The sequence below is a fragment of the Miniopterus natalensis genome, chromosome 7 (assembly GCF_054644295.1).
Source record: "Miniopterus natalensis isolate mMinNat1 chromosome 7, mMinNat1.hap1, whole genome shotgun sequence".
Lineage (NCBI taxonomy): Eukaryota > Metazoa > Chordata > Mammalia > Chiroptera > Miniopteridae > Miniopterus > Miniopterus natalensis.
In genome coordinates, this window is record NC_142087.1 from 9,720,945 (window position 1) to 10,000,000 (window position 279,056).

Consider the following 279,056-nt stretch of genomic DNA (forward strand, 5'->3'; position numbering starts at 1 on the left):
GCCCTGTGAGTGGACAACAGCCATTGTTGGGAAGGGAGTGGACAAATAAAAATTCTCCTATATTGTTGGTAAAAGTGCAAATGACTACAGCATTTAGATGAATGGAACCTGTCAGAATTTATTAAGATTAAAAGTACATTTTCACTCAGCAATCTGACTTTGAGAATCTATTCTACAGAAAAAAAATGTATCAAGATATATGGATATAAGTCATGGACATTTATTGAACATTCTTGTTAATGGCAAAAATAGAAAATTACTTAAAAGTCTATCAACAAGAGACTGGTTGAGTAAATTATGCTACATCCAAATTGAAGAATATTTCACAGTTATGAAAAAATCTATTAGATCTGGAAGCGCTGATCTTGAATGATTTCCTTAATATAGTATAATGTGAAATGTCACGTTATTGAGTGATGATATAATATGATCCCATTTTTAGAAAGAAAAAGAATATAGCCCCAGATTGTGTTTGTGTTTGTGTGTGTGTGTGTGTGTGTGTGTGTGTGTGTGTGTATGAGCTTGGTATGACACATGGAAGAACAAGCATAAGGCTATTAATGTTGATCTCACAGGATGAGATTATAAGGGGGTTGAGAAAACTATAATACTTTATTTACTTCCATAATGTATGGTTTGTTCCAAAAGAATGTATTTATTCATATAAGTGGATAATTGCAAAGTTGACTTTAGACTTAATCAAGGGCCAAAAAGTATTAAGGGCCAGAGTCAAGGGGTCACTTAGATCCCTTACAGCTCTGACCACCTTGGGATACCCATCTCCTTCCTCTGCCCTGCATTAAGATCAATTTATGTCAAGGATTCAGTCACCCAGAACTACACCATGTCCTCATGTGATGTCCAATCTAGTGCGCCCACCTCAGAGCCCATGTGGGAGAGACGCAGGCCATCAATGTCGGACTTCATGATCAGATTGCACCTCTAGGTCCGAGCCCAACCTGGGAACTTACAGGTGAAAAGACAAAGCAATGTCCTATATCTTCTCAGCTTCTTCCAGAGTGTCACCCAGTTCCTTTCAAACCTGTGAAACCTACTCCAAAGCCCACCCGGGATTCTCTGGAGACTGAGCCATGCCATATTCCATGAAAATGATTTAAGGGGACTCCCAAGGACTTCAGGTCCCAGGAAGAGAGTTGTGAGGGCTGTCTATGGGCCACACAGGCACACACAACAAAGCAGGATGCTGGCTCCAGTTCCTGAGAGCCACCTCCAGCCCTCCCCCATCAGCATGCCTGGCTTCCCACGGATGTGACCAGAGTAATGGCCTTTTTTAACAAAAATCACAAAATATACCACACGTCTAGAAAAATTTATGACATAAATGCACACAGTTGTTTAATAACTCTAAAGCAAACACCTGTGTAACTTCAAATTAAGAAATAGAACATTGTCCCAAACTCTCCATGTGATCCTTTGAGTCCTGCCATCACGTTCTCCTTAGAATAAATCATGATTCCAACTACTATGGTCAATCTTTTCCTTGTTTTCTTTTATAGCTTTTCCACCTACCTTTGTATTCATACCTAAACAATGTTTTAGTTTTGCCTGCTTTTAATTTAGTATAAATGGACTCATGTTGTATGTATTATTTGGCGTCAATATTAGAAAGATTTATCCATGTTGCTATGTATAGCTAGAATTAATCCATTTTTCACTGCTGTATAGTATTCTGCTATATGATTACCACCATTAACCCTTCCACAGTTGATGGATATTTGGGTTGTTTCCACTTACTGGCTGTTATAAACCATGCTGGTATGATCACTGTTTGTGTGTCTCCTTATGTTGTGTACAGAGTGTCTCTAGGAAGAAATGGAATTGCTGGGTCACAGGGCTGGCATACCTCCCACTTTGCTTGATAATGCCCAGCTTTTTTCTAAAATGTACCAATTTACACTCCTACTGGCAGTGACTGAGAATTCTTAGTACTCTACCTTCTCGCCAAAATTTTCTGGATACACATTCTCTTCTCAAAGTCTTTGGACATGTTGATTTTTTTTTTTTTTTTTCCTAGTGCATTTCTTTCCCTGTTTTCGTATCATCTTGCTACTAAGTGATCATTAAGGACTCTTTCTCCTGGCAGCCTTCCCTGACTCCTTAAATATGGGTTATGTGGTCCACATACTCTCATAGCCCCCTACATTGTCCCCTTCATAGTATGTATCTCACTGTATTGCAACTTCCTATTGTACATTGCCTGTCTTACACCCCCCCCCCCCCCCACACACAGACATGTTGAGGGATCCCTGAAGGCAGGGGGTTGTATCTTGATTTAATGCAGTGCCTGGCACACAGTAGGTGCTCAATACACGGCTAATAAATAAACAAGCAGAATCCATTTCTCCCCTGAACTCATGGCTGGGGAGCCAAGGTGAGTATGAAGGCCTTTCAGAGAATTGTTGCCAAAACAATAAATAATAACTCTGTGGAAATTAATTGTCAGATCTGGCTCTTTCATTAGTAGCTCATCAAAGGACTGTGAGCTCCCAGGGGGACTCTTAAAAATAAGTAACTGATCAGCACGGAAGGAAGGGCATCCTCTTGCCAGCGCACCCCCACCGCCGAGAGCAACACGCAAACAGGCACACCCCCTGCGAATTGCTGGGCCCGGCCATTTAACACAGTTATTTCCAACTCCCACTTAGTGAATTATGAGCAAGAGCCTCGAGAGAGCTTTCAAAGATCTTCAAATGGATGTTTAAAAGCCTGCAGTTGCTCAGACAGGATCAGCTAATGGCATTTATTACTTGGAGGATAGGGTATTTACATAAAGCTGGGTTTTTATTATAAGGGTCAGATGGTTCATGAGAGGGAAGGTGGAAGGGAGAAGGGAGGGCGAAGATGCAAACATTCGACTTCAATTTTATTTGAACAGATGCTGTCAAATGTAGCACTATTTCATTTAATCCTTGCTATTGTCACCATTTTACATTTGAAGAAATTGAGGCTTACCCAGGGTCACATGGCCAGTAAGTGATGGCGATGTGATTCAGGACCCAGGTCATCTGGCTTTAGAACTGGTTATTTTAGTCACTATATTCCATAGCCCTTCTGGGAGATATCTGAGTTGGGAGTGGGACAGGTAATGAGAAATGAGGCAGGATTACATTTTCATTCAGAAAAAGGGGGGGGCAATATGAAAATACTGGAACCCATTGAATTAAACAAAGCTCTATCTACCCCCAACACCCAGAATGGTGCCAGGCATATAGTAGATGCTCAATAAAGTGTACTCAATTAATTAACTAGTATTGGAAAGCTCTCAGGGCTTCCATATTCCAAAATGATTTAACTATAGAATAGATCTTCACGATGACCCCCCTCCCCTCACTGATCCTTGAGGAACAGTGATGCTCTGTGGAACAGAGTTGAGAAATCTAGCCTAAGAGTCCATGAAAATTAAGTCAGGCCTTCATTGTGTACCCTGTGCTTCAGACTATTCTTCACTCACCCATTTATTCATACCTTCAGGACACATGAACTAAAAGCTTGCGTTTCATGAGGTCCCCTACGAAGTACTAGGAACAAAGGTAAGAAGACATGGCTCAGGCCCTCAGGAGGTGCCCGATCAGAGGGCATTTTCTCATTTGGCACAGGATTTAATTTTATGTAATTCTTAACAGTCTGGTGAGGTTTTCTATCTCATAAGAGAACTAACGCTCAGAGAGGTGAAATGACTTTCCTAATTAGCAGAGCCAGGTGAAAACTGCTGGCCTCCTGCAAGATGGACACCCCTCCCCCTGGTGGAGGCAGGAGAAGCAGCCAGTGGCTTAGAGGATCCTCCCCTGCTCCCCATCTAGACACTAGAATCCTGGACAATCTGGGGCCAGGACTGCACTGTCCCTTCAGGCAGATAAACTGAAGTTGTCACTGTTCCCTCCTGACCGTGCAGGAGAATTCTGAGGCAGAGAAGCAGCTGGCCCCGGGCTGTGACAAGGGCGTCCTGAGCCACTCAGCAGGTGGTCCTCCTACAGAAGGCCAGTCCTCACCAACACACAGTCCTCTTGCTGTCAGAGCAGGCGAGGTGGGGTAGTTTCTCCCATTATCCAAGGGTCCCACTTCCTGTCATCACACAGGCACACACATGCATGACTGGGCACACATATGCAGAGATATGCACAAAACACACACAGAGCCTATACCACCCACGCATACACACGCGCACGTCCAGAACAGGGCACACACATGGGTCTGCACACACAGGCACAGGCCATACCTGGTAGCCATCCCTCACTCTGGGGGACTCTAAGCTTTCCTTAGCATCCAGAATTCTAGAAGTGGGTATGCAGATTGCCACACACACTCCCCGATGAGACTCTTCTAATAGTGTCCTGCGAAACAGTTAAAAGGAAGATCACTGAAATACGTCTTCCTTCATCAGCCTATTCTCCAACAAAACCGACCAGCTCCAGCACACTTAATTCCCATGAAATGCACGTTCTTGGCTCTATGAAAATGACTTTATCACAGTCAAGGATAAAATGATGCAAAGAAATGAATATGTGGGTGATTGAACACAGGATGTCCAATGACAGAGGCTAGAGAATGCGATTGCTATCTTGGTTCAGCGTCGGCTGGGTTTGTGATGCTCCCGGGGGCTGCCCCATCACTGAGCAGAGGCAGGATGGCCACAGAGCAAGTGCTGCCCAGCCACACCTGGCAGCCGTCGCCTGGCACAGAGAAGGGTTGGCTGGGCTCAGCTGCCTCCCGGAGTGGTCAGCGCAAAGGAAGCATAGAATGTGGAACCAGGGGTCGGCCTGCCTGGGTTTGGCCGCCAGCTCTCCTACATAACAGCTGTGTGGCCTTGGATAAGCTGGCTAGCCTCACACTATGCCTTACTTTCTCCTTCTGGAAAATGGGGATAATGCTAGCGATGGGGATTTTACAGTTTGCTGTGAAGATTACATGCACAGGAAGTGGAACAATGGTCCCAGTGGAGGCCGGGGCCAGCCGACTTGGTTGTTGCCAGTGTTTCCTCTCACTAAGGCTTGTGCTGACTTTCTGGGCCTGGCTGGGAGCAACATGGGACCATCCCTCGGGAAGGGATCATGTTAGCTGGAGGAGCCTTGCATGTGGCTGTGAGAATGCCTTTGACCCTTTCCAACAAGCCATAGCATCCACCTGCTGTTCTGTGACTTGGTAAAAGTGTAGCCTCTGCAGCCAACTTCTTGGGTTCAGGGCCTGGCCCTGCCACCTACTAGCTTTGTGAATTTGGGCACATAATTCCACCTCTCTGAGCCCTAGCTTCCTCATCTGTGTAATGGGCCACCAGCAATGCTTACTTCACAGGGCTGATGGGAAGGCTAAAGGAGGTAACTCACTGCAGCAGGCGGCAGACCTGGGGTGAAGGAGGCGCTGTTAACACCAGCTGTTACTCATCTGTTATCCGGATGGTATCTCAGGGCACCACTTCTCACATCTGACCCTAGATTTTATCTGCTGTGTTTTGAAGCGACTACCCATTCATTCTTGCATTCGTAGAAGAAGCTGCCACTGAGTGTTGGCCCAGGATGCCCTGAGACCCTGAGGCCTGCTGAGGACACTGCCTGGCTCATATATTCATTCCACAAATACCAACCAGGGCTGCTCCAAGACCTGGGGTGCAGCAGAGGAGAGAGTGGAGCCTCTGTCCTCTAGGAGCTCACGGTCCAGCCAGGGAGACAGACAAGAAACCGGCCGACAAGTCCAACCACAGCTTCGGTGGCCACTGCTGCGGAGAAACGGCGGGCAGGGGAAGGGCAGGGGACGGGCAGGGGAAGGGCAGGGGACGGGCAGGGGAAGGGCAGGGGACGGGCAGGGGAAGAAGGGCAGGGGAAGGGCAGGGGACGGGCAGGGGAAGGGCAGGGGAAGGGCAGGGGACGGGCAGGGGACGGGCAGGGGAAGAAGGGCAGGGGAAGGGCAGGGGACGGGCAGGGGACGGGCAGGGGAAGGGCAGGGGACGGGCAGGGGACGGGCAGGGGAAGGGCAGGGGACGGGCAGGGGACGAAGGGCAGGGGAAGGGCAGGGGAAGGGCAGGGGACGGGCAGGGGACGGGCAGGGGAAGAAGGGCAGGGGAAGGGCAGGGGACGGGCAGGGGAAGAAGGGCAGGGGAAGAAGGGCAGGGGAAGAAGGGCAGGGCACGGGCAGGGCACGGGCAGGGGAGCAACGGGGGAGGTTCCCGAGCCCAGCAAAGCCCTGTGTCGTCCTTGCTTCTCAGGGGTGGTCACCGGTCGGGATCCTGAGGTGTCCTCAGCTCCTCCCCCTCCCCTGCAGACTTTGCTTCCTGAAGAGCTCTTCAGGCTTCTCCTCTGGGCCCCAGCCACCCCGCAGGTCGCCGCGCCCTCGCCCACGCGCAGTGGCCTCCTCCCGGGCCCCCGGCCGCCAGTCTCGCCTCCCGCCCCTCCGGCCCCCGACCAGAGGCTCCTTCCGGCGCACCGACCTGAGGAAGGCCCCCCACCCCCCCCCACCCCCACCCCCCCCGCCGGGCTGCCCGCGGTTCCCTGCTGCCCTCAGGCGGGCGCAGCCCCCGCGGGAGTTCCAGGCCCCGGGGCTCGGGCGGACCCTCCTCCTTCACGGGCCTTCCGCGGACCCCACAGGCTGAGCCTGGGACCCTGCTCTGGGGCTCCCACAATGCCTGAGGACCGCCTCAATCTTAAGTGTGGGTGTCGCGCTCAGTGAAGGACCCGACGGAGCGGGCGCGCTGGGCGGGGAGTCGGGGGGCCCAGGCCCTCCCCCCGCGGGAAACGGGGGTGGCGCGCGGAGCCCGGGAGCCGCGAGAACCAGGGGCGGGGCCGCCGCAGGTGCGCGCGCAGGGCCGCCCCGCCGGGTCCCCGCCCCCCCGTCCCCTCCCCGGGTCCCCCCGCGGGCCGCGCGCTCTGCGCCTGCGCAGGGGGGCGCTCGCCGCGGGCCCGGGAGCCCCAGGAGCGAGGGTCCGGGGCGGGGTCTCGGGTCCAGGAGGGGTCCAGGGGCCCGGCGTGCGCGCCGTGAGGGGGTGCCGGCCGCCCCCCGGCCCCCGCGGGCGGCTGCGGACGCGGGTGAGGCCCGCACCGGCCCCTCTGCACTGGCCGGCGGCGCGGAGCCGAGCGGGAAATTGCCTGTTGCGGCGAAAATGAGAGCAGGAGACGGAACAATGGCGGGAGGGGCCGGGACGCCGATCGGGGGCCGCCGCGAGCGCCCCCCGGCCCGCGCGAGGACAGCTGGGGAGCGGAGCCACCCGAAGGGCCCAGAAGGCCCCCGGGCGCCTGCGGCCTGGGCCCGACGTGGGCCGTCTCCGCGCCCACAGTGCGCTGCCGGGCACTTGGCTGAGTAAAGCCCGGAGCCCTCACCGCGGCCCGCAGGCGCCCGTGCGGACGCCCGGCCCCGCCTCCGCGCAGCGCGCCCCGCGCGGTGTCCCGGCCCGGCCGCGCGCACGCAGGGCCCGCCTTTCGGGGCCTCGGCGAGCCAGCGGCTCTCCTGTCCCCAGGCCTCTGCACCCGCTGTTCCCTCTGCCTGGAAAGCCGTCGGCCCACGCTTTGCTTGGCGGGCTCCTTCCATCGCCTCTTAACACCTCCTCCGAGAAGCCCTCCCGGACCACCCTACTGGAGGTGGGATTCCCACCCCTACCTGTCAGTCTCTGCGTTACCCCGTCCATCTTCTTTTTCAACTTGTAATTATTCATTTATTTAAAGCTTCATAAGAACAGGGGGCGCCCCTTTCCTGTCCACCACCTTTCTCAATGGCCCAGCTGAGGCCTGGCATGTCTTAGGTTCTCCTCTTTCCCCCCCCTTCCCCCTCCTCCCCCCCCAATCCAGCCTCAGCCTCTGAGCGCCGCCCTGTAGGGCAATGCCAGTGGAAACCAAGGGCAGGAAAGCACTTTGTCCCTGTGATGGTGACAGGCCCAGAGCGCCCCACTGACCGTCGCCGCAGAAGCTCCCTCCTAGGCACCTGCTAGAAGCCACCCGAGCAAGTGCACAAAGATGCCTGATAAGTAATAAGAGCGGAGGCCCCGCGCTGGCCCTGTCTTAGCACCACTCTGGGTGCCGCGTGTCCTGACTGACTCCTACCACACAGCAGCCTTAAGGGAAAGGCATCATCTCCGCTCTCCTTTTGCAGAGAGGGAAACTGAGGCACAGAGAGGTTACGTAACTGGTCCTGGGCCACACTGCAGGGAGCCACAGAACCGGATTTGAACCCAGGCAGCCGGACTTCAGCACCAGGCTCCTTAACCGCTACTCTGCTGTGTCTTCACGTTTATCGTCGACAAAATAGATGAGCCAGTAGTTGCAACACAGCTGGGGTAGGTCCCTCTCTTAAACAAGCCCCGATTGTTCTACAGTAAGAACCGTCTGTGATGAGAAGGCAAGGTCTTGTTTACTGTCCGCGCACACGACTACAAGTCATCTCGTGGTCATCGTCCTTGGCAGAGAAAGGTAAATTTAAGGATTGACCTGGTGGGACAAGAAGAGCCCTGAGCTCGGAGTGGAGAGAACTGAGCGTGGGCGCCGCTCATGCTGTTGATTCCCATATCCTTGCCCTCCCTGAGTCTCCAACACAACAGCAACAACACAACAACAACACAGGGACACAACAGGGCTCACCGTGTGCCAGGAACTGTGTCGGGCATTTCACAGGCATCACAATAGCCTCTGAGGTCTGGATCATCACCCTCACCTAGGCGGTGGGGAAACTGAGGCTCATGCGGGTGAACAGTCTTCATGGGAGGGTGGGCAGGGGCTGTTCCCGGCCTGGGAGGGAGGCTGATGCTGCTGGCAGAGCAGGGAGGGGGAGGGGGAAGCTGGCCGCTAGGTCCCTTCCCAGCTATGAATAGTTAAAAGGCAATTACGATGCTAATTTGCAGCCCTGATGGCTACAGCTGTGAGTGAGGAGGAGCTGAAAGGTACTGTCAGCCAGAGCTGCCAGCCCAGGGCCCTATGGGGACAGTTCCCCTGAGATCCCCGGACCGCATCCCGTCTAGTCAGAGACACACTGCTCCTTGTCCCCAAAACATAGCGCCCCCGCCCCCCGTCCGGGACAAGGCTCAGCTCTGCCAGGTTCTTCCTCAGTGACCCTCTGAGTGGAGGGAGTGCAGCCAGGACTTCAGGCCAGTGGTCAGAGGGCCGTGCGGACTCCAGGGGCAATGAAGATGCTCAGGAAATTTTCTCATTTTTTCCTCCCTCCGCTCCCCTCCCTGGAACAATAACAAAAATACTAACAAGAGGAACAGACACAAAATGTGCTTATCTATTGGAATCAGGCTTCCTGTGGCTCACCAACCCTTTGGCTTTGGAAAATGTATCTTATTTCCTGTGCCTCAGTCTCCCCATCTGTAAAACAGGGATGAAAACTGTAGCGCGCATCTCATAGGTCCATTACCAAGTCAGAATGACACAGTGCCCTCTGGCCCCTTGGCATGATACTGGAATAACCAGCTGCTGGAATGGTGGTGACACTGAGCAGGCTGCTGGGGGACATCCCGCTGAGTAAGGTGCATGAAGTCCCGGCCTTGTGGCAGAGGAAGAAACAGTTACATGCATATCCGGGGTCCCCTCTACTCCAGCCCCGTGAAGCCTGCCTCACTCCACATCCAGGCAGGCCCCGGGGGTTAGTCGCCGAGGCCAGCAGACCGAGTGTGTTCAAGAGGCACGTGTATCACACATGTGCCCAGATCGTCTGCCTCGCCCACCGCAGGAATCACTAATCAAGCACAGCTCTCTTTACCCTGGAGCTCAAACTTAGCCCCAGAATCTTCCCCACTATGGTCCAGGCAGCCATTTCTAAATAACAGTTGGTACCTGAATTCAAACTACCTGACCGGGAACTGAGGTTGCCTTCCCCACCTTTTTTTTGACCCTTTTAGTTGCAAATGTATTGGACTTCATTAGCCCCTCCTGTCTCTGAGCTCTGGTTCCACTGTCCTGCCTCTGTGCTCTCTCCTGTAGCCCCCAGCCCCTCCACGTTTTAGACTAAAGCTCTCTCGAGTGGCACTTTGCTTTGGAGCTTAGCACGGGGCCTCGCATGCATCAGGTACTTAAACCATGTTTGCTAACATCTGAGAGCGTATGAATGAAAAAGGCAGCTCTCCTGGTGTCTTGGTTATTATTGCAAAACAAGTTGTTCCAAAAATTACTGTCTTAAAGCAGATAAGTGTATCTGCTCCTTGTTCCGTGGGCCGAGGATTTGGTCAGGGTTCTGTTTACGTGGCATCATGTGGCTTTCTCACGTGGCTGGCGAATGACACAGACTTCAGGAGGGCCTTTCCACGTGGCTGCTTGGACTCCCTCGCGTCATGGTGGCTGGGTTCCGAGAAGGAGCATTCCAAGTAGCAAAGGCAGAGGGTGCTAATCTCTTAGGACCCAGCCTGAGTTATACAGCGTCACTGTTGTCTCATTCTACTGGTCACACAGGCCAGAGAGTCCACCCTGATTCCAAAGGAAGGGAAATAAACTACACCTCTCTGTGGGGGGAGCAGCAAAGAACTTGCAGCCATCTTTAACCCACCAAGTCTGGGGAGTTTAGGGTTTGGCACCCAGAGAGGGAGAGGGAGGTAAAAACATCAATGATGAGAGAGTCATTGATTAACTGCCTCCTGCACGCCCCCTACTGGGGATCGAGCCCGCAACCTGGGCATGTGCCCTGACTGGGACTCGAACCTCGATTTCCTGGATCCTAGGTTGATGCTCAACCACTGAGCCATGCCTGCTGGGCTCAATAAATACTTCTTAATGAATGACTAAATCAAGTCCATTGCCAGATTGGCTGGGGCTACCCCAGTTCACACCAGCATTCCCTTGTACAAGCCCACACCTAACTGCTGACCCAGGTCCTGCCGCTGGAGGGTGACTGGTGAATTCCCACCCCCAGCCTGACCTGTAGGAGGCAGGAGGGAGTCGCAGGCCTGAAGAGTTAGAGCCCTGCCAAGAGGTATGGGCGGAGGCTCCTGGCAAATGAGCCACACGTGGGGGCAGGGATTCTGGGCGGCCCCCAGCCTATTTCCATCCTACTGATGTGGAGTTGGAGAAAATGCTGATTTTTTTTTTTTTTTTTTTGAGCACTGGAGACAGAGAGCAATCTGGGTTGCTATGCAACCAGTGCCTGTGCCCAGCTGATAACACCAGTGGAATTAACTGTCCTTGTCCTGCTCTGGCTCTGGAGGAGGTGGCTGCTGCTGCTTCTCGGAGCCTGGACCTCAGCCCCCACCAGCTGCATCTCTGGCCCAGTTATGGGTTGGGGAGACTGGAGCCAGGTCCCAGCCCCTCTCAGACTCCACAAAGAGCAACCAAGGGGGAGTCCCTTGCCTCCTATCAAGGGGGGGGCGCCTTGCAGAGAGTGAGGAGGGGGCTGCCTGAGGGTCTGTTGGATCCAGGTCATCTCTATCCTCTTTGATCTGTTAATGAGCTGAGAATTAAAGACAAACCTGAACTCAGAGGGAGGCTTTAAGGGGGAAAGGCCGGTGAGGGGCTGGCCTAGAGTGAGGACAAGATGGGCAGAATGAGGCCAGCTCCTGGGGCAATGGAGAAGCACGCATACAGCCCTGACCAGGGGCCCAGCCCGCACGCCCGTACAGCAGGCCCCCCAAGGCTCAGGGAGAAGCAGGTCAGGGGAGGGAAGACGCCCTGGAGTGCAGGGGCCCACGTGCTGGGGTGGCAGAACCGTGGCATCCTTGGGAGGCCAAGGAGTCTCGTATCCAGAGTCTGAAGAGCTGCATGAAGCCTGTCTGGGGACTCAGAGGATGCTCAGGAGTTGGGGGGAGACCCAGAGAGACACATTTAATGTGTTATCTCCCCCCTAGAGTGACTTTAAGTGCAAGGAACATAAGCACAAAGTCAGACCCAGGTTCAAATCCAGCCATTCATAGCTGTGTGACCTTACGCTGGTCCCTCTACCTTCCTGGACATCAGTCTTCTCAGCCACAGAGAGTAGAACCACAATATCTGCTCTACAGCAGGGTCACAGAGTGAAAGCCATCACACACTAGGCCGAGCCTAATGTTTCTGTGGGTGAAAGCTGGTCGAATATTGGCTTTTTTATTTGGTTCAACCTGAAAGGTCAAGCACTGAGCCGTGTCCCACATATAAGATGCACTCAGCACATGGAAGCAGCTACTGGCGCCTTTTGGTGCACTGGTGGTGGCCCAGGGCCCATGATCAGTGAATGGATGAAGAAAACCAGGACCGGGCTGAGCAGGGACTAAGTTGCAGGTGGCTTGTTCCTGAGCCCAGAGGACACTGACATGTGATGGGCACTCCTCCCTGAGCCAGGACAGAGCCACTGACCCCAGTGTCTGCTTCTCCACTCCCTTCACCGCCCCCACCTGTGCCCTCTGTGTTTATTTCTCTCCCTCGCCCCATTTACTGAGCAAAAGTCTTGTTTTTAGGTTACCATGGTTACCATTTACTTGCATACTTACTCTGTGCCAGGCTCCAATCTGAGCAATTTGCAGGCATTAACTCATTTACTTCTAATAGCAGCTAACTTGAACCTTACTTTTAACCCTTTGAGGTTTGGTAAACCTGCTTTTGCCCCACCTTGTATTTATCTATGGAATGAATGAATGAATGAATGAATGAATGAATGAATGATAGCCATGCTTTTCAAAGAGGTATATGAGTAGCTTGGCAGGGTACCAGAAAAGGCCAGTGGCCATGGATGCCTATTTTGGGGATGTCTGTTTTATTCAGAGTAGGGGGAAACCATGTAACCGTTAACATCTTTTTTTTTTTTTTTTCCTGCTATTTTTAATTGTGGTAAAATGCATAAAACAATATGGTGGCTTCTTTAAAAAAATTAAACAATGGGATAACCATATGATTCAGCAATTCCACTTCTGGGTCTAAAACCAAAAGCCTTGAAAACAGAAACTGGGGCAGACACTTGTACACCAATGCCCACTGCAGAGTCAGTCACAGCAGAATCAGTCACAGCAGCCAAAAGGGGGAGATGACCAGCTGCATATCAGCGAACGACTGGCTAAACAATGCGCTACATCCATACAATGGAATATTAGGCAGCCTTTAAAAGAAAGGGAATTCTATGCATGCTCCAACAGGATAAATCTGGAAGATGTTCTACTTAGTGAAACAAGCCAGTCAAAAAGAGATTCCCTGTGTGATTCTGCTTCTGTGAGGTACCTAGCGTGGTCGAATTCATAGAGACAGAAAACAGCCCGGTGGTTATGGCAGGCGCCGGGGGAGGGGAGGAACGGGGAGCCGCCCAATGAGCAGAGTTTCTATTTGAGAAGATGAAAAAGTTCAGGTGATGGGTGGTGTGATGGGCACACAACGTGAATGTACTTAATGCCATGGAACCGTATGCCTAAATATTGTTAAAATGGTCAATTTTGTGTTCTGTGTGCATTTTTAATTGCGGTAGAGCATGCATAACTCCACAGCATTGAAATCATTCCCATGGGTGATCAGGGTCCCCCCTCTGTCTCACAGTGTGGGCCCGGTGGTCACATTAGGATTCCCTGTGCAGTGAGTCCCATCAGGAGCTCCAGGTGCCAGCGTCCAGGCTGCAGGTTGGATGGAGAAGGCACAGGAGGGGGGCGATGGGGTGATCCAAGGGGACATGTCAGTTAGGTGATTTCGCAGTAACCCACTGAACTCATTTCCTTTACCAAATATCTCTTGAGCGTGCACCAAGCACAGGTTCACCGGGCGGGGATGGGGTGAGGGGAACAGAGGCAAACAGTGCCCAGGGTGTGGCCTCTGGGACACCCAGGCCAAGGGGACAGGCATAACCACATCTGTCAAATGGGACTGAACCTGCTTCACGGGGTTGGAAGGGATGAAGCTTGAAAAGCTCTTTGCACAGCACCTGGCACAAAGCAAGAGGCCAGGAGGTGCCAGCCCTTGTTCTTGGTTTCCTGCCTCTGGACTCTCAGAGGAGGTGAAGAGGGTCCGAGTCAGTCAGCCGTCGGGTTCAGAGTTCTGGGAAAGGAGAGGAGCCAGAGGTTTTTTTCTTTTCAGTGCGTACAAGAGGAAAATCTCATGGAGGGAGCAAAGTGGGGTCTCAGCTAATCATGATTTCTCTGCATTTCCCCACCCCCACCCCAATCAAGAGCCTGGTCTAAGACCAATTGCCACCCCCTCTGTGCTCCCACCCTCATGAGTCACGCTTCTCAGATCCGATTGTTCATGGGCCTCCTCAGTCCAAAGCTCTTGATGGATTTGGTAATTGGCGTAATTACGGTAATTTTACCTTAAAGACAGGCAGCTGCAGATTTCCTTTTGGGGAGGCCCCTCCATGGGCCTCCTGCCAGCCAGTATTCAAGGGACAATGACAAGTGGCTCCCATTCCCCTCCCCCAGAATGCAAAATGGTGAGGTGGGGGTGAGGTTCTCAATAGAAGGCATCTCAGCAGCCCCCACCCTCCCCCATCCCAGGGACAGGGGACAGCAGGGAGGGTTTGCCAGGAAGCATTTTCTCTTCCCTCCACCCGGCCTTGGTTCTAGGGACTTGCAAAGCACAGCAGCGACACTCTCTTGGTCCCTCTCCAGGCCTCAAAACCAAGACCTGGACCTCTAAGTCTGTGGGTGGAGTTCTGTCCAGATCCCTCAACGCCCCAGTTACACCTGTGGTCTCGGGTGTGAGAGACCGGAAGGGAGACTGGACCCTCAGGCTTGGCGGGGGAGTCACCTCTCCACAGCCAAGCACCAGGCAGCACCCTCCCCATCACCCCCAGCCGGGGCCTGGGCCGCCCTGCCCCTCAGGGGAGCCTGTGGAACGTTCTCCATCCCAGCGCCCCTTGGACGTGGGAGGTGGGGCTCGCCTCCGATTTCAAGGTTAGAGGGCTTCTCAGAGGAGGGACTTCAGTGAAGCCTCGAAGGATGCTTGGGGCGCCCCCAGAGGCCTGGGGCGGTGAGTGGCCCGGCCAGAGCCCAGAGCAGTCCAGCCAGGCAGTCTCGTGCAGGGGGATTGGGGGCCCTACTAGATTGCCAAGGGCAAGCCTGGGGCAGTCTCAGAATCCCCGGAGGGATGGTTTGGTCGATTTAAACCCCTCCCGTCTTCCCAAACCTCTTAGGATCCATTTCCAGTCCCTACCCAGTCTGCCCACTGCCCACTTCCCACCAGCCTTTCCGTGCTGGACACAGACTGTTCCTCCTGCCCGAGTCCTGCCACCTCTCACCTGCCCGTGTCCTGCCACCTCTCACCTGCTCCTCAGTCAGGTTCAGCTTACTCACCACCCTCCCTAGGAGCCTCCCGGGGAACTCGACTCCTCCCCTTCCCCTGCCCCCTGCATTGGGGGCTCCTCTCCTTTGCCTCCCTCACAATTGCATTTATCAAGCAATTTGTGAGATGAGTTATTTTAGCATCTTTCTTCCTTCCCGAGACTAAACTCTGAAAGGAAGGTCTGTGGTGACCTGATGCTCAGTCCCAGGGCCTGGCTCTCAACAGAAGTTTTTTTTGATTGCATGTTGAAAACTGTCAGCAGGCAGAGAGCAGGTGAAGGTGAGTTCTCAGAAGAGGAACAGCATAAGCAAAGGCTCTGAGGCCAGAGGGGACAGAATAAGTTCAAGGGGTGCTTGCATCAGGGACCTGGGGGAAGGGTAGAGGGAGCAATGTTCAAAGGGGGGCAGTGGAACCCTAGGTTTGTAGGAATTACTGAGGGCAGGAGCGCTGGTGAACTGGGTCATGAGTAAGTGAGGTAACACTGTGTGCTTTACAAGTTCACTATGCTCCATCAAGTTCCAAGGGCAAGGGGCATCCCCCAGCACACACAGGCGGGAAAGGCGGGGTACTTAACGCTTGCAAAACAGCCCTCAGCCAATACCTGGTGGCAGTGGGCTTTCAGAGGCTCCTTTTCCTCTCCCCTCGGGACAGTGCACCTCTGAGAAGTATTCAGTGCTGTCTCCCTGAGTCCTTGGTGGGCCACCACAGACAGGGCACCCCTCAGACAGGACTCCAGTCAGCCTTACTGGGTCACCTCACTGCCATTTGCCCACCTGATCTGGCCGCTAGGCTAGACTGGGGCTCCCTGAGGTTGCTTGGGGGCAGGCCACCTAGGACCACGAGGAGGCATGACCCACATGGCCTGAGGGCATCACTGAGTGGCCAGGGAGGCTCTTCTCTTTTCCTTTGGCACTGGGGAGGTGAGGGCAGTTGTGGCTGCAGAATTTCAACTTGTCTTGCCTGTCACATCCCTCAAGTGGCAGCATCTCTCCACCCCTCCCACCTCTGTCAGGAGTGGATCAGGCCTTATGACTTCCTTTAACCTTAATTACCTCTTTAAGAGCCACATCTCCAAATACAGTCACCTTGGGAGTTAGGGCTCCAACATGTGAATTTGGAGGGAGGGGGTGCGATTTAGTCCTTAGCAGGGCTTCTTAAAAGAAACATGATCTCAGCCCTAGCTGGCCCCAGACTGCACAAAGCCCAGAGAAGCTGGGCACCCACTGTGAGCTGTGCTAACCCAGCAGCGGGACTGGTGCGGGATCATCAATCACCAAGATGGGACAGGGTGGGAAAAGATGAGCCCTCGGATAGTGCGAAGATGAATGGGGATACTGACATGTGATTAAACTGGGATCCTCCGCTGGTAGTCGAGGACCCACTCTGAGTGCAAAGTTAGCACAGCCAGGCCTGGGCTCCCCGCACCCACCAGGCCCCTGCCCCTCCCCCTGCCAAGGTTAAAGGATTGTCCCTTCAACCCCAGCCCCTGTCACGCCAGCCCTGTAAGTGATGCGGTGCAGCATGCAAGGGGACCAGCACAGGTGCTGGGAACTGTGGGCCCGACCAAATCATCAGTCACCATTCCAGGCTGCTAGCTCTTGTTAATAAATAATAATAATGGTGACGGCCCTGAATGAGCACTCGCTATGGGTACTTCAGGAGCATCTGCTCATTTTCACACTTCAAACCAAGTCAGGTGGTGAGGGCAGCAGTTTCTGGAGGAAACAGATAGAGGGGCAGAGAGGGATTTATTAATCCATTCACTCAGCCAATGTATTTTTATTGAGCACCTACTATGTGCCATCATATCCACAAGGTGAACAAAAACTCACAAGGTTTTTGGGTCTATCTCCTAGTTCGAGAAACAGATGATAAAAATTAAATAAGATGATTTCATTTTTAAATTAATTATAATAAATTAATTAATTAAGGGGGGAGGGAGAGAAAGGAGAATGCAACTTCATATGGAATGGTCAGACAAGGCCTCTCGAAGGGAGGGACATCTGAGCTGAGACCTGGAGTGAAAGGAGCTGGCTGTGGGAGTAGCTGCAGGGAGAGTGTTCTAGGCAGGGAGACCAGCAAGTGCAAAAGCTCAAAAGCTGGAATGAACTTGGTGTGTCTGAGAAATTGAAAGGTTTGTGTGACTGGTCTTCAAAGTGAGGGGTAGTGTGAGTGAAATGGTATCAGAGACATTAAATGGGCCTCACAGGTTAGGGTAAGGAGTTGGGGCACTATTTTAGGTGGTACGGGATCCCTCTGGAAGGTTTTCTGTAGGAGGGCTTTCAGAAGAATTGAATTTTTGTTTTAAAAGGGCCACTGCACAGAGGATGGATAGGAGGACAAGAAGGGAGAGATTGGAGTACAAGGGCATTGAAGACACTGAAGCTCTGCACCATCATCATCACCATCACCAGCACAACCATGATCACTATCACCACTGTCACCGTCATCTCCACCATCAGGACAACCAGCATGTCACCATCATCATCATCACATCATCTCTACCATCAGCACAACCAGCATATCACCATCATCATCATCACCATCATCACCACCATCATCATCAGCGCCATCACCACCATCAGCACAACCAGCATATCACCATCATCACCACCATCATCTCCACCATCAGCACAACCAACATGTCACCATCATCATCACCATCATCCCTACCATCAGCACAACCAGCATGTCACCATCATCATCACCATCAGCACCACCATCATCATCACCAGCACCATCACCACCATCAGCACAACCAGCATGTCACCATCATCATCACCATCAGCACCACCATCATCATCAGCACCATCACCACATCCAGCATGACCCCTACTGCCATCACAAAGGCAACAAGATGACAGTGGCTTGGATTAGGATGGTAGTAGAAGCAAAAAAGAGGGGAGACTGGGATGTGTTTTGGAGGGAGGTCCTCCAGAGCTTGTAGGTGGATTGTAGGGGGTAGGAAGGAACTGGGGAACAAAAGCAGCAACTCTGGCTGAATGCCATGGTATTTCCCCCACTTGAATAACCTACCCACTCTTCCTGCTTCCATCCTTGACTGTCCTTTCTCATGAGCATCTACCAGGTCCTGATCCCACTCCACACTATCCTAGTGTGGCTGAAAGAGCACCGGGTTTGGAATCGGGCATCCAACCTTTCACTCTGTGTGACTTTACACACATGGTTTAACTTCTCTGGACTTCAGTTCCTTCCTACATAAAGTGGTAATGCCTAACTCGTAGGATTGTGGGCTAGTACTGGGCTAAACTAGTGCTTCCTTCAGTCTGGACTCTCTTTGTGCTGCTGGGGAAACTGAGGCCATTCAAGGGCTCTTAATCTGCTATAAGACCCAAATGTCCTGCCAGGCAGTTCCAGGATTAATGCCAATCCCTCCTTACTAGGTTTTCTTGATTAAGGGAAATGCCTTCTTTTTGTTTCTGAGGGTGTTTGCACTGTGGGAGGTGGGGAGAGAGAGGGAAACTGAGGTAGTGATTATCCCAAAATGCTTTTAAATATGGATATTTAAGGCAAAATGGTTTGAGAGCCTGTGTCTTGACACCAGACTAACCTACATGGGAACTGAATCCTGTCAGCAACTAGCCATGTGGACACTATTAACTTTCTGAGCCTCAGTCTTCCTCTCCTGTCTGTGGTAATGATAATGTGTGTCATAAGGCTGTGAAGGTTAAAGGAGTTAATATGTGTAAAGTACCTGGCACAGAGTAAGTGCTTAGTATTAGCTGCCACCATCACATCAGCGCCTGAACTAAGACACTGGGTTATGGTGAGGATCAAATTTATAAAGCTCTTGGCATCATCGCCATCATCAGCACCACCACTGTCACCATCATCACCATCATCAGCATCACCATTGTCACCATCATCACCATCATCATCACCGTTGTCACATCATCACCATTGTCACCATCACCATCACCACCATCACCACCACCACCATCACCATTGTCACCATCATCAGCAGCATCACCATCATCACCATCATCGCTTTACATGCCATCATCACCATTGCTATCACTATCATGGGCACCACCACCACCATCATCACCTGACAGGGTCAAGCAGGTTCTAACAATGCACCACCAATACCTCTTCAGCACCTTCCATTTCAGTGTGCAGTGGCCAACTTCTAAGTGCCAGCATCTGTGTCTCTTTACCTGAGGGCTTTCTCTAGCTCCTGGAGCCCAGTACGCCTGTGCCCATGAAGGCTGGCAGTACCAGAGAACAAACTCCCACCCTCCTCAGGAGGAACCCTAGATCAATGACTCACAGGAATCGATGAATAAATGCCCCAGCTCCCTTGCTTCTTGGGTGGGAATAACTCTGATGAATATCTTCTACATTGTTTCTCAGAGATCTCCAGCAAAATTAAGCTCTGGTTGCCCACAGTGCTAACTTCCCTGATGATGCATGTTTTTCTGGGCCGACCCCCCTTCCCTGTCTCATCCCCCCATTCCCTTGTGTTTCCTGGGAATCACTATTTGCACCTGAATCATTGCCCAGGGTCTGCTTCTGGCGGAACACTAACAGAGACACTGGATTATTGTGAAAATTAAGCTTGTGAAGTTCTTGGCATATATTAAGGGCTTAATAAATCCACTGTTGAATAACTGAATGAACGATGCTTCACCTGCCCTCAGGAGACAGGCCCCAGGATAGGGGAAAGGAGGAAGGGAGAGACCTGGGACTGCAGGAGATGACAGGAGCGGGGACAGGATCTCAGAGAAACTATCCCTGCAGTGCCCCACCCGCCAACAATTGTCGTCATTACTCCATCCCTCCTCCTGAGTTCTATTCCCAGCCCCTCCAGGTGGCTGCAGGTTCAAGGTGTGGGCAGCCCAGCAGAGCAGCACAGGGAGGTGCTCTCACCCTCAAGCTCCCAAGTTAACTCACTGAAGAACAACGCCCCCTGAGAGCTGGGCTGGGGACAGAAAGCTTGAACAAAGTAAAAGTAACACTTAACTTGTGCCTTTAATGTTCAAACAGAATTTAAATATATTACAAAATGACAGTTGTACAAAGCAACATTGAACACAGGAAGGGAGGATTTTCCTCTTTCCAGTTCTTGGGGGATTGTTAGCGCCCCCCTCCTGTGGCCCCTTCAGCTTTCAAGGGGGCTCAGAGAGGGCAAGGGGCTGGCCCAAGGCCCCCGAGCTCTCCTGGCTGGTCTCCAAAGCTGTCCCACTATTCACTGCAGGGCTACTTGAAATAAAATATTTCCTGGAAAAAAATAACTGCCTCTGGACAGAGGTGCTGCTTATTTTATTTTCTTCCGGGCTGGAAAGCATGGCCAAAAATTCATCCCCCGAGTGGTGTGGTTATCCATTGGCCAGGAGGGCACAGGGTGAGGGTTCTGCCTCTGCCCGAGGAGCCCGCCCAGCCAGAGTCCCCCCGGGACCTGAGGGGCGATGCCGAGAAGACGCGCTGGAGGAAGAGCTAACCCCCCAGGCAGCCGCGCTCCCGGCTAGTACACCGTGCAGGGGGGAGAGGGGGGAAGGGGGTGGCATCCCGGCTGCCGCCTACAGTCCAGGGCTTAGGCGGGGCTCTGTTTAACGACCCACTCGCCGCAGGGGTTGGCGCGGTACAGATCTAAGAGGTAGGCATCTGGGTCCAGGCGATGCTCACCTGTCGGAAGCCGGGGACAGGGAGGGTGAGGGTGCTGTCTGTGGGAGGTGCTGCTGCCCACCCGAAGCCCCTCGCCGGGCCAGAGCAGCACCCCCTCCCGCTCTGCGAACCTCCGCGCGGCTCACAGCCGCCCCTCGCTCGGGAGAATCGACCCCGGCGAGGTCAGGTCCCCCGCGGGGAGTTACGGCCCCGCCCTCGGGCAGCCACAGCCAATGGCCGACTGAGACAGCGGGAAGACCAGCCTCCCTGCCCCCAGGGAGCCGCGCCGCTGCAGTTGGCCCCCCAGGGCCCCCTGGTGGCCGAGGCTAGACCTCACCGCTTCTCCTTCCCCCTCCCAAGGCTCTTCCTAAAGAGCGCCCCCTCGAGGCATCATTGCTCGGCCAGCGGCTCTCAAAGGGTGGTCCCTGCACCAGCAGCATCAGCAGCTCCCGGCAACTTGTTAGAAATTCGGATTCTCAGGGCCCAGCCTCCTGTGTCTTAACAGCGCTGCAGGTGATCGCTACTCTAGAGAATGCAGCTGAGGACAGCTGCTCATCCTCGGTTCCCACAAAGCCAGGGGCCTCTCAGTGCTGGACATGTTTGCAGAATTCCTTAATGAATCCATGGCCATGGGCCTGGAGCAGGTCCACTTCGGGTAGGGTGGCCCAGAGGCCTCACTTTCACTGGTGGTACTGACAGCACCACACTAAGCAAGAATTCTGCCCTCTCCACACCTGAGGCCACTCCAGGCCATACTCCAAACTCCAAGATGGAATCCTAAGGCATGGCCACAAGCTGACCCTTAACCTCACGGCAGGGTTCCACCTGGTTTCATGGGAGATAGAGGCCAGAGGGGAAGGCTCAACCCGAGGTGGACTCTGCCCCCCTCAGAGGGGCCCAGCAAGCCCTCAAGATCAGAGAGCTCCTGGGACCTGGGCTCAGATCCACTCCCCACAGGGAACTTACTGATGTTCCCTCCAACTTCGTAGAAGACGATGTCGGCTGACTTCCTCAACCTGCTGTGGCAAACAGAGAGGAGAGAATCACCCACCTCTTCTGCTCAAGGCTGCAAGACCAGCAACTGCTTACAGACCCAGGCCTGGAAGGGGCAGTCCTCACTAATTTTTGATCCCAGCTGGGAGATGAGGCATAAGGCCCTCCGGAGAAAGCCGGAGTCAGAAAGGAGCCCGGCGCCCGGAGACATGGAAGAGGCGGGTGGTCAGCACTCAGGGAAGGCCAGTCATGGGTCCCCCACTACAAGGCCCCCTACCTGCTGGGCATCAGAATGAAAGTTATGAGAGTGGCGGGATGAGGGTGGCATATGGGGACAGGAGCCTGTTGTGAGGGGCAAATTCTGAGTCAAAATGAATTGTGGAGATTATATGATTATGTATAATTATAGTTATCATAAGTATCACATAATTACCACATGAATTCAATTCCACAATCTGTTCCCAATTTGCCCTGTGGCTCTGGGCAAGCCCCTTCCCCTCTCTGGGCCTTAGTTTTCCCATCTGTACAGGAGGAACTGGACTAGACACTTGCTAATGACTGACAGCCCAAGAGTCTTTCTTGGCAACTCCATCAAGGAAGTGCCTGAGAGCTCAAGCCGTTCCTTGCATCCTGGAATGAGAGTTGCCTATCAGCCCCTCTGATCCTCTTTCAGCTCTTTAGCCATGCTGCCTCGGGACCTTTGCACATACAGTTTTCTGTGCTTGGAAATCTTACCTCATTCCCCAGGCTATACCAGGTGCCTTGTCTTACATTTACATTGTTCCCTGCATTTCTTATAAAACCAAATACAGTTTGTAACTGTATTGACTTTGTGGCTATTTGACACACATCTGTCTCTTTCACAGGGCTGTGAGCTTGTAAGTCCAGCACCCCTGTCTGTTCTTTTCATTGTGATTCTAGCATTCCACATGGTACCTGGTCTATAGCAGGCATTCATTAAATACCTATTAAATTGAATAAGTGAATGCTATTTTCACTATTATTTGAAGCCAAGGCTCTCTAAGAAGGTTGGAGAACCCAGTTCTGGCCATCCCAGAAATGGAAAGGCCAACAGCCCATACAACTCCCCTTGATGGCCTTTAGTTCTGACGTACTGACCCTTCCTTGGACCTGCTCCCTGCAGGGGAGAGGCTCCTGTCTTGGGGAAGTGCCCCTTACCGTGGGAGGAGGCTGTCCTTGTCCTTATTGCCCTCTTGACTCTGTAAGCCAGGACTGAGGCACCCTGTGAACTGCCTGAGGACATGAGCCACTTTGGTGCTGGAGGTCAGAGGCACCTCCAGGGTATCTTTGATAGGCCAGGCTGCCTGGATCTTTGCCACTTGGGGAGCCTGCGGAGAGAGAAAGCTCCATATGCATGGGCACATACATGCATCGCTGGAATTCAGATGTGTGCACATAAATATGAGTACACTTGCACTTACACAAATACCCAAGCGAAAAAGAAAAGATTCACACATACACAGGCACACTGGCTGCTTGTGCACAGATCAATGAGGCCCCTCAGTGTGCCACACAAACACAGGCATACAAACAGGGGAGCACACGCATTCATACTGGTACACACAACAGGAGTGTATGAAATGCACCTATAAGCACATGTGCACAGGTTCATGTAAACACCCATCAGCCACGCATGTCATGCACAACGCGACCCTGGGCCACTTCTTCGTTTGGGGCTCTAATAAGGAGCCCTGTTCAGGACTCCCACCAGGGACACTCAGTATTCTTGTAAAGCCCTTCCCTTCCATGCCCCTTCCTGGGCCCAATCACCCCACACCCCACAAGACGACTCCGTTTCCCAACCCTCGGTCAGGCACACCAGGGGCTGCCTGAGGACGGGGCGAGGAAGACAGCTTCTAGAGGGCCCTGCGCCACCCGGTTTCCTCCGCGCAGCCACCTCCCGGGTTTCCGACACCGGCTCCTCCGTCTCCGCGGCGGGGCCGGCGCGCCGCCTGGTGGCTGCAATCGGCAGCGCAGCTCCTGACGGCGGAGAGTCCCTGGAGGACGCGGTGTGGGGCGAGGGGGTGCCTTCTGGCCGCCGCCTTCTCCAGGCGTCTGGGGGTGGGGGTGGCACTCACCGCCTCGGGGCCATCCCCCGCCTCGTCGCTGTCCGTGTGTGTCCTTCGCAACCAGGTTTTGAGGCCCCCGTCGCAGAGCTGGGGGCGCCGGCCGCTGCTGTCGTTCAGTTTTCGCAGCTGGGCGACCAGGAAAGAGGAGACCTGGCCAGAAGGATTCAGGCTCAGCAGGAGCCCGGGGCTGCCGCGGGACGCAGAGCCCCTGGGGCCCCTGCGGCACCCTCCTTGTCCCGCCTCCCCGCGCGGGACTTGCCAATACGTGGTGCTGAGCGCGGGGCTGAGGCGCTAGTTTGGAGGGAAGGGCGGGCCGCGGGGCGCGGGGCCGGGACTCGGCGGGGCTGCAGGGCCTGCCCTGCCTGGGCGGCTGCTCCGGGCACACCGGGCAGGGATGCCCGGGCGCACCTGGGGCGGGCTGGGCGGAGAACCCCGGCCAGCCCTGCACCGGCGGGGCCGCAGAGAGCCCCGATGGAGCCTCCCCTCCTCGCCAGGCAGCAGCCAGCGAGGGGGTCAGGAGAGTCCGGGCTCCGTTGACCCTAATAAGGGGCATGTGCTCTGGGGTCTGACAGAGCTGGTTCCATTTTGGGCCCCTCGGCTTCCTGGCTGCGACACCCAAACAAGAAGACACACACGCGGAGGAACGCGGGGAACCCTTCCATTGCGTGTATCTACAGCTACGTTGCCTGAAACTTTCACAACAATAAGGCATGTAGGCATTTCTTGAATTTTTAAAACTCCCTTCATTAAAAAGTATTATAATCAAACGTGTTTTAGTAGCCACAGGACGTCAGAGAGCTGACAGGGCACAGAGAAGGCGGAACTATGGGGGTGCGGGTGCAGAGCTGTATGGGGGAGGCAGGGGCGCCCCACACAGGAGCTGGCTCTTGAACCAGGTCTTGAGGAACCAGCAGAGGGCCAACGCCGGAAAAACAAGCAGCCCACCTAAAAAATGATGAACACTCCTCCAAAGGACATGCGGATGGCCAATGGGCATACGAAAAGACGGTCAGCATCACCAGTCATCAGAGAGATGCAAACTAAAACCACAATGACATCACCTCACACCTGTCAGAATGGCTGTCACCATTCAACAAATCAACAAACAGCAAGTGCTGGGAGGGTGTGGAGAAAGGGAGCCCTCCTGCACTGCTGGTGGGGACGCACACTGGGGCAGTCAGTAGGGAAGCGGTAGGGAGGTTGGATGGATGCATGCATGGGAGGATGGGTGGGTGGGTGGATTGGTTGGTGGGTGAATGAGTGGGTGGCTGGCTGGCTGGATTGGTGGGTGAGTGAGCGGGTGGATGGCTGGGTGGGCGACTAAATGGAAGGGTGAATGGAGAGATGGAAGAAAGAGGCCACACATTCCTAAGTGAAGCGGCCTGAGCAGCAGTGCTGGGCAGTGCTAACTTGTATACATGAGCCTCAAGTGCTGGAGGCGACTTAGTGCTTCTGCTCTACCTTCAGCTGTCAGCAGGTCTCGCATGCCCACACCACACAGGCCTCTTTCCCTACTCCTGCTCCTCGCCCTTGCTTTGGATTGATCCTCAGGGCAAGGATCATGGTGACAGGGGGTGTCTTGGTTTTCTGGCTCAGGCCTCTGTCTTAGGCAGGCCCTGTGTCCCTGAGCCTATGGTGGATGGCAGGGGGGTAAGGGCAGCCTTTTCAACATCATTAAAGCTTTGAGGTAAAGGAATTATTTGTGGGAGCTCAGGGAACACCCTTAACCTGGGTAGACCAGATGGCAGTAGATTGGCTGAGAGGTATGGGAGTGTGGACATCTTTTGGGCACTAAGGCAGGGGAAAAAGAAGACACTGGTCATACATAGGAGCCAACAAAGACCCCAGAAGAGACAAAGCTAGGGATCTGAAAGGACAGTACCCACAATCATGGATGGCAGGGGCAACAGGGCAGCTCTACCCAGAGCAGTAAAAGGGCCTGTGCCTGCTACCCAGACAGACAGCCTGTACCCTCCACGCCTGGTTGTCCCACGGCACTCACCGTCCAGAGCAGGTCCTGGTAGTGCACCATCATCTGCACCACCTCGGCTGCCCCCTCTGCCAGCTGCTTCTCCCTGCCCTTGAGGAGCTTGGGGGGCTGCCCTCGGTGCAGGAAGAGATTAGGGGCCATTACTGTGGAAACATTCCACAGCGTCATCTTGTTGCTCTGCTCCCGGGCCACCACCTTCCTGAGGAATTCCAGGAGTGCCTGGGGAAGGGCACAGGACTTTCCTCAAATCTCAGCATGCCCAGGTGTCCCCTTCTTTCCCCAGAACGTCCTGCTGTGCTACTTGGTGGGGGGAGGGGCTTGGAAGGAGCCAGGGGCTGGAGTAGGGGTTTCAGTTCCAGCTCTGCCATCAGCCCACCCCGTGACCTCTTTGTTTCCTGCTCTGCAAAACATGTCTAAAACCTTTCCCCTTCCTGCTTCCCTGGAGGTTAATGAGACAACTGGGTCAGACTTCACCTTCCAGGCAGCAAAGAGCCACAGCTCAGGGAAGCAGGGCTTCTCCTGGTGAGCCCAAGACAGCTCCCTTTTCTGGCTCTGGGAAGTCTGAATCTGCCCAAAATGCAAGGGAAAGAATAGGAAGCAGCGGCAAAGGGAAGGAAGGGGGGCAGCTGCCATTTAAGTACTTTTTGTGTTCCTGGCCCCTTAGCGCCTTACATGCATTTATCATCACGTTTAATTTTCACAACTCTATAAAGTAGGTCCTACCATTTGTACCCATTATACAGAGAAGGAAGCTGTGGCTTGGAGAATGTGCCCAAGGCCACATAGCCAGTAAGGATGAACAGAAGGAGGGAGGGGAAGAAGGATGGGAAGGTGGAAAGATGGATGGATGGGTGGGTGGGTGGCAGATGAGGGAGGAAGGATGGGAGTAAGGAAGGGGGGAGAGATGGGGGGAGGAAGGGAGGAAAGGAAGGAGGGGGAGGGAGGAAGAAAGGAAGGGAAGGAGGGGGAGGGAGGGAGGAGGAAGAGAGGAAGGAAGGGAGGGAGGAAGGGGATGAGAGAGGGGGAGGGAGGAAGGGGAAGAGGGGGGAGGAAGAGCATATATTGAACACTTGCCAAGCACCACATCTTCTGCCCTGTGATTCCTTATGTATTAGCTCTTGTATTCTCCAAACAATCACACAGATGCTATTATTGTCCTCAGTTTACTGGAAAGGAAACAAATTCAAGGAGGCTGTCTCTTCAACAAAGCTGAGGCACAAGGAGTGAAGGTCACCTGAACCCAGCTCTATCTGGTTATAAACACTCCCTCAGGGCCTCCTGTGTCCACATCAGACAAGGATTCCAGGAGACCTGGGGCCTCCTCACAGCCTACCCAAGCTGTACATCTTGGATTTGAACCAATGACAGCCAGGAGGGTGCTGGGAGCTAAGCCAGGGCTGCACCCCAGCACCTGCTCCCAGTCCTGAGCACCCACTCCCATAATACACAGTGGGAGTTCCCCAAGAGAGTATTTCCCAAATGGGTGCCCTACAGAACACATGCAGTGCAACACTTTCCATAACAAAACAGGTCCCTAGACAACTGACTCAGGAAACTGCTACACACTCTAGTACCACCTGGAGATTCACGAAGCCTCAGCATATTAAGGCTTTGAGAAGTCTTGTAGGAAGGGATGATCCTAACCTTATGGCACTAACTCAGTGTCCATCCATCTTGTCTGGACACAGAGCCTCCTCCCTGATAGAACTGACAGTGACATAGGGCAGTGCACACTCTAGTGAGCACCGTGTCCTTTCAGGGCTCATCTGCTTTCTTTAGGGAAAAGTCTCAGGAAAGACTTGGCCATCACTGCACTCCAGCCCCTGGCAGAGTTGTTGAATGGGCACATTTGGAGCCATTACTGTGGCTAGGGGCTGAGATGACAGTGGAGGCAACTGGAGGTAACTTTCACCTTTAGGGCGTTCCTGTTGGGTTCCGGGAGGATCAGGATGAGCAGGTGGAGGGCCTGCAGGCGCTGCCTCAGGTCGGGGATGTCTGAGGGAAGAGGGCAGGCTCGGTCTCAGGTATCCCAGGGAGGCTCAGAGATTCCCCCTCCCTCAGTCTGGAGGCCCCTTCTTGGGGAGGGGAGATTCCAAGAAACCCATCTTTTTAAAAAATATGTTTTTTAAATTGATTTGAGAGAGAGGACAGGAGATGGAGAAAGAGAGAAACATCAATGAGAAAGAAACATTGATCGGCTGCTTCTCACACCCCCCCTGCTGGGGATAGAGCCCAAAACCCAGGCATGTGCCCTGGCTGGGAATTGAACCAGTGACCTCTTGGGGCACGGGTCAATACTCAACCACTGGGCCACACCAGCCACGGCAGGGAAACCCTTCTTTATAAGGCCTGGAACTGTTCCCTGGGCTAGTTTTAGCTCAGATAGAGCCCCAACCAGTGCTGGTCATGAGGCTCACTCTCTACCATGTGAGTAAAAAGTAACACACATATGCACATACACATGCCCAGACATGCAGCCTGAGAGGTACGTCCCAGGGTCAGAAATGCAACGGGCTGGCAATTACCCTCGGGAGGGGAGATGGATAGCTCAACTAGGTTTGAAGGTTGCAAAGGAAAAGCTGTCCCACAGCTGGGGTCAGGATCTCCAGGGAGGAGAGGAGGTGGTAGGTACAGAATTCAGAGACCGGGCCCGTCAACTGAGAGCTAGCTGGAGCCTGGAGGACACAGCGTAGGGGGACACAGAGGCTGAGCATCCAGGCTCGTCCCTCAGATCCTGTGTGGCACTCATTCATCACTCATTCACTCATTCATTCACTCACTCAACAAAGACCATCAAGGTACCTATTAGGTACAAGCTCCAATCCAGGGACTTGGGACACAGCAGTGAAAGAAACAAACAGGTCGCAGATTCGTGGAGCTCATGTTTCAGGGCAGAAGACAGACAATAAACGAGCAAAGAAATAACTAAGTATCTTCAGACCCTGCTTCACACCAAGGAGAAAATAACAAGAGTATTGTGATAAGCGGTGCCTGGTGGGCAGGCGTGTCAGGTCGGGTCAGGGAGGGCCTCTGTGGGGTGCTGACATCAGGTGATGTCTGAAAGGCAAAGAGCAGCAGCCAAGTGATGGGAGGGGCAGGTTTCCAGAGAGAGGGAGCAGTAAGCAAGGAGGCCCTGAAGAAGGAAGAGAAATGGGCACATCGAAGCCAGATTGTGGGGCTGCAGGGGGACCAGGAGGAGGTGGGTCAGAGCAGGGCCTGAGGAGGAGGAGGCCCCGTGGCGTTTGTTACAAGTGGGCTGTACGGGGTGTGAGGCGTGGAGGGACCTGGTCTGATCTGATCTATGTGAGATGCAAAGGCAGGAGAGGATTTCTTAGCACCCCCTTCCCTGCATGGGGGTGGAAATCAGACTGCCTGAGCCCTGAAGCTTTTTGGAGAATCAGAGAGAGAGAGAGAGAGAGAGAGGGAGAGAGAGAGAGACAGAGGGAGAGACAGAGAGAGAGGGAGAAGGAGAGAGAGAGGGAGAGAGGGAGGGAGAGGGAACACCTGACTTCCCTCCAGGTTGCAGGGGGACAGATCTCAGGTGGGTGGCTTTCTTCTTTTGAGAAAAACAGAAGGGACTGTTTTATGCTCTATGGATTGTGGAGCGGTCCACGCAGGGACATAAACATGCAGAGTATAGAGCGGGATCTGTGCAGTACATGCCAATCTGCGTGTGCCCACAGAGGCACTTAGCCCACAGCCTGGCCCCGTGGGCATTCTAAGGAGAAGAAAGCTGGTCCGTGTGAGGACTAATAGGGACCATGGTGTGCAGAACCTGATCTCCTCTCCTCCTCTTCACACTACTCATGCACACACTCATGCACACACACATACAGCACACACGTACATGCACACGCTACCCCCCACACACACACACGTGCGCTTCCTCCCCATCAGCTTGACCTCACAGGGAACAGGTAGCCCCACCTTCCCACTACCTCCCCTCTCCCACCCAGGCCATCAAACGCTCTTCTCCCAAATGCAAAGGGCTGGGGACACTCACTGGGCACCACGGCGAAGGCCGGGAGGTACTCAGCAGTGAGCAGAGGCGCTGGCAGCTCCCGGATGAACCTTTTGAGCAAATCGGATGCATCGTTGTGGTGAACCTCGTCCCAGCTAAACAGGCCCGTGTAGAAATCTCTCTCCAGCTTTTGTTCCAGCCCCTGAAGGAAGGGCACAAATGAGAAGCTGGCTCAGGGCTCCAGGAAAAGTTGCTCCCCCACTTCTCTGGGCCTCAGTTTCCTCATCTGCAAAGTGGGGACAACAGCACTCACCCCGTAGGGGTTTTATGAGGATTAAATGGCCTAATGTGTGCAAGTCACGCAACAAATGTCACCAGCCTGACTCCTGTGTTACATTGTGCCACCTCTACCCTTTCGAACCCTCCTGGGCTCCATGACCCAAACAGAAACCAGGGACGGAACGCTGAGGCCGTGAGCTGGATTCTCTCCTGGGTTAAGGTGCACGCAAGGCTGCTGGGAGATGCAACCTCAGTGAGGGGGGAAGCCAGCCATTACCTTGACCCTGGCCTGGGATCCAGGCACCCTGAGAATGCCTTCCGTGTCCAGCCCTCTCTTTTCCAAACAGGATAGCAGCTGCGAGAAAAAGAACCCGCTGTTTGAACCAGCAACCACTGAAAAGTGGGATTCAAACTGGTGTGTTTGTCCCCCAGGGAAACGAGGCAGAGGAGACAGCCAGCAGGGCTATAGCCTCTTGGCCACTTCCAGGAGCCAGGCATTGTTCTGAAAGCTTTTTTCTTAAATATGTATTTTTCTCACTCAGTCTTTAATAAGAGCATACTGCTACTCTAATCCCACTTCACAAATACTGAATGGCAGGCTCACAGAGCTTCCAAAACTCACCCAAGTCTCCCAGCCAGCAAGTGTCAGAGCCAGAAATGGAACCCAGTGTCCTGGTCCTGAAGTCCACACCCTCATCCCCCAGGCCAGCCAACGGTGGTGCCCAGAGCCAGCCTCTCACTGGCTAAATGAGCCCAATCCTGGGACAACTTACAGCTTGAAGCAGAAGTGGCACCTGGGTGCAGGGGAGGGCTCTGCGGTCGGCCTCCAGCAGGGCTTCAAGGGGCACGCCGAAGAGACGCGTTTCTGCGGGAAGGCCAAAGGGCAGAGGGGCAGTTCACTTCCTGGAATGACAAGTGGGCTCCAGCCTGCAAGGTGTCTGGGCCACTAGAGTCAGACTCCTGTCCCCGTGTGAGGACTGAGCTCTCTGGAGAGTGGCTGAACTCAAACTGCTCTCAAGCAGAACATGTGGCCTCAGCAACAATGAAAACATGAGATATGTCACAGAGCAGAGTCTCAGCTGGATAAGGTGGTATTGAAAAGAAATGTGCTGCTGCCCTGGGGGTACTGGGCACAGACGTAACAATGGTCTGGGGTAGAGCGTTCTGCTCTGCAGGGATGCACCAAATTCCAAAGAATGTACTTCCTAGGTCTTCTCAACCATCCTGCCTGGCAGTCTTCTCAGGTACACTCCTCTTCCCAAATCTACTCTGCAGTGTCCTTCCTTCTTCGTTGACCTGCCTCCCCTTTATCTATAAAACCCCCACTCCTGGTCTATCTCATCTACCATCCTCTTGTCTTTAAAGAAACAAACAAACAAAAAATTGCAATGCGTAATGTAGACAACGATGCAATGAGATGAACGGTCTCACACTACTGAAGAGTAATATATACCAAGAACTTCATCAGTATATTCAAAACAATCTAAGATGCACTCAAAGTTGCATGTGCAGCCATAGTTATTGTGTTTTATAATAGGAAAATGTGGAAATGATAAATGTCCACCAATAGGGAAATGGTTAAATAAATCAGGATATCTCCATGAGCAGGAAAATACTGACCTGATTAAAAACCATGTTTTCAAAGATTGCTTGAGAGTTGTAGTAAATGATAATATTGTTCCAAGCTCATTACCCCTCCGTTAATCCACACTGTTTGCCATGTGGATTTGCATAGTGGAGAAAATGCCTCCCCACCCCTTGCCGCCAGCCAGGTGATGCCTTTGGTCAGTAGAGCAGTAGCCCCCATGATGTGAGCAGAGGCTCAAATGCATCGTGTGGCAGGTTTGCCATCTCGTGCTTCTGCCACTGTCATGAGAACACGCTCCAGATGGCCTGTTGGTCCCAGGAGGATGAGAGACATGCGACACAGCCCCAGCTCCAGTCCCCAGCTTGGAGCCAAGCCCAGCCTAGATCGGCCAAGAATCCCCAGCTCACCACAAACATGTGAGCGAGAGTAAACAATTTAAGTCATGAGTTTGGGGGTTGGTGGTTAAGTAGCATTATTGTAGCAGTGGCTGAATAAGATGGTAACTTGGAAATGTCCATAATTCTATAATATTAAGTGAAAAAAAGGGCATGTACAGGTGGGGTGGGGGAGGAAGATGATACTCTAAAAGTTAATAGTGCTTACATCTGAATTGTATTTTTCCTTTTTGGATTATACTCTATTTCCCACAATAAGCAGGGATTGTTTTCATATAACAGGGGGAACTATAGCAGCGAAGCTTGTTGGGTGGAAGACTCCCACGCAACTCCCTTGACGAGAAAGCCAGGACTTTAGCCACAGGGTTTTGAGGAGCCAGCGGCTGACCTGTTGCCTTCTGCTTCCCCGCCTTGCTCCTCTTCAGGTCCAAGCCGAGGACGTCGCAGAGGGCAGTCAGCTCGATGAGGGCCAAAGCAGGGATCTTGTTCATGTCCTGAGAGGACAGGTCTCCCACCCTCGTCAGGCCAAGTCTGCCTTTGGGGATCCTAAATGTCTAGGGAGGGAAGCAGAGACAGTCAAGCCAGGAGCTGAGGCTCCACCCCGCCCCACTCCCCCACCCATGCCACCCCCAGGCCTTAGGAGGAAGCCCTGCAGAGGCGATGAGAGCAGGGGCTCAGGATCCCACCCCAGGTTCAAGTCCAAGCTCCACCTCTGACTGACTGGGTCACATTCTGAGCCTCTGATTCCCCATCTGAAATCAGAAGAGTGCTTACCTCATAGTTTTTGTGAGGGTAAAACGGACTAAGGGGTATCGAGGGTGCCAAGCACACAGCAGTAAAGCGAAGCTGTTTTACTGCCTGGAGGAAGGGCCATCTGATGGGCCTCTTATTACTGCTTCTATTCTGATCCTTTCTTGATCTCCCTCACCGCACCTGTCCCTGTCCTGCCTCTGTCATCACCCCCCTCTCCTGTCCCCATGCTCCTTTCTCACTCTGAATAATGACAGAATATTAATTGAAAAATACATGATGATCGACCTCGCCATCTAGAGGCAAGAGCGGGGATGTTCAGGCAGCCCCAGGCATTCCTGTTGCCTGCAGGGCGGGGGGGATGGGGGGGGGGGGGACACGACACGACAGGACACACAGCAGGAGGGGCGGATGTGTTCAGTATTTGCCAGGAGGACTGCAGCAGATTATGCCCCAATGCCCCTCCCTGTGCTCTAAGAAGGGAAAGGGACGAGCTGAGGTTGTAGGTCAAAACGTTATGGTTATCACGCAGCCTAGTGTTTGCTGTATGGGCCATGGAGTCAAACTTTCTGGGTTCAAATCCTGACTTTACCTGTGAGTTTGGGTAACAATTTTACCTTTCTGTGTGTCAGCTTTCTTCCCTGTAAAATGGGGCTAATAACAGTGTCCACAGGGTTTTGAGGAGAGATTAAAGTGATAAAACACAGTGCCTGACACACAGTGAGTCCTCAGTGATTATAACTATTACTATTTTTAAGTATTTACACAATTACCGCTAAGGTAACAGGATGAAATTATATCATGCCCGTACAGTACCTGGTATAATGCCTGGTCTATGGTATCAGCATTTTGGTGATCACTCATAGTTTAATGGGGAAATCAAATCAGAGGGTAGAAGATAATGTTGAACATTAACGGCCTCTGATGCTTCAGGAAGGGAAAGTCGTTCTTTAAACTCTGGCGCACTATGGTTCCGTGAGGAATCATCACCCGGAGAAGCCAGGCGAGCAGCACACGGGACTCTACTATTTCTGCAACTTCTTGTGACTCTAAAATTATTTCATAACAAGTAGAAAGATTGTATTTAGGTGAACGAGAGCACTGTCCCACTGGAACAGAGGTTGCTGTTACTGCGAACTTCCTAAGGAGCGGAGAGTAATGCCGGCGGCCGGCCAGCCCTCCGGGCGGTGCTCACCGGCAGGGAGCCCTGGCTCCGGGCGCAGGCGCCTCCCGCGGGCTGCGGGCCCCTCTGCAGGAGCAGAGCGGCCTGTTCCGAGTAGGCAGAGTCGGTGCGGAAGGCTTCCTCCATCGCAGCCCGTGCCTGCGGCCCCTCGGGCTCGGCGGCTGCGGGGAAACAGGACGGAGAGGCAGTCAGGGCCCGCGGCGTCCCCCCCCCCCCCCACCGCTCCGGCCCACAGCCCCAGGGCGCAGTTTCTCAGGCTCGGGCCCTCCCTCAGGACAAGTAAACTCAGTGGCAGGTGCCTAAGACTAGGGGGCTGAGATCATGACCCCAGGAAGCAAGTTCTTGGGCTGAGGACTCGGGCCCTTTGCCTCAAGAAGTGATTTCCCAGGCTCAAAACCCCACGATGAAATCAATACCAGTAGGGATCAGATCCATTGCCCCAGGAAGTAGTTTCCTAGCTAAGGCCCACTGCCCCAGGAAGTGATTTCCTAGCTAAGCCCCACTGCTCCGGGAAGTAGTTTCCTGGCTAAGGCCCACTGCCCCAGGAAGTGATTTCCTGGCTAAGGCCTACTGCCCCAGGAAGTAGTTTCCTAGCTAAGGTCCACTGCCCCAGGAAGTAGTTTCCTAGCTAAGGCCCACTGCCCCAGGAAGTGATTTCCTGGCTAAGGCCCACTGCCCCAGGAAGTAGTTTCCTAGTTAAGGTCCACTGCTCCAGGAAGTAGTTTCCTGGCTAAGGCCCACTGCCCCAGGAAGTAGTTTCCTAGTTAAGGTCCACTGCTCCAGGAAGTAGTTTCCTGGCTAAGGCCCACTGCCCCAGGAAGTAGTTTCCTGGCTAAGGCCCACTGCCCCAGGAAGTGACCTTCCAGGCTGAGTTCCATGTGTCTGATGGGAAAGGCCCGCGCAAGGGCCCGCCTTGCCCCTCGAGGTTCCTTCCTACTCCCGGGAGCGGGGAAGGCAGGGACCCAGCCCGGAGAGGAAAGTGCTCAGGGCGTGCACCTGCTCTTACTTCACAGAGCAGCCCCTTGGTGCAGTAAGGGCCCCGGGCATGAAGGCCGCTTACCTGGAGGAGGCTTAGGAGTCCGGGAACCGAGCTGCGCCCATCTCAGACCTGAACCCCCGTTCTCTGGAGAGATCTCCTAAGCAAATTAGACACTTCCATTCAGTTCATCCGTCCATGACCCCGTCCTCACAGACGGAGCCGCTGAAGCTCGGAGATCTCGCCCAAGACCCCACAGCCGCCCCGCGGGCGCCCTGGGCCCGCCCGGCCGCCCTCGGAGCCTGTCGCACGCAGCACGTGTCACGCCGCTTCCGCACAGCCCAAGGGTCGAGTGCCCATAGCCTGTCGGGTTACAGGTGTCGGCAGGATGCACAAATGATAAGAAATAGTGCAACTGTACTGGTAAGAGTTATAGGGAAGCTAAGCTTTCGGGCCGCCCAAGGCCACAGCGGCAACAGGCAGGCGCGCGGCGGCGCACAGCAGGCGGCCCTCGGGAGCGCGGGTCGGCGGCAGCGGCCTGCGGCGGCGTAACCATGGCCCCGGCAGGCCGGCCCGCGGTCCCCTTGCCGCGCACTCACCCCTGCACTGAGGCCCCCAAAGACGTCCCTGACGTCCCTGACGGGTGCCTTGCGGCGTCTTCGGGCCGAGCGGGTGTAGATGTGCAGCCGGCGGCGCACGGCGGCCGCCTGGGTCTGCGTGAGGGTGGACAGGAGCCCGCGCGGATGGCTGCCCGCGCCCCGGCCGCCGAGGAGCTCCCACAGGCCCGTGTCCCGCAGCCACTGGGCTTCCGTTTCGCCTTCTGCCAACAGAGGGAGACCACCCGGCCCTGTGACCAACACACCCAGCTGCACGCGCGGCCGCAGCGCCACCCGCAGCCACCTGCGGAAACGCACATTCGCGTGGGCGCAAGAAACAGCCACACCTCTGATCGTAAGGCCCACGAACGCCAACCACACTCCTCAATGGGGAGACGATTTCACGAAATATCTGAGACTCTGGGGGCCGTGAACGGCATTAACCAGTATCGGGCTTTACACCTGTAAAATCGTATCCTCTTGGAAAAAGCAGGCTGAGGAAGGGCGCCTGCGTGTCCGACTCTGGAACGCAGCAGTGCACGCGCCGCCCCTCCCGAGTGCGACAGGGACCGCCACAGGTGACCCGCGCCCAGCCTGGAGACCCCTTGGAAAGCCTCCCTCTATTCCAGACCTTGTCTGCGTCGGAATCATCCCCTCAACTGTGCTTTGTAAGAAACTGTCACAGTCCTGCAGCAAACCCGTTCATCCAAATGTCCTGAGCGCACCTCTGCATCAGGGGGTTTGCATTCCCCACTGGAGAGGCTGTGGCAGACCGTCAGGCCCGCGCGACCGCACGTGGCCGCCGTGGGCTGGCGCAGCTGACTTACGCGCCAAACCAGGGTTTCTGTGTCAGCGCCGCTTTATTCCCTCGTTCCCTGAACAAGACGGGGGGCGCCTCCCTTGTGCCCAGCAGCCCCGCCGGGCGCCTCACCCTCTAGTGGCCGGCCTTCGCCCACGCCGTCCTCTTCTCTCGGCTCGTCCCTCTGCTGGATCCTCTCCACCTCCATCCAGAAGCCGTCCATGGACAAGCTCTCCTCCGAGGACAGCCAGGTGGGGGAGCCCCGGGCAGGGCGTGCCCGCGGGGGGTCCTGAGGGGGCTCCGGGCCTGAGGAGGGGCCAGAGCTGCAGCAAGCGGGAGGGGGGAGAAGTCAGGCAGAGCTCTGCTCCGGGCGGGCTTTGTCCTGAGGCTGTGTGGTTCTCCAGAAACCTGCCTGGGGCTTCTGGGAGCTGGGCGAGCTCCCTGAGCACACTTCTCAGGGGTGACAGACACGTGGCCAGTCTCAGCAGATTGACCAGTTTATCCATCGCCCCCAGGATCACGTGGAAACAAACGATGCCCAGAGGATGGAGACAGGGACGGGCAGCTCTGCTCTGTTCCTCCTTCTTGGGCAAGAACAGTCTTGGACCCACATATGGTAGCATAAGCACTGATAGGAGGGAATTACAGGGCAGCTACTGGTTCATCTCACTGAATTTTTACCTGAAATGCCAGTTATCTCCTCCCCTCCTGCACCCCCTTATTTGTGAATCTGACTTCCACAGCCCTGGTTTCCCTATTTATAACATGTGACCGACTCGTCCCCTGCTCTCCTCCAGCCAGATCTGAACAGACCAAAGCGCCTGATCACAGAAGTACTGTCTATCACATGAGCCCATCAGGCCCTCTCAAGGTGTCAAGATTGAGGGGGTCGGTGTCAGGTACGTGACCTGGGAAACCATGTGGAAATGGGGTGAGAGCAGCTGTCTCCTGAGAGAAGCAGAGAGGGGAACCTATGCAGCCATGGAGGCACAGGGGAGGGGCCGTCTCAGCTGGGTTGTCCAGGTCCCAGTCCCAGCCTCCCCTTGTCCGCTGTGTGGTTTACCCTTAGAGCCCCAAATGCCTGCATCTCCCCTCTGCACAAACTTCTGCACAAATGATTTGATTCCACTTTGTGCAGATAATCCGGGAACAGGCAGTGCTGGTCTCTTGTTGGCCCAGATAAATGCTTTTCTGGGTCTTCAGCTGAGATTGGGGATCCAATTTCTATGTTGCTGCCCAGAATCCTTGAGAAATGGGGGGTTGGGAGCTGGAATCTGCATAGACCCTGAGCCTTATCAGCAAAACAGATCATAAGCCACCCTGTCATCAGAGAGAGGAAATATATGCCCAGTTTCCTGAAATGGGGAAAAAATACGTCCTGCAAATTCTGCAGATATTTGAGTTCAGTAATGATCCCAGGTAAGATTATAGAACAAATTCTGTATTCCATCTGGAAACAGACAAAAGGGCAAAGAAAACAATGAACATAGATGGTCAGAACTGCTGCTCCATTAAAAAGACTCAATTTGGCTTTTTAAAAAATCATTCATAGGAGACTTGACTTGATGTGGTGAACACACAATGCAATATATAGATGACATATTATAGAATTGTATGCTTGAAACCTATATAATTTTGTTAACCAATATCACCACAATAAATTCTAAAAAATAGAACATAAAAAAAGAAAGGGAAAAAGGCATTCATTGCTGCTTTAGAAAAAGCACACATACCCTGGTCATTAGGAAGATGCAAATTAAAACCACAGTGAGATACCACCTCACACCTGTCAGAATGGCTGCCATCTATAAATCAACAAGTGTCGGTGAGGACCTGGAGAAAAGGGAGCCCTCCTGCACTGTTGGTGGGAGTGTAAATAGGTATAGCTACTGTGGAAAACAGTATGGAGGGTTCTCACGAAATGAAAAAGGGATCTGCCATATGACCGAGCAATTCCACTTCTGGGAATATAATCCCAGAAGGAATTAAAATCACTATTTTGAAGACATAGCTACACCCTGTGCTCATTGCAGCATTATTCAAATTGTCCAAGACACAGAAACAACCTAAATGCCCATCGTGGATGAAAGGATAAAGAAGATGTGGTATGTAGATGAACACCAATGTTTTTCAGCCATAAAAAGGAGGAAATTCTGCTGTTTGTGACAATATGGATGGACTTTGAGGGCATTATGCTAAGTGAAATATGTCAGACAGAGAAAGACAAGTACTCACTTATATGTGGAATACAATCTCACTTATATGTGGAATCTAAAAAAGCCAAAATCATAGAAACAGAGTAGAATAGTGGTTGCCAGGGTCTGGAGGGTAGAGGAAATGAGGAGATGTTGGCCAAAGAATACAAATTTCCATTTACACAGTGAATAATTTCTGGGGATCTAATGTACAGCATGGTAACTATAGTTAAAATATTGTATTTTTACTTGAAAGTTGCTAAGAGAGTAGGTCTTAAATGTTCTCACTATGGATGCGTTAACTGACTTTTTGTGGTGATCATCTCACAGTATATAAGTGTATCAGATCATTACACTTTACACCTTGAAATTACACAATGTTACATGTCAATTATATCTCAATAAAGCTGGAAAACACACATAATGTGAGCAAAAACTGAAAGTAAAAAAAAGATGGACCAAGTGGTGGGTAAGTGCTAACAGGAAGGACAAACATATCAATATCACTTCCAAATCAGAAGCATTCTAAGCAGAGGAGGGAGAGTAAGTCCATGGAGAACCTGTGACAGGAACCTGTAATCACTTAAAAGTATAGCAAAAAATGTAAGCATGAGCCTGGCCTGTGGATGACATACCACCAGGCCAGATGGCCGGGGCAGCTCTTACAGCTGCTCCGAGCCTCCCAGAATGCAAAGCCTTTCTCTACATACACACGCACACACATATGCACACACGCACACGCATGCACGAGCTCATTCTCCCCCCAGGTGACCTGTAGGAAGAAGCAGTGCCCTAAATGGCCCTGGTTCCTGTTAAGCCTCCTAGTCACTCTGTGACTGCGGACCTGTCCCTTTCTTTCTCTGGGCCTCAGTTTCCATAACTGTAAAATGAAAAAACGGGTAGGGACGGAAGCTTTAGAAGGTCATCTTGACCCTTGCCCATGGGGTCACAGCAGACCCCAGGCATCAGAGGATCGTGGGGCCAAGGAAACCCATGCCAGGCTGAGAGTCTGCTCAGAGAGCCCAAACCAGAGTGACCGAGGGCCCAAGAACGCGGGGCATTGGGACCAGCCAGGGGCGGTGTGGCTGGGCCTCCTCTCCAGCTAGGCCTGGCCAAGGCTCCCCTTCCCCCCAAGCAGCAACCGGGCTCCCAGGGCAGCCCCTGAATCCTCTCAGAGTGCCTGCCCTTGCTGTCGCCTCCTGACTCTGATGACATACTGGCAGGTCACAGAAAAGGGCAGTGGCTGTGGGCGAGGCTTTCCTGAGTTAAGCCGAGGTGAGTTCCACGCGGGCCTCAGCTGCTCGAGTGAGACGCTCCTCTCTCCCAGCCTCCGTTTCCTCTGCAGAGTGGGGGCCAATCAGAGCTGCTCTCACTGTGTGGATCATAAATGTAAAAAAGATGCAAAGCATCCAGCCTGTACTTGGTGCACGAGGAATAGAACTGCTGTGATGATGATCGCCACTCTCTTCATCGCCAATGTTAGAGGCTTCATGCGTCACGGAGAAGGCTCTAGTCACAGGCACAGGCCATGTGGCCATGGTGACAGAATGACCCAACACAGGCCCTGGGTTTGCTGGCCCTGAGCGTGATCATCAGCGCACCTGAACACTGGCCCCCTGCAGGGTGCGCTCTGAACAGGGCCCCAGGGGCTTCAGCCTGGGCAGGAGCAGCATTTCAGGTCGGGTCATTCTTTGTCTTGGGGGCCTGTCCTGAGCACTGTAGGATGTTTAGCAGCATCGCTGAGTGCCAAAAGCATCCCTCCTAGTTGTGACAACTCAAAATGTCTCCAGACATGACCAAATGTCCCCTGGCAGGTGGGTAGAACTGCCCTGGTTGAGAACACTGCTTGACATGATTAACGCAAGCAATCCACACAAGTTCCTGTTGTCATCACTTCATCTGCAGATGGGAGGGCAGAGGCACACAAACTGAGCAACTTGTTGGAGGTTGCCTGGCAAGTAAATGGCGGGACTGAGCTTTGAACCCAGGACCTCTGGCTCCACAGCCCATGTTCTCACCCACCATGCCGTAAGCATCTCGTGCAACTTCTTTTCCTTAATTGGGACTTTTCCCCTCACTGGTCAGATGCAGCATGTGGTTGAGGAGGGACTGCCACCAGCCTGTACTTGGCCCCAGCTCTGTCTCTCATCAGCTGAGCTCCCTCTCCCTGTCCCATGTGCCACAGGCTGCACCTCCATCACCATGGGAAAAGTCATCCCTGGATGGCTGCAGCCTGGGTTCCAGAAGGAACACTGCAATACAGACCAGAGCCCAACAAGCAGACAGCAAGTTCAACCAGACCCACAGCTTGAAATGGAGCCACCCAACAGAGCCTAGGCCAGATCAGCTAATCCCCAGCTGACCATCAGATACAGGGCAAGAATAATGAGCATTGCTTTGATAAATGATTGCTGTTGAGCTTGGGACCATTTGTTACACAGCAGTAACTGACAGAGACAGTGTATTATTGAACAACCCAAACAGTTCAGCCAGAGGAACAGTGGGCTCACTCTCTCCCACTCACACACATTCCCAGGAGCTGGGTGCACACTCCATGTCCCACCCTATCCCCAACCCCCAGGTGCAATGACTACAATGTGAATGGTGCCCCTTTTGATGTAACAGCCTTATGCAGTGCACAACCTGAGCATCAGTGCACAGCAACCCTGCCACCTATGAAGAAATCCCTATGGGGATGGGGCAGAGGATGGGCAGTAATGAGATAAAGGCAAATTCTGTGTTTACATTTTTCAGTATCATCTTAATTGAGTTCCTAAGATCCCTGGAAAGCAGGAGACAGGACTGGCTCACGTGGATCATGTGCCCACTCCTTGAATTGCTTGATGACACTCAATGCATTTCTTCCACATGGTTGCACTAGAGCTGGTCTCTGGATCACAGAATTTTCAAGCATGACTACTTTGTGTTATAGACAACAAGAATAAAAACATTTGAAGTATAATCTATGTAATTTAGCTTCCTGAATCAGCTCTAAGCCTGAGCCAGGAGACAGAGAAAGGCACGGGTATGGATGTTCCCTGCAGCTGGTCCAGGTGGGTGAGAGCCAGAGATGGATGAGACCTGCTGAGCTGAGAAGCTGCATTCTAGGTGTGGAGACCAGGCCCATAGGCCTGTTCTCACCCCTGACTGTGCATTTGAATCACCCAGCTGCTTTTCAAACCACAGTGCCCAGCAATACCCCAGACCAATTGCAGTAAACCACTGGGAATGGGATCTGGGCATCGGCATTGCTCGAAGCTGCCAGCTGATTGCATTGCGCAGCCAGGGTTGGGAAGCACTGTTTGGAGCATCATATGTGGTTGGGCTCAGAGGATTGCACAGGAGTTTTCAAGAGTGGGGTGGGGAAGGATGGACTGCATTGAAATTCTCACATGTCACTTCTGGGAGGGGCAGCCTGCATTTCTGAGATGACTGAAGGAGATTAAGGTACTGCCCCTGAGCTCTGAGATGATGCATGTTCCCAACCATGCATGTTCCCAACCGGAAGATCAGGATCCTCCAATCTCCATCTGAAGTAGCAGAGTGGCCACCCCACTGAATTTTAACACATTTCAAATAGTTCACCATCATTTGAACTTGAGCAAGTCTCACATTTTAAAATCCTCTAGTTCCAATGTTCTAAAACAAATCAAAAGAGATGATAATCCTGGGGCCTATTCCTAAGAGACAATTGGCTGAAGCTGAGTTGTGGCAGCCCCTTCAAATGGGCTTCTAGCTGAGTCACTTAACCAGATTATTTTACATGCTGGCATCGGATAGAACTGTGTTCACCAATATGGTTGCCACTAGTCACGTGTGGATACTGAGCACTTGAAATGTGGTTAGTATGACTGAGGAACTGAATCTTTTATTTTTTCATTTCAACTAATTTAAACTAAAAAACTGGATGCTTGATTCAGTTTCTAGAAAACTTGGATATGTGAATCTGCTCTGCAAATTCTCAGTCCTTGCCTGAGAACCACTGAATGAGAAAGATCTGGGAGTGGGTGAAGCAACCTGGGTTTAAACAAGCTTTCCAGGTGATTCTGATGCACCCATTTAATCCACAGCTTCTGACGGGGGGAGGCAGGGTGAACCCTGGGAGTAGAGGCAGGTGACTAAGGTTTGGAGAAGCAGTGTGGAAGAGTGGCTGTGGCAGGCAGACTACCTCCCCCCCCCCCCAAAAAAAAAGGTGCTCAGGCCCTAATCCCTGGAATCTGTGAATATGTTGTTACATTGGGTGGGGGTGGGGATGGATTAAGGTTGCAGATAGAATTATGGTTGCTGATCAACTGACCTTGAGATGGGAAGGTCATCCTGGACTATCTGGGGGGGCCCAGGATAGTCACAAGGGTCCTTACATGGGGGAGAGGAAGGCAGAAGAGTGAAAACCAGAGAGAAGGTAGCAGGAGGACTCAACCGGCCACTGCTGGCTTTGAAGATGGAAGCAGACCACAATCTAAGGATGCAGGCCGCCTGCAGAGGCTGGAGAGTGGGCTCTCCCCTAGGTCCTCCAGAAAGGACCACAGCCCTCCAGCACTTTGATTTTAGCCCAGGGAGACTCATTTTGGACTTCTGGCCTGGAGAACTCTAAGATAATACATCTGTGTTGTTTAAGACACTGAATCTGTGGCAATTTGTTAGGGTAGCAATATGAGACATTTAACACAGTGGCCAAGGGCCCAGGCCCTGAGTCAGATTGGCTGGGTCTCCGTCTGTCCTCCTGATGTGTGGCCATGGGAAAGTGTCTTAGTTTCCCTCCCCCACCCTATAAAATGGGAGTGATGCCGATGATAATAGTATATACAAGGCTGTGAACATGCAATACATGCAAAACATTTGGCCCATAGTAAGTGCCCTAGCAAATACTTAAAAGCAATACTGTGTTCCAGCCAATGAGCAGCCTACCAAGCACCTAAGATGGGGCAAACAGCTCAAGGGACAGAGCAGGGACCAGAGTAGGGTGGGGTTGAGCAGAGAAGGCTTCCTGGAGGAGGCAATGGTGGAACTCAGTTTTGAAGGAACATCAGGGAGGGAGGGAGGCAAATCTCACAGGAAGGGGAGCAGGTTATTACGGTGGTAAGTACAAAGGAATTTACCCAGGTTGATAGGAGCCTGCACTAGGGTTTGATGAGAATGAAGCACAGGAGAAATAAGGAGTGGAGGGGAGCATCTGCCCAAGCAAAATAAAATCCAGAAGCTATAACAGAAAACACCTGTTTGATTACATCAAAATTTAAAATTTCTGCCGGGCCAGTGTGACTCAGTAGTTGAGATTGACCCAGGAACAGAGAGGTCACCGGTTCAATTCCTGGTCAGGGCACATGCCTGGGTTGCGGGTCTGATCCCTGGTAGGGGGCGTGCAGGAGGCAGCCAATCAGTGTTGATGTTTCTCATCGATGTTTCTATCTCTCCCTCTTCCTTCCTTTCTCTCTCTAAAATCAATAAAAACATATATTTTTTTAAAAATTAAACTTCTGTATAACAAAAACACCGTAGACAAATTAATAAGACCAGTGATCGGCTGAGAGAAAATATTTGCAACAAATGATAGTGTTACTATCTGGTCTATATAAAGAATTCCTAGAAATCAATAAGGAAAAAAATACTCTCCAAAAAATCCAATAGAAAAGTAAACAGCAGATATGAGTCAGCAGTCACTGAAGATAAAACAGAAAAATGCTCAATATGGTGGTGGTTGCCAGAAGGAAGGGGGTGGGGGGTGGGGGTGAAGGGGTCCTAATATATGGTGAGGGAAGACGATTTGACTTTGGGTGGTGGGCCCAGTGCAATATACAGATCTAGTAACATAGAAATCCACACCTGAAACCTATATGTTCATATTAACCAATGTCATCCCAATAAACTTAATTTTTAAAAAGTAAAACACAAAAATGCTCAATATGAAAAGACGTTCAGCCTCACAAGTCATTAGGGAAACGCAAATTAAAACAATGAAATATTTCCACCTGTCAGATTGGCAAACACCAGATTGCAAACACCAGATGATTGCTAACATCAGATTGCTAACACCAGATTGCTAACATTGTCAAGGAAATAAAATTCTCACATTCTCTGGGCACCTGCTGGCCAACCTGGGTGGAGTCAGCAATACCTGGGGAGATGCGGGGGGCGGGGAGTTGCCGGGCGGAGAATCCCAGAGCTGCCAGGGAGCAGCCTACCCCGGGTAATGCGTCTTCTCCCTCTGCTCCATAGCGAGGCGAGAGAGGAAATAGGAAGCCCTGGCAGAAGGGACCTGCCCTTTCGGGTGTGCGGGCAGGAATCAGGCCCCTCCTGCGGTGAGAGAATTGTCTGAAGGGCTTTTTGGGGAAAGCTGCAGCCAGTCCCAAGGACTGTAGCACGGAGGGGGCAGCCCCATGGCGGGGGTTCCAGAAGACTTGACTGTGACTACGGTTAGAACGACTGGCTTGTACACCTGAAGCTAATGTAATATTGTATGTCAACTGTAATTGAAAAATAAAAAATAATTTAAAGTAAAAAAAAAGAATGACACTTACTTTGCAAATAAAGGAATAGACTCAGAGGGGTGAAGTAAGTGGAAAATTTGGGGCTCAAATGCAGGTCTTTCAGCCACTCCGAAGCACCAGGAGGCCTGAATTCACTTAATCGCATGAAAACAAACCTGTGCTGCTGGAGTCAGCTCCCAACTCTTTCCCTTGGACTGTAATTTCTGGCACGGATTGTACACTCCCTGTTACTTGCGCTGTGCCAAGGTCTTCCCATGTATTCATTTCATTTACCCTCTACGAGGTAAGGACTGTCATTTGCAGCCATCTTGCAGAAAAGTAAACTGAGGCTCATTAGGTAACCTCCCCAGAGTCCCACATCTGCTAAGCGGTGAAGCTGGGCTTTGAGAAGCAGCCTGTCCTCTACCGATATATTTAAACTGTGTGCGGGTGATCCATTCTGGGCTTGAGGTCACACTCGGGGGGCGGTGTCTGGGGGTTTAGAGGTACATGGTATCTGCAGAGATAGGTTGACATTAACGGTGATGGCAGAGACCTCATGGCTACACATGAGTAAAATATGTAAAATTTGTAAGTGACTTATTTCAAACTACCTGTGTGCAATAGGCCAGGTCGCTTAACCTATTATTAAGGGAATGTGGCTGTTGCATTAGACTCCCAGTGGGTCTTCCTGCCTCTCGGGCCTCTCAGACACTCGGCGTTCGAGCACACCGATAGTGAAAGAAAGGTGGGTTAGAACAACGTGCCATTAGCAAAGTCTAACGAGAGCCAAAATGTCCTGTCAAGAATGTCAGGAATATAAATAAACAGCCCTGGCTGGTTTGGCTCAGTGGTTAGAGCATCGGCCCACGGACCGAAGGATCATGGGTTCGATTCTGGCCAAGGGCACGTACCTCAGTTGCACGCTCGACCCCTGGCCCTGGTCAGGGTGCTTGTGGAAGGCAACCAACCGATGTCTCTCTCTCTCTCTCCCCCCCTCCCACTGTCTCTGAACAGCAATGGAAAAAATATCCTCAGTGAGGATTTAAAAAAAATAAAATAAAAAGGAATATAAATAAACAAAAGCTGGCACCTACCAAGTGAGTCTGTGATTAGATACAAGCTTCCTGGGAAACCACTTGGTGATATGTTTCCAAGCTTTGAAAGTACAGACCTGTGGGCTCGACGATTCCTACTCCGGGAATTTACCAGAAGGGTAAGAGCCCAGAGGCATGTGTCCCAGGCAATGCAGTGTAGTTTATACAGACAGCAGCCCGCACCCCAAAAAAGGGAACAGCCCACCAGAGCACAGCTCAGCCACGCAATACCGCGGCCTCCGGAGAGCCGTGCAGATCCCTGGCAGAGCCGTGGCCAAGGTCCAACACAGAATGCTACAGGCACATGAGTGTTATTCACATGCATTAGATCATATATGTTTTGCACATACATATATGTAAATATATACTTATGAAGCATAAGCTCTTACAGAATTGACACTGAACTGTTCACAGTTACTCTTCTTTTGGGCTGGAGGCGGCAGGGGGAAGTGGGTTCCACCTGCTATGTTTTGCATTTTTGTAGCAACCATGAATTAACAGGAAATATATTTTTATTTAGGAGCAAGTTGGAGGGAATCCCTACAGAGTCATTACGACTCCTCCCAAGGGCAACGTTGCTTGATTTTAAGATTCAGTCCACATAGAGAGCCAGCTCTGGGTCCTGCTCACTGTGGGAAGTTCTGCTTGATGACAGCACCGACTCTAGTCACCCCTGCTCAGACCTTTCTCATCAGCATTTAGCGTGAGTCCTAGGCCTTCCTCCTGGACCAGCCTGTGGACATCCCAAGGGCTGGACGCATCTTACTCACCCGCCTGTCCCCATGCCCATCACGGGACCTCACGTAGAGGCAGTGACATTTTCCTCATTGAACAAGTGTCTCGTGAGCACCTACAATGCACTGGATGCTGGAGATACACAAGTGAGCAAAACACATACGGTCTGATGTCCGGGAGCTTATGGTGCTGAGTAAATAAGTGACTCACAAGTGAGTGACCAGTGCTGTGAAGGAACTCAGAGGGCAGGAAGAACTGACCTAGCGACTTGGAGGACTGGCCTGGAGCAGACGAACCAGCCCTGTCTGTCTCAGGGAAGTAGTTTTCTTTTCTCTTTTTTGGCAGTGGAATCTCTTTTCAATAAACAAAGTAGAGAACAATGACACAATTATAAACTCATTTATGAGTTCAGTCGAAAGCATTTATGGATCATGCGATCTGTATAATTCTCATGGACAGAAAAATAGTTGAGATTTAACACATGACGTATGTGATGCCATTACTAGTTTTTCAAGACTCAAAACCGTAGTAAAGATTGATTTCAAACAAAAGATTTACAGAACTCTGGAGTCTGAAAAATTACTGTTCTGGAAGCGAGAGTGTTATTTTTGCTTGTTTTGTTTTGTTTGAGGTAACAAAGGGAATGCAACGAAACTCATTGTTCATTCATCCGGTAAGTACTGCGCACACTCAGTGAGTCAGGTGCTCTCATAGTGAATTCTGTGATGGCCACTATTAACGGCCTGGGGGATCTCAAGGAACCAAGAAATGAAGGGAGGGTAGGGGGAGGTCAGGGGAACAGCCATGCTAGATAGGCAGGTAGGATGGTGGATGGATGGATGATAGATAGATGATAGATAGATAGATAGATAGATAGATAGATAGATAGATAGATAGATAGATAGATAGATAGATGATAGATAATGATAGATGATAGATAGATAGATAGATAGATAGATAGATAGATAGATAGATAGATAGATGATAGATAGATAGATAGATAGATAGATAGATAGATAGATAGATAGATGATAGATAGATAGAGGCAGACATGTCTTTGGCTTATTAAGATCCATTCTCAATAAAATCACATGTCCTAAGTGACTTTTGCCTAGGATGGGACAGAGCCCCCATGCACAGGAGCTCAGTGAATATGCTGCGTGAATGAACCTGTCCCTCTGGGCTCCCTGCCTCTTCCCTGAGCCCGGGAGCCGTTCTCGCATCAGGGCCCTCTGTGGGCTCAGGTGTTCTAGGGTCAGCATCTCGTGCTCCCCGAATCTACGCTCCACATACAGGCCAGTCAGCCTTCAGGCCCTGAGTGGAAATGAGCGGGGCGGCGGGGGCTTCCCTGCTGTAGGCATCAACATTTCTGGAGGGCAACTGGGCAGGATCTATCAAAATTCTGTTCCTTTTTAACTTGCAATTGCCCTTCTAGGAATGAGTTTTACCCACACAAACCTCCAAAGAAGTTCACTGAAGTAGTGCTCAGAATTGTTAAATATTGGAACCAATCTAAACGTCCATCAGCCACAACTGGTTCAAATGAGCCAAAGGATGTCCATAAAATTGGATTCTGGGAGGCCACTGAAATGAATGAGTTAGGTCCCTATGTTGCTGACATGTAGAGATGGCCATAGCCTTAATTAAGGGATCAAAGGAAGCCTGGAGGCACAGGATAGCATGATCCCGTTTGTGTAAAACTGTGCAAGTATAGGTTTATATACGTCAAAGAATTCTCCCAGGCATGTCTCAAAATTATAACAGTAGTAAGTTCTCAGGCATAGGCATGAATACCTTTGCGCTGTTTGAATTTCTATAATATTCATATTGTAATATGCCATAATCATGCATGGGGAGAAATGAGGTTTTCATTCTGCTCTGGCTGTCAGAGGCACCTGAGCAGAAAGAGTGACACAGTTGCCAGTCCAGGTGATCACACGGCTACACTGATCCAGCCAGGACTTCATAGCTTAAGGTCCTGAATCCCAAGCCCCAAATAACCCCTGGGGTGCCTAAAGCTCTCTGCATCCAAAAGAAGGGGAAACAGCACATATTGAGCATCACTCACATCTCTAAGAACCTGAGAATCAGTGTCCCCTGCAAGAGGCCAGCGGCAGGAGCCCAGGCCAGTGTTGTGTCCCAGGAAGGCTCTGGGTTTGGGGGGTCCCAAGGACCAAGGTTTGACACCTCCCCCCATTTGGGCCATTTACTAGACCTCTCAGAGCTTCTGTTCCTCATCTGTAGGGTGGGAGGGGAATTCTTGCTTCAGAGGGGTGATGTAAGAACTGAGCTGACATACACCTCCGGCACACAGTAGGTCTTCAACTTGGTCCCTTCATTCCTCAGCCTTGGCCCCGAGACACCAGTGGCCCAAACCTCCCCCATCTCCTCCTGTGAACCCTTTACCTGTAGCCCAGGTCAGTCCGGCGCTGGGCACAGCGCCTCGGGCGCCCGGCGATGCGAGCCCGTGGGATCCGGGGGCACGGTGAGGCCAGGGACACGGGGGCCAGCCTCTCCATCTGGGCGGCGGGGAGAAGGGCAGGCTCTGCCATGGGCCGGCACCCTCGCAGCTCACAGGTGAGCCTCCGCACCGCCGCTGCGGGGCTGACTCAGTGCGTGATGCGAGCAGGAAGGCTGCACGCCCAGTTCCCAGACACCCCCTCACCGGGACAGATGTCCAACCTCCTGCCCGGCAGAGCTGGCTCAGCCAGGGCCACCCACAGGCAGGCGCACGCGCACACACACACACACACACACACACACACACACACACACCCCGCCCTGCCCACCTGCCTGCACTGCAAAGGTAAAGTGGCAATGGCACCTTTAGAAAGCAGCCATGGACTATAACGTGCAGTCCATTATTATTACCTGCAGCCGTGCGCCTGTAAGTGAAACTGCTTTGCTTACCTGGCTGCTGGGGGTGCAGAAAAGCACCCCCGGCCCAGGGGCCTTCCCCGGCGTGGCCACGCCCTCTGGGCCTGTGAGCAGGTCTCCCACCTTCCCTGAGCCTTGGTCTCCTCCTCTGTGAAGTGGGGATGAGTGACATTTGCCAGGAAACAGAGAAGCCAGGGTGGGGGAGGAAGGACACTTAGGGAGGAGGAGAGGGAAGTGGCTGGATGTGGGGTCCTGGAGAGCCTCCCTGGGAACTGACTTAGCCTCGGGTGCGAAGGGATAGGGACAGGGAAGGGACATTCCTCCTGACTTCCCTGGCTCGTGCCCTCCTCTCGGGTCTTTTGTGGGCCATGAGTCCCTCCTCGTATTCTCTGGGCAGGAGAGAATGCCAGGACCCCCCCACCGCTGAGCCTTCCTGCCCTCATCGAAGGCTCTGGTGTCAGTGCCCCCCCCCCCCCAGGGAGCATATTTGCCTTCACACTAAGAAGAGCAGCCCAGGGTGCTCCTCAAAGACCGGCCCAAGTCCACGGGTCACTATGGTCTGCTCTGGCCTGGGGGAAGCAAGACATGGAGCCCAATACCTAGAAATCGCCACACTGGAGCCACAGCAGCCAGGAATAGCCATAGGCTTGGCATCAAAAGACGGGATGGAGCCCACAGGCCAAAGGGCCCTCAGGAGCCCCGATTCCCAGGCGGTGTCACTGCTCTCAGGCACGGGCTGGGCTGTGCAGATGACTGGCTGGCCGCTTCTCCGGGGCCTTTTTCTGAGGAGGAGACTGAAACCACACCACCTGGAGGCCAAGGGTCTGGGGGTCCCATTGGTTCAGAGGCCTCCCTCCCAACATGCAAGTTGAAGTAGCAGTAAAAGTGAGTGAAAAAGTAGTTTGGGAGGCGTGAGAAGCTTTATATTTTTTTAATATGTCTTTATTGATTTCAGAGAGAGGAAGGGAGAGGGAGAGAGAGAGAGAAACATCAGTGATGAGAGTCATTGATTGGCTGCCTGTTGCACTCCCCCTACTAGGGTCAAGCCCGCAACCCAGGCATGTGCCCTGACAGGGAATCGAACCTCGATCAGCTGGATCCTAGGTCTATGCTCAACCGCTGAGCCAGGCTAGCCGGGCTGGCATGAGCAGCTTTGTGTGGAAAACATGGTAGGTGCTTAATAAAGGTTAGATGGATGATGGATGGATGATGGATGGATGGATGATAGGTGGCAGAGTGAATGGCTGTGTGCATGAATGTGTGAGCAGGAGTAATTGAGTGAATGAATGAATGAGTCGGTGAACCATTAGGTGAATGGCTGGATAAGTAAATGAATGAATGAATGAATAAATAGATGCTCCAGGGAGTCAATACGTTAGTACCTGAGTAAATGAACTTCTAGTCCCGAATAGAAAACCTAACTTATCACTTCCCTCAGGTATAGGGAACTCGTGGAAAGCAAGCAAGAGGAAGAGAGAGTAGCCTGGCTCTTGCATAAACTGCACTTTCAAGCTTCTTTAAGGAAGCACCTCTTGGCTCCCTGGAGAGCTGTGTGTACTGAGAATGAAGTGAAGTGTGTCCATGCTCAGGGCAACATTCCTCAGCCCGGCGGGCGGGCCCCAGCCCTGGAGTATCGGCCGGGCCGGTTAGGTCACAGTGGAGTGACTCAGACCAGGCGGCCCTGCAGCCTGGCAGCCTGCCTGCACCTAGCCAGGCAGCAGGCGGTCCAGCCCACCCACTCACTATCGTCAGCAGCATTCCATGCCCTCTGACCCAGGAAGCTCCCCAGGGTCATGTGCTATGTGCCAGCATTTCCTCCCTGCCTTTCTGCCCCTCTGAGCAGCTCCCACTCCCCACTACAGCGCTGTCCTAACCTGTGCGATGTAGCAGAGTCGCATAGGCCTGGTCTTCATTCTTCACTCAGCCACTTAGGCTGTGTGACTTCAGGCAAGTGCCTTAACCTCTCTGAGTCCCAGCTTCCTCATCATTTCAATGCAAACCTTGCCTGCCTCCAGGGGTAGTGGTAGGATTCAGTGGGGATAATGCATGCCAAGCACCCAAACTGTGCCCAGCACACAATGTACATCAAGCGTTGTATTTCCAGGTTGCTCAGCTTTTTGCTTTTGGCAACAATTCACGGGGCATTATAAAGCGCCAGCCAGCCAAGCACTGTGCTCAGAGCTGTGCGTGTGTTCCCACATTCAGTCCTCACAAAGAGGGTGTTAGTTGACCTGTGTCCTGCCAGGACTATACATGGAAGCCCTAACCCCCAGGACCTCAGAATATGACATTTGGAATTAGGGTCATAATAGAGGAAATCAAGTTAAAATGCAGTCCTGAAGGTGGGCCCTGATCCAATGATTGGTCCTTATAAAAAAGGGGACCTGGACGCAGATGTACGCAGAGGGAAGACGGTGTGGCACAGGGAGACCTGTGAAGATGGAGCTGCCAGAAGCTGGAGGTCACAAGGAAGGTTCCCTTCCCTCCGGGTTCAGAGGGAGACCAGCCCTCCCTGCACCTTGATGCTGGACTTCTTGCTCTGAGAACTGCAGACACTACATTTCTGCTGTTCTGAGCTGCCCAGCTTGTGGTACTTTGTGTGACAGACACAGAAAATAAATACAGAGGAGATTGGTCCCATTTTGCTGCTGGTGACACTGAGGCTTGAAGGGATGGTGGTGGGAGGGTGAGGGGTTCAAGGCTGGAAAATAAAGGCGGGCCTGAGAGATGTGTCCTGACAAGGACTCCGGAGACCGTCAAATGGACGGTGTCTCTGACAGCCTCAGCAGTGCCTCCACCTCAGCCTGGGACAGTCTTCTCAGATCCCTGAGTTCCTGGGGCCAAGGAGACACATACACTATTGTGAGTTTACTCATGTTTTTTGCAAACATCAACAGCACCACCTTACGCCACATCGTTCCAGTCCAGGAAGAGCCCGGGTATTGTGTGGATCTTGAGAAACTTGTCTCAGTTAAGAGTCAGAAAAATAGGCCATGTCCAGGCTCTGTGACTTGGGGTAAGTTGTTTAACCTCCATGACCCTGAGTTTCTTCATCTGAAAATGTTTCTACGACCCGCCTCTCGAGGTTGTTGTGAACATCAAGAGCACAGGTGAGAAGCTCTCTGTACTGGGAAGCACTCAGTGTGGCTGCTAAAATGGAGAGGAGGGCTCTTGGGGAGCCCCCATCAACTTACCTGCCAGGGGCCCCAAGGAGCTGTCTCCCCTGCCTTCTGCCGGGCGCTCCTAGGAGCGCGACCAGACGTCCTCCTGCAGAGCCCATTCCTCCAGAGCGGCTGGGGCTGCAGGGCGGGTGGTGACTAGCCTGGCTTTTCTAGGTCAGCACAGGGGCTGAACAATGGCCAACAGCCCTCGATGGGGGCAATGGGGGGGTGGGGTGCTGGTTGAGAAAGTGCCAGACAAAGCCTGGGGGAGCTTCAGCCACAGGGGAGGTTTGTTACCAAAAGTGTTCATTCAATGCCAGGAAAGCTTCCAGCAAAACAGCGTTGACAAAGCTAATCAGCCAGAACAAAGCGTGTGTGGAGAAAGGTGTGCGTGCGTGCGCGTGTGTGTGCGTGCGTGTGTGTGTGTGTTAGGGGGTGTACAGTAGGCCAAAGGCTAGGAGAAACAGGCACTTTTCTGTACACTCGGTGCCACCATTTGGCAAGTCTGAAAGACCAGCCAGTAACTCAGGCTCCATTCTCTCTCCTTTGAATGGTTTAAAAGCCTCGTGGTGGCCGGTGGGATGTGCAGGGAGAGAGAAAGAGGGCTGCTGAAACCTGCTGATACCGGAGGGCCTGTCCCCTCTACAGCCCACCAGCCCTGCTGCCTCTGGGTAGCCAGTGGGGTACAAGGACACACTGGGATTTCTTCAAAGTGCCCCCCATGACTCCCCCCAGCACTCCAACCTGGTAAACAACTGGCCCAGTGGGTCAGGGCTGGGCTCTGGAGTCACAGGGCTTAGGCTCTAATCCCAACTCCACCACTGTGATTCAACAAGTTACTTGACTTCTCTGTGCCTCAATTTCCTTATATGTAAAACAGGGATAACCAAAGACCCTGCCTGATAGAATTCTTGTGAGGGTTAAAACAATGTGTGTAAAGTACACGGAAAAGCACCTGGGACACAGTAAGGCTCATCAAACGTGAGGTTTTCTTAAAATAACCAGGCACATAGTAGACACTGTAGGTATTTATAAAGTCAATGTTACTAAAATCAACCTGAAAGAGTTGATTTGAAGGAATGAGTTTGAAATGAGATGACAGGTTCAGAGAAAGGTCCCCCGTCCTTTGAACAGATGGAAAGGAGGGTCAGGGCTCCCACGTGGGGTCTGGATGGCTCAGGTTGGCGCCAGGGCTGAGCCGGGTCCCGCAGCTTGTGGAATGGATGGACTTGGTCAGGCTCAGCATGTTTGTTAGGGGTCTCCTTAGCCCAGGAACCCTCCGTTTTCTTTCATAAGGACCCACATGCTCTGGCCCACCCCTGCCCTAGGACCTCCTCTCAATTCATTTGGCCAACTTCTCCCCATGTGACTGCTTATACCGTCTTCACAGCCGTGGGCTCCTCCCCGGGGGCCTGGGGGGACCTCTGGAGGCTTTGGTGTGTCCATCGGTAGAAGGGACAAGGTGGGTGTCCCAGAAAAGCACCTCAGTTGCCGAATTCCTCTTCCCTCCCCGGCGAGTCTCTCCCACGCACTTCGGCCCTTGCCACCGCCCAGCTGACTCCAGGAAAACCAGGCTGGGAACAAATGGCAGGTGGGGTCTAGGGATGACAACGGAATGAGAGTGAGAGGGACAGATACATGATGGAAGGGGGGGCTCTGTGTAAATGGGTCAGGGTCTCTGAGCAGAGTTTGAATATCTCCTTTTCTTACCCCAGTAACTGCACACAAACCAGGCAGACTTCATAATTTGTGGGGCCCGTTAAAAATGAGTATGGGGGTCCCTTGTTAAAAGTTATTAAAAATTTCAAGACCGCAATGGCCGAGCATTAAGCCAAGCATGGGCTCTTCTGAACATGGGACCCTGTGGGACCACACGAGTCACGCCCCATGAAGCCGGCCCCATACACAGAACTCTGGGGAGAGGGCCCTCAACTGTCAAGGTCGTGACCTGAGAAGGTTAAGAGTCACTGTAACTGAGGGTACACGAGAGTCCATGTTTCTCAGCCCCCCTCCTCCTTCCACTCGGACAGGCGGGGGCTCCAAGTCGTGACCCACAGGGACAGGGTAGGGGGTTAGCAACATGTTTTAGGGGCAGACTTCGCAGTAGGGCAGGCTGTGGTGGCCCTGGGGACAGGGAGAAGTGGGGGTGTGAGAGATGGAGGATGGGGCGGGACTGGATGTGGGGTGGGAGGCAAAGAAAGCCTGAGGCCAATTGTCAGGTATGTGGCTTGCTCAGCTAGACCCATTGAGAGAAGCTGTGTTTTTCTTTGTTGGGTTTGGCAAAGGGAATAAAAAGTATTCCATTCTAGCCATGAAGAGGTGTCAAGCTCAGAAGGAACATTAGAGCGAGATACACACATTTGGGGGTCACTGGCATGGAGATGGCATTTAGCCCCATCGGAACAGACGAGGTCTCCGAGGTGTGCCATGGCTGCTGGGCTCGTCGCTCTGGGCACTCGCTCTCTGCACTGCCCCTCTGCATTCTCATTCGGAAAGTGGAGGTAAGAATAATATCCTGTTTGCAGGCGTCATGAACGAGCTTGTGAAAGGGAAGCGCCCAGCACAGGCCCTGGTATCTATTAAGCACCCAATGAGTATCAGCTGTTGTTGTTATCATCATCATCATCATTATTTCATCCCTTCTACAAACACCTACTGAGTCCCCACTGTGGCAAAGGACAAAGGAAAGCAGAGTAGGGGGGTCACAAAGCTGGGGAGAGACGTCAATAACAATGAAGACAGTCAGGGGGGCCCTGCTGAAAAAGGGCATTTGAGCAAAACCTCAGAGGTGAGGGAGTCCACCAAGTGGATGTCCAGTGGAGAAGGGTTCCAGGCAGAGGGAAAAGCCAGGGCAAAGGCCCTAGGGAGAGGCGGGAGGTGAGGCCAAGAAGTAAAGGATGGGGGGCCTTTGTAAGGAAGTTCTTCACGACAGCAGCGGCTGGGCCCCCACACAGTGAGGCAGGAGGTTCGACGCGGCAGCGATGGCAGGCTCTCCCGTGGTGGAGGGAGTCAGCTCTCCACATGGCAGCCCCTCAAGGCTATGGGCAAGCTCTAAGGCTCCCCTTTCTCCCAGCCCCACCTCCCTAAAAGGGCCGCACCTGGCAGAACAGGCTCACTGGCAGGGCCTCTCCTCCTCTTCGCCATGGAGCGTCCTGTCCCACTCGGCTGGGCCTTTGCTCCACGGCTCCCAGTCAAAGCACAAATCTGTATCATTTTCCTCTGAATCTGTGGAGGTATAAGGCAGACAAGGCCTCTTGGATGGTCACATCCAGTCTCCTGTCCCTGATCCAAGAGGACCCCCCTGCCAGGCCTGGGTGTCCTCGCAGCCTTGTCTGAGGCCAGGGGACCAGCTCTGAGACCTCAGGAAGGCTTCAGGGCCTCGAATGGTGACCAGGGATCAAAAAGGTTGCTCTGTAACTCACAAAGTGGCTGTATCCACCTACTAACAGGGAAGGACCCTAGAGGTGAACAAATGACCTACCTGTATTGGACATGGTCCAGGAGCAGGCACAGAGGAGCCATAAACCCAACCATCCATTTGTCCACCAGACCATTCATTCATTAACAAATATCTGAGTATACATGTACATTGATTTCCACTGCAGCACACTTTTATGGTAAAACATGCACACACAATAAAACACCCCAGAAACCATGCGCGTGCATGTCCATCATGAGGGTTCTGGTTGATTGAAGTGTGGCACAATCACACCTAATGGAGACCTGGCCCATCCATCCAATGGAATGTCGCGAAGCTATTAAAATAACGACATTAGGTCTGTACCTTTCCACTTGCAGGATGTCTGTGATGTGTTACAAGCAAGCTGCAGAGAAATGTATATGGTAGAATCCCTTCTTTTATAGGAAAACAAAGAACACTCCCTCCTCCATTGTTTTTGGAAAACCTACAGGTGTCATTAAATAGGTGCATGAGCTTGCTAACAAGGCTTAGCTTGGGAGGCACGGTGAGAAGGGTGAGGGGGCAGGAGAGGTTATTTTTCTTACTACATATACTCTTACTTCACCAGCTGCAGACAGATGAAGGAGGCTAAATAAGGCCCTTGAACTGCAGACCAAGAGCTGAAGACAGAAAAGACTGAGCCTCAATGTCCTCATCTGTAAAATGGGCATAACAACAGCCTTGTCTATAATGAGGGTTCACTGAAGTAAGACATGTGAAACAGTTGTTCAACAATGTCGGCGGATATCAGTAAAAAATCAGCACAGTGGCTTGAAGTGGCTGTTCTTCACTAGCCATGGCGACTGTTTGCTGAGCACGTGCTATGTGCTACATGTTTTACATGCATTTTCTCACTTAATCCTCTTAACAACGTCCTGAGGCAGTTACCAATGTTCTTCATATTCTACCATGAGGAAGGCTCAGAAAGTTGATGTCTGGTTCACAGCCAGGAAGGGGTCGTGCTGGACTCAGATGCACCTCCCACTCCACAGTCCCGTTCATTCTGTTGGGCGCACCTGTTTGAGGTCAGGGACTTCAAAGGCAGCTTCAAAATTAACAGCTCGCTCCAAGGACCAGCGTGAGGAGTGGTCAGGACCCTCAACAGGCATAGCCTATGGTGCCCAATTCTGTTTCAGCCCTAAATCCATGCCTTTGGAGGTTTCCCCTCTTCTTTCTGCAAATTCCTTTCAAATCGCAAAGGAAATACCCTCTGTAGGGCGTCTTCCCCTTGAAGGGCACGTCTGGCTGTGTCCCCTCTCCCTATATAATGGCAAGGGGTTACTGCTGTCCCCTTGGCCAGCTTCCCGGGACTCACCAGGAAGCTTCCTTCTCTCCGCCCACTTGCTTTCCTCTCCACCTGGGAAACTGCATCCGCCTTGGCCACACTGGCCACGGGGCATGTTGCTCAACCCTCTGCCTCCTGGACCCTGACACTGCCCCGTGGAGCCAGGCCAGGCAGGGGTGGGGAGGGGGAATCAGAGCTACTCTTGTCTGCTTTCCACTGGATTCCAGGCCAAAGTGACTCTACAGCAGAGAGAAAACCACAGGCTAGGGTGTTGCAAGCCCCAGCACTTACCCCCCAACCCCCAAAACCCTGGCAGGCCCAGACACTGGGTCTGGGCCAGTTCCCAGCACAAGGCCAGAACAGACACAATAGTACTGAGAGTTCCAAGAAGACAGGGACTCTGAAGGGGGGCTGCTCACTCACTTTAAGGACGGTTTCTATTCATCGCAAAATTAACAAAAGGGCCCTGGCCGGTGCGGCACCGTGGTTAGAGCATCGGCCTGCACATCAGAGGGTCTTGGGTTCGATTCCTGGTCAAGGAATCAGGTTTGATTCCTGTACTTGGGTTGCAGGTTCGATCCCCAACCCCAGTACAGGAGGCAACCAATCAATGTGTCTCTCACATCAATGTTTCTCTCTCTTTCCCTTCTCTCCCTCTTACCCCCTCCCTCCTTCCCTTCCACTCTTTCTAAGACTCCATGGAAAAAAAATCCTTGGGTGAGGATTAGCCAAAAAATAAAAATAAAAAAATTAACAAAAGGACTTATTTCTTAGTGCCACATGAGACGTCAGTGGGTAAAGAGCCTCTCAGGAGAAAGTGTGATGGGGGTGGAGAGCTTTAGAACAGGGCCTCCAAGGAGAATGAATTGCTGCCGGAGATTAGTGCCTTGACCTCAGGGAATATGTCCCTTCTCTTTCCAGAGAAGTCACCCAAAGCCACTCCTATGCTACCTACCTTGACACCACCGATACCGACTAGATTAATCCTCAGCCTGCAAGCACCTACTATGTGCCATGTATATACACATACTGTGTGCCCTGCCCTTCATGTGCATCTCTCCAAAAGGGCAGAGACCATAATTATCTCCATTTTGTAGATGAGAAAACTGAGGCTCAGGGAGGGCTTGTCCAAAGTCGCACAGCTGGTAGGTGCCAGAGCCAGGATTTGACACCAGGCAATCCACACTCTTAAATACTCCATAGCTGTGTGACCTCAGGCAGGTTGCTTCTCCCCTCCAAGCCTCAGTTTCCTCAGTTGTACAGTAAAGATTATTTTACAGGGTTACTTTGAGAGGTAAATGAAACAATACACATCAAGTATGGAGCATGAGTCCTAGTACACAGTGTTCAAGAAAGCTGTAAAGGGGCAAGGCTGAAATCTGGACCCACGTCCCCTAGACTCCAGAACAGAGGGCTGGTATAGCCACTGCACAGACAAGTGCTCTGACATCCACCAGCCACCCCGATGCCCAAGGTGTGCCCCTCAGGGAGGGCTGTGGTCCACCCTGAGAATGGGGAGACACTTTAAACAAACGCTTTCTAAAAGCTCTCGCCAGGAACTCCCAATAATTACACAATGGCCAGCTCCCTCATTTGAAATCATGGGATAGGTTAGGGGGTGAACTGCTCACCCCATCTCAATGCCATCTGACCAGAGGTGGCAGCACGCTCAGTGCCCTCCCTGCCTGCCCAGTTGGCCAAAGTTCATGGGGCTGAGGAGCAGGAGGTGGGAGGTCAAGCTGTTCCCAGGAAGAGGCCCAGGGAGACAGGACACCTGACGAGCGGAGTGTCATTCCCGCCACATGGCCAAGCTGCATCCCTGCCCACCGGCCCTAGGCTCTCAATGGCCAGCTCCACCCCAGCACGCTGAGCTCAGGGCAGATGTCAGCCTGCTCCAGTGACCCTGAGTCTAGAGAAACCGGGATCCTCCCTGATGTACGGTCTGGACAGAAAAGGGTGAGTGGTCGCTGGCACCCGGTAAATGCCTAAGGCTGACAAGCTATTGTGCAGAGTTTACTGCACAAAAGCACTGAGCTGAGGGGGTAAGGGACTGAAATCCAGCCCAAGCTCTGCTCACTGGCTGCATTCACAGGAAGGGGTGCCTTCTACTAATGCATCTGCCCAGAGGGGCCACCACTTTCCGAGGGTCACTGCTAGCACCAAAGACCTTATGTGCTAGCAGTGGCCCTGAGGGGACACAGACACGCACACATACATATTGCTTCCCAGTCACACTCAGGGATTCACTCTTGGACTCTAATTAAGAAACTCTAAACTGCCGGGTCCATTTCTCTTTCAGGTGATCACTTGTTGGCTCTGAGCCAGCAGTGAAAATGCCCAAAGGAAGTCCCTCTCTCTGCAGTGGTTTCAGGACCCCCAGCCCAGTTCCAGGATCAGGGCCCAGACTGGGCAGCTCACCTTGGCTAAGTAAGAAGCGAAACCAGACGATCAACAAGAATAGCAGCAAGGCCACAGGCAGGCCGAGCGAGACCACCAGGAATGAAAACGTGAGGTCGTTCACCAGCGGCACTAGAGGGTACTTCATGGTGCGTGTGTGGCTAAGCCAGGCCAGCCTGAGTGGGGCTGGCAGGGCTGCCCTGGGGATCTGGTGGGCTGGGCCATGCTCTGCTCTCAAACCAATTGTGACTGAGCTGGTGATGTAACAAGGAAGTCACAGTGTCCTTCAGGCAGAGGGAGAGCTGTTCTGGATGAATGGTCAGGAGCCGGGCAGTGAGAATGAAGCCCAGCTTCCCAGGCACACAGGCCTGGGTTTGAATCCCTGCTAAGTTGCTATTGGGTTCATGTGCTACCTCCCAGATCCCCTCGTGGGTTGGGAATAATTCTTATCGCACCAAGCTGCTGGAAGTTAGAAAAGTAAGTACTGGGTGGGTGTTCATATATTTAAGATCACAGATTCCTCTAGGAGCCAGCCAGGTCCCCGGTCCCAAAATTCCAGCTACGTGTGCCCACATTTACACTTTGTGGGAGTGGTGAGGACAGTGCAAACTGGATGGAGTTCAGTGCCTCTAAAGCAGGCAGCCGTTACAGCTCCAGCCAATAGCTGATGTGTGGGAGATGCAGGTCCAGCACGGCCAGCTCTCCTGACTTCCAGAAGAGCCAAAACATTGGAATTTTTGTGTAAAATTTGCCAATTTAAAAATATTGAATCAAACATCAAAATACTGTTGGCTAAACAAAACAAGTCTGGTGGGCCAGATTGGGTCACTGGGCTGACATTTAAAACTTTCTAACACATAGTAGCCATACGAAAAGGATTATTTAATCTAGAAGCTTTGGCACCTCTCCTTATTAGGGTGTTCAGCGAGGGGCTTCTAAGGCTCTAACCTTGTTCCTTTATCTCCCAAGTGGGCAGAATACTCCCAAATGCCATTCTAATCTCCTCCCACATCACCCCCTCATTCATTCATTCATTCATTCATTCATTCATTCATTCATTCATTCACGAGTAGTTAGTAAACCCCATGTGCCAGGCCCCATAGCAGGAGGCTCTGGACCTCCCAGGGCCCGACAGCCAGAGCTAGAGCCTGGTGTGTGGGAGGTCAACACGAGGAGTGGCTGCTGCGTGTGGAGGGAGGCAGAAGCATGGTATTTGCCGAGACAGTCCTTGGACCACCTGCCTCAGTCACTGCCAGCAGGTGATGGGAGGTGGAGGGTTCTTAAGAAACATGCTGATGTCCATGCTCACCCTGTTCTACTAAGTAAGAACCTCCAGGGGGTGAGGCTCAGTACTTGACACATTAATGGGTAACCAGTCTGATGCAGACTTCGAGAACGAAAAGGATTATTTAATCTAGAAGCTTTCGAGAACATGGTATTTCATGGAGAACAGGTTGGAAAGCTGGGCAGGCCCAGTTCCAGGCTGGGGGAGCAGCTGCAAGAAGTGGGTGGTAGACCTAGAGGGAGACAAGGGGTGAAAGGAACCCCTTCTAGGAAGCCACCAGCCTGGGGAGAAGGGCAAGTGGGGCCAGCCACAATAAAAATGAGGGAGGGGAACCTGGCCAGAGTGGCTCAGTAGGTTGAGCATCATCTTGTGCACCAAAAGGTTGCCAGTTCAACTGGTTCCGTCAGGGCACACACCTGGGTTGTGGCTTTGATTCCCACTCAGGGCATGTACTACCAATTGATGTTTCTCTCTCACATCGCCCTCTCTCTTCCTTCCTCTCTCTAAGTATGTCCTTGGGTGAAAATTAAATAAATAAATAAGAAATAAAAATAAGGCGGGGGGGGGCTGGGGCTTGGAGGGCCAGTGTGTTTCGTGGGAGTCTTAGCCTAGCTGTGGGATGACCAGTCACCGGAAGAGGAAGTCTGGGCAGATGGCATTACAATGTGTGTCCAGGAAGCACAGCCCTGGTTGGGCTATGCCACTCTAGGCCGAGAGTTCAAGACCAGAACTAGGCTAGGTGGTCTGGGTTGGGGATGATTTCTTGGTACTGGGTCCTGAGGGGCCTGGGGCCAGAAAGAGAACAGCACTGGTGGGAAAAGCTTGAACACACATTTTTCTTGTCAGACCCAAAACAGGGTAACTAGGCAGTCAGCCCAGAGAGAAGCTTCCCCGGCCACCAGGGCCTGGGGAGAGGTCCTGTGGTGGGCAGGCAGAGCAGGTGTGGACACAATTGCAGGGAAGGCAGCTCCCTCGAGCAGTTTGGGGGCCACACACTAACTCACATGGGATCAGTGCCAGGCTGGGGGGTGGCTCTCAGCAAAGGCACCCACCCCTATTTCCTCAAGTGGTACAACCACCCACCATGTGCATCTAGGCACTAAAGATGCTAATCTGGCCCCATAGAAGCCTCTTCAGCCAACCCTACTCTTGGGGAGAGTGTGGAGGGGGTGACCTCCTCTGCTTCTCTCCCCTTCTGACTGGTCGGCCTGGCAGAGCTGGGACTCTGAGGGCAGAGCATGGCCAGCATTTCCGTGCCCTCAGGACAGCTGCCCCTGTGAGGTGGCCTCTGCCAGCAGCTTTAATTACACAAGCTCCTTCCAGCACAGAGGCCAAATGCTTTTACCAACCAACTCTGAGTACTTGACGAGACTCCACAAAACCAAGAGAACGTCACGGATCTAAATTATGAAGAGCAGCCAGAGCAGAGCAGAGCCCAGCCTCCTGGAAAGAGTAAATTAGGAACACCCACACAGGAATCAAACCCCCAGCCTGGGATCAGAAGCACACACAACATTAGTAGATAAGAATCTCCTTAAAATTTAATTGACTAAATGTATTACATTCAATATTCCATGGGTTTCTTCTGGACAAAGGATGGGCATAAATACAAACAAGCCTCTGGGCTTCTTCCCTAACCAACGAAGAGAAAACACAGGAGGCGAGGGGACACGGGGATGCCTTCATATTTACATTTCACCTTTACTTTACAGTTCAGTGCCAGAAATATTTACAGAAAATACAATAAGAAAAAGATCATGTCTTGGCAACATACCGAAATTCATACAAATAGTATATGTGATTTCAAGCAAATAATGATACTGCTTATCTTTTAGCCACAAATGCCAAGCCCTTCGGAGGAGAAAGATGTTCTTGGTCACTGCGAGACAAGGACTTGGGAAACTTGGTTTGCTTCATCAAATATTTATTGGGCGCCTACTATATGCAAGGCACTGTGGAATCCCAAATTATACCTTTTCCCTCACTACTAAAAAAAAAAGAAAAGCATTTGAAGAACATGAGTTGATACTCTGAGAAAAACACTATATAGTAAGTACATGGCTTCTTTAGCTACCGAGAACCCACAGTTTGCTTCCACATTGAGCGAGTGGATTACCTCCAATCTCTCCATCTCAGGAAAAGAGGCTGTCATGGAAATCCTCAAACAGACCATCTAATGCAACTTATCATTTCGTGTAAACATATAAATCAATCTTTTTAGGAAGATATAACCTGAATGGGTTTTTAAATGCTGAATGGAGAACTATGCCAGCAGGAGTGTCAAATTACCTCTAAAATACTTTTTACCGTCTACTTTTTACAAACCATGCCTTTGAGCAAGGCTGACTCCCAGTTTGGGAAAGTTCCACCTGCCAGTAGAAATAAATACTCTTGAAGACTCTGCCTCTCTAAGTATCAGTCTGCAGAACCTGACAAAGAGTTCCTCTGTGTATGCAGAAGCAGCCATCTGTGAAGACCTCGCAACATTACTGGCCAAAGATGCAGGTTTTTATGAGTACAGAGGAGAATGGGCTGCCCTGAAGTAGAGGACCTGGAAATGAGGGGCAGTGTGTATGCGTGTACGCATGTGTGTGAGTGTGTGCGTGTCTGTGCGCACTGTCAACCCACTATTCCTTGTCAAATGGCCAATGGGCGGGAGGGGGGGGGGGACTTATGAGGAAGCACTGGACAAAAGGGAGAGTTGGCTGAACAAGGAAAGGGTTAAAAAGGCGGAAGCCCTGTCACTGTCCTCACTGCTCCCATCAAGAAAGGAAGAGGAAAGCCTCCACCCATCAAGTGCAAGCTGGAAGTCTGAGGGACTACCTGCCTCTGTCCCTTGGGTAATACTTTCCTTGTCACTGAATGCCATGCTCATCCACTTCCTGGTGCTCTTATCACATGCAGCAATTAAACTGTGTAAGCCACAGACCCAAGCAGTCCCGGCTTCCCTCCAAAGGTTATAAACACATGCCAGCAAACTTATCAAGTGGACTTCTAAAAATTGTTACTAGGGACTAAATATGCTCCTCTGCCATTATTCTACTCAAAGTGACTTTTAACAAAGGCAGCTGGGTGAACTTCGTGGCCATGAACTGAAACCTGTATGTAATACCAGTGAAAGCTTCAAGGGGTCTTACCACACCTCCTTCTTTAAGTAAATGTTATTTTGAGCAGAAGGAACCAGCACCTGATGAGGTCTGCGTACCTCATAGTGTTGGCACCTTACATACTGGGGCTTCCTGCCTTTGGGGGCTACATAGTCCTAAATCCATCCCTCCTTCCCTGGAAGACCACTAGGTCTTTCAGATCACAAATTCCATTCAACACAGTTGTTATTTATCAAAACCATTCAAATTACAAGGAGTTGCCAGAAATTAAAGGATCAGGAAGCCTACCCTCAACATGCACACCACAGTACATTTTACGGACAGTAAAACTAAGCCAAAGGTAAAAGTTTTATCTGAAAAATCACACTGAGGAAGTACACCTCTATCAGCTATTTTTAACCTCTGGAATGTTATAAGCTGCACATCAATTTTTAGCCGCCTCTGTTCACAACCACTAGAACAAGGGCCCATTTTTCCCTTGAACTGTCAATCTGTAATTTCCATGAAAGTTGTTAAACCTCACCTTGTATCTGCTGAGCTACTAAAACATTTTTAGGGTAGAACTTCCTAAACTTTATAACACATACCCCTCCTCCATGCTACCATATGGAAACATCAATTTATTGCCCAGATTACAAAGAAAATCAATTATTTAATATTATATACCCTGAATGGAAACTGGAGTCATAAAAGGTGGAGGTTACGTTTACCTGAGCTTAAAACAAACATGAAGAAAAAAGTATGGCAAACTCAAAACCAAGAGCCACTATGCCCACATTTCTTGCTCATAGATGACAAAATACATACTTCTGGAACAGAAATATCTGCACAGGGAATTAGATCCTACACACTATCTCCCACCCCCTAATTAAACTACCAAAACATCAAACCAAACAGACCACTGTAGCCCTACCTACAGAATCTACTGACATCAGAGTTCAAGTGTGAAATCACTCCTTATACAACTGTGATCACTCCTCTTTGGACTTTAAATGTTACTTAATTTCTTAACATAAAAAATAATCTTTATAATGAAGAAAGCACACAAGAACAGGAGAAACGAGCAGTGTCTACTCTAGTGCTGTAACAGGAATCCTTGTAACGATGTTCTGAGTCTAGCCACCTCAAAACATTTATCCCTGGCAGAAAAGTAGCAGCGAGGTAACAGAAGTATTTCTAGAACCCGGGCTGGGATTTGTTGTGCCTTCAGCTGGCAAAGTCCAGAAAATATGACAATAGCCACTTTTAACAGCAGCCACCCAAGGAGGTGACCACTAATGTTTGTCAACAGTGATGAAATCCAGTAGCTCTCTGGGAGAGATCTGAATTAGTAGCGCTGAGAGGCTATTTCCTGAACCCCAAATTAGAATCCTTCATAAACTACTGCAGTCTCCTGCTTGGTCCTGAAATAAGAGACAATGGATGAAACCAAATAATTTTCAACCCCTGTTGTGAATTTACATTTCTTACTATTTAACCAAGAAATTACCAAGGAATTACAAATGTTTAACCTGTCGTTAGGTCACCAAGCTAGATAACACTGGAGAGAGTGGAGGCATCTCTGCTGTCTTACAACTTGTAACTCTACACACTCCACCTGTAACCCCATTAAAGGACAGGGCTATGCTTCCATTTTAGATCTGTTCCTGGGCCGCCCAGAAACTGAGGCCTCCAGACAGGTCTGTGCAGTGATGAGAATAACCTTTTGAAATGTGGAGAGAAAATACAAAAGATTTTAATGCCAGACTTCATGTCTGAGCAAAAAACATGTCCTTTCCGTCAGGTGGATAGCTGGATGACAGTTGGATGACAAATGGGCCTACGAGTTAGCAGAAAGTTGAGATTTCTTTCCTTCTCCTCCATGCTATCAACTTGAGTCTTTAAAGGTCCTGAAGATTCTGAGACAGATTTTAATTTTGAACACAACCTCCTAAAAAGTGAGGTATAAAACTATCTTCAACTTCTAATTTGCAAATTTGATACTACCAATGCATGTGTTTAACTGAGATGCATAAAAGCCTTTCTCCTCAAAAGGCTCAGATTTAACTAAAATTGTCACTTTTAAAAGTTTATGGCTAAAATGTATATCATCATTACCAGCAGGAATATGATTGTGTCTGGGAGCCCATTTCACTAGAAAGCTGGAAGTCTTCTATCAAATGGGTTTAAATGGGTTTCTTCTATTCTGGTGATTAAACAGTAGGCTCTTGGGGAGTGATTTGTTTTTATTTTTACAGTGATCACCTATCAAATAGTTTTGCTTTGATGTCATAGCCCCAAACTGGAGTTGAAGAGTCCTAGACAGTTCAAGAGTCTAAGAACTACAGTTCTTGAGTCCAACCTCCTGGAAAAGTGAAGTATAAAACTCTGGCTCCAACTGCTTGTTCCGGTACTTGTTGACAATGTCGGTGATTTTCTGTTTCCGGCGGACATGTGGTGGACTGTAGGAGTCACTCTCCAGCCTCTTTCTTCTACAAATATTAATTACAGTCTGCCTCACCAGAAAACCTTGAAAACAGAGGATTTTAAAACAACGTGAATAACCAGTCAGCTAGGTGAACTCTTAGTACTGAAATGAACTACTCTCTACAAACTCAACTGTATTATCCCATTTGCAAAGCTCTCCCCTTCCTGATAGACAGAGCTCCACGAAGATAAAACTGTCTTCAGAAGAAACATAAAACAACAAGAAAAAACAGAATCAAAATCTGATCTGACAACCCAGTTCCTGCCCTGGGTTACAAACAGCTTCTAATACTGGAAGCTTGTGAATTAAGTTCTACTCATACTTAACAGATTAAGCAAGGTTCAAAACAGAATGAAACACACTTTCTGCTTTGGAACAAGACCACAGCATTTTTATACATGTGGGCCCTATTAATAGCACCATTTCCTTATTTCTACTTCTTTCTGGCTCATAAAAATGTTAATGAAAAAAAGAAATGACAACCCTTCAGCCACATGTGAAGAAGACCTTACCGAGTGCTCGCCTGCTGACAATCATCCCATCCACAAGAGGGATGACCATGTTAAACTTTCCAGTGGCTCCTTGAATTTTTATCCGGAATAATCCAGTGTTTAAAGGGTGAATGAAGATGACGGGAACTTCTTTTTCGAGAGTGGTAGATCTTAAGAAAAGAAAACTCTTTTATCCCGGACAGTCAAGTGTTGAAGTCCCTCATGTATATATAATATAAGACTACCCAGCAGACTTGTTGCTAGGCAGTGTTTGACAAGAGCCAAGGGGTCAGTCTGCTGAGGCCTCTTCCTGGGAGCCCCTGATGAAGCCCCCCACCAACACCTGACCCTAAATACCCATCACTGGGGTCAGACCTTTTAGCTGACAAAAAAGGCATTAAAAAATGTGCTTAGAAAACCATTGGGGACACGGGGTGAAAGAAAAGGCCAGAGAAATCTATTGGGGGAGCTACGAATCTAGCAACCAGCTATGGGCCTTTCATTTAGTTCCTCCTTCTTGCAGGAACAAAGGTGGAGCTGATCCGAGGCAGGAAACTCCACAACAGTCTATGCTGGCATCTCAGAGCAAAAGCTGGACTCACTATGGGAACCCCTGATAAAATTTTTTTCAGGGGTTGGGGGAGGAGGCTGGGAGAGACTCCTCAGCAGAGGTGATAAATGGCGACATCCTGGCAGAGCCAAAGCCACCAAAGCCTCTCTGAACAGGTATCAGGTGCTAAGGTCAGCAACTATAGTTTTGGGAGACTGAGTTACACATCACGTGTCAGGGATATGCCAATGCATCTAGAGGTACCTGTGTGATTGTGATGTTACAAGTCATCAGAGTTGACTTTTTGTTTGTTTTGCAACACAATGAGCTTTCTTACTATAAAGGTAAAGCGATTTTGGCCAAAGCAACAGTGAGTCAACCTTTTAAGACATTAAATAAAAATCAATCCTGTACTAATTGTGGCCTCAAGACAAATTCTAAACTTAATTAAATGCAAACTGCCTAATCATTTTAGAACTTTTGACATAAAAAAATTAAAACAACCAAAAAAAACACCCCAAAAAACAGTATAAGACACTTAAATGTTTTCTTTCAAACTAGTTCTAGAAAAGTCCATCTCATGAAAACTATTCTCATAGCTTCAACAAGTCAGTGTCATGGAGAAAAAATAGAAACAGGACTGTCCTGAATTAAAAGAAACTGAAGGAATTAATACCAAATGCAAAGTCCTGGAGGAGATTCTAGTTTGAACAAACTAGCTATAAAGGATGTTTTAGGGAAAATAGAGAAATGTTAATATAAACTGGTTACTAGATGAAATTAAGAAATTGTTACTAACTTTATTATTATGAAAATGTTACCTTTATCTACTTAAAAAGTGTTCTTAATTTTTAGAGATGCATATTGATGTACTTAGAACATTAAGATATCTCTAAATTGCTTTAAAATACTTTGGCATGAAAAATACAAAGTTTTCTTTTTTGTGGTTTTTTGTTGTTGTTAATCCTCATCAGAGGATGTTTTTGCCATTGACTTTTCAGAGAGAGTGGAAGAGAGGGAGAGAAAAAAAAAATCATCGCTGTGAGAGAGACACATCGAATGGTTGCCTCCTGCAAGCTCCCCAAGCTGGGGCCAGGGATAGAACCTGCAAACCCAGGTACATGCCCCTGACCAGGAATTGAACCCGAGACCCTCTGGTGTACAGGGCAACGCTCCAACCACTGAGGCACATTGGCCAGGGCAAAAAACACAATGTTTTAATAATGACTTGCCCTCTTCTAGAAATTTTAAAATATGATGTGAAATTTACTGACTTCATAATGTAATAATGTTAAGACTAAATTCATGTTACATGCAATACAAACCAGATCACATACACAGAAGGAAATTACTCACTCAAAGTTAAAATATCAAGTTTAGCCTGATATCAAGGGTAGCTCTGTGAGATGTGGGAGATGAGGTTAGCATCTGGATTTAGATTCTCATCTCCTTCGCCTACTGAATATGTGATGATGAGGAATAACTTCTATGAGCCTATTTTATCTCATTTGTAAAGTGAAGATGATAACTGTACCCTTGGAATTAGTTTAAAGTATTTGTCTAAACAGGTAAGCAAAAAGCCTTGACACTATAAAACCTACACAGATACACTGTGACCTTCCTGGGGATAGTATTATTTCCCTTCTCCTTCTGTGCACGGGCAGCTAAAATAGAAATCTTAACAATTTTATAAAGTTTGAAAGCTTTTTCCATTAAATAGCTCATGTGATGAGGATATTTTAACTGCTATCTACTTAGAATGTTTTGACCAATTTAACGCCATTATTTTATCTAATATTGCTACCCTATTATCAGTTTCATGAATACTTAATTGCCTTCACATCTCCATTTGTCTTTTTGCTGCAGATAAATGTAAAACAGCAATTAATTATGCCATTTAAAAATCCTGCTAATTTGATCACATTGTGCATCTATCTACAAACTTCTTTGATTTTTCCCTCCTAATTGTTTGGTTATTATTGCCTTCATCCCTTTTGTTTTATATGTCTTTCTTGATTAAACTGCAATCAACATATTCTAAAAAAAATAGGTTTCTCTATGCATAAAGACATGCTGATAAACTTTAAGCAAACAGAGTGTACCTCAGAGAAGTGCTACTATTTGCAGTAGTTTCCACACCAGTACTGATTTCTGTCATCAGGTCTGAGAGGGGAAAGTTTTCTGGAAGAAAATAACAGCATTATAATTAATATCTCCCTCTTATTTCCCAAACAAATAATAGGAAATCTAATTTCCTAATCTCTATACACAAGCAGGCAACAAATATTTGGATTATGTTCTCCTACAACATATAATCCTAATTATTCCTCACAAATAAAAAAATTCTCAAGACATATTTTTGCTAAGTTCATCTACAGCAGAGAGTTTTTAGAGAACGTGATCTGCAGTCTTTGAGGGCTTGGAAAGGATTTAGAGGGGTTGGAAAACAACTACCACTTTCCCACAAACTCTGAGCCAGATGAGATTCTAAGCTAAAGATGCATTTCTAAAGTTCTTATATTGCTTACATAAAAGTCATGAACTTATCCATAGCAGAATTCCTAAGGACAAATTAATCCTAAAATTGGACAGTAGGGTTCCTGGGAAGAGGGTGAGGAAGTGCTTCCCCCTTCCCCAAGGTCCTAGGGTGGTGAGTAGGACCAACTGGCAACAAATCATCAACTTTCATACAATATCAAGCATAGCTAAAGACTTTATATCCACTAGTCTCATCAAATCTTCATGACTATGAACTAAGTGCCACGAGTGTCTCCATTAACAGATGAATAATCTAAGGCTTAAGGAAATTGAGTGGTGGAGCTGGGATGCAGACCCAGGCCGGCTGAATTCCAGTCCCAGCTCTTGGCCACCAACCACACCCCTGCTGCTGCTTCCTTTAGACATTTAGAAAGTTACTGTCACTCTATTATAATTTTATTTATAGACAAAGTCCTTATAATATAGTACCTATATCATCATAGCGCTCCACCCAGACTACAGAAACTCTTGTCTCAGGTCCGAGGGGAGGAACGGGGCGGCCCTGAGGCAGCTTCTTCATTCTGGAACTGGGACTGAGCTATATGAGGCAGAGAAAAGCAGAAGAGGAGGGGGAAAAAAAAAAAGAACTGGCTTAATAAAACTATAACCATACAGTCATCAAGCTGCCTAGTGACGTAAGTATCAGGTCATGGGAAATCAGTTTTCTTTACCAAGTCTCAACCTAGAACAAGGAAATGAAGGCATAATATCCTCAAAGGAAAAAAAAGGTATATTATGACACAATTAATAAATTACCATTTGTAATTGTCACTACTGAAAATAAAATTTGCAGGCAATGTCTTAATGTGCACATAAAAGGATTGGAATTCACCTCTACAGCCAGAAAGCAGTAAGCTTTCCTCATCACTGATTTGCCTGGAGATCTCATCTCTTGATTGCAAGTTATTCCTAGTTCTCAGACCAACTGCAACTGAGGCCCCCAAAATTCCTTTTTCTTGTCAGCAGAAAGGGAAAAAAATGTTGCTTAGGTCTTCACTATGATGCAGTTTGCGCTGGCTTCCCTGCCCACACAGTCAGCTGTAAGTTCCTTTAAGTGGCTAGCAGGGAGAAAGGCGGGTAGGTACTTGGTGAGACAGGCGACCCGGAGGGACCGCTGGGATGCGCAGGATTTAGCCTGTTTGCTTGGGAACAGAGCCAGTGCCAGGGAGGAAGATGGAGTATCGAGGAATTGGCCCTTGAAACTCCTCCCCTCAAACAGAGCACAAGGGACCAGCTCAGGTGACCCAGGTGGAGGAAGACAAGGTGATGGTGTTGATGGATGGGTCTCTGAAGCTGGTGACTCCAGAGGGGTCCCAGTCAGGGGACTTCGAACTCCAGAGATCCCCATGACTGAAGCTGTGGAAGCTGCGGCTACGGTCGGGGGTGGCTCCAGGCCTTCTGGAAGCAAGGAGCACAGGTGTGGGCTCTCGGCTCTGACCAGCTGCTCCAGGAGCTCAGAGACCCACCCTCGCCTTCAGTCAGCTTGGCTCCCCCAGGCCTGTGGTGTTGGAGACACGCCCAGCAGATGATCCTACTGCTCCCAGTAACGTCTATATCCAGGAATGAGTCCCTGGGGGGGTATTACAAACCACTCCCTGTACCGCCCTTCCCAGCTGACACACAGTAGTGGTCAGGATATGCCCCTTTACCCCAATAAACATGACTTTAGCAATTAAAAAAAACAATTTAAAAAAGGCTAGCAGGACTATGAGGCTCCTGTTTAGCAAATGGCACTCAAAGCCCCATCACTTTCAGGGCATGCATCAGACCTGAGTTTATGCTAAAGCCCTAAACAAAGCTATGTTGAGGGGAAAAGCCCATACTGAAGTTGAATTTTAAAAATAACAATGCTTGCCCTGGCTTAGTTGCTCAGTTGGTTATAGAGTTGTCCCATACAACAAAAGGTTGCGGGTTCAATCCCTAGTCAGGGCACATACAGGACACAACTGATGTTTCTCTCTCACACCAATATTTCTCTCTCTTTCCCCCTCTTCCTCTCTCTAAAAAAAAAAAATTAATAAACATATCCTCAGGTAAGGATAAATAAATAAATAAAATAATTAAAAACAACAATGCTTGTAAACACAAAAATATACATGTCCATGGCAATTCCTCCAAATTCTTTTTTCTATTATGACATTCATAGAAAATGACTGACCAAGAGATTTCCCCCAAACTAGTGACAGACATCCAGCCACACCGAGACACTATTTTCTTAGGATTATGGCTCCTAGTCAGCTTTGAATCTCTGACTTCCTACGTCTGACTTCCAGTCCTAGATTTGAAAGGCTCCTATGAGCAGGTCAGGCCTACCTGGATTATACCCCTTTTGATTAATTCAAAGTAACTTTAATCACATCCACAAAATCCCTTTGCCATAAAATGTAACATAATCACAGCCTGTCTCATCATATTCACAGGTTCCACCCAAATGCAAGGGGATGACATTTTACAAGGGCAAGAATCACTGCAGGTCTGCCTTATAGCGATCTTTTTTCTTATAACCCTGCTAAACTGCTTTTTCTGTATCTATGAGATAGTGATTTTTCTTTTTTCAGTTTGTTACTTATCTGAAAAGTATGTCACAAATAAAAACGATGTGCTTTAAGAGTTGTCATTCTTTGGATTTTAAGGAATAACTATGCTGGCATTCAGAAAATGAATGTAAGAGCAGCCAATTGCTGCTATTAGATCTGGCTAAAATCCTGCATTACCATCCAACACAGACTTGTTCATCCCCCAGCAGTACTCTGTGAAACCTTTTTAAATACAGTGACTTCTGACTTTCAAAATCAGTCTACTACAGAGGGTCTATACAACTTTACTTTTTTTTTGCCTAAATCAATTTTAAGTTGAAAATCTCTCCCATATACTTAAGTTAAAAAATAATTTTCACTGTGGAAGGAACCAAATTAAAATCCTTACAATGGAAGAATGGCTTCAGTCAAGTTTACACTTCTCTTCTCCTTTTTATTATTTGTTTTAAATCAATCTTTATATGCTTATGAACTGATGCTGTACTCTTGCTATCAGTCACTTTCCAGTAAGGCTTAAGAGGTAACATGAGGAGAAAGCACATATAAAGACATAACATCCACTGATACGGTAAGAAAAAAGTATAAAAGCAAAATGCTTTCTTCTAATAGTAGCTGCTGTGTGCCTCCCTCGGTGTATTCATTCATGCACTGGGCTGCTCTCCAAACTGTTATCATTTGTATATAGCCAGACTTGTTTAAGTTGAATGTTACATGATTAAAGATGTAAACTGGAGAGCCACTGCTGCAGCTTTAGTGGATATATCTAGGGCCAAATAAAAACCCAGGCTTGAGAAGGGGAGAAAGCATGGTACAAGAATGGCTAAATCAAGGAAAACAACAAAGGCCATCTTAGAATGAACTATTTTTTGCAAGCTGAAAAAAACAAAACTGTGAGAATTTGCTTTAAAAAATGAAGACGACTGCCCGGCTGGCAGGGCTTAGCAGTTAAGCATCGACCTATGATCCTGGAGACCTAGGTTTGACTCCCAGTAGGGGCACATGCCCGTGTTGCAGGCTCAGTCCCCAGTGGGGAGCGTGCAGGAAGCAGCCAATCAATGACTCTCATCATTGATGTTTCTGTCTCTCTCTCTCCCCCTTCCTCTCTCTGAAATCACTAAAGGCATATTTTTAAAACATTTTTTAAAAAACAGAGACACTAATGAATCAGTACAGCTATAATTACTCTCTGGGTTAAAGGTAAAAGCTTTTCAGGCATGATTCTATAATTACCCCCACTATAACTTTTTGGAGATCTAACAACAAAGTGACTTACCCTCTGTGAGGAATTAAGATTGTCAGTATGGTTAGGGAAGAGCTCGAGTGTCAAGGATGGCTGTTTCAGAATTCCTGGCATCAGATCCATATTTGAATCACTATCCTGGTCTGAGACATTACTTTCCAATGAGTCAGCTATGGAATTAGAGAAAAACAATAGTTATTATAATACCTTCTACTTGTTTGGAGCAAAAGTGTGTAAATTATGCTAATAGCCTAACCTAAGTCACTTAAGCAAAGAATTACTTCTACAGCATAGGTTGGCAAACTTTTTCTGTAAAGAATCAAGTAATAAATATTTTAGGCTTTGCTTGGCTATACAGACCTCTATCGAATATTCTCCTGTGTATTTTAATTACAACCCTTTAAAAATGTAAAAACTGCTCAACTGATAACTGAAGACTTGAAAATATTTGACTTTTCAGATGAAGAATATAATTAAAGCCATCAGTTACTCTCTGAATTATTCTGATTATATAGTCAATCATGTAGCATGGTGCCAAGTAGCACTGGGGCATCCCAAACCTAGAGGACCTAGTCTCTGTGATTAAGAAGTGATCTGGTTGGAAACAAACACAGAGAACTATTTAAAAAACAAAAACAAAGACAACTCTCAAGAAACAGGAGGAGGCTGACTTGGAGCAGGGGCACAGTTGGCACAGGAGATATTTCATGACAGGAGGGGAAGACTCAACTGCGGGAACTACAAGGAGATGGATCTAGCTGTGGGAGAACTGGGTTGGTGCAATCTAGGCCAAAGACACCAGGCAGGGACTCGGCCCAAGAGGACAGGTGGGATCTGGCTTCTGGAAGTAGGTAGTAGATCACACCCTTGACACAAAAGCAAACAGCTGCTAAGATACTGACCTAGACCATGGAAGACCACTACTGCCAGAGACACAACTGGCCCCACAGAAGGAGAGAGGGAGGGGCCTAGAGTGGGAAATCAAGGGTGCAAGTAAAAGGTTAGGAGGCGGCTAAGGAAGGACACAAAGTCATTAGCCTGGAGATGAGACAGTAAAAATATAATGTGTGGCATCCCACCCTACAGATGGCCTCAATAAAGAGGGTAAAGTTTTCCACCTACTGCCTGGTCAGGCACAAAGAAATGGGCTTAATTTGCAAGAAGCAAAGGTTCTAGGAAAAACAAGACTGAGTTCTGACTGGAAAGTAATAATCACTCCTGATCCTTACGAAGAACAGGCTTGATCACCATCTTTTCCAGGCTGCTGAAGTTTCTCCTGCTCGGTGTTAGATCAGCCAGAGACTGTCATAAGAGCCTTCCAATTCTAAGACTCTCTGGGGTTCCATATAAAGGCTCTCACAGGAAATAGGGAGGTAGGTGGGGGCTCACTCATAATTAGTAAAATGAATAAACTCAAAAACAAGGCTTGTTTGTGTTGATTATAATTAAAGGACAAAACAGGTTACTGTGGGTCTCCTTTACTATTTAAAGATTATTATTAGAGGGGCAGTCTGCTTGTCTTTAACTACTTTTCTTAAGAAATTTAAGAAAATTCCTTTACCTTTGCATAATCTAAAAGCTATCATGCCTTAGAAGCAGAATGCCTTAGGTCACTTCAGAATCTCCCCCAATGCAATAATACTGCACAAACCAGTGAATACAAAATAGATCTTAAAACAGTACCACACAAAAAATGATCTTACTTAAGGACTCCACAGGAGAAGGAACCACAAAAGCTATTTCCGTAAGGGCATCAGCATAATACAGCACCTTCTTCTGTCCATTGAAAATACTAGCCCCGACATCTTCAGAGGAAATCACCTCATCTAGGAATGAGAAATACTATGTTACTGGTCCAAAAAGTGGAAAAAGCAAATATCATACTGCTTCATGAAATTTTAGCTAGTTAAGAAAGTGATCATAAATAGAAGAACCAATTAGTGTGTAAGAACCAATTAGAACCAACAAGAACCAATTAGTGTGTAAGAAGAATAAATTATAGATGTTCGTTAAATGTCTTTACATTAACTTTAAACCATAAAATCTTAATTTCATAGTCTCTGAAACTTCCCTAAATCCGACCACTTCTGATTAGCAGGGCCTTAGGTTGACCTGTATGTGACAGATTAAGAAATAGTCTTTTTGGAAGAGGTAATGATCAAAAGAAACAAGACCACCAGAGTCCCTCTGAAGGGAGTTGGGGCAAATGTGTGTGTGTGTACTCTTGCTTTCTAGGCATTTCTGTCCCTGGTTTCTCTCTGCAGCTACTCAGCTCTGCTTCTGTTCCCCCTTCTCCAATGGTCAGTGATACCACAATGTACAGGCAGCCCGGCCGGGCGTGGCTCAGCGGTTGAACATTGACCTGGGATCCAGGCGATCGGGGTTCAATTCCCGGTCAGGGCACATGCCCAGGTCGTGGGCTCGATCAATGACTCTCTCATCATTGATGTTTCTGTCTTTCTCTCTCCCTCTCCTTTCCTCTCTCTGAAATCAATAAAGATATATTTTTAAAAAAATAAAAATAATGTATAGGCAGTTTTAGTAATAGTATCTGCTCTAAACCAGCAAGATTGAATTAACAAAAGTAACATTCCTGAGAATTAGTAAAGTTTTCCCAATTTGCCTGGCCAGGCGTGGCTCAGCAGTTGAGTGTTGACCTAGGATCCAGATCACGGTTCGATTCCCGGTCAGGGCACATGTCCAGGTTGTGGGCTCAATCCCCAATCGGGGGCATGCTGGACGCAGCCGATCAATGACTACTCTCTCATCATTGATGTTTCTATCTATCTATCTCCTTCTCCCTTCCTCTGAAGTCAATATATATTTAAAAATAATAATAAATTAAATAAATATTTTTTTTAAAAAATGAACACAATGTCCTACCAGTAGTAATACATAAAAGACCAACAACCTGACAAAAAGTTGAGAAGATGAAATAAGTAGTTCTCAGGAAAAAAATAAAAACATGCTAAAAGATGCTAAAACTCAATCATAATTAAAAATAGAAAAGTTCTCACCTAACAGAATGAAAGATACCTAATGCTGGTGAGGCTGTGACAAACAGAAAATTTAGACCAGAGGTTAGAAAACTATTTCTGTAAAGGGCCAAAGAGTAATAGCAGGCCATGTGGTCTCTGCCATGACTACTCAAGTCTGCTGTTATATCACAGACGATACATAAACAAGTGTTTAGTAAGTTATTTAAAGTTCCAATAAAACTTTACAAAAACAGACATGGGCTGTAGTTTGCTGACTTCTGGTTTGGACACTGGGAAGGTACTTTTTACCTACTGTAGTAGATGCTATAGATACTGCTCCAATATCCACTCCACCCTCCCTTACTCTGTGGGTAGCAGGTGTGAACTGTGGGTAGGATTGTCTTTTCACACCAGTACTATCTTGTCTATAGCTCTCTATTGGGGTCATTCCATCTCTCCTGCCATAGCAACAGACTGGGGTGGTCCAATCACTGAGTATGAGGATTTGGGAGTAAAGATGGTCCTAAACCCAGCTAATCTCTCCTCTTCAGGCTAGTGTGGTATGTGAATGCAAAGTATGGAACTGCCTTTTTGCACTCTGAGAGAAACCAGCTGGGACAAAGCCAACACTTGGAGACTGAGCTAAAAGAAAATCAAAGAGAAATAGAACAAGAGTGCTGATTGAGTGACAGTAAAAAATGTACAGTAATCTCTGCAGCTTTCAGTTGCATGAGGCAATAGATGACCATTAAAATCTAGGCCAGTGTGGGTCCGGTTTTCTGTTACTTGCAACCATAAGCATCCAATTGATATATTTATCAAACTGAAAAATGTACATATCCTTTATCAGTTCTACTTATGGGAATTTAGTCTATAAGTATACTCAAGCACATACAATATGTGGAAATTAAAATTACAGTATATCCCCAAATAATTTGATTCAAATTTGGTTAAAATCAGAAAAAAATTTCAGGTGCAAGTCACAGTGGTATTTAATGGGAAAACTTGAGAAGGTATAATCATGTTGAAGAAGAATTCTGATAATTCAAAGCATTGGACACAAACATTACCCACTGCAAAGAGATACTAACTTTCCAGTGACTGCAGGAGCCCTCAGAACAAAGAGCATTAGCCAGGTGGGGCAAAGGTCTTAAGTTGAAATTTAAACTTGCTCTAGCACTTGTTATCCTCGTTACAGTTCCTTGGGAGGATTTACAGAGGTGGACCTGAATCTCTCAGAGATAGTCAGCTGTTTACTACAGAGGTTTTTGGGTTATTTCGTGTTTTTTAAAATTTATCTTTATTGTTGAAAGTATTACAGATGTCCCCTTTTCACCCCCTTGAACTGCAAAAGTTTTTATATAATATCCCCAGAATGTAACCTTTAATGATAGCCACAAAGTCTATAAAACATACCTGTTAATAGAAAACTGTAATTATTAGACAAAATACACTTGTTAGAAAACTATAGTTTGCTATAGGTAACCTAAATTTATTATAATACTGTTACAGAAAATGAAATTTGTTTATTCACAATATAAAAAAAGAACTTATGATGTTTGTGATAATTAAGACATAAATTTTATTTTAATTAACTCTATATAACACTTATTTATAATAATTTTCCCCCATATACACAACAAATGTCTGGAAAAATATACAAACTATTATTAAGTGACATCCTGTGAGTACTAGGATTAGGGGAAGGAGACTTTTCCTTTATATACTTCTGTTTGTTCATTTTTAAAACAAGACTACAAACTCATCGTAAAGGTGGGGAGGAATCAAGAGTAACAAAACAAGAAAAAACAAATGACCATTATGAGTTTTACCTGGTTCTGGTCCTTCGCCATCATCGCAACTGTTAATAGACCAACTGGTGGAAACATGCCCAGTCCAACCAGGATGTCTGCCCACATCTACTGACCAGCCAAGGGAGAGCAAAAATTCTAGGAAATGTGGCTGAACATTTCTGGAAGACTCCACATTCTTTAGAATCTGAAATACATACCAATCATCAGCTATAATAAAGGAAGCAAGAGCATAACAAAATAAATCTTCATAAAAATCAGTTAGTTTGAAAGCATTTGACAAATCAAGTCTAAGCTCAGAATAAACTTGGCAATATATTACTATAATTAAAGATGCATGCTTTCAAGTTAGATTTGAGTTCAAATCCTTGCTGGGCCTTGGGCAAATTTCTTAACCTCACTGTTTCAGTTTTTTCCATCTATACTGTGGGAATAATAATGATGATACTGAAGATTAAGTGAGATAAAGCAAGTAAAACCCTTAGCTCCCTCTTCCTTAGCAAAACAATTATTGAACCAGACATGTTTACTAAAAGTAAACAAAAAAACACTATGTCCCTGCCTTCACAGAGCTTACTGGCTGGTTAGTGAGAAACATTACCTATGTATGTGCTTATTTAATTACAAATCTTGACAAATGCTATCAAAATACAAACCTACTAAAAGTTCCATAAAAATCAAGTGTAATAAATGAGCATAAAAACATCCTTCTCTTAGTACAAAGAAGAGCATGCAGTCATTCCAGAAAAAAAATGAAGGACCAGAAGGTTCTCTCCTTCTCTCCTCTTTACTAAGTATCAAATTTAATACCTGAGTTTTTGACTAGTCCCCAAAAGAAAAGCCCCTTATTCTAAAACAGTGGTACTCACAGGACTGAGTTTGCCCTCCAGTGTCTGGAGACATTTTTGTTATCTCAACTGGTGGGGAACTACTGGTATCTAGTGAGTAGAGGCCAAAGACGCTGCTAAATGTACTATTTACAGGGCAGCTTCCTTAACAAAGAATTATCTTGTCCAAAATAGCGATAGTGATGCTGTTGAAAGCTCTCTGCTAAAGGAAGAAAAATGTGACATCCTCTACAAATTAAGTGTGTGTGTGTGTGGGGGGGGAATGGACCAAAATCACCTGGGTAATTTCTTAAACCTAAGATTCTCTTAGCCGACTCCAGACCTCCTACATCAGAATGAGCAGGGGTAGGATCCTGGAATCACTATTTTTAAAAGTTTCCCCCCCAAGAGACTGATGTGGCCAATCCACATATTACTGATGTAGTTCATACAATGTTAATCTTTGTCAAGATCATCAGGAGGCCTGATAAAATCAAAATATGGGATGTTACATCTGTTATTTCTTAACCCACTGGGTATCACTACCAGGCCATCATCTGTCAAACACACCATTTCTTAAACACTTCTCTTTAGAAGTGTACCTATTTAGTTTACCCATATCCCTTCATTTATTCTTATAAGTGCCAGGAAACTGATCTGACAGCCAGTTCCAGTTTTCTTCCAATTAAAATTTGTACTCATAAGTGAAACTTTTAAATAAACAATTTCTGAAACTCTAATCAAGATACAGTAACTGAGTCAAATTCAACTTGAAGGCCACTGGCTGGCAGCCGGAAATTAATCTAAACCTACTTTGTGGCTAGGTCTCAGCCATTATAAAAGAGGCCTCAGATAATCTTCATTGTTTCATAATCACCCTCAGTCCCATGACACCTAAGCAAACTAAATTGGTTTGAGTTAACCTTAAGGGTTTGTGTCTTCTTTTACAAGTAAGAGAAAAATGGCCCTATTATTCTCATACGAACCATGCATTAGACTTCCTTCAAAACAGATCCCCAACCCCTGCAATTAACCCAATTCTACTGAGGTTCTTCCAAGAAACTTGAGTCTATCAGTCTCATCCCTGACTACCACAAGCCTACATTCTCCCAAGAGCCAAGCATGCTGAACCCTCAATGAATTTTGTAAAGACAAAATTCTCTCTTATCTCCAGAGTCTTCACATGTGCTATTACTTTGTTAGTAACAACCTAATTCTACTTTTTATCTATTGTCAATGCATACTTCAAACACCAGGTTAAACGCCTTTTTCTCCAAGGACTGCTTCTTAAAACCAGGTTAGGTTTTCCTGTTTTGATGCCTATAACATGTTCCTATTAGCACACTTTCCTATGATTGTACATTTAATCATCTGTCTTTCCCTCTAATCAGTAGTCAGAAACCTTGTAGAGCTTGTTCCTGCCTATAACCCTGGTACCTAACTGATAAGCAGACACTTAATACTTATAGAATCAACCACATGAAATGAGAAGAACTTTTTCATAAATCAATCTCCTTTTCTAGTAGGTCACCAATAATTTGAAATAGTGCTAACAGTGTAAACATTTTGTGACTTTGGTAAATTTTTTAAGGTGTTCTCAATTTGATTAGCTAATGGTCTTACAATGATTACAGTAAAATTCCAAGATCATATAGTCACAGTGCCCTATGTATTTGCATACTATATTTTACAAATCTTCCTTTGGCCCTTTCCTAGTCACACTTGGTATCTACCTGCCTATTCCATGTTTCCACTATTCATTTCCAACAGATGCTTCAAATCGCCTGCTATCTGCTGTTTTCCACCCTCACCTACCTTACAGTTTTCCTCATCCTTCTAGTCACTTTGTTACGTGTATACAACGGTGTTTTACATAGTCTCCTGTTTTCATCCTCTGTTTCAGGTATTATTTCCCCCCGCACACTATGCATAACTCAACTGACATCATTTGCTTGTGAAATTACCTGGAAGATGAGCTCCTTCAGAGGAAAGACTGTTAATCACGTCTATACCCTGGCATGTTGAGCCACAGGGAAGATGTTCAGTAAATATCTGTTGTGCTGCTTTACTCTTCTTAAGCAACCAGGCCTAGCTTTAGCCCTTTGTGGCTAACCTTCTGTATTTTAGTTTCTTTTGCCTTATGAATCTGAATTCCTTAAGAGGAAGAAAGACATGCTGTATAGCTCCGCTCTAAATCAATCCACTGAGAGTCAAGGCTCATGACTCCAATCATACTTTTCATTAATTCGGTTTCTGAACTGGTTCATAAGTCTTTAAGCATCAAGTATAACTCATCTCCTACTATGGATAAGCACAAGACACATAAAATTTTTTACATTTATAAGGAAAAAAAATACCAAAATTCAGAAATCTTACCTCCTGGTTTGTTTTCTGACCTGATTTCATATAGAAAATAAAAACTGTGTCGAAAGGACGACATGGCAAGAGATCAAGATACCCAATATCATCAAAAAATCCAGGTATTGTGGAGTCAAGTGCAATAAGGTGAGGAGGTAGACGACTATTTGCAGGTTCCTACCACCAAAGGAAGAAAGAAGGAATTATTTCCTCTTTTCACTACTTTAATTATAAAAGCAATATTTGTTCATGGTTCAATAAATATTAATTATAAACTTACAAAGTGGCAGGAATAAGCACAACCATAATCATAAACTAAAGAAACAATTTAACATTCTTGTGTACTTCCTTCCAGTTCCTTTATTTGCCTTTTTTCATTAAAGATAATTGAGATCATACTATGTATTTAATTTTGGATCCTATTTTCTCTATAATATATCACGCTTTCTAGAAAACTTTTTCAATACACTTTTTTCTCATTCATTGCTAGTGGAAATGCAAAATGGTACAGCCACTTTGGAAGACAGTTCAGCAGTTTCTTGCAAAGCTAAAAGTAGTCTTACCATATAACATAATAATTGTGCATCTTGGTACTTATTTATCCAAATGAATTAGAAACTTATGTCTAACAAAAATTTAAACACATATGTTTATAACAGCTTTATTTATAATTGCCAAAACTTAGAAGCAACCAAGATTTCTTTCTGTAAGCAATTTTCAACCAGTGTTGAAAGAATTTTTAAAACACACAATGCCTGACTAGTCAGGGGCACTACCTCGTTTCCCCTAGATTGTGAAATAAAAAAATGACAACAGCCCTAGCTGGTTTGGCTCAGTGGTTAGGGCGTCAGCCCACAGACTAAAGGGTCCCAGGTTCGATTCCAGCCAAGGGCACGTACCTTGGTTGCAGGCTCAATCCCCAGCCCCAGTTGGTGCTCAAGCAGGAGGCGATCAATTGATGTGTCTCTCTCACATCGATGTGTTCCCCCCTCCCCCACCCTTTCACTCTGAAAAGCAACGGAAAAAATATCCTCTGGTTGAGGATTAAAAAAAACACAAAACACTTTTTATGTTCATACTCCCCATGACCACCTCACTTCTACAACATAAAATATTTTCCATCTACATGCTGAAATCCAAAATCAGATACAAAGTTCTCTCTGCTTTCCTAAAAAAGTTAAATGGCCTTTAACCAAGCAGCTGCTAGGGAGTAAGGGCAGGGGACAAGTTGTGCAATAAGCAACTTCTTACTTGACAATGTTCAGTTGTGCTTTCCAAAACAAAGTGGTCTTGGTACAACAAACCCCAAATCCACCACAGGCAAACTATTTCACATTTTGAAACTCTGTTTCCACATCGGTAAAATAGGATAGTGTCACTGCCCTTGTAAAATTGTTTTAAGGACACCAGAATTGAGAATAACGGTAATGTTTACCTTATAGGCTGGCTTACTTTATGCTAAGTACTATGTGAAGCCACCTTAACATGACCACAATGAGATGGATACTTTTGTCACCCCCATTTTGTAGATGAGGAACTAAGACTCAAAAAAGTCAGGCAACTTGCCCAAGATCACATAGCTGGCAAGTAGTACTGTCAAGATATAAACCTAGACAGTCTGATGTTAAAAAATGCACAACATTAAGAAGTGCTTGACTCACAAATACTTGTTCCTTTTTAAAATGTAGCATCTACTGTAGCCCATCCTTTCAGTAATAAACTATACTAGGGCAAGATTTTAAAAATTCTTTTCGTAATTATCTGTCATTTATATGTGTGATATGGACCCTATATTACCCTGGAAAATTCAGAGCTGGGCGTATTACCAAAGCAGTCCCTTCAGACAGAACTCTGAAGGCACTCATGGAACAAACTGTCTTGGACTCATATAGTATATAACACCACAGAATTTCATTTACTTGCATGCAAGGTAAGACTCAACCAGTTTCTTTTTTAAAATTCCTTCTATTTTCATAAAAATGTTTTAGCTATCCTCCGTTAAATGCTAATTTATGTTTACTCGTAAAAGTTTAGGAAAGCCTGGCTGGTGTGGCTCAGTGGTTGAGTGTTGCCCATGCGCCAAGAGGTCTCTAGTTCGATTCCCGGTCGGGGCATATGCCTGGTGGCAGGCTTAATCCCCGGTGGGGGCCAGGCAGAAGGCAGCCTATCAATGTTTCTCTCTCAGTGTTTTTATCTCTCTTTTCCTTTCCTTTCCTCTCTCTCTGAAAATAAAAAAACACACACGTATTTTAAAAATAAAAGTTTAGGAAAATTACCTTCAATGCTTCTAAGGACAAAAATCCAAAGTGTGAAAGGAAAAGGCGAGCTGTTTGGAATTCCTGGGCAGGAGGCGGGGGTTTACAATCTGTAACTGGATCAGGAAAACTTCTCTTCTTCAATTCTTCCTCACTTTGTTGTTCAAGGTGTATTTCATAAGCAATCTGCTGGGCCATGCCATTCCTTAACTTTTCATGTCTCTCTTCTAACTGCAATAAGCCAAATATTTAATCTTTTTGAACTATTATAAAAGAAATAGGATCATTCTTAATTTCAAAATGAAAATAAAGCTACAAGCAACAAAGTAAATTATGATAATTCTCAGGGATAACACTGAGTTGCAATTCAATACAGTGTAAGCAACCAAGCAAACATGTTTCAAGGTTAAAACAAATACAAAGAAACTTCCCTATAGCTTCAAGAATTGCTCCTTCATCTCCACCCTGTAACTGAAACTATTCTGTCTCTGCTTCCCTTCAAAAAAGGGGGCAGAATTGTTGCTCTCATCTCTCTTCCAGACCACTGTCCATCTTCATCTTGCAGTGACCCCCTTGTGTTTTGAAGTCTTTATCCATATGGATTACTTCACTAATTACTCTGAAACTCACCCCTGCATCTCTGCTTCCCTTTCAATCATTCTTGTTTAAAATTCCATCTTCTTTGGTGAGCAATGATCCTTCTAACAACCTGGCTTATAAAGGGTGAAACAAAAGTAGGTTTACAGTTGTTCATATGGAAAATAATAATTGATAAATAATAATACAAGAATAAATGTGTGCCCAGCCGGGCATGGCTCAGTGGTTGAGCATCGACCTAGGATCCAGGCGATCAGGGTTCGACTCCTGGTCAGGGCACATGCCCGGGTTGCGGGCTGCAGCTGATCAATAACTCTCTCATCATTGATGTTTCTATCTCTCTCTCCCTCTCCTTTCCTCTCTCTGAAATCAATAAAGATATATTAAAAAAAAAGAATAAACTGTGTTTCACATACAACTGTAAACCTACTTTTGCTTCACCTTGTATTTCTATAATTTCCTCAGCCCTTGTAACTTTTGGCCATCTATAAGCACACTTTTGTATCTCAGGTGTGCTGTACTTTCAAGAGCTACAATTCTGAAATTCCCTTCTCCAATCATAATCTCCTTCCTGCAGTTCTCACACACCTTCACTTTCCATCAGCCACAATCTATACTTGTCTTACTATATAACCTCCTGAATTACAGAGATCCAAGCCATCTTATGAATCACCTCAAGTAACATTAAAAAAAGGCAGTGTCTTAACCACGGAAGTTGGTTAAGAATGTTTCTAGTCATTCCCTTTACAATAGCTGACAAAAATTTATCTTACTTCTTCAGTGACAATTTCATGCAAATCTGGAATGCTCAGATCTGCTTTCACAAAAGGAATCTTATCCACCTCTTCAGGAAATGGTCGATGTTTCACAGTATATTTAAATCCAACATCATTTTTAGGAACTGGACGAGGTTCAGGCACAAAAAGCTGTTAAAATAAAAAAAATAACATTATGTTTATTACATTTGGTGTCATCTGTAATGACATGTATTTCCCTGGTCTCTTATATGCTACATTTCTCTAGGATTACGTAACACACAGGAACTTAGAAAGAATCTGCAATTACCTTTGGTAAACAGCCTGTGTACCAGTGCACTCTATTATATATTTGTAATTGTTCATCAAATCATTATAGATTTTGTGACTGATAAATGGATTGTGGAGCTCTACTGCCCCACGCCTATATCTCCTATATTCAGTGGAAAGCCAATGGTAAGGCATTTCATTTCAGAACTTAAGGCTAAAACTTTCTTCTTCCCCGAGAGCTCTCAAATTATTCCATAGAATAAAGTACAAGTTTAGGTCCACTGGGCATCTCTAGACAGGGAGCTCAATTAGACTCTTAGTATGGCTTAATTGAAAGTATGGGCACCAATCAAGGTTTTCATGGCTTTAAATCCCTGCTTTTAACATATATAAGCTACGAGACTTCGGTTTTTACACCCAAGAAGGATGTTGTGAGAATTAAACAAAAATGTATATGGCACATATTAAACCATCAACAAATTTCAGTTCCTTTCCTAATCTCCTTCCTTCTCAGTCTTTAATACTTAGTGGCTTACAGCACTACTGACAGAATGTGATCCGCAGGATGCTGCATGTGCTCCTCCCAGAGAGATAAACACATCTCACACAACAGAAAGACATCAAGATGTTAAATGGTTTTAGGCACATAATCTAATTGCTCTTAAATACTGGTGAAATTGTATTAAGTCATGTTTTAAAGAATTTTTAGTAACATAAAAATTTACAATGTGATAAGTGAAAAGAGCAGTATAAAAAGTGACTCAAATTCTATTTAAGTATTATTGTGTATAGAAAGAAAAAAAAGACTGGAAGAAAATCCACTAAAATATTAACAGTGGCTATATACTTCTAAAGAGTGAGGGCACAGGTGACTTAAAATTTCTTCATTATCTGAATTTTCTCTCATGAGCAAATTTTATTCACAAAATTAAAATATTATAAAGAAAATAAACTGTGCTACCCCAAAATAAGATTTCATTCAATTATACAGCATGTTAAGAAAATTAGAGAGCATGTTACCAATTATATAGGAATAAATCATTTGAAACAAGTATTGTTGCCAGAGAGATCAAAGGTCTAGCCAAACTCTTCATATATGGCCTGCACCTGAGTTCTGCTATATTTATTTAACATTGCTCCCCACTCAAAATGGGGCAACTGTTCAGAACAGTTCTTAATCCTAAGTGGGTATCAGAATCACCTGAAAAGCTTTTTGAACATACACCTGCCTTGAGGATGTCTTTAAAGAGTAATTAGTGAATCTAGAATCCTAGGTCCCTAAGATGATTCTGATGTGAAGCCCATGACTGAGACCTTTCGTTGGAACTTTTTAACCTTTAAATCATAGCCCGCACATGTGCGCACACACACATCCACACACTCACTCCCAGTCACTTCCCTATAACTTCTGATGGATACCTTCTGATTGGCTTTTGCTCCTCTGGGTAAAAGGCAAAGCTGTTGTGCCCAAGCAAGTCTTCCAGACATTCCCCGAACCAGCACAGTGACAGAGGGGAAAAAATCATCTAGAATAAAATGGTGTAAAAGTTTTTATTTCAGACAACCATTTAAAATACAACTGTTATCAACTGCAGAGCTTCTAATAAAGCCCTAGCACAGTGCTTCCCAAACTTTCATCCTTTGTGTACCACTTTTGTGGTTTCTACCATATCCATGTAGTCTTATTTTATATGAACCACTTTCTTTTTTTTTTTTTTACTTAAATTTATTTTAAAAGGAAAATGTAAATCTTTTAAAATGAAAAACCATAATTTTGGTGTGCTAATTATGTATTTTTTGACACATTTAAAAATACATAAAATATTTGCCAATAAAACACTAACATTATCTCACATACCTCCAATGGTACATATATACATTTTTGGGAAACACTGTCCTGGTCAATACTCCTTTAACTTCTGATGTTGGGAATGACCGAAGTGCAGGAAGACAGACTGGTTGCTTGCAGTGCTGTTACATTCACCCATGCCTTTGTGTACCACTGTCCACCAAAGGCAGGCACTGTTCCATCTCACCAGAAGTTCAAGAAAAGGTAGGTAAAGAACTCAGGATGGATTTCCTGAGTGACCCAGATCCTTCTTCTTATTTCCTTTCTTAGTCTCCAGTGTGGGAGTCAAGTTGTTCAAAATTCTGTCATTTTCTCTATGAACTATTAAATAAACTATTAAAATGTCCTTATAAATCTGCAAATCCTAATTGTTTTATATTTTTGGTAGACTTCTGATGAAATGTAATTATTTGGAATGAGAGTAGCGGAATCCTAAAAAGTCTGGATAAGGCCAGGAAAGCCAGAGAGGATACTGGGATTTTACAGATTCCTTAGCAGGTTGCTTGGGAGTAGAAGGAATCATAAAAATAGGCACAAAACAGGAAAAAGGGTCAAGCAAGCCCTAGGTCTGGAATAGAGAAGGAAGAAGTACCTGCAGGAAAGACCTGGGACCAGCACTTCTGGAGTTGGGCAATTATTAAAGGCTCCATCTACTGCATACTAAAGTCACTGTATCTTACCACAACAGGATGGAAACCTGTGATGATACTCACTTATCCCTAAACTTCAGGGAAATGTCTCACTTTCATTTTTATGGATTTATGAGATCCTACTTATATATTCTCAATAGAATTTGCATGGGATTCTAAGGCCCTGTTCACCTTTGCAAAGGTAAGAAGGCAAGTCTTTAATTATTGAGAAAACCCTATCTCTGTGGGGGAATAACAAAAAGGGACAGGATGAGGTTCAGAAAATTTGGATTCTAGTCCTAGTCATACTACATACTTCTCAAGTGAACAACTAACATACCCTCTTGGAGCTGTTTCTTCACCAGTAAATGAGGGAATTGTACACTAGGTAATTCCCTGGGTCCCTGTATGCCCACAGATTCTGTAACCTTTACTTTCCTTCACCTTTCCAGCAATAAGAGTCTCTCTGAGAACATGCTTCCTTTATATACTGGCTGATTCCAATTATCAGAAAAAAGTGCATTTTCAGTAGTCTTGGTTACAGTGGTAATCACTGTACTTTGAGATGGTTTATATTTGGGGGAGGAAGAAGAGGAAAACAGTGAATGTTGTGTCAATAGAAATTACTGAAGGGTTTTCAGAAGGGCACTGGCAGGGTCAGATCTGTACCTGAGGATGAATACAATGACAGCAGCAAGAAAAATGGAGATGAGGGTAACAAATTTTAGAACTGGAGAGAATATCAGACCAGGTAGGAAACCACAGCAATAATCTAGGTAAGAAATAATAAGGCCCTGTATTTGAATGTACTGGGAGAGGTACAGAGGAAAGAAAAGAATCACTGGGGAGGTGGAAACTTGGATATTGATTATATAAGGGAAAAACAGGAAAAAACAGGCAAGGCAGAGATGACTCCTCAAATTTCCACCTGTTTGGGTGACACCAGTAACTAAAATAGAACACTGTGGAATGAGGGGCAGGATCCAAAGTTTAAGAAGAAAAGAAGAGTAATAATGATTTTTATACATACTAAACAAAAGAAAATAGCCCACTAAAATAAACATTTTATAAAACTATAGAGCTCTTTTCTGATATTTCAGGTACATATTAAAAGCCTCTAAAAGATTCTATATAATACGTATATTCCATTTTCTGACCTTCTGTTTTTCATTTGCTATTATCCCACAGCTAGACATCTTTTTGACAAATACACAATTACTTAGAATTTGCTGTCTTTCCTTCCCTGAAGGAAACAACTTACTAGTGCTGATGAACATGACGATTTAGCAGTGAAGAAAGCCCAAAGTGCTGAAACTTACTCTGTTCATTTCCAAGAGGCTGCTCCAGCATTGCCAGGACGACACTGTTATCCAAGACAAAGTACCGGAAGCTATGCCTGTTTATGGTTGGCAGCCTGGAGTATTTAATCAAAGTGGTCTCATTCACCAGACTACAAGGAGAGGCAGGACCACTGGGTGAAGGAAATGCACCAAGCAACTGCATAATACTATGGAGAATACAAAAGATAACAGTTAATTCCCAAAGCAAAATCTTAAGTTTACCTCATGTATCAATGTGTCCTTCTACACTTTGATTTGAATTGACTTGGCAATGCTTCCACTTTATAGGTCAGATTTATTCCCTGTGATGGATGTCTTGGTGTGCTGCCCAGATTTCCTCCTCCAAGATGGAAAGATTCATTCCCCCAGATGCAGGGAGACAGTGACCACAGCTTTCAGGTTGAGTCCCTTTCCAAGAGGTGTCCTTGGCCAACAAGAACCACCTCACCTAAGATCACAGCTTCCTCCTGGGACAGTCCACACCCAACAAATGGCTGATGCAGGGGTATAAAGTTCCAGCCCCCTTACCCCAACTTCAGAGAACTCTGAAGGGCCAACTCAGCTCCACATCTCTTTGTTGTGACAGCATCACAGTTTAGTTCTTCCTTCTGCTCAATCTTGCTTCCTTCACTCCCTCACAGGGGTTGATCCTAAGAGCACTTTCCGATAAACTTCTTGCAAGCAAATTTCTCTCTCAGAGTCTGCTACTCAGCAAATCTAATTAACCACACATCCAAATTATGAAGCTCCTAAAGATACATTGAAATTTTGTGTGTGTTCTAGCTTTCAAAATTATGCTAGCTAAAGCATTCTAGACCTAGAAAAGGACAAGCCAAACCCCCTCAATTTTTCAGATGAGGAAACTCAGGCTGAGAAGAGATAAATGATCATTAAGAGAGCAAGGTAGATATTGTCCTCACTTTACAGATAAGGAACTTGATGCACTAATGGTTATACACTGCAAAACTGCTTTAATTATCAAATGAGAATATATAAAAGAACTGATTTGGAAACAAATTCAATTGATCAAGCCTTAATATTTAGAAATGTTTGTATTCATAGAGATTTCTGCATACATTCAACAAATAATAACATATATATCACTAACCATGTGCCAGACGCTGATCTAAGCACTTTATACATATTTTTTTACTTAGTTACCATAGCAACCCCATGAGATAGACACCACTATTATTCCCATTTTATAATGAAGAAACTGAAGCACAGAGAGAAAGTATCTTGTAATGAAAACATAAGACTCTATCTTGTGGTCCTAATATCACCTCTCATGTGCAATTCATTTGGAAAACTATTATTACCCAATCCTACTTTTATCATCTCAATCCTCAGCTTGAGTGGCATCTCCCTTTCTCTTTAATTCTAATGACTGAACCCAAACACCTCTGATAATGAAAGGCAACACTGTTCAATAAGTATTTTCCTTCTATTTTCTCTCCTCTTAAGAGGAGGACTATCTAAGAATTTGAAGGACCAGAAGAATTTCATGATGAATCAAGCCTAAGGATTTGTGAAAAATAGGTTACATACCAGTAATGGGAACATGTGGCTTTGGTTTTCTAAAATGGGGCAAAGATGGCTGTCACAAAGCATATAAACTGTGTGAGTTTGCTGTGTTCCAAGCAAGATTCTAAGACATTATCAAATAGGTTGCTCACCAAGGAACAGGTCACTAAAATCAAATCTCACTGGCCTAACCACATTTTCTGTTCTTGATGATGACTAGACTGGAAATGCAGAGAAATATCTTGACATCAAGACATGCGAGTATGTGACAGTGTATCATGATAAACCTGTAGACAAGATTTTTAAAATCCCTGTGAACCTGAAGGGAAATTTCCTATGATGTACTTTGTGAATCTACCTCCATTCAATATTTTTATCAGTGTCTTTGATTAGGATACACAGGGTAGGCTCATTAAACCTGTAGTTGACCAAAAGTTGAGCTACAGAGTTAATATATCAGAGTAAAAGTTGGGATCCAAAAGGATATTAAAGGACTAAAAAAATAATAACAATAAGGTAAATCTTACACACAAAAATTTCAGGTTTAAATGTAAAGTTCTGTACATTACATCCAAATAACCCCAAACAGATGAAAGGTTAATGTGTGAAAAAAAGACTCAAAGATTTTGCTGAATTAATGCAAATCAATAGGTTATCAAAACTCCAATGCAGTCTCCAAGTACTTTTTTTTTTTTAATCCTCACCTGAGGATATTTTTTCCATTGCTTTTTAGAGACAGAAGGGAGAAGGAGGGAGGGGGAAAGAGAGACGGACAAACAGAGAGACATCGATGTGACAGAGAGACATCGACTGGTTGCCTCCCACACATGCCTCAACTGGGGCCGGGGATCCAGCCTGCAACCGAGGAACGTGCTGTGCCCTTGGCTGGAATCAAACCTGGGACCCTTCAGTCTGCAGCCCAACACTCTAACCACTGAACAAAACTGGGTAGGGCATCCAACTACAGTTTAATTAAAATATAATAAGTTACAGAGTCTAAAGGTTATCAGTCCACACCTAGCATATTATACTCAGTAAATGACCTTTAAGAGGTACAGTCAAACCTACACCATTGCCCGGCCGGGCATGGCTCAGTGGTTGAGCGTCAACCTAGGATCCAGGAGATTGAGGTTCGATTCCCGGTCAGGGCACATGCCTGGGTTGCGGGCTTGATCTTCACTGACTTTCATCATTGGTGTTTCTATCTCTCTCTCTCCCTCTCCTTTCCTTTCTCTGAATCAATAAAGATATATTTAAAAAAAAAATTTTTTAAAAGCAAAAAACCTATGCCATTGAGAGGAGAATGACCAGGATGACAAAGGTACTTGGTTCCCTGTCATATGAAAAATAGCAGAAAGTTCAGGCAGAAATGAATCAGAGAAAGAACATTGTCTTCAGACATCACTACTGTTTGGGAAAAAAGTCTGAATCAGAACCAATGAGTAGGAATTAAAGTGGGAGAGATTTCAGTTCAATGTAAATAAACATTAGGTTCTTAACAATTAAAATGAAATGGGTAACCTTGGGGGTCAGATATCCCAAAATAAGAGGCTAAATAACTTAAGTATGTCTTAAAGCGACTAAAGCAGAGAGGCTGCTGAAATGACTTCCAAGAGTCCTAATTCTGTATTTATATTAGTACACCAATGGGAAAAACCCAACTAGGCAATCTACATTCCATAATTGTCTACTGTGTGCTCGGCACTGCATGGGATGTGAAGAAGCTTGGCCTCTGCCCAGGTTGAGACCACCACTGGCATGTATCAAACATAACCAGGTACGATCGTGACAGTACAGAATTCCATGCTATATGGTAGGGTCAGAATGAATGAGCATACAGGTACAGAAAAGAGTCATCATGCAGAAGCAGAACAACCAAAGAAGGTCCCATGGAGGTAGCTAGATTTTTTTTTAAATCTATCTTTACTGATTTCATAGAGAGGAAAGGAGAGGGATAGAGAGATAGAAACATCAATGATGAGAGAGTCACTGATCGGCTGCCTCCTGCACGTCCCCGACTGGGGATCGAGCCCGCAACCCAGGCACGTGCCCTGACTGGGAATCGAACCCCAACTGCCTGGATCCTGGGTCGATGCTCAACTGCTGAGCCACACCCGGCCAGGTGGTAGATAGATTTTTAATCCTCACCTAAGGATATTTTTTCCATTGCTTTTCAGAGAGAGTGGAAGGGAGAGGAGGGAGAGAGAGAAACATCGATTAGTTACCTCCCACATGTGCCCTGGCCCTGGGGATGGAGCCTACAGCCAAGGTATGTGTCCTTGGCCAGAACTGAACCCGGGACCCTTCAGTCCGCAAGCCGACACTCTAGCCACTGAGTCAAATGAGCTAGGACAGCAGCTAGATTTGATGTGAGCACTGAACAATGAAAGATGAGGCCTAGAGAAGACAGAAGTCCTGAAACCCAGGAGTGGTATATAGACAAGTACGAGTATGCCCAGTTCATGGCCACAAGTGGTTTGCTAGGCCCAACTATGGCAGAATGGACGAGCTGGGAAAGATCAGACAGTTCAGGTGGGGACAGAGTAAGGAGGTCCTTGAAAACCAGACCACACAGTTCACAGAACATGGCAAGATCTATTCAGTTTTCAATAACTCCAGCAGCAGAATAAGAATAGTACCTGAAGATAGTAAGCAGCAATAGAATGCAAGATGAACTGGAAAGGTAAGAGATTGAAAACTGGGATATTAGGCAAGAAGAAGAGTCTCAACTAGGATGCTGTCTGAGGTTAGAGGAGATGGAGGAAACACTTTCAGTCACTGGCTTCATGTAAGAATGACAGATAAGAAAAAAAGCCGAAGTTCTGTGTCTGCATAACTAGAAAACAGCAGTGATATTGATGTAAAGCTGTGATTGTAAAGTAATAGAGGAATTTGGTTTTGGACCTATTTCATGATGAAAGTACTATTCAAGGCACCCTTCAAGATTGGAAACTGGAGATACTGTTGGAAAAGTTGCCAGCAGAGACAAGACAGATGAGCTACCTATAAAACTACGGGCTAGACTGGGGGAAGCATCCCAGGGCTCTCTTCTTTTATAATGCTTTTAAATCTATTTATATTAGTACACCAAGGGGAAAAACTCAACCAGGGAATCTGAACTGTGGTCTTCTCTCCGAACTTTTATTTCTAGTACTCATCACATTTTTCTGATTTTCTAGCTATTAGCCAAATCTCCCCACAGTCACCAAGAGCCATCATTAGCATAGGGAGCAGGACTAAAGTAAAGCCAGCACATTTCTCAAACTACCGAATGACCTAAACCCATGAGAAACAAAATTAAATCCAACTTTATTGTACATATCCCAAATTATCAACAGACCACTGAACTCATAAAAAATTCTGGTAAGAGCTGATTTATGTACAAATCTTCAAGCAGTCTTATCTATCAGTTTACTAAGACCAAGATAAGCCAACCCAGGGTGACTTGATGTTCCTCCTTCCTGCTTTTATATTTTTCTGGGTCTTCATCCACATTTACCCTGTGATAAGCACCATCTTTGCATCTGTATTGGTTCTACCTAATCTTCTCTACTTACCTCTTCCTCACAGTCAATAAATGTGCCTAAACTGCCTTCTTTACCTCCTCCTACTCTCGTCACTTACTGGACAAACACGAACTTTCTCAACTCTTTCTGCTACTTTTTACCAGCCTGTCTCCATTCCTTTACTACCAAAATACTTGAACAAGAACCTTCTATTGCTGGCTTAACCAACCTAGCATCTGGCTTATAGCTCACATTTACTTTCCTCTGAAAGTCAGATCCAATATCATTTTCCCTAGGAATCTTCAATTTCCCCTTATCTACAAGTATTCGTTTCCTCCTTCCAATTCCCCGGCATTTTATTTGTATTTCTTTCTCTTTGAATATTTATTTTCCACCTAATGTTATAGCTACTTGTTTTTATATCTTTTCTTCCCTACTGGACAAGAAGCTCTTTGAAGGTGCTGAGTCTGATTTATCTTTGTGATCCTATTACCAATTCCAAAGAGGGAGTTCTTAAATTTTGGCTGAATGAACGTTTAATATATAATATAAATTGTGTAGCAGAGAATACAGACCACTGAGCTAGAAAGCAAGAGACCTGATAGTGTGACCCAGACATATCCTGTCTCTGGATGCAGCCATCAAGTCAGGAGGTGTAATTAGGTTCTCCAAGATCCTTTCCAACTCTGACATGGCATGACCTGAATTAATGTCTATCAACATAGAAAAACAAGGACCCAAATTCTCAGGCCCAAGTTCCTAGTTTCTTCTCATCCAAAAAACAAGACATTTTCTTTTCCAGTTTATTTCTGTAGAAAAAGTATCCTAAAGGGGTTGCATCACTTAATGCTAGAAAACTGGGGAGGAGACAAAACAAGGATCACAGCTAACCCCAACTAATTTCTAGGCACATTCCCTACGCAGTCACTTCCATACCATGTTAGGGTGGCTTCAGCAGCATCCTTTACCCTCATAGAAGCAGGGTTTGGCTCCTTGTCTCCTTTGTACTTGACCTCTTGCTCACTGCTCTTAGACTTACTTCCTGAAATACCCAGTTCCACAATCTCCAGTACTTCCTTCAGACAGTCCTAGAAGAAAAGCAAATTAGTTTTTGTAACACACTCATAAGAAGATAAGGAAACACATCAAATGTTAATAGTGGTTGTGTTCTGGTGGTGGGGCTCCAGTTTCTTTCTCATTTTCTTTAATAGGTATATATTAATTTCATAATAATATAATAAACTCCCCCCCCAATTTTTCTTTAAAGAAATAAATTTGAGTGTTCAGAGAGTTAGATAATAAGCAATGATAAATTCAATTCAATTTTATTAGTTATAGTTCTTATAAAATTACCATGGACTACAAATCATGAAAACCCAAATGAAAGAGATGTAACAATAACTAAACCTGGGTGATTTAAAACATGTTAGATTATCCAAAGGGAAGTTCATCAATTACTGACAGTTTCAAGTTATTTGGGGTATCAAGTTTTAAGCAATTTGGGGTATCATAACTTTAGAAGCCATATGAAAACAACTAAGATTTAATCAACAGATTTTTAAAACTGTATAAAGCTCTAAATAAACATCCCATAAGCTTGGTATCTCTTCTTCTATTTACACTGTGAATTCACTGTAACTGCCTGCCTCCCCATAAGAAAAGTATTACATGGAATAATGGCAGAAAAAGCAGCCTAGATATCTGAGCCTCCACAAAGGCAGGGAAACTATGCGTGAAATGAAATTTTTATATACAAGCAAACTTTACAGACCAGCCTTGCTCTAGGTTGGCAGCCTGGCTATCAACTGCCCTTCTTGGTTTGGTAATGGGTTACCAAAGTGCCTTCTGGCCATCTCAAAGCTACCATCCTTTCAAAAAAGAACATTCTTGATAGCTCAGATAAATGAGTCTCAAGTCCTCATCTTTCAATAGAACTCTATGGGTTAATTTTCAACCAAATATATGTATGACAGTTTTTGAGTTGTGCCCAACAGGAGAAGTGTTCTACTGAGATATAACAAGTACATTCAGTTTAAAGTATGCAATATAGTACTTAAATTTAGGTATTCTTTTTTAAAAGGCATTTTCCCAACATACATTTTGTTTCTATTTACTGTTTTAAGATCTAGTAAACTAACCTTTTCATCAAGCATATCAGGATGTTCTGTCAGCCAGACACAGAGACACTGAAAAGCTGCCACTATCATGGAGTGCAGATCCCGGGAGTGATGAGGAGCTGGCCGACTACACTGGTACACAATATAGCTGCACACGGAACTGATGGCTCGCTTCCGGTCTCCTGAATCAACCATCACCTTCACCTGAGCATATTCACATGGGGAACGCAGTTAGCCAGCAACCATTATACCAATTTTAAAGCATCTGCACTGAGGACCAGCCTTTCTGAGAATGTGACACACCACAGGAAACTTTGCTTTTAAAACATCATTTATATAGAAAATCAGACTATTTCAGAGGCATTATAATACTCTATATAAAAACAAATGGCATTTTTCAAATCTTAAAATAGTATTTCATTTTAGTGTACTTTTTCATGCCCTAAAACCTAAACTCTTGGGATGCACCTACTCATCATTGCCAGAGATCAAAAGAATAGCTGGCAATGGAACATGTGCACCTTTTCTGAGTCCCCTAACCCGACCTCACAGTGATGCTCTAGAGGCTACAAAGTTCTGTGCAACTGCCCAGAGGTATAATTAACATAAAGTAAACTACATATATTTAAAGTGTACAATTTGATAAATTTTGGCCTAAGTATACACCGTGAAGTATTATGACAATCAAGATAGTGGATATATCCATCACCCCCCAAATCTCATGTAGCTTATAATCATTCCTCTGACTCCTCCTTTCCCCCCTCCCTAGGTTACTGCTGATCTGCTGTCACTATAGGGTAACTTGCATTTTCTAGAGTTTTATATAAATACAATCAAACAATATTGCACACTCTCTTTTTTTGTTGGGTTGGCTTTTTACTCAGCATAATTATTTCGAGATTTATCCACATTTGTGCGTGTATCAAACGTTCATTCCTTTTTATTGCTGAGTAGTATTTCACTGTATGGCTACAACACAATTTACCCAGTCACCTGCTGATTGACAAATGGATTGTTTCCAGGTTCTGGGTTTTACAAATTAAGTTGCTATGAACATTCATATACAAGTCTTTGTATGAATATATGCTCTTTTATCTCCTAGTAGCGGAGTGATTGGGTCATATGATAGACACGTTTAACTTTTTAAGGAATTTCCAAGCTGTTTCCTAAAATGGCTGTCCCTTCAACAGTGTATGGGAGTTCTAGTTCCTTCACATCCTCACCAACATTTGGTAGGGTCAGTCTTATCAATTTTAGCCATCCTAATAGGTATGGAGTGGTAACTCATAGTTGTTTAACTACATTTTCCTAAAATTAGTGATATCGAGCCTCTTTTCATGTGCTTATTTGCCATTTGTATATTTTCTTTGGTAAAGTGTTTGCTCAAATCATTTCCCCATTTTTAATTGGGTTGTCTGTTGTATTAATAAAGGGTTTTGTTGTTATTATTGTTTTATCTCTTTAAAAGATGTTATTAAAGGTATTTACAAAGCAACAGCCAGACTCTCCAGATCCAGCTGCCAAGAAGAACCTGTTATGCAGTGGGGACTGGTTAGAGCATGGCAGGCAGCTCTGGCTTCCTAACCTTATGCCCTGAGATCGAGATAGTGGGTAGTATCTCATCTTTAGGGTCCACAATGTTCATGTGGTTAGACAAGGGCTTCCTAGGGCCAATTTTACCACTTGGGTCCCAGGACAGCATGATCTTTGCTTTGATGCCTAGCACACCCTATCTGAGCAGCACATGGCACACACTGGTATTGATATAGCCAACAGGTTCCCCACTGTAGATCATCAGACCATCCACAAACTTCATGAATCCAGCTCTCTGTCCTTAGATTTTCCCTGACATCATGACCTTATAGCCGTTGGCACCACTCTCCATGATGAACTGCAGCACTCCCCAGCAGGCTCTTCACACAGCAAGCCCTCCTGGGAGTTTGTAATGCAGAGACTATCTGTGCAATGGCACACAGACCTCTTGTGGCCACCTTAACAGCATAAAGCTCCACAACAAAGCCCTCGGGGAGACCAAACTTCTAAACTACATCGGTCAATTCCTAGATCCACTGGTCCTTCTCACCAAGAACTTTCTGCATCTTGGAGGCCAAGGTAATGATTTCTATCCTAGTTGATATAAGTCAGACTTCAACTCCAGAGTAACCATCCTCAGCAAGCCTCTGAGTAAGAACCCATTTAGTTTAGCTCTGAAAATGCCATCAACAACAAACTTCCTCTTTTTGGAAATTTGCACCACCATATTGCTACTGTGCACTACCAAAAGCAAAGGCTGTTACTGAATTTTGAGAGTTCTTTATATAATCTGGATATAAGTCCTTCATTGGGTATATTTTGTAAAGATTTTCTCCCAATCTGTGTCTTATCATCTAACAGTATTTTTTGAAGAACAGCAGATTATAATTTTGGTTAAGTCAAATTTAATAGTTTGTTCTTCTATGGTGCAATACATAAGAAATCTTTGTATAATCCAAATCTTCATATAAACAACAAAGCTTTTCTCCCATTCTAGCCATTTTACAGTTTATGTTTTGGGCTACGGTCCATTTTGAGTTAACTTTTGTACACAGCACAAGGTATGAACCAAAGTTCTTTTTTTTATATATGACTACCTGATTGTTCCAGCTCCAATTGTTGAAAAGACTATCCTTTCTCCTTTGAATGACCACTGCTCCTTTGTCAAAAATCAGATGTTCATGTATAAGTACTTCTATTTCTGGACTCCCTATACTATTCCAGTGATCAATTTGTCCAACCCTAATCCAATACCATACTGTTTTGATTACCGTATGAGCTTTATAGTAAGTCTTAAAATCAGGTAGTGTTGCCCTTTATGATTTGTTAGAGATGTCTGGAATAGCAGTCCACCTAGAGCTAATTATTCCTAACTACTTGAGAGTGTCTGACGTCACAGGAAGCAGTACCCTGCCCTCAAAGACAACGTGGTCCTGCAACTCTCATGAGTGGTTATTTTTACTTTCTGCATCAGTAACTGCTCCTCATCACACTATGGCCATTACACCTATCCCTGATATCTTTGAGGTAAGCTCTAAGTGATGGTAAGAACATCTTAAGTTTTCTAACCCATTTTGTCTCTCAGGATTTAGGTAAGTGACAGCCTCTGCTCACTTGTCCCTACATCTGTAAATGAGGACTTGAATTTTATCATCTCAGACAGTATCACCTTATGTGTGTATATCACCCTTTTGTTCACGAAGTACTTTACATATTTCATTTGATCTTCACACCACCAGGTATTATTATACACAAGATAATCCTGCCCGTTTTACATATAAGAAAATACTTAGATGACAGTGAGGATGTGAAGAAACTGGAACCTCTATACACCACTCGTGGCAATGTAAAATAACTATCAGTATGGGAAACAGTTTGGCAGCTCCTAAAAAGTTAAATATAGAATTATCATATAACCCAGCAATTCAACTACCAGGTATATATCCAACAAAACTGAAAATTGGTATTCAAACAAATGAATGTACACACATGTTCATAGCAGCACTATTCACAATAGCTCAAATGTGCATCAACAAATGAATGAGTAGACAAACTGGTGTATATAAATACAATGGAATATTATTCAACCATAAAGGAAAGGAAATTCTAACAGTCTATAACATAAATGAACCTCAAAAACATGTTAGATAAAAGGGGCCACACACAAAAGATCACATACTGTATAATTTAATTTATATTAAGTGTCCAGAATAGGTAAATCCATAGAAACAGAATGTAGACTGGTGGCTGTCAGGGATTGTGGGAGGGGAGACCAGAAAGCAACTGCTCAATGGGTATGGATTTTCTTTTTGGGGAGATGAAAATGTTTTCGAACTAGATAAGAGGTGGTGCTTACACAACATTAGAAATATACTAACAGCCACTGAATTCTTCACTTTGAAATAGTTAATTTTGTGTTACGTAAATTTCACTGCAATAAAAAAGAAAATACTTAGAGAAGTGCAAATGGCTACCCAGCTCTAAGGTTCCACAAAACTGAATAATAGCTGTAAAAGTAATTTAAAAGTATAGCCAGCCCTAGCTGGTTTGCCTCAGTGGTTAGTGTGTTGGCCTATAGACTGAAGGGTGCTGGGTTTGATTCCAGCCAAGGGCATGTATACCTTGGTTGCAAGGCTCGGTCCCCTGTTGGGGCCATGTGCAGGAGGTAACCAACTGATGTGTCTCTCACATCGATGTTTCTCTCTCTTTCTCTCTCTCTTTTACACTCTCTCTGAAAAGCAACAAAAAAAATATCCTCTAGTGAGGATTAAAAAAAAAAAAAATGTAGCCAATTTTCACATAAGTGGAAGATGGAAGAGTCACAGTCCCAAATGGCATGTTTTAGAATAATTATTCTTCCTTGAGCAAATCTGTATTTGTTTATTAAAACTGGATGATCCTATAATGGCACAAAATGCCATGCTGAAAATTTTAAAATATTATTAAAAAAGTACTAAGTCAAAAAAAGTGAAGTTCATTTTGCAAACTCTCACGTGGGGGCTCACTCTTGCACACTTTATAAACTATGAGTATGAACCAACACTGCAGTACCCACACCAAGGGGTCAGGAAGTACAGAAAAAAGAGCCATGATCCAAGGTTGCTGGGATAAAATTAAAGGACTGTTCTTCTCACCTTTGCCAGGCCAGAGAGGAGCTCTAGAGCTGCCAGTGATATGCTCATGTCTGGTCGCCACTGGGAGTTGAGTCTTTGGGTGACAAGATGAATGCTGCGAATCAGTAGCCCAGCAGCTGAATCTGTATTAAGAGCTAGGATATAACCCCAATGCCACATCCCACAGGGAGGGAAAACAACTAAGCATTAGTAACGAGAAGCACAGCATTCCACCAGGCACAGACCACAGCAGCCACAGTGAGCACAACGGGCACCCACACAGTGCTATGCTCCCCGCCCCACTGGCCTGAGCATCAAGCCTGACTGAACAACAGTGCACAGGGCACACACACTGGACCAGAGCAGCTTCTAGCTCCCAGCTCAGGTACTTTCATACAGACAACCACTGGGATTTAGCAATTTCACTATCATTCTTATAACAATGTAAAATTTAAAATTTCTAAATTAACTCATAGAGAGTTACATTTTCAAAAAACCAATAAAAGGCTATCAATTATTTCCTTGGAATTTTATATGGAGAAAAGAATTCAAATCTCAGAATTTCCTCAGATGCTGGGACTTATCGTAAAGCATCTGTTGAAATTATTTCCAGGGGTTAAACCATAAAAAAGTCACATGCATTGCTTTTTAAACACATTTTAACATTTAACTTTTCAAGATGACTTTAATACTTCTAAAAAAAATTATATAACCAAGTCATTGTGTTTTTATTTGGCCTCCAATTCTATATTTAAAAGTAATGAATACTTAGCTGATAATAAATAAGGACAAATTAAATTTATAAGGGAAGCTTTAGGGACGTTATACCTGTGGATCCTATCAGAAAGAGGGCAGTGACAACAGAAAAAGGAATGGTCATTAAAGAGAGACATTCATGCGACACTAACACAAATCTGGATTTCTTAGTAAAAAATATTTTACGACATTACAAGCAGACCTCACTAACATCAGTTTAAAATGCTGAAACAAACAATAACCACTTCAAACACTTATATTAGAACACATACAATAGTGCAAAAACTTCTTTAGTTTAAAAGTATTTTAGAAAGCATTAAAAATATTCATCTACAGTATACTTAAACCCATGAACATAATGAGTAAGACAACAATTCAAATAACTTCTTTATAAATGCAATATTTAAATATGTTGACTATCCACATAATGACCTTATGTATCTTACATGCTCAAGGATACTTATAATTAAGAAATTAAATTCACATCTAAGGATCTAAATTTCATTCCAATCTAGTTGGATTAATACTCACAGATTCAATACACTATTAGGTGTGTATAAAAACATAAAGGTACCCACAAACTCAGAGAACAATAAAGTAACTGTCCAGAGTAAAGGACATCACTGAATAGGATGCTCGTCTGGCAAATGTTTCCTTACTCTTACTTAAAATTTATGACTGAAAAACCTGACCAGATATATGGTAAGGTACACAGGTTTTAAGCACAAAGACAGAGATTTTCCTCTGGGTTCCCATCTCATGCATTTCCCACCACACTGCGGTAATTTATGTACTGGCTGACTCTGCCATTAGGCTGTGAGGCAGAGCCCACATCCTATTTGAATCTGTGTTACCAGCACTTGGTACAGAGTCCAGAAATATTTCCTGACCATCCATTATAATTGTTTATAAAATCTATAACTACCCAGAATCTAACTACTAAAAGTTAGAGTTAATTTTATAAGATTTTCATTTTCTTAATCTTTTACACTAATAGCCTCTCTATTATACTTAAAAACATTAAAAAATCATGATTAAAATTGTGTTAAAAATGTTTTGTTAATTTATTTTGTATATGTAGGCATAAAAGTTATTCTATAAACTTTGGATTTCAAAAAAACAAACATGGCTTACCATAATCTCTTAGGAGAGCTTGAGCAGGTCTTTCACTATCAGGAGTTGTGGGCTCTGTGCTTCCACCACTTGCTGAACTAATACCACTATTAGTGCGACTATGACTCTTCAGGTTATTTTCTCCACCACCCTAGTAAAAAAAAAAAAAATGAACCAAATATCTGATGAATCAGATGAGTCAAAACAAAACATGTCGACTATATCCATAGTTTACTAGTATAAACAAAGGTCAATCATTAAAAGCTATGCTGATAAAATGAAATGTGCCAACTAAATAGCACAAACTGATACACAAATAAAAAGTGATAAGGGATTAAAACTGCTGTAGTATTTTTGGATAGACACTGTCTACTAAAAGGTTATGAAGGGTCTGATGATTACAGGTGCCCATTCTGGGGTCTTCTTTGCTGCTGTTTACAAAGGGCCAGCCAAGGACCTTTTCCATCTTCACTAGCTAATGACTCCGGGTCCTTAAAGAAATACCCTAGAGCCTCCCAAGCAAAACTTCAAAACAGGAATAGATTCTTAAAAAAACAAAACATGAATAAATGAACAGTAATTCTCAAATGCAGTTATATCACAAAATACAAACAATAAATATACTATGGTTAGTATAAAGATTAACTCCTATATGTAGAGGAGCTAACAAAGGTGTCTGTTAAAGATTTCCCTCATTTTTTCCCCATATAAACACACTTCATTATATCCAGTATCCAGATCAGTTTATTATTATTAGCCACCTACTAGGATGTGAATATAATTTCCTTAATAATAATTTGATCACCCATCCTACATCCATCACTCCCCTGCCTCTACTCCCCTGCCTCTACTCTAGGTATAGGGATCACATACCCTGGAGACAGAAGCAGAGGGCATTGGGAGTCTCTGGGATGCTCTTTTAAGTTAGAAGCATTGGTGCTTTGGGGGACCTTCAAACTTGGATCTAGGGAGCTGTGGAAGAGCTGATGAGATGAAAAAGAGCAAACTAGATGCTTGCTAACAGCCAACACTGTATCTACTAGGGATGGAAGAAATTATGGAGTAGGGGGCTTTTTCTAGATTATTCAAGCTAGTTCACCAGCACAGAAAAAGAAGAGCTTTAAGTAGATGCTGTCCAGGAATAAAGAGTGGGTTTGCTGGAATTTCTCTCATGCAGTATCTCTCAGGAGCCTGATGTATATAGTTTAGCTGATGAGGCACTGAAAAGTAAAAAGCCTCAAAATATCTGGTATTTCAAAATAGAATCCTTTTGCATCAGTAAGTTCAATTTACGAACAAATGCCTTTAAAAATCACAAGGACAGACATTTTAGAATTAAATTTAATCAGGAGTTGATATTCTCTGACTGATTACATGTGGTATATTTCTTACCATCTCCATTTGGCAACCAATGGCTTCTAAAAGTGCTGAATCTTGAACAATATTTAACATTGCCCCTGCAACAGCAAAAAAATGCACTTTATTTAAATACATGATAAGAATACTAAAATGGCTAAAAAAACTCAATTAACAGCAGAGAGATCATTTTAGTGGAGTATTCCTGAAATTTCCATAGAATTACCAATAAATCTGTCAACTGGTCATAAAAGATACTCTTTAAAAGTACCCTAATTCTGATCCACCCCCAAAGTTTTAAAACTGCATTTTTCTAAAATAAATTTGAAGGTCAAACTTTGCTTTATGTAAAAACATGACCATTATCAGATATTTTTTAACTGGTATAAAAGACCAACTGTTAACATATCAATTTCAGGGCTTGCCCATGGCTGCATATGCTGAAGGCAAGCTGCCTTCAAAATATAATGTATTTTTTATCAAGGAACTTAAAGCCCTAGAAAGGCTAGGACAGAAACAAGATGGTGAGCCTAGCACACTGCTTCTCATCCCAGTGGGAGAGTACTCTTGTCCACAAGGGAAAAAGACAGGACAGATACAGCTTTCCCAATATACGGCAAGAGTGGCAATTAATTCTTCCTTGGAATGCTCAAGGGAGCGATTCAGAACAAGGGTAAAGCAAAACTAAATATGCTATCAACCATAGAAATTATCTGATTTCAAGTGATGTTATTTGAATAACTTAAAACACTATAAGTTAGAGGTTCTCTCACACTGAGATTTAACCTCTGTTCCTTCAATTTCTTTACAAAATGAAAAGATTTACCCTTCCCTATTTATTCCATCTTCTCACTGCATAACATACTATCCTTCCTGAGCATGCACTCCAACCACTACTGCCATCACCGATTCTTTAGCCGTCATTTCCTCCCCTGGAATGACATTCTTACCTCATTTCTGCCCATTCAAATTCTGCCCTACAAGATCCAATTTAACGTCTACTTCCCCCTATGAAGTCTTCCTTGCTCTTTTGGTTTCTGCTCTCTCAACACTAGATACTCAACATGACATGCAATCAGTACTGCCTTCTACTGTTACCTAACTACTTTGTGAGGGTATTCCAATCTCTGCAATGAGACTCGCTCAAGGACAAAAGCCACACTACTCACTTCTTTAGTATTATTCTACTCCCCTCAGGAATACCTGAACCTAGGACCATGCCCTTGGCTTTGTTTAGATGAATGCCAGCAAGTACATGAGAGAGAATTGCAGTAATCAAGTTGAGAGTAATGAGGGCTTAAAATATGGCAGTGTCCATAATGATGAGGAGCCATTTGAGAGAGAATCAGTATGATTAGGAGACCAGTAGGAAACAATAAGGAAAAAGGGAGGAAGCACAGCAACATCTACTCCTCATTTCCTCTTGGCAGAGTTCTGACACAGCTTCCAGAATTACACCCGCCTCAAAATATTTTCATATGTAGGCAATGGGCAATAGGAAGAGGCAGAAGTAAGGAGGGAGAAAAGGAAATAGAAGAAAAGGGAGGGAAAGAGAAGAGGGTAGAGAGAGGAAGGGCAAAAGGGAAAGAGAAAAACAAAGAACACAGATAAAACTTACAAGCAAAAATGATCTACCAAGACAACCATAATGCTTTCCTCACCTCAGCTCACTCCTTTACATTTTTTCACATATAAAAGCAAACAAATTCTGCTTCTGATTCAGAATAAGCAGAGCTATATAAGACTTAGCCTCCCATCACTGACCATTGCCTCCTCAGCATGCCTGGGGTAAAAAATGTCTGGCTTTTCACTTACAGAAACAATGTATGAACACAAACCTAATATCATTTGAGTGTTGTTGGGGTCCGTTTCTGTTTGCAAGGCACCTATTAGTATATTCACAAGTCTCAACTTCAGGGACAGAAAAGTTATTGGTTTATCATAAGAAGAGCTGTCATCATTACTAAACTTTCCTTCCAGAACCACCTGTGAAAGAAACAAATAATATTTAACACTGATTGCTGTGGTACACTATGCCCATGTAGGAACTGATACAGTGGACAAAAAGCAGATCGGTCTAACAAGCAAGGCTTTCAATCTTACTAGTATTAGCCACTGTGCTAAATCTGTCACTAACTCGACAACATACTATGTTACCAGATGTCACAGCCTATCACCACTTGAAATGGTAGGTGAGGCATGCTAGCCGACGAAAGAAATTTCCACAACAAATCAACTTTGTTGCTTCACTTGAAATTCTTTTTAAAATGTTTTTTAAAGTTCCTGTTCCATTTTTAAAAGATAATTTGACTTGAATTAGCACACAAAACAGAATATAGAATATAAAAAATTTTAATGAAACATTACCTCAGATTTGACTGTGCCAAAGTGATGAGGGAGGGGCAACAAAGAAAGCAGGATATTAATGGAAGATCTTCTCAATTCTGTTGGATTTACATAGCTTTTGAATTTGGAGAGTTCTCTGCCAAAAAAAATAGCTATTAGTATTTCCTAACTAAAGTATGTTTTTAGCTATTGCCAAATATACATTATGCCACTTTTTCACAATACAAGCACTGGGTTTGTTTTCATAAAGAATGCAGCAACTACTTTCCACTGAGTTTATATTCTGTAGTGTGTATGTATGTCTATGTTAACATGCTGTTATGGAATTAAATTAGAATCTGACTGACTGATTTAAAATGTAAGGCCTCCTCTACAAAATATAGGACCTTTAGGCTGGGGTTGCTCTTACCCCTCCAAATCAGGCCAAAAAAGATTCAACAAGCCCATGAACAAATCAGAACTGAAGGAGCTCTGGGATGAGGTGGGTCTGTATATTCAACACTCATTTAATGTGGTCCAAGTTCCCTTGGGCTATGAAGACAACTGGACAGGATAAACTAGGAAACTAGGGAGAAACCACCAAAACAGACCACGCCAAACCCAACAAATGGTATGCTAATACAGAATGACAACTTACCTGTCAGGCAAAATGGTTTCAAGAGCTGAAATAAAGTAAGGAACCACAACATCAATCCCTTTCAAGTCACAGCAGAACAAAGGAGGGGAGTTTAGAATAACGCTGGCCAAGACAGGATGGCACACATAATCATTTATCTGCAAACCTTGAATTAAAAGCATGTAAAATCTAGGAAAGCAAGAAAAAAATTTTAAACAAACTGCTGGTCAATTGTTTCCATAACTATTAATATTTCCTACATACTCATCTGAAAGTCTATTTCCACTCTTCACTACTTCTAACCTTTAAAAGGTATTACTGAAGTTAGAACAATTCAGAATCAAATACACTAAGAACCAAATTATCTTTCCTAATGAAAAAAATTATGGTATAATTATGCTTATTATACCTTCTTGAAACCTTACAACTCAAATTTATAGATGACTACAAATAAAGCAACCAAAACAAAACAAAGCAAATGGCTGCAGTAATTATCAATAAACTGGAGGAATTACTGTATTGAATTCCATGTCAGTAATATTTTGCAGTACTGTACAAATCCTAAAGGAGGAAAAGTGTTGTCTTTTTCCCTGTGACCCATAATTTTTGGGAAGACAAAGCTAGAAAGAAATCTCATTCAACCCTGCATTCCTCATAATATGAAGATCACTCTGCATAAGACTCCTTACAGGAATATACCTAAAGTATACCTTACATTGAGTATACCTTACTTTTAACCAGCTCCTTAAACTTGCAATAAACTAAGCATTCAATCTTTCATCACTCAAGAGCAATTATACTGGCATAGTCTTCTACTACTATAAGGCCCCTTTTCCTCTCTGCAGAACTCTTCTGAAACAGCTTCCCCATCTCCTGTCATTGCTCAATACATTTTGATCCATCTTTTCTCCCTGGAACTAAACTAAAACCATGTTAGCAAATAACCAAAGGCCTCTCAATTGCTAAAACCAGAAGACATGTCTAAGTCTTAACTTATTCTGCCTTTTTAAAGCACTCAAACCTCTGATTACTCCCTTCCTCTTATTCTTCTGACCTCTGTGGCTATTTCCTTTAACAAATCCTCTTACTCCACCTGTCTCCTAATAATGATGTTCCTCAGACTGCCAACCTCAGTTCTCTTCCACTAGCCTGGTTTTAAACACCACTTAAGCCACTGAATATAATCAAACAAGTCTCTACCTCATACCTCTCATCTCACCTGAACTCCAGATCTATTAGCCAAAAGCATATGGGATACCTGAGTGTAAGACATGTCTATTGATACACTCCAGTACTACCTGTGCGCAGTGTATGGCATAAATATTTGTTGATAAATACCCCAAAGGCACCTTAAGTTCAACAGGTTCAAAACTAAGCTCATCATTGGCCCCTCACAAATTTGCTTTTTTGGTTGGTCATACTACCACCCATCCAGTCTTATGGACCAGGCAGAAAGCCCATGGTCATAGCCTTCTTCCTTATTGCCTTTGATACCATTTGTGGTATCCCCTCACTTTACCTGTGTCTCTCTCCTACCAACTTCCATTACTATGGAATCATTTTAACTTTTGTACATGGCTTTGCTCACTCGAGAAAATAAGCTCCTTAGACGCGGTATTTACAGTTAACATTTATGGACCATATACCGTGTCTAATACTGTATTAAAATTTAATTTAAAAATTAGTGTAGTCCTTCCAAATCGTTCCATAATTAATAAGTCAAATAAAATAGAAATAATAGTTCTAAAATAAAAAGAATCTTAAAGATCTTTATCAAATCTAATTAAAACAAATAAAATAGAAGAATTCAAGCAAAAATTTCAATTACTTACTGACCTTTGCAGGTATTTCAAACCAACATTTACTTATCAGTTCAGCCTACCAAGCCATGCTACAATATAGTTTCACTACCCAAACTATATAAATGGAAAAATAAACAAAAAAAATTCTAAGACCTGGATAAATAAGCTGGCAGAATCTCTTCTCCAGTCTTCTTGCTACAAAAAATCCTACACAGTGTCCCACAAGCCTCAGCTCTTCCTGCTTCATAGTTATCAGGAAATTCACTTGCATCAAACATAGGATTGGAAACCATGGTGTCTGTAGACATTTGTGACCCTTTCCGTCGAAACTCCATGCTAGCTTGTGTTGTAATGGCTGAGGAGAGAAAAGGAGGGTTTTATTATATTTGTCAATATGCAAATAGGCTCATGGGACCCTGGACACAAAGATCAAATGTTGGAGTCATTAAATAGCTACTTGAATAGAATCCAATAATTCTTTCGTTTAGCAACTACGTCTTAATTTTTTTAAGGGCTCTCTGAAATCTTCTTGGAAAATGGGTAACCATTTATAGTGGTATTGTCAGTTTAACAAATTCTACCAGAAGTATTTCCCAACTGAATTTTCGATCAGCAGAGTACATTTGTATATATCTGTAGTCATATACAGATATATAACACAGAATTTGGCTTTTCTATTATTTATTCTGTTTTTAATTTCCCCTGTAGAATGATACTTAAACGTTAAGAAAAATAGCTACTGCAGTTTCCACATTACCCCAGATGAACATCATTACTGAGTGGGCAATCCCATGCCAGTCTGTATACTTTAGGGAGAGGGCAAAGTAAGGATGAGTAATGGGTAGGGAGGAAGAGAAAGCATTCCCACCACCCACCCAACTCCAAAACACACACCAAAGAATCGCCCAACCAAGCAAAATGAGAATGAATTTTAACAACCACAGACAGCAGCTAACTGGAGGTTGATAAATCAGAAAATTGAATTGGTAAGAAAGATTATCATGGTCATTCGTTGTCACTGAAACAGAAGCCCTTCGAAAGTTGCTTTTATTTTTAACAGATTTCACAGTGTATTGAAAACCACTCTGAAATCTTTTATCACTCTACATGAAATGTTTAAATTATTTTGTAATAGATTTAATAGAATGCAGAGTCAAGCATAAATCTTTATGCAACTTCCCATGAGCCATTTTTAGTCCTGAATAAGCTATCCAGCAAGAATACATTTAAAAAACACTACATGCAGAATGCATACAAATCAAACATTAAATCTGTATAAAAATAAGCTTAAAGCTTTAAAAAAAAAAAGCCAAAACACAGTTAGTGCAAAATCCTGGAATTCATGACATGACCAGACTAGTGTACAGAAATAATGGGACTGATTCAGGCAGATTAATTTGCTTTTGCCAACAATCCTCCCCATTCAAAACACAGAAAAAGTATTTTTCTTCTCAAGTGCAAAAACTACAAGAGACAATGACAATCAAATTTTTTAATGGAATTATGAAAAAAATAAAAACATGACTGCAATTAAGGAGAAGCTTCTGGTTCCTACTTACAAGATTTATAAGAAAGAAGAATTTGGATAAAAGATGCTGCAAGATAATAGAAATAAATGGAAACAAATCAAAGGACAGCAGTAATTATAAAATACTTTAAAGATGGTGAAATTTTACAGTAAGTTAAGAAGCTTTTTAGCTTTTTAAAAGTTAGATTAAAAGCTTTATGATACCACAAGCTAGTTCAAAAACATAGGAAATTGTGCATTCAGATCCAAAAATATAATTTTTGTATCATGCAAAAGAAATGAACAAAGAAAATTACACAGCTACAAAAGAATTGAGGTTTTGAACTGCCCATAACGTGCATTAAAAATTTTAGTTCATTAACCCTTCCCAGCTCAATGATACTTTTACAAAGCACAGTGTACGGTCAAGTAAATCTAAAGCTAACCATTTCATAGAGGCAAGCCTTTTAAGTTAGAGGTGAACTGCATGGCAGAATTCCTTGATGACAGCCAGTACTTAGAAAACAGACTAACAGTGTTAGTATTCCCAAACCTCCCACCACCCCCAAGACCTCAAGAATGGCATCCAACAGCACTCTAACCCATTCAATTATCTGGATACCTCCTATCTCCTGGGTAATGGAACAGCCTTTCTCATTTGAAAACAAGGCAGGAAAAAGAAGCTTCTATCTTTTCCCCGCCAAGGAAAATGATAAGAGTTAAAAGTAAGAATTTGTTGCTGACATATGATTTGAATTCTGACTTCTATCTTTTGGCATAAGAGGGTGAGCAAAGCTGTTACAAAATCCCTAGAGAATAGGAAGATCTGTAAGTTCCCTTTAAGCAAGCCCACCAAGGAGACAGAAGGTTGAACCACCCTGGATTCAGGGATTTTAGTGTCAACAACCTGATACCCAAAAGTTACATCTTAAGAATTACATCTCAATAAAAATAAAAATATGACTGACTCGCTCTAGAAAATACAAATTAATAAATATAAACATGATTCAGAAAACTAAAAATATAAAGCACATGAACATAACAAAATATAAGCCAAAAATGGTTTTTACGTTTTCATTTAGTCATCATAAGTAAATTTACTTAATCATAAATAAACACTACTTTCAAACTTGTAAATAAAATATGGAAATGACAGAATATAAAGTGTCTGAATTTGAACAAAATAAACAAAGGAATCCCTAAACTCAACCATGTGATCTCAAATTATATTCCTGAAAATGTCTTTATAGTCAGAACTTTTCTAAACTATGTAAAAGGTCTGTAAGAATAGCCAAAATAATTATATGTGTATAATGCTAACAAACATTGACCTTAGTTCTGAAATGGACATAATAGATAAGAATGCATTTCTAAAAGAAAGCAAGATCCTTGTGGCCATTAAATTTTTATCTTTGGAATTAACATTCTCCCTAGAGATGCATAAACTAATGCAATTAGGCCTCCTTTTACATCGAGCTATTTCTAACCCCAGTAGAAAAGTGCTTTCTTACCAACCAATATACTTATTAATGCATATAGCACAGTGCCTAGCACAGAGTAATTCAGCTCAATAAATGACAGCCATTATTATTATTCAGCTCTATAAGATATGTCATAAATAGTGCTCCCTCAGTACATTCTGCACTACCCTATACTCTCATCCTGCACCCTATGCAATTACTTCCAAATATAATAGTAAGATGACAAAAGTAAATCAGATTTTATTTAGACAGTGTTTCATTTCTATAATAAAATCTAAATAAACATATTAAGATAAAGATATTAATATATTAATATCTAAATAAAGATATCAAGATATTAATTGTCCACCAGTCTTATTTAGTTTCAGAACAAATGATATTTTTAAAAGTGTATCCTTGAAATAAAGTTCTCTACACTAAAACCTGAGAGGTTAGAGTCCTTTGTGAAGCAGAAAATTCCTGATATTTATATGTACTAATAATGAGTGAATGGTTGTCAAACTCTAAGAAAACACTTCTTTCTTGTGAACAAACTTCTGGTAAAAACATCTTTAATTCTTGATATCATATTATTATCCTGGCTGACATGAAGGGAACTTCCAGGTCACCCACTGAAAGGAATTTGATTCAACAATGAAAATGGCTAACGTGAAGTGTGTCTAATAAAAGCAGACAAAAGCCAAACCTCATAAAACAAACATAAAAAGGACAGGTAGCAAACTTCCAAAATTCTGTTACTTCAGCTGGAAGGGGTTAAAAACAAGATACTGCTTCATCAGAGACAGAGAGCTTTTTAAGATACATATTAATCTTGCAGGTAGGAAAGATTAAAAAGAAAAAAAAGAAAGAAAAAATGGTAACATTTCTTGAGCAATATTTACCAGTCATGCTGCTGTCTCTGTTTATCCCATTATGAAGTTTACAGTGAACAAATGCTGCATCAAATAACCATGATCCAAAGAGATTCAAGATGCTGTTAACCTTTGGTCTCCGAGGGGCAGGCAGTGGCCGGGGTTCTGAACTAGTCTGATTTGGACTTGATAGAGGAGAAGTGGAGGATGTCTGGTGCTGAACTTTTGAGGCATGAGCAGTACTAACCTATTAGAAGAACACAAGAATATGTTCACGCTCATGAAAAGTCTAAAAAAACAGGAGGAGTTTTTAAAAAGGATGGCAGATTAAAAAGTCACCATTATACAGCATAATGACAATGAAAACTTACTGTGCTTGTCTTCATGGTGGCCTTGTTCACAGTAACAGCCCGATGCCTTCGGTTATGTGGTGGGGTGGTACTGACAGCAGTGCTTTGAGGCATACTTAATCTATTCACGGGTGTTGGAGGAGCACTGTCTGATCGGGGTCTAGAAATGCCTTTAAGAAAAGACAAATGGAATTATTCTTCATAGTTCAAAATATGTGGTCAGAAAATCTTTCTCAAGCAACACCACTGAATGCTTGGTACAGACTACAGCAGGGACTGCTAGTAGCCTCAGAACATCCGTTCACCCTCTCTTCCTGAGTTATGTAACACAAATTTTAGCTGGACATGGCTATCCAAAATAAACTACTACATTTTCAAGCCTCCCTTACAGTTAGATGTGGCCATGTTCTGACCATAGAAAAGTGGGTAATAATGAGTGGACATTCCAGGGAATCTCCTTAAAAGGACTAATCAAGTGTAGACTCTCCTTCTTTTGTAATTCCTGACGGGATGGTTGGAACTAACTCTTTCAACCATCATGGACCATGAGAGAGTGCACAAAGAATGGAGGGCCACAAGATGCAAGAGCCTTGAATCCCTGACAATGGTGGAACTGCTACAGCAGCCCTGTACTGGCTAGCCCTGGGCTTAAAACATGTGTAAGTAAACTATCTTGTTTCAACCACTGGTATTTTGGGTTGTTATGTAGCAGTCAAACTTAATTTGAACTAATACAGGAGTGGACAAAAGTAGGTTTACAGTTGTGAGTACACAAAACACAGAGTTTATTCTTATATGACTGACAATTAGTTATTGTATTATTTGTATTACAACTGTAAACCTTCTTTTCCCCACCCTGTATATTATGTAATATATTAATGAGTACATATAATAAGTTCTTTAGGAAATGATATATATTAAAATATCATTGCCTTTCAACAGGTAAAAAAAATTCTGAACTTTTCATATGGGAAAACAGTTCAAAACAGTAGTTCACAAAAGGTTTAATCTGCCTCCTAATGATAACGTAAGAATGATACCTAATGCATTTGAATCTCTATTTTCTTGAATTACTAGTGAGAATTACTTTTACGAATCTTTTATTCATATCCTTTGTATATTTATCTGCCAGGTCTGATTCTTTTTCTTTGATTGCTTGGTCTATTTACATAAAGACAACAAAAACCTTCTAGCTATTACATTTGTTGCAAATAATTTTCCTAGTTTGTTATTTGTAATCAAATCTGTTCCTCCTTTGCCTTGGGCTTTTATAATAGTTTCTAAAACTAGACTAGAGTTATCTACATGTAGCTCTTCAAACATCTAGCAACATAGGCAAAATTCACCTAAAAATGCATCCACCAGACAGCTGATTCCACGCATGGCACGAAAAAATATTTGAGGCAGATGTTTAAGGCAGGGATACTGATTCAATTCTTGTGGCATTCCGCTCACATTCAAGAACTGTTCCTGAAATTTGGGAGTAGAGCTTATAATGGCTGGGTTACTCAAATCCACGGGATTACTATCAAAAGAGAGAGAAGAATTAATTACACATTTAAAAGTTTCTTTAGCAATAAACTACATGCAATCTATTTTAAAAATAGGGCTGTTTGTGCCTTTAACTCAGAGAGGAGACTAATCTGTATTCAATAGGCTCCCTAGCCTATTGAACATCAAACATCAGCACTTCTATATAGAAGATCTGCAGTGTGTTTACATGAATTTACTCTGCCTATTCAAATAATGAGAGTCAAAATAAGATTAGAAATTTTTAATTTCTTAAGAGTGCACATGGGTATTTTTCTAACATGTTTGGAATTAAGCAATGGAATAAAAACTGTCAATAAATCAGTAAGAACTCCAAGAAAAAAAATTTTACTTTAATATGAACATATTCAGTTCTTTAAAAACTATTTTAAAATTTGGATTGTTTGTGTTCATGTGTACGTACTAAAGTCATATATTTCAAAACAATATATTTGGGCTTGAATTACATTTTATGTGTAAATAATTTTAAATATTTCAACTAAAAATTATATTTCGATTACCACTCAAAATGGTCTGCTTAGCTACCCATTAAATGGCCTCTCCAACTCAAAAGTGATATTGTTAATAAACCTATAGGCAGGACCTGGAAAGAATTTCCACTAGCTATGAGGCCAAAAGAAATAGGCTAAGAAATACAAATCAGTGGTTTATAGATGCTCTGCCCTTTGAAACCTTCTTTCCCATCCACTCAGACTCTTAATTGCAAGTGGGAACAAGGGAACATATATATGGGCTTCTAATGTTAGTAGATTGTATCCGTAGAACTGGAATTCATCATGTGGGGTAGAGGAGATAAGTCTAGTAGCAGTGTCAGAAAGCTTATACCAGCTTCTCCACATGTAAACCTGAAATTATTTTATTGGTACAGTACAAATATTAGAGAACAGATTTAAAAAAAAATCTGAAATGAGAATGGGTATCAAAGGATATAGATCAGGTCATAAAAACTGCATCCCTACAGCTCCCAATGCCCTGTATATCTGACACATGTAGAGAGCCTGTTAAAAATCCAGATTCGTCCTAGATCTACTAAAACAGAACCTCCACATGGGGCCTGAAGAGCCAGTGACCATGGATAAATATGTCCAAGCACAAGCATTTCAGAAAGTAGTATTCTAATCAAGGGAAACAATTTTTCCCCTGGAAAAAGACAAAGCATTACCATATTAGACAAATGGTGCCTACCTCCCCATCATATTCAGCCCTCCCTAGGAAATTTGCCAATGACCCTGGCAGCCCCTTAACTCTCATGGCCCTGCCTTCCACCCAGCCACAGCTCACTTAACCAACAGGGTAAAACTGTCCAAAAGGTGTCTATCTAGATGTCTGCTGGAGACCTATACCTGATATAGCCTAACTGAAAAAATAATAATTTAATCGAATATATCCCTTTTGAGAATCTGAGCAAAGGAAAAGTCCCAGTGAACAGAAATGGCTAGAACTGGGAAGTCCCACAGTATTTATGCCACCGGGCAGTTATCTCATGGGATTACATGTACCCCAAAGGCAGGAAGAAATAGGGACTCAGGAAGCCTGCGAGAGAAAAAGAACAATGTATATATGCACAAAAGAAGCAAAAAGCCAAGAGAGACAGATGACAGAAGAGCTTGTCCCAAAGCTGCCTTGGTCCATCCCCATCTTGAGTACTGGGCATTCACTGCTTCTTAGAGTCCAATGAGACCTCTCTATCATCAGAAAATAACCCCTCTTTCCCACTTGTATTTACATAAATAAGTTCCTATTCTTTAGATTCGAAAGAATCCTGACTAATAAAATCTTTCACCTGAAGAAGATAAAGCCTGAAAAGGTCAATTAAGAGTGAAAAAATGGGAAAAGATTATCCAAGAAATACCTGTAAAAAAGATTCTAGGACTAAAGTTTTACTGGTGATTTATGTCAAATTCCACACAACAGAGCACAGGAAAAAAACAGGAAGTTTCCTATTCTTTTTTCTTAAAACATACCAAAACATCAATTAGTCCAAAAAAAAACTAGAGACAATTTGGCAAAAAACATTAAAAGATTAGCATTTCATAACCAACTCTAACTTTTCTCTCAAATTAAAGAATGATTCCATATTGAAATAAAGTAATACAAATTAATAAATCACATCAATAGGTAAAAAAGAAAAAACTTTTAATTGCTTAAAATAAATCCCAAAGTATGATTTGAATAAAATTCATTACTACCCCTGAATTTATAAATTTAAAATTAAAAAATTTTAAATTTATAAATAAAATCAGGAACATAAAAAACCAGGAACATAAAAAAGAATAACTATCTAATATCAACAACCCACATCCCACTCAAAATTTCACGTAGTAGAGACATTCCAATGAAAATCAGAACACAGAAAAACTTCCTAATCTTAAAAGAAACACAAAATTATAGAAAAATTGATTTAAAATATAAACTGAAATCACTGAAAGATGAAAAACGCAAATTGGAAGGAAAAAATAGAAAATGGTTAACTAAAAAGGTCATACAGAATAATTTAGAATCACTACTATACAAATAGAAAATGAGGCTAGTCAAACCAGAAAAAGAAGATAGGCAAGGAAAAATGTTTAAGAATCAAGACAGTACACAACAGAACAAAAGTTCCACAGAACACAAAGATGGGGCTAGTAGAAAGGTAGAAAGCGATGAAGCTGAACTGAATAGAATTACTAGAAAGAAAGAAATGGCAGGAAGTAGCAATTTATCCCTCTGTGAAATTTTATAGTATCCCTCAGCAAAATTTTAAACAAGTCTACTAGAGGAGAGGCCCTGAGAGCCATACTGACCAGTCAGTGCCGGTCAGAGAGAGGAGCAAGGTAGTCTCCAGGCCCCACAGAATGTGACAGTCCTGGGAGAGATATCATCCAGGCTGTAGCAACAGGCAAGAGAAGAAAATGCTGCATCTACCACAGGGAACAAGCTCCTAGAGTATAGACCAATCGCAGCTGAGGATAGCCTGGCCCTGCTGGAACAGGGAGAGCAGAAGGCACATGATATAGATGTGTGTGCTGTCCACTTTGGCTCCACCTGACACACTGAAATCCATTAAGAGAGTTATAGCATGGTTCCTGCCCTAAGACACTGGGTAAAAAAAATAACAATACCTTAACATATGTAAAAAGCGAAACCATGTCTGTGCAACACACTCGTTATCCATTTCAGGAGGGATCAGACTGGCATCTTCATCGGGAACTTTAAATGGGGGAAATGAAGGACCATATGTAAAGCGTAGCAATCTAGAAAATAAAAAAATGCACACCGCTAAGTTCATTTCTTAACAGAATGAAAAATACATTCAAGCATTAAAATACAAGAGAAATATCAGAGAAAACAGATGAAACATGTATTACACCTCACTGAAGCAAACAACTAAAAACCCTTGTTTATAAAACAAACTGGAAGCAGGTTTCTAGTTCTATAAAAAAATTTTAAAACATTTATTTGTTTTGCATAAATCATTATTTATAAAATGGTTATTATGTCTTACTTATATTTTGTTATATAATTTATATAACTATAGATTAAATTTGTAACATAAGTAATACAAATTAATTACACATAAATTTTATATTTTATAAGTTTTATAATATATGCTTATAATCATAGTTTTACAATATTTAATATAAATTAAAAATTATATTACTAATTTATAAAATTATAAATTATTTTTAATTTTTATCTATAAATAATTGCAAATGACATAAATAATAAATTAATTATAGTCACATAATGCAATTCTATTTCTATAATTACCTAAGTACTTATATAAGTAATAAATTATTTTAATTATTTTTACAACTTATCTCACTGCAAACTCCATCAACACAACTAAGCCATAATTTATTCATAATAATAACTGCTATATAGCTTTACACAAAGTTTAGAATTCATGGTATACCTTCAAAGTAATTCAACAATTCAATTACTTAATTTAAAACTAATATTCCAAATGTACTAAAAACTGTTCAAAGCCCTTTGACTCAATTATTACACCTCTAGAGATTAGATCGTAATAAAATAACCAGAATACACACATAGGCAACGAAAAAACATTCATATCAACAATATTATTAAAGTAAAACACTGGTAACATAAATATGAAAAGAACAGGGAAATTTTTATGTTTTTAGTACAGTCTATAATGTTAATCCCTACCTTTTTTTTTTTTTAATATGTCTTTATTGATTTCAGGGAGAGGGAGATAAAAATATCAATGATTAGAGAGACAGTGATAGGCTACGCTCACTGCTGGGGATCGAGCCCGCAACCCGGGCAATGTGACCTGACCAGGAATTGAACCATGATCTCCCAGATTATAGGGCAATGCTCAACCACTGAGCAACGCCGGCCAGTCCAGGATATTATTTTTTTTTTTAAGATTTTTAAAATTCATTTTTAGAGAGGGAGGAAGGGGTAGAGAGAAAAAGAAACATCAATCTGCTGCCTCCTGCACAACCCCCAGGTTTATGCCCTGCCAGGTTCAAGCTGGCAACATTTCAGTGCACAGGACAACACCCAGCCAACTGAGCCACATGGGCCATGGCAAACAGGAAAACTATTAAATGAATTCCATTTATATAATGAAAAATTACAAAGCCAATAAAAATATGACCTCAAGATCTAGTTACAAAAAAAAAAAGGCATATGTGACAAAAAACAGACATTAAATGAAAAACAGACACTATAAGAGAATAACCTCAAATTGATATTTATAAAAAGAGAACTAAATGGAAAAAAATACATTTAAATGTTAATGCTGGTTGTCTGTAAGTGATGAATACTTTCCCATACAACTTCCAAATTTTTTATAAGCATGTATTATTTTTACAATCAAGATAAAACTATTACTTAAAAATAGATTTATAATACTGATATTCACAAAGATTATCAGAATCAATAGAATATTTCAAACCTTCATCATTTAGTTTAAGTAATGATAAAGATATAAACATTTTATTCAGAAAAAGACCAGTCTACGTTCTGATACATATTACTACTTACAAATTATTTGTTTCCCTCTCTACCTTCTCCTCCCCCAAACCTGAATCAGACCAAATCTCTAGATCTAACTACCAGTTGACAGGAAATACAGGGGACAAACAAACATGTTAATTAACAGAAGTAGAACATAATCAGAAAAATCCAGAATGTGAAACATTCTATAAGACAAACAACCCGGTTTCTTCAACCCAAAAAACCCCCCCAAAACTGCAAAGAAATAAAAATGAAAACGTTGAAACCTGTAACTTAAATAGGTGTAAGAGCCCGGCCAGTGTGGCCTAGTGGTTAAGCATCAACCTATGATCCAGGAGATCGAGGTTCGATTCCCAGTCAGGGCACATTCCCAGACTGCAGGCTTGATCCCCAGTAGGAGGTGTGCAGAAGGCAGCTGATCAATAACTCTCTCATCATTGATGTTTCTATCTCTCTCTCCCTCTCCCTTCCTCTCTCTGAAATCAATAAAGACATATTTTTAAAAAATTAAAATAAACTAAAAAAAAAAATAGGTGTAAGAAGCATGTCAACTAAATGCAATGTCTAAACCTTGTTTGTTTCCTGATTCAATGGAATAATTATAAAAAAAAGATTTGAGATATTCAGGGACATCTGAACATTGAATAGCTAACTAATATTAAAGAATCGTTAAGATTGTTTAGGTTCACCCAGATGGGCGTGGCTCAGCGGTTGAGCATGGACCTAGGATCCAGGAGACTGGGGTTCGATTCCCAGTCAGGGCACATGCCTGGGTTGTGGGATAGGCAGCCGATCAATGACTCTCTCATCATTGATGTTTCTCTCTCTCTCTCCCCCCCTCCTTTCCTCTCTCTGAAATCAATAAAGGTATGTTAAAAAAAAAAAAAGATTGTTTAGGTTCGATAATGGTATCGTGACCATGTTTAAAAAGAGACTCTTTATCTGTCCTGGCAGATGTGCTCAGAGGTTAGAGCATAGGCCCACGCACCAAAGGGTAAAAGGTTCAATTCCCAGTCAAGAGTACATCCTGGGTTGCAGGTGTGATCTGAGTGCAGGAGGCAACCAATCAGTGTCTCTTGCACACCAATGTTTCTCTCTCTCTCCCCCCCCTCCACTCCTCATCCCTTCTTCCCTTCTACTCTCTTTAAAAATCAATGGAAAAAATATCCTCTGGTGAGGATTAACAACAACAACAAAGAATCCTCATCATTTAGAGTTATACATTAAAACATGTAGGATTGATTAAGGGAACGTAAAGTACAGCACAGGGAATATGGTCAATAATAATAACTATGTATGGTGCCAGGTGGGTATGAGACTTATCACAGTGAATCACTTCATAAGTTACATAAATGTCTAACCACTATACTGTACACCTGAAACTAATATAATATGAAATGTCAATTATAATTGAAAAAAAATGTTAAGTAAAAGAAATTAAAATTCAATAAAAAATATGTAGGGTTGAATGATGACATTATAAATAAATGATAAAAAGTTAAAATCATTATTATAAAAAACTGCCTACTTTGGTTACAAAGTAGCACATTATTGTATAATCCCATTTCTGTAAAATTATTTATAAACATATATGACAGGACTTCTGTTAAATTTAACTTTTTCTTTTATATCTTTCTACGGTCTGTTTGCTTTTTTCAAATAATGATCATGTGGAGGAAACTGAGATCCTATAAATTTATAATAGCTCACATTTTTTAAAATAAAATTATTTCAGAACAAAAAAATGATCATGAATACAGGGTGGGCCAAAAGTAGGTTTATAGTTGTATGTGAAACAGTTTATTCTTGTATTATTATTTATTAATTATCCTATTATTTTTCCATAAGAACAACTGTAAACCTACTTTTGTCCCATCCTGCATTTTAATAATCAGAGTAAGAGTGGGATTTTTGGGGGCAGGGAGATAGGGTGCAGAGTTTGTTTGCTTCTCCAAGACACTTGCTTAATCTGAAAAGTTTTAGACAGATACTAGCCAAACTACTACATTTATTTTTTAAAATTGGCTCCATTCTGTATCTAAAGCACCATAATAATAGACATAAGAAACAGGCTTTTTACAATGTATTCCATGAATCCCAGAAAGACAGAACTAGGCAAGACGGATGAAGGAAGGCAAGTCAATGACAATAACCTACCTTGAAGTGAGTGCACAAATGACCTTGCTCCACTGCTCCACCACTGCCGGGTGGTGCCTCCAGTTAGCCACCATCTCCTTGGCTGTTTTCCAATATGGAGGTGTTGGGAAGCACCGAGTACAAGCTAGTAACCAAACCTCAAAGAGAACTCCAATCAACTTCTCTGCTAGATTTTCAGCAATGCCACCTTACCAACAAAAAAACAACAACATATCTTTGGTATACTTATTTTTAAAGCAGAATCTTCAATTCACTGATTTGGGAGGACTGGTCAAAAAATTAAAATAACTGCAATGTTCGGTTTTGACTTTCAAACCACCATTTAATAATTAGGACAAGAAATGATTCTTAGGAGCTCCTAAGAAGGAAATCATGTATACATCAACCAATAGTCACTTTGAAAGTTTTCAAGTTGCCCTGCTCAGTTCTTATCAAGGATCTTAATCTTCTAACAAGTGGAAAGCAGAGTACAGAGGGGAGAGAGGGAAGGATGAGTACCTATCATGAGTGGCCTCCCAAAATCCTCACATTAACTGTACAGGATAGGTATTTATAACACCTATTACCAATTAACTCAATTTGAAGATGAGAAAACTTAGGTTCAGGAAATTTAAATAACTTGCCCAAATTCACACTGCCAGTAAGTAAAGAAAGCAGGTCTTTCTACTTTCAAACTTAGTTATAAATTGCTTCAGGTGTTTGAAAGCCCCCCTTCCAGGGCCAGGGAGACAAAGAAGGAAGCAAAAGGACTACTGCTGGGCAGGACAAGCCTCAACCATGAAAGCATAGTTGTTCCTCTGCTGAGAGTTCTGGAACTAGGGAAAACAGCAGTGGTCTGTACTCTGCAGAGTTCTAGAAGGCAAACTTGGGACTAGAAGGAAAAGTTATAAAGAGGTGTATTTCAAATGAGCAAAAACATAGTTTCAACAATAACAAGCCTCAGAAGGGGATAAACTGCCTGCCTTGTGTTGCTGAGATCCCAGGCTTGGGGAGTGTGTAGCAGAGAGACAATGAATCAATGACTGGTCAGCTATCGTCAATACCAAACAGGGTATTCCTATTATGGGGTCCCTTTCAACACAAAAATTCCATAAATGCCTTTTAGATATTTTCCTGGACACTGAATCTGTGTGAGAGGACAAGCACACTCACATGTATATTAGGTGAGTAAGTAACAGGGAACATGGATCTAGAATGTCAACTTACAATCTGTACACACTGTGCTATAACATACAAAGCAGGGCTTCTAAGATACAGTCTAAAGTCTCATAAAATTGGAGGCTTTTTAATGGCTAGGTAACAAATAGAATACCATCGTACTTCCAAACAGGACACTTTAAGACTATAGGTTTCATCTGCTGAAGAAAATATCTTCTATAGCTATCAAGTTTTCAAAATCAACTTTGGTAACTACTTTGTAACCAGGTACATTACATATAGGCTCTAATTTAGTTTGTTGTTTCTTATACAGGCTCTATCCTAATATACCAAACAAGCTACTGTTCCTATCATCAAAAATGCATTAATTTTTAAAAATGCATTAACTCATCCTACCTTCACTGAAGGTAAAATAACTTCATATCATGTCTTTGAGGGTTTCCATTCTAAGAATTGTTAATCTTGGTTTGTCAACTATCATGCCAAAATTTAAATCCCCAATGAGTCTACTACCCATTGAATTTACAAGGAAACTATTTGAAGCTCAGAAATAAATTAGGAAAAATAAAATAAACAAACCTTGAACAGTTGGAGGGGCTAGAAGTATGTCATTAATCTGCAGAAGAAACAACAATAAGACTTCCCAGGTTTCTCGGGCCATGATGGATGACTCACGGGCCAGTTTCTGAATGGCTCTCAGGACCTGTAAGCACAGTCGGATCTGACTGGAGCCCTGTTCCTGTCTGAAGAAGACACAGAGATATCACTGACAAGCCTTGAGAAGAGACAGCAACAGCGTAAGGACAGGCAACTTATGGATGCAACAAGCAATGATCCAGTAACAGTCCCTAAGAGCATCAGCAGACGTAAGAACTAGGCACAAACTCTTCAAAGTTACTTCTTCCCTGTCACACAGTTTTGCACTCTGGGATCTCAACTTACACTCCTATGAGAGCTTGAAAGCTTCTGGGGTGAGAAGGGAATACTAGAAATGTAAGTTTCACCTCTAAATTTTCTGTGTACAATACGCTTGGCACATAACAGAAGGTATGCAATAGTTTTCTGCTGAATGAGTGAGTGAATGAATACCCACAACTACTCCTGCTGCACACACTGAAGCAGAAAGGCCTTTGGATTCTTTTTAAAAATTTTTAAATGCACATTCACATGAATTCTGCATGGGATTTCTGTAGTGCTCACAGTCTCTTTGAAGCTAATGTTACTAGCAAAGAGCTTACAGACCCAATGGGATATCATTAACAGGTCCCTAAAACTCATGAGGTATGCAGGCAATTACCTCAGAGATGAGCACCTGCGACTGCTATTCAAATACAAAAAGGCATCTTGCCTAGCTGGTGTTGCTCAGTGGTTGAGCGTCAGCCCATGAACCAAGAGGTCACCGATTCGATTCCCGATCAGGGCACATGCCTGGGTTGTGGGCTCAATCCCCAGTACGAGGAGTGCAGGAGGCAGCTGACTGATGTTTCTCTCTCAATTATGTTGCTCTCTCCCTCTCCCTTCCTCTTTCTGAAATCAATAACATTTAAAAAAAAAAGAATATCATGTTTTTTTAAAGTCCAGTATATTTGAGCAATATATCAAAATCCTAATCCTTTTTTTATTTTTTTTAATTTTATTTTTGTTTAAAATATTACAGATGTCCCTTTTTCTCCCCAATGACCCGTTCCACCCCATCCCATCCCTCTCCCCAACCCCTCTCCCCACCACTGTCCGCGTCCTTGGGTTGTGTATATATGCATATAAATTCTTTAGTTATTCTCTCCCCCTCCACCCACTGGCCCTCCTCCATCCCTCTGACATTCATCAGTCTCATCTATGCTTCCATGTCATTGAATCTATTCTGTTCATCAGTTTATTTTGTTCTTTAGATTCCATGTATAAGCGAGATCATGTGATGTTTGTCTTTCTCTGTCTGGCTTATTTCACTTAGCATAATTTTCTCTAGGTCCATCCATACTGTCCCAAAGGGTACAAAATCCTTCTTTATAGCTGCATAGTATTCCATGGTGTAAATGTCCCACAGCTTTTTTATCCACTCATCTACTGATGGGCACTTGGGCTGTTTCCAGATCTTAGCTATTGTAAACTGTGCTGCTATGAACATCAGGGTACATATATTCTTTCTGATTAATGTTTCAGGATTCTTAGGATACATTCCTAGGAGTGGAATCACTGGGTCAAAAGGCAGCTCCATTTCTAATTTTTTGAGGAACCTCCATACTGTTTTCCATAGTGGTTGCGCCAGTCTGCATTCCCACCAGCAGTGTAGTAGGGTTCTCCTTTCTCCACACCCTTGCCAGCACATGTCATTTATTGATTTGTTGATGGTAGCCATTCTGATAGATGTGAAGTGATACCTCATTGTGGTTTTAATTTGCATCTCTCTAATGATAAGCGACGTTGAGAATTTTCTCATGTGTCTCTTGGCCATCCGTATGTCCTCTTTTGAGAAGTGTCTATTCAAGTCCTTTGCCCATTTCTTAATTGGGTTGTTTGTCTTCCTCTTGCTGAGTAATATGAATTCTTTGTACACTTTGGAAATTAGCCCCTTATCAGATACATCCTTGGCAAATATGTTTCCTAATCCTTTTTAAAAGGTGGTTCACTTTTTTCTCAATTATGAAAAAAACCCTCAAGATAATCTTCTGGCCTACCTACTACAAATTTTCCCATAATAAAGTCAAGTCTGCTTACTTCAATGTCTTCATTCTCTCTTAGGAAAGATTCATTTTAAGATAGACGGCTTAGTTGCTTTTAGCTTAAGTGGAAACAAAAATTATTCCTAAATATGTCTTTCTGAGTGGAAGGGAAAGGGGTCACAGTATTTTAATATACAATAGCTATTAAATTTAGAAGAAAAGCCAATGCCTTTAAAATGGACACACTCTTAAACATTATATAAGCCCACTTCTCCTAACATTCACATTAATATCTCTTTAACTGAACAAGTAATGAAAGTTAACTGTTTAAAGGACTAACAATGAAATGAGCTCCTATAATATAAAACAGTAACATTTATGAATATTTTACTATGATCTTAATAAAAGGTCAGATAGATAAGTATAGCTTACCTTGGTACAAAAAGATTTTGCAGGTGTTTCAGTATACTTTGAACATATAGATTAGGCTCTTTAATAACTGGCAATGGAATAGACTCTTTCGGCAACACTAAAGCCATAATCCAGTCTGTATATACATCAACACAATATTTTACAGTTTCTCCATCCAATGGAAGGGTCAATCCATAGCAAATTACTTCCATGGTCCATTTTACCTAAAGAAAATATACTTACAGAATTATCACACATCCCTCTCTATATCTCAGTAGACTGATTTAAAATGTTAACCTCTTTTACTGCCAAAAAAACCTCTCAATTGACAACATAGTCATCTCAATACATATATCAGATTAATTCTAGAGAATGCACTTTCCATGTATAAGACATACTTAGACATTTCCTAAGCAAAATATTTAAGAAAAAAATAAACTACTTATTTCTAAATATTAAGCCGATATTGGCATTTACCCTTTAGACATTATTATTGTGTGCTCTGTGAAATAAAAAGTAAGTACAAGACGTCTTGATTTTATACAGAGATTGGAAGCAAAGAAATAGGAAATTTTTGATACTTTTCTCCGATTTATTATATAAGGAGAGATGTATCATTTAGGAAATCATGCACACAAATTCAATCACATTCCACTTCCAGATTATGCAACATTAACAACAGGAAGGAAAATGAACTGCACAACTCTTTTTCTTGTGACTATTTTCTCTGCCAAAGAAAATAATATTTAAAATGCAAAGGTAAGGATAAACACAAATGAGAAGGGACTGAAGCTGGGTAAGATTTTAACAAGGCACTTGGCAGCACTAAATGAGTTCCAGCCTCCTGGCCCATAAGAATCACATCCTAGAGGCTGAACGAACTTACCTGAGAGACTGCTGAACCATTGCCTGCAGTCATAAAGAATAAATAAGGTATGATGAGAAAAAGAAAACAGCCCAATATGCAAAAGAATATGAAACTACATTCCAGATACTATAGAATGAAAAGTTTAAGTGAATTCCAGACAAAACTGGGACAAAGTACTAAGCAGATGATCAGTGAGCACATATAAAAGGGAAGCATAATCACTGGGAGCTAGCCTGCTCAAAAAAAACAAGTCATGCCAGATAAGCTTCATTCCTTTATAAACAGGGTTACCATGAAGGCAGTTGACAATTTTATAATCTTGGCAGTTTATGAAGCACTTTCATAAATATCTAACCATCAAAATAATCCTGTGTCAGGGGGCAAATTATCCTCACTTTATAGAGATAAGAAAACTGAAGCTTAGTAAGATTAAGCAATTTGGCCCAAATCACTGGTTTGGAAATGCTAGAGCTAAAATGCTAGAGCTGAAACCTGCTCTTACAACTAGGAATCTGAAGCTGTTCTCACCATGCCATTAACAGCCTTCTCGGACAAAGGGAAATCTAGGCTTTAGCAAGAAATTCAATGAGATGCAGGATGTCCTGTGGACAAGATGTAGACCTATGGACCAGAGGAAGGTAGAATGGTCAGATTTATAACTGGTTGAAACACCAGATGACAGAGTACCACTGGATTAATGTACCAAAATCATTTTGGAAGAAGGTGCCCAATGGTATGCCAAGATTTTTAACTTAGGAAAAAAGAGAAAAACAGTTTATATGCTGACCATAAGTAAATATCACAAAGCTAAAAAGCACAGCTAACTTGTTAAGACAGAAATTTAGGATTCAAAAAGACTTCCAAGGCATAAAACTAATGTTGAACCAAGATAAATACACATATTAAAATTTTTAAGCTCAAAAACTACAAAGGCAAGAGTAAAAATAAAAAAGAAATACAAAAAGGCTAATGGTAGAAAATATATAACAGCGATATAACAATATAATGTAATATAATATATAAAATAGCAATAGCTCTAGCTGGGTGACTCAGTTGGCTGCAGCATTGTCCCATATACCAAAAGGTTGTGGGTTCAATTCCCAGTCAGGGCACATACCTAGGTTACAGGTTCGATCCCTGGTTGGGGCACATATGGGAGGCAAAAGATCTATTTTTCTCTCTTACATTGATCTCTCTCTCTCTCTCTTTCCCCCTTCCTCTCTCTCTAAAATCAATAAACATATCCTTGGGTGAGGATAAGAAAAAGCAATAAATATTAAAGAAGTCAGCGCAGTGAAGGTGTGACAAATGGGAAGGAGACAGGATTTAGCTGCACAAGAGAAAGAATTTTAAAAGAGGTTGCAAGTCCCTAATTATCAAATGAAAGACAAAGGAGAAGATATAGTTTAACTGTATAATTCTAGAGGACCCTAGATACAAGAACTATTCTCTCATATCCTTTTGAGGGTTGGAAAGGAGAATAAACAAGGGCTGCACCACAGCACCTCTATCTACTCATGTGCCATCTCTTCCCAGGACAAGGCAGCAAGGGATTATAAATACACCAAGGGGATAGTGCATCATGACAAGTGCTGGCCCTCAGAGTAAGTCTGTGCTAGGGCACTCTGGAGAGAGGAAAATGCTACTCCCATAGAAATGAAGACCTTCTAAACACATCTCTGAATATAAATCTGAAGATTGAGCCTTGGGTTTCAGAGAAAAGGGCCTGACACTCCAGTCTGTCTTGGGCACATAGCTCAAATGGAGAACTGAGTCTGACTAGCAGGAAGTCTCAGCAGCACAATAATGCAACCTATTTCTTATAACTGCCACAAACCTTGAGCCTCCAACCCACTACCCAAATAAGGTCAAAATAGAGAAGTCACATTGCACTGGGCAGAAATCCATTAAAAATGTTAAAAATAAATTCTTCATTTATAAAGTCGTTTTTATATAGTAGAATGAAATGAAGAAACTTACTTCTTTGTCAGTTTTTAACAAACTCTCACTACCAGCCACTGAAGGAGTAATTAATGCCTGCCCAAGAGGATGGACCACTGCATTTGCCACCTCTCGCCCAACGCTCTCTGGATAGCTGTGCAGAACACTGGTGTGACCCTGATCATTCTGAATCACCAAATGCAGGGACCTCCACTCAGAGTACATCGTGCCGCTAAAGGACTATCCAAATGGCACCTGAAAAGACAAAACAGAATTATGTGTCAAATTATACTGTTGCAAATTAATAAAAAGAAGTACAGATTTACCCTACATGGCAAGATAAAGAAGCTGAAAATATTGCCTCAAGATGACTGAGGATAAAACACATCTAAATGAGTTGATAAATGTCCTAAAATAGCCTCATGGTGAGATCAGGTAGGCAGGCAATCCCTGAGAAGCAGCTAGCTGTCTGAACACCTCCCCAAAGAGCCCTCAGAACAGATAGCCATTGTGCAAGGGGATAAAATGATCAGATTTGGTACACTTATAGCATGAGGGAATCCTCCTCACTCTATGTTCAGGATAGAAAAGGGTAGAAGAAAGGAGTACTTTAAGTAGGAAAGGGAGATAAAGAAAAGAGTTTACTCAAAGACCCAGATTTTTCAGTCAATCATTTCCAGGTACTGATTATATAATGGAAACATATCCCTGCAATTTCCCACCAATGTCCTCAAATCAGACACAATATTCTTTGAGAATATTTCATTCCCTGCAGCAGTGGCACACAAACTTTCAGTAATGGAATACCTAGAAGTCACAGTGGCCTTCAGAAAACATATTAAGAGCTCCCACTTACTGAGCATTTACTACATACTACTCATATAATCATCAGAAACAACTCCATGAATATTAAGTAATATTATCTCTACTTCACAGATGAAAAAATTGAGACATGGAGAGGTTTGCTTCTTACCTGAGGCTTCAGAGCTATAACATGATAAAGCTGGGTTTTGAACCACATCTGCTGGGTTCCAGGGACCATGCTCGTAACCATGGCACGTACTGTCTCTCCCTATCCTATACATTCTCCACGGCATGTACTGCTTCTTCCTTCTCCCTAGGCTATAAATTCTCCATGAAATGATGTTTAAGTCTATCATACAAATGAGAAATTTCAGCCACAGAAAACATATCTGTATAAATGCAATGTAAGTATTACAATAATAAATACCATATATTCAAGAAGAGAATCAAAGATGGTTAGCCCTTCCCAATTCATTTCTGTTAACTTCCACTTTCTACTTGCTCTGAAATGTTTGCCCAGCAAGCAGTGTTTAAACAAAATACATAGGTACACTTAATCTTTAAAAAGTTCTATCCCTTAAGCTAATTCTTCTTCAAACTGGAAGAGACTAGCATTGTTTAATTTTACCTTAGAAAACCTCATTCCAGCTCATCAAGTATCAGTGTTTTTCAAGATATGGTATTTGAGAATCATGGGCCAACAGAATGAAGATCAAACTTCTTAACATAAAAGTCAAAGTCATTTACAAACTGGTCTCAAACTACCTTTCTTTCTTCTTTCCATACATACAGAGGAACCCATCATCTTATCTTCCCTTCCCACAGTTTTATTCAATCTCAGCTTCTTTTGGAATCTAATGGACTCTGGGCTCATTCAGTGACCCTATAAGGTCTAATGTCCTCCTCCTTTGGACTAAGAGGCCCTGAAATGGGAAGGCAGGAGGGATGGGCCAGCACTGAACAAGGTATCTATAAGCTGAAGAAGGATTGATGTGACTTTAAAACTGCCTCAGTTTCCTCAGAATTTAAAAGGAATTCCCCCCAAAATATCGTGGTGCCCCTCCCCACACCTTAAAATAAGCACTCTCAAAAATGGAAGCAGAGCCCTGGCCAGTGTGGCTCAGTTGGTTGAGCGTCGTCCCATGCACCAAGAGGTCGCCTGTTCGATTCCCAGTTAGGGCACTATCCCTAGTGGGAGGGGCCGTGTCGGAGGCAGCCAATGGATGTTTCTCTCTCCTCCCCTTCCTATCTCTCTAAAGATCAATTAAAAAAAATTTTTTTTTATGGAAGGGGAAAAAGGGAAGCTCTGATATGCTAGAGAACCATCCCCCCCCCCCCATCAGATGATACCTTATTCCACACCACACATTTTTTTCCTCACCATTTTAAAAAATTTATACAGACACCCCCCCCACACACACACACACACATAGTATACATACAGTATAAAATATATACTCACACACTATACAGGCAGTTTTTCACCTTTTCATTTTTTGTTTGGCTTCATTCACCCAAATAATTCACTTCCCTGGACAGATAACCTATCTTAATAACCTAACATTTCCTCCTATAATTTGCTCTACCCTAACTTAATCTTACTAAAGTAATTTATATATATGCGTAACTAGGGTTTGCATATTTTTCTATATATTGTTTTTTTCCATTCAACAGTACCTCGTGAATATCCTTTCAATTAATAAGCTTCTTTTTAATGGCTGTGTAACATTCCTGCCATGGACATAAAATAATTTATTTAACCAGTCTTCTAATATGGGTACATTTACTGCATTCCCCCCAACCCCTTTTTTGTCACCAGAAAAATACTGATGCAATAAACATACTTGTTCATATATCTTAAGCAATGGCCTTTTAATTTCTATGGAACAAGTTCCCATGCAGGAAACTGATGGATCAAAGGATACTCGTATTTTTAAAGTAAATATGTGTTATCAGATTGCTTCTCAAAAAAGCTCTAACAACTCCATTTACATTACAAATGGATGGGAGCCCTTTCCTCCTCTCACCACCAACCTCCTACCAGGAATCAGACTGACTGATTTGTCAATTTGATAGGTATGAAGTGAAATTTCATTGTTAGCCAAATATTTACCTTTACTTTACAACTTCTAGTTTTGAGTCTGACTTAGGTGGTTTCTCCCTCCCATCCTCTTTATCAGCATTTTTCAAATTGTGGGTCATGAAATAAATGTAATGGGTAATATTTTAGTTTTTAATTATATGAAACCAGATACATAATAATAGTAAAGGTAAGCAACATTCTGTGAAACTTGCTTCATTTTTTTCTACATATGCACATATTCTGGGTCACAATGTAAAATACACTTACTATATGGGTCAAGGTGTAAAAGTTTGAAAACATAACCTTAAAGTGTATATGTAGTCTACTAGATTTCCTTCTATAAGAGGTGTGGAAAAGGTCCAATTTTATTTTCTTCTAGATAGTTGTGCCAGCATCATCTATTAAAAATAGATCTTTTTCCGGTGAACTGAAATATCAGTTGTCATATTAAATTCTCATTTATATAGCAATCTGTTTATGACTCTGTTCTATTCAACCATTTGACTATTCCTATGCTAATGCCATAATGATTTAAATTCAGTGGCTTCAGAAAAGTTCTTATTATCTATAAAGGAAGACCCCTCCACATTCACTATTATTTTTGAAAATTTTATTGGCTATCCTGAGGCATTTATTCTTCTATATAAAATTTAAGATGGTCTTACCCAATTACAAAAAAACCCCCACAGTTGCTAGAATTCTAATTGAAATTGCTTAGTCTACTTTCCCAGACCCATCTACTACCACTTTCCTCCCCTCCCACCCCCCGACAAGTTATGGCCACAAAGAATTACTGGTGATTCCTCAAACCTAACAAGCTTTTCATACTCAATATTACTACTCCCACTACTCCCACTGAGTGAGCTGCCATTCCCCACTTTGAGCCATCTTATGAAGTACTCATTCTTTAAGGCACAGTTCAAATGTCCTCTCTTTGGTAAAACTTTTCGTGACTCCTCATAGCATCCCCCCCCCCCCAGCTCTGAGTGCCTATAAGAAGCTGTCCACATCAAGCTTCACATTAGCTTATTCATTAGCTGTGTAAAGATGTCTTCACAAGTGTATCAACCTTTTTTGAGTGAAAACCTCATTTCCTGAATCTTCGTGTGGTCTTTGGCACAAAGTGGATACTGAATAAATGTTCCAGAATGTAAAGGTTTATCCCTGGGAAAAAGGAGTATGTTAGGTGTTTCCCTTTATTCCACTGAAGTATGTCCAAAATTCTGCATGCCATAAACAAATATAAATTGAAAAATATGCATTTGCTTTAAGCTATTATAAAAAATTTTTTTAAAGTAGTTGATTTCCAAATATTTAAGGAATATTTAACATCCATTCCAGACAACACATTATTGGAAGAAAAAAATGTTTTAAGGAAAAAGAAGAGACAAGCTAGTTCTCAAACTCCATGTAGAGGCTCTGGTATAAAATGCATATTCCAAGGCCCTTACCCTGGAAACCTCAATTCTATAGATCTGGGCTGGGGCCTGGGAATCTGCCCTTTAAGAAACAGCTATTACCTTTCCCAATTCTGAAGACAGAGTATCATTTTTTTAAAAAAACACTAGGAAGTAACAATCAAAACAAGTTTAGTAGCTTTTAAATTCTTCTTTAAAGTTTCTTAAAGTTTTTAAATGTAAGAAATTTAAATTCTTTAAATACATTAATGTTTAAATGATTAAACATAAGAAAATGAAATAAATGCTTTCAAGAAAATTGTAAAGTAGAAAGGTAGAGTAAGGATACAATTAAAAAGTTGAACTAAAATATTAAAATGTATGAACAGAAAACCTAGATGCTAAATTTTAACAAAATATTCATATAAGACAAAAAATATTAAGACAAAGATGTGCATGGGAATTACAAGCAAATTAAATAAAGCAATGAAGAGAGAATAAACATTGGTAACAAACAAGAAAATCAAAGAAACACAAAGTAAAGCAATTTTGTAGCTATTAAACTAGCAAAACAAGTGATAAAAACTCAACTCTGATTAGGAGTGTAAGGCTAACAAGACCCATTCATTCAACAGCTTAGGCAATCGTTTTCAATAGAAAAAGAACTGCCCCCAGGGGGCATTTTGGGAAACTGTAAGGTCACTTTTGGTTAACACAAATGATTGGGACGTGCTATTGGTGTGTATGGGCAGAGTCAGGAAATCTAGACATCCTGCAATGCAGGAGATAGCCCTGTACAATGAACATTTATTTACACTACATTTCACATGACTTTCAACTGTCTGTCAGAAAATCATTCTGTTCTTATCTAAGCCTAAAATCTAATTCCAGTTTATACACAAAATATTTTGTGTTTTTTTATATCCAGAATTTTCCAGTAATGCAAGTTATCAATCATATAAACTTAAAAGAGACTGAACTTTATTATGTTCAGAGCCTTACCATACCAAGAATTGTTAACCATTTCAGAAAAGTAACATCAACAAAGGCTATGCCGCTTATGGCATTAGAGCTGCTAATACTACACACACTGCTGTCAGGAACACAATAACAAGAACTACATATATACTTATTTAGCCCTTATTTCAAAATGTCAAATATAAAGAAAAAGTGCCATATTATTGTCTTCTCAACTTCTAAGTAGACACAAGCACCTAACTACTTCGTTATGTCCTCTAGTACCTGAGCATTTTTGTTGAATACCAATTTTATCGGAAGGATAGCAATTTTTTTTGTTAAAGATTTTCATTGACTTTTAAAAAAAATTTTCTATGTACTGGTAGGTTATATATTATCTGTTGATTTCAGGACAATAAAGTGGTCATTACTAAACATTAGATCTGAGGTTGACACCCCTCCCCCCATCATCTAGGAACCAAACGTGTAATTGGGTAGGGTGGGCACTGTGGCAAACTAGAGAATATAGCCTCTCTTTAAAAGGCACAGCCACTATTCAGCCCCAGCCAACTATTGCCTTGAAGGAATGTGTTGGCAGATAATCCAACTTTTCAAGAGACACAGAAAACGTGGACATTTCTGTGAAGTCTCTTACTCTTTAAATGTTGGCAAATAATTCAAGTTAAAAAACACACACAATGTGGGCTAAAAAGAACTCGTCTGTAGGTCAATTCATACTTCCGATAAAAAATAAAGGCATATGCTAGTTTCGGTAACTGAATTAGCACAATTCTTGTGGAATACACTATGGATGAACTATTGCTACCCTGGAAGTCACTCCAACCCACCTCTGCTCCAGGGTCTGGGCTTATCACCCAACTAGGGAGAGCCTATAACTTTATTTTTGTTGATGTTCAGGGGGGAAAAAAATAAGGGCAGACTGTAGTGTGACAGATTTGGTAAGTGAAGTTCTCTTAGGCCCACACACAATGTTTTGTCAGTGGCCAGCCTACACTTAAACACACAATTATGAAGTTATTCCATAAATGTCCAAAGCAACAAATCCAGAGATCTCAGAGAACATCATTACTTTCAGGAACCAGAACTGCTGCACAACCTAGGTCATCCTGGGCAAGGATGTTCATATCCACAGCAACTTCTAAGGATAGCACCATGGCAGAAATATGTTGGACCTTGACTTCCCAGTCCACTTGCCATGGGATTTGTACCTCTATCCTGTCAATAAATTGGCACATGTGTAAGGCATCTCAGGCTCATGCCATTTTTCTAACCACTCACCCAAGGATAGCATGAATGTCTTGCCAATACAAAGCAGGAGATATAGTAACATCAGGTGCCTTGACCCAGTAATACCACTTAATTTTTCCATATAAAACAACTCAACAGAAAAATACACAAGACATTCACTGTAGTATTATACATAAGATGATGAAGTTGGTATAACTAACTGTCCATCAAAAATGGAATAACTTCATAATTAGCTCATAAAAACTGTATCTAGCCATTAAACACAGAGATGAGAAGCATGAAAACATGCAAGAGGTCTGGTTAAGAGCCAGGACTCTGGAACTAGCCTTCTTAGATCCAAATCCCAGCTCTCCCACCTGCAAGGTGGGAAACCTTGTAAATGTTATTCTAAGTCTGTGTCTGAGCATCCTCATCTGTAAAATGGGGATAATTGTAGGATAATAGCCTACTTCCATGTTGTTATGGTGATCAGAAAATCAATGTATGTAATGAGATGTTTTAAACATGTCATAGTCTGCAGTAAGCAATCAATAAATGGTAGCTATCACACGAGGGGATAAAACATATAATTAAAACTAGATAAACATATATACATGACTAATGATTAGAAGGATCACAGAGAAATGCAAGTAGTTCTGAGTGGTGGAACTGGTACAATTTGATGTAGTAAGTTTTTATTAATAGATCATCATGTCATAGAATTGAGAAGTACATATCAGCATCCTGACTATACATATGAACACTGGTAAGAACCACGAAGTTGATCTGATAAATAGCTATTATAACCATCTACTATATACAATGCAGTTATTAAGACCAGGAAGGAGGTTAGTAGGACTTGGTTCCTGTTTCAAATGAGTTTATAGTTTAATTAATGAGATAAGACATAAATAATTGTAATATAAGTTAGAAGGTTGAAGTGCTAAATGCCACTTTTTAAAAAATGCTATAGGCAAGATATTGTGGAAATTCAAAGGACAAAAGATTACATTTGACTGACAGGCTGGCTGAGGTGGAAACAAGGTAAGATCAGGGAAGACTATAGCTTAAGAGGCATATGAATTGGCTACTGAAGGAAGATTACAATTTTAACAGAGATAAGAAAATTGAGAGGATAAGAGTGAGAGTAAGAAGAGGCAGGTAGAAGAAAAAAGAAAAACATATAAGAGGAAGGATGCCTGCTTCAAGCAGCAAAAAACAGCACCAGAAACTAAAAACCAGAGTGGCAGAAAAGAAAGCTATATGTAGAAGGTAGATACTAGACTTGTAATTAATTTAGTAAAAACTAGGAGCAGACAATGAAAGTTAAACTTTATCATAGAAATTATACCACAGGAACTGAATTCTTATTAAAGAAATTTGATGGAAGTATCCAAGACAGGCTGAAGGACACAAAGAAAGAAAACTCCAGAGTGACTAATATTCTGAGCAGGGGGAGGGCAGGAAGGATGAAGACAATGATGGAGAGGGTTGGATACTGCAGTGATATGAAAACATAACTGAAGTCAGGTGATTAAGTGGTCTGACTGCTATGTTAAGGATCCTATGAGTCTCCTCCCCAGATAAGGCTGTCAGCTAAACCACCTGAGCTGCTAGCAGAGAAGTCTCTCTACCTTCAATGCTCCAGAATAGGACAGGAGGAATGGGAAGGTGACCGTGTTCCCCTGCAGATCACTTAATTTCCTTCCCAGTTCTACATGCACCCATTTTCTAGGTAATCTCTCTGAAGGGTTCTATTATCAAGTGACTGTGTGCTGGGTAACAGCTTATGGTTTGTAGGTACTGCTGCAGAATAACATAAAGGTTTGGCCTAACTAACAAATTACCAAAATGATCAATACAGTGGTAGACACACTAAGACCACAGCTTGACATTAATTACATCAATTGACTCAACCAATATTTATTACATGCCTTCTATACACCAGGCACAGGGAATGTAACAATGAAGAAATATCATCCCTCTTCCGAAGGAGCTTCAAGTCTAATTACAGAGAACAATTTTTTAAAACTTTTTAAAGTAAATCTAGACATCAACTATTTCATTAAACACTTCTTAAACACCTGCTATATGTCAGGTATTGTCTTAGGATGTAGGTACCATTATGTCCTGTAGATAAAAACAGGACAATAGTACAGTAGTATTCAACATGATAACTGATGTGATAAGGGATGAAGGCAACAACATACAACAGAAAAACTACTAAAGATCTTAATAACAATGTAGCTTTGTATAATTGATCACTTTCAAACAGTTTTCACGTTACTTCATTTTATTCCAATAACAAGCCTAGAAAGTTAAGTAAGACAGATGTCACTGGCTACCAGGTGAGGAAACAAAGTAAGGTTATAACTTGCTCAGGTCACATCAAGTAACAGTAGAGCTTGGACAAGAAATGGCTCGAAGTGCAATGCTCTTTTCTGACTCCATACCTCACCACATGACCCTGGACAAGTCACTTGGTATTTCTTTGTCAGTTTTCTCATCTGTAAAACAGAGAGAATACTGCAGTCCTAGCTAAAGTGACTTGGGAGAAGGAACAAATAAAACAACGTAAGTCACCCTGGACAGTGTGGCTCTGTTGGTGCACCGAAAGGTCACCAGTTGGATTTCTGGTCAGGGCACATACGTGGGTTGTGGGTTCAATCTCCAGTCAGAGTACGTGCAGGAGGGAACTGATCAATGTTTCTCTCTCATGTCAAATTTTTTTCTCTCTCTCTCTCCCTTTCCCTCTTTCTCTAAAATCAATTAAAAAAAAAAACATTTAAAAAAATAAGTCAACATACTTTGAGATATACAAATACAAGGTACATATTATCAGGCATGCCTTGTTACTCTTAGAAATATGGGGTACAGAGTATCAAAATACTGAGTAAATAAACAAACCTTGCTGGATTTTAAGGTACACAAGTACACTCAAGGTCATTCATATAACTTTATGATTAACAAAGGCAAAAGGACCACAGTTCATATTTCCTTTTTTTAATCCTTACCCGAGGATATTTTTTCCATTGCTTTTCAGAAAGGGGAGGGGGGACACCAATGTGAGAGAGATACATTGATTGGTTGCCTCCTGCACACTCCCCGACAGGGCCAGGGATTGAGCCTACAACAGAGGTAGGCCACATGCCCTTGGCCGCAATCGAACTGGGGACCCTTCAGTCCACAGGCCAACACTCTAACCACTGAGCCAAATCGGCTAGGGTCATAGTTGATATTTCTGTTGTAGTCCTATTGACCCTACAAGGCAAGTATCAATCAAGTTTAGCTAAAAAGGAATGTATTTATCTATACACCAGAGTCTAACTATTAGGAATCCTATCAAACATCTGAATTACAAGAAAGAAAGACAGGTTCTGCCTACATTCCTCCCTATTGTGGAAACAGGCAGTTTTTGCTAGTCTATCCAAAAAAAAGTATGAAACTCTGCCTTCCCTTCAACAGCACCACCACAGTTCTCATCTTCTATGCCTCAGACCTGCTGTCCAATACAGTAGCTATATCCACATATAACTACTTAAATTTAAATTAAATTAGAAATTCAGTTCCTTAAATTAGTGACATTCCAAGTTCTCAATAGTCACATGTGGCTAGTGGCTACCATACTGGACAGCGCAAATACAGAAGAATTCCATCACTGTGGAAAGAGCTCACAGATACACTTTTACTTTCATACTATACTTTGACTATAGACTCATTGAGGACAGGGGCTGTGTCTCATTTACCTTGGTATCCCAGTGTATGTAGCAAAATACGCGTGGCATACATCAAGCACTTCTTTACATCTGAGTATCTCAAACACAGCAGACTACTCTGTACATTTCCCCATCCCCAACACACATATAACTAAGACATCCTCTCACATGGCAGGAATGGACTGCAAGGGGACACTGCTGTACCCAGTGGCCTGCTTTCTAGTGCTAGATGTGCTAGATGCCAACCACTTAAGTCTTGGGCAAGTTACCTACTTTCTTCACCTATAAAAACTTAGAATTAAACTCCATGTACCTTAATTCTATAACTTTAATCATCTTACACTAAAGGAAATCATGTATTCTATCTAAAAAGTCTTTACACATGCCAGGGAATACATCTGCTAATACTGACAGGAATCTCAAATTAAACAGTCTCCATTTCTAGGTCTCAGGTTATCATGATTAGAGTCACTTTTGGTCTTTAACTGAGCAGGTGAAATTCTCACCTTTACTTTGGAGATCAACTAGAGACTTAAACCTCAGGCTTAAAGACTGAGTTTCTTCCATGTGCTGAGGCCAGAACTGGATACTCTGTCCATATCTGACCAGGGTAACAAGGGCAGGTTTCTTGAGTATTTGAATTTAATGTGAATGTCCCATCAGTTTCTACATTAGCCTTAGCCTAAAAATTGAGAAGCAGCAAAAAACTGAACCAAAACAATCTTTTTGTAACAATCCTTATGCTGCAAAGAATGTCATTATATGAAATGTGTATTTTTTATTGTCACATACTTTGCCATATTTAACTGCTATAAAAAATCTTTGTCTAAAAACCTCTTCATAATGACCTTCACACACACACACACACACACACACACACACACACACACTTTTATAAACCTCACATGGTTCTAAGACCAGTCAAGAACAAATACAATCTGAATTATTGCCTTGCCTTCCTTTAAAACTTATAAATATGCTGGGCAATAGCACTTAAAGCATTTTGCATTAAATACATACTGTTTGTCAATTCCTCCGACATCAAGGTTTTAGTCTTCATCAAGTACTTCTTTCCTGGTGAACAGGATGAACTATTCCTAAGAGTGATTCCATGTAGTATTTACCAAGTACCAACAAGGCAATAATATTTAATGGATGACAACTAAACACTACTTTGGACAATGAGGTGGGGAACATATGCAAAGGCATAAGGGCAATAAAAAGGTTTCCACTAAAGAAATTATTGTATCTGATTGTGATAAAGTCGGGTATTAAAAATCAACCACTGTTGCCCTGGCCAGATGGCTCAGTTGGTTGGCGCATCATCCCAGTGCACCAAGGTTGCAGGTTTGATCCCCAGTCAGGGCACATACAAAAGTCAACCAATAAATGCATAAATGTGTGGAACAGTGGATCAATGTTTCTCTCCCTCCCTCCTTTCTCCTCCTCTCTAAAACAAAACAAAACAAACAAAAAACAAAATCAACCAATGTTGATTGCACGGAGTTGGTCCTACATAGTGCCTTGCCAGTGGTAAGAACTCAATGTGTTTATTCAACTGCTAGATGGATAAATTAATGAACCTAACTAGAGTATTTCCAAGCAAAAAGAACAAAACTATATAGGTTAAGAACTATCAAATACCTTTTGCAAAAATGGAAATAGAGAAGCAACTATTTGCAGCATGAAGTCTAGAACGTAAAAGGGACTCAAACATTCCATTGAGTGAAAACCTTTGTGAGTCTGTATGTCAAAGTACTGGGAAGAATACAGAGACGGAGAGCACATGGTTCAAGCTGCTCATAATCTAGAAGGGACAGAAACACAACTCAAAAAATAACTGGTAAATTCCACTATGAGTACACTAAGGAAAGAGTATGAGACAGCAAAGACCCAAGGTGGCTAGGGGGTCACAGACAGAGGCATCCTGGATGTTGGGAATGCTGGGCACGCAGCCAGAGACAGGGAGGAAAGGATGTATGCATGCGTATGAGCGCGAGCAGAAGCCATGCATTCGGGTGGAATGGGGAGGAACCGTGGAAGACAGGGCAGAGGAACAGCATATTCGAAGAGGACCCGGAGGTTAGAGACACTATGAGTACTGTATATTCTGGAAAATTGCAAATTAACAGTTTTGCATGACATGTACACACTTTAAAAGGTCCAGCTAACTCAGAAATCTTCCAGAGAAAGTTACTTCCCATTCCCAACAGACTTTAAACACGGAGTAGTCGTCAGTGGATCTAATAAAAAGACTTCTGAGGGTGGAACTGCACTTTTAACCAATTCCCAGATGATTCTCCTACACACTTAAGCAGAGAAACACAGAAACATCTTTCGAGATGCACAATTACCTAGCAGTTCCCAAACTTTGCTGCACAGTGAAACTATTTGGGAATCCTTTAAAAAAAAAACAACAAAAAAAACTGATGTCTGGCTTCACCACCACTGCCACCCCAAATTCTGATTTGATTGCTCTGGGTGTGCTACCTGGGCATCAGGAATCTTGAAAAGCTCCCCCAGGTGATTTTAACCTGCAGCAAAGTTGGAGACACTGACCTAATTTTGAGAACTTGAATCTAGAGTCAGACTGCTTGGGTTCAAATGACCAGCTAAGTGACCTTGGACAAGTAAGTCACCTAACCCTTCAGGGCCTCAGTTGCCTCCTCAGTAAAATGGGGATCATAATTCTACATTACAGGGTTATTGTTAAGTTAGATGTAGTGAGCATAATGGCCCGGTACGATGCCCGGCGTACAGTAAGCGCTTAACAAGGGTTAGCTGTTTACTCTCAGTATTAACTCTTCCTCTTCTCCGTGTCACTGTGCAATAGGCAGCATCGTCCCCACAGGAAGCAACTCGACCAACCTTTCTGCTGGACCAAATTCTTCGCCGGAGTTGTCCAGCTCCGCTCCAGACCCGCCCCCTCCCCCAGGCTGCCAGGAGAGAGCTTCGCCCGGCCAGGGCAGCTCCCAAGGACTAGAGCGGGTTTGAACACACCCGTCGGACGCCGCGGATTCCAGGGCCAAGTTCCCTCGGACCCCGTGGGTCCCCAGAAAAAATGCGAGATGTGCTTCCGAAGGCCGGGCCCTATGAAACAGCCGGGGCCAAGAAACAGACTGGGCTGTCCCGGGATCGCCCGGAGGGGAGGAGAGGGGAGGGCCGCCCGGTTACCTGAGGCGACGGGCGGGGCCCGCATCGCTGGGGCGGGCGCCGCCACCGCCGGCCGCACTCGGCCTTCCGCCTCACGCCACCTGCGCCATAGGGCCGGCGTTTTCGCTGCCCCAGCCGACTGTCCTCAGGCGGTCGGTACGTCCACCGGTCAGCGACTCTCCGAGGGCGCCTGGGGACGAGGAAGGCCGGTGGGGCCGGCCGGCTGGGCTCCGCTCAGGCAACTTCCGACTGCCAGAGGCGGCAGCGTCAAATAACTCCTCGAGCCCAGTGGCCACTGCGCGTGCGCGGCGCGCCTGATCAGAGACTTCCGTGAATCCTAAGCGGCGTCGTCAAATAATTCCCGAGACACGGAGCCGGAAGCTGCGCGTGCGCAGCTATCCCAGCTCGCCGCGCGGGTACACTCCCTCCCCCGTTTCCGGGTCGAGGGGAAGGGAGGAGAGAGGCGGTGAATGCGCAGACCTCTCGGTCGTACCTCGGGCTGGCGCGCAGCCTGCGTCCCTGTGAGTCACCGGACTTCGCCTGTTTTTAGGTGCGGACCGAGTTAGGGTCTTCTCTGCAAGATTCTGACTCCCACCCACGCTCTGAAATTCCTCACATCCTATTGCAGCGCCCTTCCTTTGAAATGTTGCCCTTTCCCCGCCAGTGTGGTGTTAATTATGAGCAGTGCTCTTCCAGGCCAGGTGTGGGCTACGAAGGTGAATCAGAGACGTGGATTCAGAGCCTCTCATTAGGCCTGACATAGGCGGTAAGACATCGTTAATCATAATAGTAGGAGATACCCGGTTGAGCACCTAACCATGCACCACACGTTTTGTCAGCAATACCACTTTCAATAATTTGGTTTCAGCTTCAACGAAGAAAAATAGTAAATACCATTAGAGAAGTACAGCTCCAGGGCTTGGAAGCGTAACGGAGGCAACTTGAGCTGAGAGAAGACGAGGGAGGACCTGGGCTTGAGGCCGCCCTCGCTGCCCAGGGAAGAGGGACCAGGGTGTCGAGTGGCGCTCAAGGCACAGGTGTCTGAAAAGAGCAGAAGGAAGCGGAAAGGGTACCGACTCCTCCTGACCTTCAGTTAGAAGAGACCAGGGGAAGGAGGGGCAAGGGAACTGGTATCCTCCTAAGAAGGACGGAAGAAAAGTCTGTTTCCTCAAGACTTCAGGAGTCAGAGGAGGAAGAACAAGAAGAAGGTGTCAGGGCAGGAGCAGGGCTGTATCTAGAACATTGTGTGGATCAAAGCAATGCATTTCAATTAAACACCCTATCACAGCTATCTTAAGAAGCACGCTCAGTATCATTTCTAACCCCTTTTCTCTTGCCTTTCTAAACTACAGAGGCTGGAAAGCAAGCACACAATTCCCAAACTCCCTTGAAGCTAAGGGTGGCGATGAGACAATATTTGGCCAATGAGATGTAGGCAGAAGTCCTGAGGAAGAACTTCCCATCCAGAATGAAAAGAAGTTTTGGAGATGTATGTGACCTTCACCTTTCCCCTACTCTATGCTTGGAACTGGGGCAGGGCACCTGGAGGTGTAGCAGCCGTCTTGAGACCATGAGGAGGTCTATGCTGAGAGGTGGAACAGAAAGAAGAAGCCTGGTTCTTTAAGATATACTCAAGTGGCTGCACAAACCCTGGATTGCATTCCTGTTTGGGGGAGGAGGAGTAGGGGGGAACTTTAGACAGAAGTTTTCTGTTACTTTCAACTCAATGCATTCCTAACACAGTAAGTGTTCCAAGACATGACTGCTGCCTGACCCGCAGCCAAAAGGGGAGATTGCTTCCCTCAACCCCCCCTTGGAGACAGTCTGATTGTAGTAGATGTTCATTCTTACATAAACCAGTACCCCTCCCCTGCCTCCCATGATATGCTGGTTCCTGGAGCAAGTCGTTGTCCTGGTCAAGCTTGTAATTTCTCATACCTATAGCATTCACATATTAGTAGCCAGTGACTATCCCACCTTGCCTTTTATAATTCTTTGTGCCTGCCAAGCAGCTCAGGGATCCATTTTTTCTGCAGCCACCCAAGATGTGTCTCATATGTAAGTTTCCCTTAATGAACTCTTAGTTACCAGACTGAAGTAGCCAGCTTCTTTATTCAGTCTTTTCCTGCCCTCTGTTTACAGAGGCAGATTTTCATCCTCAGGGCCTTTCCCTTAGTCTTCCCATACTAACACATCTGTAATATATCAGACAAGAAAGGGACTGATGATGAGGTTGACAAATTGGAAGAGCAACAGGTGATGGAAAATGAAAAAGTGACAGACACAGAGGACTGGGAAGTTATCTAAAAGCTCTTGGGGAGATGATGAAAATACATCTATCTCACACCTGGTGATTTAATTCATTCCTGAAAATTCTGCCTCTAAGTGAAAAGCTGTTAAGTGAAAATATATATAAATCTATTTCCACTCATTTTAATGGGAAAAAATGTGTTCAATTCCAACCCAAGACACCTAAATATTTTTAACAGAAAAATATATCAATGGAACAATGCAAACAAAAAATTATATAAGCAATAAATAATTTTAAGTTAAGAATAGGGCTTTTTCATAAAATATAAGCTCTAAGGACTTATTTGTACTGGTCAGGAAGACAAGATTTAATATTAGGTGGGGGTTGGTGGCGGAAAGATGCAAGCTAGTCATGCTTTAAAGGCTATGTTATTTATATTCCTGCACCTTTTTCTTTACCAATTTTTTTAAAAGTATTATAGCTTCACTTAAACCAACATAAAAATAAAGTTACACGCATACACATACACACATGCACAAACACCTTGAGGGAAAACTAAAGACTAAACATCAGAACACTTTGAAACGTGGGTAAAAAGTTCATACACAGCAGACTGAAGAGATGTGAAATGCTGTACAGAGTAAAACATTATGGATTCTCCAAACACAGTACACAATTCAGATTTGTTCCACATGGTAATTTATAACTAGAAACAGAATAAATTGAGGGAGTGTCTTCATCTGAAACTGTAATGTCAAAATATCATTTTATATTGTTTACTTTTACTATGTATTAAAAGGCATTGCTCTCAAAAAAGGAAAAAATGAAGCAGTTGTATTAATCCTTTGTGGCAGATTTTTCCCCCCAGAGTTGGTCACACCAATCTGTATAACCCATCGCACAGTTCTTACAATGTAACCAACACTCGTCCTGGGTGATGTGGCTCAGTTGGTTGCAGTATTGTCCTATGCACCAAAGGGTCACGGGTTCCATTCCCGGTCAGGGGTTAGGGCACCTATCAGAGGCAACTGATCGACGTTTCTCTCTCTCACATCGATGTTTCTTTCTCTCTCTCTCCCTCTCCCTTCCTTTCTCTCTAAAATAAATTTTAAAATAAAATAAAACAATGTAACCAACACTATTCCCACTGAAAGTTGGAACCCATGTTCCCTCCCCTTGAGTCTGGTTGGGGACTGTGACTATTGTGGCCAATAGGAAAGGAGTAGTGCTATGTGACTTCCAGGTCTAGGCCATAAAGAGGATATGGCTTCCACCTGGCTTACCCCTTTTGCAATGCTCACCCTTGGAACCCAGCCACCAGCTGGGAGGAAGCCCAGGACACATGAAGAGACCATGTGGAGCTGTGCCAGCTGACAGCCTGAGCTAAGGTCTCAGCTGATAATATCAATGGCCAGACGTGAGTGAGGAAGGCTTCAGATTATTCCAGTCCCCAGGCTTCAAGCCACCCCACATGACACTGAGCAGAACAGAGACAAGCTAAACCTGTTGAGGCCAGCCCAAATAGCAGACCCATGGGCAAAATAAATATTGTCATTGTTTGAAGCCACTAAGTTTTGGGGTAAATTGTGTATAATCATAGTAACTGGACTTTCAACAGCCATAATTGAGAAAAGTTGTTAACTGAACAGCTGTATGAGAGGTATGTCATCTGTATCTAATTTTCTTTTTTCTCCCCCACCCCTTTTTTTATTGTGCAGAGCTAGCCTGGGGTAGATAATAATTGGGAAGACCCACTTCTATTGCTCCTGAACCTAACACAATACTGGCACAGTGTAGGTGCTCAGTGAAGATTTATTTGATAGTTGGGTGGATGAATGGATGAATGGATGAATGGAATGTTCATTGGCTCCGTGCCGAACCCACTTTCTTGCTGCTACTGTTAAATCTTAGTGAATAATATGCAGTGGCTAGTGGTAGTACTGTCATTAGACCTAGGTAAGTCGTCCCCTGCCCGGACCGTGTGCCTTAAGGAGTACTACACTTTGGATTGGTATTCCTGGATATGTTCTAAGTGCCCCTCCAAAGCCAACAATGACATCTTAGTAGGGTGCCCCAAGTCCAGACCAGGCCCTGTGTGGGTCCTGTTAGCCAGAAATGTCTACCTTGAAATTTTGTAAGTCTCACGCCAGTGGTTGGTACTGGCCAGAGCTAGAAGTGCCATCTAGACAGGGAGACAATCCCAGACCACGTCCATTCCCTCTGAGCCTCATTCTCCATTTCTTTCCTTTAGCGAGTTCTTCAACTCTCTCTTACCTCCACCCGTCTTGTGCAAGTGGGGTAGACCGGATGCCCTGAGAAGCCCCAGGACTCATGTCTATGGAGTCATCCTGAGCCTCGAGGACAGCTCTGGTTCTAGGATAGCCTGGCAAGAAACTCACTTTTGCTAGCTGGTGCAGCATTTCTTCCACCAGCTTGGGTGAAAGTGGACAGCCCAAATGGTGTTGGCGTGCTGATTTGGGCAACCCTCATTCCCACTGAAAGCAGGGTGAGTTTAAGACTCTGAGCTACCAACAGTGCACTGCAGATACTTGAGCTGCACAGTGCCACTCTGGCAGGGTGGTGTGGCAGAGGGCAGCAGGCATCCCTTCCTCTGTGTGCTCTGTACTCCTTCCCCAGCTAGCCCCCGGGCAGCCACCTCACCCCCTGGCAGGAGCAGCCATGCCTGCCTTCCTCCGAGGACCTTTGAGACGTTGCTCAGTAATGCCAATGTCCTCTTCCCACCAATGGACTTTCTTATCCCCAAGGTGGTAACGTGGCATTCTTGTCCATCTTAGGCACCGAGGACAAGGGATGGGTGTATCTTGTATGAACAGAACTGTTCCTATCACTCTCATTCTGCTCATGCACCCCTTCCCTCTGCTCCCCGCTGCTGGTGCTGTGTGGAAGACAGGAGTGTGGTCAGCTCGAAAGCAATCCCATTTAGAAATGCAGTGATTATGACCTAAAGAGTTCAAGATATGCCTGGAAGATATGTTGGTCTATGTTTATGAAACAATATTTGAAATGGTAAATTTAATGTGACCAGAAAATAAATTATCACTCACATTTTCCTGCATACTCTAGGTAAGATTTGTATTTATAGTTCTCATCAATGAGGCACAGTAAAAATCTTTCAGCCACTGGAAGCCAGTATAGAGGGACTACCACCCGTGGATGATGCAGCATCGTGAGTAGCACTATGCCCCGCATTATATAAATGTGTTAGGGAACTGCAGAGTTAAGAAGATCTATATTGATTCAGTACTAACAGGTTCCAAACAGCATACCTTTTTTTGCAGTGGGAAATATGAAATTAAGCAAGAACAGCACATTTTACAATTTGAAAAATGAAGAGATGATTTCTGGACTTGAACAGGAGATGGTGCCTGGGTACTACCCAGAATCTTCATGTGCAACGATAGGACAATAAATGAAGTCCCAGTACCTCTTCTCTACCCATCATTCTAACTCTCCACCAATAAGTCACTGTATTCCACATGGTCTCATGAATTTTGTAATACACCTTTAAGCAAATTGTTTATATAGACAGGGGCCATGAAAAAACATTTGCCCAAGGCCTTGTATATACTGTGATTGCCTTGGCTGATGTCCTGCTGTAGCCCCCTTGAGCTCCCCTGAGCTCACTTCCTCCATTGTTGAGACCACTGTTTTCCAGGCAGTCTTAATTATCAGCAGGACCCCCACTGGAGTGGCCATTCATGCCCCAAAACATCTCCTGCAGTCAAAAGTTCCAGTTCACACATATACTTCTCCTACCTGGAGGGCGTATGCCTGCTCTTTTATTTTTAATAAACTTAGTGACCAAGAAATAAGGGAAGCCACTGAGAATTAACTGTTATCTGGATGCCAATAACAAAGGCTGTCACATCATGTTTATTCTGAGAGCTCAACAAGCTTCCCTGTTTACTGGAATCTCTGTGGCCAGTTAGGTGGGCCAGTGTCATAGATGGAAAAGTCAATCTGGATAAGAAAAATGCCCTCAGTTCTTCAGGCAACAGTCTCCCTAGTAAAGGGAGGTCACGAAAAAAAGGAAAGACTGAAACTGTTTCAGATTGGAGAAGATTAAGGAGACATGGTGACCAAATGCAATGTGATATTCTGGATTGTGGCACACAAAAAATGGACATAGGTGGGAAAACTGGTGACATCTAAAGAGTGTGCAGGGCCCGGCTGGGCATGGCTCAGCGGTTGAGCATCGACCTAGGATCCAGGCAATGGCAGTTCAATTCCCGGTCTGGGCACATGGCCGGGGGGCAGGCTTGATCCCCAGCCGGGGGCGTGCAGGAGGCAGCCGATCGATCAGTGACAACTCTCTCATCATTGATGTTTCAACTCTCTCTCCCCCTCTCCCTTCCTCTCTCTGAAATCAATAAAGATATATATATTTTTTAAAGGGTGCAGCCACATTAAAAACATAAAAAGCTTTGTTGAGCTGTATGCCCAGCTTAGAACAAGACCCAGCACATAGTGACAGTTCCTAACTCCCTGGAATGTGGATTAATAGAGTCTATGATCTATGTACTTGTCAGCACAGTGCCAGACAAACATTTTTGGAATGGACAAATGAACCTCCATTCTTCCTGCTCTCTGTTCTCCTAGTGTGATTCTTCTATGTAACTCCCACCTGCTTCACCAGGGCCTCTGGTCCCAGGCACCAATTTTCTGATAGCATCATGACTCTTCTCGGCCCTGATCTTGGTTGTTGGGCCACCTCAGAAGTACCCTGTGAAGGTTTTCCTCAAGTCCAGAAGACTTAGGGTGACTCCTGCGTCAGATACAACAATAATAAGAGACACTTGATATTTTGGTGTTGGCTGCAACAGGCCTGTTGTCTCTGTACATGTCAGGTTCACAAGTTCAATCCTCAAGACTGTCAGTTTAGATGGGGAAGACAGTAACTTAGCAAGACTGGGTGTAATAGGCAATGATTTGAAGCATATGGAGGGAATAGTAAAATATCCCAATTTCCAGTTTTCTAGTACAAACAAGCATCTGACAGCCTGGTATACTCATGCTATTTATGAAATCAGCCTGCAACATTGTTCAGCACTTAATACACCAGGAAATGGAAAACGAGCTGAGTCACTCATTAGAAGTGAGACAGGTCCCTTCATTTCTCTGAGCCTTGGTTTCCTCATTTATAAAACAGAGGATAATTAAATCTACTTCATTGGGTTGTTGTGAAGATTAAACAAAGTAATTATATATAAAGGTTTACTTATTACAGTGCACGGCATTTAATAACAATTCAATCAATGGTAGCAATGCCTAACACCAGCCCCACCGGGATGTCTGCAAATTAGCAAAAAGTATTCACGGTGTCACATTAACAGATGAGCCTGTCATAATGACATTATATATTTGTTCTTCATTTTTAACTATCAACTAGCTAGACATGCTCATCAAATATAAATAGATGACATTTATTGAACACTCGGTATGCGGCAGGTACTGCATTATGCAATTAATGTGCGGCATTTTATTTAATCCTTACTATTTGGGGTAGGTGCTATTCTGGCCAAATTACAGAGCCAGAAGCTGAGGTTTCAAGAGGTAAAAAGAACCTGCTCCAGGCTCCATAGCAGTTAAGGGACATCAGAATTCTACAGGCTCTTAATGATTTCACTAGGCTGCTTCCCAGTGCTGGTGGAGTTAGGTGTCCTGGTGACATGGCAGTTGTAGTCATGGGACAGAGAGGCCTTGGGGAGCTATTCCTGGTGCACACCATCAAGGCCACGGCTGGCTTCATTCCTCATCCTTAAAGGCTGATTGAGCTCCTTGCATGTGTCAGTAACTATGCTGGTAACACCCTTTAGGCTGTTATGAGCAGAGACTCATTAAGCTCCCTCTAGTAATGGCACAATTGTGGTGAATGTAAGTCTCTTAAAAAGAAAAGGAAGACAGGAATTTTGGTCACGTGGCCACGCCTTATAAAATTCAAGAAAAGTTGAACCCCCAGGCCTCGTGGCAAGTCTGAGTGCTGCTCATAGCCAGGGCTGGTAGAGTACTAACGTGGTTTGGAGACTGAAGTACCATCCTCCCCCTGTAAGGGTTCTAGAAATGGTTCTCTCACCTGCAACAGAAGCTCAACACACTGCACTGCTGGACTTTGCTGCTAAAGGGACTCAGTTCCTGTCTCTTTCTGTGTCTGTTCTGCAACCTGTTACTCAGGCTCTTGATATACTCACAACTCTCCAAGAGGAAAACCTGCCTGGCTTGGTTATCACTGCTCTTGGCCTAGACCAAGGTCATGGGTTAGGCCTGCCCTTGGATAACTGGGCTTCCCCAGCCCACTGAGCTGTGGATGGGGGGAGAGAGAGCAAGGGGGCTGTAGAGCTGACCTCAAGACATGCACAGCCTGGGCTAACTAGCTAATCCCAACTTGATGGGCTGTCACCCTCACCATATGGCAGATGTTCATAATCAGGTGCAGCTCTGCCGCGGCCTCAGAGGCCTCGAGTCTCCTCACCCCTACTCTACCACCAGTTCCCGAGGCAAGCTCCCTCCATCCCAGGTCCAAACTGTGATGAAGGCTGCACAGGCTGCCCTGAACACCCAGAGGTGAGAGTCCCTCCCTTTACTCAGATCACACCTCCCAGGGGAGGCCTTCCTTGTCTATTCAGCTAAAACTGTCACTCTTCCTGCCAGCCCCCAGACTTCCTGCCATTTCCCTGCTTTACTATTATTTTCCTTAGCCCTCTCTAGCATATTCGACGTTTTAATACTTTATGGTATGTCTCTCTCCAAAATGTAAGCACCATGAAGACAGGAATTTGCTTTTCCTTTTGTTTACCAGTTCCTAGAATTGTGCCTGCACGTAACTGAGACTTGGTATGAATGAAAGGAAGGGCAGGAAATCCAGTCTGGGTGGAGGTTTAGCCAGGGAAGGCTTCCTGAAGGAAGTGACCCAAACTGAGTCAGGCCAGCGTCTGAAAAGGAAGATGCATGCAGGCCAGGGAAAGAACAACCCGCCCAGCACCTGAAGTAGTAGAGTGGCTGGGCCCATGGTGCTTGTGGGCAGTGATGCATGGCGAGGGTGGACAGGCAGAGCACTGATGCAGGAGTTGGAATAAGCGGAATTGTCAGGAGAGCAAACGGTCTGGGAAGGAAGGAAGGAGAGGGGCAGGGCAGAAATAAGGACCACTGTCGAGCTGGTGGGACAAGGAGACCCTCCAGACCCCAAGAATGCTTCCCGCTGATAGAGGCCATCAAGGTCCTGAATTCACAAAGGCCGGCCTGACCACCTGGTTTCCACTTCAGCCCAGTCAAGGTGATTTCAATGTCCATGGATGGAGTAGACAATCAACTCCTTCCTTTCCTCCACGGCCTTTGGGAGAGGCACTCTGTGTGGACCCTACCTGAAACACGAGGACAAAGTAACACGTACCCACAGGGTGGTGAAGCACATGCATGCTTAGCATGTCTGCGGTTAGTGTTACCAAGTCTACCTCCTGGTAAGAGTAACAGTAGCCGACACCTGGCCTTTTGCTTACCACTTCCTCAGAGCTCTCCCAAGGGCAGCTGTTCCTTGCACACCCCACTCCCACCCCTGCTCAAAACCATCTCCCTAAATCCCCCCGGTATACTTTCACCCTGGGCTAGAAGCACCCGGCATTCCTCGGGACCTCAGCCCGACTGTCTCTGTGTCCACACCACCGTCACCCTCTTTTCCGGAGCCCTGGCCCAAACATCCTGCAGCCAGCAATGCTAACAGTTCTCTTTTCTCCTAAACTCGAGCCCCCCAGAAGCACTCAGGGTTGTTCAACCCCTAGCCCCTAGGTGAAGCCTCAGGAACGTGCTAAGCGGAAAATCTCAAGGCCTGAAAACTGGAAGATCTACCCCTGCGACGCACTTTCTCTATACCCAGCCTCGCTGGCACATGGAGGTATCCATTTAAAATAAGGAAAAAAAGAACAAACAGAAAACAAGCAGCAGGGGCGCTTCAGGGTTTATTGAGGTAGGCAAGGGACAATGATGCACAGCACAGAAAACTTCAACAGGACATTTCGGTTCCAAAAAGTTACACAAGCGGTAGTCAGGGGGGCACGGAGGACACTGGATGGCCTGGCCCAGACGGAGGGAAACCAGCTGTTCTGGTCCACAGTGCTCTGTAGCACCTGCTGGGGAGAGGCAGAGCCAGCGGAAGGTCTCCAAGTCTCCAGAGGCCCAGGGCTTTCCCTCTGCCCAGCTCACTCAGAGGGAAAAGCCTTACATGTCATGCTGAGGTAATGGGGCAGGAAGGTCTGCGATGCATCACGTGGCCGCATCATTCTCACTCTGCTACGCCAGTGTCCATGATCAACCCCCAAAATAACCTAAAGGAGAAAATCAAATGAGCCCGGCAGCCTAGAATTTCCACCTCAGAAACACAGGCCCTTGGCTTAAACTCACCATGAGGCGGCCCCTCCGGGGAGCTGTGACCCAGGTCACCATCTTGAGGGTGCTTCCATCCCCTTGGGACTTCCTCCAACAATCTCCAGATCGAGAGCAGCATCCCTAGAGTGATGAGAAGGCCACGGAGCAGGAGGTCACAACAAGTATTTGGTCTCCAATGTTATTTCATCTTTCTTCAAGGGGGTATCAGGGAGAATGCCCCCAATAAAGCACAAATGAGCTGCCAGTTGCTTTTTCACACCAAACTCAACTCAAAAAGGAATCTCAACGCTCCCAGAGAAGAGCCAAAATGAACACTGTCTGGAAAAAACAGGCCTCTTCAGGACAATAGATCAGATGTAGTAACTGGCAGAGAGACAGCTAGAGAGCTTGTCTGTAGGGGCTCCTCACACTAAGGCCCCACCACATGGTGTTGGGAGCAAAGGCCACCCCAGCAGCCACGTGTACACACTGTCATTACTTGCCTACACAGGTCTTCCCAGGTACGTATGCTCACCCCAGTCTCAAAACTGTCCTTGTGTGTTGTTCCCTTCTCCTTAAATACCTTCCTATTGCCCATCACACACCACTCTTTCAAGGGCCTGCTCAGGTCCACCACCTCCAAAGAGCTGCTTCCTTTTGAAAATTTTACGCAGTCACTATATACCACCCAACACTGCACTTATTCATTATGCATAACTCATCCTTGCTCCTTACACCCTAAAGTGTCTAAACCTTGACACAGACATAGCCTGGCTCCAACAACAGGGGGCCAAGCTGAGAAAGGCCAACCTAAAATGGCTCCTGCCATTGACTCTCACACAGTGGTCCACAATGCCCGAGAGCAGAAAGCATTGGCTTCAGAGGCAGGAGTGTGTGAAAGCGTCAGCATTTGAAAGGGATAGGTGTGCACCCTCCAAACACGGGAAACTGCTTTCAACAATTCCTCTCCCTGCATTGTGCATGACCAGGGCACCAACAGCCCGTGATCACTTTTGACTGCAGGTGCGTACAAGGGCAGAGAAAGACCCAGGAAGAGAAGCGGGTGCCAGTGGCCTGTGGAATAGGCTGTCTCAAAAAATGACCCAGTCAAGCACAGGACCCCGGGAGTGGCCATTCTTTATTGTGAAAATCCCATAGAACCTCCTTGCCAAGGGGAATCAAAGAGAAGTCACTTTGGGCAAAAACATTGGGAAAACACTAGGTTTAGATATGATAGGCATCATGTGGTCTTAAGTACCACAAAAGTCACCTCTATCATAGCTTTGTTTTTCAAATGAAGAAAATAAGGCTCTGGCCTAGCCGGTGTGGCCCAGTGGTTGAGCATCATCTCATGTACCAAGAAGTCACTGGATGGATTCTTGGTCAGGGCTGGATCCCCAGTAGGGGGTGTGCAGGAGGCAGCTGATTGATGTTTCTCTCCCATCAATGTTTCTCTCTCTCCCTTCTTCTCTCACTAAAAATCAATAAAAACATATATTTTTAAAAAGGGTCTGAATAGGACACTGACTGAGAAGGAAGCAGGAGGAGATTAAAGCCCAGGGACATGGGTCTCTCATGCCTAGACCCACCCATTTTCCCTGACATGCTTCTGCTCCTGCTCCAGGGAGGGTGGGCAGATACGCCAGAGAAGGCTCATTATTCAAGAGGCGCTGTGGAGGCACCAGTCTGCAGCAGCTGCTGAAGGCATAAGGGCCAGATGTGATCTAGTCTGGCTGGGGCTGGGGTGGCGAGCAGATCTGGGGACTCATGGATGCTACTTTCACCTCACCTCTCTGCTCGCTCCCTTACACCTTCACCCAAAGCCCCTGGGAATACACACGACCGATGACTGTACTGGATGACCAATACTCCAGAAAATGGATCAGCCATTTTACCTCAAGGACACTGGGGCCTAGAATGTTTCTGACATGACAACTCCCATGACGCCTCTGCACACAGTGGACTCATCTGCAACAGACAAGAAACCACAATTGAGCACCCTACTTGTCCTGCTCACAGTAGCTGCCAGATAGAAAACATTCCACAAATGTTGACAGTAGTTAACTCTAACGAGATGGTGGATGGCCTCTAGCAGGGTAGCCAATGCGGTAATGTGTAGTTCATCAGTGATAGGCTGAAAAGGATGCCAAGGCCACGTTTAAAAGGGTGTATATGACTGACTGGCAGCAACTATGCTGGGCACTGAGGTGAACTTACACAGCACACATAGCCTGGTTCCCAACAGTAGGGCAGAAAAGTGGAAGCCCCAACAATGACACCAATTCACACATGACAGCCCCCAAGGCCCTGGAGGCCCAAGGTGTGGGAAAACTCCAGAAGTGGAAGGCGAGGATGTTGACTCTCCAAACATAGGACAGCCCCTTCCGCATTTCCTCTTCCTGCACTACCAAGGAGCAGGACACAGGCAGTCCACAATCACTTCCGAACGCAGGGGCAGAAAAGGAAGGCCAATGTCAGAGGCCGGGAGCAGTCAGTTGAGCATTCTCAACAGTCCCAGAGAGGGTAGAACTGGGGGCCAGGACAAAGCCACCTTACCTCTTCTCTATCTGCTTCCAGACTATACCACACCCAGAGAACCTCCATGCACCTTGTAGCATGCAAGGCCCCAGATCTCCAGAAAACAGACCTCACCTTGGGAGCACCGTGGTCCAGGCACTTCCTGACAGGATGAAGACACTTCTCGAGGGCCCCTCTGCATCGAGCTGCCTCCTCTGAAATAAACAAGCAGCCCTGGGTGAGCACCCTAGATGTCACCTGATCACAACAGGTCCTGATAAGCACATGCCAAGCATCTGGCACAGAGGCTAGCAGCTTCAGAAATATGGGCTGTCCTTACTAACCCACAAGGCACACTATTGTCTCATGAACTGAAAAGAAGTTTACAACTCCACATGAGACAACAGATCTGGCACAGAGGGGTTTCCAAATCATCTTCCAGAAGCTGGATCTTGAACAGGATGTGGAATCCAGGACAGGTTTGGGAGTGTGCAGCACCTGATAGGCAGCGCCCGGCGTGGGTGGAGAGGGTGACAGAACAGGAGCACCTCAGTTGCCTGTGAAGGTAAGGTCAGATTTCTATCTATACCAGCCTTGTCTGATTCCATTCCTGCTCTGGTTCCTGGCACATAACTGCAGGCCATGAGGAAACTCCTCCCCTGGTGGGCTGGGCTCCATCTCATGCCAAGGGCCTACTGGCCAACAGGAATAACAATTCCAAGAGGAGGGAACACAGAGGAAGCGCCCTCGCCTCCTCCAGGCTGGCCGATCCTCCACATGTGATGAGCCATGCCACCTTAAAAGGATGCATCTCCCCTTCCCTTCACTCCTGATAGTCATTTGTTCCACAGCTGCTGAACACTGGGTACCTGCCATGCACCGAAGCTAAGGAGAGGCAAGACTCAAGACACTGACCTCAAGACCACAGCAAAGAGAAGAAAAAAGACAAGAAAACCAACAATTTCCACCACGTATGATTAGTGCCCTCATCTCCTGTCAAGCCACTTTCCAGACTACATCACAGCAGGGACCCTACATAACTAAGGACCTGACCAGTGGAGAGAAGGGAGGCAGACGTGGCTTCCTGCAGGGCAGCCCTTGGTGAGAAACAGCCCAGTTAGTGGCTCCACAACCAGCACACAGGCCCTTGAGACCCAGCCCATGCTTCACCTTTCACGTAAGGATTGTATCTCCCTTTACCAGAAAGTCCACAGGAACTTCTGGTAAAACTACTCCAATTTTTCATTCACCCCACAAATACGTTGTAAGGACCTACTACTATAGGCCCGACACTGTGGGTTCAAAAATAAAGAAAAAGACAAGGCCTCTGTCCCCTCAACAGCTCTGCAGTTTCCCTGCCTGAAGGAAGAGGGAAGGCAGGAGAAGCGAGAAACTTACCCAAGGTTACAGCGCTAGGGAGGGGCTGGGCCAGGATCTGAACCTTTCTGGCCTCAAACCCGGCCCATCTACACCACCAGCCTCCTCCTGCACAGGGCCTGGCCAGGCAGTTCCCAGAGTCCAGGGGCCCCAGGGCCACCCCCTCTGCAAAGACCACAAGCCCGGGGTCAAGGTGCTCGGGAGCAGCGGCACTCACCCAGGGGACAGCCTCACCTCTGACGGCGGGGCGCCTCAGGCAGCGTCATCGGGGTCCTGGGGAGAAGGGGCGCGGCTGCTGCAGAGCCCCAAGGCCGCCCGGGGGAGAGTGGTCCCGTCGCCCAGAGCCCAAGGCCGCCCAGGGGAGAGTGGTCCCGTCGCCCAGAGCCCAAGGCCGCCCAGGGGAGAGTGGTCCCGTCGCCCAGAGCCCCAGGCCGCCCAGGGGAGAGTGGTCCCGTCGCCCAGAGCCCCAAGGCCGCCCGGGGGAGAGTGGTCCCGTCGCCCAGAGCCTAAGGCCGCCCAGGGGAGAGTGGTCCCGTCGCCCAGAGCCCCAAGGCCGCCCAGGGGAGAGTGGTCCCGTCGCCCAGAGCCCAAGGCCGCCCAGGGGAGAGTGGTCCCGTCGCCCAGAGCCTAAGGCCGCCCAGGGGAGAGTGGTCCCGTCGCCCAGAGCCCCGAGGCCGCCCAGGGGAGAGTGGTCCCGTCGCCCAGAGCCACGGGGGCGCGAAGCCTCGGCGGGGAAAGGGGAAGGGGCGTCAGTGCGGGGCAGCGGGCGGGATCCCGTCTGGGGCCTGGGCGCGCCCTGGAGTTGAAAGCGCAGCCAACCTGCCTGTAAAACTTCCCCGTGTTACCCCAGGGACAACGAGTTGGGGGTCAGAAGGATACTTTGTAGGCAACCGACGAGTGGCTTTGGGGGATTCACGTGCCGGGAGTCGGAGGTGGTGGGGGGCAGGGAACATCAGGGGGCCCAGACGCCCCCCAAGCCGGGGGTCACCCACCGCCCCGCACGACTCGCGGCGGACTTCGGGCCCACGGGCCGCCGGGTGGGACGGACGCCCGCACCCGCTCGCTCCGAAGCAGCGCTCCGGGCCTCAGTTTCCCCTCCTGTCGGGCGCAGGTGGATGCACGCCGGCCCCAGAGGCCGCCGGGGGTCCCCAGGCAGCGTGGCCGGGCAGCGACTCACCCGGGGCGACAGGGCCCGCGGCGGCGGGGTTAGAGGGGCGGCGCGAGAAGACGGGGGCGGCCCTGGGCGACCCCGACGGCCCCGCGAGCTAGACACGCCCCCCCCGCCCGGCGCCGGCGGAAAGGCGGCGGGGCTCGGGCCGCAGCGCAGAGCGGCGCAGAGCGGCCCCCGCCGAGCCGTGGCCTAGTGCCCCTAGCGGACGGAGGGGGAAAGCTGGCCCGCCCGAGCCGCGCGTCCCTGCATCTTCCCACCGTCCTGCCGGCCCTTTCGCCTCTCCCCCCTCCATTCTTCCCCTCCTCCCTCTAGCCATTTATCCAGAGAACGTTTACGGAGCACCAGCTTCCTCACCCATCCATCCCCCCACCCACCCATCCATCCCTCCATCCATCCCTCCATCCCTCCATCCACCCATCCATCCATCATCCATCCCTCCATCCCTCCATCCCTCCCTCCTTCCATTCCTCCCTCCCTCCCTCCCTCCACCCACCCAGCCAGCCACCCACCCCTCCCTCCCTCCCTGCCCCCCTCCCTCCACCCATCCATCCATGCTCTCATCCTCTCTTCACCTAGACTCCCGTCCATCCAGAAAATCCATTGAGCAGCTGCTTCATATCATCAGGGACTGAGCCAAGCATTGGAAATAAAGAAGATAGATGTGGTCCCCTGACTTTGTTGGTTGTAGTCTAGTGGGGATAATAAACAAATGAGCCAGAAAATGTAATAATTAAAAATCATGACAAGTTCTCAAAAAAAAAAAAATATGTAAAGTCAATGAAATAAAAGCAGAAACTAAAATGGAATAAAATGAGTAGAACCATACTCAGAGCAACACAGGCAAACAACTGTAGGGAGCATAGTATAGTCAGAGCAAAGAGTAAAAGGTTCAAGAACAATATATTTGATTTTTGCCCATAACACTTAAAATTTAGGTAAAATAAACACATTTCTAGAACATATTTAACAAAATTACCTTAAGGAAAAACAGAAAAGCTCATCTTATAACACTTGTAAAAACTGAGTTGGTAGTTAATGATCTCCCAATAAAGAAAACATCATACCCAGGTGTCTTTATAGGTAAGTTCTACAAAATATTTTAGTCGTATATGGTCTCCCAGATAATAGAAAAAAAAGGGAACAGTTCTTGGTTCACATAACAACCATGATCCGCAAATTAGACATGGTCAATAAAAGAAAATTACTGGCCAAGTCACTTGTGAAAGTAGATGTAAACATTCAAAACTATATTGGGCCTGGCCGGGCGTGGCTCAGGGGTTGAGCGTCAACCTGGGATCTAGGCAATCAGGGTTCGATTCCCGGTCAGGGCACATGCCTGGGTTGCGGGCTCGATCCCCAGTGGGGGACGTGCAGGAGGCAGCTGATCAATGACTCTCTCATCATTGATGTTTCTATCTCTCTCTCCCTCTCCTTTCCTCTCTCTGAAATCAATAAAGATATATTTTAAATATATATATATATATATATTGGCAAATTTCAGGTGGAAGCAACTTTGGTCAATGGTGACAGGTGGATGGAAGACCCAGCCCAGATTTGATGACCTTCAGGCTCCTCCTTCTTTCCGCTGCTATTGCAGGCTCTCCACCCACTGCCTTCCTGGGTAAGGCCTGCCCAGTGAAGTCATGCAGGAAGGAGACAGGCCTTGGCCAAGCATTCCAAACACTGGCAAACCACAGAGAGGGACCTGTGACTGCTCAACAGCTCCCAACCCATTGATGAGATGAGAGACTTTGGAGATGGGTGACTCCTCCCACAGCTACAGAAAGGGTGGAAGTGGTTCTTTAGCCTGAAGAGTAACTTTGAGAATTGAGAGCTCGAGTGCCAAAGGTTAAGGGGTGCATTTCTTAGAAAGCCTCCTACTTGAAAGCCTTTCTCTTGTTCTAATGAACTTGCAGAAGTTTCACCAGCACAGGTTCACTTATCTTCTACTTGACCAGATGAAGCTTGGGGAGGAAATCCCCCCAAATGTTGCCCTTCAGAGATATTCACAAGGGTCTTATTAGAAGGACCCACTATTTAAGAATTAGAATGGGCCCTGGCCTGTTTGGCTCAGCGGTTAGAGCGTCAGCCTGCAGACTGAAGGTTCCCAGGTTCGATTCCAGCCAAGGGCACGTACCTCGGTTGCATGCTTGATCCCTGGCCCTGGGGAGCTTGTGGGAGGCAACCAATCGATGTGTCTCTCTCACATTGATCTCTCTCTCTCTCTCTCTCTCTCCCTTCCACTCTCTGAAAAGCAATGGAAAAAATATTCTCTAGTGAGGATTTAAAAAAAAAAAAGAATTAGAATGGGATTTTTAAAAACCCCTTTAGGATGGTAGAACTTAGGGTCACTCTGTTATTCCAGAGAAGGCATGCTAGGAAAACATCAAGTGTTTATGATATTCAGCCAAGCATCCCCAACATCTGCTTCTCAACCAGAGACTATGAGTTGGCCAGCACACAACCTGCACAACCATATATGGCAGTCCTGCCTGCTCTCAGTTTTGGATGATGGATGGAGATGTGCTTCAGAGTAAACCCAGGACATCTTCCCCTATTTTGTATGGACTTCTGACTTTACATTCACTGTGTTTCTTGCATACAGAATTCTTGCCAATATTTTTAAGGATGTTTACGTCTACATTCACAAGTGACTTGGCCAGTAATTTTCTTTTATTGACCTTGTCTAATTTGTGGATCATGGTTGTTCTATGAACCAAGAACTGTTCCCCTTTTTTTCTATTATCTGGGAGACCGTATACGACTAAAATATTTTGTAGAACTTACCTATAAACACACCTGGGTATGATATTTCTTTATTGGGAGATCGTTAACTACCAACTCAATTTTTACAGGTGTTATGAGTCACCTTTTCTATTTTTCCTTAAGGTTAAATAAGGTTCTAGAAATGTGTTTATTTTACCTAAATTTTAAGTGTTATGGGCAAAAATCAAATATATTGTTCTTGAACCTTTTACTCTTTGCTCTGACTATACTATGCTCCCTACAGTTGTTTGCCTGTGTTGCTCTGAGTATAGTTCTACTCATTCTATTCCATTTTAGTTTCTGCTCTTATTGCATTGATTACTTCAGTGCCTGTTTTTTTTAGCACGTGTCATGATTTTTAATTACATTTTCTGGCTCATTTGTTTATTACCCCCACTAGGCTACAACCAGCAAAGTCAGGGACCACATCTGTCTTTGCTTGATGGGTATAGGGTTTCAGTTCTGTAAGGTGAACAGAGTACTGGAGATCGATGGTGGTGATGGTTGTGCGACAATGTGAATGTGCTTGATTACTGAACTGAATATTTAAAATGGTCAAGATGGTACATTATGCGTATTTTAAAATTTTTAAATGGTAAAATAATACATTAAAATATACCATAAGTTTTTTTAATAGTTATTTTTTTTATAGTAAGCTAGTTTAATCAATTTTAGTTATCATTATCATCATTTTATAAAAACTAATATCCATTCATAACTTTAAAAAATTCTTAGAATTCTAGAGATAGAATATACATTGTATGCTATCAGCCAATATTTTACATAGTGGTAAAATCACAGAAGCCATCTCCTATTTTTATCCTGGAAGTCCCAGAAAAATAGCCAGGGATGTCTAATGGCCTTGGCTAGGAAAATCCAAGGTCTTTTTTTTTTTAAATCTTTTTTTAATTTTTATGCTCACCTGAGGATATGGGTTTTTGTTTGTTTGGTTTTTAAAATCGATTTTTAGAGAAAGAAACATTGATTGGTTGCTTCCCATATACACCCCAACTGGGGATCAAACCCACAACCGTTTGGTATACAGGAAGATTCTCCAACCAACTGGCCCCCCAGCCAGGGTGGAAACTCAAGGTCTTAAGCCAGGAAAATTTAAGTAATTAGCCGCAAATATCTGTTATTTAGTTAGCAAGGAAGGTCCAAAGTTATTGTTAATTAATTACCCAGATTCATTAGTCAAGAAGGTTGTTTTCAAGGGTCGTTGATCATGGGTAGAAGGAGAGTCCAATCTCACTGCTGAGGTTATTGGTCTGTATCTAGTACTCCATTCTCCAGGACACAGTTCTGCCACTTTTTGAAGGGGGAGGGCCACCACATCTCATGCCTGTCCACATGGCAGAGGCCTGAGTCATCTATACTACTACTGAGCCCACATTGATTCCTTCTACAGAGCCAGTGGCCTTCAATGAACCAGAAGCAAAACTAGAGAGGCTGTGTGTGGTGTGGTGGTGGGGGGTGGGGGGGGGTGGGGGTCAGAGGACTCAGCTAGGGGACTCAGGGAGAAGGCGGTGCTGAGACCTAGGTGGGAGCTGACCCTGGTGGAGTGACCCTCTGTCTCATTTCAGTCTATCAGAGCATCCAGAGATGGCTTGGAGCTGTTGGAGACTTCAAAACAAGCCAAGACCCAGGCCACGAGCAGCCCCAGGGGACTGGACTGGTCAAGACTTCTCTTAGGCCTCAGTTTCAGCCTGCAGGAGCCCAAGCCTATTGCTTCCGAAAGATGCAGTAACAGAGGAGCAGTAAACAGACAAGCAGGAGGATAGACAAGTACAGCAAGGCCTCCAGCATGGGGGTCATTCTTAGTGTGGGGACGGGGCCTGGAGCTCCTGCAGACCTCACAGGGCCAGCTGCTGACTTCTAGCCTTGACCCTGGGCATCAACTCCCTGGAGTAATCTGCCCAGGCAGAGGTTCCATTTCCCCAAGGGAAGGGGCTCTCTCGGCCACTGTGAGGTCATAGATTCTAGAGTGTTGGAATGTTGGCCTCAAAGCTACAGCCCAATCCATTATTAATGCAACCAGTACGCTGAAAACAAGACTCCTTGTATGTAATCATAATTTTGGTGGGGGTTTTTTTGCCAGCCTTTTTAAACTTCTAAGTAGGAGTTTATTTTTCCTGTCCTAGAGGAATATAAGACAGGCCTCATAGCTTACCTGATCATTCTTAGTTGGTAAGTCTTATAATAACTAAAAATGGGGAACACGGTTTCTGTTCCATTATTTTACATGACAGTTTAATTTTCAGCAAAGCCCTGCACACCTCTCTAGGCTCATCTCATTGTCACCCTCACATTCTAGTCTCAGGCCATTGGGACAATATTTTAGACTGGTGATGGCCAAATAAATACATGGACAGAATTCATTAATTTGTTCAACTGTGCCAGCCACTAAACCAGGTACTATGAGTACAGTGGTCAATCAGACAAAGACCTATTTATTGTCCAAACTAAACATCCTGAACACTGAGATTCTGCTATTAAAGTTCCTCACGTGGAGGAGTCATCATTTCTACATATTAATGACAAATCAGTGACCAAGGAACACCTTCTGAACAAATAGAAAAGCAAAACCAGCGCGGGAGTGTTATTTCTATAGTTCCAGACCCCTTTGGGAAATTATCCCAAAGCCCCGAGTCGGCATTCGACCTCCGCTCCGCCAGAGGGCGCGCAGAACCGTCCGCGCGGGGTCCTCCCGGGGGAGGCGCCGCTCTAGGCCGCAGCCCGCGCCCAGCCGCGTTTCCGCCGGCGCGGAGCAGTCCGGGGCGTGCCCTCAAGTGGCTCCGCCGCGACTCCCGGAATCCTCGGGCATCCGCGCCTCGCCGCCGTGTCGGCTCTCTCTGCTGCGCCGCCCCTGGGTGAGCCCCCTGCGGGGAGCGAGGGGCGCGTGGTCTGCGCCCTCCGGTAACGGGAACCAGGCCTCGAGGGGCGCGGAGGGCCGGCGGAGGTCAGCCCCGAGCCTGGGGCCTGGGCCCTGCTCCCTGTTCCGCGCCCGCTTCCTCCGCCGGGTGTGGGCCTCTCGGGGTTCGTGCCCTCGGGAAAGGGGCCGCGGGGCCGCCGCTGCTTCGGAGCGAGCGGGTGCGGGCGTCCGGTCCCCGTCCCCCCCACCGGGCGGGGAAGCCTGGTGCCCGCCGACGGCCAGAAACGTGTCCGGAGCCGCGCGTGACCCCAGATTTCCACTGCCCCCGGCATTTAATCTCACAGAGCCAGTCATTTGCTACCTACAAACTGTTTTTAATGAGCCTAATTCTTTCGCTTTAAAGGAAAGTGTTGAAACCTCCATTTATCGACCCGCTGGCTGAGCTTTAAACTCACGGACGCGCCCAGGGCCGCAGACGGGATTCCTGCCCCCTGCTCCGCACTAACGCCCCTTCCCCTTTCCCTGCCTAGGCTTTGCACCTCTGTGGCTCTGGGAGACATGACCACTCTCCCTTGGACGGCTGCGTCCCTTCTCTCCAGCACCCCGATGACACTGCCCGATGCTCCCCTGCTGTCAGAGGTGAGGCTGTCCCCTGGCTAAGTGCCGCTGCTCCCGAGCACCTTGACCTCGGGGCTTGTGGTCTTTGCAGAGGGGTTGGCCCTGGGGTCCGTGGGCTCTGGGAACTGCCTTGCAGAAGGAGGCTGGTGGTGTAGATGGGGCCGGGGTTGGAGGCCAGAAAAGCCTGAGTCCAGATCCAGACTCAGCCCCTCTAGCTGTGGAACTTTGGTTTTCTTTATTCACCTGTCTTACATGGGCTCCTCTTTCTGGCTCACATTTTACCCTTTTAGGTCCCTGCATTCGAAAGTGATTGTGGGCTGCCCGTGCCCTGGTCATTGATAGTGCAGGGAGAGCAATTGCTGAAAGCATTTCCCCGTGTTTGGAGGGTCCACACCGTCCCTTGCAAACCCTGGAGCTTTCACACACCTCCAGCCCCCACCACCTTTTAGATGCCTCCTAGGCCCTGGTGTCTGGTTTATTGAACGCCTGACTCAGAGCTGGTTTTTGTGAGTCCTTCCTCGGGCAATGAATGCATGGGTTGGTTGTGGAGCCATAGCTGTGGTCTTCTGACACTGGTCTCCAGTTTCACCAACTCGGTGTCCTTTTCTCTGCCGGTGTTTGAAGTGAGTACAGGCTGCCTGTGTCCTGTAATGCAGGCAAAGGAAGAGTTGTAAGATTTTCCTCATATTCCGAGGATCCACGCTTGTCCATTCCTAATGGGACAGCCGTAGGTGACTGGCAGTGACTGAGCATGAAGTAGACTGAGGATCAAGGGAGGCAGGCTCTCAATGCATTCATATCCTAACACCAGGATTCCTCAGGTGGCTTTCTGTTGATGAGCATGATGGTTTCCTGGACATCTAAGCAGTGCCAAGTGGCCGATCACATGCTGGCTTCTTGTCCCCTGCAGGAGTGTCCTGTGACTGCTGTTCCATGTATGAGAGCTGTCCTCAGGGAGATCCTGGATTATGAGGTCCCAGGTAAGTGATGTCCTATCTGGTTCTCTAGAGCTCAAGTTCTGTGCAGGCTGTTATGCCAGAGGTGTGTAGGTGATGTGGTGTGGGGAGTGAGAGTGCAGGTGAAGGCTGCTTCCCAGTGTCCCCAGCTTTGGCCCTTAGCCCAGCAGACACAAGTCTGGGCCCTCTTCTGCTCCTGAGAGCCCCTCATGAAGGCTCCTGTGATGTTGAGAGGAAAACAGCAGTGTGTTGGAATGGACAGAGGGCTGCATTGTAGAGTCAAAGCTGGATTCATATGCAGTGATCCAGCTGAGGGCTCTCCTGTGAGCCTGAGTGGGAATGCTATCAACTGTTCAGTGTTGCTACAGCTCACACCCAATCTTTCAGAACTCAAGGACTCTCAGTATATCTGCTGTTAGTTTTCCTTTTAACTCTCAACTCTTGGTGGGGATTTGGTAAACAATCTCTGAAAATCAAATGTGGCTTTTGTAATCTTAGATTGCAATCTAGTCATTGAGCTGTCTGCTGGTTTGTTCTCACTTAAGGCCATTTCTCAGGCTGCTGGCAGTGGCCTGCCTTCTCGCCTCACTCACTGCCCTTTTCTGCCCCTGCATTCGAAAGTGGTCGTGGGCTGCCTGTGCCCTGGTCATTGATAGTGCAGGGAGAGGAGCTGCTGAAAGCATTTCCCCGTGTTTGGAGGGTCCACCCCGTCCCTTGCAAACCCTGGCGCTTTCGGACAAGTCTTCCCACCAGTTTGTGTTACTTCCTGGTACCTGGTGCTGTGTGGCTCATTGAGAGGCTCTTTTGCTGAGCAGGGCCCTGCCTCATGGAGTTTATGGTTAAGGACTGGTCATGTCCTGGGGCTCCCCTCCTGGAAGCTTCCTGTGCCTTCCCATCGCATGCTTCCCTTCCCACCTCAGCCCTACCTCTTAGCACTAATCATACCTGGAAATTACTGACTTGTTTATCATGTCCCCATGCTGTGCTCTTCTTGAGGGCAGTGCTTCAGTTTTGTTTTGCATTGTGTTCAGTGCCTGACATATGGCACCTGGAAAAAAACAGCAAAACAAAACAAGGAGATGGAGTTTTGGAGATGTCAGTCATCGTAGGGTGGTGGGGCTCATCCCATTGTGGGACAGTTAGGGGAACGAAACCCTTGAACAATGCCTGGGGCTGAGACCCCCCCCCCCCCCCCGCACTGGAAGTGTTGTTTCTCTATTGAAACATAGACTTCTTATGGTCTACCTTTAGTCTTGTCATGGTCAGGCCTGTGGACCATCAGGGGTGGTTTTCCCTCTTCCCTTAGATTAAGGGGCAGGGACTAGAGCAGCAATAGAGCTGGGCCAAGCACAATATAGTTGATGATATATGTAAGCAGTTCTTAGACTAGATGGTAGGTATGGGGCCTTCCCACCACGTGGTACCCGTCCTGGTTCCTGCTAATCACTGCCAGTCAGCCATGGCACCCTCCCTAAAACCAGGCCTCTGCATCATTTTAACCTAGACTTGTTAGCGCTAAATTGATCACAGTTGGCACATAGGATAACACAGGTGTTACTCCTGATTTCACACGATCTGCAGACTCCTTCCTGGAGTTAAGTTGTTCTTGTTCCTGAGACAGCAGTGTGGCTGTTCAGGTACAGTAACAGCCCACATTTGCGGGTGCTCTGATCTGCCAGCCACTGTGCCAAGTGTTTCCTGTGTCCCCAGGGCCTGCTACGAGTGCCCACGCATGGTTTGTCTCTTGCAGATGGGTCTGCAGGTGCAGTGGTGCCATGGGAGACATCAAGCATCTTCATGTCAGTCTTCATATCAGCTGGGCACTAGACCATGGGGCCCTGAGGTAAGGTTTTTGGACCATTTTTTGGAATTTTGTTATTTTGCATCTTTAAAGTCAAGTGTGTATTCCCTGGGGTTGGATGAAGATGTAAGGGGAGCCCGGCCGGGCGTGGCTCAGTGGTTGAGTGTCGGCCTAGGATCCAGGCGATCGGGGTTCAATTCCCGGTCGGGGCACATGCCCAGGTTGCGGGCTCGATCCCCAGTCAGGGGCCTGCAGGGAACGGCCGATTGATGACTCATCATTGATGTTTCTGTCTCTCTCCTTTCCTCTCTATGAAATCAATAAAGCTATATTTAAAAAAAAAAGATGTTTTTCCTTTATTGCCCTTTCTATTCAGGTGATACCTAGTTTGGTGTACATAAACTGGTGGCTTGGGCCCGGCTGATTGGGACCCTCTCAGTGATGTCACTTGGGGAGAAGATGGCGCTGGAGACTGAATGCTTGTATGCTTCCTCTCCCTCCTACGCCAGCCTTATTTCGGAGACTGTTGAAAGTCCCAAGGCCATGAATCAGTGACCCTTAGATGACTTGGGACCTAGGTTTCCTGATATTTCTCACCATGGTGAGTTAATGCCAAGGTCTGGGAACCCATAGCCAGATGATAGCTGGTTTGTGTTTATGCAGATGGGAACTCCAAACCATTGGACTTACCTTTCCTTTCTTCTAGATTCTCTTGGTGGTGGTTGTGGACACCAGAGGGGCAGAGAATTGAGAGGGAGGTCCCCACATGAAACCTCACAGTAGCTGTCCTCACTACCTGCTCAGAGCATCATAACAACTGTTCACTCTGCACAAGAATCAGAGGGAAAGCGTGGGTCCACTTCAGCTGGCTCTTTGTCTTGACAGCAGTTCCCTTAGAGGGCCTGCTCCTAGTCCTTCTGCTGTGACTTTAGTGATCAAGAGTTTTTCTCTCGAATTTGTAGCTGCTCATCACTTTCCTCTCCACTGCCCATTTAATAAACCTTACAGACATGCTCTGTCTGCCTTTTAAATCAACATCAAGCCATGTGCTAGCAAGGCTGGGCCTGGAGAAAGCGTGTCACAGCCAGATCTCGTGTTCAGTCCTTGTATCACCACTCCTGTGTGAAGTGTTCAGTTAGGACTAGGTGAGCAAGTGATGGTAGGTGGTTCAGATTTAGGACCCATGAGAGTTGAGGGTGTTGAGGAACAGTTAGGCCAAGGCTTTAGAAGGGTGGCTGGTGACAGGGTGGGCTAGAGGGAGGTACTAATGTCATTGAGAAAGCTGGGGTGTCATGGAGTTCTGGGGACCGGCTCATAAAAAATTGCCTACTAGTGTGACCAACTGTCCTAGTTGGCCTGGGATTGAGGGGTTTCCCATGACAAGGGGCTTTAATTGCTAAACCAGGTAAGTCCCAGCAAACTGGGACGAGTTGGTTGACTTATCTGGAGTGTAAGATAGACGGTGTCAACTTGAGAGGACAGGGTGGGAGCAGGGTGAATGTGGAGCAGCTGCCATTGGACCTTGGTGTCCTCAAGGTCAGGCTTCTTGGAGGTCATTGGGTTAAAATTAATAACTACCGCAATGTGAGGATGCGCGTGCATGAATTTTTTAATCCCATTTTGCAGATAGAGGGGTCTTTACATGAGGAGATACGTCCCAAAGGCCGTGATGAAAGGCTGGAGTTAACTGTCCAATTTCTGCATTTGAAGTAGAAACCACATTGGCGGGGCTGAGGCAGAATTCAGGCTGTCAAGCTTGCCTGAGTTTGACACCTTGATGGCCTCCACTGCAAGGGCAGGCATTCTTCATGGCTGACATGTTCCACTCTGCCCTCAAGGTTCTTTTTCTGCCTTGCCTTCTCTTTAAGACCTACCTAAGGCTCTGTCCAGTGTGGCTCAGTAGTTAGAGCGTAGTCCTGTGCACTGAAGCGCTGTGGGTTTGATTTCCAGTCAAGGGCATGTACCTGGGTTGCAGGTTTGATCCCTGGCCCCATTCAGGGTGAGTGTGGGAGTCAACTGATGGATGTATCTTGCATCAATGTTTCTGTCCCCCACCTCCCTTCCACTCTAAAAATCAATGGAAAAAGTATCCTCTGGTGGTGATTAACAACAACAAAGACGACCATCCTTTGACTTGGGTTTACCACCTTTAGTCAGCTTGTAGCTGCCTGAAAAGATGCCAGAGGAAGGAATCTGCGTCCACTTAAAAGTTGCGACAGATAGGTACTGTCCGCTGCTGAGGGGGCACCAGGCATGACCCATTAGATACCAGGTTGTCATTCCTGCCTCTGAAGCAGGAGCCATCCCTGGTCTTCAGTGCCTGAGGAAGTCTGAGGAGAGCATTACAACCAAGGTGACCCAGGATCCAGAAGTAAGGTTGAGGAAGCATGATCCTTGCCTAGAAACTGCAGGGTACCAGAAGGCCTGGTGGAGCAGCTGGTAGGAGGTTCCATACCAGAATCAAGAGCCGGGAGAGTGGAGAGATGGACAGATGGAAAGTTCATTCAGCCTGGCCAGAGTGGATCAGCGGTTGAGTGTCAACCCATGAACCTGGAGGTCACGGTTTGATTCCCGGTCAGGGCACATGCCCAGCTTGCAGGCTCGGTCCCAGTAGGGGGTGGGCAGGAGGCAGATGATTGATGATTCTCTCATTGATGTTTTTATCTCTCCCTCTCCCTTCCTCTCTCTCTGAAATCAATAAAAACATTAAAAAAAAAGAGATTTTTTTTTTAAAAAGTTCATTCATTTAAAAAACATAAAGCAATTTGTGAGCCAGACACCATGTTAGAAGTGGTGCCGAGGTGAGTAAGAGTCTGTGCCCTCGCGGGGATCACTGATAAATATACAGATAATGTTTGTCATTTTGCTCAAAGTTTCTTATACTTTGTCTTTTTCCTTCAGGTAGAACTTGCAACATTTCTTATAATGTAGGTCTTGTGGTAAATTCCCTCACCTTTTGTTTGTCCCATCTCAGTAAATACACACCAAGGAAGTAGCAGAAACAAGGCTTTGAGCTCAGTGTGTCTGACTCTTGTTCCCTTAATCATGACATCAAATGACAAGTACAACTAAGGTGTTTGTGACATATGTTTGATCTTGAGCAGGACGCGTTGGGTTGTGTGGTGACTGGACACAGCGCGTGCTTTTTTCTTTCACCAAGATTGATTCTAGCAGTAGACAGGTAAGAAGATGGAGGTCAACTCCCCAGAGTAAAGCCGAGGACAGCTGCAAAGAGAACATGTAGGGACGTGAGGAGGAGGAGGGGGAGGAAGGTGGGGAAGAGTCCTGTGGTCACTTAGGTGTTCAGGTGCCTTAGGCTCCCTGGTGATTAGTGTCCATGGAGACAATGGTCACAGCCCCTGGGGCTCCACAGGGCAGGCAGGAGCCGTCCAGCTGTGGCGTCCACTCCTCCAGCTGCAGGTGCTCCTCAGTCTTCAGCCTAGTCAGTGTTGGCCGATATGAGCAAGAAGTTCTGCAGAGAGGGCGAAAGGGCAGACAAGAACAGTCATCTGAGCTGCCTGAGATCTTCCTGGAAGGGAAACCTTCACCGGGAGAGCAAGTTATGGAATAAAAAAACCAGGTCAGTGCAAAACCCTAGCCCTTAGTCTTTTATAAAGGAGGCCTTTATAAACGCTCCTTATCAGCTGTCTGCCCCCAGGAAATTATTTGCTATCCTAAGCTGCTGGTTTCTGGAAGACATCCGTGAACCGCTTCCTTGCAAAATGCTTTCTCCTAGGACTGTGCACTTAGGTGCTGCTGGAGTTTACTCCGTGTAATTTCTAAGAATGTAGTCCTGGATTATCTTGGAGTAAGAAATATGATCAATAAATTTTAAAAAAGGTAATAAACATATAAACAGTGAAGACATTGCAAACTAGTGCTTCTGGATTTATACCATAGAGTGTTGTGACTGCCCTGATAAACTCCTTCCACTAGAAGGCATGGTCAGTTTTTCTCCACAACCAAACACCAGGTATTCTGATGATATTTATGAATATTAAATTGTCAGGTGTGATAATGGTATTGTGATTATATAAAAATTCTTACTTTTTAGATATCTATACCGAATTATTTATGGATAAATGTCTAGGATCATCTTTAAAATTATTCATTGGCAGGGGTGGGGAGCTGGCAGGGGTTCGATGAAATGAGAGTAGCCATAGTTGCTGAATTTAGGCAGTATGTCCATGGGAGTTTATTATAAAAGGCTCTAATACATCTTGAAAACTTTTATAATAAAAAAACTTTTTTCTTAAAGGTTTCTGGCTGCTCAATTTTTGGCTAATAGCTTGCGTAAGTCACTGTCTCAACAAGAAGTGGAAGACACGTTTAAGTTAGGACAGTTAAAGGAGGGCTTATGTATAAAGGGACTTTTTTCAAAGGCATGGGATAGGCCTAGAGGAACCACAAGGGAAAGTGCAGGAACCTGCAGTTGGTGACAACTGCATTGCTCTTTCCTCTGGCACAAAGGGAGACGGGAGGGAGCAGCTATTGGACTGGAAGGAGAGGGTCTTATAGAGGCCCCCTGTAGAGGATTCTCCCACCTCCCACTCGTCTTCCTCTCTCCCACCTCTTGTCAGACCCATTTGGAAGCCAGAGGGTAAGGAGCCCCTTGGTGGTCAGCTGGTGTCTTTGTTGCCTTTCTATTTACTAGAAGGGCAAAGAGAAAAGTAATGACTCACTATCCTTTTTTGCACTTTTCTAAACTCATGGTAATCAGATTTCACCCCCACCAGAGCTGCACTCGCTGAGGCTGCCTACAAACTCCATCATCCCAAATCCGACGGTCAGCTCTCATTCCCCTTCTTGGCCGATCTCTCAGTAGCATTTGACACAGCTGATCCCTGCCTCCTTGAAACATTTTTCTCACCTGGCTTCTGGAACAATACCTTCTCCTGGATTCCCTCCTCATTTACCGTTTCTTCTCAGGGTCCTTTGCTCCCACCTGCCCCTCTTCTGAGCCTCTAAATATTGAAGAGTCCTGGGCTTCAGCCTTGGCCTTCCTGTCTTCTCTCACTTCCTCCGTGACCTCATCAAGTTTCTGGGCTTTAAATATCTTCTATATGTAAAGACCCCACATTATATTTCCAGCTCCTACCTCTCCCCTGGGCTCCAGACTCATAGCACCACATTTCTACCCAACATCTCCACTTGAATGTCTAGTAGGCATCATGCATCCATCAGCAATTTAGCCAAATACATTAGGAAGTTCTGTCAGTGCTCGTGTCCAGACTCTGACGCTTCTCACCATCACCACTGCTCGTGCGAGCTACCACTGTATCTCTAACTTGGACAATGGCAAGTAACCTCTAGTCTTCCTGGTTCCATTCTTGCTCCCCTATAGCCTATTTGCCACTTAACAGCCAGGGCCATCCTTTTAAAAACATCAATCTGTCCCGGCCAGTGTGGCTCAGTGTGGGCATCGTCCCATGCACCAAGAGGTTACCGGTTCAATTCTTAGTCGGGACTCATGCCTGGTTGCGGGCTTCATCGCCAGTAGGGGGCATGCGGGAGGCAGCTGATCGATGTTTCTCACACTGATGTCTCTCTCTCTTTTCCTTTCTCAAATCAATGAAAGCAGATTAAAAAACAGAACATTAATCTGATTGTCACTTCTTTGTTTAAAACACTCCAATGGCTCTCCATATCTCTTAGGATAAAATCTAAACCCCACAAGGCCTTATTCTGACCTAGGGAGAGAGGTTGGGCTCTCTCCATTGTAAAGACCAGCTACCACAGTTCATCAGCTGAGAAGTGCCACAATCTCCTTATTTCTTGCATTTTATTGGTAAAGAAATGTTGAAGCTTGTGGGGAAGAAGCCTGTAGGCATGTTGGATTGAGAAAATTGGCATTGCTCTAAGGAGGGGGTGCAAGAGTCTTTACATATTCTTCCAACTAGAAAACTTAGATTTAAAAAAAATTTTTTTAATGAAATTTAGTCCTTTGAGGTAGTTACTTCCCTATTGTCTGTACTTATAACACTTAACACAGTATTCTGTAATCCTCAAATCTGTGTCCTCCTCTCCAAATCCAGCACACACCATGGTGAACTGCAAAGGTTTAATTAGAAGAATTAGCTGGGTCGTGTCATCTTTTTGTGGGTGTCATATGAGTGTCCCAAGTTCTCCAGCCTTCAAGAGTCACCCTTTCCTTGAACATCCACTGAACGTCGTCAGCCCCCAGATCTGCAGGAAATCCGTTCAAGAGCCTGCCCATGTATTCCAACAGGTCTACCCCACGGCTGTTCGTTGTGTTTTCTTCTCTGAGCAGCTCCACTGTGTCTCTTTGTGGTGCCTTCAGCCACTTTGTCACCTCTTCTCCTAGCTGCTGTTCTTTTCCTAAACCATTTTGCTTCAAACATCCTTATAATCAGCCAAGGCCAGCAGAGATGCCAAACTTTGACCTGACCTTGCCTCTGCCGCAGAAGCATGTGGAGCCATGGCCTCAGATGCCACCAAGATGTCTAGCTCATCCCTGCTGGCCTGCTCTCAAACATTCACCTGGAGAATGTGACAATTTCCTGGGGCGTGGTCGTCTTCCATCTCCTTGGTGACCCACCAAGGGGGCCTCACAGCTCATGCCGGTACTTAGATTGACTCTAAGGATGAGAAAAAGGCGGGAAGCAGTAAGAGGCAGAGAAGATGCCGGGAAGTGAGAGGAGGAGAGAGGAAAAGGTGCCACCAGCTCACCCAACTTAACTCAAAATTCAGCTTGCATCCAAAGCACCTAGGCGGCTTGTTAAAGCACGTGTTTCTGGGCTCCACCCCATAGCCTGTGATTCAGTAGGTTTGCGGTGGGGACCAAGACTTCTCATTTCTAACAAGTTTCCAGGTGATCCTAATGCTGCTGGTTGGGGATCACAACTGACCCCATCCAAAACCAGCTTGGAAACAGTGCACCCCCTTCAGACACAGTGTTTTCCTTTTCACAATGGGCAAGCAGATCTCCTTCCAAAATATCCCTGCAGCCAACAGCCAAGTCCATCTGTTTGTTCATGTAGCAAGATGTCCAACAAATCCCTAAAGAAGCTAACGAGCAACTTGGATCCAACTCTTTATTGTCTGTCAGAGGAAGGCCATCCATGCTTGGTAATGAGCCTTTGGTCGCTCCGCTGGGCTCTGTCCAGAAAAAAACACCTTGTCATCTAGCTGGTAAAGACCTTACTTGATGGTATTGGATCAGAAAACCTAGTCACATTCTTCTGAATAGCACCCACTTACACCCCCCAAAAAACTGGGGGAGCAGTATGTGGTTTCTACTCTCAGAAGCCCTTTTATTTCCATCTTGGTGGTGTGGAGAACAGGAGAGGGGGGGTGTCCCATGCAGTGCAAAGGCCTGGGATGAGCTTGTTACTACTCTCACTCACCCATGCCGTCAGGATTTAGTAGTCACCTGTCTAGTCTGACCCTGAGCTATAGGGAATATGCTAAGCGGGAGCAAGTTGGGTTGGAGAGGCAATGGTGGCAAGTGTCCAGGATCTGCGTCAAGGCCAGGCCAGGGATGCAGCTCCAGGCTGGGCGCACAGGGAGGCCTCAAGAAATGTCAGCCTGGGTTATGATGGACGTGGTGAGGAAACGTGTCCCAGTCCCAGTCTGGTACAGAACTCTTGCTTGATGCAATTCACAACCTCCTTCTGGGAGGAAATTAGCATTCCTGATAAATGCTTAAGCAATTTTCTGATAAACTTTAACAAGATTAAAACCTCTTTGGGGAAATCAGCTACCCAAACACTTGGCTGATTATCAGACATTCTTGGTCTTCATTTTAATAACGATTATCCAACCGTTTTCTTTTCCTGTGAAATGCCCTTAACAAAGGAAGACTCTGACTTGGCTTTGTGGCAAGATTGAAATAAAACTTTGACACCTGCTTCTAACTTATTTATCTGAAAAAATTAAAACAGTCATTATGAAGATAGGACATAAGAATAGTAGCTAACATGTAAGCACTTGCTGCTTGCCAGATGCTATAGGAAAGATTTTGTATAGCTCAATTTACTTTCTCTTTATAATCAGTTGGGTTATAATAACTCTGTTTTATTTATAAGATGATCAGAGAGGTGAAATGACTTGTCCAAGGCTGCACAGCCACTGAGTGGCCGAGCCAGATTTTGAATCCAGGCCTGAGTCTGGAGCTGGAGTTAGCAACAGCTGCACTCTTCTGCCTCTGCCAAAGGAATTATAGCAGGAGACAGAGAGAGGGGTAGTCTCTGAGAGAGGGGATAGGTACAGGGCTGTGGGACTGCAGAAGAGGGACAAGGCCTTCTCAGGGAGAGGGCTTGGGAAGGAACTATGGGTGGCAGGGAGGGGAGGGAGGGGAGGGACATTGGAGACAGTGAGAAGGACAGCCAGGAGCAACAGCACGCCAGAGGCAGAGCCAAGGCCCAAGTATGTTAGGAGGACATTGAGTTCAATCTGGGAGCCGTTGGAGGTGGTCCCCAGTCCTTTCACTAATAAGAACCCTGTCATCTAGTGTTGTGACCCTATGTGCTGCTGGTTGGATATTGACGGCTCTGGATTCAGAGAGCCCATCCCAGTTCCATCAGTTGCTAGCTGTGTGACCTCGGGGAGGTCACTTTGCCTCTCTGAAGTGTAGGTTTCTGCATCTGAAAATTGGGGGTCAATCATAGCACCTCTCTCTTAGGATTGCTTTGAGGATTAAATGAGATAAACCATGAAAAATAATTAGCATATGTCTGGTACCTACTAAGGGGTCCTTGAAGAGGTGAGGAGTTACTGTTTTAATGTGTAACTGAATTATAGTGGCATTATGTCACTATTTTCTTAGGAGAGCTGTGAAAAATCCTTTAACTTCTTATTTTAGTATAATTCCAGACTGTTAGAAAGATTGCAAAAAATAATACAAAGAATTCCTGAACATTATATAATCTTCACCAAGATTATATATATATAAATGTATTTATATTTGAACTGTTGGCAAGTCAGATGCTGACCTGATGGCCCCTTTACACCAAGTTTGTAATCCTTAAGAACAAAGATATTCTCTTACGTAGTCCCAGTAAAATGATCAAAATCATGGAATTGACATTGATACAATACTATTATTAGCAGCCCATATTCAGATTTTGTCACTTGTCCTGTGATGTCCTGTATATCCAAAGAAAATCTTGGATCATATATTGCATTCATTTGTCCTGTCTCTTTAGTATCCTTGAGTTGGTAATAGGTCCCCAGTCTTCTGTGTCTCTCATGGCCATGACACTTTTGAAGTGTCTTTGTTGCTTGCTCATAATCAGATACAGGTTGGGTGTTTTGGGCAAGAGTACATTTCAGTGCATCACATCATTGTGAACATTTTTGTTCACAACCTTAAAATAGGGTGCCCTTTTAAGAAGAGGTGAGGAGCACTGCACCATGTGCATGAAAATCCCCTGAGGGACTAGATAAACACGCAGGTACCCCAGTAACCCTGAGAGTGTGGGCCAGGGGTCTGCATGGTAAACCCGTGTCCTAGGTGACCAGTTACCTCATTCTTTCCAGCCAGAACATTCCAAGGCGCGGCCAGGAGGTGGCGCTGCAGCCCGCACTTTTAGCGCGGCCTCTGCGTTTCTGGGCCATCTCACTGCCGTGGTTACTAGAGTTCAAGCTAACACCAGGAGAGCTCGGCTGCTTAAGCTGTCTGCCTTCTGCTTTCCTGCCTGTCCCTTCAAAGTGCCTTCTTTGGATGCCCGAGGACCTCAAAGTGGTCAGAACTCACTTGGAGGTTCCTAAGCCAGAGATGAGCCACTCCTTGAGAGGCCTCTCTTTCTGAAGAGTAAGCCAGGACTGTGAAAATAGTAATAGTAATAATGCCGCCAACTAGCATTTACTGAGAGCTTACTGCGTACCAGACACTGTGACAAGCGCTCCTCATTCACTTTCTCCTTTAATGCTCACAAAGACCCCTGAAGAGGGGGTTTTTACAGGGGCAGTAACATTTCCAGTCACACAGCAAGTCGCTGTCACCACCTCCTATTTCCATCTCGTGCTTGAGAGAGGGGAGGGGTGGGGAACAATGACATCTGTGTCACCAGCATGTGCTCTGAGAGCTCTGGGAGCATCCTGAGAAGGGAGGGGATGCTCTTCCCTGACTGTGGGGGCCAGTGACTGGGCAGGAAGCTGCAAGGGACAGACCCTGGGTCAGTCCTGCAGGGAGGCAGAAATGACATAGATCACAGCCAACGGAGGGCCAAGGGGACTGCTGTCTAGCGACTCAGAGGCTGGAGGGACTGAGGGGGCTTTTAAAGACTGGTGGGATACTGCGGGGGCATTCGGTCTGCCCAGTGCCCGCTGCAGAGCGAGTCATGCCCGGTGAATTTGTTTTCACTTATTTAACTCTTTTCTAATAGATGTCATTGAAGGGATTTTCAAGGGGCGGGATCCACAGTATGGTGTGCAATGAGCTTGGAGATGGGGGAGGTGGGACTCTTACCCATGGGTGTGGGCAAGAGGCATGTCCTAGAAAACAGAGAATTTTGGGAGGTATCCTTGTCAATATCTATTGCTATTGAGGCAGACACTTCCCGTTGCTTACGTGAGACTTCGCCTCCCCCTTCTTATTAGCAGAACCCTGGATTCATTGAGGTGGCCACTTGCCCAGCGACAGAGCTACATTTCCCAGGACTGGCAGCTAGTCCCGGCCAATGAGCTATGAGCCAAAATGCTGGCTGGGTGTATTAGTCTGGATTCAGTCAGGAGAGAAGAACCACACAGCAATTTGAATAGGGAAAATTTAATATAAAGAATTATTCCTTGTAACGGGATTGCAGTAATGAGGGACTGGCTAGTAAGGAGTAAAGAGACCTCTGAAGAACACAGGAGTAAAGAGGCAGAATAAGGAGGGGCTGAGATAGAGCTCTTCCTTCCCCTCTCTCCCCCGCAGAGAAAATCACTGTGTTCTCTGCAGGTAGAACTTGCTGGAAATCTGTTATCTGGAACTTCTCAGAAAACTGCCCTCTGGTGCCAGGGAAAGCTATTCACAGGGAAGTGTCTCAGTGGGTACAAATTAGCCAAAGGTGGGGGTGCTGGCTGAAGCCACTGCCACTCTGCTGCCGGCTGCCGCGCACCTGGTGCTGGAGCTGCCGCCTGCGCTCTGGGAGGCTGCTGAGCGAGCACACCTGAACCAGGGAGGGGCGGGCTCCTGGGAAAACCCTTTAGAAGGGGTTAGATCTGTCCCTTTTGCACTTGGATGTTCCCTTTCTTCCTGCAGCCTGCATCCAGTGCAGTGGACGTGGAGCAGAGCTGCGGCTGGCATGTAATGTGAGAAACAAACTATTGTTTAGCCTCTAAAACCTTGGGGCTGTTTGTTGTGCAGCATAACCTGGTGAAACCCGACTAATACGCACGAAGAATGTTTTATATAATAATTGCTACTTGAAGTAAATAAAAGATCCCTCTGTTTTGTAAAAGACTATGAGAAGGTAAGGATTATGGTTAAAGAGAGACCTAATAAGGTCTTATTCAAAGGAAAAGGGAGTCATAAAAATACTTCCTGGTGTTTACATAGAACGCAACAGACTCCCTGATGTTGCTCGAAAATAAAAAGAATATCATCAAACTAATGAAGCCTGGCTGCTGCTTACCTAGAGGCCACATTGAATTGCTTGTGGGAGATGCAGTTGGGAACCTCTGTCCTCAGAAGCCACTGTGCTCTCTCAACGGCATCTCACGTGCCTGGTCTGTCCTCATCAGCAGGCGCGTGGGTTTCCTTCTGAACTTCCGTGTCAGAATGACCTTTGAGGTGTTCTCAGGGAGCCACAAAGTTAATACCTTTTAGTATGAGTCAGACACTTCAACACAGTGTCTCAACTTAGTGAGGATCCGGCTATTGGCTTTCGTAGAATGTGGCAATAGACAGAAGCAGTTGGCTTAGGTGGGTACGAGGAGGGAAAGAGGGCAGAGCGAAAGCCTGACGACCCCTCCAACACCTCCCACATGAGCAGCTGCAGGGACAAAATGAAGGAGCGAGTAACAGAAGGACAGGCCGTCTACAGCAGACTTGGCAGGTTTGAGCAAATCGGCAAGAGCACCTCCAGACACACGGAGCTACCTGCACCACATTAAGGAAGACTTTGCGACCCCCTGCCTATCTCCCCGATATGAAGCAGGGGCAGGTCCCTTGAAAGCAAGTGAGATGATCCAGAAGAGTCTGGCCAATGTGTCTGCTTGGGTAAAGACTCAGGGCAAGTGGACTCCAGAGAGTTAAGGAAGGTCACACCTTGGGCTTGTCCTCAAGCCCCAGGATGGTGGGGCCTGGGCTGTCGGGGAGGACCCAGGAACCTCACTGCCCCCTTTTCCTCTGAGCTGGGCTCCCAACACAAACCAACAACCTGAGTGCGGGGGGAGGGGAGAAGAGAGGGGGGCGATACTCCGACTTCATCCTTTCACAAAGCCAGCTGACCGGAGGTCAATAAACTGAACCACACTGGATAAAGGGTGGCTCACAGCTTTACCATCAGCCATAGGTCACTAAGGGACACAGAGGATCTGAATCAAATGACTAATCAGGTTGATATCAGCGATACCATTGCACCGTGTATCCTGCAGACAGAGAAAATACCTCCCACGGAAACACCCATGAGAGCGTGTACAAACACTGACCATGGCTATAAAGAAAATACCAGGTCCCTTTCCTCACAATAGATGCAGCGATGGTTTCATTTTCCCCTCTCACCACCAAGTAATAAAACCAGAAATTAAAACAAAAGAAGAACTGAAACAAACCCTCCTCAAAATTTTCCATTTGAGGAAAAAAGGAAGTAAAAATTGCAAGTTCAAACCACATTGGGGGGAAAAAAGGAATGTGCAGCATGTCAAAAGCGATGAGATACAGCTAAAGCCACGCCGAAGGGAAAATCTAGCCTGAAAGCTTGCATTGCCGAGAAAGAAAAGAGAAAGAGAAATGAATTAAACATTCGACCCCGGGAGATATACGAGGAGCAACAGAGTACATGTGAGGAAAGACAGACAGAATGAAGACAAGCAGAAACTAACGAATCAGAAAACAAAACAGGAGTAGAATTAGAATCGACCAACTGAGAAGCTGATTCACTGTGGGAAAACCTCACAGAGTAAAAGAGATAAGCCACCAGCTAGCAGAGTCGGGGAGAAAAACACATGCAGAGAAGGCACAATTAGAAATGAGAAATGACAGATAAGCACAGTGAGAAGACATTTTAATAGGCATTTTAAAATTACATAAATAATGCATGGATACATGTGCAGTTGAAACAAAAGTGAAAGAGGTAACAATAGAGCAAAAAGTTAGAGCCCTCTGGATCAGCCTGCTGGGGCCACAGACTCGGGGGCTGTACAACACAAATTTATTTCTCACAGCTCTGGAGGCTGGAAGTCCAGGGTCAAAGCATTAGCAGGATTGGCTTCTTCTGAAGCTTCTCTCCTTGGCTTGCGGATGGCTGTCCTCGTGCTGTGTCTTCACACGGTCTTTCCTCTGCACAAGAGGCCCTGGTGCCTGTGTGTCCTGAATTTCCTCTTCCTATGTGGACACCAGTTAGTTTGAATTAGGGCCCACCCTAATGGCCTCATTTTAACTTCGTCACCTCTTTTAAGACCCTATCTCCAAATATAGTCACATTGGGAGGTCCTGGGGGTTAGGGCTTTAACATGATTTCTGGGGGGACACAGTTCAGCATATAACACCCTCTTTCAGCCCCCTCAAGTCCCACCTCTCTCCCCAGAAGTAACATGATTAACCAGGCTCTCCCATGATATTTGTGGGGCCCAGTACAAGAGTCAAACTGAGGCTCACATGCCATACGTCTACATCTATTTTTGGAAATCCAGCCAACAAACAGTTAAATTAAAATGTTCTATCCTTCTACCTGGGCTAATATACTTTCATATTGACCAGGAAAACCAGGTTCGGATTTAGGACTCCTGGACTCTCTGGAGTCCCTTGGTAGAATATGGCAGAGAAGCCTCCTTTCTCTTCCCATACCCGGCTCTGTTTACATCACCAGGGCCCTGTGCACACGTGTGTGGAGACTCCATCCTGCAGTCCAAGTTCCTCCACACTCTCCTCCAACAGTGCTTCTTGGTGACTGGTGGGGCTCAGCAGTGGTCACAGCAGTGGTGCCCTCCATCCTCAGGAGGACATACCTGGCATGAGGCCCACAGACCCTGGAAGGACTTCCAAGGCCACAGGCATAGGAAGCCTGGTCTAGAAGGAGGCTCAGGCTCTGGATGGGGTGTGATGCATCTGGAGGGAGCTTGAACAGGCCCCTCTAAAGTGCAAATTCAAGGCAGAGGTCCCTCTTGCTCAGGTTTAAGGGTAATACTGCCACAACTACTTATTAGTGGGTATTTTTTCAGACCAGTTTACATCCATTTTATATATAAAAATGAGATTTGCTTTTCAAAATAAATGTATATTTTAAATATATATATATATATATTTTAATGTATCTTTATTGATTTCAGAGAGAGGAAAGGAGAGGGAGCGATCAAGAGAGAAACATCAGTGATGTCACTGATTGGCTGCCTCCTGCACGCCCCTGACTGGGGATCGAGCCCGCAACCTGGGCATGTGCCCTGACTGGGAACTGAACCGTGATCACTTGGATCCTAGGTCAACGCTCAACCCCTGAGCCACTCTAGGCTGGGCAAAATAAATATCTAGTTTTAAAAATGGATTCCTCCTTTATTTTTCTGAGACTTGCTCCACCCCTTCCCCCATTGTGTCTTTCCAAGTCAGCATATATAGATTTACTTAATTCTCTTTAAGAATTATAAAAAGTTTATTCAACACAATGCAGTGTTAATCCTCCTGAAAATTAGGATGATTAACCAAAACAAGTTTTAAAAAATACAAATGACCAAAATTGACTTAAGAAGAAATAGAAAGTGTAAGCCGACTAATAACTATGGAAGTAGCTGAGGAAATTGTCCAAGAGAACTCCACAGCTGCTTTCAAATCTGTGACAGCTAATTCCAAAACTCATCAAATTTTTCCAGAGCATAAAGAAATCAGGAAAACTGCCCAGTTATTATTATGAAGGCTACCAATATTGCTAGGGATTGAAATGTGTACTCCTTCTAAATTCGTATGTCGAAGCCCTAATTCCCAGTGTAAGGGTGTTGGGAGGTGGCGCCTCTGCAAGATGATTAGGTTAAGATGAGGTCATGACGGTGAAGCCCCCATGATGGGATTAGTGCCCTTATAAGAGGAGATATGAGAGACATCTCCCTTTCTCTCCATGTTGACACAGCGAAGAGGCCTGCTGCAAGCCAGGAATTGGACCCCAACCAGGAACCAAATTGGCCAGCACCTTGATCTTGGACTTTCTAACCTCCAGAACGGTGAGACATAAATTTCAGTCGTTTAAGCCTCCAGTCTATGGGCTTTTTTTGTTATAGCAGCCTGAGCTAGGACATATCAAAAAGGTACGAAGTAGCAAAATACAATTCAAAGACTAATTTAATCTATGAATGTTGAAGCAGAACTTCTCTATGAAAGATTAAGAGGTGGAATCCAGTAATATAGTTAAAGAATAACTAACTCTAAAAAATGACAAATGGTGGGAGGTTAACATGGAAGGCAGTCGTGTCAGTCATATTTCCATATATATTACCAATGAACAATTGAAAACTGAAATTAAAAAAACTATCATTTACAATAGCTCTAATGATGTAAAACTTAGTTATAAATCTGAAAAAACATGTCCAGGATCTGTATGTATGATGAAAACAATGAAGTGTTAGGACACCAAAATCCTCAATAAATGGAGAGACAGATTAGATGATTCAACATAACAAAGATGATGTTTCTTCCCAAATATATTTATAGGTTTGACATAATTATTGTCAAAATTCCATCAGGAATTTTTGTAGATACAGAGAAGCTGGTTACAAAATAGATACATAGCCCGGCTGGCGTGGCTCAGTAGCTGACCATCAACCTACGCTGTCATCTTGTTTCTCCTCATTTTTTATTTTATCTGATTCTCCTCTCTTTTTTCTTGGTCTAGCTAAAGGTTTCTCAATTTTGTTGATCTTTGTAAAAGAAATAAATAAAACAACTCTTAATTTATTGATTTGCCCTGCTCAGTTACCCCTTCCTTTCCTCCAATAAGAAGATGTGCACATGTCTAGACCACAGATAATTGAATAATCTCCTGGTTCAGAAATCTAGAAGCCTATTTTCAGCTCTAGATTCAACTAGCAACTGATCCTGTGGTACTGTGAACCGCTATTTAAATATTTTATCTAACTTCTTCTGAATTGTACATCCAACCTCCCTAAATAGATTATAATTTCCTTGAGGGCAGGAAATAGATATTTTATGTCTTTGTGTCACCCACAGCTCATTGAGTTGGGTACTTAATATGTACCCGGTGATTTGATTTTGAAGTCTCTTGTCACTTAACCTAACATTCCAATCTTTTCCCCAGCTTTGGGCTGCCCTAGGCCCTTATCGCGTGGCTCCTCCACGGTGTAGTCAGCTGTTAATTTTCTCCATAGCCTCTGCCGTGTAGCACATGCTCAGCTGCCCCTGCATTTCGCTTTCATAGCGCTCCTGTGCAGATCACAGAGCTCCCCGAAGGATACCTCACTATATTCTCACTCTTTCTGGTTCCAAGCCGTCTATTGGGGCTCCAGAGGGTACTCAGAAGGTAGATGAGCCATGAAATGTTATGTCAGGAGGGTGGAAACCCAGGGCAGCGGGGATGGGAGGCCTGGGAGGCTGAGATAATTTGTACCATAGTTAATATTTGGGTGAATTTCTGTGACAAGTTCCCACTTCAGGACAGCCTGGGCATGATTAAGGTTATGCAGAGAGGGAGTATAGACTGGGGTTGCTCCAAGAGAAAAGCTCCTTTTAGCTCTAACATTCCATGATTTTAAGTTAGTTACCACTGTGGGCTGAATTGTGTCCCCCCCCCCCAAAAAAAATATATATATATGTTAAAAGTCTAACCCCAGTACCTCAAATTGGGACCTTATTTGGAAACAGGGTCTTGATAGAGGTAATCAAGTTAAAATGAGGTCATTAGGGCAGGCCCTAATCCAGTATGACTGGTGTCCTTATAGAAAGGGGAGATTTGGACACAGAAACAGGCACATACACAGGCAGGATGATGTGAGTACAGCCCTGCGATGACAGAGGCAGAGATTGACACAGTCCTAAGAAATGCCTGAGGCTACCAGAAGCTAGGGAGAGGCAAGGAAGGGTTCTCCCCCAAACTTTCAGAGAGACAGTGGCCCCTCTGTGGGTCCTTTGATTTCAGATTTCTGGCCTCCACAACCGTGAGACAATAAACTTTTGTTGTTTTAAATCACCCTAGCAAAATAATACATGTTGAAGTTCTGCTTCAACTTGTCCATATTTTCTTATCTTTATCCATAAAATGAGCACTTAATGTCAACCTCCCAAGAGGGGGAGTTTTCCAGCTGAGATAGACACCAATGGGCTTTATGTTAGCCATGCAAAAGTCAGCTTCCTCACCTAACCGGTTTGCAAAACAATCGCAGCTGTTTCAAATTTTTGTTTTTGGGTTTTTTTTTGAGAGGAAACTCTTCCAAAATGTTCCCTGGGAGAAGGGTTCCCACAATGTTGTGTTCTTTCCTTGGGGGACTATCCTAGACTGCTCAGCTCCCTCAGGATCACTCCTGCCCTCCTTTGTGAGTCTCAGAGGGTGAGGTGGCTGCTAATGTCTGCTGATATTTGGGAAAATCCTTTTTGTTTCCATTAGAACATTCAGTGTCCCCAATTTATGTGCCAGTGTGGGGAGGAGAGAAAATTGACTGATTCCACAAATATTTATTGAGTCTGCACTGTATGCCAGGTGCTGTTAAGGTACTTGGGATATATCCATAAACAAAACAGACCCCCAAATCCCCACCCCTGTAAAGCTTTTATTCTAGTGGGAGAGAGAGGCAATAAACAAAGACAAGCTAATTATATAGCAGGCGAAGAGATGATAATGTTACGGGAGAACATAGAATAGAGTTCTAATCCCATCTTTATGTTGATGCTCCAATAGTCCAGCTTTAAGCCATTAGGAATGACTTCAGGTTGGCTCCTGTGTCTTTTCAGAACAGACCTATCGTTTTCTGAGCACTTCCTTACTCTCCAGCACCCGAATATGTTCCAGGCTCATGTTTTACTTTTCCTACCCAAGCTCTGGAATTCAGCATTTGTCCAGGGAACTTAAGTTTTTTGAAATAGGAGAATGGTATTTAGAAACCATGGTCTGGGCACTAGATATCTGGATGTGCTCGATGCTACTGGGATGTCATTGAGCTAAGCAGTACACACGGGTGAACTAACACGTTCATACACACATCCATATTTATATCCACATTTCTTCATCTATAAATACGTTTATAACCATGGCTTCATACTTCTATTTCGGATTCCAAACCAGCACCACACAGAGTTCATTCTAGCCCTTTTCTTCATATATATACATATGTGTGTGTGTGTGTGTGTGTGTATATGCTTGCTGGGGGTGGGGGTGGGTGGGGTGAGAGCAAGCCGGGCTTGATTGGGTCTGGGGGTGCAGGTGGTGGCTCTGGGCCTCCCCCTGCGTCTGAGATGAGAAGGTTGTGGTGAGAGCACCCCTTTAAAAACAGCCTACCTGCTGACAGGTCTGCCCTAAGGGCCCCATGAGATCGCTAGGGCGAGAGGAAAGCCGCCTCTAAGGGAAGTAGGGATTCAGCTCTGGGTTGTTTAGTGGCCCCAGGTGGGAAACCGTTTCTTCTGGCCCATAAAGCAGCCATCTGTGGTGCTGTGGTTTACTCCCTGCGATCCTCTGAGGGCTGGGAGAAGCGGGCCCAGGCAGATGTGCTGGGGGGTGGGGAGGTGTTATGCACCAGACTCCAGGGAAAATCCTCAGGATGCCTTTACAGATTCCTTTGTCACATGAGCAGGTGCAGCCCTCAAATCCACTCTGCCCAGGGGACGTCAAGCCTGTAGATAGGGGACGGGTCAGAATCTCAGAGGAGAGGTCTGGGCCAAAGACATGTAGAGCAGGCCCTTGAGTAATGTTCTTTCATTTGGTGTCGTTTTGTTATGATGCTTATGAGATGCCGCAGGAACTTAACTCGTTTACATCAATGGTAAAATTGGTTTCATTATAGGTCACTTCACTTCAAGTCTCAGAACCTATCGAAGACGGTAAGTGAGGACTTAGTGTGCATGAGGGTGACTGCAAGCCCTGCTGGGGGCAGGCAGGGGGCCTCCAGGCTCAGCCGGGCCCAGGGAGCAGAGATCAAGGGTCACCGCCTCTGTGAAGTGAGAGGCGGACTGTCCACAGACCCCCCCTCACTCCTGACACTGGTGGGGAGTTTAAGGTCCCCACGACCACCCGTAGGTTCTCTCACTCATGGAAGGACTTACAGGTCTCTCGGGAAGCTGTTCACTCACGGTAACGTTTGTTAAAGGGAAAGGATACCAATTAAAATTGGCCAAGGAAGAGGCACATTGGACACTTGCGTTTCTTTCCCCAAGAGGTTTCTGTGGCTGCGGGAGCCTGCTCTGCCCAGACTTGAACCAGAGAACTAATGTCCCCAGGAGCTCCCCTCAAACAGTGACCGATGGGGCGATGGGGGTGGTGCATGCATGTCCCAGCTCCCTTGGCCCTCGGTGGGTGCTCTGAGTGCTCTACACTGGCTCCCGGAGTTGCCCAGCAGGATAAGCTCCAGTCCCCAGGGGTGGTAGCTGGTTGATCACACCCCTTTCCTGGGCTCCCTCCCCTCCCCCATCTCACATTCTCTTCACCGGGACTTCCTGGAGTCCTCTCCCTCCTGGTCTCAGGGGCTGCTTCTGGGGACCCCACAGTGAGGCCGAGATAATAGCATCAGCCCTTTACCAGGCCCTGGTTATGCCCCAGGCAGCCCCGGAAGCTTGACAAGAAGCCATTGTGCCCCTGGCCACCCTGAAAGGAGGGGTCACCGGACACGCTGGACTTGTGAGGACATCGAGGCTCAGCGAGGCCTTGCCAGGGGCCCAATGCAAGTACACTGGACTCAAGACTGGACCTTCCCACCATACCAGAGGCAATGCTCTCAAGAGCAGGGACTGGAACTGGGTGTGAGCTGCCTCTACTCAGCCCATGCTGAGCAACCAGCGCCCCCAAATGGCAGATGCTTGGAAAGCATGTTTGGCCCATGCATACTAAATCCCCACTGGGGCTGAATAAACCCTTTGTCTAGGTTACCTAATGTCATCATTATAACAGCCCTGGGAAGCAGCTACTGTTATAACATGCCTTATTTCATAGATGACCCTGAGGGGAGAGGGACCTGCCTGAGCCCACGTGGCTAGTACTGGAAGGAGCCCGAGCCCATCTCCAGTTCACCGCAGGGATGGATGATGGTGGCAGACAAGCGAGCTAAGGAACGAGTGCGGAGGAGGGGCAGCCATGGCTCACCCTGCTGGCAGCTGGGTGCCCGCGCATCGTCCCATCTTGAATGTGTCTGTCACACACAAGGTAAGTGGGCCTATTCCTTGTGAATTATCTGCTAGCCGGCAGCTCCATCCATCTGCTCATTAACACAATAAAAAATCAAATCAAATCAAAGGAGCCTTCTGGTTCCCAGGCCTGGGGTAACCAGCTACATAACTTGGAAACGACCCTTCAGTGAGTCTGATCGAAAGCTGGTTGTGTGGTAGTTAGAAACCACGGTCTCTTCCTCCAGGCTGGGAGCTCATAAACAACAGCTGGATGAGCTTTTTATTTGGGTTGGACCAAAAACCTCGATGGATCAATTTCCTCCTAATTTACACCTGTTCCAGAGGGGAAAGCAGTAGGAGGCTGAGTTTTTGCTCTGGGAGACCCATTGGCTCTGTGTCTGCAGCAAGCAAGAAGTGAGGGTGGGGGGCATATATTAAAATGAGCCCACGAACTGTCCATAAACCAAGACGGACAAGCCCCTTAGAGCTCAGGCACCAATGCCAGGTCCAGGGCTGAGCGGAGAGCGGAACCCCTTATTCTTCCACTGAGGTCCCCACAGCAGCAGGTGGGAAAGAGGAGTGTGGTCAGGGTCAAACACGAGACCGCAGATGGCACTGACCGTCCAAAGATCCCGTGGGCAAAAGAGGGTGGGCAGCAGGGGGCTCCAGCTAGAGGACCAGGTGCTTCCTTCACTGATCCAAACAATAAATATTTATTGAGGACCTACTATGTGTCAGCACTGTGCACGGGCATGAGATGGTGAATAAAAAAGACGGTGCCTGCCTTTAAAGACTGTACAGGCCAGTGAGGATGATGGTCCACCCCAGCGGAGAAAGTAAAGTCCAGAGCAGGAGAGGGTGTGGGGACACCTCCAGAGGAGGAGCGGGGGGTAGAGGCCGCGCAGACCTCGCCTCCAGAGCTGAGGGCGGAGGAGTCCCCACCCCCCCAGAATCTGGGAGGATCCTGCAAACCGGAGATGCGCCCGCTGATCCAGCTGTGGCCTCCGCCTTCCTCTTTGCCCTCAGACTCTCGTGTACTGGATGTTGGCGCCTAAGAACAGGAAGTCCTAGGAGAGACAAGACAGGACAGGATGTAAAAGCACCCTCTATTCCAAAAAGATGCACCTCCATTTGTAGCTTGGCTTGTTGGCATATCTAGGATGGCAGTGTTTAGAAATGAGCTGGTCTTGAGGTTCCCCCGGGTCACTCATGGTGTCGGGGTAGAGGGCAGCGTAGCGCAGACCGTGTCAGCGACCTCCAGCTCCAGTAGAAGCGCTGCTTCTGAAGGACAGGTGGATGGCGCCATGGCCTCTGGCATCCTCACTCCACCCCAGCCCAGGCTTTCCCAGCTGCAGGGCTGGGCTGGACCCTCACCCACTGAGCTTTGGCCTCCGAACCCGGAAAGCTAAACAATCCCCCTCCCCAAATCCTGAGACCCCGGAACCCACTGACCTTGTGGATCTGGATAACAGGGTCGTAGAACTGAATATGTTTTAGCAGAGGAAGAGGGAAGCCTGTTGCCAACTTATCTGGAGGTTGAGGCACAACGTTAATAGAAATATGTTAATAACAATTATAGACAAAGGTTTTTTTTTTTTAAAAAAAAGACCTCTGTGCAAACTTTATACACAGTATATTCTCATTTAATTAACACCAAAGACTGCGAGGTAGATATGATTATGATTCTCATTTTACAGATAAGGAAACTTAGCCACAGAGTGGCCAAGTAACTTATCCTAGGTCACACAGCTAGAAAGGGGCAGAACTGGGGTTTAACCCCAGGAAGGCTGCCACAGGAGCCGGAGCTTGCAGCAATGAGGCTACGTGGGAGTGGTAGGTTTGGGGCAGGATACACTCATGATAAGAAGCTGTGGGCATCTACCCTCCACACCCATCTTGCTTTCTATTACAGCCAAATGAAACAGGGTTAGGTCTTTATGCTTAATTTTTTTTTTTACCCTTGTTCCCATACCTACTCTCCCCTGATTGTTTAGCTCCATAAGTACATTAGTTTAAAAAAAAGACGCCTCCTATGTGTTGATAGAGTTTGTTTCTCCTTTCAAGGCTGTTAACTGGGACAGTGATCTGCCCTGGAATTTTCCGTTAGTTTAATTAATTAATTTTCCGTTAGTTTAATTAATTAATTAATGTATAGCTGTATTTTTTGTTTTGTTTTTTGTTTATTTGACTATTGTTGAAAATATTACGGATGTCCCCTTTTTATCCCCATCAATCCCATCCACCCTGCACCCACCCCATCCCCAGGCCTGCCCCACACCGGTGTCTGTGTCCATGGGTTATGCCTATAAACATGTAAGTTCTTTGATTCATCTCTCCCGGCCCACTGCCCCCTCCCCACCTTCCCTCTATATCCTTAATTTTTTAAAGGGTGTCAGCAACTGAATCAGAAACGTGAATGTAGAAGTGGGCCACCCTGTGCTCTCTGTACTACTTGGTCTTTAGCCTCTCACTTGCCACGTCAGTTCTGCGAGTCTCTTCTCTTAGAAGGAGCTTCCTGTGCCCCAAACTGCCACCCCAGTCCCCAGCCTTCATGAAGCCCTGGAGGAGATGAGGCTGACTCCAACCCTCCCACTGCAAAGACAGGCCACTGATGCCCAAGTTCTCATAGCCTGCAGGAGTACCCTGTTTCCCAGCCCCAAGGTCAGCTCCCCCCCCCACAGAACAATGGACTCAAGTCCACTCTTGACTTGGAAAAACCCATCGTGACTCTTACCATTGACCTGGGGGTAGAGGGTGTTGAGAAGGTAGTAGTTGAGCAGCGCCTCTAACAGCTCCACCTGGGGGGGAACAGGAGGATGGCATCCGGGGCCCTGCTCACCTGGGGGTCCCCGCGCTCTCCACCTGGAGGAGAACACCGTGACCCCAGGCGCCACACTGCCCACCAATAAACCACACGGCCACCCTGGAGGGCAGGTGGTTCTGTACGTGCGGACATGGCAGAAGGCCCGAAAAAAGCAAATTTCAGATAGATACCCACATTGAGACATACACTTACATGTGTGCAAGGAGAAAAATGGTGGAAGGCTACACGCCCAACCATCTTTTCTTTAGGAAAAACGTCAAGGTTTAGCTTAGCCTTATCAAGTATTTACTTATTTATTTACTTATTTACTTATTATTTATTTATTTATTTACAGTGAGAGTGTTTTCCTGAATTGCTTGTGTAATACAGAAAAATTAAACAATTTTTAACACTGTGTGCCAGGTATAGGTTCGGAGCATTATGTATACCTGCTCCAATCTTCACAATAACCCCTTTAAGTTGACATCAGTGTCCCCATTTCACAGGTAAGAAAACTGAGGCCAACAGAATGAAAGTGGCTTGTTAGAAATTGGGTAGCAGGGTCTGAATTTGAATCTGGATTTATCCGATTCTATAGTTCTTGCTTTTTTTTTTTTTATCCCATATTCCAAAAGCTTGATGAATAGCTTTTTGTGAGCCTTTGCTTATGTTTTACTCTATAGAACAGCTTTACTTGCCACACCCAGATACGATATTAGTGAGTCGTTACATTTTCTCCGAAAGGAGTCATTCTTTGGGATCCCTGTAGGCAGTGTCCTTCCCCACATATTATGTGTTTATTTTCTTTTCATAAGTACTTAAGGAAAAGGCTGGGAGGAGGAGAACAAGGTGAGGGTGGTCAGAGGAGGTCAGTATCCCTGGGATGACAAAGAGGGAAACAGCTACTACAAATAAAGTCTTCCTGTCTCCTCCTTGGCCTGCGAGGAGCGGCTGCTGTCACCCCACCTCCTCTCTTTTGAGAAATGTCCCCGTGGTTGCTTCGGCCCACACCAATCTTCCCATTCTCTTGCCTCCTTTAACGGGGGGCCATCTATCTCACCACTGTTTCCGCTTTGTGGAAACCATCTCTTGGTTTTGTGTGCCCAACCATCAATTTCTCTTGTTTTAATAACAGAGTTCCTGTTTTCCCCTGGGAAACCCTCCTTCCCAATTTCAGTCCATATTGTTGGGAATTGTAAACTCTGGCTCCAGGAAACCCATTCTTGGCCGGCCTTTCTGGTCACAGTGATTGGCTAACGAATGAGCATATGGCTAAGACTGATCCAATGAGAGCTAGCACAAGGATTTAAAAAAATTTAATTTTGTAGGTTTAAAAAAATGAAACTACAGGACATCTGGGGTTTTTTTCACCAGTGGGAATAATCTGCCTGAGAAAAAAGCCAACACTGATGAGAGCAGACAGAAGGATGGAGAGGGATTCTTGATGTATTATTTTGAGCACCTGGATCCACCTCTGCCTGAAATCTGTAGCCTTACCTTTCTTCATTGCTTTTGTTGTTTTAATTATATGATTCTGCGCATTCCTCTTGCATGCTTAAGACATTTTTAGCTGGCTTTCTATTGTTGCAGTTAAAAGAGTTTGGTCCAATAGAAGATTTAATCATATATTGGCATATATTGGGATGTAACTTTTGCTTGGTCCTATGTTTTATGTGCTTGAGAGCTTCTACACTTTTCTAGGGCAGAGAGGACCTCTTCTCCTTTCCTATTTTCTACTCTTAGGCAGCATAGCATTGCTCAGTAAACACTCTGAGTTAATTAATACCCCAGTCACTTCATAAATAAAAGCAATGATAACTTACATTGAATAGTCCAACTTTAGATTCTTTCAGTTCCACTTGTATCCTGTAATGAATCAGAGATGATTCAGATATGTGGGTACTATGCTCATGGGAGACTTAATCAATGTGGTGATCCCTACAAAGGAAGGCACACTGGCCTGAGAAGGCACAGGGCCAAGGGCAGGGGAGGGTGGGAGTGAAAAGGGTGACTGGGAGGACTTGAAGAAGGGAGATGTGTAGTGTAAAAGAGCTCAATATTTATTTATCACTTTAGGAAGTCAGTATAGCTGATGTCTAAAATTCATAGATTAAGAAAAAGCAGTATTAGTAAATTCTGTAGAAGTTTGAAAGTAATGGGTGTTAGGTGGAAAGGAAGTTGGTGGAAGCAGGGCCAGTGGAGCAAAAGAATTTGGCCAACTGGGGTAAAATTTAAGTTTTCCTCTCAAATCGTGGGCCCCTAACATTGATAGGAAGATCTGGTCACATCCCTACCTCCAGCTACAGAGAATCAGCTAGAGTCCCAGACAGAGCAAGCCCAGGTGAGTGCCCCCATGTGGGTGGGAGGCTGACTTACTTTTCAGGCTTCAGGAACCCAGTGATCTTGCTGGTGTTGAAGGTCAATGTGGCGGATACATTAGCAGTCTGGAAATTCCAGTAGAAGGAAACAGGTCTGAATGAGGGAGGTTGTCATGTACAGGAAGGATAACTATAAGGACCAGCTGTCTTCTTCAAAAACAGTTCAGTGAATTACAGCAGGAACCCATCTACTAGAATATAGACTCCCATTAGGTTCATTGTAGGTACTCGATAAATGTTTGAACTTGAACTTGAACATTTTTACTTGAAATTGTTGACTATGGTAGCAATTAAACTTTGAACAGACTACCAAGAGCAAGTGTAGAGTGCTTGTCCCTGGAGATCTCGAAAGAGATCTTTTCTAGCTACCTCAGGGCTAAGATTTAGCCCTAGTAATAATAATAATAATAATGATAATGATGATAATAATAGATTATGTTTTAATTTAAAATATATTGATAACAACAATTTTCATAACAATAATAATATCAAATTGCAGATATAGCATTTAGGTGCAATTACCCTTCTTGAAATTTGTCTTGTTGAGTTTCAAACCTAAAATAAGAGAGCAAAATTCTCCAGCCAGTAAGCAAGAGCTCCCAAAGGCTCAGAGTCTCTTCTCTGTAAGACAGGGTCCATTAGGAAAGGAGAGACTCTCTCAGTATTTAACTCAGAGGGAATGTAATACAGGGACTTGGTTATACAAGTGATGGAATTGCTGAGAAGCCAGAAAAAGAGCCAAAGAGGCAATTCAGAGATTAGCAGAAGCTGGGAGCTGTTTCCACCCCAAGACCAAAAGAACAGAGGGAGTTGGGGTTATAGGAGCCACCATGGAGGAGACAGAGTCACTCCCCCAGTCTCTGTCCAACACAGACATAAAAATACTCTGCCTCTTCCTTCCTCCTGCCCCCTGTTCTTTTAACAGTGCTTTCCACTGGCTGACCTAGCTGGATGTCAGAGTGCAAGGGGTCCTGGGAAATGTAGACTTGAGGGTCAGATATAGATAGGCCCCTATACCCTCCTCCCCACAGTAGCCCAGACTCAGTCGGTGGGAGATACATACATTAAACAAATAAACCTGCAAACATCTCCATAAGTATATAATAAATATAATGAAGAAAAATAATGGGGTGTTACGAGGGGCCTAAGGTAAGTTAGGGTAAGAGCAATCAAGAAAGGCCTCCTTGAGGAAGTGATACTCAAGTGGAGGCCTGAGGGAACCGGACAGGCGGTGAGTGGGGGAGCGCACCCAGGGGAAGCAAGAGCGGGTGCGGAGGGGGCCTCACCACGCCAAGCCGGAACACAGGCTCCCTGCCCGCGGCAGGCAGGAGCGCGAAGGCCTCGATGTCCATCTCGGGCGCCAAGGACAGGTTCCCAGGGCTGAAGCTCACGGCAGGGGCAGAGACCACTCTTCCCTGGAGCTCCAAGTTCACGTCGGGGTAGCGTCTGGCTAACTGGGGGCAGAGCAAGGAGACCATGTCAAGAGAAGGAAACATGCAGGTTTCCAGGGGAGCCTGGAGAGGGTCCGATAAATCTGAGGCTGCTTTTTGGTTGATTTTATTTCCTTGAAACGCCCTGTGCCTTTTTCTCTTAGCGGCGTAGAGGGGCATCTTTCCATGTCAGACCTGCAGCGGGCCTGTCATCCGTTTCATGCCTGCGCTGTGTCGCGTGCACACGGGCGCTGTCATTGGCCTAACCCTCCTGGGCACCGAGTGGTCTCTAAGGTTTTGCCATTATAATGGCCACTCCCTGGGTCCCCTGGGCTATTGCTTGGGGGGAAACGTTCCTAGAAGTGGAATTACTGAGTCAAAGGGCAGGGACAGGAGCTGCTCGTTCATTCACTGCCCACTGTCTCCGGGCCTGGGTGGGAGCTGTTGTCTCCGCGCACCCTCATCGCAGCCCGGTGACTGTCTGAACAGAGAGAGGGCACTGATGCTCCTGGAAGAGGTCACGACGACTAGAACCCTCCATTCCAGAAGTGCTCATAGCCGTCTGTCTAACTAGAGGTAGGTATGGGGTTTAATTGGGGGCAGGACCGGTCCTTTTTGGGGTGAAGTTGGTAAGAGAACAATAGCCCCAGGAGCCCTCAGTTGTGCAAATACAGAACCTACATTCTGTTGTAAGAGGGAGATGTTTAGGAAGTTGAGGAGGTAAACCTGTTGGCTAGGAAGGTGGGCCTAGGAAGGTGGGCCGAGTGGCTCTCTGCCAGGCTGACCATGATGCTAACAGGAAAGGGGAGGAGAGTTGGCTCCTCCCTCTGGAGCAAAAGCGATGTTGGAGCCAGGATGTGGCCAAGGGTTCTCCCAAGCTAATGGGGCAGGAGGCAGGGACAATGTGGCAGCAGGTGGGACCATCACGGGGCTCTACGGAGAGCAAGAGCAGTAGGCAGCCCCGGGTGGAAGGACATAGCCCAGGACTGCAGCACCTGAAGTTTAAAAAACATCCACCCATTATAATCCCCCCAGGCACCATCGAGCTCTCTGCAAGCCTGTTACACTGCAGCCTGTCTGACCTGTTGCCCAGGGACTCAGGAGGGGGCAGAACAGGTGGATTTCTGGGGCATTAAACAAGACACTGCACATGAAGAGCTTCGCCCAGCAGTGACGGAGCCGCGAGGTTATTCACTGCAACGCTGACGGAGCCAAAGGCTGGGGCGACCTCCACGTCCTTCCGTGGGAGACAGGTAAAGAGGCTCAGGCCACCCGCGCAGTGGCAGACGGGCGCCCACGCAGGCAAGAGTGAGGATCTACCGGTAAGGAACGATCTCCCGGTACAGAGCGGGAAAGAACAACATACGAAACGGTATGTATAACATGCCCCCAATTGCGTAAAAAAATGGGCGGAAGACACACACATTTGTTTATACATACCTCGAGCATTCCCGGAGGGGGTATACACTGATAGTGTTGGTAGGCTCAGGGTGGGACCTGGGTGGTTAGGGGACAGGAGCAGACTCGAGACTTTCCATTCTATAGCCTTTTATGTCATTTGAATGTTGAACTATGAGAATTTATTATGCAGTCATAAAATAATTTTTTAAAGCACCAGGAACAGTGTCTGGTCCCTAGTAATAATTGATGTTATCAATTAGGGAACATGTTGTGGGACGTGTTGGCATTCCGTGGGATTCCCAGATAGCACCACGGAAAGACTGGGCAACCTGCGGTCCCAGGAGACCCGGGGCTCAGGCCTGTGCTCTGTGGGCTTTGAAGGGAAGGAAGTCCCAAGACCTACAGCACTCTGGCCTTTATTGGGGGGCTTGTTGCTCGTCTTCTGACACTTGGTCAAGCTGAGAGGAGCATGGAGGTTTTAAAGAGAAACCCTTGAGGGGTAGCCTGCGCCCACCGAGGGCCAAGGGGAGCCTTACCCGGGGGGCGAAGGCGCGGAAGGACTTGGTGGTCAGTCGGATGTTAGAGGTGGGTGGAACCTGCAATAAAGAGACACAGGGAAGTTTCAGGGTGCTCCTTCCAGAGCTGAAGGTCTAAACAGAAAGGGGGCGGTGTTTAGGACTGGAACTTCTCGAATGCCCAGGGCTACCATGGCAGTGACAAGATGCCTGTCCTGAACTCAACAGGAATACATGAGTACATGAGCACTCTGCTCTCCTTGGGGCATAGGGGATACTCGGGACCCACTCAGAGGGTTCATGAAGGTGAAATTTGCAGTCACACAGACCTAGGTTTGGCTCCTAGCTTTGTCACTGTGTGGTCTCAGGCCACCCCCTTCACCTCTCTGGATTTCAACTTCCTCACCTGTAAAATGGGTTAATAATAGTCCCCACCTCTCAGGTCATTGTGAGGGCTCAGTGAGATGGTGGGTACAACACATCTGGCACAAGGCCTAGCATGTAGGATGCAGCACCGGTGGGATGGGTGAGCCAGGTGTGATGATGGAAGGAAAGGCCTGTGCACATGTGAGAAATCATTCAAAGGGGAAAAAGTCACTCCAGCCATCTGCCAGGTCGTCCCGATTTATTACCGGGGGAAGATGGATCATCCAAATTGGACCACCCTATATTTCCCCCACCATCCTGACATTGTTCACAGGCTACAAGAGCTATAAGAAATAACTTTCTGAAATCCGGAAATATTGAAGAGATGAGAAATATTAAAGATGTGATCCACTATAAAACTTAGTATCCTTTATACAAAGCTACAATTGAGAGAGTTGTTTTAGAGATAAGTGCTCGGAAGACTTTGTCTCTCCTTTTTACCATAAATCACAAAATTGTGTACCCTTTTTACATTGACTACAAGGAAGCTCCCAGACATATTTGTGATATAAAAAAAATCAATTCATGGGTCCATTGTCTTCATAATTGTGTTTTACTTTTAACTTGGTCTTTATTTACAATTCTATATAACTTCATACATTTCATTTTCTAATTTTTTTTTTTTAAAAAAAACAAACCTCCAAAACCATCAGAATGAGAGGAAATAATGAATTCGAATAATGGGTTTAGACTAGGGGGAAAATAAAACACAGACAAGCAAGTCACAAAGTCTTTTCAGTTGTTATAAGAGAGAAAGAACTTTGATTTTGAGCTTCCTGGCAGCCAAAGTGAAAAGGGAAATTGTGCTAACATATTTTTTCTGGTCTTTATCTTTTTTCTTAGTCATAACTTATTATTTCACTGATATAAATGGGGTAGAAAGATAAGAAGGAAAGGAAGCCAGGTTACACTGTCACTTGTAAGCATTATTCTGTCTCCATCCTCACCACATCATCTGTGATGGAGAAGTTCAGATACCCTGCCTCATGATATACTAGGCTGGCTGTGTTGAAGACATAATCAGAGATGGCAAAGTAGACCATTCGATTGTGTTCCTCAGGAAGGCTCATGACAGGAGCAAGGAAGGCAACTGGGAAGCGATGATCACGGTTAAAAAATTCAGCCTGGAGAGAGAAAATAAGGTTTATTTGAATTTTCGAAGTTTATCCCACAGCTGGACATCTGAGCTAGGTAGTCACCTGTACAGGCTGATGAGGAGGCACTGGCTAGAGACACTGCCTGAAACTCCACCGTTAAAGACATTTTCCTTTGGGTCAAAGTGTTGCATATCCAGAATCCCTTAATAAAAAACTCTCCAGCTTTGGTGTATTAACCCACAAAATCTACTGGCCAGACCAGACCCTCTGACTGAACTCATCTGCATGGTGGGCAAGGTGAAGGAGAGGGAGAAGAGGGAGAGGAAGTGATAAGGCCTGAGAGTTTTCAGACACTTGTGAGAGGATCCTGGCTCTGGGAACACTCCCCACCACTCCATATTGCCCTGCCCTCAACACAGCTGGAACCATGGGACGATGAGGACAAATCTGAAACCAGGGGGACAGGAGACTCCAAGAAAGAGCTGCTCCTGAGGGATGAATGTCATGCTGAGTCAGGACCCACCCAAACCCCTGTTCTAGCATCCTCACCTTCAACATCACGTCCAGCATTTGGGCTGCTGCCTGAGGGGCCTCCATTAAGCTGTAATCAATGCCAGCAAAACTGTCAATCTCTGTTGTGACTGTGAATCAGGGAAGGGGCAGAGTTAGGAGCCAGACATGGAGAAGGGGTGAGGGCTCTGACTGACCTACACTTTTGTGATTTTCTTCAGAGCCCTCTTGCCCCTCTGCCTCAAGACCCTCCACCCAGCCCAGCGCTAGGGCAAAGGGCTGCTTTGCAAGGAAGAGACCAGTTGGGTTCTCTTGTCCCACTGTGGATTACCCATGGAGGAGGGGTGCTATGCTCAGCCTGAGGCTTGAGTGGGTTCCAGGGATACACACACACACACACACACACACACACACACACACACACACACACACACACACACACACATCCTGAGGGCAGGAGGAGCCCAGGTCTGGCAGCCCATTCACACCTGGAGCTTCATGCCAAGGAAGCCATACAATGGATGAGGGGAATTCTCTAACCAAGGGTATTGCTCCCCAAGTTTATAGCTGAGGCCTTGGTCTTAGGGGAAACTGGCCTCCTGTCAACACAAACCAAACAACAAGGAAGGTCAGGCATGTCCGGGGGGCTCAGACACTTCCCCTTAATGCCCGAGGAACAGGAGATCTGTGTCTCACGCACTGGGCTGTCTGTGCCTGCCTGGGCCTCCACTGGAGGGGGATGTCAACAAGTGAGTGTAGGGACCTGGGGGCCATGCCATCAGAGGACACCTCAGACAATTTGTCAGAGACGTGTGCACCCTAGATCAGGGTCTCCACTTTCGAGGACTGTTCTACGGGTGCGCTTACATGTGCAGGCACAGAGGTTGGATGAGGTGCCTCCTTTCCCATATTGGCGCTAGCAAAGGAGGGCAACATGCCTACATGTCCAAAGTCTGGGGACTTATTAAATGAAGACACGTCCATAGGAGGGAACACTGCAGGGCTACTAAAATGAAGTCTGTCACAACTCCTTCGGAAAGATTTTGGCAGAATCTTATGATGCTGAAGCTATGCATACCATGTGAGCCTGCAACTTTACTCCTAGGTATAACCCAAAGACATGCGTCACATAAACTCGAATATTCATAGCAGCACTACACATAAAGGCCTAAAACTGAAACTACCCAAATGACCTTCAACAGTACAATAGGTAAGTAAGTGGAGGGATGTGGACACGGTGGAATATTACACAGCGAGAGAATGAATGAACCCATTATATGCAACAATATAGACCAAACTCAGTTTAAGGTTGAACAAAGAGGTCCTTTGCTTTTGATGAACGACTTTAAATGCCAGGTTCCATTCATGGACAAAACGCGAAACTAAACTTTGCTGGCAGGAGTTGAGCGGTGGGTAGCGACAGAAGGAGACACGAGGTGGGGGGGCCCTGAAAGATCAGTCACATTCTGCATATTGATCGGGGAGCTGGTATGTATGTATTCAGTTTGTGAAAATTCTTTAAGCTGTTCACGTATGATGTGAGCACTTTTCTCTAAGTATTAACTTCCACAGGAAAGTTTTTAAAAAATGAGATCAATTTGTATGTGCTGATATAGAAAGATCTCCAACATGTACAAGTTACAAAAGGGCAATGTCTTTACTGTATAGATTAATATATATTCATAATTATGCACATACACACATATTAATGAAGACAGGAATATATGTGAATGTATATTCATATGCTCATGTCTATGTCTATTTGTATATGCAAAGAAAATGTCTGAGAGGAGATATCCAACACAGAGGTTACCTCTTGGAAGGAAATTTGGGGGGGAAAGGGGGTTTTCAATTTTTACTTTCTATACTTCTGTCCCATTTAAGATTTTATAAGATACTTATATGCTCTTGTAAGAATTAATAGAAATAAACTGTCCTGGGGAGGGCACCCCACCTGGCAGAGTTTGGAGATAAGGTTGTAGGTCAGAGGTCACCGATTCCTGGACAACTTCACAAATCTGAAAATGATGGGAGAGGAAGCCTGAGTGAGTTCCCTGGCTTTGGTGTGGCGTCGTGCTAATTGCTTTAGTCACATTATTTCACATATTTGCCCACTGATCACTGATCCTACAAGAATGTGTAAGTACTTATTATGGGCCAGGTACTGAACAAGTAGAAACAATCAGAAACACTTAGGTCCCCCATGGACCCCAATAGGGTCCAATTGGACCTTCCAAAGTCCATCCCAGGGCTGGACACCTGAGTTAGGTAGTCACCTACACAGCCTGATGAGGGGACATTGGCTGGAGGCACTGCCCCAAACTCCATCATTAAAGACCTTCCCTTTGAGAGGCCCTGGACTCCCAGAATTTAGAGTGGAATCGCAGAGCCAGATAGTAAGTAGATATAGCCATCCAAATAAGTGTATACTTAATGTAGGTACTTCTCAAACGTCATCACGTCACAGGTTGGCTGGATTGACTAATGTTCTCTGTTTTCCCTGACACATTACAACATGGCAGCGGGGTGCCGGGGGAGACTGGCATGTTTCCCAAACTCACCTCGGCCCCAGGACCCCAGAATAAGAAAAGGCACAGAATGCGCCTTGCCACACCCCCTGTGGGGTTGCCTGCTGCTCCAACTCAGCCGACAGGGGCACTGAAAGCCAAGGCAGACCCCGGACTACAGTGCAGGGGTGTCAGTGTGTAACCCCCCCCCCCAGTCCTTGCTACAGACACAGCTCCTGGTGTATGATGCCTCCCTCTGACACGGGAGTTTGGAGTGAAGCGAGTATTTGGGAAAACAGGTGAACATGAAACCTCTTTGTTTTAGCCAAAGATTCAAAAATTTGGAGATTTCACATAATTCTCTTTTATGGGAAAAACTGACACTATCGCTGCCTTCCCATCCAAGGCAGGTGCTCACGAGCTGCCCCGGTAGGAGCCGGGGTTCCCACCTGCTCACACACTCAGAGTTTCCCGCCTGGTCTCTGCAGCCACCTAAGTGCTGATCTTCCCTGTGGCCTTTGTGGAATGCAGGGCAGTGGGGGCCAGTGAGCCAGATCAGGCAGAGGGTGGGGTGGGAGTCTGCTTGGTCCTGCTTTCTACATTTGGCCAAGCATCTAACCATTCCCTGCTTTACAGGACAGACTCAGAGTCCAGAGACTGACGTTTGGCCTCAGCTTACACACCAGCTCTGTGACCTTCGGCAGATGATTTGTCCTCTCTGGGCCTTGGGCTCAAGCCAGACTTGCGTGGCTCAGACAGCCTTACCTTGCTCTCCAATATTTTTTTGAGTCTGGACTCGATCTGCCTGTGGAAGAGATCCAGTAGCCACCTGGGGAAGGGAACACAGTGGATGGTCAGCTGTGGGTCACTGAACACGGTGACAGTGGGACAGCGGGGAAAGCCAGGCTCTGGGTTCTCGCCAGGCCAGTTCCGGAGGGCGCCCTCCCTACCCCATCCTGGTACCCTGTTGTTTCCCAGAGTTGCAGCTCCCAGCACACTCACTGACTCAGGGCATCTGGCATCCCATCCCCCTGCTGGGCCCCAAGCAAATTCAGTAGATTGTGGGGAGGGGCTCAAAAATCCACATTTTCCTAATCAAGGACATTTGACTCAAAGAGACTCCCCCAAGGGCTTGTATACTTTTCATAAACTCTTCTTTGGCCAAAAGCCCTGGTGTCCCTCCAATAGCCAAATTTCATTTGCCTGATGGTAGTTCCTGAAGTTCTTTGATGGAAATGGCTCACCAGTACTCCTGGCTTGAATCTGCATCTGTTCATCTCAGTAGGTCCCCAAATAATATTCCCCAAGTGCCCATGAGGTGCTCGTGCATTAGCCTGGAACTTTATGCTTGTCAGAGGCCAGGCCTTAGGCTGGCTGGACCTTGGGCTACAACAAGGGGGTCAAGCTGGCCACTGTCCCAGGGGTGACCTACCTCAAACTTTTTGATATGTCCACATCCATGTCACGGATGTGGCTGCTGCAGCTGGAGGCAGTGACCGTGGGCCTCCCAGAAGGCTCGCTGCCCAGATTGAGGTTGATGGAAATGATGCCCTTGACCCGCACATCAAAGGAGCCCCGGAGCCTCCTGGAGGAGATGAGAGGAGCCATGGTGGATTCCTAGGCTAGGGTCAGCCACCATTTGGAGGAAAGTACAAAATCTGAAGCCCAATTCTCACCCCCAAAATTAGTGGAGCTGGAGCAAAAATTTAATTACAAAAAAGTATTACAAATATTTATTACAAAGCAAATATTTATTACAAATAAGTCCATAAAAGATCTATAAGAAAGCCTGGTTTTGCTTGTTTATAGTCAGGGATGGGCAAAGGCCCTTCTAGGCAGGATCCAGCTCTTAGAAGCCATAAAGGAAATGGTTGATACACTTGCCAACACAGAAAATTAAAACCTCAGTTAACAAAGAATGCCAAAAGCAAAGTAAAAATAAAAACCACACACACACACACACACACATACACACACAAAACTGCATTGTGAGTGAGCCAAAGAGCTAATTTCCTTAATAGGTGAGCTAAAATACGAACGAATTTCCTTAACATATGAGCTAATTTCCTTAATACACAAAGAACAAGCTTATATTAATTAATAAGGAAAGGACAAAACAACCAAAAAGAAAATAAAGAGGTCAAAGGTATGAACAAGAAGTTGGATTGCAAATAAGCATGTGAAAAGTTATTAACAATAGAAATCACAATGATGCCAGTGTCCACGCATCAGACTGAGAAAGCTTTTGAAGCGCGAGCCCTGGTGCTGGGGAGGCGTAGGCAGGCCGGGGCCCCAGGCGCCGAGGCCGGGTGGCATCTCTGGAATTCGGGGTCTCTCCTGGTGACACACGCACCCCTTTGGGCCAGTAATTTGACTTGTAAGCCTTTGCTCTGGGGCTCTCCTGGCCGAGATGGACGTGTGGGGCAGAAATGTCATAACAGCAAAGAGAGAGAAAACGACCTACACGGGTCGACTAACAGGGACAGTAAGTTGTGGGCACCAATGGGGCACAGCCTTCAAAAACAGCAAGCCTGCCCGGCCGGTGTGGCTCAGCAGTTGGAGCATCGCCCCATCAAGGGAAAGGCTGAGCGCTGGATTCCCCATTCCCGGTCGGGGCTCATACCTCGGTTGCGCGTATGGGAGGGAGCAGGTGATGTCTCTGTCTCTCCCTCCCTCTCCCTCTAAAATCAATGAACATATCCTTGGGTGAGGGTTTAAAAAAATAATAATAAGGCCAAAGGTGGTCTAACTATATGATGGAATCGTACTCATCCATAAAAAGGAATCGAGTCCTGATTCGTGCTATAAAATGTGATGAATCTTGAAAATATTATGCTAAGTGAAAGAAGCCAGACACAAAATGGCACACACTGCATGATTCCATGTGTATGAAATGCCCCGAATAGGCAGGTCTGTAGACAGAAGGCAGAAGGCAGGCTGGTGGTCGCCTGGGGGTGGCCGAGGGGGAAGTGGGGAGTGACTGCTTAACCGTACGGGGTTATCTCTTGGGGTGACAAAAATGTTTTGGAACTAGATACGGTGGTGGTTGCACAGCATTGTGAATGTACCAAATGCCACTGACTCGTATCCTTGAAAATGCTTAATGTTCTGTTCTGTGAATTTCACCTCAACAAAAATATTACTTTGAAAAAGGGTTTAAAAAATGAGGTAGATCTTCACATGCTTATATGAAGAGATCTTGAATTTATTTCAGTGGAGAAAGCAAGGGCAGAAGAGTGTGGCCTGATTTTTTTTTCAAGGAAATGTAATGAACGTGCATATATAGGTGACATATATACTGAGCATCTTTCTAAAGTACCGTCGTCCAATAGAAATATAATGTGAGCCACATTGGTCGTTAAAATATTCTAGTAGCCATGTTAAAAAAGGCAAAAAGAAAGAGCAATCAGCCCAGCCGGTGTGGCTCAGAGGTTGACCCTGGAGGTTCGATTACCAGCACAGGCCCTGGTTGGGGGCTCGATCCCCACTAGGGGGTGTGCAGGAGGCAGCCGGTCAACGATTGTCATCACTGAAGTTTCTCTCTCCCTCTCCCTTCCTCTCTCTGAAATCAATAAAGACATATTTTTTTAAAAAAGAGTAATTAATTTTAATTATCATTTCAACATGTGATCAATATAAAAATTATTAATGAGATTTCTTGTGTTCTTTTTGGTACTAAAATCTTCAAATCTGGGGTTTCACACGACAGAGATCTCAATGATCCCAGCCGCTTTTCAAGTACTCAGCAGAGGCATGTGGCAGAAGCTCCTGTGCAGACACAGAGAAGGGATAAAGTGGAAGCACAGCCAGGCCACCCAGAAGAGACCCGCAGCCCTCTTGTCATGGGCTGAATTGTGCCCTGCCCCCAGCCCATATGCTGACAGCCTCAACCCCAGTACTTCAAAATGTGACTATATTTGAGACAGAGGCTTTAAAGAGGTGAGTAAGTTAAAAGAAGGCCACTAGGGTGGGTCCTAATCCAAACTAACTGGTGTCCTTGTGAGAAGAGGGGTTAGGACACATGCAGACACACCCAGGGTGCACGCACACAGAGGGATGACCATGCGAGGACACAGAGAGGTGGCCATCTGCAAGCCAAAGAGAGAGGACTCAGAAGGAATTAGACCTTCTGACACCTTAATCTTGAACCCCTAGCCTCCAGAAGTGTGAGAAAAAAATTCCTGTTGTTTAAACCACGAGCCTGGGATATTTATTTTTGACAGCCCTGCAGACAAATCCCAGCTCCCATCCAAAGACCTTGGAGGTTCAGAATGCTAGAAAGTTAGTGCCCGGGGAGGCCCTTGACCAATGGCAATAGGAAGATGGGGTCACCTCTCTGCCCTGGTGCGCCACCCACACTCTGGAGGCTCTTAGGACTGTCTTCCTTCCCTTCCTGCCTCACTTCCCCAAACCCCTATGGACGCTTCCTTAGATCACTCCCCAGATAAAATACTCAGCTTGAACTCTTGCCTTGGGGTCTGCTGCTGGGGGAAGCAAACCAAGAAGACACAATATTATCCCATTTAGCTCGTGGTCAACCCCATCAGGGAGGTAGAAGATGGGAAGAGAGTGGTCCAAGAGCCAGGACTTGGAACCTGGGGGAGGCCTTGGGCTCCCTCCACCCACCATGCGACCTTTACAATGAGCTCATGGCTCCTTGAACCAAGAAGAATGGGACCAAGGGCCTGAGAGCCTGGGAGCTGAGCCAACTTACAGGAATGACTTGCGCACCTTCCACTTGCCGTCGACCTGGATGGAGGAGTCGGAGATGGACAGACTGAGGCCCTGGCCGGGAAGGGGTGTCAGAGCAGAGCCTAGCAGCTCACAGCTGCGGATGTTCAGGCTGGGGAGAGAGACGTGGAGGGAGCATCAGCCCTGGCTTGGGTCCAGCCTCAGCAGGGGTCTCGATCCCACCTCTGTACCTTTCCCCCGGGGGGTGGTGGGGGGGACTGGACCAGCAGGGCTGCTTCAGGCAGGCGCCTGGTTACCCGCATTTACCAAGTGCCTGCTGCATGTCCCACACCAACCACACAGCCATGCTAAGCACCTTATGTCCATGGTGTCACTTAGGCCTCCCAGAGGCGGTCAGCACTGTTCTGTCCCTTGTCACAGAGGAGGAAATAGAAACTCAGGGAAGGAGTGCATTTGCCAAAGCCACACACTCAGGACCGGAGCCCATGAATCTAACAAACCTGGGTGGGATCTGAGTATGGCCCATGGACACCGCCCCCCCCCGGGTTTGCACCTCCCCCCACCGCCATCCCCTCCCCTGACACATTCAGATGGGGGGGAGTCAGATTCACGGAAGGCCGAGGGCAGCTGGAGTAAAGATACAAAAAGGGCTGCGGGCGGCAAACCAAGATGACACACTATTGTAGGCCGCCAGAGGGAAAAGAATGGTCAAGTTCCACTTTATTTGCCTAGTAATGAGTAGGTGCTCAATAAATGTTTGCTGATGGACTGAATAAAAGAAGGAAGGCAGGCGGCAGGCGGCAATGGTGATGAGCGGGGAGGAGGGGTGAGCTGTGGGCTCAGCTGCCCTCCTTCCTTGTCCGCCCCTCAAAAACTGTCTCATGCCTTTTTTTTTTTTTTTTTTTTTAGCATCAGTTGCTTGTATCTAATAATCCTTTGAAGATTCAGCTCAAATGACGCTTCCTTTGGGAAGCCTTCCTTGACTTCCCCAGATGTACGAACTTCAGCTCAAACAATTGGGCTACTGTACCTAAAGTTTAAGGTTTATCTTCCCTTCCAGACTATATCCAAGGCTCAGACCGGAGCCTGGATTTCTATTACCCAAAGGAGTTAGCAGTGTCATTCCCATTTCACAGATAAGGAAACTGAGGCTCAGGTCCACAGTTGGTATGTCTTCATTAATATTTGTTTCATGCGCGAATAAAGGAGCCCAATTCCCTCCCAGAACTTCCCTCTGAACTCTGAGCAACTATCCCACTGTCTGTTCCAGAGGGGCCCTGACCCAATCCTGGGGCTCTCCCTCCCCCTCCAGTCTCCCACCCCTGCCCAACCAGGCCAGGGCCCCAGCAGAGGGGAGCCCCACCTGTTGAACTCATAGTTCCCACGTCCAACATGGTTGATCTTGAACTCCCCTGTGAAATCGGGCAGCGAGATTCTGTGCAGCTCACTCTGCAGGGCCACCAGCCCCTCCTTGGCCACTGCGGACAGAAAGAAGCTAGGAGTCAGCCTAGTCTGCCTGCCACCCTCTCCTCCAATCCCTTCAGTGTCTCCCACCTGACCTGGGGAGAGAGGACTACTTCAGACACTAATCACAGTTATGGGTTATTGAGCCCTTCTGCATACCTGCTGGCTTGAGAAACGCACAGGGCATCAGGGCATGACACGTGGCATGTGCCCATTTTATGGATGAGGAAAACGAATGCCTGTGTCAGCAACTCCACGAGGAAAGAAGGGCTGTGTGCTTGTGCGGGAAGTTCTCTTTCCTGTCCTTCATGTCATCTAGCCTGAGAAGAAGCTGTAAGGATTTTAGGGATAGAATCCTGGCTTTGGCATCTTTCTAGCTGGGTGACCTTGAACAAGTCCCCAACCTTCACTTCCTCCATCTGCCAAAACGCAATGATAATACTTTCCTCACTGGGGTGCATGAGGATGAAAGGAAATCACTGCAGAGCACAAAGGGGCTGGGAGGCTCAAAAGCACTCCTGGCTTGGTGCCTGGCACTCAGCAGGCACTCAGCGATGCCGGGAAAAGCAAGGCGGGTTTACATATTTAAAATACAGAAAGGACCAAAAAGTCCAACTCCAGAGGATCAGTTAAATAAACACGGTACATTCACATGAGGAAAGGAACAAAAGGCAAATTTTGCTTGATTTAGGGTTTCAGTATAACCAGGACCTTCTGCTTGTTCTGAAATAGGAGGGAGCCAGGATTCTGCCCTCAGGGAGGGCACGAGTACACCAATGAACAGTCTAACTCTTCCCAACTTGCATTTCTCCCTTTAGCAAAAGCAGGTGCCAGTGTCTGTGCCAGAATGCTACCTCCTTGTCTCTGGCTAACTCCCACTTATCTTTTCTACCTCACCTCCTCCAGGAAGAATTCCCTGATTTCCTTCTCTCTGCCCCCTCTTCCTCCCCAGCCACTCTGGGCTCCCAACAAACCTACCTGAGGGAATGTTACTACCCCATTTAATAGATAAAGCAATTGAGGCTCCATGAATATGAGGAGCTTCCCTTGATCAATTACTGTGGGGAGCGGTGTATAAATACTCCAGATCTCTTGCCCCATGGATGGATTAATTCTGAGGCATTGTTTCAGCATCTTTTATTTTATTTTTAAATATGTTTTTATTGATTTCAGAGAGAGGAAGGGAGAGAAAAGGAGGAAGAGAGAGAGAGAAACATCAATGATGAGAGAGTCATTGATCGGCTGCCTCCTGCATGCTCCCAACTGGGGATCAAGCCAGAAACCCTGGCATGCGCCCTGACCAGGAATTGAACTGTTCATAGGTTGATGCTCAACCGCTGAGCCACGCTGGCTGGACTGCTTAAAAAATACTCCTACTTTGCCCATTCTTTAAAATGGAGATATAAGATACATAAAGTACCTAAAGGGCACTAATCTCAAGGGATTGCTAGGTAACTTTAAAGTTTTTATACATACATGTAACCACATTCCCAGCACCCTGCAGGCTCCTTCTGCCCCGCCCGGGTCTCCAACGGCCTCCAGAGGTAACCACCATCTGACTTCTAGTTTTCAGGCCTATATTTTCAAACTTCACCAAGAATTTTCCCAGGGGAACTGTTGCAATCACTGGGTGGTAGTGGTTTAATAGCATCCCCCTCTTGCCCTCCTTCCCTTTCCCATCTCCTGTTTCCTCTCCCTGTGGTGTCCTGGAATCATCTCCTAAATCAACTACTTGCACCCAAATCCTTGTCTCTGTTGGCTGCCGGGAACCCGGCTAAGGCAAGTACGTGCCCGAGTGACCCAGCGGTTGGGTGATGAGGCCCGAGTCTGAGCCGGTCCCCCTGACCAGAAAGGCCACCCGGGACTGGGCCTGCGGAAGAGCACCCTTTCTGTGCCCTGCCGGTACCCAGGGCAGCCTGGTGCCAAGAGGGTCAGCCAGTCCAGCCGACAGCCAACACTTCTTACCATACTCCAGACCCTTGTCTGTGATCCTGACGACCAGGCCGGGGTTGGCACCCAGGGCCCCTGGGGGGGACGTGAGCAGCAGTGCCAGCAGCAGAGAGGGCAGGGCCCTGGCGCAGGCCCCCATCCTGGGTTCCAGGTGGATGGGCCAGGGCTGTAGCTAGTGCGGGCTGGGCCCAGCTCCCTTAAATAGCTGCGCCTGAGGGCTGGGGCAGCTCCAGTGTGGGGACCGGTTCCTGGAATCAGGACTGGAGGAGGTGGCACAGGGACTGGAACCTGCTTGCAACACCGTTGGGGTCACGGGTCATACTTAGAAGTCCACTGCTGCTGCCCGGGGTTAGAGGGTGAGTTGGCTTGGCCCCAGGTGGCAATATCTGCCCACCCTTCCTACAGAAAGACCCCATGTTCATTGCTAGGAAGGCCCGTTTTACAGCCTAGGAAACTGAGGCTCAGAGAGGCCTCATCACATGGTCAAGATCACACACCGAGCAAATGGCAGAGCTGAGAGTCAAAGTCAGTCTGGCACCATCCAAATGATCTCGTCTCTATACTCAACTCTGTTTACTTAACAAAGAGGCATCCCCACTCCCACCCCACCATGGGGAAACAGGTTTTTTCAAACCTTGGTGGTAGTAAAATTCTAGGGAAGGTAACTTGGCAAATCATTAAACACCGCCCGCCCAGTGACCCAGTCATTACACAATTCAGTTTACAAATATGTCACTGCACCCAGATGCCCATCGCTGCGCTATGTGAAATAGACAAGGGAGGAGGGGGACCCAACCTAAGGAGTCCGACAAAAGGGCGTTGGCTAAATTAACGATGATACAGCCATCGAAAGTGAGGCTGCAGAAACCAATGCATTTCTTGATAAGGAAAGATGGTGATAAAGGGTTGGCTTAGTTCTATTTCTTTGTTATATTCCCATGTCTACCAATCAGGAAAATTCTTAGCAAGGAGTTAGGAGGGACTGTCTCCAGTGGGATGGGCAGGATTATAGGTATTTAAATCTTTTTGCTTGTTGGTATTTAAATTTTTTATTTTGGGAGGAGCATGGTCCTGGGTATATATTGTATTTGTAGTAAGTAGGGATTGTGCTAAATTCATAGGGCTCCCCCAGGCCTCCCTATCTTTGTGAGCTTTGTTCTACCCCCACCTCCAGGAAGCCTTCCCTGATCACCCCCATGTTTCCTTGGATTAGAGAAAGATCTCCCTCTGAGGTTCCAGAATTCTCTGCACCTCCTCCATCATAGCGTTAACCATTCTCTGCTTTTTCATACCTGTGGTCCTTTAAAAATATGCACAAAAATTCTTTGCTTCTTCTCCCATCAAAAGGTGGAGGCTCTTTGGCCTCCCCTTGAAATTGGGGGGGGGGGGGGTGTCTTTGTGACTGGCTCAACAAATCGAATGTGGTAGAAGTAACTGAGTTTCTTCCCAGTGGGTCATAAAAGGCACTAGAATTGGGAATTAAGAGGGGAACTTCCCACGCTGGGCACAGGAAAGCCCACAGCCCGGCCTCTCTGCTCCTCTGTCATTGGGCTGAAGTTTGTCGAGGTCCTGTCTGTCACTCTATCGGCCTGGGTGCTCCTAAGGGCGGGGCTGAGAGGACTCGGCCGTTCTGGGGCCATTTGCTTCCTGAGCTCAGCCTGCCAGGGTGGGGACCCGTCCTTTGCTGGGAGTCAAGAAACCAGCGTTCCAACCTGGCTCGGCCTGCCTGGCCACGCGACCCTCAGCAAGCCTTGTTTCCTCTAGTGCCTCAGTTTCCCTCTGTAAAATGAGCGTAGAGCAGGTGACTCCCATGGGCCCTTTCAGCCTTGGAGAGTGAGGGAGGACAGTGTGCAGAGTGAGGACCTCGTGGGAGCACAGGTGTCAGTCTTCTGGTGGTAGTTGGAGGGTGTCCCAGGCTGGGGGCCATTTGCAGGGGGTGAGGGATTCCCACAGCGGCGAACTTTGGACCTTAGACCTGCCCTGGCCAGCATGCCACACGGCCCAGGCCAGGCCTCCACCCCCATGGGTGCTCACGCCCGCTCAAGGTGCCTTGGTGACCCACGACCCAGCAGAGGCCCCTGGCAGGCGCGCCACCCCAGTGCTGGTCAGAACCCTGGGGCCTTTCTCCTACCAGGCTGTCCATCCACCGCCATGAAACCACAGCTGCCGCCAGCCTGTCACCATCAAGTCCCACGGCAGTGAAAATACTCCCCCTTCCAAAAGAACAATATTTACTGTGTTCTGATTACAGAGGTGTTGGTTGAGAAGAATTTAGAAAATCTAGAATTTGGAAACCACAGTGCTTGGAATGCTGCGTGGGACGTAGGAGACAATTGACAAAAGAGTGAATGACCATAGAAAACAGTACAGGTTAAGGGCGTGGACTCTGGGCCCGCATGGCCTGGGTGTGAATGCTGACTCGCCCACTGAGTACCTTGGCACGGTGTGACTTGGTTTCCCCATCTGTGGTGGGGCTCAGCCAAGGGGGAGCATGACAGGTGGTCAGAGGGTTCTGGCCGTAGCCGTGTCACCGCTGAACCCCTCACTGGTCTCCAGCCCTTACTGGGCTTGGACACCCTGACTCCGTTTTTGCTCTTCAAGCTTAAGGATGCTGGTTCCTGAGGCCATGACATTCTTCGCTGGTTTCCTTAAGCCTTTCCCCCAGCTCTATAAATAGCCCCTTTATTTGAATCCTAAGAACCATCTGAGCTGGATTCTGGTTTCCTGCCTGGGCCCTGATTGGCACAATTAGCACACTGATTGATCTTTTGTAGCAAATGCTTTCCTCCTGTGGAGAGCTCTGAATTCTTTCCCTAAGTCTGCGGGTCTTGTGCAGGGACAGTGGACTGGGAGAGCACTAAAAATACACAGCAACTCACGCTCAGCCGCCAAGAGAGTCTCTGGGTGACTCTGAAGAAGCCTCTGTGGAGCGGTGACATCCTGCAGGATCTGGAAGGTCACATGGAGGTTTTGAGGAGGAGGGAGCAGCTTGTGCCGAAACACAGAGCCACGAAATGGGAAGGACTGGCAGCAAGGAAGCCTGGGTCCCTGTCTGGGCTCCTCTCCTGATGGGCTGTGTGACGCCGGGCAAACCACGCTGCTCTCTGATCCTCACTTTCCCTGCAAGTGCAGATGAAGGTGCTGGACCAGGACAGCATTTCTCAAATCCTCCAGGGCTCTTGTTTATTTATTTTTAAATGTACTTTTATTGAAATATAATTGACCTATAAGTGTAAGGTGTACAAGGTGTTGAATTGATATTTTTATATATTGTAATATAATGGCCACTGTAGCAGACACCGCTATCCTGTCACACAATTATCTTTGTGTGTGTGTGTGTATGTGTGTGTGTGTGTGGTGGGAACAATTAAAATCTAGTCTCTTTCAACTTTGAAGTCTGTAATACAGTGTTGTCTCTAATCACTCTGCTGTGTGTTAGATCTCCAGGACTTATTTATCTTCTAGTGCTAAGTGTGTCCCCTTGGACACCATCTCTCCTACTCTCCCACCCCAGGCCCTGGTAACCATTAGTCTACTCTCTGTTTTTATGAGATTTAAAATTCCATATATAAGTGAGATCATACAGTATTTGTCTGACTTCCCTCACTTAGCATAATGCCCTCAACTTTCATCCATGTTTTTGCAAGTGGCAGGCTCCCCTCCTTGCTCGTGGCTGAGTAGCATTCACTGTATACACATAGCACACTGCTGCGGGAGTAAGGGGAGCCTTGGGCACTGTTGGTGGGAGTGTAAACTGGTGTAGCCACTATGCAAAATAGAATGGCGGTGCCTTAAACAATTGAAAACAGAATTACCCTATGAGCCAGCAGTTCCACCTCTGGGTATTTATCCAAAGGAAATGAAAACAGGATATCGAAGAGATATCTGCATCCCCATGTTCATTGCAGCATTATTCACAACAGCCAAGATATAAAAAAAACTTAAGTGTCCATCGATGGATGAATGGATAACAACTGGTGTATATATACCAGGGATCTTGTTTAAATGCAAATTCTGATTCATGGGGTTCCTTTGGGGGCCAAGACTCTGCATTTCTAACAAGCACCGTGCTTTGAGTACAAGGAACACAATGAGCTCCAAGTTCGCTCTAAGTTCAGCGATTCTGTAACTGTTCACTTTTCAGTGCAGTTTCCCCCTGACGGTGCCCACAATCCTGAGAGCATCAACTCTCGCTGGAAGACAATGATGTTATGAAGACCTATGGTTCTGGATCTCTGTAGGATACTTTGGATTTGAGGGTTTAATATTGTTGGCATCCCATCTCTTAGCCCTGTCCCCCCCCAACTCCACCCCCCCCCCAAGTCCTGATGCATGTGATCTACAGAAGAAAAATAGGAATGTCAGTGACCACCAGTGTGGTTTGAAGCTTGTGTGTCACCTACTTGGGATGCCAGGCTGCCCCCTGGAGCAGGGCTGGCTGTATTGATGCAAAGCCCTTCACTCCAGGGGAACCCTAAGGAACTTGAGAATCCCCCCTTCTCTCCCTCCCCATCCCCTTTGCCTCTGAAATTGGCAGCATCTAAAATCCCAGCAGTAGCCTCATTTCACTGGGTCTTGATAGCTTTGGGGACCCTAAGGAGCTTCTGTTAAAATGAAAATTTCTCATCGAGAAAAGATTCTTTTATATTTGCCGGAGCTTGCTTTATTGGATTCCGCCCCCAGAATTCCAGAGGGCCCTTGCTCTCACAGACGGTGAAGGTAAAACCTGTGGCCCAAAGCACACTGTGGACCCAGCACTGAGCCCAGCTTGCTGGCCAGCCTGTGGTTCTGATTCTTGGGGTCAGGACACATCACCTCCCTAAACCTCAGACTCTTCATCTAGAAAATGGGGACCTCTTGTCTACTTTCGGAGGTGTTGTGGGGATTAAATGAGGTAATAAATGTGAAGAGATTGGCCCAGGGCAGGAACACTCATGGCCACTAATGGAATGTGGAAAAATGCTGAACACAGTGGCTAGTCTCTGCATGGCCCACTCCTCATCTCCCCACACAGGGCACCTCTCCATCATATTTAACATCACCATTTCCAAAAGGAACCCCAAGAGGGCAATACTTAACCCTGAAGGGAAGCTGATTAAGTGGTGAGCTTTTAGGCAGTCTGGAGTAGGCAATTCTTTTTGCTTTTTAACAGTTTTATCGACATATATTTCACATACCATAACATTCACCCATTTAAAGTACACAGTTCAGTGGTTTTTGCTATATTTACAGAGCTGTGCAACTATCACCATAATCTAATTTTAGAACACTTTCAACACCCCCCAAGGAAACCGGCACACATCAGCAGTCCTGTGGAGGCGGCAAAGCCTGAAGCTGCTCGAAGAGTGGTTTTGTAGGCAGCCTGGCAGATCATTTGGATTGTCTTGGGGGATTCCGCTCAGATCACACCTCCAAACAACTGCCTATTTCTCAGCCATTAGAGAGCGGTCCCCAGGGCACAGTGTGTTCCACTCACCAGTCCTTAGGTCCAAGAGATACTGCATTTTTATTTTCTATAGAGAGTGGAGCAGTGGCTGCCTGAATGTTTTGGAAAGTAGAGGGTGTGTGTGTGTGTGTGTGTGTGTGTGTGTGTGTGTGTGAGGCAACTATGTCCAAAGGGAATGGTGGGAGATAAGGTGAAAGTGGGGGAGGGAAGGGCTGTGTCCCTGTACTTACCAGCTCTGCACCTCATTCCAGCCAAGGGAGCCTTTTAAAATGTGAACTGGGCGCTGGCCAGTGTGGCTCTGTTGGTTGAGCGTCGTTCCATGCACCCAGAGGTTGCCTGTTCGATTCCTGGTGAGGGCACATGCCCAGGTTGTGGGCTCGATCCCCAGTAGGGGGCGTGCAGGAGGCAGCCGATAGATGTTTCTCTCTCACATCGATGACTCTCTCTCCTTCTCCCTCTCCCTTCCTCTCTCTCTAAATCAATAAAACATTTTAAAAACATGAACTGGATGTGTCATTCTCCTGCTCATCCCGGTTGTGTTCCCACTCGCTCTCTTCCTTCCAGCCTCACTGGCTGCTTTTCTGTTCCATTTCAGAGCCTCCACTAGGCAAGCAAAAAAAGGTACATCCTCTTGGTGGACAAATTATAGAAAGGATTTTTTTTTTAAAAAAACATGTCTTTACTGATTTCAGAGAGAGGAAGGGAGAAGGAGAGAGAGAGAGAAACATCAATGATGAGAGAGTTATTGATGGGCTCCCTCCTGCACACCCACTACTGGGGGTCGAGCCCAAAACCCAGGCATGTGCCCCAACTGGGAATCGAACCGAGATCTTCTGGATCCTAGATTGATGCTCAACCGCTGAGCCACACCAGCTGGCCGGGCTAGAAAGGATTTTGTTCCCTCAGCCTGACACCTTTACACAGTGCACAACCTATACCACTGAACATGGCTTTTCTGACTGAAACATCTCAAGCATCAGACAGACAAGATTTTCACACCTGGGAGGACTGGAAAGAGCGTGGGCTCTGATGGCAGAGAGGGTGGGAAGCCAACTCCACCACTTGCCAGCTGTGTGATCCAGGGAGAGTGATTCAATCTAAAAGGACTGGATACTTCCCACTTTGGGGGATGGGAGTGCTGTGGGATTAAATAAAATTATTCATGTGTTGAATAATTGATCAATGACCCTCCCTTCCCCTGTGTGGTCCCAGAGCCTCTACTCCATTTGACAGAGAATTGATGATGTTAGCAGAAATGTGTACATTTTTCTTTAAAATACCTTTTATCAGCTTTTCATCACTACAAATGTTTTTCTCTATTTTTATTATCACTAGCCTAGATGAAGTCTGAACAACAAATACCTAATTTGTGCCCACCCCCTTCTACTCTTGCCCCTCCAATGCTTTCACAAATCACAACAAAATATTTTAAAAGCTAAACCTGGTCATGTCACCCCATACCCCACTGACTGCTTCAAACTCTCCCTCACCCTTCTGGTCTAAGACCAAAGGTCAACAGCTCAGAGAGGCCTTCCAGAAATGCTCAAGCAACTTGAAGTAAAAAGCTATTAGGAACCATCTAATGGCCTGAGATAGCCACACCTGATGTTCCATGGCAAGAACTGTCCCAAAGCCCAGGAGGAAACTCAGTAAGAGTCCAGGGACAGTCTGGACTGGTGATCTGGCTTCTACACCAGCCTGGAAAGTCATAGGGAAGTGCTGATTGCAGCTGAGAATGCGATTGACTGAAAGCTCCAATGGCCTGTGTCCCCTGGCCCAGTTCTTCTTTGGGCCCAATGGCTGGACAGGAGAGGAGAGCACAGATTAAGAGAACCATCATCCTTGGGCCCAAGTGTGGGGCAGGGAAAACAGGCCGTGCAGGATAGCTGTTCAACAGCGACACTATGTGGCAGGGGTAGGAACAACAGCCCAGCGGACCCATCCACTCTGCAAACTCTGACATTAAGAGTTTGGACTCTTGGCCAGTGTGGAATGAGGGGTGTCCTCAAAGAAGAACAATGGCAATTTTTGCTAACAGAGGCATGTGGGGCCTTAAGACAATAATTAGAGAAATAAAGAGGTGACTGTATCTGATGCTGCAGGCCATGCTGGATACAGCCAATGAATGAATGAAAGAATGAATGGACATAAAACAAGAAACAATACCATCACACAGAATTCCACATTTAAAAAACCCAGGTGTTTTTCTTTTTTTTTGTGAAGCACAGAGAGACATATTGTGGTTACAACTGAAATGCAATTCCTGGAGGAAATGTCTGTGCAGGCCTCGCCTTTGAAAGAAGCTCATAATCCCTAAAACATACACCGCACACTTTCCCAAGGAACAAGGCTCCCCATGTTTAGGTCATTTCTGAACCTGAGCTCAGAGAAGTTAGCAAGGGTCTCTGGGTCAAGAGCTAGCGGGGAACTCCTGGAGAATGGTGGCATCTGCCCCACGGGCCTGTCAGGAACAGGTGTTGACAACTTCTCAGCTCCTGGTGTGGCTGATAGTCCCCAGCACCCACGGTGACTTCAGCTGTAGTCAACATCTGCTCCAAACAGCAGGAAATTCTAGGAAGAGATGGGAACGCTGTCATCATCTCGAAGCCCACCCCTTGTTGTGAGGTTGGGGCTGCTGGGTTGTTAGAAGAAAACTTTGGGAGAGAGCAGAGTGGGACCTGTCTGCTGACAGCAAGGCGGAGTGAGTGGAGGCACTCCAGGTCTCGCCTCTGGGGTCTACACATTATGACGTCTGAGGACCAGTCAGCATCTTCCCTGGCAGCTGCTTCCTTCTCAGACGGGGAGACCCCCAGGCAGCTCTGGAGGCCTTCATTTGTCATCCTGGCCTCATGGCAGCTCAAAGGAGCCCTTATTCCAGTCAGGGCTGCAAAACCACTTCTCTTTGTGCCCTTCAGAATTTTCATAGGTGATGAAATTAAATTGTGCTGTGGAGTCTCTTTTTTTAAAGGATAAACTTGGTACAAGGTAGACAACATAGGAGATGTGTTCCCTCTGTTCTCTCATCTATTTTTCCATTAGCCCCATTAGTTTCCTAGCTAAATAATTGGGGGTTGATTAGACAATGGGAGTGAGGGAGAGAGGAATCTGGGTGATGGGGGATCTCCCATGAAAGTCATCGGCCAAGGTAAGGAGTGTAACAGGAGGTGATGGTTTGTTGCAGAACGACCAGCTTCGCTGGGACACGCTGGGGCCTCAGGGTGGCACGAAGGTGGCCGCTAAGCCTGAGTTGATGGAAGTGATCAGGGAGAGCCCACAGTGGGGGAAGGCAGAGGCCTGGGCAGGGCTCCTGGGAAGGAAGGGGAAGCAGGTAGCAGCAAAAGAACTGTAAAGGCCCCAGTGAGAGGTGGCTGGAGAACAGGGAGGGGGGGTCTTCGAAGCTAAGAGAAGAATGCTCCCAAGGACGGGGTAAAGAGTGTCCGGTGCTGGTGGGGGCCAGGCTGGGAGAAAGGCAAGCAGAGGCGGCCCATCTGGTATCTCAATTCACCAGACACTGACCAGGCTTCATACCCCACGGGCCTAGAGTGACCGATGCCAAGGCAGGCATGCAACACACCTCTCAATAATTAAATCAGCCAGCTCACAGAAGAGGCTCTGCACTGAGTGAGGTCCACTTTTACTAAGTGTCAGGTGTGAATGATGCAGCCAGCAGTTAAAAGCAGGGCCCTGGCCCTGGCCGGTGTGGCTCAGTTGGTTCAAAAGGTCACTGGTTTGAATCCCGGTTAGGGCACATGCCCAGGCTGAGGGTTCGATCCCTAGTCGGGGTGTGTACGGGAGGCAACCTATCCATGTTTCTCTTCCACACTGATGTTTCTCTCTTTCTCTATCTCCCTCCTCTCTCTAAAAAAAAAAAAAAAAAAAAAAAACACAATAAAAAGGTATTAAAAAAAGCAGGGGCCTGGCTTTGGGTCTGGACTTCCTTTAATAGCTATGTGGGGTTTCTGAGTCGTAGTCTTTCTTCTCCGCCCGCTTGTTCCGAGCACCCACCTCCCGGGGTTGTGGGAAGGGTAGGAAGAGCTTGGCAGGGGCTGCCAGAGAGCGCCTTTCCGCGCCAGGTTGCTGTTGTGGTGGAGGCTGGGTGAAGAGAGAGCTTTGGGTCTCACCTGGTAAGAATGAAGCATGAGGTTGAAGAGCTGAATGCGGGCGGGCAGAGGGAGAGGGAATCCTTTCTGCAGCTTCTCTGTAACAGAGGTTAAGGTGAGGGTCAGGAGAGGCTGAGCTAGAGGCTGGGGAGGGGGCCCGAGAGAGCCAGGTGGGTGGCCTCGCATTCCCGCCCCGTCACCCAAGCTCAAGACCGGGGCCTGTGCAGGACTCTTGACCACCATCACCCCCCTGAGGTCCGAGTAACAGCCAGGGGGCGCTGCTTGCACGGGTGTGGACGTGTGATAGGGGGTATCTACGTGTGTGTGCAGGAAGCCTCCCAGTGTTTAGGATAAAATCAGAGGTGGGCGGTGGCCAGCCGCCAGCTCCTCCGACCCCATCCCATTCTGAACTGGAGCTCCGGGGGTATCTCACCTGGTCTCCTGGGTCATTATGAAGCTACATATGTCAAGGTGGGAGGATTAGTCAGACTCTATATAATACCCTGTTGTCTTCATTTATTAGTTTTAAATATTCTAGTCACATGTTATGTGGGCCTCTGTGTGTATCATTGCCCTGGCTATGCCAAGGTTAGTGGCAGGCCTGCCAGAGCCTTTACCAGTGTGGTGAGCATAAGACCTTAGCCGAGACCCTTCTTCCCTGGCCTTCCTCCCAGAGTTGGAAAAAGACCAAGGGCTCTGACTTCAGAGGTGGGATGAAACCCAAGCTCCATTGCTCACCTGCTCTGTGACCTGGTCATTTAACTTCTCTGACCTCCTTCCATGAAAGTTGGAGATATTAATAATCCCCCATCTCATAAGGATTGGATGGGCATGTAATAAGAACTCCACCCACGTGGGTTCCCTCTTCTCCATGCCTCTTCTGGGTCAGATGCCATTTGAGGTCCATTTGAGCTGACCTCCGGTCAGCCCCCACAACTGGGGCCAGGTATTAGGTGGCTCTAAGAATTATTCCCACTACTTTTCCTAGGACTGAAAATCAGTCGTTTCTCCAAAGCTCCTTACCGTTAACCTTGGGAAGCACAGAAGTGGGCACAACATAGTTCATGACGGCCTGCAGCAATTCAACCTGGAAATCGGAGGACGGGACCCCGTGAGGGCACTGAGGCATCGGCAGTCCTCCCTCTCCCGCCCTCCCGCGCAGGGCAACCTCACAGCTGGAAAGAGATGTGGGCCCTGCCGAGAGATGGGCCCACGTGTCGTGAAAACTCTGCAGCCCGATCGAGGCCACGGGAGTGATCTCTTTAACGCTAAAGGTTCCAGATGTAAAGCAAGTTCTAGACTGTGAGGTGCAAGGCAGAGGGGAGGATGGTCCGCAGATTGTATCTAAGTGTGAAACCCTTTGTGTGAGAAAATGCGTTATCTCAGGCACTGCCAGCTAGAGGGCACACTGCTCAACCTTTCCCAGGGCTCTTCAGCAATGTTCATCAAAAGCCTCAAAAATGCGTGTGCCTGGTGTGCTGCAGACATGCCTCTAAGGCATTTACCCCAAGGAAGTGACTAGGATGTGGGCAGAAACAGATGCAAGGATGCTCAGAGTGGTGACTATAACTGAAACAACGGACCACTCAGCAGTAAAGAAGAATGAAATTCTGCCGTTTTCGACAACATGGATGGCCCTGGAGGGTAAATAAGTCAGACAGAGAAAGATAAATACAGCAGGATTTCACTTATACCGGAATCTGAAACAAAACACACACAAAACAAAACCCCCAAATTATCAAAACAGCAAAAAAACATTCACAGAAACAGAGAGCAAACTGATGGTCGCCGGAGGGCTGGGGGGAAATGGTGAAGAGGGGGATAGTTACAGTGTGACAGCTCTGCACAGTGACAGGTGGGGACCAGACTTAGTGTGGTGAGCGCCTTGTAAGGCTATAAGTGTCAAATCACTGTGTTGCACACCTGAAAACTAATATAATATTGCATGTCAATTATACTGTAATAAATTTTTTTTTAAAAAAAGCAACCTACATGTCCACATTTGGGGAATCATCTGGAGGACATGGTGGCCTTTGATGCTAGGAAACTATGCAGCTGCTATACATGATGTTGTAGAAATGTAATTATCATCACAGAGACACTCGTAATATTTTTTGAGTAAGGGAAAGCAGGCCGTAGAAACCACAGAATTCCATTTTGTTATTGAGTACGCATAGCAAAAGGTCAGGAAGGGTATACTCCAAATTATTAACTAATGGGGGAATTAGGAAACGGCTTTTCTTTTCTTCCTTTTGTAAACCTGCAGGTTCTGATTGTCTATAATGTATATGTTTTGCTTTTGCAATGATAAAACTTCAACAGTAATGTAACACCCTCAGGAGTGTTGCAGCAGTGGTGACATTTACAGCTTGTAATTATGTACATTTTTGTTTCTGGAACAGCTGAGCTTCCCTTCCCAGGCTGTAATTCTCTGGCTCATCAAATGTGGGGCGCTTCCTCCCATAAATCTAGGAACTTAACATTTCTATTTTCTGCAGAAGCAGAAGTTGGTTACTCACTGAGTTATCACACTCCCAGAGCCCTGGCAGCAGTAAATCCGTGAAAAAACAGTGAGGCAGCTTTGGGTCCTTTTGTTTCTTGTAATCTCATCAGATGGAAATGGCTGGTTGGCGTTCCATCAGATTTGAAGGGGACTTTGGGATAGTCTGACTTTGGGGTTGGGTGGCTTACAAGGCCCCCATTTGTTGGGGACCTAGGGGGCCTTTCGGAGATTCAAGGAAATGTTCTCCTGGGGTTCACCAGGGGGCCACATGGGGTCAGGCGCTGTGGACAGAATCAGCATGTGGTGTCTTCTCATGGGAGTAACAAGGGTGACGCTCACTCAGGGAGGCTGCTGAAGAGCATTTGAGCTCCTCTTATGTGGACAACTCACCACCAGTGTCTTTCCTGGGTGAGGGAGGCAGGGGTGAGTCTACTTAATGATGGTCGGGGACCCTGGGTAGTAAAATCATCTACCTGGGCTGGTGAGAACCCAGTTCCTCTCCCTCCCGCCTGCCCTTCTCCATCTCAGTGACTTTGCCATTCACCCAGCTGCTCAAACCAAAAATCAAGGTGTCATTCTTCAATGCCCTTTCCCTCACCCCACCCATCATACCTCTCAAGTTCTGTCTAATCTTACTTCCAAAGTATATGTCCCCAATCTATCATCTTTCTCTTTCTTCCTGGCCTAGTCTTAGCCCCATCATCTCTCACACGGACAGATGCACTTGCCTCCCCACTGATTTACGTGGTCTAACCTTGTCCCTCATAATCCATTCCCCTAATCCCAGCCAGGGGCATCTTTCATAAAGGTATAAATCAGATCATGCCGCTCTGTATGAAACAGTTCATCGCTTCTCACTGCCCTTCATACACCATCTACTCTAGCCCAGAAGGCCCGGGGCCAGCCTCAGGGCCTTTGCCCCTGCTATCCCCTCTGCCTGTGGCAGATCTTCCCCTTGTGGCTCCCTCAGACCAGATATCACCTCCTCAGAGAGACTTTCTGTGATCATACCATCTAACCTTCAGCCTTCCCAACACTGTCTACCCTATTTCCATTTTGTTTTTCATAGCACTGATCTTGACCTAAATAATCTTCATTTCTTATAGTCTGTTTTCCCACTAGGATGTAAGACTCTAGAAGGGGTTGTTTCCCCATCTTCTTCATGAGCCTATCTCAACACCTGGAGCAGCCCCTGCCACATAGCAGGTGCTCAACAAAGTAATTCATTTGTTCATTCAACAAACATTTATTGAGCAGATTTTCCATACCAGGTTATGCGCATTTAATCCCATTTAAACCTCACAGCATTAATTCAAGTGGGAAGGATCGCCCCTGACTTGTGGGGAAGGGCTGAAGTTCAGAAAGAGGAAGTGACTTGCCCAAGGTCCACAGTGAGGAGGCAAGGAGCCGATTCCAGCAGGTCTCTCTGCCACAGAGCCCCTCCCATCATTACCTCGCATGCAAATTGTACGCAAATGACCAGCGGCCTCCTGAAATGATGCCAGGAGCCCAGTGGCCTTCAGGACCATTATCTCAAGACCAGGGGAAGGAAGGAGCCATCAGTGGCCTCAGACTCACCGAGAAGGGGCCGATGTCTGAGTGCCTCAGTTGCAGGAGCAGCCTGTGGGGAGGGGAGGGGAGCTGAGACAGTGCCTGACTCTGTGGGAGTTCAGTTACTGGGGAGAAAGGGCCCGCTCTGGTGAGCGCTGCCTGGTTCTCCCACCCAGTGTTCATCCCCCTTCCCCTGGGCACAGCCCCCTGACTTTTCCTTCGGGGAAATCGCCCATTCTCTACACTGCTAGTGCTGAGCCGAAGGTGGGCCGGCCAGGGGGCAGATTCCACAGGCTTTGCCCTGGCCATTGCTTCAGGAATGGACCTGCGGCTCACGGCTGGCCCAATAAGAGTTGGTCTCGGGACTTCTGCTGAAAATATTGGGAATGAGGTGTTCTTTTTTCTCCAGGAAAATTAGGGAGCTGCTGGTGAGCATTTCTGTCACCACTTGGTGATGGCCTTCTAGAAAAGGAAGCCAGCATAGGGGATAGCAGAGCCAAGAGATGGAGAGGGTCAGAGCCCCAAGGACACAATTTAAGCACCTGGATCCACCCTTGCCTGAAAACCTTGGACTTTTCAATTACCTGAGCCAATAAACTATCTCCTCTTCACAGGCTTTCTGGCATTTTAAACGTGATCTCAGAGAAAGGGAGAAATAAATGGCTGTTTACTGAACCCCTATCCTTCACTGTGTTGAATACTTTGTCCCGCTGAATTCCTGTAACTCCCCAAGAGGCAAGGGCCATCACACTCCCATGTTACAGGTGAGAAACGGGTACTCAGAGAGGTCAAACAGCCTGCCCAAGGCCACGGAGCTAACAGTGAGCAAAGCAGGATTTCTAGTAGTAAGTCCCCCTGTTGCCAAAGCTTTTGTTGTCTCCAGGATGCCCTACGAAGCTTGGAAACTCGCTCTTGTCCACCAAGGCTTAGGCGCCCCGGACTCCTGGCCTGTGGCTTCTCAACCCCACCCCGCACATTTCAGAGTCTGCACTCAGCCGTCACGCAGCTGTGTCCTTTCCGGCTCCTCTGCTTGAGAGGCCCACGGGTGTTTCAAGGAAAATTAAATCCACACTTTCCCAAAGCAGTAACACCTCTCAAAAGGACGTCACAAGAAATGAGCAGCATGGGAGCCTCAAGGGTCGACGTCAAGGTTACAGGGGACAGCCCGGTGCCAGGGAGAAGGCGGACCGGGCAGGGGCGTGGGCCAAGGCAGGTGACGCGTGAATGTGACCGAGAAGTAGATGCCAGGCCTAGATGCTGGGGCCACCGCATCTGCTCTCTCCAAGTGTCTCCCCCTCTTTTTCTGTGTCTCACCTCTCTAAGTCCCTCTTCCCTCCTTTTGCGTGTGTCTGTCCTTCTCTGAGACTCCCTCTTAACGTGTCTGTCCATCCGCCTGCCTGTCTCTCTTGCTCTCACTCTGTCTTGTTTTCTCGATGTCTCTTCCTTTCCTCTGTGTGTCTCTCTCTGAATGTCTCTCTGTCTCTGTGTCTGTCTCTTTCTCTGTCTCTCCCCCAATTTCTGTGTTTCTCTTTTTCTGAGTGTCCCTTTCTCTTTCCCCCTTGCTTACTGGGCACTCGTTTTATCCCTGGAAGGGTTCCAAACACTCGAACACATGTTAATGCCTCATTTCAACCTCACGATGATACTGTTGGCAAAGAACAATTCCTGAGCTTATTTTGCAGCCAGGGACACCGAAGTCTGGAGAGTTTGCTGCTCACCGCGGAGAGCTGCGCTTCGAATGAGGGCACCTCAGCGTCACACTGCCACAGCCTCCGCCAGGATGCAAACCCGGCACAGGATCCTGGCGCCTCCCTCGGGGGGGCGGACAAAGTCCCAAGGATGGGGGTGAAGACGCTGAAGTGGGTTTTCCAAATGCCAAGGAAGGTGGGGGGTACGGGGGTCTGGGGCTGTTGTGGCTCCGTGTGGAGCGGCATCAGCTGGCACTGCCCAGCCATGAGTGGCCCACGACAGAGAGGTGGCCTGGGATGTGGGACTTTCAGTGCCCAAACTGGGACACTCCTGGCAAACTGAGATGCTTGGTGTGGCCTTGGGCAAGTCACTTCATCTCTGAGTGTTAGTTTCACTGTCTGCAGAATGGGAACTTTGTACCCCCTGCAAGCCGTTCGAGGCTTCACTGTGCCGGGTGAATGGAAAAAACCGACATGGTCCTCGGCACGTCGTAAGGTCATTGCTAGCCCACCGACAGCACGACTGAGTGTGCAGCTCCCTGTCCGTCCCCACAGGTTCACTTACTTGTCCAAGCTGAGCTCTCCAACAAGCCTGTCAGACATGGCACCGACCTCCACAGAAAGGTTCGTGTTCTGCAAAGCAACGACCCAGGAGGTGACGTCCTGACCCAGGGCCTGGGGCTCTGGAAGGCCTCCAAGGCTGGGAGGGTCAGTCTGGGGAGGGGGCGTAGTCTTCCTTTTGCTTCCAGCTTGTTGGTGAGTCCTGGACTGTGGACCAAGTACCATTTTCTCCCCTGCTTCCGAGTCAGTATCAGACTCCCCAGGCTACTTGTGAGTCAGGCCATGGGGTGGGAGTCTAGGCCAGCCCCATTCCCACAGCCATTTATTCATTTATTCACTCAACAAACATTCAGTGATGGAAAACCGAGGTTCCCGCCTCAGCTTCCCTGCCTGCTGCCTGTGTGACCTTGGACGACCCTGCCAGGACCCATTTAATCTGCAGAGAGGGGAAAATGGGTCTCAACCCGAGACTGGGCAGACCTGCCTGAGGCCTGTGAGCACCCCTGGGTGGGGAGAAAGTCTGGCCTTCACTCCTAATGGCCAGAGTGGGTGCCACCAAATGTTCATGGAGTGACACCGTGGCCAAATGAAGGAACACACAAATGAACAGCAGAGTAAAAACAAGGATAAGTGAATGAACAGTACACAGAAGCATAATTAAAGGACTGAAGATACGGGAGAGTGAATCAGAAACAGTACACACATGTCGAGCCAACGACGGAACGAATGACTGACTGAATGAGCGCCTGTAGGGGCCCAAGGCAGTCAGTGTAATGGCTCTGGTCTCAGGCCCTGAAGCTACACAGTCCAGGTTTGAATCCGGGCAGGAGTCACACTGACCCCAAGGGCAGTGCTCTCGGCCCTGTCCGGGGCTCCCCATCCGCCCACACCCTGGAGCAGCTTACCAGGTCCAGCAGGAAGAGAGGGGCCAAGGAGGAGTTCGGGAGGACAGCAAAGGCCTGGGCCTCCAGGGCAGGAGCGCAGGCAAGGCCGGTGGGGGACACAGTGAGGTGCGGTGGGGAGGAGACCCTGATGTGGAGCTGCATGCTCATGTTGGGGAACATCTTGGCCACCTGCAGCCCCCAGTGGGGACAACCAACAAAAGGGGCAATTTTATTTAAATATTTCTAAATCCTATCTTGTCCTGGCCCTTCCCATTGCATTTTGACTAAATCCTAAAGACTGCATGAACTGGTAGCTGACACTCTGCCAACCTCACTCTATACACCTCCCAGTGCCAGCCACATGGGACTCCTGTTCCACAAATATGACCTGCTATTTCCCTAAGACCCTTTGCACTCTCTGTTCCCTCTCCTTAAATGCTTGTCCCTCCCTAAATGCTTATCTTTCCTAGCTTGGCTCTTTCCCTTCCCTCAGGTCTTAGTTCAAATGCCAACTCCTCAGAAAGCAATGGTGGCTTCAAGGGGGAATGAAGCAGCTTTGGTGACACTCCATCTCTGCTGGCCTCCAATCCTCCCCCAGGTAAACTCATAGTCTGAGTAAAAATATGATTGTTATGCAGACAATTCCTCAGGCCACCTTATCAGTCACACCTCCTCCACATCAGTACCTCCTGTATAAAATGTTCTGAGGTATGACCACTGAAGAGGCTGTTAAGGGCTGAATGATTGTGTCCCCCCCAAATTCATATATTGAAGTCCTAACCTCCCTTGTGGCAGTATTTGGAGATGGGGCCCTAAGGAAGTAATTACATTGAATGAGGTCATAAGGGTGGGGCCCTGATCCTATAAGATTAATGTCCTCATAAGAAGAGACACCTGAGAGCTCACTCTCTCTATAAGTGCTCACAGGAAAGGCCATCTGAGGACACAGCAAGAAGGCAGCCATCTACCAACCAGGAAGAAAGTCTTCATCAAAGACCGAATCAGCTGCCACTTTGACTTGGACCAGAACTGTGAGAGGTAAATTTCCGATGCTTAAGCCACCCAGTCTGTGGCATTTGGTTATGGTAACCCGAGCTGATTGAAACAGAGGCTTTCCTGGCCGCCTTGTCTAACGTGAACTCATCAACTTATTGGCTTCATTTACAGCAGTCTGGATTTCTTTTTTTGTTGTTTTGGGTGTCTGGATAAAAATTTTCTCTCTTCACTGGACTGGAGCCCCAGGAGGGCAGGGATGTGGTCTGTTGCTGGGCCCCCAGCACACGGCCACTCTCACACCTGAGCACCTGACCGCTGGGAGCCTTTCTCTGGGGCTGGGCTGTGCAAAGCTACTGCCCCTCTCTCAGGCTGGACTGCCTCTGGATCTGGAGGGTGGGTCCCCTCAGGCCACTAGGCAGAGCCCTGTCCTCCCAGCACCCCCAGGCTGCCTCATGAGCTGACTATGGGGGGCAGGCCTCTTCTTACCTGGGGGATTAGAGTTCCAAAGAATTTGGTTGTCAGTCGGAACTTGGATTTCTTTGGAATCTGTAGCAGGAGAAGACGAGAAAAGGATTCTGGGGGATTATGTTATAGGTTGGGGGCAAATTCCGCATGAGGGATGAGAGACTGAATATAGAAACAGACAAAGGCCAGACCACATATGACAAGGGCACACTGACCCACACTTCTGCAGCAATCAACCAGACAGTCGGGACATGTTCCGTAACTGCCAGCTTCCCAATTGTTTTTGCCCCCCGAAAAGTCAAATCTGCTTCTAAACCAATCACATAGGATGCCCAGCTCCTATTACCCCACATCCGGCTTCCCATCCGACAACCTCCCTAAGCGCTCCCCTGAAGCCCTCTCTTTTTCTCACTAGAAACACCCCCTGCCTGTCTGAGTCTTTGCCAAGTACAAGTGATGGTGGCGGACCCCCTTGCCCTGAAGAGTTCTCATTCGGGTGGTCTTCGTTTATTTCCCCAGTGGGCAGGGGGGGCTCAGCATCCCTGTGGGACCTCTACGGAGACGGAGCATACGGCGTCCCTTCCAGGAGTGGTGCAGGCGAAACCCCACTCGGTTGGTGAGCGGGTTGGAATCAGGTTGCACCTACACTCTGCAGAGGATGGTCATCTTCTCATTTTACAGATGGGTAAACTGAGTCCTAGAGCGGGACTCAGCCGTGAATATACAGAGACAAGGAGCAGGATGGCAATGATGGGGGTTTGATGCTGAGACTGGATTACAGGGCCTGCCTTACGGCAAGTCTCGGTCAGTGCTGGCTGCTCCTTGGAGTCCTCACCGCGGACGTCCTCCCTGGGGCCTGCGCTGAGCGCTGCCCACGCATTCGTCCCTGTTAACCCTCATGGCCCTGCGCAGGTAGACACTGTTATTGGTGTTTTACAGCTGAGAAAACAGATTCTGAGAGGCCGAGTAACTGGCCAAAGATGACCCAGCTGGGAAAGACGGGCCGATCAATGTTCGAACTCAGGCCTGGCTGGCCTAGAGTCCTGACCTTGACCCCCCGTGTGAACAGCCGCAGATCCACACCCACCCCCTGCCCGGCCTTACCATGCTGTCCCTGAGGACCAGGTTCAGGACCCCAGCCTGCTGGTACACAAGCGCAGCCGTGTTGAAGAAATAGTCGGAGAGGCCCAGGTACACCATGTGGTCGTGGTCGGTGGGGAAAGCCAGCGCGGGCGGGGCGAAGGGCGGGGGGCTGCGGTGCGCCAGGCTGAAGAACTCCCCCTGCGGTGGAGGCCAAGTGAGCCTGAGCGGCCTTCAGGATTTATAGGTAATTCACCATGTTCATTCCAGGAGAAAACGGGCCGAGGACGCCAACCATGCGCTCGCAGAGGAGAAAGCCATGGTGGGAACCCAACAGCAGCACCAGGCTCTCCTGGGGCTGGGCCCACGTGCTCCCCCCCCCCCCCCCCGTGGGGCCGGCGCTCTGCTCGGTGGGCAGGGCGGGCCCTCAAGCACGGGGTGGGGGGCGACCGGCCAGGTCGCTCAGGGCAGTGGCAGGGCCGGGAATGGAACCCGGGCACCCAGGCTCCGGCAGCACGCGCTCGAGCAGCCCACCGGCTCTGCCTCAGCCTTGCTGGGAAGCACAAAAATTCTACTAAAAGAGCGACGGGTTCTCTTTGTTTTTTCATTTATCAAATTAGCAGTGATTTTAAAGAAAGAGGTGAACCGTTGTGAGTATATTTGTACTTTAAACCCATACTACCCAATTTTGGTAAACGCGTTCCCAGGCTTGGAGAATATATGTTTATATGTTTCTGAAGAGCAATGTAGCAACACACTGCAAAAGCAGTGAATTTAGCTAAAAAACACTAACGCTGAGTTATAAAGAAGCAAATTGTAGATGGATACATATGGTAAGATACTCTTTATGCAAAATTTAAAGATCTATAAAACACACTGTAAGAATTACTGCCACACATAGATAAGGAGTTAAAGTATAAAAGCACAGGCAAGAAGGACCCACACCGGCATCACCCGTGTTTTACCTCGGGGTGGGGGGTGGGAGGGTTTGGAGAGGGGGCCAAGGGGGTCTCAGCTATTTATTTCTACAATGTTTCATTTTTTTAGGAATCAGAGGCAAATATGACAAAATGGTAACATTTCTTAAATCTGGGTGGTGAGTACACGAGGGTGTATAATATTCTCTGTACCGATGAATCATTTCATCATTGAAAATTAACAACCACGACACCCATATTAGAGATTACCATGTGACTCCCAACAGTAAGATGGACCAGAGAGTAAGACCGACCTAGGCATCAACGAGCACTCGTCTCTAAGACATGCCCTTAGGTGAAAGAAGCAGGTGGGCATGCGGTGGGGAGCCATTCCAGGAAACGGGTCATCAGGAAGGTCTAGATGGGTTTTCAGGTATGTGTATGCCAATGCTCAGAACCGGGAAACTGGGGGTTACCCCCCACCCCCACCCCAGGGCTCACAGTCATTATCTCTGGGCAGGGGCCTGGGGGGTGCTTGGGGGGTAGTAAACAGGACCTTTTCATCCCTCATTCGCTACAGATAATTATGTGCCCTCTAAGTCCTGTATCCCGTTGCATTACTTAGATTTCTAAAAATGTACTATTTGGTCCAGCAATTTCACTTCTAGGAAATATTCAAGGATGGGCAAGGATCCAGCCATAAGGATGTCCCCAGCAGCTCTGGTTAGGTTTGTGGGGAAAGTGGAAAGAGCCCAAATGTCCCAGGAAGGGGCACTGTCCTATCATAAGCTGTCCACTGAGAGACACAACAGCCAGGAAGAGGGCTGCCCACAGGAGGGCATCATGGCCAGACGGTCACTGTTCTGTTTTTCAAAAGTTGTAGAACAGTAGGTCCAACACGACTCAGGTGAAAATATGTGTGAATTTATTTCTATGTCTCTATATGTGGTTTTGCTGTGTAGTTGTTTCTGCATCTTTTATGCGTGTGTGTGTGTGTGCGTGTGTGTCCTTGTGTCCTGGTATAGTCAAGGATTGGAGTGCTGGAGGGATCTAACTCGTGTGTCAACAGTGCAGATCTCTGAGTTGTAATATTTGGGTAATCTCTCTCTCTCTCCTTCCTTCTCTTTCTTTCTATTTATTTCTCTCTCCTCTTAATTTTTTACATCAAATGTGTTTTAGAACAAACAAGTAAAGAGCAAACAAACAGGCCAATGGCCGATTGGGGAGGGAGGGAGTGGGGCCCACTCCAGCTGGGGTGCTCAGGGAAGGCTGCTCTGGGAGCGACATCCCAGCACAGACCCACCTGGAGTGTGAGGAGTCAGAGGGGAGGGAAAGGAGTTCAGGCAGAGGGACTGGATAAGACCCAGCCCTGAGGAAGGAGCAAACCTGATGTGTTGAGGACGCACAAGGCCGGTGTGTCTGGTCGGAGGGTGGTGAGGGAAAGGAGCATGAAATGGAATTCCATCCGCCCATCCGTCCATCCATGCATCCATCCAATAAATATTTATTAAACACTTACTATATGCCAAGCACAGTTCTAGGTGCTGTACATACAGTAAAGAACAAAGTAGTCACAGCCCCTTCTCATTCAATCCAAGCGAGTGACTGTGTGTGTGTTTATACGTGCATGTTAGTAATAAATGCTGCTGAGACAAATGAAACAAGATATGGGGCAAGAGGAGGAAGCTATTTCAGTGACAGCGGTCTGAGAAGACATCTCCGGGAAGAGGGGATATTTGAGTAAAGACCTGAAGGAAGGAAGGGAGAGCTGATGTGAATATCTGGGCGAGCGCCTCCTCGGCAGGAGGAGCGGCAAGTGCAAAGGTCCTGGGGATAAGGCAGGCAGAGGGCCTTTCAGAAATGACAGGGAGACCAGTGTGACGGGAGCAGGGAGAAGATCTGTATGCAGGGTTGTTGAGGACAGAGAGGCGGTAGGTGGAGTGTTTGCACGATTTGTTTCCCAGGATGATGGGGAGCTCCAGGAGTGAGGATACATGATTCTCAGTGTAAGTCTCACCTTCAGCTGCCCATCCAGGGTCTCAGTCGTGGCTGTTGGAGGTGCCAACAGTGAGTAATCAATCCCGGCCACGTTATCTATCTTGGCTGTCACTAGAAGGAAAGAAGTTGGACCGTGAGCTGGCTCTCCATGGCAGCATCTTTGGGGCCTTTGATGCAGAGTCAGCAGCCCCTAAAGTTGAATTAAGAACTGCAGTGCTAGTTCCATTTCCATCTCCTCCAAGGAGTCCACCCTGAGCTCCCTTTAAAGGAAAATGAACCCATGCCCCACATTCACAAACATCATCTCCCCGCTTCTTCCAACAGCCCCCAGATGAGGCAAAACCACAGGGTCAAGGAGCAGAGAGAACTGGGCCGAATGAGACTCTATATGACCTTGGACATGTCCCGTTGCTTCCCTGAGTCACTTTTTGTCAATTGTTAAAGGGGGTGATATCCGTGGCTCACGGGTGCTGGAGGAGAGAGTGAGAAGAAAGTGTGTGTCCGATTCCCTGTGCATGGCAGGGCTCAAAAGCCAGGAGGCATCAGCATTAGCAGTGATAATCCAGGCTGAGCTGAGGCTGGCTCGGGTCTGAATGGTTTCTCTGTTTCCCAGCAGGAATCAATACAAATTAAATAAAATCGGTCCCTCCTTTAGCCCTTCCTTCCCGTGTTTCAGGCTCTGAAATGGCAGCTTGTCCAAGATGGTGCAGCTGGCGAGTGATGGAGCTGGGACTCAAAACCAACATATTTTTCCTGCCTGGCGAGGCCAAACCTTGGACACCGCAACTGCACTGAACATCCCCTGGAGGGGCTCTGCCCCTGGGGCTGGGTGGTGCCCGGAGGGAGGCAGTGCATTACCAGCGGGCGTAAACCAGTGTCTGCTGTGCAAGGCTTCCCAGGGAGGGAGTCCAGGTAGAAGTTTGAGGCACAGACTCTCTATTAAGAAAACCTGTATTTGGATCCTTCTTCAGCTTCTTACTGGGTTTATGACCGTGGGCAAGTCACTGCTCCTCTCTGAGTTGTCCCAGTTTCCCCGTGGTAAAACTGGGAGAATACACGAGCTTAGTGGGGTGAGGACAAGAAGAGACAGTTCTACTAGATGCAAGGTACAGAGTGAGCACTCGGCCAGGGAGTCCTCCCCCACCTGCTGTGGCTCTTCACAGTTTGCCAAGCACTTGGGGATGGAGAGAATTGTCTCCATTTTAAAGATAAGGAAACTGAGGCCCAGAGAGGCAAAATGATCAGCCTCAGATCTCAGGCCAGTTATGTGCGTCTGGCCTCAGAGAGCTGAGGGCATTTGGTTGTTTGGGCCCTGCAGCGGTAGGCAAATAAGTGGGTGTGGGCTGCTTTTCCACCTCACTTCTGGACCTGCCACAGGACCTGGCCCAATAGGGATCCAATGCCAGCTGCCATTTGAAAATAATCTGTTCACCCCTTCACACCCTGGCCCAGGCCCACCTGACTCCATCACACTCTCCCTGTCTCCCTACCCTTCTCTCCCTTCTATCCCAGTCTCCTTGACCCCATCTAGCACTCACCTGGCATTGTCTGGAAAAAAGGTTTCAGCTTGGAAGACACAGAACTGGTCACTACCTGGCAGATCTGGGGATAACAAAAGAAGTGATCAGTAAGGACTTCCCATGGAGTAAAATGTTCTTTGGGAATAATGATCCAGACACGTCTTGCTTTCCTGGAATGTTTCCTTGAAAATCATGTAACCTAATTAAGTTTCCCTTTTCTCTTTGGCCACCAGGAAGCTCAGAGTCCAACATGTAGCTTGGAAATAGTAATTGTATATGACTAGGTGACCTGCATGTCTGCATTTTATTGCCTACTTGAGTGTGGAACTTTCCTATTGGGTATTTATGTTTTCTATTTTTTAATGTGAAACTAAAACAAGAGGTGGTCAGTGATCAGCCTTTTCCTGACTGTGCTTCAGGGGGCAGGCCCTCTGTTCAAGTCTGGGTGGGCACCCTTACCTTTGCTGGGTATGGCCAGAGAAACTCTCCCCTCATACTATTACTTAATTACACAGACAGCCGAACCCTGGGTCTGCCAGGCTGGGGGTAAGCACACCGCCTGCATGATCTCAGTAATCCTTACAACAGCTTGCTGAAGAAGGTATTAGGGGCCCCATTTTACAGATGCTGAAACTGAGGTTCAGAAAGGTCAAGTAATTTGCTCAAGTTTATATGCCTAGTCCAGTCCTAGAGCCAGAATTAAAACCCAGAAACTCTGACTCTAAAGCCATTGCATGATCCAGTTATACATTTTGACAACCATGAATTGATTTAAAGAAAAACAAACAAAAACTTTTGATACTGTCTTCAGATAAATGACCTCATTTGATTGATTTCTCCCTACCCACATTATCAGCGCCTATGACTGGGAAGCCAAGGTCTCCTGTCTGGAAGACTGCACAGCCTCCTCAGTCTCCCCACAGCTCCTGCCCCTGCTCGTGGCCTCTCCAGCCATTCTCGGGGCAGTCAGAGAGATTGTTGTAGCACAGATCTGGCCAGGTCGCCCCCTGCCTGAAACTGTCAATGGCTCTCTAGTGCCCTGTGGAGAAAGCCCAAGCTTCCTTGGCTTGTGAGATCAGCTCAGGGGATTCCTGGAAGCTGATGGCTCATTAATGGAAAACCAGCCCAATGAATGGCCCCTTTTCTCCACTGAAGAAGTTGGCTGGGGGCAGGTGGGTTGGGGTGCAGGCAGGGTTGGAGGACTGGCTGGTGCCTGTCATTCATACCCGTTCCAGCCTCAGGGAATAGCTTGGCCACATCAACAATTGCACTTTTTCTGCGCTTCAGCCACACAGGGGGTTTGGGGAGGGGTGGTGACGGGGAGGAGGCCAGAGGGCTATGAGAAGAGAGGATCTGCGGGGGGCGGGGGGGCTGGCAGTTTCTCTGCGGGGACGAGTGGTGGGGAGAACAGAAGTGATCCAGGCCGGCGTGGCGGTTTGCTGTGGGTGTGTGACGCGACCTTTTCTCAGTCTCTCACTGGACTCCTCAGAAAAACAGACGTGCCTGACTGTTAGAGCTGGAGGTGTGCTTTCCAGGGGTTGGAAGGGCTGCTGGGGGTCTGGGTGAGGGCAGAGGTGTCCAGTGATGCATGAAGTGAGGGGACAGGAGGGCCCCTCCCGCTCTGACCGAAGGAGAATCGGAGCCCTGCCTACCTTGCTGCTCATGGTGTTTTGGAGCGAAGACTCGATTTTTTTGTGGAAGAGTTGGATCAGCCACCTGGAGAGTGACACGGGATGTGCATGAGGCTTCCCAGGTGTCCCTGAGCTGTCCTGGAAGGTTGCCTCATCTGGGAAGCCTTCCCTCCCTCCAAATAAGCACCCTGGTCCCTGGAATGAAACTGCACAGGCCCCATTAGACACCTCCCCCTGCGAGCACTGACCTGACCTGCTCATAAGGTTATTTCTCCAACACGACATGGCCGGGCCCCTGCCTGTCTCAGCCTCCTTCCTGGCCTCCCCCGTCCCCTGCACCCCAGCCACACTGCTCTGCCTATCCTCATGATCTGTGCTTCCTCCCACTCCAGGGCCTTTGCATGTGCTGTTCTCTCTGCTTAAAACAACCCCTGTCCCCAACAACGACCTCATTAACTCCTACTTACTCTTTTCATCTCAACTCAAATGTCATTTCGTCAAGAACGTACTGGCCAACCCCCAGACCAGGTCAGATCCTCCTGTTCCCTGGCTTTGCCCCACTCTGTACCCTTTTCCTTGGGTCGTATGTCCTTTTGAAATTCTTTGTGAGCTACTCATTAATGCAACGATCTGATTAATGTTTGTCTTCCCTACTGGGCCGGAGGCTTCAAGGGAACAGGGACTGTGTGGCTAAGAATCTGGAGCCAGATAATCTTGGGCTGAATCCCTTCTCAATAATCACTAGGTATGAAAACTCAGGTTATTTCCTGTCCTGTCAGAGCCCGGGTTGTCTCCCCTGAAAATGGACTAACCTCAGTGTCATTGTGTGGACTGAATGAGGTAATGCACGTGCTTAAAATAGTGCTGGGCACACAGTGAGCCTCCAATCTCGGTTAGCTACTGCTACACTGGTACTGGCCACTGATGTTTCTGGAGCCTGTTGCATAAGCCTGGTGCATAGGATTCACAGTAGATATTTGCTGACTGCTGGCTGGCTGCATGCCTGCAGCTTTGTGGTGAGGATCGTATAACTTAGTGCACACCCAGTGCTTAGCCCAGAGCCTGCGGCAATAGTGAGAGCTCAGTAAAGTCTGCTGAACGCATGTTGAATGAACAAGTGCCCCCCTCCCTCAAGGCAGGGACAGGTGTCTGCTCCATCCAAGGACCTCTGTCTCCTCCCCTATACCCGAGGCCTCTAAACAAGGCCTGGCAGGGAGGTGGCACTCAGACGTGTTTCCTAAATACAGGGATGATTAGAACAGTTCTCCTTGATGTCCCTCCCGCTACCTACAGCCCCAGGAGGTCATACCCCAGGTGGCTGCCTGAGACGTGCACTCGGACGCTGTTAATGTGGTTGCTGCACTTGGAGCAGGTGAAGGTGGCGTGACCTGAGGTGGGGTCACAGCTCAGCTTCAGACCAGCCGCAATGGAGATGCCCTCCACGCTCAGGTCAAAGTTGCCACTGGTTTTGCTAAAAAGAGACAAAGAGAAAAGCCTTGGAGCAAGCACTTTCTTCCCCACTGCTATCTGAACTGCCTGCCAATGCTAGAAGGTAGGTTTTGCTGTTATTTCCACTCCAGGTGAGGAAATGGAGTTCAGAGAGGGAAGCAGCTTGCCCAAGGTCACACAGCAGCTGAGTGAAAGATCCAGGAGTCCAGCCTGAAGTTGTAACCCATGTCGCCTGGCAGAACCCTGCTCTCACCCAGGGCTTCAGCCTCGGCCCATGCTGTGTGACTTGGGGAGTCTTTCTTCCCCTATCAGCTTCAGTTTCCTCATCCAGACCCTGCACCAGGAGTGGGACACCAGCTTTGCCGTTAAAAAGCTGGTGGTTTGGTTGTTTGGGGGTCAATGACTTTAGTTAATGAATGCCCTTGTTCATTAGTGGGGTTCATAACTCCTCCCTAGGGACTGAAATGAGTTTTGGATAAGACAGTAGTCGTGAATGTAATTTGTCAACTCTTCTATAATGTAATTAAGTATTACTATTTGTGTGTGTGTGTGTGTGTGTGTGTGTGTGTGTGTGTGTGTGATCAGTAAGTGAAACGACAGATACAAGAGAGCCTAACTGACGACCTAAGCCATTCATGCTGCAGGGAGCGGACAGACCCGGTGGTCCCTGTAAGGGAGGGCAGATTCACACCCTTCTTCTCACCAAAGTGCCCCCTCCGTTTTCTCCCTGAATTCCCCACAAAGGAGAAATTGCTAAAGTGGTTGGTCAGTCCAAGCCACTATCCCTAGTGGCCCAATATTTAGATCCAGGGTATAGTTTGGATGATTTGTCCTAAATGTTTACCCCTCCCTGCATCCATACCCTCGCCATTGCCTATGTGGGGGCCGGGGGTTCATTTTCATGCTCTTGACCTTGGGTATGGCCATGTGACTTGCTTTGGTTAATGGCATATGAGTAGAAGTGACTATGGACCAGTTCTGCGTCTAGACTTTAAGGGGACCTGCGTTTCCTGTTGCCTGTTTTATACCCCTGCCATCACCAAGAACATGCTCTGGGTGGCCCACTGGTCCTGAGAGGAGAAAGAGATACAAGTAGTGAAGAGCCACCTCAGCTAAGTCCAACCTAGATGGAGGAGCCCAACCAAACACATAGATGTGCAAGTGATACTATATGGCTTGTTTTAAGGCACTGAGTTGGGATGTTTGTTACACAGCAATAGCTGACTGATAAAAGGGCAAATTAAGGGTCTCAGCCTTCCATCCTAAGCCACGTGCGCTAACTCAGCCTTGCCAGTGTCCTGCACTGAGACAGGGGCAAATGCTCAGTTACTAACCAAGGGTTATGCTGAATCATCTGTGAAAAATTCCCCCAGGAACCCTGTGGGGACAAGTGGTAATGAGCAAGGCAAAAATTTGGCCTTCCTGAGATCCTGATTCTCATCCCTTCCAAGTATCACCAAGAGCTTACCCATACACTCAAAAACCCCAGGTTTGGGAACCCACATGAAATTCTTGCGTGCCTTCCATTTTCCGCTGATCTTGGCATTGGCATTTGTCACGGAGAGAGCAAGGCCCTCATTGGGCAACAGTCTTATCTGGGAACTGGGAAGCTGAACTCCACGGATAACCAAGCTGCGAAGAAGAAATGTTCGGTTAGCTTTCTGGGGGCCCACCCAAGGACTCAGCCAGGGGTTAATGGAGACTTCTCCTTCCCACCCAAACCCCGCACCCCATCCATTCCAGGACACCTGGGAAGCTATGAGAGCAGCCTTGGGAACACCGGCTAGGCTTTGAAGTCAGACAAATTTGCATCTCAATCCTGCTCTTAAATTTACTATTGTGTAACCCCAAGCAGGTCCCTGAATCATCCTGAGCCTCTGGTTTTCCTAATTTGTAAAACGGGCACAATAACTGCTATAATGCAAGGGGTATGACAATCAGTACAGATAATGTTATCCCAAAGGGGTGAAAAATATCTGTTTTTTTTCCACTATTGTAGCAAAACCTGCTGTGCCAGACACATAGTAGATTCCCAACTATATCTGTTGAGTGAATAGGAGTATTAAATTCCCTACAGAACACTTATGGGTCTCCCACCCAGCACCCACACCCCCCTATTGTGTTCACAGAATTGCCGTTTAACTTTTCCACACTGCTCCAGAGAAAGTTGACTTTGTCTCCATCTTTGGGGGGGGGGGGGGGGCTTGTGATTTAGGCATGAGCAAATTAGCATATTCTATTTTCCTGACCACAGCGATTGCTTCAGGAGTCTGTACATAACTTAAGATGAACCAATCAGAGAATCTTAGGGGTGTTGCTTGAGTTGCAAGGAGAAGGTGCTCCCCTTCCATAGGACTTGCAGTGCTGAGGAGGTGCTGATGGCATCTTGCCTCTTGGAGGAGACACTGTGCCTGGGAATTAGACTTCCCCAAGGAAGGGGCACTGAGAGGTGACAAGAGAGAAACAGGATCCAGTGACACCTGAGCCTACCTCAAGCTGAACCTGAAGCTAGACTACTCCAGGGACATCTCAGTCATGTGGGCCAATAATTCCTGCTCAGGTCATTTGGATTAGGTTTTCTGTCCTTGAGCCCCAACTCCTCCAAATCCTAATTGATATATGGGCCTAGCACAGAGTCTTGGGGTTCATGACACATCCCTCAGGGAGTCATGGTGAGTGCCTGAAAGGCAGTTTTTGTGGTGGAAGCTTGGGGATTGTATCTCCTTGGGCCGGAGTAAACACTAGCTTTGGGATCCTAACCTTTCTGAGTTTAGGAGTTTGTGGCTCTGTGATTCTAGGCTTTGGTGGCCCCAGAACACTACAAAGTTCTGCATACTGACGATTGCGCTTGACAAGCCTCACCTGTAGAAGTTATAATCACCTTTCCCCAAATACTTGATCTTAAAGCTTCCTGAGAAAGAGGGAAGTTCCATCTTCTCCAGCTCCTCCTGCAGCCGGGCCACTCCCTGCTGGCGGACTGAGGGGAGAGAGCAGGGGTAACTGTCAGAGGCATAACCCGGGACCTGGATGGCAGCCCAGGGCAGGCCTTGGGCCCTCTCCCCTGGCCCTTGCAAGACAGTGGGATTGGAAATGTCTAATGCTCAGGTTTCCTGTAAAGGTCCCAGTAGTAAATGTTTTTGGCTCTTGGGTCATACTGTCACTGTCACAACCACTCATCTCTGCTATTATTGCCCCAAAGCAGCCACAGCCAATATGTAGATGAATGGGTATGGCTGTGTTCCAATAAAACTTTATGAACGCTGAAATTTGAATTTTGTACAATTTTCACATGTTGTGAGATATTCTTCTTTTGTTTTTTTTTAACTGTTTAAAAATGTAAAAACTGTTTTTAGTTCTTGGGTTGTACAAAAACATACGGTGGCCAGATTTGGCCTGCAGGCTGTGGTTTGCCAACCTCTGGTCTAAAATATCACCCCCAGAACACCGAGTTAGGCATGCTATGGGTATTTATTGCACACCTACTCTGTGCCCAGCTCTGTGCTAGGCCCTCACAGATACTCCATCTCTCTGGCTTTTGGACTGTGTCTCCACAGGACCTTTGCATGTGCCAGTCCTGTTGCTTGGTCAAAGAACCAATTAAAAGGCAATGTTACCTGAGAAGGAGTAATTTGTAAAATGAGGGATGCAAGGCTTTGTGTTTTCCAAGAGTCAGTTAGGAAGTTAATAATAATAATAATAATAATAATAATAATAATAATAATAAACATTTATCAATCTCTTACTCTATGCCAGGCACAATTCTGGGCCCTGTACATGTATTAAGTTACTGAATCTGAACAATCCTAAGATGTGGGTCCATTGCCACCCCAATTCTCAGATAAGGAAGTTGAAATTCAGGAAAGTGACCACACAGCTGACAAGTAATGGAAGTAGGATTTGAATCCAGGCCTTCTGGTCCCAGAGCCCACACCCTGAGGTCAAAAGTAAACAACACATATATTGTCACTGCCTGGAGGGGAGAGAAAATGTGGGCTGGACGGGATCTGTGGGTCAGCAGAAACCAGGCCTTGAAAGGTCAGGACATCTGAGGGAACTGGGGAACCACTGAATAGTGTAAGTAAGGAGAGAGACACAAGCAGATTTGCTGCATTTCGGGAAACCCACTATGGTTGCCATGCGAGCAGAAGGGGAAACTGAGGCTGCTCTGACAGAACAAGAAGACTTCTGGGTTTCAAGGCTGAGCCCAAGCCTCTGCTCCTGGCAAGCCTTCAGGGCCACTCCCGCACTGTTCAGAGAAGGGCCATACTCCTTTTCCCTTGGGATTCAGAGGTGTCCTACCTGGGCTGGGGTGGGAATTCAGGGATGACAGACCAGGTCCCCCTGAGTCCTGTCCTGATGCCACAGGAGGAGCACTAGGGGCTGAGGTTCTGCCTTCTCCTTGGTCTGCTCTCCGCTCTTCTGCACTTCACGGCTCTGCCACTTGGGAGCAGCATCGAGCACCCCAAGCAGCCGCATCAGACAACACCGGCGCTCAAACCCAGGCGGCCCCCTGGCCTAGCCAGTCAGTACCTTCTCCAAGTTCTCAGTCTGCTCATCCGTAAATGTCGCTAGTAATGTCGGGGCAGAGATGCTGATCATACTCTGTCAACCAAGATCGCAAAAGGGGGGAGGACACCTAATAAGAATAGGACCTTAGTTGTTTAATGATTGTTCACCTTACTAGCTATAGATACGTTTTCCTACAGACCCTGGGAAACTGGGGGATGTAATGCAAGAAGGAAAACAGAGCAGTAAAAAGGTAAGAGCTGGCAGGTCCTTGGGGCCTGGGTGGGTCCACTGCTCAGAAAAGAAAATGCAGTTTGAGAACAGACAAAGGACAGGATGCACTTTGATTTGTTTGCTGTGTCTGGAGCCTCAACCCTCTCCAGGAAGGCTGACTGTTCTCAGATCCCAGGAACTGGCAGAACTAGGTTTTAACACCATTGAAAATGGACCACCTTGTAATCCGCGGACTTCCAAGACCCTGGAAGGAGACGCACAGACCACAGACCCTGCAGCCATTCTCATCTCCCCCTCCCCCCCCCCTTGCATGCAGCCCTGTAGAACCAGCTAGGTAATAAGAGAAGGGCAGAGCAGATTTTATGTGGACAATCCCACTTCTCTCCCATTTGCTGGCAATAATGGAATAAATGCTCACATTTGATTCAATCTTGTCCTTGCTTAATTGGCTGAAGTTGCGACAGGCAGCCCAGACCCATTGTCTGGTTTCAGTAACAGTACGTCCCGCCCAGGGATGACGTGAGGATGGCATGAGATGGTGTGTGTAAAGCTCCTAGCACAGATCTGAGAGGGTCAGCAGGAGCTGCTTCCTGCCCCACACTCCTTTATCTGAGGCTAGATGAGTGGACTGGGGAACCTCCTCTGGATCACCCAGATGGGTAGTGTGCACAGTATGGCCACCAAGGCCCTGCCCTGGGGGAACCATTAAGAAGAGCCCTCCTTATTCTCCCCCTGTCCCCCCTCCCCCTGCCCCCTCAGCCTCCTCACTGCCTGAGCTCTGCTCATACTGAAGACTGAGCCAGTCATCTCAAGGCAAATGACAGGGCTGAGAACAAGCTTGGGAAGAAAGTGAAGGGCCTAGAAGCTGAGTTGAGGTTTGGGTAGAGGAAGGGAGGGTACCAGGGGGACCCTTGGGGACCCGGGTATTGGACTTGGAGTCCTCCAGGCCCGGGACTCCAGGCCCAGTAATGCCACTTCCCAGCCCTGTGATCTAGGGCAATTCTCCTTGCCTCAGTTTCTTCATATGTAAGATGGGTTGAAGGGCTTACTTTGAGGAGCTGTGAGGATGCCATGCACTAGAGTTAAAGGGCTACACACAGCAGGTGCTCAATAAATGCTCCTCAGGGGTGGGAGAGGTGGGAAGACAGGCCTACCGTACTCCAGGCCCTTCTGCGTGATCCTGAACACGACGCCGGGGTTGGTGGCCTCTGTCACAGCTGTGCCCAGGGCAACCAGCACGACCATGGTTGCCCACCTCTGTGTGCTGTCAGGGCCCCCGGCCATATCTTCTTCCTCCAGAGCTGGCAAAGCTGCGAGTCCTGGCAAGGAGCTAGGGACTATAAAGGAGCCGGCTGGGAGGGGAACGTTACATTCTAGTGTGACTTGGGAAACACAAGTTACACTAGAATGGGGAAAGGAGGAAGGAACTGGGTGGGGGCGGGAGAGGGGGAGGACGGCTGCCTGCGGTTCCCCACCTACAGCTGCCCACTGGTCCCCACTGCTTCCCCATCGAGGTTGGGGCCACAACCCCAGAGGCAGCCACAAGTGGAGTCTGGGAGGTGTGTGGTGTGCATGTGTGTGTGGTGTGTGTGATGTGTATGTGGTATGTGTGTGTGTATGGTGTATGTGTGTTTGTGTGTGTATGTAAGTTGGGAACCTTTGGCTCTGGGCAACATTCCCCTCCCAAAGCACCCCCTTCCCCTCTCCGAGCCCCCACCCAAAGCCCTTCATTTAAGGACTTCTTGGAAGCTGGGTGGAGTGTACATCAGGGTTCATTATATTTTTCCTTTTCTCCTGACCTATTGAGGTCTAATTGACATATATAATAAAATTATATACATTTAAAGTATGTATATACAACATGTTTTTTAAAAAAGATTCTGGGTTTTTTAATTGATTTTTTTTGAGGCACAGAGAGGAAAGGAGGGAGAGAGAAACATCAGTTTGTTGTTCCACTCATCTAGGCATTCATTGGTTGATTCTTGTATGTGCCCTTGCTGGAAATTGAGCCCACAACCTACATCTGTCAAAGGAAGGGGTAACCCACTGGCACTCTAACCAACCGAGTTACCTGGCCAGGGCCAGCGTGATGATTTGATATATGTATACATTGTGAAATGATTGCCACAACCAAGCTAATGAACACTTCCAGCATCTCGCATAGTTATAATTTCTTTGTGTGTGGTGAGAACACTTAAGATCTCCTCTCTTAGCAAATTCCTAGTATAGAACATAGTACCCTCAACTATAGTCCCCGTGCTGTACATTAGATCCCAGAACTGACTCCTTTTATAGTTGAAAGTTACATTTTTCTTTCTACTTTTGATTTCCTTGATATTTTCCATAGTAAAACATTTAAGAAAACAGAACCTTTAGCGTTTTCTTGTCCTGAGAGGCTGTAGAGGTAATAATTAAATGCTTGAATTTTGGAGTCCAGGACCTTAGCTGTGGTTTTAAATCTTAGCTCTGCCACTCTGGCGGTTTGACCTTGATCAGGCCCCTTAACCTCTCTGAACCTCAATTTCTTTTTCTGTCAACTGGGGGTAATCAGGGTACTCTCCCCCCCAGGGTGATTGTGAAGACGGGAGAGGCCTTAACCCATGTAAAGCCCTTCTTAGCTCAATGCCTCTATAACAAGCACACGAGTGGTAGCTGCTAGTGTCATTCTGACTTAAAAGTAATCCATGTTCATTGGCTAAAATTTGAGAAGGAACTAAGGAGATAAAAATATCACGCAGCCCGCATTCTAGAGACAACAAGCAGAAGCGTCTTAGGGGAGCTCCCCCCACCCTGCTCCTGTCTTCGGTGGGCACAAGTGGCCGTGCACTTTCCTGACCCGGAGGAATGGGGCCCCGGGCCGGCCGGTTCTGCGAAATTCCCTTTTCCCAACACGCAGTATGCAGCGACCGTCGTCCCCGAGCACTAGGTATTCTCCGTGCATCACGTTTCATGGCTTCCTCACCCCACAGCTTTCTGCACCAAGGTTTCTTTTCCTTCTTTCACCCCTTCCTTTGACAGATGTGGGGGCTGAGGCTTTGCAGAGGAAGTGCTGTCCCCACAGCCACGCCGCCAGCTGCTGGCAGAGCTGGGATTCCCGCCGCCAGAGCCCCCAGACACATCCCACACCAGCCCGAGGCCTTCAGGGTCCTGGAGGTTGGGGCTTGGGGCTTGGGGGGAACGTAGACACTCTCCACCCTCACCCCCCACTTTCCAGACGGCGCTCCGTCTTCGCCTCCTGCCCCTCCCTTTGTAGCAGCCTCAGGCCCTGGGTGGGCAGGGACCCTGCAGGGCAGCCAGCTCGGTCTCCATGGTGATGAGAGAAGGGGGTGGGCCTCCAGCCCCAGGCCAGCTTCTCTCCCTCGGCCCCCTGGAGCCCTGTCTCCCCGACTTTGATTTTATGAAAGTCTATTGAAGCCCGCTGAGCTGAGCCAGGAGGACCTGAGGCCTCCAGAATGTGTGTGGGGTTCCCCCCCCTTCTCTTTGCCTGGCTCTGAAAAGGGCTTCCCTTCACACTCCCATCCACAACTAGAAGCCTTCTGCCTGCTTAAGAATGAAAACAGTGCCTGTGCACAGCACCTACTTTGTGCCAGGCACTTTACATATATTATCTCCAGGCCTAAAAGCAACCCATGAGGGAAGGATAATTTTGCTCCATTTTAGAGATGAGGGAACTGAGGCACAGAGTGATTATCACCTCGTTAAGGTCAAACCGCCTTTCATGAAGAGAAGACTTCTTCCCCCGACCTGGGTCAGTTGACAGGAGGACTTGTCACCCTGGGTCATCACCCCAGCTCTACCTTCCTGGGCCTCCAGAGTCAGATGTCTGTGTCTGTACAAGGAAAATAGCTCTAAGAAACCGCCAAAACACATAGATCGATGACCTGTTAGAAAATAGATTTTTCAAAAATTATATTACACAGTTTTGAACACCAGCAGCTCTAACCGAACAAAATTCCCGAGTCCCATGGGCCCAGGCAGGTATTGCATCGGTGAGGGTGTCACACAGGAAAGGAGCATGAAGATGGAATTCACATGACTATGGCTTACATTGCCACAAAATCAGAATCTTAAAAACAACTAGCAAGTTTCTGAGTAAGTCACCCCCCCACTTCTCCCTGATGACCCATGCCCAGCCAAACCCAGATGCGTCCATCAGTGACCCTCCAGCTTCCTTCAGGACTGCCACTGGCCATGGAGTTGCCCCACTGCTTCAGACCTGATTCTACTTTGTTTGAGTGACAATGTCTTCAACCCAAGTAACAGGAATCCCAACTCACATCGGCTTCAACAATAAGCACATTTATTATCTCGGAGAAGGCAAGTCTGAAGTTCTGGTCGATTCAGCAGTTAACAGACGTTTACATCTCCCCATCTTTCTGCTCTGCCATCTTAGTGTCGCAGACTTACCTGACTTCTTTCACGGTTGCAAGATGACTGCAGCAGCTCCAGCCATTGCACCGAAACAGTCTTCTTCCAATGTCTCTTCCTCCTCTCCTTCTTCTTCCTTTTTTTTTTTGGTCTTTTTATTATTATTGTAAAATATTTCAAACATAAAGATAGGAATAGACCACCCAGGTTCATAAAATCTTAACATTATCCCATATTTATTCCTTATAGTTTCTTCTAGTTCTATGAATTTTAATACATGTATAGCTATGTGTAACCAGGACCACAATAAGGATATAGTTCCATCATCTCCTCAAACTCTCTCTTGCTATCCCAGCTCAACATGGCTTAAATCGTAAGGAAAGTATATTATCTCAGCAGGAATTCAGAGGTGAGGTGGATCGAGAGTTGGTTAATTCAGGGGCTGGCTCTGTTCATTTTTCTATTCTGCGGTCCTTAGGATGTTGACTTTTTCCAGAAGAAAGGTCATTGGGTTTGGAGCCTGCAGACCTGTGTTTATAGAGTCCCAGCCAGGCTGCCTGCTCTATGTGTGACTCTGGTCAAGTTCTTTGACCCTTCTGAAACTTGGGGAAACAATGCCCGCCATGGGGGTTGTTCTGAGGATTAAATGAGACAATAGCTATGAAGCAATCTGCATGGAGAAGGTGTTCAGTAAACAGTCATCATTCAACCTTCAGCACTAGCGGGCTCGAGAGGCCTTGCGTCCCCAGGAAAACACACTAGTGGCATCACAACCTGAGCTCTCAGTGCTCCAGTCTTGGGTTTGGGTTGGATACACGCAGAGAGAGAGGAATTCAGGGCCCGTATTGATTCTGTGAACCTGCCACTGGCAGCTGGGCTGTGAGAAGCTGCCAGCCCGAGCACGGCACAGCAGTGAGAGCTGGGCTGGGGACCTACACCTGGGTTTGAATCCCAGCTGCCGCTTACTTGCTGTGGGAGTTTGAGCTTAACCTTCCTAAACCTCAGTTTCTTCATTTGTCCCCGCACTCCGTTCTTAGGTAAGGCCCTTCTTCAGGCGCAGATGCTCAGGTTTGACCATGAGGCCATCCCTGTGGTCCACTGAGGCCCATAAACCTCTCCTTCCCCTTAGGCCCAGATTCTTCTGGTCTTTCTCGCCTTCACCCACCCTGTCCTGCCTCCTCTGTGTGTCTGGCTTCCAGTGTATGTTGTTAGTTATTTTCTGATCCTGGAGGAGGGATGCAAGAGTAGGAGGGGCTCGTGGTGGGTCCTTGGGGTGGAAAGGGAGGAAAGGAGTGGGTCCTCCAGTGATCTGTCCTTGTATCTAAAGGGCAGCCAGACATTTTGCGCCATGGCGATAACCTCTTGAGAGAATCTCTCTTATCTTGTTATGCTAAAACAGCATCTGTCTCCTGAGACTTGAGTCTCATAAAAGGGCCCCTTTGGGCACCCTGGTCCTGGAGGTGGGGAAAGATCTTTCCCATGGCATTATGATTATGATTATTATTGCAGCTTCAGAGTAGATCATAAGATATATTTAATAGTGAATAAATGAACGAAGGGTCAGAACCCAGAGCATAAATTCCAGACAATAAATATTTGGAGCCTGAGAAGGACATGCTCAGCCTGACCTGGCAATCCCCCCAGGCTTCCAGGAGGAGGCAAGAATTGACCTTGGTGGTGGTGGGGGGCAGCCCACTTCGGTGCCTCAGGGCTGGTAGAAGGAGATCTGCTTCTGAGACTGGAGGCACTGGCTTTGCATGAAGAACAGTTTCTGGGGAGAGCTGAAGGCTGAGGGAAAGGAGAACAGAAGTTGCTGGGGGTGGAGTGAAGGGGTGGCAGAGGGGAGAGAGAGTGGCTTTCACTTCTCCTTTCTCTCTGGAAACTAAGGAACCTGGCTTGTGTTATAGCTTTGGCTCTAGTAGGCTGGGCTTCCTCCAGCCTCAGGGAGGGTGATCACAAGAAGTATAAAGCAACAGGCACTTGCCAAATGTCTTAGGGCCTGCAATACAGAGCCATTTCTCTCCGTCACATTAGGAAATAGGTGTGTGTGCTCAGTCAGCCCAAGGGGGCGGAGGGCTGGTCCCAAAGGGAACTGTTGCTGGTAAGGAGCAAACTGCTCCCTGCTGGCCCTGCCCAGTCTGGAGACACAGACAGACTAGACTAGAGGGAGGTCAGAGAGGAATGGCCTGGCTTTGAGCCCTGGCTTGCCTCTCCATGGCTCTGTGAGCTTGAATGAGTCTTTGCTCTTCTCTGAGCTCCAGGGCCCTCAATCATAAGAGCAGTCCCATCTTTGGAGGGCTTAAGCCACTCCAGAAACCAGGTCAAACCATTGGCTAACATTCCCTTTTAATCATCCATCCCTGAAAGTTGGTCTCATTGGCTCTATTTCACAGATGAGAAAATTGAGGCCCAGAGAAGTTAAGTAGCTTGTCCAAAGCCACACATCAGAGAAGCAGCAAAGGGGTGTTGAGGGCTGTGAAATGATTAAGGGAGCACTTCCTGTTGGGGTGTGCGAAGGAAGTGAGTATGGAATGCTGGGACTCTGGGAGAGACACCTCCCCGGGCTGAAGGTGGGGGAAGGGCACAATGGGTTAGAATTCCCAGAGGCTTCAGTGTGGGATTGCAAGTGGGGGGAGCTGGTGGGAGTTGGGCCATGCGGTCATGATGTAGTCTTGTTCTTGGAGGCCAGTGACCCCCAAGTTTTTCAAGTAAGAAGGTCCTCCCCTGATAATAGTTAAATTTAAACCAGTAGGTTTCTAAACTAGTAGATTGAGAAAGACCCACTGCAAATTTAGCAACTCTATTTAAATGAATTTTCACTGTTCTAGCTCCAGGTTTACAGACATTTCATTGTTCTAGCTCCAGGCTTACAGAGCCAGATGCATGTCTGATGACATTTGATAGTATTTGGCTAAGGGACATCTAAGTGCCCCCAAAGCTTGCCCTGCCAGCTCCCTGCCCCCTGGTTCCCACTTCACCCTGGAAGCTGAACCCAGAGACTATCATGTTCAGAAACCAAGTCCTGACTTGAGGCTGGGCAGGAGCACAGAAGGCCTGGGGCTGGCCTCTTCCCACTGCCCACTCCTTCCCCTCCCAGCCTTTCACAGGCCACGCGGGGAGAAATTCACAGATCACTGGCTTGGGTGGAGGGTGTGGACGAAAAAGGGGCCACGTACTAAACCTGACCAGCTCAGGGGAGGCCTACATGGTAGCTATACAAACTCAGAGACCTACAGTAACCACGTGGCATGGTCTGAAATGAAAACTTTCTAACTAAAAGCGGTTCTTGGGGGTTAGCCATGTTCTAGGCCAGTATTTTCCCTAACAAGGGCCAATCTTTTCCTAAACGGAGCCTGTCTGTGGTCTTTTTTTGCATCTGGGAGTACATACCTGATAACATACCTTTGGAAAATCAAAGTAATTCCCTTTTTCCTGGACCCCTCAAGCACAATCACTCAACCAGAGCAGAGACCACAAATCCCCTCATTGTTATTATTATGTTAATTGTTAACTGTTAACTATATTTTATACTCACCTAGGAGAAAGAAGTATATGTGTACTCTCTTTACTTTTTATCTAATCCCAGAGATTCCCTCTCCCCCTGCCACTCCCTTTACTTTCTCCTACCTCCCTAGTCTATCACCAGCGGATTTCATGTAACCCCCTTACACCTTCCTCTTTGGTTCCGCTGTATAAAATAAGTGGTGAAACTGCCATTTTCTAGAACATTTTCTCAATCTGTTGAGATTTTGTTTCCTGGAAGTTGTTGTCAGTTTGGCTCAAATAAACTCATAAAAAAAATTCTTACAGGTTTGGACGCTTCTAATGTTGACATTTACTTAGCGTAGTGCGGCAGGATTCCAAAGAAGCCCACCCAGGACCACCTTGCAGACCTGGAACTTTACCAGCAGGGGCCCATTGTGCCATACCAGCTCCTCATTTTTTGCATCGGGTGAACTTGGGTGAGTTTCCCTTGGAATTCTGGACCTCCCTGTTTTAAGATAAGAGGCCCTGGTTTTATTCGAGCTATTTTAAAAAATCTTTGAGGTAAAGTTAAGTTAAGGGTTGAGAGAACCTAAGCTAAGGCAGGACAGGAGAAAAAATGGGTGGCTGATTTTAAGTTTGGCTTTTCAATTGTAATTGCTTTCTGAGAGTCTGAACAAAAACCTTTTACCGAATAAATGGGAACCTGAGCACATCCGGCACTGAAGATAAGAGGCACTTAATCCCTCCACCTGAAATCTCAGATATTCTTAAATGACTAAGTATCTTTGTGGAAGTGCCAGGAGGCATCCCCCATGACGTGCAGGAGCCCCATAGGGAATTCCACCTCAACTGTAATTAATTAATTGACTTGTCCAGGGACACGTACATAAAGGTCGGTTACCTAGCTCTCCAAGTCCTCAGGGCTGTTAGACAGCCAGGGAGAGAACCTGACATGTAAGAGTATTGATGCAACTCTGGTGGTGACAGGCCCTTGGAGCTCAACACATAAGCAGCACACTTCAATCCACCACATGGTATCCCCAGAAATTTGTTTAAAGTCTGCAGATACCCAAAGAAAACTAAAATAACATGGGAAATTGTGCCTCCAAGGCCGAAAACTCCCAGCGCCAGCCCCTATTTGTACTCCTGCAGATGCACAATAATTAGGAAGCCTTTATTTGCAAGTACTTACAGAAATGGGAAGACTTAACTAGAAATGACATCAAATTAAAATGACCAAAATGGAAGGTTTCTTGGTGCCTAAATTAATTTTTTGCATGCAAAATTAGAAAATGCAGGCTCTAGCCCTGCCAGGTAGCTCAGTTGGTTAGAGTGTCATCCCGACACACCAAGGTCGTGGTTTGATTCCCAGTAAGGGCACATACAAGAAGCAACCTCCAGACCCTCCTCATCCTTTGATGCTGCCTGACTTTCAAATTGTTGCCAATCAAGGGGGGATGTAATGCCATCTGATTGGGTCTCAGTCTGTACTTCTTTGACTAATAACGAGATGGAATGTTCTCATGTTTATGAATCATTTCTGCTTCTTTTTTTATGAGGTTTCTCTTCATGTTTTTGCACATTTTCGATTCTGTTCTCTATTAGTTTCTTATTGATTCATAAGTGGAACAATAAATCAGTTTTTCTCTCTCCCCCCCTTCCTCTCAATCTGTCAAATCGATAAATTTTTTTGAAAATTAAAAAAGAAAAGAAAATACCAGCTCTAAAATTAAACTGAATGAATGGGAAACATATCTTGATTGGAAATTAGAAGCTTCTAGGAGGAGCACAGATAAATTCTTTTTTAAAAAGAATTAATAAGAAATTTTAGAGACTGTCTCTGAACTAAAGAAGGCTTCTGAAACTAATAAATGCCAACACTCCATTCCTCCCCCTTCTACAGCTCCTCCACTATATCCTTTGCTCTCTGAGCTTCCTTGTCTGGACTTGCCCTCCCCCTTCCCTCTTCCTTCCCCTTCTATCTCCTCTATATCTCATCCACTGCCACTCTTTGCTGACCTAGGGGAAAATGAGAAAAGGAATTCAGACAAAGATAATCCATGAATTCTAGGAGCTCCCTGTGGAGAAAAGCAGGTCTCAGGAAGAGAGGAATAGCAATTGTAAAAAGCCAAACTCATGAGACAGATGCTGGTGAAAAAGGAAAGAGGTTTATTCAAGTGCCAGTTACCTGAGAAGATGGGGGACTCTTGTCACAAAGCCCATCTCCCCACCTCAGTGCAGGCAGAGGTTTTCATAAGGAGGGAGAGAGAAAGACAAACAAAGAAATCAAGAGGAGGGATTTGAAAAGTTCTCTACATGCAGATCAACACAGTCTGTTCTGATAAGGATCTCAAAACTTGTCAGGTGATGGTTTGGTGTGCCTTATCCTGGTCTTCGTCATCCTGGGTCTATATCATTCTGGTTCTGTGGTTGAAAGTTAGCAAATTTCCCTCAACTGGGGTGACTGAAGGTGGGAGTCTGCATCTTCTGAAGTTAGTTCCTAGGATTCTAATACAAACATGCTGTTTATTCTATGAGCTACATATTAGTCAGAATCAGCACTGCAGAAACAAAGTCAAATTGTAACCCATTGCAGTGGGTTACAATTCCCTATGGATACACATTCACTTGGGAGGGTTTTCCTCTCATCAAATATGTAGATGCTTTACGTTTACGCTCTAGGACATATTAGACTCGTAAGAGCACACAATTTACCTATTACAACAAGTAGCCAATGTTTACGCTGATAGTAGCTCTGCCTTTGGTGTAGCTCAGGACTCTAGGATGCTGTGGCAGAAGCACCACTTCTTACCTTCCTCAGGGCAGCCCACAGAGAATGGAAAGTAGGCTGCAGATTTGTTAGGTGTCATACAGAAATGGAAACAACTGATAATTATCAAAACCCCAGGACTTCCTAAAGTTACCACCATGGAAGCAAAAGGAAATTATTTAGCTGATGCTGGAGCTAGATAGGTAACATTAAACAGCCAAATTATCCAGACCCAGGAATGCTCCTTGCTTCCTATTAAAACAAAGGACTCTCTTTTATAGTTCTGATGGACAGCTGCCGAAGAAAAGAGGATATGGGGGGAACCTTTGTCTTAGACAAACAGACATGGTACCAATCAGACACCAATCTTACCTATAGGGACTCAATTACCTATGCTTTCACATGTACATGAGCTAACACACTAGGGTCTTAAAAAGATGATTTCATGAAATAAACAACATTACTACTACTGTAGCTCATAAAGTGTACAGCAGATGCTCTATCTGTACAAAATATAGCCCTGGAAAATCATTCCGCAGGTCCCAAGGACGTTTCCCACTTCCTTTAGATCCATTTGAGGTGTACTGATTGGGTCTGATCCAAATACCACTATTGCAAAAGTTATAAATATGCTTTAGTTATGATTTGTATGGGTTGAGCCATTCCCCTTGCAGGAGAAAAACAGCCTTAATGGTAGGAAAATTATTATTGGAAAAAATTAATTCCCAATTAGGGCATTCCCTCTGAGTTAGTGTCTGAGGGGCTCATTTTACTGGGCAGAGTACAATCCATTTGTAATACTTAGCCTATTCTACAGAGTTTTCATTGTGCCTATCACCCCAGTCCTCTGGATTGGTGGAACATACAAATGGTACAATCAAAATTCAACTAGGTAAATTTTCAGAAGCTTTTAATCTCCCTTGGCCAAAAGCTCTTCCTATACTACTGCTCAACCTGAAACTTCCTTTTTTGGTAAACATAGCCTTCCTCCTTATGAAATAGTCACCAGGCGCCCTATGAATCTGGATGAAGTCCTTTATTAAAAGGAGACGTTCTGCATTACTGTCAAGGGTTCATTAACCAGCTTATAGAGACTGATAAATTAGTGACATTTGTTTCACAAGTGCGCTCCTGGGAGATGAAGGCTTTAAAGAGCACGACTTACAACTAGGAGATTTTGTCTGTTGGAAAAGACATCAATTAAAGACTCTCTCCCACATTGTTGAAGGGACTTTATCAGGTGCCCAACCTCATATAGACATTTGCCCCAGTCTCTGATACTTGTCTCCACCTGCAGTGGAAAGCAAAGACTTCTCCAGGATGAGAAGCCTCAGACATCAGGCATGGACAGCTACCAAGACATCGGACAAGATCTGTATTCCTACAAATTGACTTTGAACTTTGTTGATTTGGTTATCTTTACCTGTCTGCTAATATTAATCATTATAGTAATAGTTACACTTGTTCTTTAGGCTTTTCTCAAACCTTGTGTATATAGTCCAACTGCTAATAATTGCTGAAGGTGTATTAAGATAACTTGTGTATTATCAATAATACTCTTTTTAGGGTTCCTCTTTTGAAATTTAGAAGAAATACTATTGCAAAAGGAAGGAAAGGGATGTGTATATTTTTAAGAGAAGTTAAAAGAAGGTAGTTTGTCCTAATAAGTTGGTTATTTCTGAATGAGTAAAAAGAGACAAACTAAGAACAAAGGAAGTTGTAGAAAGTTAGTGGAAAAGAAATATTGAGAGGGAATTTTATGTATAAATGCTAGGACCCAGTTATGGACATGTGCTTACCCCCTAACCCGACGAGGACTCCTAAGTATATTAATTCAGATGGAAGCTGAAGTGGCTATAAAAACATGGCCCTCTATAACTACTGCTGAGGCACAGGGCATTTACTTAGGGAACTCTTACTGCTCTCCTGGCCTCTGGAATTTTTAGATAGTAATACTAATTTACAGCATTGTGTTCTTACAGCCTTGGCCCCTATTAAACCTTAAGGTTACAGCTTTTAATTGCATAGCTAGCGGGAATCAGATTAATAACAACATTTGAGGGCTTCCGATGGGAAGTAGATGGGCCATAGTAAATAGGAACCCATCTCATGGTCAGGTTATGAAAGCCTGCTGCCCCCTGGGAAACAAGGGCCAAACAAAGTCCTAGAATTCAGCCGATCGGAGTAGCAGCAGGACAGCCTGGGCCGCAGAGAGGCAGGTGGGGGTGAGTGTCTGCCCCCCACTCGGGATGTGTGCTGGCCTCCGGGCGGTGCTTCAGGACTGCGGGGCCTTGCAGGCCTTTGGAAAGCATTCAGAGCCTCCACCCCCAGCCCACCCCCACCACGAGCGTCCACAGCCCAGAGGCCAGGACTTCCCCGGTGACAGCTGGAGCCATTAAAGGACTTTGAGCAGAGGTATCGCAGGAAAAGACGTGCTTTTATTATTATCAGATCACATTTATGCAGCACAGATCCTACGCGAAGCACAAAGCTACCTCTGCCTCCCGCTCAATTTTAACACAGCTCCTCCTGCCTTCGGGGTGGAGGCCGGAGAACCTCCTGCGACTGTGAGCCAGACCTTTGCCCTTTCCACAAACTCCCTTCGGCTCCGGCAGCCGCAGCTTCCCCTGTTGCTTGCATCTGGCCAGCTGGGCTAGTACGATTCCGTGAGCGGCTGCGTGGCTGCGGGACTGAGGGACTGAGGTGACCACAGCGGTACGAGCCCGGAAGGCCGTGTCCTGCCGTCTGACAGTCCGGGGCGGAGGCTTCTTTTCTGAGAGGAGGGCAGATAGGCCTCAGGCCGTGCTGCGGAGCGCCGCACCTCGCTGAGCCCTTTCCGCCAGGGAAGGGGCTCACATCGCATTTTCGCAGCTGAAGACACTGAGGGACAAGGGTGCCGGCTTCAGGGCCACTAAGGGGTAGAAGAGAGGACAAGTCCAAACCCTGGCCTCCCCCCACCACACCGGCTGCCTGTCCCATGGAGCTCACAGAGCTGTCTTGAGGCCTAAAAGGGTGGGAGGCTGGCCAGGTGGGGCCTCAAAAGGGATGAAGTGATGCGACTCCTATAAGCGCCCCCAAATCCCTGACTCTCACCACCACGTGCCTCCCCAGCACATTGGTGGATTCTGCCATGTGTCACCCTTGGCCTCTGAAAGAAATTAGTCCACAGGGCACCCTAAAGGGCCCTGCTGGCCACTAAGAGCCTACTGTGCGCCTTGCCCTGTGCTGTACATCCCCCAAGGAGCAGACAACAATGGGCCTCTGTGCCTGGAAGTTGCTGCCAGTCCAACTGGGAATCAGGTGACCATGGTAAAATGAGGCCACCACTGCTGAGCTCCTACTGTGTGCCAGGCTGGGGCTGGCACTCTCTGCTTGTAATGGGACATGGCTGTTGGTGACTGGAAGGCCCAGTCTCTGCTCAAGTCCTGCCTACTAAAGAGTCTGGCTTTGTGGATTCAGCCTCTTTCTCCACCCTGTCCTCTGAGGAGGGGCTGCAGGGTCTTGCTGGGTTCTGGGGGGCAGAATGAGAAAGAAGGGGGGAAGAAGGGAAAAGGGGGAAAGACCAGGGCTAGCTCCCGGGGGTTGGCTCTGTAGCCTACATGTGGCCGGTGGGATTCTTGTCTGTTTAGCTCCCTGATCTATCCTAAGTATCTAGAACAGCTCCAGGCCCATAGTAGGTGCTCAGTTAACACTTGTTGGAGTTAGGGGGAGGACCCCCCGCAAAGAGACGATAGCAGTGGTGGTGAGGGAAGCAGCCGGTCAAAGAGGGAGATGTTAGGAAGCATTTCTGTAGACCACCTATTCCCTTCAGGATGCTCTAAATCACAAGTGAAGAATTTGAGCCATTTTAAAATTGTTTTGGGGATGTCAGGACTGTAGCCCTGTGGCTGCCATCTGCTCATACATCTATCAGCTGGATTTTCACAGCAGTCCTCCTAAACATTTACTGAGCACTTCGACGTGAGCTCTTAGCTCCTGGGCACATGCACGTGCACACATACTACATCCTGGTGAGGTGGGCGCTGTCTTTATTCCAGTCTCAGGAGGACACGGAGGCTCAGAGAGGTTGAGTAACTGGCTTAGATACACACGGTCGATGGTGATTAATTGGGAGTCAGTCTGGTGGGCACCCGAGCCCATCCTCTTTGGCCTCACAATCCACGACAAGAGCCCAGGCAGCTGGGCAGCGGTGAGCAAGTGGGAGCCACCGGGCCTGAGGCGGCCAGGCTGCCTGGTGGCAACGGAAGGGGGCTTCTGAGTCTGAATTTCTGCCCCCTCTCCGCGCCTCCTGCCTTGTCTGCTCAGGGAGGAAAATAAACATTGACAGGACGAGGCTCAGGGTTCATCTGTGGGCTGCTGTTTTCCCAGCTGTGGCGTGGCTGCCTCCTCCCAGCCTCCCTGAGCCAGGCCCGGACTCCAGCGGTTCCAAGGAGCCAGGACACAGTGTGGGAAAATTAGCAAACACAGGAGCAAAAGAAAATAAAGATCAGCTGCAACTCCTTCACTCGGGGACACTCCTGGACACCATTGCTGGTGTTTGTCCGGCAGCCTGTCTTTCCAGCAGTGTGTCCGTCTGGCTGTGCACAGGTAGGTGGAAGCCTGTTCTGCTGTATGACATGGATATTCATTGGACAATATTGTGGGTGTTTTTCCATATCATTAATTGTTCTTACAGTCTATTTTTTTTTTAGCTTTCCCATCATTGGTTTATTTTAATTTACAAATGTATTATATATAGCACCTTTTATTGTTTGCAGTTTTCATTGAGGTGTGATTTGCATACAAAGTCACCCTTCCTAGTGTTTATGTCTGAGTTTTGACAAACCCATAGTCATGTAACCACCACCTTAATCAACATATAGAACAGTTCCTTCACCCTCAAGAGTTCCCTTGTGCCCCTTTGTAGTCAAGCACCACCCCCAGCCCTGAGACCCTCTGATGTTCCCTTTTCTTATAAATTTGCCTTTTTCAGAATGTCATATAAATGGAACCACAGAGCACATAATATCTAAAACTGCTTGTGAATCAATAAGAAGAGACTAATGGAGAACAGAACCGAAAATGTGCAAAAACAAGAACAGAAACCTCATAAAAGAAGGAGCAGAAATGATTCATAAGCATGAGAACATTCCATCTCATTATTAGTCCAAGAAGGACAGACAGGCCCAATCGGGTGGCATTACGCACCCCTGGAGTGGCAACGATTTGAAAGTCGGGCAGCATCAAAGGATGAGGAGGGTCTGGAGGAGCTGCTGAGCAAGGGAACCTCGAAAGCCAGGTTTCCTTTACCTTCGCTCCAGCCAAGATGCTGCGCTGTGGTGTAAACACAGTCGCACATCTGCATGCCAGCAACACACGCAGGGATACTCATAGAAACATTGTTTGCAATAGCAGGACACCTGGAGAGAAGGCAAATATCCATCAATAATAGGAAACAGAGTCATTGGCCTTGGCCCCTGTGGCCCAGTGGTTAGAGCGCCGGCCCAAGCACCAGAGGACCTCGGGTTTGATTTCTGGTCAAGGGCACGTACCTGGGTGGCAGGTTCAATCCCCGGGCCAGGGCATGCTGGAGGCAACCAATCCATGTGTCTCTCATCTCTCTCTCTCTCTTGCTCTCACTCTCCCTCCCTTCCATTCTCTCTGAAAATCAATTGAAAAAATATCCTCAGGTGAAGATTAACAAAAAAGAAAGAAAGGAAAGAAAACAGACATATTGCAATATGCAGTTGTACCACGCGTAATGCAAAAGACAGACAATAAAATACTATGTAGCAGTGACAGAAAATGAAATGTGCTGCTGTGTCCACATGGATGAATCTCAAAGCAGACTGTCCAGGGAGAAAGCCAAGTTACAGAAGAATATATTCGGTATGACTCCATTTATACAAAGTTCAAAAACAGACAAAGCAAAAGAAAAATTTGTTTAGGGACATGTATAAGGGGTAAAACTATACAGAAAAGCAAGGGAGTGGGTTAGCTTGGGCAGGGAGCAAGATCATGCGGGGAGCGGTGTATTAACCAGGTTTTAGTTTTTTAATTTTCTATATCTGTGGTGTTTTAACATCTTAAAAATCTTGCTGGCCAAAGAGAGTGGCCCACCCACGGGTAGCCAATTCTTAGAGAGAGCAGAAGGCTCTGCCAAGAGCATGCCTTTTATAAGCAAACCACGAGGACCCAGTTTATCTAACACACACCAAGCCAATATTTCTCCTGCTCAAGGCCAGCTACCGGACAACTGGAGACCACCCCTATAGTCCAATTATTGAAACCAGCCTATCCTAAACTGTTTGCTCTACCTTGCCTTGCCTTTCTCATGGAAACCCCAATAAATGCCATGCCTAAGTGCTTCCCTCTACCCTGGTCTCCTGACCACCCTGATGTCTTTCCCATGTGGCCCCGAGTGGCATGGTGCCCCTTTCCATTGGGAAATGTAAGTAATAAATTCTTCTTTTAATGGCATTAACCTCTCCTAGTCTTCACTCAGTCACTCCCATAAGTTAAAATCTGTGGATGCAGCCCTGGCTGCTGTTGCTCAGTGGTTAGAGCGTTAGCCAGCTCACTGAAGGGCCACGGATTTGATTCCTGGTTAAGGGCACGTCCCTACCTGGGTTGAAGTTTTTTTGTTTTGTTTTGTTTTTAATCATCACCCAAATATATTTTTTCCATTGCTTTTCAGAGTGAAAGGGAGGGAGAGAGAGAGAGACGGAGAGAGAGAGAGAGAGAGAAACATCAATGTGAGAGATGAGTTGCCTCCCTCGGGCATCCCAACAGGGGCCAGGGATGGAGCCTGCCACGGAGGCACATGCCCCTGCAGGAGGCAATCAGTGTGTCTCTCTCACGTCAATGCTTCTCTCCCTCTCTCTTTTCCCCTCTCTCCTTCCCTTCCACTCTCTCTGAAAAAATATCCTCAGGTGAGGATTGACAATAGCAACAAAATCTGTGGTGCAATCATTGAAATGGGGGATTTGATCAGGGAGAGGCACAAGGGCAGTGCCAAGGTAATGGTCACGTTCTATTTCTTAAATAGACTGGAGGGTTCAAGGGCATTTATCACTATTTTTCAAACTGTGCAGACATGCCTTGTGTCTGTAGACTATGCCACAATAAAAAAGAAAGAAACCCATAAGCATATTTGTTTACTTTGAAAGTAACACGCCATTGGACTGATGTTAATTCCTAGTTTTGATAAATGTATTACGGTTATTTATATGTGACGTTAATGTTAGGGGAACCTGGGTGAGGGGTGTATTGGAAATCTTCTTACCATCTTTGCAATCTTTATGCAAATCTAAAATTATTTCAAAAGAAAAGAAATTCTCAGTACTACAGAAGCCAAGCCATGCAGGATCTTGGAGGCCCCACCGAAGTGCTTGGATTCTGTTTACGGAGCGATGGGGAGTCACTGGCTGGTTTTCAAAAGGTGGGGCAGGGTCCCATGGATGTAAAGACAAAACACAGCTTCTTAAAAATTTCAAATGTTGGCAGAGATGTGGAGGCAGAACTTCCTTTTGGCCAGATGGAGATTGCTGTGACCATGGCCATGTGGTCCCTGTGATAGGCGGACACGTGGGGCGCGGGGGTCAGAGAGAACACAGTGTCCATTGATCAGAGTGGACAGCAGATGGGAGGGAGTGTCCCACCGACCTCATAGGAGGGTCCTGGGGGACATGGGGAGGAAATGGCAAGGACAGAGGCTGCGGGGGCTGCGGGGGATAGGCAGGGAGGCCTGGGGAGCCCCACCCTCAGGCTTCCTGTGTCTCTCAGCCCATCCCTCAGCCTTCCCCTCCTCACCCCCTTACACCCCCTGCACTCTACCCCCAGCAGGTGGCTCCCTTCACCTCCTTTCCACTTTCCCCCAACACTCCTGCGTGTGCACCTGCCTCTGCCCTCCTCCCCTCCCCTCGGCTTGCAGAACACCCCAGCCCTCCGCTTGTCTGAACATTTGGGGTCCTCCCCGCGCACAGAATTCTCCCTCCTAAAGTCAGATGAAACTTCCCTTTGATCCCAGGCCTCCTTCCAGCTACCGTCCTCCCTCCCCTCCTCAGCCAAACCTCCTCAAAGCCACATTTGTCTCCCCGGTCGGTCCCCACGCCCACTTCCTGCCCTCAGGCCACCCTCCCTCCTCAGCTCTGGAACCTTCCACCCATCGATAAGAGCACCCCGTTCCCCTTGTCCCGCTGTTTCTCCAACGCCCCTCACCCCCTGAGGTACTATAGACTTATTTGCCCATCGCCTGTCACCCTCACTAGATTGTAAGGTGGACGTTATGTATTGAATTGTGTTCCCCCCAATTCATATGTTGAAGTCCTAACCCCAGCACCTCAGAATGTGACCTTATTTGGAGATAGGGCCTTTACGGAGGTAATCAATTAAAATGAGGTCACTGGGGTGGGCCCTGATCCAGTATGACTGGTGTCCTTATGAAAAGGGGAGACGGACACGCATATGCACAGGGAGGAGGCTGTGTGAGCGTGAAGATGGCCAGTCACAAGCCAAGCAGAGGCCTTGGAGCAGAGCCTTCCCTCACAGCCCTGGGGAGGAAGCAACCCTTCTGACACCCTGATCTCAGACTTCCAGCCTCCAGAACTGTGAGAAATAAACGTCTGCTGTTTCAGCCGCCCAGGCAGTGGTATTTTGTTATGACAGCCTGAGCAGACTAATCCAGCTGATGACAGCAGGAACTTCGCTCAGCTCACTGCTTCCAGTGCCAAGAACAATGCCTGGCGCACAGTAGGAGCTCCACAAAAATATTTGTTGTTCGAAGGAATCAAAGAACTTCTTTCCAAACTCAAGGGACACTCCTTTGGTCACCTGGTAATTATTTTTTCAAAATATATTTATTAGACTAGGGAAACATGTAAAAGGTACAAAGGGATAAATGGCAAAAATCATCTCCTTCCAGAGATGTTCTATGAAATAGACATCAGACGCTTGTACAGATGGGTGGCCTCTTAAAGACACCTCTCTCTGGTTCCCTTGTGGGCTTCTATTCTACCCCTTAAACCCAGGGGCTTTCTGGGGTTCTGTCCTGGGCCCCTTCCCTTCTCACTTAATGCCATGAGCCATCTCAGATGGCCAGCAGGTCCAGCCTCTCCTCAGCCTCTCATTGTGCTGCCAGCTCCCCAATGCCCCTCTCCAGCTCAGATTACTCTAGAGCCCAAATTGTCATCACCCTGGACAGGAGTATCCCACAGGAGCCTCAGGCTGAGGTCAAAGCTAAATGTATCCTTTTCTCAGTCGTGCTCCTCCTGATATTCCTCCATCGAAGCGACGGCCCCCTCCCACCAGGAACCCGATGCCATCTGGGACACCTTCTCCCCCAACAGTAGCAACTGATCAAGCCCGTGGATTTTGCCTCCTGGAGAGTTAGTTTAGCCTTTCTTTTCTCCACCCCATCCCCTCGTCCCCACACGCCCTGCCACCACAGCCCAGGCCACCATCTCTCCCTGCCTGGGCCACCGCTGCAGCCTCCTCACTGCTCTTCCTGCTGCCTTCTGCTCCATTCTCTACATGGCAGTCAGAAGGACCTTTACAATCTGAATTTGACCACGCTCCCTCCTCTGCTTAAATCTTTTGCTGGCTTTTCATACTTTACAAAAAAAAAAAAGAAAAAAAAGAAAATTCTTAGCGTGTCACATAAATGTCTCCTTGAGTTGGCCCCTGCCAATGTTTCTCCAGCCTTATTGCACTCCTGCCTCAGGACCTTTGCACTTGCTGCTTCCGCTTCTTAGAACACGCTCCACCCAGATCCTTCGCCACCTATTCTCTTGCTCCCTTCAGATCTCTACTAGTGGCCATTTTCTCTAAGAGGCCTTCCCTGGCTCCCCTTCATAAAATAACCCCCCCAGCCCCTTACCCTGCTTTATATTTCTCCTCAGCACTTACCACTTCATACATGTTATGCACTTATGCTTCTGGTTTGTGTGTTTCTCTCCTTTTCATTACAGTGTAAGGTCACGAGGGCAGAGACTTTGTTTGCATAGTTCATTGTGCCCGAGCCCAGTGCCCGAATAGAGTCCAGCGTTCAGTAAGCACTCAACAGCCGTAAGCAGTGAGTGGACATTTTGGACTTCAGCAACATCGAACTGCTTTGGCTGCCCACTCACACCATGCTGCTTCTCACCTCCAGGCCTTTGCTCGTGCTGATCCACCTCCTTGGACGACCCTTCTTCGTTTGCATAAATATTTTCTATGACTCCTTTAAGATTCTGCTTGGGTTATCACCTCCTCCAGGCAGCCTTCCCCGATCACTGCCCTTTGCCTGTGTTAAGTACCCTTTTCTGGGGTCCTGCAGAATCTTGGACATCTCAATTGCAGCCCTTACCATTGTGCTTTTGAAGAACCTGTTTGCTCTTTTGCTTGTTAGTTTATTGTGAGCATCTTGTGCGCAAACTCTCTCTGTGGCACATCCTTAGCGTAGAGCCTGGTATAGTCAGTGCCGAGTGAATGAATGAGTCGGCTTGGGTCTAGCCATAAATCTCATTCTGTGACTCTGGGCAAGTCCATGTCCCTCTCTGGGCCCCAGTTTTTCTCGGTCTGTGTAACCAGGCATCTCACTAACCAGCTGTGCTTATTAAAAATATAATTCTAGTGCTAGCCCTGGAGAAGAGGGGCACGTCTGCATGTCACGCCCCCCATGGGTCATGCTGATTTGGCAACAACTGGACACCATGGCTTCTGGGGCCACTTCTCGCTCTGCAGACCTGAGATTCTGCTTTGACAAGAAACCAGGAGAGGAAGGTAGCACTCGATGGCCCCTGGAGGACAGTCCTAGAAGACTCCCTGCTGGGGCCGGGGACACATGCAGGAAGAAGACGAGTGCCACCCTCCCCTATGAGGACTGCAGACTGAAAGGGGAAGGAAAACAAGCACAGCTGCAGAGGACAATTTAGCTCTTTCATGAGGAGCTAAGTTCGCAGCCGGCTGGTGGGAGAGGCCGCAGAACGACCTTGGCCCCCACCCTCTCGCTGCCGCCACAACACCATCTGCCCAGGAAAAGACCCTGGGTGACCCCGGAGCCCCTGAAGTGGGGCCATGGGGGGAAGGGGGAAGGTGCTGTCCCCATGAGTAAGGAGATATTTCAGGGCTGGGAATCCCAGAAATGGGGGTAAATGAGGTTAAGCTGCCACCCTTGTGGGGGATGTGTCTTGGGGAGCCCCGTTTCCTACTTTTTGCAGCCCTGCCACTACACAGTAAAGCCTTCTGAGCGCCCTTTACCTCCTTTGGAAAGTGAACGTCCCCACAGTGGCAGCTCTGATGATGCCATAAAGAGGCCTGTTTGATGCCTGCCACTCCCAGCTCTCTGGGACTTGGGGGTGGGTCCCTGGTCAGGACAGTGAGTTTGAATCCTGAATCTGCCAGGGACAGGCTGTGTAACCTTGAAGAAGACTGTTGCCCTCTCTGGGCATCTCTGCCAGGCAGAGGGGGCAGAGTGGAGGGTGTCTAAGGCAGCCTGTAACTCAGTTACTCTATTCTGCACAGCATATCAATGGCACACGCTATCACCAGGACCTATCGCTGTTGATGTTGACCTTGGTCGCCCGGCAGACGCAGTGTTTGTCAGGTTTCTCCGCCACAGTGTCACTCTCCCCCCCTTTCCATGCTGTGCTCTTTGGAGGAAGTCACTGCGTGTGATCATACGCTAGGCCTGGGGAGTTCTGCTCCATCTCCTTGAGGGCAGAGTATCTACATAAATTATTATTTGGAATCCTTCTGCATGGGAGGTTCGTCTCTTTTCTCCTCCCACTTATTTATTTATATCAGTATAATAGTTTATTTTCTGGCTCAAATTGTTCCAAATTTGGTTATTAGAAGCTCTTTGGGTTGGTTCCTATGTTCCCTCCCTTTCTCTCACCGTGGGCTTTGTTTGTTTGAGTGCGTCCTTACTTTCTGGCACTATTAGGTACTCCAGACTCATCTGGGCTATTTCCTACTCCAGCCCTAGAATCAGCCATTTCTCCCAAAAGCTCTGGCTTCTTTTATTGGAGGATGGTATTAGAAACCAAGACTTGGGTGCTAGGTGCACTTGTTACTGGGGTGTCATTGCTTTTGAGCCTTCTCAGCTGACGGAACAAGGAAATATATGTGTATATACTAACTTCTATATACACAAGATCTATAAATGTTTCTATAAGTATCTATCAATCTTCCTATCTATCTACATCTGTATCTATCTTAAGCTAAGCATGAATTCATACTCTCTCAAGTATGTATCAACTTGATATACAGTTAAGCTCATTTTTTCTCTTTGTTTTCAAATTCTGGGTTTCTGTTTTCATTTTTTTTATTTAATTTTATTTTTGAAAATGTAAAATGTTTACACTGTTAAAGAGTCAAAACTGTATTAAAATATATTCAGGAAAATCTCACTCCCATCTCTCTCCTACATTGCATTCCCACTAACTCCTTATGAGTAACTATTTTCAATAAGTTTGTCACTTATACTTCCTGGGTTTCTTTTGCATAATTAAATAACTATGTGTGTAAATAAAGAAATGCTTAAAAATTTTTTTCTTACATGAAAGGTAGCATACTATACACAGTGCTTTATACTTTGCTTCTATTTTGTGTTTTTGCTTAACAATATATGCTGTAAATCACTCCATGTAGGTTCACGGAGCTCCCCCTCCCTGCCCATATGGCTGCCGCGCTTTCCCTTGTGTGGTACCATCGTTCATTCAGCCAGTTACCTATGGACGGACATTTGGGTAATCAAACATTTAACTACTACAGATAACGCCTCCATGAATAACTGTATGCACGTTTTTCATATTTGTGTAGTTATATCTTTAGGTTAAATCCTAGAAGTAGGAATCCTGGGCGAGAGGGTACAGCATGTGTCATTCTGTTAGATGTTCCCAATTTGCCTTCTGTAAGGCTTGTTGCCAGCTGACACCCACAAAAACCAGGGGACCTGTTTGCTCGAAGGCTCGCCATGTGTTGCCAGGCTTTTGAACCTTGGCCAGTTTGATAGGTGAGAAATGGCAATTCAGTGCGCTTTGATTTGCATTAAAGCTTCTCCTATACGTTTCCCCAGAACACATGGTGGGTCATTTCCAAAAACCCCAATAGACTGGCCGGGGGCTGCGCTACCCCAGTGGGTGGGTGGGGTGTGCGGCTCTCCATGTGCCTAGGGGCAGTGGGGTTTCACAGCTCCTCACTCCCTCTTGGGCTTGTGAAAGCCATTGCCCACACCCCGAGCCCCCCCAGCTGGGGAGCAACTGCTTCCTCTGCACAAAGAAGACTCTGAGAGAGGAGAATGACTTGGCCTCTGAGAAATGCTGAAGTCTTGACCCCCGCAATTCAGAGGGCTGAGGAATGACGGAGCTGGGGCTGTGGGGTGCAGAGGACTGGGAGGGACTGCTGCTCGAGGAAGCTGGATTTGGAGGTGCAGGGCACCCTGCCTCCCAGGATGACTGACCCAGACTCTTGCTTACCTCTCAGCCTTATCAACTCCATCTTCCCCTACCTGGCTGCCTGGATGACCTGCCTAAACCTTGGAGATGAACATGGCACTCCCAGGTCACAAACTTCCAGCTCTTCAGGATGACAAACTCAGTTGGGATCTGATCCCTACACACTTTCCCAATGGAATCTCCCTTCTTCCCTCCCTCCCTAAAACACCCTATATCCGTCCATCCATCCATCCATCCATCCATCCATCCATCCATCCATCCATCCATCCATCCATTCATCCATCCGTGTTAGTTATCTATTGATACATAACAAATTGCCTCCATGTCAACATCTGAAACAATAATAAACATTGTTTCACACAGTTTCTATGGATCAGGTTTTGGAAGCAGCTTAGCTGGGTGGTTCTGGTTCAGGGTCTCTTTGAGTTTGCAGGCAAGTTATCAGCTGGGGTGCAGCCATCTGAAGGCTTGACTGGGCTGGAGGGCCCTCTTCCAAGGTGGCTGCTCACATGGCTGGAAGTTGGTGCTGGCTGTTGGCAGGAAGCCTCAGTTCCTTGCCACGTGGGTGTTTCCATGGAACTCTTTGAGCATCCTAATGACATGGCGGCTGGCTTCGCCCACAGCCAGATATCCAAGGGACAGCAAGACAGAAGCCACATGTCTTTTATGACCTAGTCTCAAAAGTCACTTCCTCTACATTTGATTCTTTAAAGGCGAGTTTCTAAGTCCAGCCCGCACCGAAGGGGGCTCTATCTCAAGAAGGGGGGCATATTAAGAAATTTGTGGACACGTTTTAGTATCACCACACTATTCATCCATCTAGTTAACATTTATTGAGCACCTGCTGTGTGTCTGGCCTGTGAGCAGCTCATAGTTCAGAACCTGGAACCTCTAGATGGGGCGTGAAAACTCGAGTGCCCAGAGAGTCCAGGACTAGAACCAGGTTCAGACTCTGGTGAGCCGGGTATCACGGGCCTGAATGAAAGGAGAAGCTGCTGCCCAGCTCCAGAAATTTATGTGAATTCTCTCTATTGCTAGATGTTGACAACTAATTCATTTTTTTTTTAAACCCTCTGTTTGTCTGGTGTGTCCCATACTCCACCGGTTTGCAAACTCTGATGCAGCCACACTGAGTTTCTCAGTGTTCTCCCTAAACATTCATTCATTCAACAATGCACTAGGCCCCTCTCACACATTACGGAAATCACTTGCAATCACACTGTTTCCTCGGCCTGCAATGCCTCCCTATCTTTCTCCCCTCAGTAAACTTCTATTCCTCCTTCACAACCCGGGTACAAATGTCCCTTCCTGTGGGAAACCTCCTCCCACCCCACCTCTGGGGTCTGTTACTGGCTTTCTCCTCAGGTTCTGACCCGACTGTATTTGTGCCCACAGCTCCATCATTGCAATCCCTTGTCTCCCTCACCGAAAGGTGAGCTCCTGAGGGATGCATGAAAAGACCACGTGCACCAAGGAGGGATTTCCAGAGGAGGTGGTCGAGGGGGGATGAACAGGACTTGCAGAAAGGGGGTCTCCTGGCAGGGGGACAAGGGTCAGCAAAATCACAGAGGCAGGAAAGTGTGGATGGTGCCTGAAGCTGGCAGATTCCCAGCTCCTTCCTTCTTAGACCCCCTGCCCAAGCTGGCAGGGCTCTTGGCTGCCACCCATGATGGTGAGGGGTGAGGCCTGCAGGCCCTGAGGAACTCCCAGTAGAGGGAAGTGGGGGGTTGGGGGGGAGGATGGCTGGAACAAGAAACCCAAGTCCTGGATGAGTCATTGATGGAGCCTGTCCCACAATAACAAAGGGCTGGACTGGGGGGGAAAGAGAAACCCCAGGGATGCAGGGCCCAGAGAGGCAGCAGCTAAGGGCTGAGCTGGGAACAGTAGGAGACGGTCCTCAGTACCCCATGTCTTGGGCCTCCAGCCCCAAGTCCCCCAGGGGGCCTTGGCCTTGGTTTCTACTGGCCTTAGGGCTAGACCTTTCTCCGGCCCTCCACGGCAGCTCCCTTGCTGGCGGGCCTCCTTGCAGCCCCTGCCCGGCTTCCACTGTCTCCTCCACCCAGCGGCTAGTGGAATCTTTTGATTCCTCTAGTGATCACATTACTCCATCCTTAATTCCCTCCATGACTTTTCATGGCTCTAAGGAGAAATTCAAGGGCTCTGTGATCTGCAGAGCCTTGTCCACCTCTCCCACTTCTTCTCAAGTCCCTGTCCCTCTCACTCTGCCTCTTTTGTGCCTCCAGTCTGCTCTCCTACCGCAGGGCTTTTGCATGTGCTGTTCCCTCTGACTGCAGTGTTCTTCCCTGATTTCTTTTACTAGTTAATTCTTCCTCTTTTCATATCTAAGCTTAAGCCTTCAGAGCAGCCTTACCAGACTCTTAGAATCTATTGGGTTCCTTTGATATGTGCTCCCCCTCCCCCCTTAACTACTGTACTGCCAGGTGCACAATGCATTCATTATACAGATTTGATCCCCTACTACACTGTGAGCTTTACAAGGGCAGGGACGGTCTGTCGTGTTCCCCAGCACCCAGCACCCAGCACACTGTCCCTGGCGTAGAGTGGGCAATCAATCAATGCGTCTCGTGACCCCTGTCCCTTGCAGGACATGACAAATGCTTGTGGCTCTTGCCTCACAGCCAGCAGGGGAGGGAGGCACAGCAGAGGTTAGTGGTTTCATTGTACCGCTGAGGAGACTGAAGTTCAGAGAATTCAGGCAAACCTCCATGACCCTCCAGGGAGTTAGTGGGTGGGCAGGGGCTTGAATGAAGCCCCTTACATAACCATGGGCTCCTCTACAGGAAGCAATTTTAGGAGCAGACCAAATGTGGCACGTCGTTGTCCTGGCTGAGCAGTGTGGCACTGTGTGCCATCCCTTCTCTGGGTGGATCTCCCTACTGTAACTTAGGACAACTGAACAAGGCAAGTTTTCATTCTCGGGGGCTCCAAGAGGTTTTGTTCTCATGGGTTGTTTCCATCTCTGCCCTTGCCACCGGATTTTGGGCATCCTCGGAGAGGGTGGGACAGTGTCTGAGGTACCCATGTGTCCACAGGTCTCCTCCACTCCCATGCCCAGATCTGACATCAGGAAGCTCACTGAGACATTCTAATTTCCCCTGCAAGAAGAAGGGGCCATTAAGGGAGACAACCATGTCTTTTCTGTTCTTTTTCTTTCCAGTGTTTATGAAGTAGACAAAAGCTTGTGTTGACCTAACCTGTGTCTCCATCTCCCTCTTTCCGGTTTCTTTGAAGAACTTCTCCCCTCTCCACGCAGTCCAGGGCAGGCATTGACTCTATTCTGGCCACTCAAACAGAGCTGCCTGGGTTCTGTGCTGAGGAGGATTCCGAGGCTGCTTCTAGGTTCAGCGGGAAGTTCCATGACTGATGAATGGTGTCTACCGTGAGTGGGAGAGGGGTGAGTGTCCACACCTCTGCCAAGTATTTCCTATCCTTATAACAGGAACAAATAAATGTTTATTGAATGAGTGAGTTAGTGAATTTCATGACAGTCTGTTTAAATTAGGCAACTCTCTTCCCCCAAGTGAGACTGTCCCCTGGTGAGATGTCCTGGCACCTGGCCCTGGGAATATCAGAATAATCAATATCAGAACCACTTGATGGGAACATAGGATAGGTCCTTTCAATGAATTATTCCATTGGATTCTCACAAAAGTCTCACGAGGAGAGGATTGTAACATCCACTTTGTGCTGAGGAAACTGTGGCCCAAGAGGGGAGGGATCTATGTGAGACCACACAGCAAGTGGGGAGCAGAGCCCGTTTCCACATTGCTTCCCCGTTTTCTCCACGCCACCATGTGTAAGACCAGTGATGGGTTTGTTATTTCTCTAAATCTAGTGCAGCAACTGGAGCGCGACTCAGTTACTCATTTACCAAAGAGAGAGGAAATAAATACTTGAGCAATCCTTGGAAAACCCTCTGGAAAGTCCCTGAGTGATGAATCCAGTCCAACCTAACATTTAAGCCTGTATATTTGGAGGCTGACTTCACAGCCATTGGCTCCTAACATAAACAACACCATTTTATGTGCTGTTACGTTAATTCTGCTGGGTACCAGATGCACTGCAAAACACCTCACCTTCATTAACTTATTCAGCCCCCACCATGGTCCTAGGAGGAAGCAAATAGTATTCTCTCTGTCTCCAAAGGATGAGTCTGAGGCTCCAAAAGGTGAACCTCCTTGAGGTCACACAGTATGAGGGTGTACGTGTGTGCGCACGCATTTTGGGTGCATGTGGAGTTGTACTGTGTCAGTAGAGTATTTTTGGAAGAACAGACATGGGAATAGATGTGCAAAGCATGTCGAGAAGCCCAAGGGGTGGACTGCAATGAACACTTGTTTATAAGTCATTTCAGGTCCTCCGTTCCCACCCTTCTTTGGAGTCTTAATTTCCTTGTAGGTGACCGACTAGTCCTGATATGTTCAGGGTTAGGGAATCTCGGGCACATGATCAGAATCTTTCTTTTAAGTCTCTGAGTCTAGCAAGGAGTGACACAAGGCTTGAGAGTCATTCAGACAGCACAGGAAGGTTAATTAATAACACCATTTCTGGAAATGGAGAGCCTTGTCCAGTTCCAGACTCCACAGTTTACCGGCTACCTGACACTGGGCAAGGTGCATAACCTCTGTGTGTCTCAGTTTCTTCATCTGTAAAACAAGGACAATAGTAGAACTTACCTCATAACTGTCACACATTTAGAGAAGTACTTGACATGTAGGAAGTTCTACTTTGGTGTGTTTGTCTGTCATTCCACCAGTCGTCAAGGGTTTACAGTTCATTCCTGCCAATGAGACCCCTGGAGCATCTTGTTCGCTCCAGTGCTTTCAGAGGAGAGCCCCCCAGCCTTCTCATTGATTCTGATACCCAGCCGATCCATCATTTATCTGCTTAACTATCTCAAAATTATTCTCTGTTACTTGCAAACCCAGAATACTAGCTGTTATGTTAGTTCTGTCTCACTGCAAAGCTGGGACTCTAGGACCTCCAAGCTATAACCCTCCAACTCTCAATGGAATTCTGCACCTGCCATCAATCAGCAAGCCTGTTTTCTCCCAGACTCATGTCTGCAGTAGTGATACCAAAACCATCCAGGCTGGCTCCTGCAGGCTGGAGAGGGTTTATTTGGTTACTTAGTAAATGCTATCAAGGGATCTTCTGGGCTTCGTGGCAAAGTGGAACTATTGGAGATTATTAGTCCCAAATTAACAACGAGCAAATGGAGGTCTAAAGATATGAAGGGACATGCTAAAAGTTACACAGCAAGATGGGCTGGCTCTTAGCTCAGGTTCTCTCTGCTGAAAGACTGATGAACCTATGTGGAATGAAAGATGAGCTTTGAATAAGGCTTGGGTTTTGAATTTAAACCCCTAGTACCACACTTGTCCATTTTCAATTATTTGCTATCTTCCACTTTCTTTAAGCTTAATACTGCCCCAGGGCCTTTGCACATGCTGTTCCTTCTGCCTAGAACTCTGTTTCTCCCCACACACCCTTCCCCCATCCTTCCCTCCTTTCAGATCTAGGATTCCCTGGCCCTTCAGAGACCACCAGCTCTAGGTCCATCCCCTTACAGTTCCCAGCGTCAACATTTGTTTCCTTAGCAGTTACCACGTTTGGTTATTCGTTTCTGTTTATCCGTTTCTTGCCCATCTCCCCCCACTGGGCTGTACCTCACCTGAGGACAGAGACTCGGACTGGTTCTGGCTCAGCGCTTGGCACCATGTTTGCTAAACCAATGGATAGATGCTAGAGGCATCCAGCCAGGACTCATCTAGTTTCCAGTCTCCCTCCAAAGCTGAGGAACAATGGCTTGGCCAAGCTCACGAAGGCAGCGGTTACCCGCGAGACACAGGACGGTTACTCCTCGCCGCCAAATCCGAGAGGCAGGCATCCCCACCGCCATCATCAACGCCGTATCAAAATCAAGCCCATTTTACAGATGGGGAAGCCGAGGCTCGTGCCCGCATCCCTCAAATGACATGCGGACGTGGAGAGGGCTGGAAACCGGTGGGCTCCGCCTCGCTGTGCGGGCCTGTAAATGGGGCGGGGGGGCTGCGGGGGGGGCGGGGAGGCCGCGGCCGCAGGGGGCCCGGTGCGGCTGCAGGGGGCCCGGCTCCCCCGCAGCGCGCACGGCCGGGAGCCGGAGGGGGGCGCCTGGCTCTCCGCGCGCGCGGCGGGCGGGGCGGACGGGGGCAGAGGCGCCGGCGCAAAGGCCGCCGTCCCGCCCGGGACCCACGCGGGGAGTGGCGCTCGCACCCGGGCGGGGACGGCGGGCAGACCCGCCCCGCCCCGCCCCGCCCCGCCCCGCGGCCGCCCCTCGCCGGCGGCCCGGCCTCCCGCCGTCCGCAGCCTCGCTCCCGCCCGCGTCCCGGCGCCTCCTGCGCCCGCCTCTCCCGCCTCTCCCGCCTCGCCTCGGAGACGAGGCTGGGCGCCGGGCTGCACGGGACAGACGGACCCGCGGACGGACTGACCCCGCGCCGGGGGAGGAGCAGCCGCCGCTGCCTGTAGCCCGTCACCATGGTAACGCCTGCCGAAACCTGGACCACCTCCCTCTGTCTTCTTTGGGCGGGGTCCCCAACCTTTTGCTCCGAGACGACCCTCAGCACCTCGCGGGGCTCTGGGCTTAATTGCCCCGCGCCCGCGGGGTGGGCTGGGGCCCGGGGCGGAGCCCGTCCCTGGGCGTCCCGCGCCCCGGTCCGCCGAGTGTAAGGTGGCTGAGCAAGACGGGGCGCCTCGTAGACTTGGGCATTGCCCCGTCCCACGGCGCAGATCAGAGCTGGAAACCTGGCTCTTGGGCCTTGGACCAAACTTGGGGTGGTGCTGCCTTTTAGACGTGGGGCCGCGCGTCTGATATGCCCGCTGTCCCCACGCAGGGTTTCGACGGGGTGGGGGGTAAAGGCCCCTCTGGCACAGTGAGGCGGTGCAGGGCCAGGAGGGCTCAGGGTGAGGAGCGACAGGAGGAAGTTGCTCCCCAAAATGTGGGGTGGCTTTGCTGTTTTAGACTCAGGGCAGGAGAGTCAGATAGCACATCATCCTGAAGGAGGTGCGCCCATGGGCACTGGGGAGGAGAGAGAGGGAGGGCAATACCCAGGCACTGTGACTTCCTGCGCTGGCACCTCAAGGTTGGGACAGGCGCGTGTGAGTGTGTGCCTGTGTGTGTGAACAGAGAATGAAAGAACAGTCTGTTTTCAGAGAATCCCAGCCCAGCTCCAGACAGGCCCGGAGCCCCAGGCAGATTCACAGATTCACAGGAGTGGTGGGGATTTGGAAAAGGGCTGTGGGGCCAGGCCAGGGCTTTAACCCCTTGACTGGGAACTACCATGCTGACTGTGTGTAGGTTTGCACTATGTGCACGTCCACACACAGAAGAATTCTATGTAGAGATGAATTCACGCTGCCCCCCCCCCCCCCAAGGCAAGCTCCTGCTGACTCACGGCTGAACACATGCCCTCTCACACATGCAAACCTTGTCCACCTGCTCTCCCACACTGCTAAAATATGGGCACACACCTGTGTACCCACCACAGACATATTGCAAAACCAGGCTCCTAAATTCATGCGCCAGCAGGGCAGGTGTAGGCACACACTGCTGCTGGAGCTGTTTGACAATAACCCTCACAAGCTAATGTTCTTCACTTCTCACCATGGGCAAGGCCCTGCATGGGGCAATTTACATGCGGAGCTCCTGTAACTCATACCAACTCTAACAGGAAACCTGCTGGTATTTTCACTCCACAGACAACAGATTTCCATCTCAATGTTGTCTTTGAGTATTAAAGGTTGTCACCTGCTCATCTCTCTGGCATCACCTCTATACTCCACCCTGACCTTGGTTCAGAGCCTCTTACGTTTCATGTTCCCTCCAGCCACAGGGCCTTGGTACATGCTGATCTGCTGGGTGGAACCCCTACCCCTAGTGAATTCCATTCATCCTGCACAATTCCATCCAAATGTCACCTCCTCAGGAAAGCCTTTCCTGATTTTCCTGACTCTCACTCTAACGTGCGGTATATCTCTCCTTCAGGATACCAATCACAGTTGTAATTTTTGTGGGATGATTTGATTGATGACTATCTAGTGTTCTGAGGCAGCTCGGTGTCAGAGCATCTTATGACAAAGGGGCTTAGGGTTTATCCAGTCCCACATTTCTGTAATTTCATTATCATTAGAACAATTTTTGCATATCCACTGATTGGCTATAGCAAATAATAAAATCTACAACTTATCAATTGTTCAATATTTTTATTTATATAAACATACTTTATAAACTTAAAAATATACATAAACAGGAAATTTTATATCATGACCGTGAGAAATCAGAATCCCTTATCAGAAACAGAAAGTAACTGTAAGAATATATATAACGAAGGGAAATTCATGTTAGAAAATTCTGGCTGGGTGTGGTTGGCTGCGGATGACTCCAAGCCTGAGGACTGCTTTCTTTTTGTTAAAAGGAGTAATGATGAAGTGTTGAGCGGTGTTAAGATATCCTGGCTGAGACTTTCTCTTTGGTGTCATCAAGAGGACCAGAGAGAACTGGAGAAACTTCTTTACTGTGGTTTCATGTTGCACCCATGTCCTCCCCAGATTGTGTTGTGGGCCACCTGTGATCCTGTCTCACACTTTGAGGAAAACTGCTAGAGCCCAGTTCAATTCATTCAACATTGCCAAGGTACCTGTTTCATGGCAGTCCCCCAGAGCACCTACTGTGTGCCAGGCCCTGTGTAAGGACCTGCGGGAGAGATGTGTAAGCCCTGGGCAGGCCCACTCACTGAGAATGCTGGGCTGTGTGATGGGCAGTGGGAGTCCATCCCTTTGCCTGGAAGTGCATGTGTCACAAGAAGAGGAGAGGAGCAGGTGGAACGGGGCTCTGAAGCATGGGAGGGAGCTCGGCCTGTCCAGGGAGGGACACAGTTCTTCTGAAAGTCAGGCACTTTGGAGGGGAGACTTCAGTTTAGTATTTCTTTTTTTCATGCTCTTTATTTTAATTTTATTTTTCAATTACAGTTTCCATTCAATATTTTCCTGTATTAGTTTCAGGTGTACAGCATAGTGGTTGGACAATCACATACTTTACAGAGTGTTCCCCTGATATTTCCAGTACCCACCTGGCATCATACGTAGTTATGACAATGTTAGTGACTGTGTTCCCTACGCTGTCCTTTACAGCCCGATGGCTGTTCTGTGACTGCCAATTTGTACTTCTCAATCCTTTCACCTTTTCCACCCCGCCTCCCAGCCTCCTTCCCATCTGGCAACCATCAGTCTGTTCTCTGTATCTATGAGTCTGTTCCTATTTTGCTCGTTCATTTATTTTGTTCTTTAGCAAAGAGCTATTTTGTTTGTTCTTAAGTGAAGTCATATGGTGTTTGTCTTTTTGTGTCTGACTTATTTCACTTAGCATACTACCTTTGATGAGAGACTTTAGACGCCACTTAAATGAACATTTTTTATTTTACAGCTTTTCATCTTCATGAGTATTAGGAAATAATCTAAATTAGCACACACATGTGATAAAAGGTACAAATAAATTTAAGTTGAAAATGAATTGACCAAAAGATGAATGTGAAGTAAATAATAAACAATATTAAGTAAACAATAAATGAGGACGTGTGGGTAGCGAGGAAAGCTCATGGTTGCAGCAGGTGGTGGTTGGGAAGCCCTGGCTAGAGTGCAAAGTGTGTTAGAAGAGCTAAGAAAGGTATGGTCTGTGTAGACTGATGGGCCCCAATGCCAGGATGAGTTGCTTAGGCGATGGGGAGCCACTCAAGACTGTTGAGCAGTGAGGGTTACGAAGGCCACTGTGGTGGCCAGTGGGAGCCTGGCTTGGTGGCAGGGAGCCTGGGAAAAAGGCAGAAGAGCTGGTAGTTATCTACACAGGTTCATACCCCAGTTCTGCCATTAACTGACAGTAGAGCCTTGGGCTCAGTTTCTTAGCCTGTAAAATGGTAATAAAAATACCCATTCAATAGGCTTGTTTGGAAGATGAAATAAAATAATACCTGGAAAGTGCTTAGCATAAGCTTGACATAGAAGGCTTGCTCAGTAAGAGGAAACTTCAGTTATAGCCGTTTTCTCATGGGTTTTGGATGAGAGATGGTGAACCGTAGGGCAGGGGCAAAGGAGACAGGAGAGAAAGGAACAAACACAAAACGAAGGCTCAGAGAGGTGAAGTGACCTGCTCAGGGGCACACCGATGATACGTGACAGAGCTGGACTCAAACATGGGTCTTCTGACACCCACTTGCTCCCCAGTTTGCTGCAACTGAAATGTCTTTTCCAGTTTCTGAAAGTTTTTTTTTTTGTGTGTGTGTGTGTGTTTTAATGAGGAGCCAATTCTCACTCATACCTCCACCCACACAAGAATAAGGATTTCAAGCTGAAGTTTTAGTTGGATGTGAGCTAGAACTTTCTGGCAGCCAGAGCAACAGAATGCTGGCTTTAGAATCTCCAGCCTGGAGAAGTTCAAGAGGAGTGTCCCAGGTACTTGAGGCTGGTGGTCACAGCCTGACACCTACTGGGCTGTATCTGGCTCACAGATAGGTTTGTTTGGCCAACCTTTAAAAAATTGGAGGTTTTACTAAAATATCAATAGAGCATAGGCTAAGGCAACACTCCGCTAAAGCTGATGAGATGAGGCATTTGCTTTAGGCTCCACTTCTCCCTGTTGCTTCCCAGACACTGAGGATGACTGCCAGGGGCCATTCACCAAGGTCTAGAGGGGTTGTTTTCTCACACCTGGCGCACTCTGGCATCCATGTCACCTGTCAGGCTCCTGTAGGCATTTGCATCTGTGGCTGCGGGTTTAGACTCTCCCTGGGCCTAATTATACCTGCACTCTAGAACGGCCCTGCTGTAAGGGCCCTTGGGGATAGATTAAACACAATGCCCCCATTAAAAATTTTTTTTCAACAGTTTTTTATTGCTTTTTAGAGAGAGAGGAAGGGAGGGGGAGAGAGAAACATTGATGTGAGAGAGAAACATCAATCCTCTGCCTCCTGCACACCCCCTACTGGGGATCGAGCCCATAACCCAGGCATGTGCCCTGACCGGGAATTGAACCGGCAACATTTGGGGCCCGGGACAATGCCTAACCAACTGAGTCACACCATCCAGGCCACCAATGTCCCATTTTACACATGGGGAAACTGATACCCAGGTCACCCAGTGAGTCAAGGATGTAATCCCACCTCCCCTAGGCATTTCGGCCATTGTGGACAGCAGGAGTTAAGGGCAGCCCTAAGACACGGCCCACCTCGGCTTTTCTCAGTCCTCTCCCTTCCCAAGCTAGGAGGTGCTGATGCTAAGTGATCCTAAAATTTTGCCCGTTGGAGCAAACAATAAACCTGGACCTTTAAGAAAAGCTCAGCCACATCTCAGAAGGCCCAACTAACAACATCTGGTGAGGCCATTTCAGAAGAGAACCAGCCTTAAAAACACACACGATCGCACTTTTATTTTTTCCCCCTCGATTATAAAAGCTCTACAAGCTGGTTACAGAATGTTTGGAAAATCCAGTGAAACTACGAAGAAAATGAAAATGGTGCCTTTCCCCTGGCAGCCCTCAGGGAGGACCACCATTCACACTCTTTGATGGTCTCTGGGCTTACGCACGGTTTTCCACAGAGGAGAGCAGGCTGTGTGGGAATTTCTCTTTTAAAACCTTCCAGTGGTCAGAAGAGGAGTGCCTCCTGGGGTGGGGGAAGGGTGTCTGGGAGGGACCTCTCTGGGGTGGGGCCATCCTGCATGCTGAGCTGGTAGGAGTTGCAGGAGTGTGTACGTATGGAAAAATGCACCAACCTGTGCACTTCGCGTTTGTTTATTTTGCTCTAGAAGGATAATACTCAGGATTACAATAATAACAGAGGCTCATCACAAAGACACTGAGACAGAAGTATGCCCAGTCCTCTTCTCTCTTTCCCTGCCCAGATGGAACTGCTGGGAACAGATACTTTTCTGTGTCCTTCAGCACCGTGCAAGGTCCCCGCGTCAGTCCAGGAGGTCCGGGAGCATTGTATCGCTGGGCCCGTGGGCCGATTCGGCCCGTCCCCTCGGGGCTCCTTCCCCAGCCGGGGCTGCAGGGGAGGGGCGGGCTGCACCCTGGCCCTGGCTCGGCTCCCTTCTTCCTTTCCAGCTTCGTGCTGTCTCCCGCCTGGGCTCCTGCCGGGGAGCAGTTAAAGGCCCAGCCGGGCTGCTGCGCTCACTGAGAAGGAATGGAAACGAGTCGATTAGGTTTCATGGAAATCATTTTGAGGGGCCCCCGTCTGGCCGGCGGTGTTTGGGTTCCTGTGCTCCCAGGCTGGGCTGCCAGGTTGATTGTGGATGGAGAGTCGCCAGCTTTCCTTCCCGCAGCTGCCTGGTCCCCTTCACGGCGTGCCTTCCCCAATACATGGACAGCTTATGGGCCCCTGGGGCTCAGCCTGTGGCAGGTAATACTCTGGCCAAGAGCTCGGAGTCCTCTTAACTCGGAACATTCTTCCTTGTTACTGGCTGCCCTTAAATGGTTACCGTCTGTGCAGGCAGCCGAGCCAACTTGGGAAGCCAAGGGCGTCCCAGTCTGCAGCCTTGATCTGTTTCAAGTGGGCGTCAAGAGGCTGTTTACCTATCACAGACCAAGGCTGTTGGGAAGGCCACCCCTGAGGCTGGTGGCTGTCAGTGGCCCCAAGACAGACCAGGCACGAGGGACCAGAGAGGAGGGCAGACTTGGCTGATCCAGACTTGGGTTCGACTCTGGCTCTGTTGTCTTCTCTCTGGGAACTTGGGCAAAATCAGCCTCAGTTTCTTTATCTGCAAAACGGGATGTTCCTGCTTAGCCCCTAAGATCTCTGTGTGGCTAAGCAAGTGAGTATGAGTGGAGGGCCTAGTGCACAGTAGCTGTCTGGAAACTGTTGTTATTCTTGCGGTGACAGTAAGTGGAAGGGACCAGGAGGGGAGAGATGTCTTTACACAGAGGCTGGGCTTGAGCTTGGTCTGACAGGATGAGTAAAAATAAGTCATTAGTAACAGTACCAACAGCAGCAACAGCTTTTCCTTTTCCCAAGATCCCCTACATCTGTTATCTCCTTGTATTTCCAGATCAACCTTTGAGTGAGACAGGACAGGAACTAGAATCCCCATTTCCAGATGGGGAAACTGAGGCACACCAAGGAAGAGATGGTTTAGCTCATTGCTCCCAGAGGTTGGTATGCAGACTGAAGCTGGGACACAGGTTATCACAGACTGGAACTGAATAACATGGAATCGTGTGGTGAGAGTCAGCCCCTTCTGAATTCTCCTCTGATCTCCTGAGGACCCAGAGAGAATTCTTCCCTCCTCTGGTGATAAGATGCCTTTAACACCTTTCTAATGCAGGGCTATCTGTTTTGAAAGAAAGAGAGAAAATTGTTGAGCCTTTAGGAGGTCACCAGCTGTCTCTAGAATTTAATGGCAGTATTTGTTTTCATTATTTACTTTTTCTTTTAAAAAATAGGTTACTTTTTAACCCTGGCCAGTGTGGCTCAGTTGGTTGGAGCATTGTCCTGTGCACTGAAGGGTCTTGAGTTTAATTCCAGGTCAGGGCACGTACCCAGGTTGTGGGTTCAATTGCCGATTGGGATGTGTGCAGGAGGCAACTGATTGATGTTTCTCTCTCACATCGATGTTTCTCTCTCTTTCTCTCTCCCTCTCCCTTCTTCTCTAAAATCAATGAAACAACAACAAAAACATATCCTCAGGTGAGGATTGAAAAAGAATTTTTAATAGTTTATTTTTTATAGAAATAGAGCAGTAAAAAACCGTTTTACATAAGAACTATTTGTTATTTAGTTGTTATGCTATTTATATAAATATATAATTATACAAGATATATACTATAGCTATTATAATAATAAGTGTAAATATATTTATATAAATAAAATAATATCAAAACTACCCGCTGCATCGCCGGCTCATTTTTGGAGTTTTGCTCTGTTTATGCCAGTCGATCCTGATTTTTCTATCTGAAGTGGTGATATAATAATAACTATAATATGAACACAGAAATAGCAGTGATGGCTATTGCTTCATGAGCGCTTACTAAGTGGTCGTCCCATGCAGAGAATTTACATTTATTTTATCATTTAAGGCAGGTACTATTACGATCTCTAGCTTTACCAATGAGGAAATTGAGGCAGAGAAGAGTTAAGTAACTTGCCAGGTCCCATGATCAGTAAGTG

At 46.6% G+C, this 279,056-nt stretch overlaps 7 protein-coding genes, 1 long non-coding RNA gene, 4 other non-coding genes and 1 pseudogene across 16 annotated transcripts in view; 4 read left to right on the forward strand and 9 right to left on the reverse strand.

Moving 5' to 3' along the window:
* Positions 1-20,703: 20,703 nt before the first annotated feature.
* Positions 20,704-49,420, reverse strand: ARHGAP40 (Rho GTPase activating protein 40). The gene is made up of 15 exons (XM_087819282.1): positions 49,275-49,420; positions 36,507-36,697; positions 35,579-35,799; positions 35,064-35,139; positions 34,016-34,164; positions 32,459-32,624; positions 30,861-30,952; positions 30,365-30,442; positions 29,851-30,010; positions 27,760-27,842; positions 25,860-26,066; positions 23,867-24,007; positions 22,947-23,116; positions 21,741-21,793; positions 20,704-20,795 (listed from the first exon to the last, which is right to left on the reverse strand). Exons 1-15 carry the CDS (start codon positions 49,418-49,420, stop codon positions 20,704-20,706), a joined length of 2,025 nt encoding a protein of 674 aa, XP_087675408.1.
* Positions 49,421-56,018: 6,598 nt separating this feature from the next.
* Positions 56,019-60,196, reverse strand: ADIG (adipogenin). Its single transcript, XM_016219296.1, has 2 exons — positions 60,070-60,196; positions 56,019-56,131 (listed from the first exon to the last, which is right to left on the reverse strand). The coding sequence occupies exons 1-2, from the start codon at positions 60,194-60,196 to the stop codon at positions 56,019-56,021; spliced, it is 240 nt and encodes a 79-aa protein (XP_016074782.1).
* Positions 60,197-62,852: 2,656 nt separating this feature from the next.
* On the reverse strand, positions 62,853-143,199 carry RALGAPB (Ral GTPase activating protein non-catalytic subunit beta). Of its 3 annotated transcripts, none has more exons than XM_087818734.1 (30): positions 143,003-143,197; positions 129,663-129,878; positions 126,836-127,038; positions 124,323-124,486; positions 122,586-122,772; positions 118,559-118,690; positions 115,250-115,428; positions 113,925-114,073; positions 113,584-113,800; positions 109,868-110,069; positions 107,934-108,101; positions 107,318-107,432; positions 106,789-106,936; positions 104,987-105,051; positions 103,616-103,745; positions 101,747-101,868; positions 97,101-97,283; positions 95,899-96,050; positions 89,912-90,099; positions 87,534-87,640; positions 85,863-86,015; positions 84,514-84,723; positions 82,256-82,414; positions 79,074-79,239; positions 75,967-76,089; positions 74,297-74,433; positions 70,916-71,024; positions 70,051-70,129; positions 67,420-67,568; positions 62,853-66,948 (listed from the first exon to the last, which is right to left on the reverse strand). In XM_087818734.1, the coding sequence occupies exons 2-30, from the start codon at positions 129,846-129,848 to the stop codon at positions 66,755-66,757; spliced, it is 4,476 nt and encodes a 1,491-aa protein (XP_087674860.1). In that variant the 5' UTR covers positions 129,849-129,878; positions 143,003-143,197; the 3' UTR covers positions 62,853-66,754. The 3 variants fall into 3 exon arrangements, 2 of the variants coding, with proteins under 2 accessions (XP_087674860.1, XP_087674859.1); XM_087818733.1 differs by having other exon boundaries at positions 101,747-101,880; XR_015714798.1 differs by lacking the exons at positions 62,853-66,948; positions 67,420-67,568; positions 70,051-70,129; ... (1 more) ...; positions 74,297-74,433; positions 75,967-76,089 and having other exon boundaries at positions 79,158-79,239; positions 81,844-82,414; positions 101,747-101,880; positions 143,003-143,199.
* LOC107542124 (small ribosomal subunit protein uS3 pseudogene) lies at positions 97,782-100,096 on the reverse strand (annotated as a pseudogene).
* A 9,967-nt stretch (positions 143,200-153,166) lies between the features above and the next one.
* LOC148092675 (uncharacterized) lies at positions 153,167-158,697 on the reverse strand. Its single transcript, XM_087818735.1, has 6 exons — positions 158,495-158,697; positions 157,737-157,775; positions 156,624-156,682; positions 156,261-156,340; positions 153,645-153,749; positions 153,167-153,568 (listed from the first exon to the last, which is right to left on the reverse strand). The coding sequence occupies exons 2-6, from the start codon at positions 157,766-157,768 to the stop codon at positions 153,443-153,445; spliced, it is 402 nt and encodes a 133-aa protein (XP_087674861.1). The 5' UTR covers positions 157,769-157,775; positions 158,495-158,697; the 3' UTR covers positions 153,167-153,442.
* Positions 154,500-154,633, reverse strand: LOC148092676 (small nucleolar RNA SNORA71). Its single transcript, XR_015714883.1, has one exon. It is a non-coding gene; the product is annotated as a small nucleolar RNA SNORA71 (small nucleolar RNA).
* LOC148092677 (small nucleolar RNA SNORA71) lies at positions 155,930-156,062 on the reverse strand. The gene has a single exon (XR_015714884.1). It is a non-coding gene; the product is annotated as a small nucleolar RNA SNORA71 (small nucleolar RNA).
* A 5,530-nt stretch (positions 158,698-164,227) lies between the features above and the next one.
* On the forward strand, positions 164,228-188,039 carry LOC148092678 (uncharacterized). Of its 3 annotated transcripts, XR_015714800.1 has the most exons (6): positions 164,228-164,309; positions 164,842-165,909; positions 167,636-167,728; positions 182,914-183,004; positions 186,788-186,824; positions 187,930-188,039. It is a non-coding gene; the product is annotated as an uncharacterized LOC148092678 (long non-coding RNA). The 3 variants fall into 3 exon arrangements; XR_015714801.1 differs by lacking the exons at positions 182,914-183,004; positions 186,788-186,824; positions 187,930-188,039 and adding an exon at positions 168,393-168,910; XR_015714799.1 differs by lacking the exons at positions 182,914-183,004; positions 186,788-186,824; positions 187,930-188,039 and having other exon boundaries at positions 167,636-168,016.
* Positions 165,222-165,354, forward strand: LOC148092679 (small nucleolar RNA SNORA71). Its single transcript, XR_015714881.1, has one exon. It is a non-coding gene; the product is annotated as a small nucleolar RNA SNORA71 (small nucleolar RNA).
* Positions 166,492-166,624, forward strand: LOC148092680 (small nucleolar RNA SNORA71). The gene has a single exon (XR_015714882.1). It is a non-coding gene; the product is annotated as a small nucleolar RNA SNORA71 (small nucleolar RNA).
* A 1,085-nt stretch (positions 188,040-189,124) lies between the features above and the next one.
* LBP (lipopolysaccharide binding protein) lies at positions 189,125-209,414 on the reverse strand. The gene is made up of 15 exons (XM_016219385.2): positions 209,291-209,414; positions 207,225-207,339; positions 205,884-206,012; positions 202,602-202,754; positions 201,935-201,998; positions 200,617-200,680; positions 198,702-198,793; positions 198,003-198,179; positions 196,651-196,710; positions 194,570-194,737; positions 193,282-193,349; positions 192,729-192,771; positions 190,837-190,900; positions 189,555-189,631; positions 189,125-189,169 (listed from the first exon to the last, which is right to left on the reverse strand). Exons 1-15 carry the CDS (start codon positions 209,412-209,414, stop codon positions 189,125-189,127), a joined length of 1,443 nt encoding a protein of 480 aa, XP_016074871.2.
* A 7,839-nt stretch (positions 209,415-217,253) lies between these two features.
* BPI (bactericidal permeability increasing protein) lies at positions 217,254-242,088 on the reverse strand. Its single transcript, XM_016219322.2, has 15 exons — positions 241,959-242,088; positions 238,927-239,041; positions 237,568-237,696; positions 235,925-236,086; positions 234,637-234,700; positions 233,003-233,066; positions 231,484-231,575; positions 228,574-228,750; positions 227,491-227,550; positions 226,030-226,197; positions 225,129-225,196; positions 222,903-222,945; positions 219,845-219,908; positions 218,843-218,919; positions 217,254-217,292 (listed from the first exon to the last, which is right to left on the reverse strand). Exons 1-15 carry the CDS (start codon positions 242,086-242,088, stop codon positions 217,254-217,256), a joined length of 1,452 nt encoding a protein of 483 aa, XP_016074808.2.
* Positions 242,089-271,252: 29,164 nt separating this feature from the next.
* KIAA1755 (KIAA1755 ortholog) overlaps positions 271,253-279,056 on the forward strand; it is a 32,060-nt gene continuing 24,256 nt past the window's right edge. The window contains exon 1 of the mRNA XM_016219401.2: positions 271,253-271,383. Within this exon, the coding sequence (XP_016074887.2) occupies positions 271,381-271,383 (3 nt within the window). The 5' untranslated portion in view covers positions 271,253-271,380. The remainder of the gene's footprint in view (positions 271,384-279,056) is intronic.

Bases quoted from the DNA above. Each gene is read 5' to 3' on its own strand.
- ARHGAP40 (XM_087819282.1), bottom strand. From the start codon at position 49,420: ATGGCAGAGCCTGCCCTTCTCCCCGCCGCCCAGATGGAGAGGCTGGCC. The intron at 35,800-36,506 runs GTGAGGCGCCCG...CTCTGTTGGCAG, and splicing joins CGAAGGCCGGCCACTAGAGG to AAGGCGAAACGGAAGCCCAG. The intron at 24,008-25,859 runs GTGAGTGCCGTG...CCTTCTGGCCAG, and splicing joins ACCAGGACCTGCTCTGGACG to GTCTCCTCTTTCCTGGTCGC.
- ADIG (XM_016219296.1), bottom strand. From the start codon at position 60,196: ATGAAGTACCCTCTAGTGCCGCTGGTGAACGACCTCACGTTTTCATTC. The intron at 56,132-60,069 runs GTGAGCTGCCCA...ATACCTCCACAG, and splicing joins TCGCTTCTTACTTAGCCAAG to ATTCAGAGGAAAATGATACA.
- RALGAPB (XM_087818733.1), bottom strand. From the start codon at position 129,848: ATGTACTCTGAGTGGAGGTCCCTGCATTTGGTGATTCAGAATGATCAG. The intron at 127,039-129,662 runs GTAAGTTTCTTC...TATTTTCTTTAG, and splicing joins TGTTAAAAACTGACAAAGAA to GTAAAATGGACCATGGAAGT. The intron at 105,052-106,788 runs GTTTGTGTTCAT...TTGCTGTTGCAG, and splicing joins CAACACTCAAATGATATTAG to GGGCAATGTTAAATATTGTT.
- LOC148092675 (XM_087818735.1), bottom strand. From the start codon at position 157,768: ATGACGCTGCCTGAGGCGCCCCGCCGTCAGAG. The intron at 153,750-156,260 runs GTGAGGTCTGTT...TCATCACTCTAG, and splicing joins TGGACCACGGTGCTCCCAAG to GGATGCTGCTCTCGATCTGG. The intron at 153,569-153,644 runs GTGAGTTTAAGC...TTTCTCCTTTAG, and splicing joins CCCGGAGGGGCCGCCTCATG to GTTATTTTGGGGGTTGATCA.
- LBP (XM_016219385.2), bottom strand. From the start codon at position 209,414: ATGGGGGCCTGCGCCAGGGCCCTGCCCTCTCTGCTGCTGGCACTGCTG. The intron at 193,350-194,569 runs GTGAGGCCCCCT...TGGAATTTCCAG, and splicing joins CTGTGTTCCGGCTTGGCGTG to ACTGCTAATGTATCCGCCAC. The intron at 189,170-189,554 runs GTCAGTGGGTTC...TGTCTCTCCTAG, and splicing joins CTGTTATCCAGATCCACAAG to GACTTCCTGTTCTTAGGCGC.
- BPI (XM_016219322.2), bottom strand. From the start codon at position 242,088: ATGGCCGGGGGCCCTGACAGCACACAGAGGTGGGCAACCATGGTCGTG. The intron at 236,087-237,567 runs GTGGGTTCCCAA...GTCTCTTTTTAG, and splicing joins AAGGCACGCAAGAATTTCAT to CAAAACCAGTGGCAACTTTG. The intron at 226,198-227,490 runs GTAAGAAGAGGC...TGGGGGCTGCAG, and splicing joins TTGGAACTCTAATCCCCCAG to GTGGCCAAGATGTTCCCCAA.